General features: G+C 39.8%; 3 protein-coding genes and 1 non-coding gene across 9 annotated transcripts; all 4 read left to right on the top strand.

Moving 5' to 3' along the window:
• Positions 1-9,098: 9,098 nt before the first annotated feature.
• Positions 9,099-10,008, top strand: LOC118356530 (ferritin heavy chain-like). Its single transcript, XM_035725620.1, has one exon. It carries the CDS (start codon positions 9,286-9,288, stop codon positions 9,853-9,855), a length of 570 nt encoding a protein of 189 aa, XP_035581513.1. The 5' UTR covers positions 9,099-9,285; the 3' UTR covers positions 9,856-10,008.
• A 53,156-nt stretch (positions 10,009-63,164) lies between these two features.
• LOC113931680 lies at positions 63,165-63,287 on the top strand. Its single transcript, XR_003522832.1, has one exon. It is a non-coding gene; the product is annotated as a small nucleolar RNA SNORA77 (small nucleolar RNA).
• Positions 63,288-142,258: 78,971 nt separating this feature from the next.
• LANCL3 (LanC like 3) lies at positions 142,259-242,527 on the top strand. Of its 2 annotated transcripts, none has more exons than XM_027607462.2 (5): positions 142,259-143,006; positions 216,597-216,720; positions 219,028-219,225; positions 226,225-226,432; positions 240,009-242,527. In XM_027607462.2, the coding sequence occupies exons 1-5, from the start codon at positions 142,434-142,436 to the stop codon at positions 240,079-240,081; spliced, it is 1,176 nt and encodes a 391-aa protein (XP_027463263.1). In that variant the 5' UTR covers positions 142,259-142,433; the 3' UTR covers positions 240,082-242,527. The 2 variants fall into 2 exon arrangements, with proteins under 2 accessions (XP_027463263.1, XP_027463262.1); XM_027607461.2 differs by lacking the exon at positions 240,009-242,527 and adding an exon at positions 233,340-234,422.
• Positions 242,528-243,748: 1,221 nt separating this feature from the next.
• On the top strand, positions 243,749-288,073 carry XK (X-linked Kx blood group). Of its 5 annotated transcripts, XM_027607455.2 has the most exons (5): positions 243,749-244,199; positions 251,480-251,742; positions 255,543-255,605; positions 255,989-256,039; positions 284,217-288,073. In XM_027607455.2, exons 1-5 carry the CDS (start codon positions 243,955-243,957, stop codon positions 285,041-285,043), a joined length of 1,449 nt encoding a protein of 482 aa, XP_027463256.1. In that variant the 5' UTR covers positions 243,749-243,954; the 3' UTR covers positions 285,044-288,073. The 5 variants fall into 5 exon arrangements, with proteins under 5 accessions (XP_027463256.1, XP_027463258.1, XP_027463259.1 ...); XM_027607457.2 differs by lacking the exon at positions 255,543-255,605; XM_027607460.1 differs by lacking the exons at positions 243,749-244,199; positions 284,217-288,073 and adding an exon at positions 277,771-278,321 and having other exon boundaries at positions 251,732-251,742.
• Positions 288,074-288,358: the final 285 nt, after the last annotated feature.

The following is a 288,358-nucleotide window of genomic DNA, read 5'->3' as shown; positions in this document are numbered from 1 at the left end:
GGAAAGCTGCAAGTCATGGCCTTATCCCACACTAGACAAGGTAACCCAGTACTTTCTCACCAAGAACAACCACACTCAGCCACTAACCAATATACAAACAGCTCATGCAGAAGGAACCCGACCCAACCTCACGTTCTATATGGCTATGGCTATTCTTACTGCTTTGTATGGCTGGGTGATAGGGTTACTTGGTAGACCCCTCAAGCCTAACTACCACAGACAGAATGCTGGAACAATTCCACTCCAGCCCACAACTGCACCACAAGAAAACTAGGCCTCTAGTTTAGAGTGAACTTAGCAGAACATGCAGTGTGGATGAATATTTTCTGGGAACAATGGGCTAAATGTACTGCCCTGATGGAATAGGAGGATGACCCACTGGAATATTATTTTGCAGAATTTGCCAGGTGATTGCTAACTGACCCTACCCTATACCAAGAGGCCTCTCAGACCCATTAGGATATTTCTTGCTGACTGCAAGGCAGCACTGTATCATATTTTCCCATTATGGCAAGCCAAAATGTGCCCGCAGAACCAGACAGCTCTCCAGCCTACAAATACTGCAAGTTGTTAATATCCTCACCATTAATTCTGATGCCTCAGCATCACATGGTGGATTGCAATGTAAACACCTGATAGGTTTTTTTTTATTGTAACCCCAAGTGCCTGACATTGAGCTTTTGATTGCTGAAGAGGCCACAAACACATTGCCAGCTACATGACTAGAGAACCAGGCTGCCCCACCCCTAAAGTTTCCTTTGTTTTAGAGATCTCTGGTTGATTTAGATAACTCACCATTTGACTACTTGTTTTTCTCTTCCCACATTTTAGTTCCCACTCTTATGTTTTAAATTCACCAATAAAGAGTGAATTTATGAAACCCTAGGCACCCACCCTAGACCACAGTAGAGTAGAACCCCAGGCCTGCATGCTTTCTTTCTCTACCTACAACCTCACTGTGTGGTCCCAGGCAGAGCATGTACCCTCCAGGACTTGTGAATAAGAAATATTTTTTTTTCCCAAATTTCCCTGATGGTTGTTGCTGATGTGTATTCACAATCATAAGAACCACAAGGGGCCAGTCCAACCACAATATTGGCTTTGAATGGGGAAATGTCTGTGAGGGCTCATCACAAATATATGGGCCCAGGTGAGTGCCCCAGGCATTTCTAACCAATAGCATCATTATAGATAGGCTGAGACTGACCCAAAACAGTAGGGCAGCCCCCACCACCAAGACTTCTGCTGTTCACTTTCCTCGTATAGTGGTTCTTCCACAGTTCTCCTTGGGTGAAACTGGTCATTTGATAAGCAGTAATTGGTCACTGGGGCCACTGTCAGTCTAGAACTTTCCCCAAGAAAGTCACAGTCTCTGGCCACATGTGACAGAGGAATCATTTGAAGTCCTTCCAAAATAAAAAGTACAACTGGGGTACTGGATACTTGAACCATATGTGCTCAATCATAAAATAACTGTTAGGAGAGTATTGAGGACCAATGATAATCCCTATTGCTCTGTGTTAGTTTCTACACAAAATGGGTATGAGTCTGTTGCTAGCCACTAAATGCAGAACACAGACCCTAAAAATTATCTGACATTCCACCCCTCCCCTCACCTCCAGATTCAAAAATTGAGTGTGAAGAATTATGGTCCCTTTAAGAAGCGTTGGCTTAGTTAAGCCAAATAGGTACATATAACCAGTAAACGATTACTTGGTACTTAGGTGCACCAAACTATTGAGAGATGGAATGGGGAGATGATCTTAAGACCTCACAAAACACAGTCTAGTTCAAAATAAGCATACACAAATATCATAGTTATCTGGAGTATTGACCAAGAGCAATAGCTTGGGAGAGAGGTGCTAAATAACTCCCTAGAAAACATTTTAATCCCATGAGGAATAGCAATTGGAGTACCTCTTCTACTCTTAGGATGAAATATTCATTAGGCTCAATGAAAAAGGATGAGAGACCACAACCTTATAAGGAAATGTCACCTACAAATTAGACCAGTGGAATTAAATCAAGAACAATCCAGATAAAGGGCTGGGAAGATGGCAGAGTAGGAGGATCCTAAGCTTTCCTCATCCCACAGATACAACAAGGTAACACTCACATCAGCGTAAATAACCTAGAAATGACCTGAAGACTGGCAGAAGAAGCTCCACAATTAAAGGTAGAGAAGACACATCAAAGAAGGAAGGAAGAGTTAGGATGTAGTTTGGGAGTGAAATATGGACCATGGCCATCCATGGTGGGGAAGGAGCTGGTGGCACCGAGAAGGGCAATAAAAATACACCAGACTACGATACCAGGGAGCCCTCACGGGGAAGACAAATCCCCATAATGTTTGGCTTTTTGAAAGCAAGAGGGGCTGAATTTTGTGAGTTCCTACAACCAGCAGGACTTAAAGCCTGGAATTTTTAAAATGTGTGGCCTCAGCTCTGGGACAGCTGGGAGGGCCTTAGGAAGTGAAGTCACCACCCTTAAAGAGACAGCAGAAAAAACAGCCCATGGAGATACAATTTAGAACCAGCAGTTTGACAAATGCCAGGGGCAGATGGGAGGGAGAGTGATTTACTCATCTTGGAACATGTCCTAGAGAGGCAGGGATCATGAGGAGACCTCGCCAGGAACAAAAGAGATGGCAAGTGCCATTTCCCTCCCCTGCCCCCTCCCTAGAATAAACACATGGCCACCTATGAGAACCAGAGCTGTACCAATAGTCACTACCTAACTTGCTTACACCAAGCCCTGCCCCCCACACTTCAGTGCATCCACCCTTCCCAGTCATGTTTGCCTCAGTCACAGCACAGCAGGTCCCCAGAAGATGGATGTAAACCCCACCAACACCTTATCTTCCAGCCACACATTTTGCTGGACCTCAGTTCCAGTGGTGGTGGTGGTGGTGGTGGTGGTGGTGGCAATGGCAGGTCTCATTTCGCAAGGAGACCAGTGCATACCTTATTAAAACATGCCTCACCCAGCCAGGGACCAAGCCCTGCCTACAACAGGCAAAGAGAGCCTCTGCCGACAACTGGACTGAAGGAAAAAGAGGCCAGGACACAACAACAGAGCCAATGCAGCACACATTGGAGACACTCCCTGAAGCGCCAGGTCCTGGGAAACAGGTGGCACTGCACTGCAGCACACTACAGGACCTCTTCTTCATAAGGCCATTACTATCAAGAACAGCTGACTTGCCTAACACACAGAAACAGCCACAGAGAATTAGACAAAATGAGGAAACAGAGAAATATGTTAAAAATGAAAGAAAGAGACCAAATCACAGCAAGAGACTTAAGTGAGATGGATATAAGTAACATGCCTGATAGAGAACTTAACATAATGATCATAAGGATACACAATGGACTTGAGAAAAGAGTGGAGGACATCAGTGAGACCCTTAACAAAGAGATTAAAAAAGAAACCAATCAGAGATTAAGAACACAATAAATGAAATTAAAAATAAACCTAATAGAATAGCGGGCCCGAGGAAGGAGAGGAATGAATTAATGACCTGGAAGACAGAGTAATGGAAAGTACTCAAGCAAAAGTTAAAGGAAAAAATTATGCAAATTGCGAATAGTCTTAGGGAACCCAATGACTCCATTGAGCATAATAACATTAGCATTACAGGGATGCCAGAAGAAAAAGAAGAGAGAAAAGAGGGCAGAAAATTTATTTGAAGGAAAATTAGCTCAAATTTATCTAATCTGGGAAGGAAACAGAAATCCAGATCCAGACAGCACTGAGATTCCCCCAACAAAATCAACCAAAGGAGATCCACAGCAAGACACGTAGTAATTAAAATGGCAAAAAACAGTAATGAAGAAATAAATTTTAAAGCAGCAAGAGAAAAGAAGACAGTTACATACAAGGGAAACCCCATATGGTTCGGTGGATTTTTCAGCAAAAACTCTGCAGGCCAGAAGGGAATGACATGATATATTCAAAATGCTGAAAGGGAAAAATCTGCAGCCAAGAATACTCTATCCAAAAAGGGTATCATTCAGAATAGAAGAAGAGATAAAGGGTTTCCTAGATAAACAAAAACTAAAGGAGTTCATGACCACTAAATCAGCCCTACAAGGAATATTAAAGGTGACTCTTTGGGAGGAAAGGAAACACCATAAATGAGAGTAGGAAAAATATGTATATCTGTAAGAATCAGTCAAGGGATGCACAAAATAAAAGGATGTAAAGTATGACACCTTATATCTAAAACATGGGAGAAACAAAAGTAAAGGATGAGTTCAAACTTAAATGACCATCAACTTACTGTAGACTACTATATGCAGAAGATGTTATAGACAAACCTGATGGTAACCACAAATCAAAAACCAGTAATAGATAAGAATAAAGAGAAAAGAATCCAAGTATATCACTAAAGAAAACCAGCAAACCATAAAAGAGAGCAAGAGAAAGATCAGAGAAAAACTACAGAAACAATGAGAAAACAAGTAACAAAATGGCAATAAATACATATCAGTAATTACTTTGAATGTAAATGGGCTAAATGCTCAATCAAAAGGCATAGGGTGATAGAATGGATAAGAAACAAGACCCATCTATATGCTGCCTACTAGAGACTCATTTCAGACCTAAAGACACCTGCAAATTGAAAGTGAGGAGATGGCGAAACATTTATCATGCACATGGAAGTCAAAAGAAAGCTGGGGTAGCAATACTTAACCATCACACAAAATAGACTTTAAAACAAAAACCATAACAAGAGACAAAGAAGGACACTATATAATAATAAAGGGGACAATCCAACAAGATTTAACATAAATTGTAAATATTTACACACCCAACATGGGAGCACCCAAATACACAAAACAGTTAATAACAAACATAAAGGAATTAATCAATAGTAATATAATAATAGTAGGGGACTTTTAATACCCCAATGATATCAATGGAGAAATCATTCAAACAGAAAATCAACAAGGAAACAGTGGCTTGGAATGATACCCTGGACCAGATAGATTTAACAGACGTATTCAGAACATTCCATCCTAAAACAGCAAAATATACATTCTCTCCAAGTGCACATGGACCATTCTCTAGAACAGATCACATAGTAGGCCACAAAATAAGTCTCAACAAATTCAAAAAGATCAAAGTCATACCATGCATCTTTTCTGACAATGCTATGAAACTAGAAATCAACCACAAGAAAAAGTCTGGAAAGAGCACAAATACATGGAAATTAAATAATATGCTACTAGACAATTAATGGGTCAACCAAGAAATCAAAGAAATCAAAAAGTACATGGAAACAAATGAAAATAAAAATACAATGATCTTTGGGATGCAGAGAAGGAAGTTTATAGCAATATAGGCCTACCTCAAGAAGTAAGAAAAGTCTCAAATAAACAATCTAAACTTACACCTAATGGAACTAGCAAAAGAAAAACAAACAAGACCCAAAACCAGTAGAATGAAGGAAATATAATTACAACAGAAAAATGATGTAGAAACCAAAAAAATAATAAAGCAGGTTGCTTAAACCAGGAGCTGGTTCTTTGAAAAGGTCAACAAAATTGATAAAGTTCTAGCCAGACTCCTCCAAAAGAGAGAGAGAGAGAGAGAGAGGACTCAAACAAAATCACAAATGAGAGGAGAAATAACAACCAACATCACAGATATACAATTATAAGAGAATATTATAAAAAATTATATGCCAACAAATTGGACATTTTCAATGTATAAATCTCTAGAAACACATAACCTAACAAGGAAATTGAATAAGTAATCAAAAAACAAAAGTCCAGGACCAGATGGCTTCACAGGTGAATTCTGCCAAACATTTAAAGAAGAATTAATATGTATTCCTCTCAAACTATTCCAAAAAATAGAAGAGAAAGGCAAATTTCCCAATTCATTCTGTGAGGTCAGCATTACCCTGATATCAAAACCAGATAAAGATACCACAAAAAAAAGATAACTACAGGCCAATATCTCTGATGAACATAGATGCAAAAATCCTCAACAAAATATTAGCAAACTGAATCCAACAATATATTAAAAAAAATAATTCACCACAATCAAGTGGGATTTATTCCTGGGATGCACGGGTGGTTCAATATTCACAAATCAATCAACATGATACATCACATCAATAAAAGGAAAAAAGTGATCATTTCAACAGACGCAGAAAAAGCATTTGGCAAAGTACAACATCCACTCATGATAAAAACCTTCAACAAAGTAGGTTTAGAGGGAACATATCTCAACATAAGAAAGTCCTTGTATGAGAAACCCACAGCAAACATCATACTCAAGGGTGGGGGGGAACAGAGCACTTCCCCTAAGGTCAGGCACAAGACAAGAATGTCCACTCCCACCACTTTTATTCAACATAGTAGTGGAAGTCATAGCCTAAGCAATCAGACAACAAAAAGACTTAAAAGGCATCCAAACTGGTAAGGAAGAAGTAAAACTCTCACTATTGCCAGATGACATAATACTGTATATAAAAAACCCTAAAGCCTCCACCAAAAAAACTATTAGAACTAATAAATGAATTCTGTAAAGTCACAGGATACAAAATCAACATACAGAAATCTGTTGCATTTCTATATACTAATAATGAAGCAGCAGAGAGAGAAATTAAGAAAACAATTCCATTTGCAATGCACCAAAAATAATAAAATACCTAGAAATAAACTTAACCAAGGCAGTCAAAGACCTGTACTCTGAAAACTATAAAACGTTGATAAAAGAAATTGAAGAAGACACAAAGAAATGGAAAGACATCCCATGCTCATGGGTTGGAAGAACAAATATTGTTAAAATGTCTATTAACAGATTTAATGCCATCCCTATCAAAATACTAAGAGCATTTTTCACAGAGCTGGAACAAAAAAATCCTACAATTTGTATGGACCACAAAAGGCCCTGAATAGCCAAAACAATCTTGAAAAAGAACAACGAAATTGGAGGCATCACAATTCCAGACTTAAAGTTATAATACAAAGCTCTAGTATCAAAACAGAATGGTGCTGGCACAAAAACAGACACAGAGATCAAATAAACCCAGAAACACCAGAAATAAACCCACAATTATATAATCAATTAATCTTCAACAAAAGACACAAGAGTATGGGAAAAATACTGTCTCTTCAACAAAGGGTGTTGGGAAAACTGGAAAGCAACATGCAAAAGAATGAAACTGGACCACTTTCTTACATTATACACGAAAATAAATTCAAAATGGATGAAAGACCTAAATGTGAAATCTGGAACCTTAAAAATCCTTGAAGACAACACAAGCAATAATCTCTCAGACATCAGCTGTAGGAACATTTTTCTATATAGGTCTCCTGAGGCAAGGGAAACAAAAGCAAAAATAAACTATTCAACTTCACCAAAATAAAAAGCTCCTGCACAGCAAAGGGGACAAATTAACAAAACTAAAAGGCAACTTTACTCAATGGGAGAAGATATTTGCAAATGATGTAGCCAATAAAGGTGAGTATCCAAAATATATAAAGAATTGATATAACAACATCCAAAAAACAAGCCAATTTAAAAATGGGCAGAAAACATGAAAAGACATTTCTCCAAAGAAGACATCAGATGGCCAAGAGACACATGGAAAGATGCTCAACATCAGTGAAATGCAAATCAAAACCACAATGCAGTATCATTTCACATGTATCAGACTGGCTAAAATCAAAAACACAAGAAACAACAAGTATTGTGAGGATGTGGAGAAAGGGGAATGATCCTGCACTGTTGGTGGGAATGCAAACTGGTGCAGCCACTGTGGAAAACAGTATGGAGTTTCCTCAAAAAGTTAAAAATAGAACTACCCTACAATCCAGAAGTTATATTACTGGGTTTTTGCCTACCATCCAGCAATTATATTACTGGGTATTTACCCAAAGGATACAAAAATTCTGATTTGAAGGGATACATGCACCCCAATGTTATAGCAGCCTTATCAACAATAGCCAAATTATGGAAAGAACCCAAACATCCATTGACTGATGAATGGATAAAGATGTGGTATATGTGTACAATGGAATATTATTCAGCCATAAAAAGAATGAAATCTTGCCATTTGCAACAACATGGATGGAGCTAGAGAGTATAATGCTAAGTGAAATAAGTCAGAGAAAGACAGATATCATACAATTTCATTCATATGTGGAATTTAAGAAACAAAACAGATGAACATGGGGGAAAAACAAAAAAAAAGGCAAACCATAAAACAGACTCTTAAATACAGAGAACAGGGTTACTGGCGGTGAGATGGGCAGGTGTATGGATTAAATGGGTGATGGGTATTAAGGCAGGCACTTGTGATGGGCACTGGATGTTATATGTAAGTGATGAATCGCTAATTCTACACCTGAAACTAATATTACACTGCATGTTAACTGGAATTTAAATAAAAACGTGAAAAAAAAGAAAAATGCCAAGCTTGTGCCATTTGCGATGGTCCCTACCCTACCTGCAAGCCCCAAACCATGTATCCCAAAGACAGAAATCTCCTTAATTGACACACTCTGCCCTCCCATTCAGATAAGAAGCCTATTAGTGAAAGACATCACAACTGTCGGTTAGATCTATGTTAATTACCTAAGCTAATCAAACAAACCCTTTATTACTAAATATGAATGTGCAAAGTTTTAAGTATTCCAGGAAAGTGAGAGAGAAAATCATGATAAAACATACAATTATATATATCAGTTAATTATATATATATATATATATATATAAATTACAGGAGAAAAAGAACTTTATCAAAATATCCGAATGTTTTCAGAATTTTAAGGAGGACAATGGGGTTTTAAAATGAGAACAGGGTGCTATAAAAGGGAGTAATTTTAAAGCAAGAGTCCTTGGAAAATAGTAGTTGCAAAATTAAAAATTTAATAGATGTCAGGTGCTCAACGCAGAGTCGCCCTGCCCCACCCAGGCTCTGACCGCGGAACCTGGAACACAGCGCTCTCGCCTGCCCGACCCCGCCCCCCGCCCGTTTCCTGCTTCTCCCCTTCCTTCCCCCCCTTCCTTCCACCCCCGAGAAATGTAACTGATCCTCCCTCCTTTAACCCCTGACCCCGTGTAACGGACCCCATTTCCTACCTCAAAGAGCTGCGGCCGGACCCCACCGTCATTTGAAGGCGCCCTCCACTTCCACTCGGACAGTGCCCCGAGGTCCCCGCCATCGTCACCGGCTCCCTCGTCGCCCACCCTGAAAAGGCGCCGAGGACCCGCCGCCACCGCCTTTGGTCCCGCAGCCCTCGCTTCCGCACCACCTTCGCCTTGATGCCCGGGCTGCTAGCCATGGCCACCTCGCCGCTCTCACAAGTGCGCCAGAACTACCACCCCGACTGCGAGGCCGCCATCAACAGCCAGATCAACCTGGAGCTCTACGCCTCCTACGTGTACCTGTCCATGGCCTTCTACTTCGACCGCGACGACGTGGCCTTGAAGAACTTCGCCCAGTTCTTCCTGCGCCAGTCCCGCGAGGAGACCGAGCATGCCGAGAAGCTGATGCAGCTGCAGAACCAGCGCGGGGGCCGCATCCGCCTCCGCGACATCAAGAAGCCGGACCGCGACGACTGGGAGAGCGGCCTGAAGGCCATGGAGTGCGCCCTGCACCTGGAGAAGAACGTGAACCAGAGCCTGCTCGACCTGCACCAGCTGGCCACCGACAAGAGCGACGCCCACCTGTGCGACTTCCTCGAGAGCCACTACCTGCACGAGCAAGTCAAGTCCATCAAAGAGCTGGGGGCCTATGTCACCAACCTGAGCAAGATGGGGGCCCCGGAAGCCGGCATGGCAGAGTACCTCTTTGACAAGCTCACCCTGGGCGACAGCGACAAAAAGAACTGAGTTGGGACTGTTTCCCCTCTAGCCACAGGGTGCATGGTGACTTTCCCTGGTCACCATGCCGAGCCTGCATATTGCAGTATTGCCTTTGCAAAACGTTCCAGGTTTTTTCTTCCATTTCTGCCATAAAGTTAATTTGGTTTCAATAAAGTTGTTTGGTTCTTAAATAAATAAAGGTCTCTGTTTGATTTGTATGCAAATCTCTCACCTTTTACGTTTTAAAGCAGGTATCTGGGCCATATGCAGCTCAGGATCTCCATGGATGGAGGGAGAAGGTATTCCACAGGACCCTGGAAAATACAAAATTAATCTTCCCTTTATAAACAACGTGGATAGATGGGCATGTGGTAGGGTTCTGGTGAGTGTGTGAGCCTGTGCATGGTAAAAGTATAAAAACATGGTTTGAATATCATAATTGGGATAAATCTGCAGAAGTGAAGGGAAAGGGATTGGGCAGGATTGAAATAAAGTGCATTTTTGCTTTATTTGGAATATTAATGGTTAATTCTGGGTAGCAAGATGGGAGCCTTGGAAGCCAGAACAGCAAAGTACATGTTTGACAAGCTCACCCTAGGCAACAGTAATGTAACTAGCATAGGACTGGCTTTCCCATAGCCAGGGGTGAGGGGTGACTCTGTGGTCACCTGACTGGACATGCACACTGGCCTTACAAAACATCTACATAAGAGTTTTACTTCAACTGTATCATCTTGCATTAAAGCAACATGGTACCCCAAGAATGTTTACCTCAATAGAAGGGCTGAAAAATAGAAAATCATGGATAAAGCTCAAATTTGTGATACTGAATGTGAAGTAGAATAAATCCCCCTAAATGTTAAGCCAGTGGTTCTGGCTGCTTTGAAGAATGTAGGGGGTGGGAGAGAGTTGAAGCTTGGAGGCCAGTCAGATTTTGTAACTGGTCCAATGAGAGACATTGGTGGGTGAACTGGAGTGGAAGTTGAAGAAAAGGTGATGGAGACAAATTCTAGTTGGATTTGCTCATGGACCACAGGTGAAGAAGGAGAAATGGGGAAAATTATCTAGGTTCTGCTGTTTGTACTTGAACACCTGAGTTGATGGTAAAGCTAGTTATTAATTTGAGGATGTTTGCAGGGGGACACAAGGGGTGGGGAAGGCATGTCATGTAAAATCTGAGATGCCTATTAGATATGCAAGTGGAACTGTCATGCAGGCAGTCAGAAAAATGAATCTGGAGCTCAGGTGGGATGTCAGGTTTGGAAATAAACACACGAGAGACATCAGTCACAGATGGTGTTGAGGTCATTGGACCAGATAAGCTCACCAGAAAGAGAGTGTAGAGTGTGGCACAGTCAGCCCCATGCCCAGGCAGCTACTATTAGAGGATGGGTTGAGGTGTTACAACACCCACAGGGCTGCTGGCCCCACCTTGACCATCACCTCATTCCAGACTGTGACCATGTATGCCCATACCCAGTGTCCCCAAATCAGCCTGTTCCTGATATAAGTGTGGTTTCAGGTTGCTCCTTTCAAGATGCAGAGAGGAGTTAGCCTATTACCTTGTCTTCATGGCTATTAGAAAGAAATTCCTTCCCAGTTTTATTTTTTTTTTAAGATTTTGTATATTTATTTGACAGAGGGAGAGGCAGAGGCAGAGAGCACAAGCAGGGGGAGTGGCAGGCAGAGGGGGAAGGAGAAGCAGGATTCCCACCAAGCGGGGACTTGGGGGACTCGATCCCAAGACTCTAGGACCACGACCAGAGCCTAAGGCAGACACCCAACTGACTGAGCCACCCAGGCACCCGTACTTCCCAGTTTAAAAAAAAAGATTCCTTATTATGCAGCCATCAAAAGGAATGAGATCTTGCCATTTGCAACGACATGGATGGAACTGGAGGGTGTTATGCTGAGCGAAATAAGTCAATCAGAGAAAGACATATATCATATGACCTCACTGATATGAGGAATTCTTAATCTCAGGAAACAAACTGAGGGTTGCTGCAGTGGTTGGGGGTGGGAGGGAGGGGGTGGTTGTGTGATAGACATTGGGGAGGGTATGTGCTATGGTAAGCGCTGTGAATTGTGCAAGACTGTTGAATCACAGACCTGTACCTCTGAAACAAATATTGCAATATATGTTAAGAAAAAAAAAGAAGAAGATAGCAGGAAGGGAAGAATGAAGGGGAGTAAGTCAGAGGGGGAGACGAACCATGAGAGACGATGGCTCTGAAAAACAAACTGAGGGTTCTAGAGGGGAGGGGGGTGGGGGGATGGGTTAGCCTGGTGATGGGTATTAAAGAGGGCACGTTCTGCATGGAGCACTGGGTGTTATGCACAAACAATGAATCATGGAACACTACATCAAAAGCTAATGATGTAATGTATGGTGATTAACATAACAATAAAAATTTTAAAAAGATTCCTTAAGGAAATGCTTGATCTGGGTTTTTTTCTTTCTGTTTTCTGGGTAGAAAAATTATTTCTCAGTAAAAATATTTCCCAAGGAAATGACAGCACTGCTTCTCTGTGGATTTTTTTCTGCTCCCCTTTAACAACTCAGCTTCTTTTTCTGTCCATGGTATTTGACCAAATGAAATCTGTACCCATATAAACACTAAGGTTGTCCTTGCCCAGGAAGAATACTCAGAACATGTTTCTTCTGTACTAGGTTGGTTACATAGATAAAGGTTAAAATTTAGATTTTGCATGCCTTATCAAGGACACATGGCTAGCTTGAGTCTCTTTAAAGTGTGCAGATTGCTTTGAACATTTACTAAAATATGAACAAGCTTAGCTACACCATAATTACCTTTCACATTTCACCATGACTGTGCTTTAATACTTTCTTAAAAATGAGGATTATGTCCCTCTGATTAAGTTTCCAGAAAATGCTCTTGCCCCTTTGCTCTTCTTAGTCGAACTCAATCCTTTGACTCTTTCTTTCTCTGCCTCCTTTGAGAACCTCTCCTCTCCTCTCTCAGAGGAGAGGAGAGTAAATCATATGTATGATCTCATACATGTGTATGAGATCTACAAACATCATATGTATGATCTCAGATCATACATACAAGTGTCGGTTGACTGTTCTCTACATATGAGGAAGCATAGGGTGAGCATCAATATATGAGTGTTTAAAAACTGTAAATTGACTGAGGATCCTTCTTACTTCCCTGTTTTGGAGAAGCAGTTGGTGTAGTGGTTTCTTAACCTCACGTTGCCTGGGTTCATATCCCAGCTTAGCCACTTACTGAATTGGGTGAATTGGGGCATGTCACTTAACTTTTCTGTGCCTCCGTTTCCTCCCACCTAAAAGAGGGATAATAAAAGCATCAACCCCATTGGGTTGCTGAGAAGACTAAATGAGTTAATATTTTTAAATGCTTACGACAGTGCCTGGCACACATAGCACGCGTATTATGTGTAAGCCGTCACTTATCATCATCATCACCTTCATCCACTTCAAGTTCTTCGTGGTGTTCCTTTGAGATGTCACATCTGTACTTTGCCACTGGGGGGCTCTCTTGCATTTCAACCAACTGTGTCATTCTGCATAACGGAGAAGGAAAAATCCCTCCTTGCTAGCTGCTTGGCGGTCAAGTGCTGCCAGGATTCAGAAGGGCAGATCGCTGTTTTCACTGCCCCAAACTCAGGCCCAAGCCTGGAGGTGTGTTTTGCTGCCTCAAACAGCCTCCCCTTCAAATTACTCCCTAAAACATCTTTTGCTTATTCTTCCCAAACCCAGGTTGCCTGAGCCTCCTCTTTCCAACTAAACTACATTCCACTCCTCAGAGGTGGGAAAGAAAGGATGAAGTGTTAATCCTGATCCCACCATCACCTGGATGTTTGGACCTGAAAAGGAGAGAAATGAGTCAGGGAGAGAAAGGAAGGGAAGAGAAGACCACATGTGGGCTACTGATAAAATAATTAAAATCAATAAAATCTCCATGCAACTTTGCCATGGAGGTTCTCAAGCTTTGCTGTACATTAGCATCACCTGCAGAGCTGGTTAGAAGAGCAATTGTTTTAAGGCCTACCCCAGATCTACTGAATCAGAATCTACCTTTTAACAAGACCCCAGGTGATCAATATCATACTGAATTTTGAGTGGCACTCTTAACATCCTGGTTGTCAAACATGGCTGAACCTTGAAATCACCTGGAGTGCAAGAAAACAATAGTGATGTCTTGGTTTAAACTCACTCAATTACACTCTAATTGAATTGGTAAATATCCAAAGGGACTTGGAAACCTTTCGTTTGATGTTGTGTGCATGTGCGCACGTGTGCATGCACATACACACGTAATTTTACCCATTTAGTTTTATCACAAACTGGTTTGTCTTAGACCACAGGTGGTCAAACTATGACCTGCAGGACAAATCCAAGCCACTATTTGTTGTTTTGGTGTTTTAAAAAAATTGTTAAACACTTCATTTTTTAGAGTAGTTTAGGTTCATAGCAAAATTGAGAGAAAGGCAGAGATTTGCCATCTATCTGCTGCTCCCACATAGGCACAGCCTACACCACTATCACCATCCAGTACCAGAGGGGTGAATTTATTACAATTGATGACCCTACATTGACACATCATATTCATCCAAGGTCATAGTTTATATTCGGGTTCACCCTTGGTGGTGTATATTCTATGGGTTTGGACAAATGTATAATGACATGTGTTCAGTATTGTATCACACAGAGTATTTTCACTGCCATAAAAATCCTCGGTGCTCCATCTATTCTTGCCTCCTCCCCTCTCCACTCTGGCAACCACTAATTTTTTACTGTTTCCATATTTTTTAAATTGAGATATAATTGACATAACATTATATTAGATTTAGGTGTATAACACAATGATTCAATATTTGTATATATTGTGAAATAATCACCACAATAAGTCTAGTTAACATCCCAACCTACACAGTTAACAAATTTTTTTCTTCCGATGAGAACTTTTAAATTTTACATTTTTAGCAACTTTCAAATACACAATACTGTATTCCTACTTTTTTAAGCCACTGAATTTTGTGGTTTATTAATTACCTATTACAGAATCTAAGTACCTCCTACATATAATAATTTTGCATTTTAAGTAATACCTCCAATTTTTAATGTCTACTTAGATTTTTTTTAAGATTTTATTTATTTATTCATGAGAGACAGAGAGAGAGATAGAGAGAAGCAGAGGGAGAAGCAGGCTCCCTGCTGAGCAGGGAGCCCGATGCGGGACTCGATCCCAGGACCCTGGGATCACGACCAGAGCTGAAGGCAGACGCTCAACCATCTGAGCAACCCAGGCGCCCTCTACTTAGATATTATAGCTTGCTTATGAAAAATTTCAGTATTTCAAGAGACAGTAAAGACTAATAATATGCTCTGGACTGTACAAGGAATGAAAATATATGCCTTAACAATAACATTATTGACAAATAGGAAAAAAACACTCTAAAGGCATTCTTTTTATTTATTTAACATCAAGTAAACCTAAAAATAAGATGACAATAAAATGAGGTGATGAGGATCTGAGGAGTTCTACTTCCAGACAAGATGCCAAGAGCAGGCCCGTGTCTTGGGCCTCTTGCTGTGGCAGTGAGGACGAGGAGAGAAGGGGATGTTCTGTGGTTGAAAAAACAGGGTATAAAGAATGGTATGAAAAAAAAAAAAAGAATGGTATGTCCAGAAATTTGGGCCATGTTTAGATTTGCTGAGTATTTTATGCCCCCTCTTGCCCATGCTTATTTTAGATTTTCATCTTAAAAGCACTTCTCTTCAAAAAATAGGAGCAAAAGAAAGGAATATAGTTGTCTTACTCTGTCATCCATTAAAAATATACTGTCTGCTCAAGCAGTGGGTTAAGCTTTTGAAATTTTTAAAGATTTATTTATTTATTTATTTGAGGGGGTTGTGTAGAGGGATGGAGAGAGTCTTAAGCAGACTCCATCCTGAGCGCAGAGCCCGATGTGGGGCTCGATCTCATGACCTTGAGATCACGACCTGACTGAAACCAAGAGGCTGACATTTAACTAACTGCACCACCACCCAGGTGCCCCAAGCTTTTGAAATTTTTATGCTTCAGATGTTTTTAGCCTTTTCGTGGATATTTAATACTGATACTTAGACTATGGCATATTATCAAATAAGAATGTATTTGTTACCTACAAATATTTACCTATTTAAGAAAAATCAAATATATACACACACATAAATTCTCACACAAAGGTAGACAGTCATTTTGTATTATTTGAATATTTTAAAAATCTCATCTCAAAAAAAAAAATCTCATCTCTCTTTTTGAGCTTTAGTCTTTTTAGTATTATGTTGTACTGATTTGAGCAATGTCCTTGGCTTTTTATTCCATTCATAATTTAAATATGCCACTTTTAAGAACTTGTTTTTAAATGCCTTAGACAGGGGCACCGGGGTGGCTCAGTCATTGGGCATCTGCCTTCGGCTCGGGTCATGGTCCCAGGCTCCTGGGGTCGGCCCCGCATCGGGCTCCCTGCTTCTCCCTCTCCCACTCCCCCTGCTCGTGTTCCCTCTCTCGCTGTCTCTCTCTCTTTCTGTCAAATAAATAAAATCTTAAAAAAAAAAGGAAATGCCTTAGACAATCATTATATACATAATGTGTCAAAAATATTGGTATGTGTTTAATGACTATGTGGGAACACATCAGGCCCCCTATATTGCTGCCATCACATTTCTTATGGCTACAGTTACAGATATTTTTGTGTACTTGCCCTTTTAAAACTCTAGTTATAGCACTCCTTATAATCGAGTTTCTATCTCCTCATCATCAGAATCATTAACAGATACGGTGTCAGCACCGTTCTGTGTTGTTTTGTTGATCTTTCCATTCTCCTTGAAATGTAAACACCTTACAGTATTGTATTATTAACTACAGTCACCAAGCTGTTCATTATATCCACGACTAATTTATTTCATAACTGGAAGTTTGTACCTTTTGAACCCCTTCACCCATTTTGCCCATCCCCCAGTCCCCACCTCTGCTCTGGCAATCACCACTCTGTCCTCTGTATCTATGAGCTTGAGGTATTTTTGCTCATTTTTAGATTCCACATATAAGTGAAATCATATGGTATTTGTTTTCCTCTATCTGACTTATTTCACTAGCCTAACACCCTCAAGATCTATCCATATTTTCACAAATGGCAAAGTTTCCTTATTTTTATGGCTGAATAATATTCTGTTGTGTGTGTGTATAAAATCACATTTTATCTATTCATCCATCAATGTACACTTAGGTTTCTTCCATATCCTTGCTATTGTAAATAATGCTGCAAAGAACATGGGAATGTAACTATCTTTTCCACTTACTGTCTTCCCTTTCTTTGGATAAATACCCAGAAGTGGGATTGCTGGATCATATGGTAGTTCTATTTTTTTTTTTTGAAGAAATTTGCATTAGTTTACATTCTCATGAAAAGTGCACAAAGGTTCCCTTTTCTTCACATCCTCGCCAACACATTTCTTTTTGATAATAGTCATTCTGACAGGCATGAGGTGATATCTCATTGTGGTTTTGATTTGCATTTCCCTGATGATGAGTGATGTTGAGCATCTTTTCATGTGTCTGTTGGCCATCTGCATGTCTTCTTTGGAAAAATGTCTATTCAGATTCTCTGCCCATTTTTTTTAAAGCAGCTGCTTTCATTTTTAAGATTTTATTTTATTTTTAAAATTTTAAGTAGCCTCCACACCCAACATGCGGCTTGAACTCACAACCCCAAGATCAAGAGTCACATGCTCCACTGACTGAGCCAGCCAGGCGCCCCAGATCCTCTGCCCATTTTTTAATAGGATTGTTTGTATTTTTGTTTTTTAGTTATATGAATTCTTTACATAGTTTGGATATTAGCCCCTTAGGAAATATGATTTGTAAATATTTTCTTCCATTTAGTAGGTTGTCTTTTCATTTTGTTGATGGTTTCCTTTGCTGTACAGAAGCTTTGTAGTTTGATGTTGTCCCACTTGCTTTTCTTTTGTTGCCTTTGCTTTTGGTACCAAATCCAAAACATCACCGCCAAGACTAAAGTCAAGGAGCTTCCTCCCTAAGTTTTCTAGGAATTTTATGGCTTCAGGTCCTATGTTCAAGTCTCTAATTTATTTTGAGTTGATTTTTGTGTATGGTGTAAGAAAGTGGTCCAGTTTCATTTTTTTGCATTAGCTGTCCAGTTTTCCCAGCACCATTTGTTGAAGAAACTATTTTTCCCATTGCATATTCTTGTCTCCTTTGTCATAGACTATTTACCATATAATCATGGGTTTATTTCTGGGATCTCTGTTCTGTTCTATTGATCTATGTGTCTACTTTTGTGCCAGTACCATACTGTCTTAATTACTACAGCTTTGTGGGATATCTTGCAATCTGGGGTTGTGACAACTCCAGTTTTGTTCTTCTTTTTCAAGACAGGTTTGGCTATTCAGGGTCTTTTGTGGTTTCACACAAATTTTAGGATTATTTGTTCCAGTTCTGTGAAAAATGCTCTAAGTATTTTGATAGGGACTGCATCAAATCTGTCGATTGCTTTGGGTAGTACAGACATTTTAACAATATTTGTTCTTCCAACCCATGAGCATGGAATGTCCTTTCATTTGTATCATCTTCAATTTGTTACATTAATGTTTTAGTTTTCAGACTGCAGGTCTTTCACTCCTTGGTTAAATTTATGCATAGGTATTTTATTATTTTTTGTGCAATTGTAAGTTCTTTATTCCTTCCTTCCTTCCTCCCTCCCTCCTTCCCTTCCTTTCTTTCTTTCTTTGAAAGAGAAAGAGCAAGCGGGGGCAGGAGGCACAAAGTGAGAAGAGAATCTTAAGCAGACTCCATGTGAGTATGAACCCAACGTGGGGCTTGATCTCAGGACCCTGAGATCACAACTGAGCTGAAACCAAGAGTTGGATGCTTTTTTTTTTTTTAACAGATTTTATTTATTTATTTGAGAGAGAGAGAGAGACAGAGAGAGCATGAGTGGGGGCAGGGGCAGAGGGAGAGGGGGAGGGAGAAGCAGCCTCCCCACTAAGTAGGGAGCCCAACCCAGGGCTTGATCTCAGGACTCCGGGATCATGACCTGAGCCAAAGGCAGATGCATAACCGACTGAGCCACCCAGATACCCCTTTATTTTATTTTATTATTTTATTTAATTTTATTTATTTTATTTTTCAGGTCTTTTTTTTCTTCCAAGATTTTATTTAAGTTCAAGTTAGTTAACTTATAGTGTAGTATTGGTTTCAGGAGAATTTAGTGATTCATCACTTACATATGATACCCAGTGCTTATCACAAGTGCCCTCCTTAATGCCCATCACCCATTTAGCCCATATCACCACCCACCTCCCCTCCAGCAACCCTCAGTTTGTTCTCTATAGTTAAGAGTCTCATATGATTTTCCTCCCTCTCTATTTTTGTCTTATTTTACTTTTTCTTCCCTTCCCCTATGTTCATCTGTTTTGTTTCTTAAATTCCACATATGAGTGAAATCATATGGTATTTGTCTTTCTCTGACTCACTTATTTTGCTTCGCATAATATACTCTAGCTCCATCCACATCATTACTATTTTCCACAGTGGCTGCACCAGCTTGCATTCCCACCAACAGGACAAGAGGGTTCCCCTTTCTCTGCATCCTTGCCAATATTGTTGTTTCCTGAGTTGTTAATTTGAGCCATTCTGACAGATGTGAAGTGGTATCTCATTGTGGTTTCGATTTGTATTTCCCTGATGATGAGTGATGGTAAGCATTTTTTCATGTATCTGGTAGCCATTTGTATGTTTTCTTTGGAGAAATGTCTGCTCATGTCTTCTGCCCATTTCCTAACTGGATTGTTTATTTTTTGGGTGTTGAGTGTGATAAGTTCTTTAAAGATTTTGGATACTAGCCCTTTATTGGATATGTCATTCGCAAATATCTTCTCCCATTGAATAGGCTGTCTTTTAGTTTTGTTGATTATTTCCTTCACTGTGCAGAAGCTTTTTATCTTAATGAGGTACCAATAGTTCATTTTGCATTTGTTTCTCTTGCCTCTGGAGACATGTCTGGTAAGAAGTTGCTACAGCCGAGGTAAAGAGGTTCCTGCCCGTGTTCTCCTCTAGGATTTTGATGGTTTTCTGTCTCACATTTAGGTCTTTCATCCATTTTGAGTTTGTTTTTGTGTATGGTGTAAGAAAGTGACCCAGTTTCATTCTGCATGTTACTGTCCAGAATTCCCAGCACCATTTATTGAAGAGACTGTCTTTTTTTCCATTGGATATTCTTTCCTGCTTTGTCAAAGATTAGTTGACCACATGGTTGTGGGTCCATTTCTGGGTTCTCTATTTTGTTCCATTGATGTATATGTCTGTTTTTGTGCCAGTACCATACTGTCTTGATGACTACAGCTTTGTAATATAGCTTGAAGTCCAGAATCATCATGCCTCCAGCTTTATTTTCTTTTTCAACATTCCTTTGGCTATTGGGGTCTTTTCTGGTTCCATATAAATTTTAGGATTGTTTGTTCTAGCTCTGTAAAAAATGCTGGTGGTGTTTTGATAGGGAATGCCTTAAATGTACAGATAGCTTTGGGTAGTATAGACATTTTAACAGTATTTGTTCTTCCAATCCATGAGTATGGAATGTTTTTCTATTTCTTTGTGTCTTCTTCAATTGATAAGTGTTCTATAGTTTTCTGAGTACAGATCTTTTACCTCTTTTGTTAGGTTTTTTTTCCCTAGGTATCTTACAGGTTTTGGTGCAATTGTAAATGGGATCAATTCCTTGATTTCTCTTTCTGCTGCTTCATTATTGGTGTATAGAGATGCAAAAGATTTCTATACATTGATTTTATATCCTGCGACTTTGCTGAATTCATGTTCTAGCAATTTTTTGGCAGAGTCTTTTGCATTTTCTACATAGAATATCATGTCTTCTGTGAAGAATGAAAGTTTGACTTCTTCTTTGCCGATTTGGATGCCTGTTATTTCTTTTTGTTGTCTGATTGCTGCGGCTAGGACTTCCAGCACTATCCTGAACAGTGGTGAGAAGGGACATTCCTGTCATGTTCCTGACCTTGGGGAAAAGCTCTTAGTTTTTCCCCATTGAGGATGATATTAGCTGTGGGTCTTTCATATACAGCCTTTATGATGTTGAGGTATGTTCCTTTAATCCTTACTTGCTTGAGGGTTTTTATCAAGAAGGGATGCTGTATTTTATCAAATGCTTTTTCTACATCTATTGAGAGGATCATATGGTTCTTATCCTTTCTTTTATTGATGTGGTGTGTCATGTTGATTGATTTGTAGATGTTGAATCACCCTTGCCTCCCAGGAATAAATCCCACTTGGTCATGATGAATAATCCTTTTAATGTACTGTTGGATCCTATTGGATCCAAGAATTTTTGCATCCATGTTCATCAGGGATGTCAGTCTGTAATTCTCCTTTTTAGTGGGGTCTTTGTTTGATTTTGGGACCAAGGTAATGCTGGCCTCATAGAATGAGTTTGGACGTTTTCCTTCCATTTCTACATTTTTTGAACACTTTCAGAAGAATAAGTATTAATTCTTCTTTAAATGTTTGGTAGAATTCCCCTGGGAAGCCATCTAGCCCTGGACTCTTGTTTGTTGGGAGATTTTTGATTACTGATTCAATTTCTTTGCTGGTTATAGGTCTGTTCAAATTTTCTATTTCTTTGCTGTTTCAGTTTTGGTAGTATATATATTTCTAGGAATGCATCCATTTCTTCCAGATTGCTCAATTTGTTGGCATATAATTGCTCATAATGTTCTCTTATAATTGTATTTCTTCGGTGTTGGTTGTGGTCTCTCCTCTTTCATTCACGATTTTATTAATTTGGGTCCTTTCTCTTTTCTTTTTGGTAAGTCTGGCTAGGGGTTTATCAATTTTGTTAATTCTTTCAAAGAACCAGCTCCTAGTTTCATTGATTTGTTCTACTGTTTTTTTTTTTTTTAATTTCTGTGTCATCGTTTTCTGCTCTAATTTTTATTCTTTCCCTTCTCTTGCTGGTTTTAGGCTTTATTTGCTGTCCATTTTCCAGGTCCTTTACATGTAAGGGTAGGTTGTGTATTTGAGACTTTTCTTGCTTCTTGAGGTAGGCCTGTATTGCAATATACTTCCCTCTTAGGACTGCCTTTGCTGTATTCCAAAGGTTTTATATGGTTGTGTTTTCATTTTCATTTGCTTCCATGTATTTTTTTTTAATTTCTTCTTTAATTTTCTGGTTGACCCATTCATTCTTTAGTAGGATGTTCTTTAACCTCCGTATATTTGTGGTCTTTCCAAATATTTTCTTGTGGTTGATTTCAAGTTTCATAGTGTGTGGTCTAAAAATATGCATGGTATGATCTCAATATTTTTGTACTTATTCAGGGCTGGTTTGAGATCCAGTATGTAATCTATTCTGGAGAATGTTCCATGTGCACTCAAAAAGAATGTGTATTCTGTTGCTTTAGGATGAAATGCTCTGAATATATTTGTTAAGTCCATCCAGTCAGTGTGTCATTCAAAGCTATTGTTTCCTTGTTGATTTTCTGCTTAGACGATCTCTCCATTGCTGTAAGTGTGGGGTTAAAGTCCCCTACTATTTTTATATTATCAATGAGTTTCTTTATGTTTATTATTGATTGATTTATATATTTGTGTGCTTCTAAGTTGGGGGCATAAATATTCACAATTGTTAGATCTTCTTGATGGATAGACCCCTTAATTATGATATAGCGTGCTTCTTCATGTCTTGTTGCAGTCTTGTTTTAAAATCTAGTTTGTCTGATATATGTATGGCTTCTCTGGCTTTCTTTTGACATCCATTAGCATAATAGATGGCTCTCCATCCTCTCACTTTCAGTCTGCAGATGTCTTTAGGTCTAAAATGGGTCTCTTGTAGGCTGCATATAGATGGAGCTTTTTTTTTTTTTATCTATTCTGATACCTTATGTCTTTTGATTGGAGCATTTAGTCCATTTACATTCAGAGTTATTATTGAAAGAAATGAATTTAGTGCCATTTTGTTCCCTGTAGAGTTAGTGTTTCTGTTGATATTCTCTGTCCTTTCTAGTCTTTGTTGCCTTTGGACTTTTTTTTCCCTCCCCTCAAAGAATCCCCCTTAAAATTTCTTCCAGGGCGGGGCGCCTGGGTGGCTCAGTCATTAAGCATCTGCCTGCCTTCAGCTCAGGTCATGATCCCAGGGGCCTGGGATCGAGCCCCGCATCAGGCTCCCTGCTCAGCGGGAAGCCTGCTTCTCCCTCTCCCACTCCCCCTGCTTGTGTTCCCTCTCTCGCTGTGTCTCTCTGTGTCAAATAAATAAATAAAATCTTTAAAAAAAATTTCTTTCAGGGCTGGTTTAGTGGTCACAAACTCCTTTAGTTTTTGTTTGTCTGGGAAACTCTTTATCTCTCCTTCTGTTCTGAATGACAGGCTTACTGGATAATGTATTCTTGGCTACATATTTTTCCCATTTAGCACATTGAATATTTCCTGCCATTCCTTTCTGGCTTGCCAAGTTTTGGTGGACAGATCTGCTGCAAACCTGATCTGTCTTCCCTTGTAGGTTAAGGACTTTTTTTCCCTTGCTGCTTTCAGGATTCTTCCCTTATCTGTGTATTTTGTGAATTTGACTATGATATGCCTTGGTGATGGTCATCTTTTGTTGAATTTAATGGGAGTTCTCTGTGCTTCTTGAATTTTGATGACTGTGTCCTTCCCCAAATTAGGGAAGTTTTCAGCTATTATTTGTTCAAATAAACCTTCTGCCCCTTTTTCTCTCTCTTCATCCTCTGAGACTCCTATGATACGAATGTTATTACATTTTAATAAGTCACTGAGTTCCCAAAGTCTACCTTCATGTTCCATTACCTTTCTTTCCCTCTTCTTTTCAGCGTCATTATTTTCCATAATTTTATCTTCTATATCCCTGATTCACTCCTCTGCTCTCTCCATCCTTATTTTCATGGCCTCCACTTGGGATTGCGTCTCAGTTATAGCATTTTTAATTTTGGCCTAACTAGATTTTAGTTCTTTTATCTCTGCAGTAAGGGATTCTCTAGTGTCTTTTATGCTTTCAAACCCAGGTAGTATCCTTATAATTGCTGTTTTAAATTCTAGTTCAGACATCTTATTTGTAACTGTATTGATTGAATCCCTGGCCATGAGTACTACTTCCTATTCTATCTTCTGGGGTGAATTTCTTCATCTCCTCATTTTGTCCAGAAAGAAAAAAAAGAAAAAGAAAAACAAAACAAAAAACCCTAAAAACTCAAAACAAAAAAATTAGACCCTGGGTATGTTTTGTTCTGCTTGCTAAAAGAATCTAGATCCCAAAATAAAAGAAATAAAATTAAATAAAATGAAAGTAAACAAACAAATATATATATATATATATATATATATATGTAGTGTATATATAAATAAAAATTTTAAAAATTGATAATAAAAATTTAAAAGGAATTGAAAAAATAAGAAAATTAATGAAAAAAAATAAAGAGTAAAAGTAAACAAGAAGCTAGATCCTGTTTTCCCCCTAGAGCTGAAGCTTTATAGCACTCTATGATCAGTAAACTTGGTGCGAAGGAGTTGTTGGTACTGGTCTTCTGGGAGAGAGGCCTGCTGCATTGGTTCTCAGGCTGACTTGTTTCAGTGGAAATGTGCCTCCAGGGCTCAGGAGGGTGGGCCTTGGTGTGAGTGGCTTAGGCCTCCACTAGGTTTTGCTCCCTGAAGGCTTTCAGTGCTGATGGGCGGGATGAATATAGTCCCCCACCGCCAGCCCAAGAGTTGAAAGTTTGCACCTCCCCACTCTTCAGTGAGCCCTCACAGAAGAGCAATCAATCACTCTTGTATCCCTGGCTTCCATCAGTACCCTGCATTTGCCCTGCCTGTGTCCGAGCTTCTTTATTTCAGGTGCACAACTGAGTTTCAAAACTCCAAATTTTAGGGACTCCTGAGGTGTGGACCTCACTGTTTTTCTGGGGGAGGGTCTCACCACACTTTTGCTGCCAGGCTTATCGCAGAAAAGCAGTGGCATGCCCGTGCAGCGGTTCACAGTTTATGGCAAAATAGAGCAGAAAGCCGGCACCAAGACCTGCTGTTCTCGGCTGGCTTCCATACTCCTATGCCTGGGAACAGTGCAGCACTTAGGTGCCACCCATTCTTCTTGTGACCCAGGGGATCCACAGACCATTGTGTCACACCTGGGATTCTTCCCCAATTTGCCACCAGAGCACCTGTATGCCAGGCAAAACCCCCATGGTAGGCAAATTTCTAAAAGTTCAGATTTTGTGCTCTGCTGCTTCTAATACTTTGTGGTAGCCTCCATAAGCAGTCTCCCTCCTTGCCACCATATCCACAGCTATATCTCCCCCGAGTCAACTCTCCATACCTCCTACCTTCCAAAAGGTGGTTGCTTTTCTACTTGTAGACCTGCAGTTTTTGTTCTCTCAGACCTCCAATTGATTTCTTGGGTGTTCAGAATGATTTGGTAACTATCTAGCTGTGTTGGAGGGACAAGTTCAGGGTCCCCCTAATCCTCTGCCATGTTAACTCCCCCAAGGCATTACTTTTAACCAGATTCATAGATTTATGTTAATTTCATGCCCCCATGGGACATCTGAGGTTGCAATCCCAGATTTAATCCAACTCCCTCTATATGCCTATTTGGATGACCTAACTCCCTTCCCCAAATCCACTTTTTCCAATTTGGATCCCAAGAGCTTCCTCCTTTGATGCTAGATATTTAAATAACATCAGTACCTGTAGTGCCTATGAATAAATATAATTTGTGAAAGGCACTAATTGGCTAAGTTCAAACACTGAAAATAAAGTCAGTAGCATTGGGATTGGGGGTGATCTTTGCACCGTGGTATGGGATAGATTCATCAGCCAATTTGAGGCAGAGACTTGGTTATTATATGCAAAAACTAATTATAATCACTGCTACCTATTGACTGTTTATATGCTAGGGATTTCATTAGATGTGTTACATAAGTTATCTCCTATCATGCCCAGACAGCTTATAAGATAGGATAATATTATCCAATTTTTTTCTTTTTAGATTTTATTTATTTATTTGAGAGAGAGAGAGGGAGAGATAATATGAAGCAGACTATGCACTGAGCACAGAGCCCAATGCGGAGCTTGATCCCACAACCACGAGACCATGACCTGAGCTGAAACAAGAGTCAGATGCTTAACTGACTGAGCCACTCAGGCGCCCCTAATATTACCCAGTTTTACAAGTGAGGAAACTAAGACTCAAAAGAGTTACTTGTCCAGGTCTCATAGCTGGTAATTGGGTCAGGTGACCTTTTTATGTTTTCAGTATTTCCTCCCATACAAATATTAAATATTTGAACTACTAGGTCTCATGTCTTTCAGGATTATAGTCTATGTTTAGAAATAACCTAACACAATTTCTTCACTAGCCTGAGGTTTCTTCTAGGGACAATGTGTAATTATGACATTCAGTGAACATCTATGTACTAAACTTTGGGGGTGAAGAGGGAGTTGAGGAGTAAGGTCTGGTGGAAGGGGACCTCAAACAGAACAATTAGAAAACAAAGCATTCAGGGTGCCTGAGTGGCTCAGTCAGTTAAGCGTCCAACTCTTGATTTCAGCTCAGGTCATGATCCCAGGGTCCTGGAATCCAGCCCTGCATTGGGTTCCATACTCAGGGAGTCTGCTTAAGGATTCTCTCCCTCTCCTTTTGCCCCTCACTCTGCTCATGCACTCTCTCTAAAATAAATAAATCTTTTTTTTAAAGCATTCATCTATAAAGTGTTTGACTACTGAAAGCCTACAACAGCCTAAAATAGCACATACCACTAATGATGATGGGGATCAGTGATGAGAAACTTCATAGTTAGACATGTAAAATAATTTTTTAAAGATTTTATTTCTTTGAAAGAGAGAGAGAGAGAGAGAGAGAGAGCACGCATGAGCAGGAGGGAGAAGCAGAGTCCCTGCTGAGCAGGGAGCCCAACTCAGGGCTCAATCCCAGGACCCTGAGATCATGTCCTGAGCTGAAGGCAGCTGCTTAACCAACTGAGCCACCCACCAATAATAAAAAATTATTTAAAATAATCTTTAAATAGTAAAATTCTTTTTAAAGAATTTTTGTTCTTATAAAGGGAAAGGAAAACCCTCATTCCTTTCTGCCCCCAATAAAATGTCATAGCTAGAAATGTAAACAGCTCAAAATCTTAAAAAATATTCATGGGTTCTGAGTGACTATATTAGGGAGGACCCAGAATGGTACTAAGATTTATTTGTAATTTCTTGTCATGGAAATTATAGGTGGCAAGGTGTTTGAAACAACAAATCTGGTTTTGGTTTTTGCTCATTATGTTAATTGAAGTCAGACATTTGTTTACAAGATATTTTTCATTTCCTCAAAAATCATACTGATTTCTAATTTATCTTGTCTTGTATCTTCAGAAGGAATTTTGAAGCACCTATACGAATGCTGCTCCAGAGAGAAGGTGATTTGTGGAGGAAGAAGGCAATGTCTTTGTTGTGCCAGGTGCACACTAAATCTAGTTATAGCCCCACATAAATTTCATGACTGTTGCTAATTCATTTATGTATTTTCATCAGGTTTTTTTAAATGGAGGATTTTAACTTCTCTTGGAATGGAGGAAACAGTTTGTGATTGAACTTGCTGCATTCACTGGCTCAGAAAAAAAAAATAAGACAGTTGTTTCATATGAAGGTCCAGGCAGTGAGGAGCAGAGAGGAAACCAGGCTGAGGCCTGGCTGGTTCCCAGGTGTGTACCTCTGGCTTCTTCCTCTACGTGGCACTCTCCTGTCTCTCCACAGGTTTCAGAAGGCTGTGGTTTCACAGCCAGAGGCCCAGGCGTCCAGCCATCATGGGAGAGCCAGGCCCAGGGGCTACTTGGGGAAGCACCCCTAAGCATCTGGTCTACAGAAAGGGAGACAGGCAGCTACTCATTAAGGGCACACTCTGTGCCGGGCACTGTGTTCTGCAGCAGCTAACAGGCACACATTAACTTAATCTTTGTGAAAATCCAAAGATGGACGAACTCTTATTGTCCCCATTTCACACATGAGGAAAGTGCTGCTCAGAGAGAAGAGAGGACTGTCCAAGGTCACATGGCCAGAAAGTGGTGGACTGCGTTGGCCAGCCCGGCTCCTCTGATCCTGTTCTGAGTGTGTCACATCCTGCTGCCTCCATCTCCATCCCCACAGGCCCCTCCCCCAGTCCTGCCCTGGAAGCCAAAGAAGGAGGAATGCTGGGGGGAAACCCTGAACTAGGGGTCAGATGACCTGAATTCTTATCCCATTCTATGACATACTTGCCATGGGTCTTTGGGAAAGACCCATATCTGAATCTCTAATTCCCCAACTCTGAAACAGCAATAATACCATGTGCCCTGCTCTTCTCCAGGGGCTTTAAAACGATCAAATGAGATGGTGTGTATGAAAGTAATTTGTAAGATATGAAGAGCTGCCTATGTGTGAGGTCATACCATTGTTCTTATTGTGCTTAAGGGAGAATTTTCTCCCTCTGTTTCTGTAAAATTTATCAGAGTTTTCACATAGTGAGAAAGAGAGTAGGCTGCTCCATAAATGGCTAACATGCTCCTGATCTGAGTATGTGGGCTTTTAGTTAAACTCCTGTCATTCTCTGGTCTATACCAATATTGTGCCAGCTTAGAGACAACAGCCAGCTAAGCAGGGGGCATGTGGAAATTCTCTGTACCTTCCCCTCAATTTTGCTATGTACCTAAAACTGCTCTAAAAATAAATCTTAATAAAAAACAAACATGTCTCATTATCTTCAGACTGCAAGTAGAGTCTCATTTATGTATAATTCTAATATTTATGCATAGTCGTCTATTTCACAGAAAAGGAAGGAATGAGTATTTTATACTGTCTGTAATTTCAGTGGACTAGCACAGTTCAGAATACGAACAACCCAGCTTTCTACATTGGCACACATCCCTTATCCAATTTCTCAACACAGCAGAAACAAACGTTTACTGAAAGACACAAAGACATAGCCTCCCTAGCATATACAAGTAAGAATCAGAGGTACATAAACTTATCATAAAATTCCTAGAAGAAAACATAAGCAGTAATTTCTTTGTTATCAGCCATAGAAATGTTTTTCTAGATACGTCTCCTCTGGCAAAGGAAACAAAAGCAAAATTAAGCTATTGGAACTACACCAGAATAAAAAGCTTTTGCACAGTGACGGAAACCATCAAAAAAACAAAAAGGCAACCTATTGAATGGGAGAAGGTATTTGCAAATAATATATACAATAAGGGATTAATACCCCCAGTATATAAAGAACTTACACAACTCAACACCAAAAAGCAAATAATCCAATTAAAAAATGGGCAGAGGACCTGAATGAACATTTTTCCAAAGAGGACATACAGATGGCCAACAGACACATGAAACATCACTCAACATCACTAATCATCAAGGAAATGCAAATCAAAACCACAATGAGATATCACCTTATACCCATCAGAATGAAAAAGACAAGGTTGTGGAGAAAAGCGAACCATCATGCACTACTAGTGGGAATGTAAATTGGTACGGCCACCGTGGAAAACAGTATAGAGGTTCCTCAAAAAATTAAAAATGGAAATGCCATATGATCCAATAGTTCCACTACTGGGTATTTACCCAAAGAAAATGAAAACACACATTAGAAAAGATATCAGTACCCTTATGTTTATTGCAGCATTATTACAATAGCCAAGACAAGGAAGCAGCCTAAATGTCCATTGATAGGTGAATGGATAAAGTGTATATATATATATATGAATATTACTCAGCTGTAGAAAAGAATAAAATCTTGCTATTTGCAACCACATTGATCCTACAGTCTACTTAAGGAAAGGGAGCAAACTGTGAAGGAGTCAGATGTGGTGGGTCATATTTTGATTTTTCTGTCTGAAAAATGTCTTGTTTTATGGATTTAACTTAGGAACACAAAATATTTTATATAATTTTAAAACAAAACTAATTTTTTGTAAGAGCAGTCTCTAAAAACAAAACCAAAATTAAATATTATAAATGTAACTGTCTGACAGTTGGTGGCTTAATTACACAGAGAGCAATTTTTTGAATGTCTTTAAAACACAATAAATTGACTATAACCATTTTAAGATATATCTTAAGTTAAAAAAGAGCTACAAAAAATCAAATAAATTTTAAAACATTAAACTGTTTAATGCTAAGACTGTTGTATCTGTATACTGTGAGTGATTTTATTGATATAATTAGAAACTTGGATTTTCAACTTGGGAGAAAGGAGATACAGATCAATGAATTTAAGAAAAAGTCACGTAGTTCTGAATTAAAGAATTTAATTGAAGGAGGTATGTTATCATTACATATAGATATATCCCCTGCAAATTCCTTGGAATAATCACCAATGCAGTAGGAATAAACATCCATAGGGCCCCAGTTGGGGTCTCTAAACACCATTTCCCCCCAGAGGAACTACAGCTCCTTGGAGAAATAACTGATTTCAGATTTGGGGCTAGAATTTCTTGTCGTACAGAATGCAAAGAAAGTATCTGGGTCATATATCAAAGAGCCTTGGGAGCCAATTTGAAGAGGATTCCAGAATCATTACTGCAATGAACTGTAAATACCAATACCAAATATGTCTAAATTTAAGATTTCATATTGATATTTGAAAAATCTCTCGAAGATGATAGAGAATCAACATATTATTTGGAAAACAGGTACTTAACGTTAAAGATAGAAGCATTTATCCTGATCTTCCATAAAAATTTAAATCTCAGGTTAACCAAAGCCTCTAAAACTATTAATTTATATGAAACAAAGAGCAGGGCAGCATATTAAATGACACCATAGTAATTCAATTAGCAAAGCCTTGACTCTGGAAAGTCTCCAGGACAGTTGACCAAGTTCCTTTAACAAATAATTTACAAAGAAAAAAATCAGAGAGGGAAAGGGAACCTAGAGATTAAAAGAGACTTAAGAGACATATTAACAAACTATAAAACGAATATGTATAAAATGCTTTGGGCATATCGTTTGTGCACTTCAAATCTTTTTTTTTACTTTTCTTATTACAGTCATTGCATATATGCTCATATTATCTGACAGGGCCTTTCCTTGGGCCTAGACAGTGTGTATCTCATTTCCTGCCAAGAGCTTCTTTGATGCTAAATCATGGGACAAGTCATAGACCAATAGGCACTCAGTCATGTACAAACTGCAAGTATAGGACAATTAAAGCATGTGGGATTGTCTTGACTAATGAGAGATGGGAGTTATTGGATAACTCTTTCCCTGATATGTCTCTTAAGCAGACAGTTCTAAGATGTATTTCATGAGGCAACTTAGAAGGTTCCCAAGATCACATACCTGTACCCTTAGCAATGGCCAACTTGATTATACATTCTTGTATTGACCTTCTCTTCCTCCATTAACACTCCTCTTATACTTCATTCCTGCTCCCTGGGATCATCTCTTAAATAAACTACCTCACAAAGCTTTTTGTCTGTCTGGGACAAAACCTAAGCTAAGCTAAGACATGAACAATGAGAAACATGTACATGTAAACTGGGCATTTGCTGATATTAAGAAATTATTGCTTATATTTTTAAGTTTGATAATGACATTGTGGTTGTGGTAGATAGTGTCCAAAGATGCCTCCAGTGATATTCAGGCCTTTGTGTAGTTCCTCCCACATTGAATCCAGACTGAACTGTGATTTACTTTAACCATTCAAATGTGGCAGAAGTAATGCTATGCCAGCTCAGTGTCTAAGCTTCAAGAAGCACTGGAAGCCTCCACTTCCACACTTTGGAGAACCCTGAGTTGTCATGAAAGAAGTCTAGCTGCCCCACCAGAGTGACATGCAGTGACCATAGAAAGACCACATAGAGAAGAAGAGGCTCCGAGATTACAATGAAATAGAGAGGCTCAGCCACCACAGCCTCCCATTTGAGCTCCTTTCAGCCAAATCTGCCACTGTGCCAGACATATGAGTGAGACATTTTGGATATTCTAGCCCACTCAAATCCTCATATGAATTCTGCTCCAGCTGACATCAAAGGTAAGCCTCTGTGCCCTGTCTGAACTTTTGACCAATGGAATTATTAAAAATAATAAAATGGCTGTTGTTTTAAGGATCTAAATTTTGTAGAAGAGGAAGGAAAACTGTCAAATTCATTCTATGAGGCCAATATCAGCCAGATACCAAAACCAGATAAAGACACCACAAAAAAAGGAGAACTACAAGCCAATAACTCTCATGACTATAAATGTAAAACTCCTCAATAAAATATTGGCAAAATGAATCCAACAATACATTTTTTAAAAAATCATACATCATGATCAAGTTGGATTTATTCCCAGGATGCAAGGGTGGCTCAATATCCACAAAACAGTCAAAGTGCTACATCACATCAATAAGAGGAAGGATAAAACCCATATGGTCATTTCAATAGATACAGAAAAAGCATTCAACAAAGTACAACATCTATTCACAATAAAAACCCTCTGCAAACTAGGTCTAGAGGGAATATACCTCAACATAATAAAGGCTTTATATAAAAAACCCACAGCAAACATCAGACTCAATGGGGGAAAACTGAGAGCTTTTCCCCTAAGGTCAGGAACAAGACAAGCATGTCTCCTCTCACCAGTTTTATTCAACATAGTACTACAAGTCCTAGCCACAGCAATTAGACAACATAAAGAAACAAAAGGCATCCAAATTGGTAAGGAAGAAGTAAAACTCATCAGTATTTGTAGATGACATGGTACTATATATAGAAAATGCTAAAGACTCTACCAAAAAAAAAAAAAAAACAACTACTAACTGATTAATGAATTCAGTAAAGTTGCAGAATACAAAATCAATGTACGGAAATCTGTTGCATTCCTATACACTACTAATGAAGCAGCAGAAAGTGTAATTAAGAAAACAATCCCATTTAAAATTGCACCAAAACAGGGGGTGCTTGGCTGGCTCAGTTGGTAAAGCATGTGACTCTTGACCTCAGGGTTCTAAGTTTGAGCCCCACAATGGGTGTAGAGATCACTTAAAAATAAAGTCTTCATAAAAAATAAAATAAGGGGCACCTGAGTGGTTCAATCTGTTAAGCATCTGATTCTTGATTTCGCTTCAGGTCATGATCTCAGGGTTGTTAAGATCAAGCCCCACATCAGGCTCCATGCTAGGAGTGGAGCCTGCTTAAGATTCTCTCTCTCCATCTCCTTCTGCCCCTCCTGGTACTCTCTCTAAAAATAAAATAAAATAAAATAGCACAAAACAATAAAATATCTAGGAATAAACTTAACCAAAGATGTAAAAGACCTGTACTCTGAAAACTATAAAACACTGATGAAAGAAATTCAAGATGATGCAAAGAAATGGAAAGATATTCCGAGCTCATGGGTTGGAAGAACAAATATTGTTAAAGTGTCTATACTACCTAAAGCAATCGACAGATTTAATGCAATCCCTATCAAAATACCAATAGCATTTCTCACAGAACTGGAACAAATAATCCTAAATTTTGTATGGAACCAAAAAGACCTCAAATAGCCAAAGCAATCTTGAGAAAGAAAAACAAAACTAGAGATATCAAAATTCCAGACTTCAAGTTGTATTACAAAGTGGTAGTAATTAAAACAGTATGGTACTGGCACAAAAATAGACACATAGAGCAATAGAACAGAATAGAGAGCCCACAAATAAACCCACAATTATATGGTTAATAGTCTGAGGCAAGAGTATGCAATGATGAAAATACAGTTAAATGGTACTGGGAAAACTGGACAGCTACATGCAAAAGAATGAAACTGGACCACTTTCTTACACCATACACAAAAGTAAACTCAAAATGGATTAAGGACCTAAACGTGAGACCTGACACCATAAAAATCCTAGTAGAAAGCAAAGGCAGTAATTTCTCTGACATTGGCTGTAGCAATATTTTTCTAGATATGTCTCCTGAGGCAAGGGAAACAAAAGCAAAAATAAACTATTGGGACTATATCAAAATAAAATGTTTCTGTACAGCGAAAGAAACAATCAACAAAACTAAAGGCAGCCTACTCAATGGGAGAAGATATTTGCAAATGACATATCCAATAAAGGGTCAGTGTCCAAAATACATAAAGAACTGATACAACTCAACACCCAAAAAACAAAAAGCCAATTAAAAATGGACAGAAGATATAAACAGACATTCTCCAAAGAAGACGTACACATGGCCAATGGACACATGGAAGGAGGCTCAATATCACTTATCATCAGTGAAATGCAAATCAAAACCACAATGAGCTATCACCTCATACCTGTCAGAATGGTTAGAATCAAAAACATAAGAAACAAGTATCGGCGAGGGTGTGGAAGAAAAAGGAACCCTCATGCACTGTTGGTAGGAATTCAGACTGGTGCAGCCACTGTGGAAAACAGTATGGAGGTTCCTCAAAATATTAAAAATAGAATTACCATATGATGCAGTAATTCCACTAGTGGGTATTTACCCCCAAAATAAAAAAAAAAAACACATTAATTCAAAGGGATACATATACCCCTATTATGTTTACTGCAGCATTATTTACAATAGCCAAGACATGGAAGCAGCCCCAAGTATACATTAATATATGAATGGATAAAGATGTGATACACACACACACACACACACACACACACACACACACACACACAATGGAATATTACTCAACTGGAGAAAAGAATAAAATCTTGCCATTTGAAACCACATGGATGTATCTAGAGGGTATAATGCTAAGTGAAATAAGTCAGTCAGAAAGACAAATACCATATGATCTCACTCATATGTGGAATTTAAGAAACAAAACAAACAAGCAAAGGGGAAAAAAAAGAGAGAGAAACAAAACCAAGAAACAGACTCGTAACTATAGAGAACAAATTAATGGTTACCAGAGGTGAGGAGGGTGGGGTGGGTGAATGGGTGAAATAGGGAATGAGGATTAAAAAGTACACTTACCATGATGGAAAAGATAAATAAAACAAAAATAAAAGTTCTTAGTTTTAAAAAAAAGGATATAATTTGGGGCTAATTTATTATATATAAATAGATAATCAAAATAGTTGTTAGGGTTTTTTTTGAAGTTATCTTTTAGAAATATATACTGAAATATTTACAGATGGGAAAATCATAAATTCTATGGTTCAGAAACATCTGATCATCTATTCCACTGCTGAATCAACCTGGACTTCAAACAATGCTAAGATCTCCAAGGCTAGGGTTTAAATTTCAGCAAGAAACTTTCCCTTTGCTTCTTCCAAACTGCCTTCTTTGGTCAGCTCATAGTGACAGATATGGAATTCAAACCCAGGACTGTTGACTCTAAGTCTCCTGCTTTTAATAACCCTTAGGCTATTCTGTTACTATTTTGTAAACTCTATATCTGGATAAAAACTGCTAGAGAGAAATCCAGTGATAGTAAGGTGAATTCCTTATCTTTTGATCTTAGTTCAGTAACACAAGATACTTTTGGCAGTGTAGAGAGGCAGGGGGTAAACTTTCTTCCAGCCAGACAGGTTGCTTATTAAGAGAAGATATTTTTATTCTTCAGTGACTCAAGCAAGGAAGTCATCTCTCTTTATCCTGGATTGCATTTAACTTCTGGTCTTTCCATCAACTAACAACCTTGGCATTTTAAAAGGATTTTGGAGATTATAATCTTTCTAACCTCTGCCCTCACTGAAGTTTTTTCCTAAACCTTGGGGATAAATTGGCACTCTTCTAGGCATTTAATTCTTTTCCTTTCAGCAATTTCTTTTGGGGGCATATTTCACATACGAAGATTTTTTCTTTTATTTTCCCATAAATGCCATATAACCTGTCAGCTGTTTATTCCTGAGCCATGGAATTGTTACTTTTGAGACTATCTGGATTTCTTCATTTAACCTCAAAAGGGGTTATGTGACTTTGATTGTTTCAGGCCATGCTTAACAAGGTTCAAGGGTGACAATCTTCTATAACCTCATGTACTAGATATCTTCAGGGAAGGAATGAGGGAGTGAAAGGGAAGAATGTAAGTGATCCCTAGCTTCCTGAGTTTGGCCAATTATCTGAACAGGATGACTTTAAGGGTAGGTAGTAAGCAGGCCTTAGTGGTATGATTTTTAGCTTCTGAGAAGGCTTCTTACCCCACCTCACAACCCAAAGGATCACATAATATATCCCCATCAACTAAAAAATAACATGTTTGACATAGAAGGTAAAGTGCTTGGGTATCTTTTCTTTCTGCCACTCGATGGGAGAATCAGCAGTACCTGTACGATCTTATTTGGAACTGACATTCTCTATTGTAATTTTGTTCCTGTTTATTTTTAAATTTTCTTTTTGTTTCACTGGAAAGGAAAGATGATGCTCAGTTTTAAACATTAAAAGTGTACAAGTTACTTTGTTACAATAAAACTAAATATGTACAGAAAGGGGAAAAAAGCAGCATTTGATTTTTTTAAAAAGGGAGAGAGTACTTTTTCTATAACAGTGGTGAGTGTTTGAGGGGCCAGTGAAAGTTCATAATGAAGAGACAGATGATTTCTAACAAACTTTTTTTGGCATAAGGCAGCATTTCTCAGATTGTATATTTGGTCTGAGATACATTTATCTTTTAAAAGTTTTATGATCAATTAAGTTTGGAAAACACTTATATTTCTTAAAGATTCACAGTGCACAATATCATATTAAATCTCTAAAACTACTTCAATTTAAAAAGCAAGCTAAGCAGTGTTAGAGACTATTATTGCTCCAGAAAAGAGAAAGGACCTCTTGCCTTTGATAATTTCTGGATATTATGTTCAAGTGATAAAAGGTACATACTCTTTAAAACCCAAGCATAAGAAGTCATAACTTCAAGCATAAGAATCATATTTGTGTAAGAAAAATGCAGGTGATGGGGATTATGGAGTGCACTTATGGAGATGAACACCAAGTGATTAAAATAGATGTCCATCAACAGATGAATGGATAAAGAAGAAGTGGTATATATACACAATGGAATATTATGCAGCCATCAAAAGGAATGAGATCTTGCCATTTGCAACGACGTGGATAGAACTGGAGAGTGTTATGCTGAGCGAAATAAGTCAATCAGAGAAAGACATGTATCATATGACCTCACTGATATGAGGAATTCTTAATCTCAGGAAACAAACTGAGGGTTGCTGGAGTGGTTGGGGGTGGGAGGGATGGGTGATAGACATTGGGGAGGGTATGTGCTACAGTGAGCACTGTGAATTGTGCAAGACTGTTGAATCACAGACCTGTACCTCTGAAACAAATAATATAATATATGTTAAAAAAAGAAAAAGAAAAAGAAGAAGATAGCAGGAAGGGAAGAATGAAGGGGGGGAACTGGAGGGGGAGACGAACCATGAGAGATGATGAACTCTGAAAAACAAACTGAGGGTTCTAGAGGGGAGGGGGTGGGGGGATGGGTTAGCCTGGTGATGGGTATTAAAGAGGGCACGTACTGCATGGAGCACTGAGTGTTATACACAAATAATGAATCATGGAACACTACATCAAAAACTAATGATGTAATGTGTGGTGATTAACATAACAATAAAAATTTAAAAAAAATAAATAAAATAAAAAGTAAAAAAAAGAAATTAAATAAATAAATAAATGAATGAATAAATAAAAAATTCCCAGAGTAGTGGTGGAAATTCCAGGGAAATGAAACTGGGATTTAAAGTAATTTGAAAAAGATATCCAGAAGAAAGGTTTTTTTTTTTTTAAGAATTTATTTATTTGAGAGAGAGTGACAGAGAGAGCACAAGCAGGGAGTGTGGCAGGCAGAAGGAGAAGCAGGCTCCCCGGTGAGCAGGGAGCCCAACATGGGACTCGATCCCAGGACCCTTGAATGATGACCTGAGCTGAAGGCAGACACTAAACCGACTGAGCCACCCAGGCGCCCAAAAGGTGTTTTTTTTTTTTTTAAGATTGATTTTATTTATTTATTTATTATCTATCTATTTATTTATAAAGTGTGTGAGCAGGGGGAGGGGCAGAGGGAGAGAGAGAATCTCAAGCAGACTCCCTGCTGAGCACAGAGCCCGACACAGGGCTTGGTCTCACAACCCTGAGATCATGACCTGAGCCAAAATCAAAAGTCTGATGTTTAACTGACTGAGCCACGCAGGCGCCCCCAGAAGAAAGTTTTATAAACAAATTGACATGAGTAAATCTGGTCCAAATAGGAAAATGGCAAAATATAAGTTAGAAAAGGTCATGTATAATCTTCAAATGAGATTTGTTTCATTGCCTTATATTTTTATGAAATAAACAATTTTCTGAGCTTCTATCATGACTATTTAAATGCTGATCTGATGGTCCCTAACAAAATAAGTTTGCACCAGAATGTAAACCAATTCACTGTCTCCTTCACTGAGAGTCTTGCTTCCAAAAATACATTATTTAGGGCCACCTGGCTGGCTCAATTGGAAGAGTGTGTGACTCTTGATCTCAGGATTGTGAGTTTGAGCCCCACGTTGGGTATAAAGATTACTTAAATAAAATTAAACTTAAAACAAGCAAAAAAAAACACCCCAAAACATATCTATCAATAATTACTTTAAGTGTAAGTGGACTAAATGCTCCAATCAAAAGACATAGGGTGACTGAATGGATAAAGAAAACAAGACACATATCTATATGCTGACTATAAGAGATTCACTTCAGATCTGAAGATACACACAGACTGAAAGCAAAGGGATGGAAAAACATACTCAGACAATATATAATATATTGCATATATATACGTATATATATATAGATGTATCAATATATCATATCAATATATATGAACTTCATGGTAACCACAACCCAAAAACATACTATAGATACAAAAAAAATAAAGAGAAAGAAACCCAAATATAACACTAAAGAAAACTATCAAACCACAGGGAAGAGACCAAGAGAAGAAAAGAACAGAGAAGAATACAAAAACAACCAGAAAACAATGAACAAAATGGCAATAAATACATATCTATCAATAATTACTTTAAGTGTAAGTGGACTAAATGCTCCAATCAAAAGACATAGGGTGACTGGATGGATAAAGAAAACAAGGCACATCTATATGCTGACTATAAGAGATTCACTTCAGATCTGAAGATATACACAGACTGAAAGCAAAGGGATGGAAAAACATACTCAGTGCAAATGAAGAGACAGTTGGTTTAGTAATACTCATGTCAGACAAAATAAACTTTAAAACACTTTAACAAAAGACAAAGATGGCATTACATAATGATAAAAGGGTAAATCCTAGAAGAGGATATAACATTCATAAATAATTACACACCAAACACAGGAGCACCTAAATATATAAAGCAAATATTAACAAACATAAAGGGAGATATTGACAGCAATACAATAATAGTATTGTATAGTACAATAGGGGACTTTAACACCCCACTTACATCAATGGATAGATCATCCACACAGAAAACCAATAAGGAAATATTGGCCTTAAATGACACGAGACAAGATGGACTTCATAGATATAAACAGAACACTTCATCCAAAAACTAGAGAATACACATTCTTTTCAAGTGCATATGTAACATTACCTAGAACAGATTGCATAGTAGGCCACAAAAAAGACTCAATAAATTTAAGAAGATTGAAAGTATTTTAACATCTTTTCTGACCACAACAGTATGAAACTAGAAATCAGGTAGAAGAAGATAACTGGAAAAACACAAAAACATGAGCACTAAACAATATGTTACTAAATAATCAATGAGGCAATGAAGAAATTGAAAAATACTTTGAGACAAATGAAAATGGAAACACAACTTTCCAAAATCTATGGGATACAGCAAAAGCAATTCTAAGAGGGAAGTTCATAGTGATACAGGTGTAGCTCAAGAAAGAAAATAAATAATATAGCTCTATACCTAAAGGAACTAGAAAAAGAAGAATAAACAAAGCCCAAAGTTAGTAAGAAAGAAATAATGATCAGAGTGGAAATAAATTAAATGGAAATTAATAAAATAGAAAAGATCAATGAAATTAAAAGCTGGCTCTTTGAAAAGATAAACAATATTGATAAACCTCTGTCCAGACTTGTCAAGAAAAAAGAGAGAGGGCACAAATAAATAAAATCAGAAATAAGACAGAGTTACAACTGACTCTACAGAAAGACAAAACTCATAAGGGATTACCATGAACAATTATATGTGAACAAATGGGAAAATCTAGAAGAAATGGATAAATTCCTAGAAGCACACAATCTTCTAAGACTGAACCATAAAGTAATAAAAAATCTGAATAGATAGATTATAAATAATGAAACTGAATCAGCAATCTATAAACTTGCTAAAAAACAAAAAACAAAAAAAAAAACTCAGGACCAGATGGCTTCATAGGTGAATTCTACCAAACATTTTTTTAAGATTTTATTTACTTATTTGATGGGGGAGGGGGGAGAGAGCACAAGCAAGGGGAGCATAAGCAGGGGGAGCATGAGCAGGGGGGTGAGGCAGAGGGAGAGGGAGAAGCAGACTCCCCACTGAGCAGAGAGCCTGACACAGAGCTCGATCCCAGGACCCTGGGATCAGGACCTGAGCCAAAGGCAGACACTTAACCAACTGAGCCACACAGGCACTCTCTACCAAACACTTAAAGAAGAGTTAGTACCTATCAAATTATTCCAAAAAAATTGAAGAGGAAGGAATTCTTCCATACCCATTTTACAAGGCCAACATTACCCTTATACCAAAATCAGACAAAGATATCACAAAAAAGAAAATTACAGGCCAATATCCCTAAGAAACACAGATGCAAAAATCCTCAACAAAATATTAGCAAACTGAGTTCAAAAATACTTTAAAAAGATAATACGCTATAATCAAGTGGGTATTATTCCAGGGATGCAAGGATGATTTAACATCCAAAGGCATTAAATATGATACACCATGTTACAAAATGATTAAAATCATATAATCAATTCAAGAGATTCAGAAAAAGGATTTGACAAAATTCAGCATTAATTTATAATAAAAATTCTCTACATGCTGGGCAGAAAGGGAACATACCTCAACATAATAAAGGCCATATATGACAAGACCACAGCTAACATCATACTTAATGGTGAAAAGCTGAAAGTTCTTCCTCTGAGATCAGTAACAAGACAAGGATGTCCACTCTCACCATTTTTATTCAACATAGTATTAGAAGGCCTAGCCAGAGCATTTAGGCAAGAAAAACAAAATTAAAGTCAGAGAATCAGGATTCAAAGCTGGGCCAACTGGCTGCAGAGACTGTGTATGATTATAGGAAGAAGGGGGATGTGGAGGCTCTGCTGGGAGAAATAAACAGTTTCACAACCTTGTAGGAAAACCAATGAGAAGCATAGTCATGTTAATAGATTCAAGCACCAAACCCAAAGGAGTCCCCATTAATTTCTAAAAAGCCCAACTCCAAAGATCCATGGCTTCCTGAGCTCAAACCTCAACTACTTATGACAATTGGTTGAAGAACAGGTATGCAGAAATACTAGTGGGAAACAAGTGTGTCTTCATATTTAGACATAAATATGCCAAATAAACCTCAGTCTCATATGTATAATTTATTTCAGCTTAGACTGAAGAGAAACTGAATTATGATTCATAGAAATAGCCAACTAGATAAGGCATCCACTTGCAGTGAAAATAGTATTTATTCCAAATCTCCTTATAATCTTTTGGTGAATCCAAGGGGCAACACTCAAACTATAGAAGAAAGGAGTCTCTACTGTGTGTTTTTACTGGCTACTCCATGCCAGCATGCCCCCTGTGTTAGGGAAGGGCGTTCAGTGATGGCTTTCACTGTAACACTTCTAAAACTTAAGAGTTTCCTATATAATCTTATCTCCATAGGTGTTGTAAATGCAGTTGCCCCCCCTTACTGATGGAAGATACATCCCAAGACCCTCACTGGATGCCTGAAACCACAAATAGTACCAAGCCCCATATATACTGCTTTTTCCTATACATACCTATGATAATGATTAATTTATAAATTAGTCTCAGTAAGGGATTAACAACAATAACTAATAATAAACTAGAACAATTGTAACCATATACTGTAGTAAAAGTTATATGAATATAAAAAAATAAATAAAGGCATCCAAATTAAAAAGGAAGAAGTAAAATGTCACTATTTGCAGACTACACGATATTATATAGAGAAAATCCTAAAGATCCAGCAAATAACTGTTGGATCTAATAAAGGAATTCAGTAAAGTTGTAGCATACCCAATCAATATACAAAAATGTGTTGCATTTCTATACACTAACAACAAACTATCAGAAAGAGAAATTAAAAACAATCTCATTTACAATTGCATCAAAAAGAATAAAACATAGGAATAAATTTAACCATGGAGGTGAATGACTGGTACACTGAAAACTATATGACACTGATGTAAGAAACTGAAGAAGACAAAAATAAATGGTGCCTGGGTGGCTCAGTTGGTTAGGTGACTGCCTTCGGCTCAGGTCATGATCCTGGAGTGCTGGGATCGAGTCCCACATCGGGGGGGGGGGGGGTCCCTGCTCAGCGGGGGGTCTGCTTCTCCCTCTGACCCTCCCCCCTCTCATGCTCTCTCTCTCTCTCATTCTCTCTCAAATAAATAAATAAATAAAATCTTTAAAAAAAATGGAAAGATATTCTGTGCTCATGGGTTGGAAGAATTAATATTTCTAAAATGTCCATAATACTCAAAACAATCTACAAATTCAATGCAGTCGCTATCAAAATTCCAATGACATTTTTCACAGAAATAGATAAACAATCCTAAAATTTGTATGGAACCACAAAAAACCTAAAGTAGCCAAAGCCATCTTGAGAGAGAACAAAGCTGGAGGCATCTCCCTCCTCAATTTGGAACTATATTACAAGGTTATAGTAATTAAAATTGTGCGATACTGGCATAAAAACAGACACATAGATCAATGAGCACAGAAATAAGCCCATGCAGAGATGGTCAATTAATTTACAACAAGGAAGTCAAGAATATACAATGGGTGAGATGCCTGGGTGGCTTAGTCATTAAGCGTCTGCCTTCGGCTCAGGTCATGATCCCGGGGTCCTGGGATCGAGGCCTGTGTCAAGCTCTCTGCTCAGCGGGGAGCCTGCTTCTCCCTCTGTCTCTGCTCCTCCTACTTGGTCTCTCTCTCTCTCTCTCTCTCTCTCTCTGACAAACAAATAAAATTAAAAAGAAAAGAAACAAAGATTGTACAATGGGGAAAAGACAGTCTCTTCAATAAATGGTTCTGGAAAAACTGGATAGTTACATGCAAAAGAATGAAGCTACAATACTATCTTACACCATACGCAAAAATCAACTCAAAATGGATTAAAGACTTGAATGTAAGATCTAAAACCATAATACTCATAGAAGAAAACATAGGTGATAAGCTCCTTGACATCATCTTGGTAATGATTTTTTAGATTTGACACCAAAAGCAAAGACAAAAAATGTGAAAATAAACAAGTGAAACTACATCAAACTACAATGCACAGCAAGGGAAACAATCAACCAAATGAAAAGGCGACCTACCAAATGGAAGAAAATACTTACAAATCACATATAAGGGGTTAATATTCAAAATAAATAAAGAACTAATACAACTAAAAGCAAAACAAAACAAAACAAACAATCTGATTTAAAATGTGCAGAGGATCTGAATAGACATTTTTCCAAAGATGACATATAGATGGCCAACAGGCATATGAAAATATGCTCAATACCACTAATCGTCAAGGAAATGCAAATCAAAACCGTAATGAGATCTTACCTCACATTTGTTACATGGCTGTTATCATAAAGACAAAAAATAACAAGCATTGATGAAGATATAGAGAAAAGGGAATCCTTGTGCCACCAATCCTGTTGGTAGGAATGTAAATTGGTGCAGCCACTAAGAGAAACAGTATGGAGGTTCCTCAAAAAATTAAAAACAGAATTACAGGGGCACCTGGGTGGCACAGTCTGTTAAGCGTCTGCCTTCGGCTCAGGTCATGATCCCAGGGTCCTGGGATCGAGCCCCATGTCGGGCTCTCTGCTTAGCAGGGAGCCTGCTTCTCCCTCTCCCTCTGCCTGCCGCTCCCCCTGCTGTGCTCTCTCTCTGTGTCAAATAAATTTAAAAAAAAATAAAAATAAAAACAGAATTATAAATGATCCATTAATTCCACTTCTGGGTATTTCTCCAAAGAAAATGAAAACAGTAACTTGAAAAAAAATCTGCACCCCATGTTCACTATAGCATTATTTATAATAGCCAAGATATATTATTTATAATAGCCAGGATATGTAAACAACCTAGGTGTCCATCAATGGATAAATGGATACAGAAAATGAGGTACATACACACACATACACACACACTAGATTATTATTTAGCCAAAAAATAAAATCCTGCCATTTGTGACAACATGGATGGAACTTGAGGACATTATGCTAAGTGAAGTAAGTCAGACAGAGAAAGAAGACAAATACCATATGATATCACTTATATGTGGAATCTTAAAAATAAAAACAAGCTCATAGATACAGAGAAGAGACTGGCGGTTGCCAGAGGTGGGTGTTAAGGGGCAGGCAAAATGGGTGAAGGGGGCCAAAAGCTATAAACTTCCAGTTATAAAATAAATAAGTCCTGGGGATGTAATGCACAGCATGGTGGCTATAGTTAACAATACTGGATTGCATATTTGAAAGTTGTTGAGGGTAGATCTTAAAAATTTCCATCACAAGAAAAAATTTGTAATTATATATGGTGATAGATGTTAACTAGACTTATTGTGGTGATCATTTTGCAATATATACAAACATTGAATCCTTATGTTGTATACCTTAAACTAATAAAATTTTATATATGTTAATTATACTTCAATAAAAATATATAAAGTGCAAATAGTATCACATCTTCGGTTTGTTACAGAAATGACATAAGGAAAACACTTAGATTATTGCCTGGTATATAGGAGACACCCAAATAAATATTTGCTCTTGTTATTCATGTATTCTACTTTCTAAAAATTTATACTCTAGTTATAGAGACAAGACTTTAAATAGCAAATCAAAGGTTGAAAAGGAATTTAGATAACAAGAGAAGAGATAGTATAGAATATTATAAATACATATGGATTATAAATTTTCTGGGAGTCAGAGAAAGAATAAACCTCAGGCCTCAGCGTCCATGTAAGGTTTTCCAAATGTGTGATTTTCCATAGCTATGATTATTATTATTCTTTTTTGTGCACTCTAGACTTCTCTTCCTCCAGTTTCTACATGGGGATTTCCAGCAACACAGATCACGCACATTAATTACCACTCTGCAAAACTCTCTCTCGCTTTGATCCACTACCAAATGATGTCAGTTTCAAAGTGCTCACTAATAGAACACACATGGCCATGTCTTCCTTATGGCCCCACTTATATGGGCATCAGTTGACATGGACATGTAGGGGAGTAATAATGCATCTGCAAAACTAGGCTTATAACCCACCTGAAGCTAGAAAACTGCAGTGGGACACATTTTCATAGTTCACCAATATAGTCAGTGATTTTACTAGCTCATGAACTTGGGGTAAATGTACAGAGGCTGTCAAATTGGTGCCAATTTTATATACCACCAATTAATTATGAAATTAGAATAACTAGAAAAATGAAAGTATGATGAGGTACTGGAGGGAAGAGGGAACAGGACTTCCCTTCCTCCCTTGTAAATGGGATTAATATTGGCTGTATAATGTTTTTGTGGCTCATATAACTGAAGTCTCACAGTGGGGAAGAAGGGAAACTGCTTCAATAAACTGATGCCCACAACAAATAGTATGAGAGAAGAGTCCTCAGGGTAGGGTCATAGCGTAATTCCCCCAGGTTGGTAAACAGCTGCCACAGCATGAACAGCAATCATGGCCTCTTTAACTTCAGCTGGCATAGACGTTTAATAAATCAACCTGAGTGAAATTACTTTGATTGATTCATGTTTGCCCTGAGAGTCATTCATTCAATTAACATTTATTGGGCACCTCCTATGTTCTGGGCCTTAACCTCGGACCCAGGCGATCAAAGCTGAACAAGGTACTATGCCTGTCCCTGAAGCACTCACCGTATAGTGAGGGGAACCACCAAGAGAATAACCAAGGACACTGTGGTAACAGCTATGAGAATAGTACATTCAACTATATGAGGATGTCAGGACATTCTAAGAATTGGCAAGTAAAGATGCTGAGCTAGAAACCAAGAGGCAGCAAGTACCTCTTATTGTAAAGAGAGCCACAGAACAACTGGAGAGAGCTTCTGTTACCTCGGGTTCTTTAACCGATTGCCACCTGCACTGGGAGCATAATGGACAAAGATTTGATGGTAAAAGGCAACAATGTCTGATAAATTCTAGAATATCTATATTATAGGGGAGAGCCAGTGAGTGAGGTAATATTAGGGCTCTTGGCTACAAACAACAGGACCCTTTCCAGATCATTTTAGGAAAAGAGATTTATTAAGGGGTATGAGGGAGGTTATAGATTGCTTGGTAGCTAGAGAATCAGGCTTGGAGGCTACACAGCTAGCAACACATCTGCTGAGAGGCAGCACTTAGACCTTAAGGTTCCACTGTCAAGCAAGGCCATTCTGTACTCCTCCTCCTTCCTTATGAAGTGCTCTTCCCAAACAGCCTTGCTTGACTGCATCTGACTGATAGGACCAAATCATGGGACACTGCAGCCACAAGAGAAGCTGGAAAGGTGAGTTCTGGTTTCTGTTCTGAAGAGGTGGGAGATCACCAACATATAGAAATGGTGTTCAAAAAATATCAAGTGTCCACAAAGACAGATAGCCACTCCAGAGTTTTTTCCTGTTTACTTGTAATTTTCAATGGTGAGAAGTGACTAGCATTCTAAAGAATGAGAATTTCAGCTGAAAATAACTCTAATAAATATACACCTATTTGGTTTATCTCACTTGCTTTTACTTACTGAGCAACTGCCACTGGCAATCATTATAAGCCAGTTAGGAAAGAAATTATTCTGAGACAAATTTCATATATTCCCCAAAATTGAAAAGAGAGGGGAATGTAAAACTGGCAGTATACATGTAAATATATTAATGCCAATTTACTACCTTGGATGAAACCAAGCAAAACAAGGAAAAGCGAAAAGAAATTCTTCAGAGGAAGGGTTGATGCTATTTTGTTCTAAGGTCTTTTGGATCTTGCCAGAGTGCAATTCCTGGAAGTATACAGCCATTGAGGAAGTGGCTGAGGGTTGTTCCAGTTCTAATTCCTGCTTTGCTCACATTCTTGGGAATTTAGATGTTTTCACAGAAAACTGGTCATCTGTTAGATGGAAGAGTTTAGTTTGATTTGAAGGAAAGGTAAATTTTACTGTTAGCAAAGTGATCTAAATGTTAACAAATGAAGGGTGGAAAGCTGACCAGAGCCCCTGTTCAATAATCCATGAAAAGTGTGTTTGTGAGTGGGATTTGGGGGCCCCCATCCAAGACATTGTTTGGGCATTTTGTGTATTTCCACTTTTTATTGAAGTAGAACATACATACAGAAAAAGGCACATACTCGTACAGCTCACTGAAATTTATGAACTGAAATATCCCTGAGAACAGAACCCAGATCAAGCTTAAAAACATTACCTATAGGCAGGCTTCATGAATGCTTACCTGTGTAGTTGCATGGGGCCCATATCTACAAGGTCTCTGCACTTGATTTAATGCTCTACTGTAGCTGTCTTAAAATTCTTAGTAATTTTTCACAAGGGATACTACATTTTTCTTTTGCACTGGGCCCTGCAAATTACATAGCTGTCCCTGCTCACCAGCATCCCAGAGTCCCCCCACCCTCATGCCTCTTACTAATCACTATTCCTCCCTGCAATTATTTTCATATCCTGTTTTTCCACTTTATGTAAATGAAACAATACAGTGTGTGCTCTTTTGTGACTGGCTTCATTTATTAAGCATTATGTTTTTCAAATGTTTTCACATTATAATGTATAGTTGTAGGTCACTTATTCTCATTGCCATCTCATGTTGCATTGTGTGAATGCACAATTTACTTATCTATTCTACTACTGATGGGCATTTAGTTTCCAGTCTGGGGATATTTCTTATAGTACTGCTGTTCTTGTATATGTATTTGCTTATTTGTTTATGGTTTTAAACTAGGAAAATTTAACGTTAGATGTAGCACTTAAAAATATCTTTATGTATGGTCCTATGCTACCAGTTTTGGTGAAAGTATCCACAATTAAATGAGAGAAATAAATATTTGCTCAAGAATACTAAGATATCTGGTATACTTTGGACACAGTTTAAAATATAATGCACATTCTAAGAAAATATTGGTGCATTACAACCATGGCAGACACAAAAATTGCCAGTTTTCCCCTCCTAATTTATTTTTGCTATATACACATCTTTTAATGAAAATATGTGTGATATTATGCAGCCATTAAAAAAGGATGAAATTGTGCCATTTGTGACAATATTGATGGACCTAGAGGGTATTATGCTAAGTGAAATAAGTCAGAATGAAAATGACAAATACCATATGACTTCACTTATATGTGAAACCTAAAAAAATGAATAAACAAACAACAAAAAGAAGAATTAGACTTGTAAATGCTGAGAACAAAATGATGGTTGCTCAACAAACGGTGCTGGGAAAACTAGACAGCCACATGCAAAAGAATGAAACTGGACTACTTTCTTTCACCACATACAAAAATAAATTCAAATGGGTTAAAGACCTAAATGTGAAACCTGACACCATAAAAATCCTTGAAGACAGCATAGGCAGTAATCTCTCGGACATCAGCCATAGTAACATTTTTCTAGATATGTCTCCAGAGGCAAGGGAAACAAAAGCAAAAATAAACTATTGGGACTACTTCAAAATAAAATGTTTCTGCACAGCAAAGTTAACAACAAAACTAAAAGGCAACCTACTCAATGGGAGAAGATATTTGCAAATGACATATACAACAAACGGTTAGTATCCAAAATCTATGAAGACCTGATACAACTCAACACCCAAAAAACAAATAAGCCAATTAAAAATGCGCAGAAGACATGAACAGACATTTCTCCAAAGAAGACATACAGATGGCCAATGGACACATGGAAAGATGCTCAACATCACTCATCATCAGGCAAAAGCAAATCAAAACTACAATGAGCTATCACCTCACATCTGTCAGAATGGCTAAAATAAAAAACACAGGAAATAACAAGTGTTGGTGAAGATGTGGAGAAAAAGGAACTTCCTTGCACTGTTGGTGGGAATGCAAACTGGTGCAGTCAGTCTGGAAAACAGTATGGAGGTTCCTCAAAAAGTTAAATATAGAACTACCCTCTAATCTAGCGACTGCACTGATAGGTATTTACCCAAAAAATACAAAAATACTAATTCAAAGGGATACATGTATCCTTACGGTATAGCAGCATTATCTATAATAGCCAAATTTAGGGAAAAGCTCAAATGCCCATCGACGATGAATGGGTAAAGAACATGGGGTATATGTATACAATGGAATATTATTCAGCCATAAAAAAGAATGAAATCTTGTCATTTGCAATGACATAGATGGAGCTAGAGAGTATTACGTTAAGTGAAATAAGTCAGTCAGAGAAAGCAAATACCATATGATTTTACTCATATGTGGAATTTAAGAAACAAAACAAATGAGCAAAGGTAAAAAAGAGAGTGACAAACCAAGAAACAGACTCTTAACTATAGAGAACAAACTGATGGTTACCAGGGGGAGGTGGGTGGGAGGATGGAGGAAATAGGGCGTGAGGATTAAAGAGTACACTTATCATGATGAAAGAAAAAAAAGAAAGAAAAAATAAAAGTGAACAAGTGAAAAAATAAAAACAACAAAATAATGGTTGCCAGAGGGGAGGTAGGTGGGGGATGGGCAAAATGGGTGAAGGGAGTGGGAGATACAGACTTCCACTTATGGGACGAATAAGGCATGGGAATAAAAGGTACAGCACTATAAGGAATATAGTCAGTGACATTGTAATAGTGTTGTATGGTGACAGATGGGAGCTACACTTGTGGTGAGCATAGCATAATGTATGAACTTTTCGAATCACCATGTTGTACCCGACACTAATGTAACATTGTGTGTCAACTACATTCAAATAAAAAAATTTTAAGTTAAAATTTAAAGAAAACAAATAGGTGAGCATTTCTGTTAGACATATACCTAAGAATGGAATTGTTGGGTCATAGGGCGTGTGCATGTTCAACTTTAGTAAATATTGCCAAGCTGCCTTCCAAACTATACAAAAGTACACTCCCAGCAGCTGCCCTTGAAGTTCACCTCCTAGATCGGCCTTGTTTTAAGTCCTATGCTATGATGAATATGAAGAATTCCTCATATCTGCTGGTGGTTAGTGTGACACTGAAGCTGTTAAATGCAGGAAATAACAGAGTTTTTTTCTTTAAAATTTTTATTGTTATGTTAATCACCATACATTACATCATTAGTTTTTGATGTAGTGTTCCATGATTCATTGTTTGTGCATAACACCCAGTGCTCCACGCAGAACGTGCCCTCTTTAATACCCATCACCAGGCTAACCCATCCCCCCAGCCCCCTCCCCTCTAGAACCCTCAGTTTGTTTTTCAGAGTCCATCATCTCTCATGGTTCGTCTCCCCCTCCAACTTACTCCCCTTCATTCTTCCCCTCCTGCTATCTTCTTTTTTTTTTCTTAACATATATTGCATTATTTGTTTCAGAGGTACAGATCTGTGATTCAACAGTCTTGCACAATTCACAGCGCTCACCATAGCACATACCCTCCCCAATGTCTGTCACCCAGCCACCCCATCCCTCCCACCCCCCACCACTCCAGCACCCTCAGTTTGTTTCCTGAGATTAAGAATTCCTCATATCAGTGAGGTCATATGATACATGTCTTTCTCTGATTGACTTATTTCACTCAGCATAACACCCTCCAGTTCTATCCACGTCATTGCAAATAACAGTTCTTTTTAAGATGTGAAGATTTTATCTTTTCCACCCTAGATTCAGTCGAATGCATTTATTTTTATGTTTTACATTTTGAATCTTGAGGGGAAAACTCAAGTGCAGAAAGAGTACATGTTAAACATGCACAGAACTTTCTACAACAGAGCAGGTACAGCATCAAGCCCCATGGCAAGGGTCAGAAGAGGTTAGCATAGGATTATTGTTAGATATTCTGCATTTCAAATTTTGGTCTTACCAAATTTTCCCTGCCAAAAGTTACTCAGGTGCTATTGGTAATTCATTTGGTGTATAACATATTTGGAAAAAGCCTATAATGTACTAGGAATAGAGTAGTTGTTGAGGACTCCGTGTTGACTAATATAAATACAGCCCCTTCTCTCTGGGAGTTTACCATCTAGCTGTTAGAGAATTATACAGGTTCTACTTAAAAGTGTGACCACTATTAAGATAGGTCCATATATTATTGGTTAGAGATGTAGTATCAAGCTGGGCTGCTGGGGTTTGGAGTCCAACCCCATACTTAATGATGTAGAGCACTTTTTTTTTTTTTAAACTACTTTGTACCTCGGTTTCTTCATACCTAAATGGGGATAATAACAGAACAGAACTCAAAATGGTTTTGTAAAGATTAAATGAGTATAAATATACTTAGCATTAGTGACTAGCATGTAAGTTCCATTTGAAGTTGTTGCCATTATCTATCATTGTCTTTAGGGAAATTTAGAGTTAGAGAAGTTACAAGGGGATAAAAAGGAATAAAGATTGCATTTGAATGTCTGGGTCAGGTAGACTTTCATTAAAAAGAGGGAAGGAGACAATTTTCTTGATCAAGTAATGCATATGAAACTTACTAATTGCAAGCATTAGTGAAGGAGTGGAATTTTGCACACCTTCTTAGTTCTATCTCTGTTCCAACTATCCATTGCTGCGTAACAAATCATCCTAAAACTTACTAGCTGAAGACAACAATTTATTATAGTCCCTCATGGTTCTATGTGTTGATTCTGCTTAGCTGGATGTATCTCACTTAGAGCCTCTCATTTGATTGGAATCAGATGCTGGCTAAGGCTAGAGTTTTCAGAAGGCCCTATTGGGAGGGATGTCCAAGATGCTGCACTCACAAACCTGGCAGTTAATGTTTGGCTGTGGACAGGGTACATAACTAAGTCTATTGACTAGAGCATCTACAAGTCCTCCATATGGCTTGAGCTTCTCACAGAATGGCAATGGGGTCCAGGGGAAAGGGTTTTCCCAAAGTGAGCATTCCAGGGGCCCAGGTGGAAGCTACAAGTCTTCTGAGACCTAGCTACAGGTTTTATGTCCCAGAATGCCACTTCCATCACATTCCACTGCTCACATTGCCAGACCAGATTCAGATTCAGTGTGGGATGTGACTGCACAAGGGCAGGAATACTAGGAGGTGAGGATCAATGGGGGCCATTTTGTAGACTGGCTACTATTACCAGGGATTCATACACTGGAGGTGAAGTCAGAGTCACAGACTGTAACTCAGACCCTATCAACTAGCTAATCACTCTAGGACTCAACTTTCTCATTTGTAAGTTGAAGGGACTAGAAAAGATGACCACTAGTATCCCTTGTGACTCTATGATTCTCCATCTATTTCTCCATCACTAAGTATCTTTTTATCTTAATGACCTTTTGTTTTTATTTGTATAATTTAATAACACTCACCATTCATGAGGATGTTGTTTATTAGATGCTATTTGTAAAAACCTACAAAACTTTGTAAAAGCAATGAATAATTGGAATCAAATATGTTCTTTATGGAGAACTTCAAGGCACCTAATTTTGGTATGCCTAAATTTTTATAATCATAATTAGTTTTAAACTCCAGTGTGCATGCCTCTATCATTGATTCTCAGAATTTTGAGTTCCAACATTAGAGTTTTGCTGTTGATACTTTAAGTTTAAACTAACAAAATCAACATTTATCAGAAACATAAACAGGACTAGGAATAGTTTGAAGTACTGTACACAGTATAGAACATAGCATTAAGTAACTATCTGCCAAAAATACCATTTTCACAGAGAGTAATATTTTCACAATTTGACGATGAATTCATTATGTGGAAGTGGGATACTTCTGGAACTTATTTCTCTTTATTCTTCTAGCTCAGGTTCCCACCTTTTTGCCCCAAGGTTCCCAAGGTTTGATTCACTTGTTTGAATGCATGAGGCAGCCTGTGGATTTTCTGTAACCAAAGAAATCACTTTATGCTCAACTTCTCGCAGTTTTATAGGCAGAAAACTACAGGTGCTCCTTTGAGGTCTGGTTATAATGTTCGTCAAAAAAAAAAAAAAAAAATGTTCCCTTTATTGATGTCACAGCCTCAGAGCTGGAAACAATGGAAAGTTGCGTTATTTCCGGAGTGCTTCTCTAGGCCAGACAGACACCATTATCATCACCTTCCTGTTTCCATTCTCGTGCTGGGTACACCACACTATGCTCTACACAGAGACTTTCTTTGCTTCTCAGAACTTCAGTGTCCCACATCACATGTACTGGGACTGTTTTAGATTCTGCTATGAAACTTTTCTAAGGTTGTCCCTATCTCCTTAGAATCTTATTTCGTAAGGAAGTTATTTACAAATTTTGCTCTTACTGCTTTCAAAGAAAACCTGTGTTACAGTAGTTTTTTGTTCAAACCAAATAAACTCTAGTTCAATTTAGTAAATGGGTGAGATTTTTGCGGGACTGTCAACTAGTAAACCAATGTCCCTAGTATGGTACAATTCGGAATGCCTGCAACACTTGTGTACTTTCCTACTCCTATGCTGGCATGTGAAATTAGGAGCTAAAGTATAAATCTTTCAGGGTTTTAGACATTTTATTGAGATAAGTTGCTTGCCTTTGACTTCTGAACCATTTACATAAAGGTACCTCATATAAAGAACAGCACACCCTTATGAGCCTCCCCACCAATGTTCACACTCACACACATGCAGATGTTAACCCCACTAAAATATACTTTCAAGTCCCTGCCACCACTTTCAAAATCATTTATTTTATTTTATTATATTAGTCACCATACTAATATGAATCATTAGTTTTTGATGTAGTAATCCAAGATTCATTGTTTTTGTATAACACCCAGTGCTCCATGCAGTACGTGCCCTCCTTAAGACCCAGCACTGGGCTAACCCATCCCCCCTCCCCTCTAAAACCCTCAGATTGTTTCTCAGAGTCCATAGTCTCTCATGGTTCATCTCCCCCTCCGATTTCCCCCCCTCATTTTTCCCTTCCTTCTCCTAATGTCCTCCATGCTGTTCCTTAGGTTCCACAAATAAGTGAAACCATATGATAATTGACTTTCTCTGCTTGACTTAGTTCACTTAGCATAATCTCCTCCAGTCCCACCCATGTTGATGTAAAATTTGGGTATTCATCCTTTCTGATGGCTAATGTTCCTTTGTATATATGGACCGCATCTTTATCCATTCGTCTGTTGAAGGGCATCTCAGCTCTTTCCACAGTTTGGCTATTGCGGACATTGCTGCTATGAACATTGGGGTGCATATGGCCCTTCTTTTCACTACATCTGTGTCTTTGGGGTAAATACCCAGGAGTGCAATTGCTGGGTCATAGGGGAGCTCTATTTTTAATTTTCTGAGGCACCTCCGCACTGTTTTCCAAAGTGGCTGTACCTTGCATTCCCACCAACAGTGTAAGAGGGTTCCCCTTTCTCCACAACCTCTTCAACATTTGTTGTTTCTTGCTTTGTCAATTTTTGCCGTTCTTACTGGTGTAAGGTGGTATCTCAATGTGGTTTTGATTTGAATTTCCCTGATGGCTAATAACGATGAACATTTTTTCATGTGTCTGTTAGCCAATTGTATGTCTTCTTCAGAGAGGTGTCTGTTCATGTCTTCTGCCCATTTTTTGACTTGATTATTTGTTTTCTGGGTGTTGAGTTTGAGAAGTTCTTTACAGATCTTAGATACCAACCCTTTGTCTGTAGTGTCATTTGCAAATATCTTCTCCCATTCTGTAGGTTGCCTCTTAGTTTTGTTGACTGTTTCCTTTGCTGTGCAGAAGCTTTTTATCTTGCTGAAGTCCCAAAAGTTCATTTTTGCTTTTGTTTCACTAGCCTTTGGAGATGTATCTTGAAAGAAGTTGCTGTGGGCGATGTCAAAGAGGTTACTGCCTATGTTCTCCTCTAGGATTTTGATGGATTCCTGTCTCACATTGAGTTCTTTCATCCATTTTGAGTTTATCTTTGTGAATGGTGTTAGAGAATGGTCGAGTTTCATGCTTCTGCATGTGACTGTCCAATTTTCCCAGCACCGTTTATTGAAGAGACTGTCTCTATTAAACTCTCTTTTAGATACTCATCAGTCCTTGATGATGACTAAGATTTATTTTTTTTAATTGTATTCATTTATTTGAAAGAGAGAGCACGAGACAGAGGGAGAGAATCTTCAAGCAGACTCCCCACTGGGCACAGAGTCTGATGTGGGGCTCAATCTCATGAGATCATGACCTCAGCCAAAAACCAAAAGTTGGATGCTTAACCGACTGAGTTACCCAGGCATCCCCGACTAAGATTTATTATTTAGAAACTAATACATAATGTTCACTTCCCTAAAAAGAACCACAGCAGATGGAACACTTGAGTACCAAAATTTATTAACTCAAGAGACAATGTCAACTTTAGGGAAGAGGTTGGATGACTTATCCAAACCACACCCAAAACTGACAGAAATAACTTCATCTTGATTATTGCCCTCAGGATATTTAGAGTAAGCTGAGCCATTTGTAATGTTTAAAAATCCTCCAAGCATATTCTGCCATCCATTAGTTCCATTTTTATGATCAAAGAAATTTAAACATAATGCTATAAACTTGAGAAGGGCAATTATAAAATGAAATTTACATGTGGCAGTGAAACTCAAGAATTTAATGTCTAATATTTCATTGTGTTTGAATAAAATCATCTAATTTAGTTCAAAGCTCCATTCTTAGTGAAAGGACATTATCAACAATAAATAAAAACAGTAGTTTAAATTTCAAAGTGACTTTTTTACATGTAATTCTTGTGTTTAAGTGGTCTCATTTTCACAGAGACAATAGAAGATGAGAAACAAGCATTGAACTCGAAGGCCTGAATTAGACTTTAAGCACTGCCACACTGGCTGAGTGATTCTGGGCAAGTTCATCTCTCTGAGTCTTTGTTTTGTCACTTGTAAACTGAGAGCATTGGACTAGTATATTAGTTAGGACATAAGTTATCTCTTTCTCTCAAGTAGATGTCTGACCATAAGCATCCCAGGGTGGTGGGGTAACTTCAGGTAACAGGGCCCCAGACTCCTCCCATCTGGCCAGTCCTTTTGTAGGGTGTTGTCATCACCTACACGGTCCAAGATGGCCCACTACCACCACCTCTGCATTCCACCAAGCAGATAAAGGGAATGTAAAGGGGAAGAAACTTATTACTTCAGCTCACATCCCATTGGTCAGAACTTAGTTACCTGGCCCAACTAGCTGCAAGGGATACATGGCATACAACTGTTTGTATCGGGTAGCCATGTGCTCAGCTAAATATGGTAATTTCTATGAAGTAGAGAGAAGAGATAGCAAAAAATATTGGGGACAATTGGCAATGTTTACCACAATAAGATAGCCTTTGAAGTCTCACCTAAGGCTACACTTCTTAGGTTCTGAGATGTGATTTTTGTTTTCACATATAGTCTTTGGATTTGTAAATTTTGCTCTTAGGAGATAGTTTATGAACTAATTAAGAAATAAAGAATGCTATTAACAGATGAAAAGTGGTATTTTTCATGAATATAAGCAGACTTCCCACTGGTATAGATTGAGAAGACGTGCCAGGCTTTCCCTCAAATGGTCACTGATGTGTACATTGAGCTACATGGTTTTGCCAATATTTAAATATTTTGATGGACAAAAGAGCAATTCCATATGGATTCAAACTTAATATATTCATATACTTCATATAGAAGGAGTATGCCAAACACCTAAGGATAATTATAAAATATCATTGCCAATCATCATAATTAAATAAGTTATGACCATTTCAAGAAAAATAAAAAACCGGGTTCTTCACAGTATAGTCGATCCATTAACAACATGGGTTTGAACTGCATGGATCCGCTTATACATGGATTTTTTTTTCAATAAATATATTGGATAAATTTTTGGAGATTTGTGACAATTTGAAAAATCTCTCAGACAAACCATGTAGCACGGACATATCAAAAAATTAATAAAAAGTTAGGTATATCATGAATGTATAATATATATAGCCAATTTTATCATTTACTATCATAATGTATATACAAAGCTATTATAAAAACTTAACATTTATTGAAACTTATGCACACATATGGACCATACATGGCACCATTTGCAGTTGAGAGAAATAGAAACAAACATAAAAATGCAGTATTAACTGGGTATTTACCCCAAAGATACAAATGTAGGGATCCGAAGGGGTACATGTACCCCAATGTTTATAGCAGCAATGTCCACAATAGCCAAACTGTGGAAAGAGCCAAGATGTCCATCGACAGATGAATGGATAAGGAAGATGTGGTATATATACACAATGAAATATTATGCAGCCATCAAAAGGAATGAGATCTTGCCATTTGCAATGACATGGATGGAACTGGAGGGTGTTACGCTTAGTGAAATAAGTCAATCAGAGAAAGACATGTATCATATGACCTCGCTGATATGAGGAATTTTTAACCTCAGGAAACAAACTGAGGGTTGCTGGAGTGGTGGGGGGTGGGAGGGATGGGGTGGTTGGGTGATAGACATTGGGGAGGGTATGTGCTATGGTGAGCGCTGTGAATTGTGCAAGACTGTTGAATCACAGATCTGTAGCTCTGAAACAAATAATGCAATATATGTTAAGAAAAAAAAAAGAAGATAGCAGGAGGGGAAGAATGAAGGGGAGTAAGTCGGAGGGGGAGACGAACCATGAGAGACAATGGACTCTGAAGAACAAACTGAGGGTTCTAGAGGGGAGAGGTGTGGGGGGATGGGTTAGCCTGGTGATGGGTATTAAAGAGGGCACATTCTGCGTGGAGCACTGGGTGTTATGCACAAACAATGAATCATGGAACACTACATCAAAAGCTAATGATGTAATGTATGGTGATTAACATAACAATAAAAAAATTTTTTAAAATGCAGTATTAAATCACAACTGCATAAAATTAACTATAGTACTATCGTAATAGTTTCATAGCCACCTCCTGTTTATTGCCGTGAGCTCAAGTGTTGTGAGTATCCACTTAAAACAACATGCAATGCTAACCATATCCATGTGAGCAGTTCATCTCTCCAGTAAATTGTGTATCACAGCAAAAAGTGATCTTTCGTGGTTCTCATGTATTTTTCATTGTGTTGTGTGTAATACCTCAAACCTTGAATAACACCATGAGACCCATACAAAGTGTCACCAGTGATGCTGGAAGTGGTCCTGAGAAGTAGAGAAAAGCCATGACATTACAAGAAAAAGTTGAATTGCCTGATATGTACTGTTGATTGAGGTCTGCTACTGCAGGTACCCACCATTTCAAGATAAATGAATCCAGCATAAGGATCACTGTAGAAATAGAAAAGGAAATTCATGAAGCCATGACTGCAGCAACACTAGCAGGTATGAAAACCTTGCATTTTTCACAAACTATCTTTTTATCTGGTATTGAAAATGTACTTTTTATGTAGGTACAGGGTTGCTATAAGAAAGCCATGCCTATAGATTCTAATATGATTTGAGAAAAAGCAAATCATTATATGACATTTATTCATACATGACAACTTAAAGCAAAAGGAAGGTGAAGGATTTAAAGCTGGAGAATTTAATGCCAGCAAAGGATGGTTTGATAATTTTAGAAAGAAGTTTGGCTTAAAAAATGTCAAGATAACAGGAGATCCAGCTTCTGCTGACAAAGAGGCAGCAGATGAGTTCCCAGACACTTCTAAGAAAATCATTGAGGAGAAAGGATATCCGCCGAACAGGTTTTTAAAGCAGATGAAACTGCTCTATTCTGAGAAAAAAAAAAAAAATGCCACAAAGGACGTTTATTAGTAAGGAAGAGAAATGAGCACGAGGATTTAAGCAAGGAAGGGATAGGCTAACTACCATTTTGTGCAAATGCAGTTAGGTTTATGAACAGGACTGTCCTTATTTATAAAGCTGCTAACCCCTGAGCCTTGAAGGAAAAGATAAACTCTGGCTGTTAGTCTTCTTCTTTTTTTTTTTTTTAAGATTTTATTTATTTATTTGAGAGAGGGAATGAGATAGAGAGAGCATGAGAAGGGGGAGGGTCAAAGGGAGAAGCAGACTCCCTGCTGAGCAGGGAGCCCAATGCGGGACTCGATCCCGGAACTCCAGGATCATGACCTGAGCCGAAGGCAGTTGCCGAACCAACTGAGCCACCCAGGCGCCCGGCTGTTAGTTTTCTAGTTGTACCACAAGAAGGCCTGGACAATGAGAAGCCTCTTTGTGGATTGGTTCCATTGATGCTTGTCCCTGAAGGCAGGAAGTACCTGGCCAGTAAGAGACTGTCATTTAAAGTTCTTTTGATATTGGACAATGCTCCTGGCCACCCAGAACCCCATGAGTTCAACATCAATGGTGTCAAAGTGATCTACTTGCCCCCAAACAAACACAATGTCTCTAATTCAGCCTCTAGATCAGGGGTCACAAGGACACTTAAGGCTCATTACACACATATTCTATGGGAAGGATTCTCAATGCTATGGAAGAGAACCCCAATAGAGAGAACATCATGAAAGTTTGGAAGGATTACACCATTGAAGATGCCATCATTGCTATAGGAAAAACATGAAAGCCATTAAGCCCAAAATAATATACTCCTGCTGGAGAAAACTCTGTCCAGATATTTTCCACAACTTCCCAGGATTTATACAGAGCCAGTCAGGGAAATCATGAAAGAGATTGTGGCTATGGAAAAAAAAAAAAGTGGGGAGTAATGGGTTTCAAGGTATAGATCTTGGAGAAATTCAAGACCTAACAGACACCACACCAGAGGAGTGAACAGAAGATGACTTGATGGAGATGAGTGCTTCCCAACCAGTGCCACATGATGAGGAAGAAAATGTACAGGTAGTGGTGCCAGAAAACAAATGGATATTAGACAGTCTGGCAGAAGGGTTTTAATTATTCAAGACTGCTTTTGACTTCTTCTACAACATGGACCCTTCTATGTGTCAACACAAAATGAACAACCCTTTTAGAATCTCTAAAAGAAAGACAGTGAGTTTTATTCAAGCCCAAGTTAGGACAGCTGCCCAAGATACACAGTCTTCACAAAGAAGAGAGTGCTTTGGGGAAGGCATGAATGAATGTATATTCATATATACACATATACAAAGGCTATGTATATAAAAAAGCTATCAATATATGTATATAAAAAGGCTATGCATATATATGAAATCAAATATCTGACATGTTAGGCTTTTAATAAAAACAGAAAATACGGGTGCCTGGGTGGCTCAGTTGGTTGGGCATCTGCCTTCGGCTCTGGCTGTGGTCCCAGAGCCCCAAGTTGGGCTCCCACTTCTTCCTCTCTCTGTCTGCCACTCCCCTTGCTTGTGCTCTCTCTCTCTCTCTCTCTCTAAATAAAATCTTTAAAAAATATATTTACAAAGGGGACTTACAAGTTCTTGTTTTTTACTTTTAACATAGCAAATATAAAAGAAACTTGAGCGAGTGCTTCATCACCTCCATATTTACTGGTATGAACTCTGAAATTTTATTTCTCCAATCAGAAGGGGAAAGCATAACCCATGACCTTTTGCTGATTGCAGTGCATTGTTCTTTAGAGCTATTTCTCATGTAACTGCCAATTTACATGAAATAGTCTCTTGGCAATAATCACTCACCCAGAGCAAGATACTTTTTTTGATGCACTCTTTCTAAGAGAGCAAAGTTTTCATCTTTGAAAGGGATCAGTTTGCCTTGCCTAAATACAAAAGTTTAAAAGCACATTTAAGGATGCCATGGTATTATTTAACAGAGTTCTCAGTTTTAGAGATACATATTGAAATATTTATGGGTAAAAAGAAATAATGTCTTATAGTTTCTTCAAAATAATAAGAGAGGAAGGGGAGAAATATTGCCATGAATTAATAATTGTTGAAGGTAGAAGATGGGAACAAGGGATTTTATGGTAATATTCTGTCCATTTCTATACACAATTGAAATTGACCATAATCAAAAGATAATTCATACCCCCCACAGCACATATAGGTAGAACAAAACATATTATTTCATACAAGTATAATGTCATCACAAAGTATTACAAAAACAACTTTAGTTGTTTATATTTATTGTTAAGCTTATATGGTACTGTTTAAAGGTCATAAATCTTATTTATTTATTTACTTATTTTTAAAGATTTTATTTATTTTTCAGAAAGAGACAAGCGAAAGAGGGAACACAAGCAGGGGGAGTGGGAGAGGGAGAAGCAGGCTTCCCGCAGATCAGGGAGCCCGATGCGGGGCTCGATCCTAGGACCCTGGGATCATGACCTGAGCCGAAGGCAGATTCTTAACGACTGAGCCACCCAGATGCTTAACAACTGAGCCGCCCCATAAATCTTATTTATAATAAGCAAAATAACTTGAGAATAAAATCCAGTTAGTTCTCTCTCACATTTATACATCTCATAAGAAGTGAGTTTCTAGTATTTATACCATTTTTATAGTACATTCCAGAACTTTCCCTGATAATTTTTTTCAATATTTATATACCACCATTGTTGGATAATTTAACCTTGAGAAAATATTTTTCCACTCCTGACAAAAATAACAATGCATAAATCTTTCATTGCACGCAAAAACTACCTTAGAGATTTGAAGAAAATGGGAGAGTGTATAGTTTTGTTTTTATGTACAAGAAACATATGGTTATGCTTTTGGGGGAAATTGTTGATTGACAATATGAGGAGTGACTTAAATTTAACTTCCAAAATTAACCTTATTCAAAACAGTTCCCTTTGGCAGTTAAGACTTCAAAAGCAGATGAGAGGCAATGATTTGACATCCCACATAAAAATGTAACTTTACAAGTTATTACCCTAAATAACAAATGTAATGTGTAGATGATGGCCACTTAAACCATTTCCCAGTTTTATAAAGCAACAATTTTATTCAGCACCAGTGGCTAAAAAGGTTAGCATTGAATTTGGAAACATGATCTGAAACTTGTTTTCTCATGCAAGAATCTTGAAAGTATATTTTATTTCTAAACTGTAAACATAATTAAGGGATCCAACTGATAAAATGTAAACCATGACTTCAGACCCTAAGCAGGTTTTCTCCCATGTAAAGATGTAGTCTCTCCTCAGAGACAGTATAGCTTAGGGTCCTTAATCACTATCACCACATTTTCTCCCCAGCTTCGTCTCCCCCAACAGATGTGGTTATGTGACATTTTCCTGCACAACCCAAACCAGAAATTTGAATTCTATGGTGCAATTTGATGGTGATGACTGAAAAGAGTCAGGGCAGTTAATACAAAGGGTTTGGTATATGATTCAATAATGTGACTTATTTCCAGCATGTGTGCCCACAGACTTATAGCTACTTTCACACATGCCCTTAATTATCCCATTCTGTTCATAGCCTTTTATCACATTTGCAAAAAGGTATGTATTATTAATCACTTTCATCGGGACACAGCAGCATAACATATGAAATAGCACACACTATGCAACCAGTATTCCAGATGATATTAATGGTACCAAATTGATGTTTTACTGTATTTGGTACTTTTCTCTCTTTAGTGACTTTAAAAGCGCAATCATGCCTGAAACCTCCCTTATTTGTCTTAGTAATCTTCCACCCATGAGTTCATCTAATACTTTATTAAAGTCATGAATATTCTGAAGCCATACACCCTCCTGGAAAATATGTCCTTCACATTTACTGTCTACTATGTAAAGTATGCATTGCTGCCTTTAATTTGAACTAAACTATCTTTTCCAAGTTGTGACTCTTCACTCCAGAATTTGAAAAACAAACAAGCCTAAGTTAACTGTCTCTATATACATTCAGATTTTATAAGCTTCAAACTTGCACTCACGTTAGGATCTGTCTTTGAAGACTGAAAAGTTCTTACTTAGAAAACCTACTCAGTAGAGTCCTCCAGCCCCTCAATTATACAAACTGCTGTTACTGAAGATGTTTCCAGTACTGCTAATGTCCTATTTGAAGTCTGTGATCAAAACTGAACAAGGAAATGTACGTGGAAAAAAAAATCAGTGTGCACAGATTCTTTCTGCACCCAGCTGCAGGCCCAGATGGGTGCTTTTTCTGTATTCCATAGAAACGTCTCCCAGTGTTGTAACCACCTTAACCTGTCAAGGGCGATGCAACCTTCTGGGGACACAGGGAGAAGAAGAGACATAAAACACTGTGGATTTCTGTTGGGTGCTATGACACATGGAAGTTTACATTTTGAGAGTACTGCCTTGCCCAGACCAACACCAAGTCCAGAGCATGTAATTTCATTCATTAGTCAATTGGTTTGTTGACTTCTTAAATCATTCATTTTTAAAAATCTAATATTTATTGAGCTGCTACTGTGTATCATGACCTGCCCTGGGTGTTATTGAAACAATGGTGACCTTACCTTTATGGCAATTACGGTATAAGTAGTTATATGTCTTTCTCTTTCCGAAAAAAAATTTAATTGGCTAGCACTCATGTATATTAGAGGGTTGTATGTTAGAGGGCTGTTAAAAATGCATAGCCAAATAATGAGGAAGAGGAGGAGAGGGAGCAAGGTTACTTAGCATTAGTAGCACAGGTATCCAGGTATTATTAAACTTCATGTCCAAAAAAGTTTTAGGTGTAAGAACACTCATGAGGACCAAATAGTCACTTTTCTTTGAGTCCATACTCCTAATTTTACTGTGTTTAAGGACTCCTTTTTAAACTAAAGCAAGATTCATATCCATTCCCCAACCACACACAGAGAATAAAGAGTAATGTTTGTCATAACTATATAAGAAGGCCCATAATAAGGAAAATTTCCTAGTAATGAATAAGGCTTTGTCTTAGGGTTCCCTCAAGTATACCTTTGAAGCAAAGATTGGACTGCAAGTAGTTTGTTTTGGAGGTGACACCAAGAAACACAACAGGGGAATGAGGAAGTAAGGTAGGGAAGGGAAAGAATGTAATAGAGTAAGTTCATGGGCAGGTTTCTGCTGTAGACAACTGGGGCTCAATCCCAATAAGGAGTCTCAGAGAGATGATGAACTATGCACCTAATAATTATCCCTTACATGACAAAGAACCTGGAGTATTTATGCACCAACTACTGTTCCTCCTTGTATGAGGGTAGTTCCTATGGGCATTAACTCTCCAGCCCTTCTGACCTGCCACCCATGAACTGAGCTCACTCCTGGGGACAGAGAAAACTCTCAGGCAGAGAGTACAGGAACTATCTTCTGATGACCCCAGGGTAGGCCTGGGTATATGGGCAGTTGCCAGCAACAAATTTTTAAATAAATTTGTATTTTCTTAATTACAAGAGTATTTATATACTTATGAAAACAGTAGTCCATCGTGAGCCATTATTCAGTCTTCAGACAAAGCTCTACCAAGGTCTACAACCCAAAGACTAGGACTATTGTCCTATATAATTTAAGAAACAAATGTGACAAGAAAATGGAAATATTTCTCTTCTTAAAACATCATAAAGAAAAAAATCATATTGCACACTTATTTCTTTAGAGGATAATCCTATTCCTTCAACCATTTTTTGCAACCAAACTCTGCCTTACAGGATGTAAAATAAGATGTGGCACCTTTATGTAGGGCAGCCCTTACCACCAAGATTTTTGCTATTCATCTTTCTCCTGTAGTGATTCTTCCACTCCTCCTTGGGTCAAACTGACCATTTGATAAGTAGTAAGAGGTCAATGGAGTCATTGCTAGTCTAGAACTTTCCACAAGAAAGTCACAGTCTCTGGCCACATGTGACAGAGGAATCATTTGAACTCCTTCTAGAATAAAAAGTACAACTAGGTTATTGGATATTTGAACCACATGTGCTCAATCATAAAATAACTGCCAGGAGAGTATTAAGACCAGTAATGATTCCCCACAGCTCTTTGAGCTCATTTCTGCAAGAATTGAGCTTGAATCTACTAGGGGCTAGAAAATGCTGAAAGCAGCCCATAATAATTTTTTTTTTGCCTTATCACCCCCACTCCTCACTCCTAGACTAAATAATGGCAGTGGGCACTTGTGAGCCACATTTGAAGTCTTGGTTTAGTTAATCCAAGCAGTAGGTATATCCATTAGGCAATTATTTGAGACCTATTATGTGCACTAAACAATTTAGAGAGGGAAGAGGGAAGAAAATATTGTCGAGACCTCACAAAATTACATTCTTGTTGAAAATCAGCATACACAAATAGCAATGGTTATTAGTGGAATTGACCAAGGAACAACAGGTTGGGAAAGGGGGGCTAAATAACTTTCTAGAAAACTAGTTTTAGTTCCACAAGGAAAAGCAATCCAAATCTCTTCTCTACCCTGACAATGAAATATTGATCTTTCCAAATGAAGGATGGAAGACCACCTCCATATACAGAAATGCCACCTATAAAACAGAAGGGCAATATTGAAATCAAGAAAAACAAAAAAGTGTGATGCTTTAAGCAGCACATGAGAGGAGAGCCTGCACAACCTAATCTCCCTTGTCCCATCCATGGCTAGAGGCTTGGCAGCCCACTGAGGAAAAGTATTGTTCATTCTTAATCTACAGTCCTTCATGATTTTTAAAACTTTAATTTTCTAGTAGAAACTGAGCAAGGAGAGACTATTCTGTGTAGCTGAATAGGAGAAAACTGGCCTTGCCAAAGGTTAGGACAGTCCCAAGAAAGCTGGGGCAGGGGGCAGGTGGTGTTACTGTGCTACTATGGAATCACAACAGCTTTTTCCTGCTTGTGTCTGTACTTCTCTGTTCTCACATTACTTAAGCTGGGGAAGGCCTCAAGAAAGTACATGGCCCAGTGTCCTGTTTATACTCCATTTACTAAAGAGATGATTGAGGTCACTAGGGGGTACAGTTGAGAGTCAGATCTGACTTTATCCAGTTTTTATATTATCTTGGACAAATAATCTATAATCTGGATTTCAGCTTCCTCATGCTAGAAAATTATAAAGAAGTAATTCCTACCTCATAGAATTGTGAAGCTTAGCAAGAATCAGGAAGTAAGTTAGTCTGGTAAGGACTCATCACATCTTCCTTTTATTATCTGGTCACAGCACTGGGACTGGCTCCCTGGTCACCTCTATTAACCAGGGCTCACTGGGGCCAGTCTCCCAAGGAGACTCACAGCTAATAGCACTATAACTCATTTCTGAGGAAGTTTATCTAACACATGTATTCTCTGTAAGGCATATCACAGCCTTCTTTAACTTAAGAACATTTGCAGTCCTTCAGCACTATACTTGGAGACCACTTTAAATAGCTAAATCACCAAAAAAGCACAAAAGGGGGCAAAAAAACTTGGTGCAAAATAGACCATGAATAGAACACTTGTTTACATTATGAAAGCTGAATCAAGAAGGCAGAGTGGGGGTTCTGGTTCAAGATGGCGACATAGGAAGACCCTGCACTCACCTTCTCCACAGACACATCAAATTATACATATTAATAGAACAATTCCTCTTGAAGAAGAATTGAGGGCTGACTGAACAAATACTGAACAACAAAAGACAGAGAAAATGGCAAGAGAACAGCAAAAGAAATGAAGAAATGGTCACACCCCCAATACTGTGCATGGCAGTGGGAATAGTACTGAGGGAACAGGAACAGATCCCTATGTCCTTGGGCACAGGAAAAAACCTTCAGTTTAAAGGGGCAACTAGCATATAAAAGAGACAATGCTAAAATTCTGCTAAGTGGTGGAGGGGCTATGGGAAAGCTCTCCAGGTCAGAGGGACTGGAGAAACACACAGTTTACATTCCCACCTCACCTTAAATACCTAGACCAGTACAGAGTCCAGATACCATAAAGGACCATGCCAGTCATCTCAGTGAACTTGCTAACTTCAGTAAGCTGAGGGTCCACAAATCCACACCTGCTCTAGACCCGCTGGGACACAGAAAAAAAGCTGCAGTTAAAAAGGGCTGAAGAAGTGCAGGAATGTTCTCTCCCCTACCCCCTTAAAAGCTCAGACCAGAGCAGGTTTTGGCTCACAGTGAGCCTGTGACCTCAGCGAGCCCAGGCTCCACAAGCCCACACCAACTGCCCTGTGGTGCTAGGGCAAAGAAAACAAGCTGTGATTGTGTGTGTGTGTGTGTGTGTGTGTGTGTGTGTGTGTGTGTGTGTGTGTGTGTTAATTCTTACTTTTTAATTTCATTTTTTTTTACTTTTAAAATTTTGTCTTATTTTGTTTTACTTTTTTTCATTTTTGTTTTGTTTTTCTCTTTTTTCATTCTTTTTTCTTTTCATCTTTTATTATTTTCTTTCCCTTTTTCTTTTATTATCATTCTTTCTTTATTCTCTATGTAAAAAGCCAAGGTTTAAAAGAGTAACTAACATATAAAGCCACAGCTCCAGCTAGCCAGCAAAAGTCACCAATCACACTCCATCTGCAGGGGGAACAACATACACAAGACCATTCCAACTTTAGGAGAAGTAGCCCTTCCACCTAATCCATAGAAACAAACACAGAAAGTCAAGCAAAATGGGGAGATAGAGAAATATGCTCCAAAGAAAGAACTAGAAAAAAACTCAGAAAAAAATTAAATGAAACAGAGATAAGCAATATGCCTGATAAAGAATTTAAAGTAATAATCATAAAGATACTCACCAAGCTGGAGAAAAGAATGGAAGAACTCTGAGACCTTTAATAAAGAGATAGAAAATATTAAAAAGAACCGATCAGAATTGAAGAATACAATAGCTGAAAACAAAAACACACTAGAGAGAATCAATAGTAGATTAGAGGATGCAGAAGAATGGATCAGCACTCTGAAAGAAGAGAGGGTAATGAAAAGCACACAAGCTGAAGAGCAAAAAGAGAAAAGAATTTTTAAAAATGAGGATTAAGAGATCTCTTAGATAATATCAAGCAAACAGACATTCACATTATAGAGGAAGAAAGAAGAAGACGGAAGAGGAGAAGGAAGAAGGAAGAAAGAAGAAGAAGGAAGAAGGAAGAGAATGGTATAGAAAACTTACTTGAAGAAATAACAACTGAAACCTTCCTCACCCTAGGGAAGGAAATAGACGTCCAAGTAAAAGAAGCAGAGAGAGTTCCAAACAAGATGAACAAGAGGAGGTACACATCATGGCACATAAAATGTCAAAGATTAAACATAAAAAGAGAATCTCAAAAGCACCAAGAGAGAAACAAAAAGTTGCCCACAAGGGAAAACCTACAAATTTTTCAGCAGAAACTTGGGGCACCTGGGTGGCTCAGTTGGTTGAGTGTCTGCCTTCGGCTTGGGTCATGATCCCAGGGTCCCGGGATTGAGCCTGCGTTGGGCTCCCTGCTTAGTGGGGAATCTGCTTCTTCCTCTGCCCCTCCCCCCACTTGTGTCCTCTCTCTCTCAAATAAATAAATAAAATCTTATAAAAAAAACCCTGCAGGCCAGAAGGGAGTGGCATGATATATTCAAAGTGCTAAAAGGGAAAATGTGTAGCTAGCAATACTCCATCCAGCAAGGCTATCATTCAGAATAGAAAGAGAGATAAAGAGTTTCCAAGATAAACAAAAACTAAAGGAGTTCATGAGCACTAAACCAGCCCTAAAGAAATATTAAAGGGGACTCTTTGAGTGGAAAGGAAGATCATAAATGAGAGTATGAAAAGTAAAAAACAGGGGCGCCTGGGTGGCTCAGTCATTAAGTGTCTGCCTTCAGCTCCGGTCATGATCCCAGGGTCCTGGGATCGAGCCCCGCATCGGGCTCCCTGCTCCATGGGAAGCCTGCTTCTCCCTCTCCCACTCCCCCTGCTTGTGTCCCCTCTCTCGCTGTGTGTGTGTCTCTCTCTGTTGAATAAATAAATAAAATCTTTAAAAAAAAAAAGTAAAAAAAAAAAGCAGTCAAAATAAATATTTCTGTAAAAATGAGCCAAGGGATTCATAAAATACAAGGATGTAAAATATGACACCATATACCTAAAATGTGGCAGGGAGAGGAATAAAGAATGGATTTAAACTTAAGTGACAATCAACCTAGTATAGACAGCTATATGCAGAAGATGTCATATACAAACCCAATGGCAACCACAAATCAAAAACCAATAATATACATGCAAAGAATAAAGAGAAATGAGTCTAAATATATCACTAAATAAGCACAACAAACCATGAAAGAGAGCAAGAGAAGAAAGGATCAGAGAAAAATCTAAAGAAACAACCATAAGACAAGTTTAAAAATAGCAACAAATACATAGATAACAATAATTACTTTGAATGTAAATGGACTAAATACTTCAATCAAAAAACATAGGGTGACAGAGAAGATAAAAAAACAAGACCCATTTATATGCTGCCTTCAGGAGACTCATTTAAGACCAAAAGACACCTGGAGATTGAAAGTGAGGGTATGGAGGGGCGCCTGGGTGGTTCAGTTGGTTGAACAACTGACTCTTGGTTTCAGCTCAGGTTATGATCTCGGGGTCGTGGGATTGGGTCCTGCATCAGGCTCCACGCTCAGCAGGGAATCTGCTGAAGATTCTCTCCCTCTCCTCCTGCCCCTCCCTCCACTCATGTGCTTTCTCTCTCTCTCTCTCTCTCTCTCTGAGATAAATAATAGAGAAATAATCATGCAAATGGATGTCAAAAGAAAGCCAGGGTAGCAAAACTTATATCAGAAAAAATAAACTTTAAAAACAAAGACTGTAACAAAAGACAAAGAAAAACATTACATAATAATAAAGGGGACACTCTGACAAGAATATATAATGATTGTAAATATTTATGCACCCAACATGGGAGTACCCAAATACATAAAACAGTTAATAACAAAAATAAAAGAAATATTTGGTAGTAACACAATAATAGTAGGAGACTCTAACACTCCACTTACATCAATGGACAGTTCATTCAAACAGAAAATCAATGAGGAAACAGTGGCTTTAAATGATACACTGGACCACATGGATTTAACAGACATATTCAGAACATTCCATCCTAAAACAGCAGAATACACATTTTTTCAAGTATACATGGAACATTCTCCAGAACAGACCACATATTAAGTCACAAAATAAGTCTCAACAAATTCAAAAAGATTGAAGTCATACCATGCATCTTTTCTGGCCACAAGGTTATGAAACTAGAAATCAACCACAAGAAAAAATCTGGAAAGAACACAAATACATGGAGATTAAATAACATGCTACTAAACAATGACTGGATCAACCAAGAAATCAAAGAAATCAAAAAGTACATGGAAACGAATGAAAATGAAAATACAATGGTCCAAAATCTTTGGGATGCAAGAAAAGTGGTTCTAAGAGGGAAGTTCATAGCAATATAGGCCTACCTCAAGAAGCAAGAAAAATCTCAAATAAACAACCTAACCTTATACCTAAGGAGCTAGAAATCTTATATCTAAAGGAGCTAGAAGAACAAACAAAACCCAAAACCAGCAGAAGGAAGGACATAATAAGTATTAGAGCAAAAATAAATGATATAGAAACCAAAAAAATAATGGAAGAGATCAATGAAACCAGTAGCTGGTTCTTTGAAAAAATTAATAAAATTGATAATCCTCTAGCTACATGTGGTATATGTATATATACAATGGAATATGATTCAACTATAAAAAAGAATGAAATTTTGCCATTTGCAACAACATTGATGGAGCTAGAGGGTATAATGCTAAGTGAAATAAGTCAGTCAGAGAAAGGCAAATACCATATGATCTCACTCATATGTGGAATTCAAGAAACAAAACAAATGAGCAAAGGGAAAAAAAAGAGAGAAAGAGAGACATAGAGAGAGACAAACCAAGAAACAGAGTCTTAATTATAGAGTACAAACTGATGGTTACCAAAGGGGAGGCAAGTGAGGGGATGGGTTAAATAGGTGATGGGGATTAAGGAGTGCCCTTCAGTGATGAGAACTGGGTGTATGGAATTGTTGGGTTACTGTATTGTACACCTGAAATTAATATAACACTGTATACTAAATAATTAGAATTAAAATAAAGACTTTAAAAAATAAAGATGAGGGGTGCCTGGGTGGCTCAGTCAGTTAAGGGTCCAACTCTTGATTTTGGCTCAGGCGTTATCTCAGGGTTGTGAGATCAAACCAGCATTTATGTGCTCAGCATGGAGCCTGCTTAAGGTTCTCTCTTTCCCTCTCCCTCCACCACCCCCCCTAAAAAAGATGAGTTATTACCTATCCTCGTCAAGCTATTTCAAAAAAGAGAATGAAGAAAGCTTCCAAGTATATTCTACAAGGCCAGCATTATCCTCATACCAAAACCAGACAAAGCCACAACCACAAAAAAAAAAAAAAAAAAACACACAAAAAAAACTACAGGCCACTATCCCTGATGAACACAGATGCAAAATTTCTCAAGAAAATATTAACTAACTGAATACATTACATTATGAAGATCATTCTCCATGATCAGGTCAGATTTATTCTTGGGATGCAAGGGTGGTTCAATATTTGCAAATCAATGTCATACACCATTTCAACAAAACAAAGGACAAAAATCATATGATTTCAATAGATGCAGAAAAAGCATGTGAAGCTCCTGACAAGATTCATCAACTATTCATGATAAAAAATGTGGTTAGAGAGAACATACCTCTATATAATAAAGGCCATCTATGAGAAACCCATAGCTAATATCATCCCCAATGGTGAAAAACTGAGAACTTTCCCTCTAAGGTCAGGAACAAGACAAAGATGTCCACTTTTTGTATTTTTATTCAACATAATACTAGAAGTTCTAGCCACAGCAATCATAAAATAAATATAAAAAAGAGGCATCCATATTGGTAAAAAACTATCACTATTCACAGATGACATGATACTATACATAGAAAATCCTAAAGATTCCACCAAAACACTACTAGAAGTAATAAATGAATTCAGTAAAGTGGCAGGATACAAAATTAATACCCAGAAATTGGTAGTGATTCTATACACTAAAAATGAAGTCTCAGAAAAAGAAATTTAAGGAAAAAAAACATCATTTACAGTAGCACCAAGAAGAAAAAAAATGCCTAGGAAAAACCTCAACCAAAGGGGTGAAAGATCTGTACTCTGAAAACTATGAAACACCGATGAAAGAAATTGAAGATGACCCAAACAAATGGAAATATATTCCACGCTCATGGATTGTAAGAATTAATATTGTCAAAATGTCTGTGTTATCCAAAGCAATCTAAAGATTCAATGCAATTCCTATCAAAATACACCAGCATTTTTTTTTTTTTGCAAAACTAGAACAAATAATACTATAATTTGTATGGAACCATAAAAGACCCCAAATGGCCAAAGCAATCCTGAGAAAGAACAAAGCTGGAGGTATCACAATCCGAGATTTAAAGATGTACTACAAAGCAATGGTAATAAACAATATGGTACTGGCATAAAAAGAAACACATAGATCAATGGAACAGGATAGAGACCCCAGAAATAAACCCACACATATGTGGTCAATTAATCTATGACAAAGGAGGCAAGAATATACAATGGGGAAAAGACAGTGTTTTCAATAAATGGTGCTGGGAAAATTGAAGAACTACATGTAAAAGAATGAAACTGGACTACTTTTGAAGACCAGGAACAAAAATAAATTTCAAAATGGGTGAATGACCTAAATGTGATACCTAAAACCATAAAAATCCTAGAAGAGAACACAGGTAGTAATTTCTCTGACATCAGCCATGGCAACATTTTTCTATATGTGTCTCCTAAGTCAAGGGAAACAAAAGCAAAATTAAACTATTGGGACTACACCAAAAGAAAAGCTTTTCCACAGCAAAGGAAATAATCTACAAAACAAAAAGACAATCTACTGAATGGGAGAAGGTATTTGCAAGTGATATTTCCAATAAGGGGTTAATACTCAAAATATTAAAGAACTTGTACAACTGAACAACAAAAAACAATCTGATTTAAAAATGAGCAGAGGACCTATGCAATGACGTGGATGGAACTGGAGGGTGTTATGCTGAGTGAAATAAGTCAATCAGAGAAAGACATGTATCATATGACCTCACTGATATGAGGAATTCTTAATCTCAGGAACAAACTGAGTGTTACTGGAGTGGTTGGGGGTGGGAGGGATGGGGTGGCTGGGTGACAGACATTGGGGAGGGTATGTGCTACGGTGAGCGCTGTGAATTGTGCAAGACTGTTGAATCACAGATCTGTACTTCTGAAACAAATAACGCAACATATTTTAAGAAAAAAGAAAAAGAAGAAGATAGCAGGAGAGGAAGAGTGAAGGGGAGTAAGTCGGAGGGGGAGACGAACCAGGAGAGACGATGGACTCTGAAAAACAAACTGAGGGTTCTAGAGGGGAGGAGGGTAAGGGGATGGGTTAGCCTGGTGATGGGTATTAAAGAGGGCACATTCTGCATGGAGTACTGGGTGTTATGAACAAACAATGAATCATGGAACACTACACCAAAACAAATGATGTAATATATGGTGATTAACATAACAATAAAAAATTTAAAAAAAATGAGCAGAGGACCTAAACATTTTTCCAAAGAAGACATACAAATGTTAACAAACACATGAAAAGATGCTCAACATCACTCATCATCAGGGAAATACAAATCAAAGCCATAATGAGATACCACCTCACATCTGTCAGAATGGCTAAAATTAACAATACAGGAAACAACAGACATTGGTGAGGATGTAGAGAAGGGGTACCCTCTTACACACTGTTGGTGGGAATGCAAACTGGGGCAGCCACTCTGGAAAACAGTATGGAGGTTCCTCAAAAAGATCAAAATAGAACCACCCTATGACCCAGCAATTGCACTTCCAGGCATTTCACCCAAAGGATACAAAAATACTGATTTGAAGGAGCACATGCACCCCAATGTTTATAGCAGCATTATCAACAATAGCCAGGTTATGGAAAGAGCCCACATGTCCATTGACTGAGGAATAGATAAAGGAGGAGTGGTATGTGTATGTGTGTGTGTGTGTGTGTGTATATATATATATATATATATATATATATATATACACACTATATATATAGTATATATATGTATGTGTGTGCATATATATATATACACATATATGATGGAATATCACTCAGCCATCAAAAACAATGAAATCTTGCCATTTGCAACGATGTGGATGGAGCTAGGCGTATTATGCTAAGCAAAATAACTTAGTCAGAGAGAGGCAAATACCATATGATTTCATTCATATGTGGAATTTAAGAAACAAGACAGTTGAACGTAGGGGAAGGGAAAAAAAGAGAGAGAGGGAAGCAAACCATAAGAGACTCTTAACAATAGAGAACAAACTAAGGGTTGATAGAGGGAGGTGGGTGAGGGATGGGCTAAATAGGTGATGGGTATTAAGGAGGGCACTTGTTGTGATGAGCATTGGGTGTCGTATGTAAGTGATGAATCACTTAATTCTACACCTGAAACCAATTTTACCATATGTGTTAACTAGAATTTAAATAAAAACTTGAAATTAAAAAAATAAACTACAAAGAGATATCACCTCATGCCTGTTAGAATTGTTAAAAATCAAGAAAACAAGAAACAAGTGGCGAGGATGCGGAGAAAAAGGGACCTTCATGCACTGTTGATGGGAATGTAAACTGGTCCAGCCACTTGGAAAATAGTATGGAGGTTCTTCAGAAAATTAAAAATAGAAACACTATATGATTGAATAATTCCACTATTCAGTATTTACCCAGGGAAAACAAAAGTACTGACTCAAATACCATATAATTCCATGCATAAATGGAATCTTAAAGTGAATAATAAAACAAGATGAAATCAGAGCGACAAGCCAAAAGAGAACCATAGGGAACAAACTGAGGGCTGCTGGAGGGGAGGGGGATGGGAGGATGGGGTAACTGGGTGATGGACATTAAGGAGGGCACTTGATGGAATGGGCACTGGGTGTTATATACAACAGATGAATCACTGAACTCTACCTCTGAAACTAAGAATACATGATATGTTAATTAATTGAATGTAAATTAAAAATAAAATCTTCAGTGGTATGGGAAAAAAAGCAGAATCAGAACTATAAATACAGAGAAAAAACTGATGGTTGCCAGGAGGGAGAGGGACGTGGTTTGGGCAAAATGGGTGAAGGGGAGTGGGAGATACAGGACTCCAGGTATGGAATGAGTAAGTCAGGGGAACAAAAAACAGAGCATAAAGAATACAGTCAATGATATTGTAATAGCAATGTAACAGGACAGATGATAGCTATACTTGTGGTGAGCCTAGCATAATGCATAAACTTGTCAAATCACTAAATAGTACACCTGAAACTAATGTAACACTGTGTGTGAGCTATATTCAAATAAATAAATAAATGTAATTCTGTAGTGGATATCTAGGAATGCAACTGACATATGTAACCCCTGCTTTTATTACTTTGTATTAGTCAGAAGAGACTTTTTATTCCCACTGACTGATTTTATAATAAATTCATTTTATAAACTCAAAAAAAAAAGAAGGCAGAGTGAGCATGTGAATTTGAGAACCTCGAATTTTTTGCCACTCTCCATCTGTGAATGCCTATAAAAGTGCCACAAGTATTGATTTTAAGGTTACAAATAAATTTTAGTGAATGGGCAAATTCACAAATGACAGAATCTTTAAAAAATTAGGATCCACTGCTAATTGCAGAAATGGGCTTCAAATCCAGAGACAGATGCCATAAAAGACCAATGATAAATGTTTCTAATGTGCTTTTTACCTTTAGAAAGTATTTAAAAGAAAAAAGTTCACATAAAAAATCCTCAGTACAGGAAAGATTTAGTTCATCTACCCATTTTCTATAATATAGAGATTTAAAGATGAATACCTTTTAAGAAACTCTTAGTACCTTAAAAACTATCCCTTTGAGAGGAAGTTTGCTGTATTAGTTATTTAGTGAAGCAGTAACAAATTAACACAAACTTAGTGGCTTAAAACAACACAAATTTCTTACCATATGATCCAGTAATTCCACAAAGAAAAAAAAAAACACTAATTCAAAAAGAAATATGCACTTCTATGTTTATTGCAGCATTATTTACAATAGCTAAGATATGGAAGCAACCACAGTGTCCACTGATAGATGAATGGATAAAGAGGAAGTGGTGTAAAAAAAAATGTGATGTAGATACACAATAAAATATTACTCAGCCATAAAAAAGAATACCTTGCCATTTGTGACAACATGGATGGACAACAAGAGGGTATTATGCTAAGTGAGAAAGACAAATACTATGTGATTTCACTTATATGTGGAATCTAAAAAACAAAACAAATAGACTCTGAAATACAGAGAATAAACTAGTGGTTGCCAGAGGGGAGTTGGGTGAGGGGATGGGTGAAATAGATAAAGGGGATTAATAGGTATAAACTTCCAGTTATAAAATAAGTAAGTCACGGATATGAAAAGTACACTATAGGGAAAATAGTCATTAATATTGTAATAATGTTGTATTACAATATTGGTAATCGTACTTATCATGGTGAGCAGAGTATAGAATTGTTGAATCAACATGCTATACCCCTGAAAATAATATAACATTGTATGTTATACAAATTTCTGTATCGGTCAGTTCTGTAGGTCAGAAGTCTGACACAGGTCTCCCTGGGTTAAAATCAAGGTGTAGGCAGGGCTTAATTCCTTCTTGAGTCTCCAGGGTAGAATCTATTTCTTTGCCTTTTCTAGATTCTAGAGGCTGCCTACATTCCTTGGCTTGCAGGCTTCTTCCTCAATCTTCAAAGTCAGCAATGCTCCATGTCTATGACTATTCTTCTTCCACAGTACATCTTTCTCTGACCATAACTGGGAAAATTTCTCCCTTTTTAAGGACTCATGTGATTATATTTGTCCCACCTATATAATTCATATAATCTCCCTATTCTAAAGCTCTTAATTTAATCATATATGCAAAATCCCTTTTGTCATATAAGTAACATATTCACAAATTCCAGGGATTGGGGTGTAAATATCTTTGGGAGGTCATTATTCTGTCTACTACATGCTACTTTATAAAGGAAACTAACTTAACACACCTTGTATTGAACTAAAGCCAAATAACTTGCACTTAAAGAGGTATTTTTTCTTTGCACATATAATAAAGGATTATGGTGCTCCTTGAAGCTTACGAGTTTTCATAGCAATTGGGTCTTGGAAACTACATAAAGTTAAACTTTTGTTCTTTGAAACTGTTTTATTAAAGCATTTACTGAAGTGAATTAGAACCTGAAAACTGACTTTACCAGGCACCAATTTGCAATGACTAATAGCCATTATCTATTTACAGCTGAGGGTAATCAACATCTGGCTGCTATCATTCTATGTAGGGGGACCACATTAGTAAAAGAACTAGGTATGAAACTCTTATAGTTTGGGGAGTTATCTTAGGCAATTTTGCTACAGGAAAGCTATCTAACAAGCAACTTCAAAATCTTATTCACAGGTCTACAGAATGACTTTTGCAGGACTCAGCTGGTACTTTCTAGGCTTGGCTGTGGATTGAATTTAGTTGTGTTGGGTTCATGTCCACTCTACATGTCTCCTCATTCTGCAACATGCCCTGAAAATGGTCTTCAAATGGTGGATCCAAAAAACATAAGAGGCCAAGCCCAAACATGCAAACACATTTACATATTTTGGTCAAATTTGGCAAACCTTATGTCTTCTCACATAGCATTAACCAAAACAAAGTCAAGGGTCAGGAAAGTATTCATGGACAGGGAGGGAAGAAATAACTGTGAGTAAATAATACAATCTACCATAAGGGAAAAGACAGCACAACAGAGTTCCTGGAGTGACATGGAAAAGGTGAATAGTAAGATTCTAGTCTCACTCCATCTTGGGTCTCCAAATCTGTACCATGCCTAGACTGACTTATGGCTTGGATGATCACAATGACTGACAGCAACAGCAATTAATTACACTGGGAAATTATGCAATAAATACAGATGAAAATTTAGATTTTAAAAGCAAGTGACAGCCTTTGTTCATGCCACAAATATAGCTTGAACAAAAGAAAGAACAAAAGTGTTCTTAGGCTTCCATCTAGTGGCCACCAAGAGCCATTGTTCAAGACAGATGATGAGTAAAGCATGTTAAAGGCAAATAAATGAATAAATAAATAAGTAAATATCTAGAACAGGGAAGATTTTGAAGATGGCAGCAGAGTAGGAGGACCCCAGGCTCATGTTGTCCCATGAACACAACTAGATAACTACCAAATCATCCTAAATACCCCAGAAATCAACCTGAAGAATGACAGAACAAACTCCACAACTAAAGAGAGAGAAGAAGCCACATTTGAAAAGGTAGGAAGTGTGGAGATGGGGTTTAGGGGAGAAACAGATCACAGATGTTGTGGAGGGGAGGGAGCTGTGGATGCACAGAAGGGAGAGGGAGAGAGAGGAAGAGGAGCACATAGGGAAATGCACAAAGAGAACATTTCCTTAAAGCCATTGGCTTGGAAAATGAGAGGGGCTGAATTTTGTGAGTTCTTGCAACCAGCAGGGCTTATAGCCAGGAGTTTTAAAGGTCAGTGGGCTTGGCTGGGCTAGAACCTACAGGACACTATGCTGCTCCTGGAGAGAAGGCAGGCAAACAACTGGGGGGCAGAAAGCAGTGTGGAAAAAGTGATCTGAAGATCACCTGGGGCCCACAGTGGGGGAGATTATTCAAGCTTCTCAGAGTGCATCCCTGACAGGCAGCATTCATGGAAATGACTCTCTGGGAACAAAGGAGCTCGCTAGTGCCATTTCCCTCCCCACCCCTCAGCATAAACACAGAACTACCTGGGGGAAGCAGCACAGTACCCAAGGGCCGCCTAACTTGCTTACACCAAGTCCCATCCCACTGTGCTCTGGCAGGACGTCCCTTCTCAGTCAAGCTTGCATCAGTCTCAGCACAGTGGGCCCCTCACCCAGAAGACCAGCACAAGCCCCTGCCCATACCATGTCTCTAAAGCCTGGAGTTTTAAAGCCAACAGGCTTGGATGAGATAAAACCAGGAGGGCACGGCATTGCTCCTGGAGACAAGGCAGGCAAACAACCCAGAGCCAGACAGTGTGGAAACAGTGATCTGAAAAATGCCTGGGACACACAGAAGGGAGACTATTCACTCTTCTTAGAGCACAACCCTGGGAAACAGCATTCATGGAGATACCTCTCCTGGAACAAAGGAGTTGGCTGGCACCGTTTCTTTCCCCCACCCTTCAGCATAAACAGAGAGCCACCTGTGGGAAGTAGTGCAACACTGACGCTGGATGCCTAACTTGCTTACATCCAGCTCCACCCCTCTGTGCTCTTGTGGGACTGCCCTTCTCAGTCAAGCTTGCCTCAGGCCCAGTGGAGTGTGCCATTCCCCTGGAAGAGAGAGTTCTGCAGAGCCTCAGTTCTGGTGGAGTTGGTGTTAGGTCCCATTTCACAACCACACCAAAGCACACCTAGTTAAAACTCACCACATTCAGGCCAGGGACTAAACACTGCCCACAGCAGGCAAGAAGAACCTCTGCAGACGACTGGCCTGAAGGATAGAGCAGCCGGAACACAACAGCAGAGCACAGGCAGCACACACTGGAGACACTCCCTGAAGTGCCAGGCCCTGTGCACTACAGAGCCTCTTCATAAGGCCATTATTTTCAGGAGCAGGAGACATAACTAGCTAAATAAATAGAAGACATCAATGAGACCCTTACCACAGAGATAAAAGAGTTAAAAAAGAATCAATCGGAGATGAAGAATGCAATAAATGAGACTGGAAACAGGTTTGATGCAATAAAAAGCAAGCTGGAGAAGGCAGGGGAAAGTATTAGTGACCCAGAAGACAAAATAATGATGCTGAACAAAAGAGAGAAAGAAGAATTATGCAACACAAGAAAGACTTGGGAATTCAATGACTCCATCAAATGCAATAACATTCATATTGTAGGAGTCCCAGCAGAAAAAGAGAAAGAGGGAGCAGAAAATTTATTTCAAGAAATAATAGTTGAAAACTTCCCTAATCTGGGGACAAAAACAGACATCCAGATTTAGGAGGCACAGAGAACTCTCATCAAAATTGATAAAAGCAGGCCAACACCAAGACTTATTGTAATTAAATTTGCAAAATATAAGTGATAAAGAAAAAATCCTAAAAGCAGGAAGACAAAAGAAGACAGTAACATACAAGGGAAAACCCATAAGGCAGCTGGAGATCATCAACAGAAATTTGGCAAGTCATGGGCGCCTGGGTGGCTCAGTTGGTTAAGCAACTGCCTTCGGCTCAGGTCATGATCCTGGAGTCCCTGGATCGAGTCCCGCATCGGGCTCCCTGCTCGGCAGGGAGTCTGCTTCTCCCTCTGACCCTCCCCCCTCTCATGTGCTCTCTCTCTCTCTCATTCTCTCTGTCTCAAATAAATAAATAAAATCTTTTAAAAAAAAAAGAAATTTGGCAAGTCAGAAGAGAGTGGCATGATATATTCCAGGTGCTGCATGGGAAAAATCTGAAGCCAAAAATACTCTATCCAGCAAGGCTATCATTCAGAATAGAAGGAGAGATAAAGCATTTCCCAAACAAAAATGAAAGAAGTTTGTGACCACTAAACCAGCCCTGCAAGAAATACTAAAGGGCACTCTTTGAGTACAAAGGAGATACCAAAAGTGACAGAGATGAGAAAGAATCAGAGAACCTCTCCAGACACAATAACAAGTAATAAAATGGCACTAAATACATATCTATCAATAATTACTTCAAATGTAAATGGGCTAAACACTCCAATCAAAAGATGTAGGGTGTCAGAATGGATAAACAAACAAACAAACAAAAGACAAGACCCATCTATATGCTGCCTACAAGAGACTCATTTTAGACCTAACAACATATGCAGACTGAAAGTGAGGGGGTGGAGAAATATTTATCACACAAATGGAAGTCAAAAGAAAGCCAAAGTAGCAATATTCATAATGGAAAAACTAGACTTTAAAACAAAGACTGTAAAAAGAGCAAAGAAGGGCGTTATAAATCATAAAGGGGACAACCCAACAAGAAGATATAACAATTGTAAGTAGTTATGGAGCCAACATGGGAGCACCCAAATATATAAGACAATTAATAACAAACATAAAGGAACTAATTGATAATAACACAATAATAGTAGCGGACTTTAACACCCCACTTACATCAATGGATAGATCATCTAAACAGGAAATCAACAAGGAAACAAGGTTTTGAATGACACACTGGACCAGATGGACTTAACAGATATATTCAGAACATTCCATCCTAAAACAGCAGACTACACATTCTTTTTAAGGGCACATGGGACATTTTCCAGAATAGATCACATATTAGGTCACAAAACAGGCCTCAATAAATACAAAAAGATTGAAATCATATCATGCACCTTTTTTTTTAATTTTTTTATTGTTATGTTAATCACCATATAATACATCATTTGTTTTTGATGTAGTGTTCCATGATTCATTGTTTGTTCATAACACCCAGTGCTCCATGCAGAATGTGCCCTCTTTAATACCCATCACCAGGCTAACCCATCCCCCTACCCTCCTCCCCTCTGGAACCCTCAGTTTGTTTTTCAGAGTCCATCATCTCTCCTGGTTCGTCTCCCCCTCTGACTTACTCCCCTCCATTCTTCTTCTCCTGCTATCTTCTTCTTTTTCTTTTTTCTTAAAATATGTTGCGTTATTTGTTTCAGAAGTACAGATCTGTGATTCAACAGTCTTGCACAATTCACAGCGCTCACCGTAGCACATACCCTCCCCAATGTCTATCACCCAGCCACCCCATCCCTCCCACCCCCAACCACTCCAGTAACACTCAGTTTGTTCGTGAGATTAAGAATTCCTCATATCAGTGAGGTAATATGATACATGTCTTTCTCTGATTGACTTATTTCACTAAGCATAACACCCTCCAGTTCCATCCGCGTCGTTGCAAATGGCAAGATCTCATTCCTTTTGATGGCTGCATAATATTCCATTGTGTATATATACCACATCTTCTTTATCCATTCATCCGTCGATGGACATCTTGGCTCTTTCCACAGTTTGGCTATTGTGGACATTGCTGCTATAAACATTGGGGTGCACGTACCCCTTCAGGTCCCTACATTTGTATCTTTGGGGTAAATACCCAGTAGTCATGCACCTTTTTTGACCACTACACTATGAAACTAGAAGTCACCACAAGAAAAAAATTTTGAAAGACCACACATACATGGAGGTTAAACAACATGCTACCAATGAATGGGTCAAACAGGAAATTAAAGAATAAATTTTAAAAAGACATGGAAACAAATGAAAATGAAAACACAACAGTCCAGACCCTTTAGGATGTAGCAAAAGTGGTCCTAAGAAGGAAGTATATAGCAATACAGGCCTACTTCAAGAAGCAAGAAAAATCTCAAATATACAACCTAACCTCACACCTAAAGGAGCTAGAAAAAGAACAACAAATGAAGCCTAAAGCCAGCAGAATAAGGGAAATAATAAAGATTAGAGCAGAAATAAATGATATAGAAACTGAAAAAACAATAGAACAGATCAAGGAAATCAGGAGCTGGTTAGTTAAAAAGATCAACCAAGTTGATAAACCTCTAGCTAGACTTATCCAAAAGAAAAGAGAAAGGATCCAAATAAATAAAATCCCAAATGAGAGAGGAGAAATAACAACCAACACCACAGAAATATAGAGAATATTATTAAAAATTATATGCCAACAAATTGGACAGCCTGGAAGAAATGGACTAATTCTTAGAAACATATAAACTACCAAAACTGAAACAGGAAGAAATAGAAAACATGGACAGACCAATGACCACCACAGAAATTGAATCAGTAATCAAAAAACTGCCAAGAAACAAAAGTCCAGTGCCAGATGGATTCACAGGTGAATTCTACCAAACATTTAAAGAAGAGTTAATACCTACTTTTCTCAAGCTAGTCCAAAAAATAGAAAAGGAAGGAAAGCCAAATTCATTCTATAAGACCAGCATTACCCTGATACCTAAACCAGATAAAGACGCCACAAAAAAAGAGAACTACAGGCCAATATCCCTGATGAACATGGACACAAAAATTCTCAATAAAATACTAGCAAACTGAATCAAACAGTACATTAAAAGAATCATTCACCATGATCAAGTGGGATTTATTCCTGGACTGCAGGGGTGGTTCAGTATCTGCAAATCAATCAACAAGATAGACCATGTTAATAAAAGAAAGGATGAGAACCATATAATCCTTTCAATAGATGCAGAAAAAGCATTTGACAAAGTATAACATCCATTCATGATAAAATCCCTCAACAAAGTGGGTTTAGAGGGAACATACCTCAACATAATAAAGGCCATATATGAAAAATCCACAGCTAATATCATCCTCAATGGGGAAAAACAGAGCTTTTCCCTTAGAGCAAGACAAGGATGTCCACTCTTACCACTGTTATTTTTTTTTAAGATTTTAAATTTATTATTTATTTGACAGTGAGAGAGGGAACACAAGCAGGGGAAGTGGGAGAGGGAGAAGCAGGCTTCCCGCTGAGCAGGAAGCCTGATGCAGGGCTCGATCCCAGGACCCTGGGATCATGACCTGAGCCGAAGGCAGATGCTTAATGACTGAGCCACCCAGGTGCCCCATTACTGCTGTTATTTACCATAGTACTCGAAGTCCTAGCATCAGTAATCAGACAAAAAAAAAGAAAGAAAGAAAATGCATCCAAATCAGCAAGGAAGAAGTCAAACTCTTCCTATTTGCAGATGACATGATTCTCTATATAGAAACCCAAAAGACTCCACCAAGAAACTGCTAGAACTGATAACGTGAATTCAGTAAAGTTGCAGGATACAAAATCAAGGTACAGAAATCTGTTGCATTTCTATATGCCAATAAAGAAGTAGCAGAAAGAGAAATTGAGGAATCAATCCCATTTACAATTGCACCTGAAACAATAAGATACCTAGGAAGAAACCTAACTGAAGTGGTAAAAGGCCTGTACTCTGAAAACTATAAAACACTGATGAAAGAAATTGAAGATGACACAAAGAAATGGAAAAGCTTGGATGAAAAATTATTGTTAAAATGTTAAAATGTCTATACTACCCAAAGCAATCTACATATTCCATGCAATCCCTATCAAAATACCAATAGCATGTTTCACAGAGCTGGAACAAACAACCCTAAAATTTGCATGGAATCAAAAAGACCCTGAAGAGCCAAAGTAACGTTGGAAAAAAAAAGCAAAGCTGGAGGCATCACAATTTCAGACTTAAAGTTATTGTACAAAGTGGTAGTGATCAAAACACAAAAATAAACACATAGATCAGTGGAAAAGAATAGAAAACCCAGAAATGAACCCACAACTATATGGTCAATTAATCTTTGACAAAGCAAGAAAGAATATCCAATGGGAAAAAGACTCTCTTCAACAAATGGTGTCGGGAAAACTGGACAGTTACATGCAAAAGAATGAAATTAGACCACTTTCTTACACCATACACAGAAATAAATTCAAAATGGATGAAAGACCTAAATGTGAACCAGGAAACCATCAAAATCCTAGAGGAGACACAGGCAGTAACCTCTTTGACATCGGCTATAGCCACTTCTTTCTAGATACATTTCCTGAGGCAAGGGAAATGAAAGCAAGAATAAATTATTGTGACTTCATCAAAATAAAAATAAAAAGCTCCTGCACAGCAAAGGGAACAATCAACAAAACTAAAAGGCAATCTGTGGAATGTGAGAAGATATTTGCAAATGACATATCTAATAAAGGGTTAGTATCCAAAATCTATAAAGAACTTATCAAACTCAACACCCAAAAATGAATAATCCAATTTAAAAAATGGACAGAAGACATGAATAGACATTTTCCCCAAAAGACATACAGATATCCAATAGACACATGAAAAGATACTAAATATCCCTGATCATCAGGGAAATGCAAATCAAGTCCAATTCAATGAGATATCACGACACACCTGTCAGAATATCTAAAATTAAAAACACAAGAAACAACAGGTGTTGGTGAGGATGTGGAGAAAGGGGAACTCGTGCACTGTTGGTGGGAATGCAAACTGGTGCAGCCACTCTAGAATAAAGTATGGAGGTTCCTCAAAAAGTTCAAAATAGAACTACCTTCTGGTCTAGCAACCGCACTACTAGGTGTTTACTCAAAGAATACAAAAATACTAATTTAAAGGGATACAGGTACCCCAATGTTTATAGCAGCATTATCTACAATAGCCAAATTATGAAAACAGCCTAAGTGTTCATCAGCTGATGAGTGGATAAAGAAGAGGTGGTATATACATACAATGGGATATTACCCAGCCATAAAAAAGAATGAAATCTTGCCATTTGCAACAACATGGATGGAACTAGAGAGTATTATCTCAGCTAAGTGAGATAAGTCAGTCAGAGAAAGACAAATACTAAGTGATTTCACTCATTGTGGAATTTAAGAAACAAAATACAAGAACAAAGGAAAAAAGAGACATACCAAAAAACAGGCTCTTAATTATGGAGAACAAACTGATGGTTACCAGCGGGGACAAGGGTGGGGGGATGGGTGAAAAAGGTGATGGGGATTAAGGAGTGCACTTGTCATGATGAACACTGGGTGATGTATGAAGTTCTGAATCACTGTATTGTACACCTGAAACTAATATTACCCTATATGTTAACTATACTGGAATTTAAATAAAAACTTAAAAAAAATAAATATCTAGAACAGCTGTGGCCTGAAAGTCCAATTCAATCTATTTTAAGGCCAGTGTATTTATAGGCCAGAAATTTGTTTCTTAAGAGTTTCTTTCCTCTATAGTATACCTAGAACAGAGCGTCACATACAGAAATCAAAGAGTATTTGTTGGTGGATTTCATTTAAACAAGTTCCTCTTCCCCTAAGGAGCAAAAACCACCTCATGTGAATGCTTTATCTTTTTATAGTCTTTGGTGGTAGATTTGCTTCCTTCAATATTGTCCAATTTGCTTCCTTCATGAAAGTAATAACTTTTCATGACCAATGACCTGTACAGTCATTACTCTGAATTTCATCTCCATCATACAGCCTATTTTTTGGCTGACATACAGTTCCTCTTTTTTTAAATAACAGCCTTATTATAATTATATATCACATAATTTTTTAAATGTGTACAATTCAATGTTTTTAGTTTATTCACAGAGTAGTGCAACCATGATGACTACATAATTTCAAAACATTTTAATATCTTCAAAAGAAGCCATGTACCTATTCATACCCATTAGAAGTCACTCCCCATTCCCCTTCCCTCCAGCCCCTGGCAAATACTAATCTACTTTATTTCTCTATGGATTTGTCTATTCTGGGCATTTCATATAAGTGGAATCACACTATATGCAGCCTCTTGTAACGGGCTTCTTTCATTTCAGTATCGTTTCAGAATAATGTTTTCAAGGTTCATCCTTACTGATGCATGTATCAGGACTTTGTTCAAATTTTTGTTGTTGTTGAGTAACACTCCATAGTATGAATATACGTTTATCTATTCATCAGTTCATGGGTATTTGGGCTTTTAATTTTGGGTTTTCATGAATAATACTGGCAGAACATTTGTGTGACATCAGTCACAGATGGTGTTGAGGTCATGGGACTGGATAAGCTCACCAGAAAGAGAGTGTAGAGTGTGGCACAGTCAGCCCCATGCCCTGGGCAGCTACCATTAGAGAATGGGTTGAGGTGTTACAACACCCAGAGGGCTGCTGGGCCCACCTTGACCATCACCTCATTCCAGACTGTGACCATGTGTGCCCATGCCCAGTGTCCCCATTATCAGCCTGTTCCTAACCTCAGAATGCCTCTGGTTTCTCCTTTCAAGAGGTGGAGAGGAGTTAGCCTATTATCTTGTCTTCATGGCTGTGGGTAGAAAGAAATTATTCCTCAGTAAAAAGATTTCCCAAGGAAATGATAGAGCTGCTTCTCTACAGAATTTTTTCTGCTCCCCTTAAAGAACTCCTCCCCTCTCAGTCCACTCTCTGTTTGACCAGATGAAATCTGTACCCATGTAAACCTTAAGGCTGTCCATGTCTAGAAAAAAAAAATACTCAAAACACTTCTTTCTCTGTACTACATGTAGTTTACAAAGATCAAAATTAAAAATTTATAGACGCTGTAGCCTATATTCAAAGACATATGGGTAGCTTCAGTCTCTTTAAAGCTAAAAAATTGCTATACCATAATTACCTTTCACATTTTCCTGTGACTGTGCTTTAATACTTTCTTTAAAATGAGGATTATGGCCCTTTGAATTTTCTTTCCAGAAAATGTTATTACCCCTTTGATTTTTCTAGTCAAACTTGATGTTTTCACTCTTTCTCTGCCTGGTTTGAAGTTGTCTTCTCTACCTGATATTGCTCAAGTGTGTGTGTGTGTGTGTGTGTGTGTGTGTGTGTGTGTGTGTGTGTACATATATATGTATATACATATATGTGCATATATAACTGTTCTCCTCTACATATGAGGAAGCATAGGGTGAGCATCAATATATGAGTGTTTAAAAACTGTAAATTGACTGAGGATCCTTCTTACTTCCCTGTTTTGGAGAAGCAGTTGGTGTAGTGGTTTCTTAACCTCACGTTGCCTGGGTTCATATCTCAGCTTAGCCACTTACTAAATTGGGTGAATTGGGGCATGTCACTTAACTTTTCTGTGCCTCCGTTTCCTCCCACCTAAAAGAGGGATAATAAAAGCATCAACCCCATTGGGTTGCTGAGAAGACTAAATGAGTTAATATTTTTAAATGCTTACGACAGTGCCTGGCACACATAGCACGCGTATTATGTGTAAGCCGTCACTTATCATCATCACCTTCATCCACTTCAAGTTCTTCGTGGTGTTCCTTTGAGATTTCACATCTGTACTTTGCCACTGGGGGGCTCTCTTGTATTTCAACCAACTGTCATTCTGCATACGAAGAAGGAAAAATCCCTTCTTGCTAGCTGCTTGGCGGTCAAGTGCTGCCAGGATTCAGGAGGGCAGATTGCTGTTTTCACTGCCCCAAACTCAGGCCCAAGCCTGGAAGTGTGTTTTGCTGCTTTAAACAGCCTCCCCCTCAAATTACTCCCTAGAACATCTTTTGCTTATTCTTCCCAAACCCAGGTTGCCTGAGCCTCCTCTTTCCAACTAAACTACATTCCACTCACTCCTCAGAGGTGGGAAAGAAAGGATGAAGTGCTAAACCTGATCCCACCATCATCATCTTGATGTCTGGACCTGAACTGGAAAGGAATGGGTGGGTTAGGAGGGCAGAATGGGCAAAAGGGCTACTGATAACACAATAACTAAAATTGATAAATCACTTTAGCACAGAGGTTCTCAAACTTTGCTGCACATTAGAACCACCTGTGGAGTGTTTAGAAATCTCAATATCCAGTCCACATCCTAGACCAAATACATCAGTCTCCGGGGCAGGACCTAGACATTGCAGGCATGTTCAAGCACCTTGCTACTCAAAGTGTGGTCCTCTGACCAGCAGGTCAGTGTCATCAGAGAGCTTGTTAGAACAGAGCTGCACCCATTCAATTACCTATTTTCTGTGGCTGCATTTGCACTACAAGGGCACTATCAGTAGTTGTAATAAAGACCATATAGCCTGCAAAGCCTAAAACATTTACAGAAAATCTTCCAGCCCATTTTTTATAGTAACTTGTCACAGGCCTTGAAATTCATCTAAATCTACCAAATATTTTAAACTTTTCACCTGCTTTTATGCATCTATTTGTCTTTTTCTGTTTTATTTTCTCTCACTTTCAATAAATACTCTAGAATGCTTTGGATATATACAATATTTTGTAATATTATAAATATTGCAATTGTCACCTACCAGACTGACATCTTTGTGTATTTCAGCAAGTCAACCTGTGGACTTTCTTTGTGTCTTCAGTTTCGCCAGTCCCTCAATGTGCCTTTGTTAATTGAGGGCCATCAGTCATCCTGCTTCTGGGAGCATTGGAGTGGAACAATGCCTGAGTAGCCTTTTTGACTGATTCTCCATAATCACATATTCATCACAGAGGCTGTTTAAAGTATACTCATTTTTAAGTTATTGCAATCTATTCCAATCATTTTTCTTACTGTGAGGCATTTAAATTTCATTAATATGCAAAACTACTGCCTTGCCTGAGGAGGAATAGACTCTTTCCCTTATATCTGTATTTCAGTGTTTATTTTTTATAATGTTGCTTTTGGTTTATAATTTATTATATATTATATTAACTATGCCACACGCAACAAGGAGATTCTTTTTCCTGTGGGATAATTCTCTATGCATTATTTTTTTTTCTCCTAAAGTTGAATTCTTCTATAAAGTTTATGGAGAAATAAAAGTTCCAATTTAAAATATATTTTAGATCTATAAGTTATAAGATAAACCTAAATTAAAACATTCTAGGAAAGAAGCATTCATGCCATTTGTGAATTTTTTGGCTGAACAGCCATTCTTTCAACAAATTATATTGAATTCTGTGATGTGTTCTGCACTATGCTTGGCATTAGGAATATAAGGTGACTAGGGCACAGTTCCTACAGACAGTATGGTGGAAAAGACAGATATGTAAGTAGATACCTCTAATCTATATTTGGGTAAGCTCTAAAAGAGGAGGAAACGCAAAGTGCTATATGAGTCCAGGAGAGAAAAGTAGTCTAAATTTTACCTGGGACTTAGGAAACATCCACTTTGAAGGTGACACTGAGTCTTGAAAGATGAATTGGAATTCTTCAAGTAGAGAAGACAGTAAAGGGTATTTTAGCTCTGTTTATTTGCTACAAAGGAGCCAATAGAGAGGAAAAGGCTACAAATTTAGGGGTGTAAGGGGATACAGTAAATGAAAGAAGACCTGGAGGAGGGGAGAGGTGGTAGATTTACTTTATACAGGAGGAAGGATGGGGTTTTCTTTTAAGAAACTCTATAAAAACTCTTCTCTCAAAAGTAATCACTGACTTAGTAATTAACATCACCATTGGTCTTTATTCAGCACTTGTCCTGCTTAATCACTCTGTAGCAATTAAAAGTGTTGACTAGTCCTTCCTTCCTTGCCTTTCCTGTCTTTTCAAAATTTACCTAAGACATATCTATAAAGAAATATATAGACCTGACCACTATTGGGGAGGAAAATTTTTCTTTCTACCCTTCTAGGTTTTGTGGCTTGTCAAACAATTAAAATGACATAAGACAGATTAACAGGAGAAAAACAAATTTAATTTCATACATATGGGATTCCCAAAGATACAAGACTCAGAATATAGTCAGATAATTGAGGTTTATATAAAATATAAGAAAGAAAGGGGGTTAGGAGTCTAGAGATACAAAGAGGAGGAAAGCCATTCACAGCAAGGCAAAGGGGCTGTTTGGAAAACAAAGGTTACCCTGTTATGCAGATAAATTTCTTAGTAAAAGGTATGTCTACTAATAGCTCTTTTCCTAGTATAAGCAGGCAGTTGAGCAGGGAGGCAAAGACCTTTTGCTGAACCTGCTGGGTTTTGACTGCCTTTAGTTCAAGATAATCCCTATGCCAAGTTGGAGCCATATTTTGGGATGGCAGATTCTGTTCCTCTTCCCCACCCTTTTAGGTTCTGCTGTTGACCTTTTCAACTCTTATTTTATATATATACTCCCCCTTGAGTTCAGCCACATCCATGGCCAATGTTGGTATCTCTATCTCTGTCTCTCTCTTTCTCAGTCTCTCTCTCCTCCCAGATGCTTTTCTTGACTATGAGACTTGCACAGTTATCTGTGAAACATCTCCCTATGGATGTTCTCAGAAAACTCAGACTTAACAAGTCCCCAGATGAACTCATTGTCCCTTCCCCATATGCTCCCTAGATTTGCCACACCATCCCATAGTCTTACAAAATAAATTTCAGAGTTACCCTAGACTTCTGGCTCTTACTCAGTCTGGACACACTTGATCTCCCTCCTTTCCATGTGCTCCTCCCAACAGCCCCCATCTTTTTCTTACCTAACAATTTTTCCCCACCTAACAATTTCTATAATCTCTGAACCTGTCAGGGTTCTTGGTAACACATCACAAAACCTGACCCTGGCTAATAAAAACAGAAAAGAAATTTTTTTAGAAGAATGTCTGGAACATATTGGGAAGGCTGTAGAACTTTGACCAGAAAATTGGAAGCATAGTGTTAAACAAAAACCATAAAATTCAACCAAATAAACTTGAAGATCTAATTGGCTTTATTAAATGATTCATGAATTGGGCAGGATCCCATCTTCAAGTCGAGGGAAGCTCCAAAGGGTTACAGAAAGGAAAAGGTTTTTAAAGACAAGACAAGGAAGTCATAAACAGAAAAAGGAATATTTTGGGTGAGGTTACCTTCCTTTGGGGACAAAAGAAAAGGGTCTTTGTAGTTGATTACCTCATCTTTCTTCGGGAGATGGAGAGGGTCCATGTAAAAGATTACCATATTGGTACTGACCAGGAAGTTTATGACTGACTGGTTAAGACTACATTTCTGAGGGAGGTTGAAAGTGCAGTTAGGTTAGGTATTAAGCCCTAGTGTGGTGACTTGGCCTAACCAATGCCATTTGGGGCCTATAGTTTCTTTTTAATAAAAAGTGGAGCTTTGTCTCCCATCTGTTGTGACACTTTTCCTCAAACAGGAAGGATGCTCAGATGTTGGACTGCCCAAAATGATAAACATATAATCTAGTTCTTCTAACCCTCTTTTAGTAGATGTTGTTAGTGATCTGCCCAGATCAACTTGACCAGCCAGGACACCCAAACCTCCAGCTGTTTGTGAGTACACTGCAGCTGACAGCATATATCTGTGACCTTCTCAGAAAGATTGACCTTGACTAACTGGGGCAGCCAAGGACAGAGGCATAAACTCTTGGATCCTTTGCCCTGTCTCTGCAGTGAGATTTATGCTCCAGAATCTGTCTTGTATCAAGCTAAGGTTAGATTCTGTGTGAGATTATATCCTTGCTTGGTTCTTCCTCTGCCCTGTTCTGCTTCCTTTACTCCTGTACAGATTTCTCCTGAGTGTACTCCTTCAAACAATCCCTGTCTTAGGCTTTGTTTCCAGGGAACCCAACCTAAGATTCACCCTTAAACAGAGTTGACCACCATCTCTTTTGTGTTACCAAAATTCCTACTTGATTTCTTTTTAATGGCACTTACTACTTGTCTGACAATTTTTTTCACATGTGTATATCCCTTAATAGTGTAGGAGCCAAGGGCAGGTGCCCCAAGATGCACTTTGGCATGAAGATTATTTTGAGTTACAAGCAATTAAAACCCAGAAGATTCAGGAAAAGCTCTGTATCTCCCCCTCAATTGCCTTAATGTACATTGGAAAGGAGAGCCTGTACTAGATATTCCTTTTTACCTATGAAACTTACCTACATAATAGGGCAACTTTTGTTTCCCAAATATCTCCTCTCACCTTCCTGCTAATGGTCTTCCTCCCCTCTGTATCCTCAGATGCCTACCCCTCTCAACTTAGGATGTCATTTAAGCCTCATGTTGCCTAACTATCTTTGGAATTTCATGTCTATGTGGATTCCCCATATATACAAAACTAAATTTGATTTTTTCCTGTTAATCTGTCCTATGTCAATTTGATCCTTAGCCCTGCTAGAAGGACAGAGGAAATTTCTTCCTCCCCAACAGTAGGTAGGAAATCTTTGAGTGCAGAAAATGGATGAATTTTTTTTTTTCTCTCCTTAAGCCCTAGCATATATGTAATGGAGACTTTTAAAAATGGTGAGGTGAACTTAGTTGAAAATTAAGGCCAGATCACAGTGGATTAAAGAATGAATAGAAGTGAGATAGTGGAGGCAATAAACACAATGGTAGGCTATTCTTTGCAATATCTAAATGTGCTTTGGAATATCATTATTGGCTTACCTATTTTATCCTCCTACTAGATTGTGGATGAAAGAGCAAAAACAAGTTTTTAATAATTAGTCTCAGGCCAAAAGGATTTCTTACAAGACATAAAGTTCATGCAATCTAGTTAATTTCCCAAATGGGTTAAATAAATTCTTAGTTTCTTTGCTAGTTTCATTATTATCTACTCAGAAAGAGTTCAATTTTAAAATTTTTTCACTTAGCAATTTATTCCTTTCAAATGTCTGAAAATAAGACTGCATGGCCAGGACTAAGGATTCCACACACTGTTTCAGCATTTTTGAAGCCTATATTCCTTATCACTCACCTACTTTGCACAATTATTTCATATTTTGCAAATGATTCCAGTTTTATTACCATGTTGCCTCATCTATAGGAGTCTGTGTGCAGTGGATATAGGGTAGTCATAAAGTTTACTGAACATTTATTATGTATAGAATACTTTGCTATCAATTGTTGGGGGCTAGAAGGTTGATAAGAAAGAACAGAAAGTGTCTCTATGTTGAAGGAGCTCAACCTTGCTAGAATCATGGCATACATAGCGGCATACATAGCTTAGGATCACTTAAAGAGGACCTCATCAACCAGTTTCAAGTTAGTTAATAATTAATATTGAACTTGTAGGGTTTAAGAGAGTATGATGAGATGATAAGCAGGCACCACGTCAATCAGGAAAGGAAGTTTTTTGGAGAGAAATTATTCTCAAGTGTGCTAATGAACCTAATCATTTAAAAAGATACTTTCTCAATATTCTTAGGTAGCCAATGCCCTGCTTCTCATTTCTACTCTATAATTCTCAAGACATGATTCTAATCATGCTATACCCAAGCACTGGAACAAATTGAGTGTGTAGTGAACAGTCTGTATTTCAGGCTAGGAGCCTCACTGAGCTGCTGCCACTTGGTGAGATACCATTGGTCCACGTTTTAGCTTTCATATTTATAAATTCATAGATCTCTTTTTCTCAATAAACCCAAAGGTGACCAGGTTCTACATGAAGGATCAGCAACCTTTATCTGTAAGGTGTAAATATTTTACAATTTATAGTCTTTGTCACAACTATTCAACTCTGCTATTTTAGTATGAAAGCAGCCACAGACGATATGTAAATGATGGATGTGGTTATGTTCCTATAAAACTTTATTTATGGGGGCGCCTGGGTGGCTCAGTTGGTTAAGCAACTGCCTTCGGCTCAGGTCATGATCCTGGAGTCCCGGGATCGAGTCCCACATCGGGCTCCCTGCTCGGCGGGGAGTCTGCTTCTCCCTCTGACCCTCTTCCCTCTCGTGCTCTCTGTCTCTCATTCTCTCTCTCTCTGTCTCTCAAATAAATAAATAAATAAATAAATAAATAAATAAAATCTTTAAAAAAAAACAAACAAAACTTTATTTATGAAAACAGGTGGCTGGCCAGAATCGGCACACAGGTTGTCTGCCAATCCCTGCTATAGAAGATTGACTCATACCACCAATAGTAATTCTAAAAGTCATTAATCATCTGCAGATAGGACTCACATATAACTAGGACAGATTACCTACATAAAACATCTTATCAGAAATTAGCCACTAATGTAACTAAACTACAAATTAGGTTGCTTTATTAAGCAATGGGTCAGGCAAATGTCATTGCTTTCTTGGTTTGTATTCTCCCAGAAGTGACCTGAGAAAATGGTTTAACTGAAAATATTTATTTGGCAGATAATCCCTAGAAATATCAGAAGGAAGTACAGAAGCAAAACAGGGAAGAGAGGGAAGCCAGCAAAATTTGCATTGACAAGCAAGACAACTAAGGGCAACTCTAGCATGCCTCAGCTTTATCCCACTCATGAGGCAAGGGAGCTGGGATATTTATCCATTAACTGTGTCAGTCATTAGTTGAGAGTTGCTTCTGGGAATGGGGAGGGCAGAGAGGGCTCCAGTGTCTAGAGAGAGACTTCAGGCAAAGCTAGAAGTTGGACAGCATATATGGACACAGTAAATGTCAGGTGTATATGAGTGGGGCACCAACAGTATCTGCTTCAACTGTTTTCTCCCAAATGATATTCATAATAAGGTAATAGGAATTAATGAGTTAATTTTCTATTATAGGAATTTTTCTGAATAAATGGAATTGGTACTATAGAAACCAACCAACCTTCTCCTCCATATATTGGATAGGTACTAACATATATTTTAAATAGCTAATCTCTTTTCTGAAATATTCTTCATCAGACAACCATAATTTATATAATCTTAACATGGAACATATTAGAATTGTCATGATTATGGCTTACTTTTATTGGTTTATATTTTCTTTAATAGTTTTTTTGAGAAATAGAAAAACATGGGGCTTTGCTGATCAGAAGTGGACCAACACTTGCCCCACTCTCATTTGGCCTTGGTCTATGGTGGTTCAGTGCCCTATGTCTACTGTGCTGCTATCTTTATCATTAGAGGACATCAAAGGCTGGCCTATGGAAAAGGAGAAAGTGGATTGGCAGTGGAAGAAGAAAAGTGGGCAATAATGCAAGGAAACAAGTACCTAGGAGTATCAGAAGCCAAAGGGTTGGACAGAAATAGGGTGAGCAATAATCACTATAGCCTATGGGAAAAGGAAGAGATAAAAACAGGACTTTTCTGACTCCTTTAATATACATATTATATAAATATATAAAATATAAATATATTTCTAATTACAATTAGTAATAACAATAGTGATGGTCATGGGAAGATTTGGGGGTTTTCACTTTATGGGGGTTTGGGTTTTTGGTTTTTCTCTATTGTTCTTTACCAGACCGTTTTTTTCTTTCTTTTGGTTTGACTACTTGGGCTTATAGTTCTACCTAGAAGGACTGGTTGCTTCTGGTCACCTATAAGTTATTCCAGGAGGACCTAGATAAATTCCATGGTCATAGCTGAATGCAAAGATAAGGAGGATCACAACTATCTTCTTTGTCAGGTTATGTAGACCCTTAGGGGTTAACCAGGCAGAATTACTCTGGGAACATCTATGGAAAACTAGAGTGGATATGTACTCTCTGGGTTCATCCCAGTTTTGAAATACAACCTATAAAAGAACTCCAAAATGCTGGCATACTCAGAGCAAAATAATTCTGCCTTGAAGCCAACCAACAGCAATATAAGCCAAGCAGTTGAGAGCATAGGTTTTGGCATCATGCAGACCTGAGGTAGACTACTCAGTTACTGAGCTCCACTGCATGGTATATTCATCCAGACATATATATCAATGCCTCATTGAGCATACCATGAAGAATCCACTCTCACAAAAGCATCTGAGGGCAATGTAGACTTTCTTTAAGATTCCATGGTGGAGATCAAAAAGGAATTTACATCATGCTACCCAAAGCAATCAAATTTAAAATCTCTATTTAATATTTATATTCTTTCAAGTCCCTTCTTAGTCTTCCTACTACAATGATTTTCTTTCTGTCCTTCCTCCATACAGCACCCATTGCCATTGGCTTCATGCTCCTCATTCTCACCCCTACTTATTTTTTCTTCCATCTAGCTATGCAATTGAGCCACCTTCCAGATCTCCAGCTCAGTAATCCAGAGTATTTTCCAGTTAACAGGATCTATCCTCCTTAGAAGGCAAGCAGGATTATGTGTTACTGGTTGCAAGGTGTGGGGGGGGCATTATTTCGTATGCCTCATTTTTCCACAAAGGACTTTTCCTTAATTGGTATTTTTTTCCTCTGTTTCCATTTCATTAACTGAGAAACATGGGAGCCACGCTTCCAGCTTTTCTCTGCTTCCTTGTCTACTCCTTTCCAAGGGTGAAGGAATAACTTTTCTGATTAGGGACTCTAGGAAAAGGGACACAATAGGTGTGTGTAGCAGCCATGGAGGTGTGCCACTCAGATCACCCTTCAGGAAAGAACTTGCCATTCAGTGGCAACAAATGAAATTAGCTGACAGCCTCCAGATTTTGAAGGCTATGTTCTCCTTGGGTAGCTCCAACCAATGATCACACATAGTAGGAACGCTAAGGCCTGGACATTTCTGCCCAATGTACAACTCCTTTAACAGGTAGAGTTTGCTCTAGAGCTCCCTAAAGGGTTGACTCACATTTTGTCAAATCTGCATTGAGATCCCAGGCTCTCAAATTCTGCTTCTTCCCTGTTTTATCATTCACAGGATTTACTACTCAGTCCTAAAAGCTTTTGCATTTCTGTGTCTCAGAGTTGGCCTCCCAGAAGACCCAACTAACATGATGTGGCTCTATAGCTCCTCACTCTCTTCCCCCTGCCCCACTCAATTTGTGCAAAGGACTCACACACTCTTAAAAACTACATGTGATGAGTTCCCCAGGGAATGATTTCCTCCTGCAACTGGGAAGCTGCGTTCTTGAATGTGCTGTTAGGGAAGAGGTTTTGGTGGACGCATTATTACCATACATTCAGTTTCATTCTACAGTTCAATCTTAAAGTAACAAAGCTGGTATTTTTAACTTTATTTGTTTGATTCTTGTGACTTATGTCTCAATTAGTTTTTGACATAAGAAGGAAACAAAAAAAAAAAAGCTGATTTATTTATCTCCTCAACTCTAGCATGAATAGAAAAGAATTCTTACATGTAACTTGGAATACTTGAATGATTTTCTGGAGGCCATATAAGGTGTTAATTCTGCCTCTTTGTAATGAATTCATTTTTTAAAAAAATTCATCAAAGGCATGATCTTAAAAAGTGATGAATATTTAGCAGAGTGACAGACAAAATTTGATTAAGAAACTATTGCAGTAATCACTTCTGTAGATAGACCTATTACTTCCTTGAAGATTTGGGGATATAAAAATAGAATGTCTGGACCATGATCATGAGACTTGCCTAGAATGTTTGTGTCTGTGTGATATGTGCACAATGGAGGAATTGGTTGGTCCTATATAGGTTGTTCAGAAAGGGGCTTTAGCAGACAGGCTTTAGGGTACCAGTCATAATCCCTGTCTTTGGGAACTACCCTGCATACAGCCTCTGCTGATGTGTTGGTCTAGGCAGCCAGTGTTATGCCATGGCACCTCTGTCTTCCCCCTAAGATGCTTAGCCCATTTTGACTCAGTACCTACCTGTAGAATCACTCACTGTTGATTTATCACCTATTGCCCCTCAGTTCACCCAGAAGATTGCAGCTTCAGTGAACAGTTACTTGTTCTCTTACTCACCAGATGCTTCTTAAATTGAGTATCTGTATTTTCCTGGCTAAGGGCATTCTCTGGCTACAGGAATATGGTAGGTCCACTCATGAGGCAGGCCAGATGTACCAGGAAATTTATTGCCCTAGGAGTGACTCCTGATTAATAAAGGCCAGAAGTTGGTGGGTACCTCCCCGATTTCCTCACTCTCTTGGAGGGACATTCTTTTTTTTAAGATTTTATCTATTTATTTGTCAGAGAGAGAGAGAGAGAGCACAAGCGGGTGGGGGGGGGGGGATGTGTGGCAGGCAGAGCAGGCAGAGGGAGAAGCAGGCTCCCCGCTGAGCAAGGAGCCCAAAGCAGGACTCGATCCCAGGACCCTGGGATCATAACCTGAGCCGAAGGCAGATGCCTACACAACTGAGCCATCCAGGCCATCCCTGGAGGGACAGTTCTGTAGTATAATCTACAGAGTCTCTCTAAGGGTCCCCAACAGAATTACGCTCCATAGCAATAACCCACTTATTAGCAAATCTTGTTCTTTTTTTTATATTTTTTATTTAAATTCAATTAGCCAACATACAGTACATCATTAGTTTCAGATGTAGTGTTCAATAATTTATTAGCTGCATATAACACACAGTGCTCATCACATTACATGCCCTCCTTAATGCCTATCACCCAATTACCCTAACTCCCCCAGCCACCACCCCTCCAGCAACCCTCAGTTTGTTTCCTTTTTTTTTTTTTAAGATTTTATTTATTTATTTGACGGAGGGAGAGACAGCGAGAGAGGAAACACAAGCAGGGGGGGTGGTAGAGGGAGAAGCAGGCTCTCCACCGAGCAGAGAGCCCGACGCGGGGCTCGATCCCAGGACCCCGGGATCATGACCTGAGCCAAAGGCAGACGCTTAACGACTGAGCCACCCAGGCGCCCCTCAGTTTGTTTCCTATAGTTTAAAGTCTCTCATGGTTTTTCTCCCTTTCTGATGACTTCCCATTCAGTTTTCCCTCCCTTACGATATAATCCTCTGTGCTGTTTCTTATATTACACATATGAGTAAAACCATATTATAACTGTCTTTCTCTGTTTGACTTATTTCACTCAGCATAATGCCCTCCAGTTCTACCCACATTGATGTAAATGGTAAGTATTCATCCTTTCAGATGGCTGAGTAATATACCATTGTGTGTGTGTGTGTGTGTGACATATTCTTTACCCATTCATCTGTCAATGGACATCTTGGCTCTTTCCACAGTTTGACTATTGTGGAGATTGCTGCTATGAACACTGGGGCGCAGGTGCCCCTTCGGATCACTATATTTGTATCTTTGGGGTAAATACCTAGTAGTGCAATTGCTGGGTTATAGAGTAGCTCTATTTTTAACTTCTTAAGAAACCTCCATACCATCTTCCAGAGTGCCTGTAGCAGCTTGCATTCCCACAAACAGTGTAAGAGGTGGGGCGACTGGGTGGCTTGGTCGTTAAGCGTCTGCCTTCGGCTCAGGTCATGATCCCAGGGTTCTGGGATCGAGCCCCACATCGGGCTCCCTGCTCTGCGGGAGGCCTGCTTCTCCCTCTCCCACTCCCCCTGCTTGTGTTCCTTCTCTCGCTATCTCTGTCAAATAAATAAATAAAATCTTAAAAAAAAAAAAAACAGTGTAAGAGGGTTCTCCTTCCTCCGCATCCTTGCCAACATTTGTTGTTTTGTCTTGTTAATTTTAGCCATCCTGACTGGTATAAAGTGGTATCTCATTGTGGTTTTGATTTGTATTTCCCTGATGCCAGGTAATGTGGAGCATTTTTTCATGTGTCTGTTGGCCATTTGTACGTCTTCATTGGAGAAATGTCTATTCATGTCTTCTGCCCATTTCATGACTGGATTCTTTGTTTTTGGGGGGGATGTTGAGTTTGGTAAGTTATTTATAGATCTTGGATACTAGCCCTTTATCTGATATGTCATTTGCAAATATCTTCTCCCATTCTATAGGTTGCCTTTTAGTTTTGTTGACTGTTTCCTTTGTTGTGCAGAAGCTTTTTATCTTGATGAAGTCCCAATAGTTCATTTTTGCTTTTGTTTCCCTTGCCTTTAGAGACATGTCTTGCCAGGAGTTGCAGCGGCCGAGGTCGAAGAGGTTGCTGCCTGTGTTCTCCTCTAGGATTTTGATGGATTCCTATCTCACATTTAGGTCTTTCATCCATTTTGAGTTTATCTTTGTGTATGGTGTAAGAGAATGGTCCAGTTTCATTCTTCTACATGTGGCTGTCCAATTTTCCCAGCACCATTTATTGAAGAGACTGTCTTTTTTCCATTGGACATTCTTTCCTGTATTGTTGAAGATTAGTTGATCATAGAGTTGAGGGTCCATTTCTGGGTTCTTTATTCTGTTCCATTAATCTGTGTGTCTGTTTTTTGTGCCAGCACCATACTGTCTTGATGATTACAGCTTTGTAATAGAGCTTGAAGTCTGGCATTGTAATGCCACCAGCTTTGGTTTTCTTTTTCAACATTCCTTTGGCTATTGGGGTCTTTTCTGGTTCTATACAAATTCTAGGATTATTTGTTCCAGCTCTGTGAAAAATCTTGATGATATTTTGATAGGGATTGCATTGAATGTGTAGATTGCTCTGGGTAGCATAGACATTTTAACAATAATTTTTCTTCCAATCCATGAGCATGGAATATTTTTCCATTTCTTTGTGTCTTCCTCAGTTTCTTTCATAAATGTTCTGTAGTTTCTAGATTACAGATCATTTACCTCTTTGGTTAGGTTTATTCCTAGGTATCTTATGGGTTTTGGTGCAATTGTAAATGGGATAAATTCCTTAATTTCCTTTCTTCTGTTTCATTGTTAGTGTATAGAAATGCAACAGATTTCTGTGCATTGACTTTATATCCTCCCACATTGCTGAATTTCTGTATGAGTTCTAGCAATTTGGGGGTGGAGTCTTTTGGGTTTTCCACTTAAAGTATCATGTCATCTGTGAAGAGTAAGAGTTTGACTTCTTTGCCAATTTGAACGCTTTTTATTTCTGTTTTCTGATTGCTGAGGCTAGGACTTCTAGTACTATGTCGAACAACAGTGGTAAGAGTGTCATGTTCCTGACCTTACAGGAAAAGCTCTGTTTCTCCCCATTGAGAATATTTGCTGTGGGCTTTTCATAGATGGCTTTTGTGATAATGAGATATGTTCCCTCTATCCCTACACTGTGGAGAGTTTTAATCAAGAAAGGATGCTATATATTGTCAAATGCTTTTTTGCATCAATTGAGAGGATCATATGGCTCTTGTCCTTTCTTTTATTAATGTGATGTATCACACTGATTGATTTGCAAATGTTGAACTATCCTTGCAGCCCAGGAATAAATCCCACTTGGTGGTGGTGAATATCATTTTAATGTACTGTTGGATCCTATTGGTTAAAATCTTGGTGAGAATTTTTGCATCCATGTTCATCAAGGATATTGGTCTCTAATTCTCCTTTTTGATGGTATCTTTGTCTGGTTTTGGGATCAAGGTAATGTTGGCCTCATAGAACGAGTTTGGCAGTTTTCCTTCCATTTCTATTTTTGGGACAGCTTCAGTAGAATAGGTATTATTTCTTCTTTAAATGTTTGATAGAATTCCCCTGGGAAGCCATCTGGCCCTGGACTCTTGTTTTTTGGGGGGAGGTTTTTGATTACTGCTTCAATTTCCTTGCTGGTTATTGGTCTGTTCAGATTTTCTATTTCTTCATGTTTCAGTTTTGGTAGTTTATCAGTTTCCAGGAATGCATCCATTTCTTCCAGATTGCCTAAATTGTTGGCATATAGTTGCTCATAATATGTTCTTAAAATTGTTAGTATTTCCTTGGCGTTGGTCATGATCTCTCCCCTTTCCTTCATGATTTTATTAATTTGGGTCCTTTCTCTTTTCTTTTTGATAAGTCTGGCCAGAGGTTTATTGGTCTTATTAATTCTTTCAAAGAACTAGCTTCTAGTTTCATTGATCTGTTCTACCATTTTTCTGGTTTCTATTTCATTGACTTCTGCTCTAATCTTTATTATTTCTCTTCTCTTGTTTGGTTTAGGCTTTATTTGCTGTTCTTTCAGCTCCTTTTTAGCTTGTGTATTTGACACTTTTCTAATTTTTTGAGAAAGCCTTGTGTTGTAATGTACTTCCATCTTAGGACCTCCTTTGCTGTATCCCAAAGGTTTTGAACAGTTGTGTTTTCATTTTCATTAGTTTCCATAAATTTTAAAAATTTTTCTTTAATTTCCTGGTTGACCCATTCTTTAGTAGGATGCTCTTTAACCTCCGTGTGTCTGAGTTCCTTCCAAATTTCCTCTTGTGACTGAGTTCAAGTTTCAAAGCATTGTGGCCTGAAAATACGCAGGGAATAATCCCAATCTTTTGGTATTAGTTGAGACCTGATTTGTGACCCAGTATGTGATCTATTCTGGAGAATGTTCCATGTGCATTTGAGAAGAATGTGTATTCTGTTGCTTTTGGATGGAATACTCTGTATATATCTGTGAAGTACATCTGGTCAAGTGTGTCATTCAAATCCCTTGTTTCCTTGCTGATCTTTTGCTTAGAAGATTTGTTGATTGCCGTGAATGGAGTGTTGAAGTCCCCTACTATTATTGTAATAATATCAATATGTTTCTTTAATTAGGTTATTAATTGGTTGATATAATTGGCTGCTCCCAAATTAGGAGCATCTTCTTGTTGTAGAGCCTTAAGTATGAGTATAGTGTCCCTTTCATCCCTTACTACAATCTTTGGTTTAAAATCTAATTTGGGGCGCCTGGGTGGCTCAGTTGGTTAAGCGACTGCCTTCGGCTCAGGTCATGATCCTGGAGTCCCAGGATCGAGTCCCACATCGGGATCCCTGCTCAGCAGGGAGTCTGCTTCTTCCTCTGACCCTCTTCCCACTCGTGCTCTTTATCTCTCATTCTCTCTTTCTCAAATAAATGAAATCTTTTTAAAAAAATAAAATAAAATAAAATAAAATCTAATTTGTCTGATATGAGGATTGCTACCCCAGCGTACTTTTGAAGTCCATTAGCATAGTAAATGATTCTCTACCCCCTCACTTTCAGTCTGGAGGTGTCTTTGAGTCTAAAATGAGGCTCTTGTAGACAGCATATGGATGGGTCTTGCTTTTTTATCCAATCTGATACCCTATGTCTTTTTGATTGGAGCATTCAACCCATTTACATTCAGAGTAGCTATTGAAAGATAGGATTTTAGTGCCATTGTATTGCCTGTAAAGTCCCTGTTTCTGTAGATTGTCTCTCTTTCTTTCTGGTCTATGTTATTCTTGGGCTCTCTCTTTGCTTACAGGATCCCCCTTAATATTTCTTGCAGGGCTGGCTTGGTGGTCACATATTCTTTCAGTTTCTGTTTGTCCTAGAATCTCTTTATCTCCCCTTTCATTCTGAATGACAGCTTTGCTGGATAAAGTATTCTTTTTTTTTTTTTAAGTTTTTATTTATTTATCTGAAAGAGAGAGAGAGTGGGAGGGGGGAAGGATAGAAGGAGAAGCAGACTCCCCGCTGAGCAGGGAGCCCAACATGGGACTCGATCGCAGGACCCTGAGATCATTACCTGAGCCGAAGTCAGATGCTTAATGATTGGACCACCCAGGTGCCCTGGATAAAGTATTCTTGGCTGTATGTTCTTCTCATTTAGTACCCTGAATATATCATGTCAGCCCTTTCTGGCCTGCTGGGTCTCTGTGGATAGGTCTGATGCCAATCTAATATTCCTACTCCTGTAGGTTAGGAAACTCTTGTCTTGAGCTGCTTTCAGGATTTTCTCTTTTTTTCTGAAATCTGCAAGCTTCACTATTCTATGTTGGGGTGTTGATCTATTTTTATTGATTTTGGGAGGGATCCTCTCTACCTCTTGGACTTGAATGCCTGTTTCCTTCCTCAGATTAGGGAAGTTCTCAGCTGTGATTTGCTCAAATATACCTTCTGGCCCTCTCTTTCTTCTCCCTCAGGGACCCCAAAAATTCTAATATTGTTTTGTTTTATGACATCACTTATTTCTCAAAACCTCCCCTCAGGATCCGTTAGTTGTTTTTCTCTCTTTTCCTCAGCTTCCTTCCTTTCCAACAACTTGTCTTGTCTTCTATGTCACTTATTCTCTCTTCTGCCTCATTTACCCTGTTAGAGCATCCAATTTAGACAGCATCTCAGTTAAAGCGTTTTTAATTTCAGCCTGATTAGAGAAATCCGAAGAGGTCAGAAACCAGGAAAAAATAAAAAAGATAAAGAAAAAAAAAGGGAAAGAAAAAAAGAGGGGGAGAGAATATAATCTCACAGGGTGGACAAAACAGGGTGATCCACTTGGTCCTGAGTGTATTGTGATCTGTGTCTTAGAAGACCCTAAATCCAAAAACTGTAAAGAAAGCAAAACTTATATATATGTATGTATGTATGTATGTATGTATATATATATATATACACTATATATATATATATATACACTATATATATATATATACACACTATATATATATATATACACTATATATATATATATATATATACACTATATATATATATATATATATACACAAAAATAAAATTGAATAGAGGGAAAGGAAGCCCAAATGAAGACTATATCTATAAAATGTAAATGTAAAAAATGAAAGTTTAAAAAAAAGACTTAAAAACAAAGAGTTGATAGAATAAGAAAATAGTTGAAAAGGGAAAAAAGAGAAAAAAGAAATGGAAAATTTTAAACTGAAAGATAAACGAATCATGAGGAAAAAAACCTCGAATTCTATATACTATTTTCCCCTAGTGCTGGAGTTTTACAGTCTTGTGTGGTCCATAAACTTGCTGTTCACCTGTTCTTCCAGTTGGTCTTCTGGGGGAGGGGCCTGCTGCACTGATTCTCAGGTATTTTTGCCTCGGCAGAGTTGGACCATCCCTTGCCAGGGGGCCGGGCTCAGTGTAAGCTGTTTTTTATTGCTCTGTGTGGCTTTTGTTCCCTGAAAGCTTTCCCGCCTCTTTAGAGGATCAAAATAAAAATGGCCGTGCTTTGATCTCCAGCCCCAGAGCCAAAAGATCGCAGTCCCCTCTCTTTAGTAAATCCTCAGGGATAAGTGGTCTTCACTTTTGCATGTGCCAAACTGCTTACTTTTGTGGTGTACATCCACACCAATCCTCCTGGGGAAAGGTGGAGAGTTGTTGCTTTCCTGTCTTTTGCAGGGCTCCCGCACTGACAGCTGTCCCCCAGTCATACATGCACCTGCTCCACCCCTCTCAGGGGAAGGTGGGGGATCCCCACATTCCTGTCCTTTGCAGGATCCCCATACGGAGAGCTGTCACCTGCGATCAGGCCGCAGCTCACGGTTTATGGAGAACAGAGTTGAGAGCCCTCTCCCGAGCTCACTGACCATAATCAGTTTCCCCACTACAGTGCTTGGGAACTCTACTGGCTCAGGCACCCCTTTTCTTTCTGTGACTCTGGGGATCCTGAGACTACACTGTCCTACCTAGGATTCTGCCCTGCTTCACCAAGTGAGCACCTTTCAGGCAGGGATGTCTCTCACTGAAGCAGATTTCTAAGGGTTCTGATTTTGTGCTCTGGAACTATATCATTTTCCAGTAGCTGGCTTATGGTGGCTCCCTCCCCGCCGCCATTTATCTTCTGATATATCCCCTCAGATTCATTTCTCTGCACCTCCTACCTTTCAAAAAGTGGCCGCTTTTCTACTTGGAGAGTTACAGCAATTCTTTTCTTACATCTTAGGTTGAATTCATGGGTGGTCAGAATGATCTGATAGTTACCTACCTAAATTAAAGGGACCAGATGAAATGAGGTCCCCTACTCTTCCACCAACTTGCCTCTCCTCCCTCAACAAATCTTTTACTGATTTCCCCTGTCTTCTTTTCCCTCTCTATGCTTCTCAGTATCACTCTGAAAATTAATTCTACACAAACCCTTTTCTCAGGATCTACTTATAGGGGAACTCAAACAAAGACACCACCCCTGCTCCTATCAGACTTTCTTTAGTAAATTTAAAAAAACGAGTTGGTGAAAAACAGAAAGAAGCAGACATATGGAGTACAGCGAAGTCAACGAAATTGTGGAGCTTTTTGGTAAAGAAGCAGGAGCTCTTATGTCTGTCTCAGGAAAGGCCTTGAATACAGAGCCCTCTCTAGTTACAACTCCTGCCAGAGCCAGTCCCATATCCATGAGCTTGCCTGCTGCTAGTTTAACTATGTTTCTGTTCCTTGCAAGCTAAATAGCCTTCACTTGACCAGAAGGCCAAATGAATTCAAGTTTGTTCCAAATATGTCTCTTCACAACGGATTATTTTCATTTGTAATGGAGAAACTGGGGCAACTCGTAGGTTCATCATTAATGACACTCCCTCTTAACCATAACATTCTAAAATGTGGGAGAAGCTCTCGTCCCAGCAGCAACTCATTATTAAATCATTTTGAAGTTTAAAACGTAGGTCTGGAAACATCTGTATAGAGAACTACTTGTTCATTTTATTTGATTCTTGTTATTTCCAAACAGGGCCTAAAGAGGGTAGAATATCCTATTTCAAGTCCCATGGTCCCATATGACTTTACTTTTTTTAGACAGCCTGGTGATCACTAATTAAGAATATTTCTGTCAAGTCAATTTTTAAAAATTATTACATTATCCCAGCTTAGTAAGAGAAAGAATAGGGCATAGGAGTGGGTAGCAGGTAGGACCTCCACCAGAGTGAGAGTGCCCCTCTGAGGAAGACAACCACAATCATGCTTTTAAAAATCCCTTCTATTCTAATTACCTCAGCAGAGGAGAGAGAAGAAGAACTGAGTGGTGAAAGGAGGTCCCTGAAACTACAGTCAGATCCTTGGGAAATACATTCCTTTGGTCATTATCATTGCCTATTCTGTAAGTAAGCTGAAATAAAGTTAAGCCTGTTAGCAAATATCTCCACAACCAATCAATAAAGAGCTCAGGTTATACAGACCATGGTTTCATCCAGCTTTAGTGTTTTTGGATTTTGAGATAATGATTTGTGAGTTCCTATCCTCTAAAGGGGTATCTACACAGTGTTGGCTTCCTAGGAAAAAAAACTCAGCAGGCCCCAACAAGGACTGCCATGCAAATACTGCAGACTGCATGGTTTGGCAGGAGAAGGAGGCCTGCAAAAACTATACAATCTGAGACCCTTGGTGTGGACCCCTAGATGCAGGGTTGAATCACACTGGCTGGCACTGCAAAGAACCATATTTAACCCTACCTCATGCCAAGTTTTTATCTAGTGCAGGTCACAGAGGGATTTTAGGTATCTCCTTTCATGCAGACTTTCTTGCTCCTCATGTTGTGCTGAACTGTCCTGCTAAGAAACCTGGAAGACCCCTCATAGCCAAATGTCAAAGATGTTATTAGCAATAATGGATAAACCAATACTATGGGCGCCTGGGTGGCTCAGTTGGTTAAATGGCTGCCTTCAGCTCAGGTCATGATCTCAAGGCCTTGGGATCTAGTCCCGTATCAGGTTCCCTGCTCAGTGGAGTCTGCTGCTTCTCCTTCTGCCCCTCTGCCCCTACTCATTCTCTCTCTCTCTCTCAAATAAATAAAATCTTTATTAAAAAAAGAAAAAAAAACCCAATACCATATGCCTCATGATGTGATGCTCTAAGAAAGACACAAAGTCATTTATGTAGCATTTCTGCCAGAAGAGTACAGAAATCAATCTAATCATGAGGCAACATCAGATAAACCCAAACTAAGAGACTCCTACAAAACAGCTAGCCTGTATTCCTTAAGAATATCCATGTTATGAAAGACAAAGAAAAGCTAAGAACTAGTCCATATTAAAGGAGGCTAAATACTCTGGTTTCTCTTCAGATCATATAAATCTTTCATCTTTTAAAGGAGGCTAGCGAGACATGACAACTACATGCAATGCATAAACCTGGATTGGATCTAGGAGAAAAAAAAAAAGAACTGCCCAACAGTCATTATTATGATGATTGGTGAAAATTGATATGGACTGTATATTATAGGATAAATAACACTGTATTGTTAAAAAACAAAATTCAACCAAGTAAATTTGAAGATCTAATTGGCTTTATTAAATGATTAATAAATTGCGCAGCATCCCATCTAGCAAGTAGAGGAGAGCTCTGAGGAGTTGTACAAAAAGGAAGGTTTTTACAGGAGGGAGGGTGGGGCAATAAAATTATTAGCAAAAGAAGAGATTTGTTCCAGGCAAGGTAGCTTTCTCCTTGGAGGAAGAACAAGGAATCCTATCATGTGGACTACCTCATCTTCTTGGGGGGGGTGGATAGAGAGGGTCCATGTTTAGACCGAAGATCTTACTCATTTCATCCACAGAGTAAAGAGAACATAAGTGAGACATATAGAATATCAGCACATCTGACAGATTACCTCACTAGTGCAGAAAATTCCTGACTGACCAGTTAAAACTACATTTCTGAAGGAAATTGAAATTGAAATTAGAGTAGGTATTAAGCCCTAGTCTGGTGATTTAGACTAAGTGACACCATTTTGGGTATGTGGTTTTCTTTTTAGCAGTATTAATGTCAATATTCCTGAATTTGATACTTATACTATAGTTTTGTAAGAGAATTTCCTTGCTCTTAGGATATACTGGTGAAGTGAAGTAAGCTGCATCCATCCGCCCCTTCAACCTGAAATAATTCAGCGTGTGTGTGTGTGTGTGTGTGTGTGTGTGTGTGTGTGTGTCCATGTGTGTATACAAGGTAGGGGTGAAAAAAATTTTCTGCCCTTCTAGTTTCTTTGGTTGGTCTAATAGTTAAATTGACTTAAGATAGATTAACAGAAGAAAAATAAAGAAAAGCTTAATAACATGTATACTTCCTATATAAATGGAAGAGGGTCAAGAAAATGGAGTTACTCTCTAAAATGGCTAAAGCCATCACCGTACTCCTGCTGAAGACAAAAGATGTTGGGGAAAGGAAAAGCTAGTCATGGAAGGTTACCAAGCAAAGCAGCATAATCAAGGGTAAGGTTGTTATGCAAATTTAGGTCATTTCCTTTTCCACTGAAAAGAGTTTCTAGAGATTGAGTCATCTGTCTCTTAGCGGTACAGAGAGGGAAACACACTTACAAATGGAGATTTCCCTTATACATATAAATGTCTCTTTCAAAAGGGTAACATCTACTAGGTTTTCCAAGCTTTGCCTGTGTTTGCAGTTTCTTAAAAATAATTAGCCTAAAATAATCCTTATGCCTAAGAGACATATTCTTAGGGGGTGGCAAATCCTGCTCCTATACAGTACAAACACATATAATGCATATGTGGAAAAATGGTAAAAATTGATATAACTAGATAAAGGTAAAGGTAGGGAGTTATTTGTACTTTATATGCAATTTTTCTGTAAGTTTTAAATTATGTCTCAATAAAAAATTTAAAATACCAATTTATTTTTTTATTAAAAACAGGTTTTTTAATTTAATTTTTATTTTATTTTAAATCCAGTATAGTTAATATACAGTGTTATATTAGTTTCTGGTGTACAATACAGTCACTCAACGATTCTACACATTACTCAGTGCCATCACTATAAGTGTACTCTTAATCTCCTTCACCTATTTCACCCATCCCTCCACTCACCTCCCCTCTGGCAACTACCAGCTTGTTCTCTATAGTTAAGAGTCTGTTTTTTGGTTTGTCTCCTTTTTTTTTCTTCATTTTCTTTCTTAAATTCCACATATGAGTGAAATCATATGGTATTTGTCTTTTTCTGATTGACTTATTTCTCTTAGCATAATGCCCCCTCTAGTTCCGTCCATGTTTTTGCAAATGGCAAGAGTTCATTCTTTTTTATGGCTGAGTAGTATTCCATTTAAATACCCTAAGGCCACTGTAAAGTGGAAAGAGAATAGGTCTGAGGAAGCTTGAGAACTCCTAGGTCCACCAAAATATAACTGAGCATTGTGAGATAAAGTCACTAAATCACTCTGAGACTCAGTTTTCTATAAAATTATTGAGCTTGTCTAGGTAATCTCCAGGATGAGTTCTTGTTCTCACACTTTGCAGGACTTTTCTTTCTACATCTTTACTCTAAAAACACAAAGTCATAAACTATTTTTCAACTGTATCTATTCCTTATTGATTCATTTAAATATAGCAGCCTTCTTCCTGAGAGCAAAACCACGAACCGACAACAATGACCAGTTTCAATATAAATGTCTGGAAATGCAATTTAATGCATTTTAGAATAGAACTGCTCTAATAGGAAGTATAATTAATTCAGAGGCATTCTTACAGAGTAACACTGGGTTTTTGGTATAGGTTCATCTCACCCTTAGAGTTAAGAGAACACAATTGAGGTATATGGAACATCAGCACATTTGACACATTTTAATAGGGGAGATGCAGTTTGTATCCCATGTAAATTAAAAAGTGGCAGGAAAAATAATGAATAGTTTCATCAACAGATTATGATATTATCTGTTGGCAATATTATCTGACTTCTAGTGATGCAATATAAGCCCAACAGCTAGCTATAAGAATAATGAATCTGAGCAAAAATTGATTGTGAAATGTTCTTGGCTTAAACCTGGAATAACCATCCTGCTGACCTAAGAGAAATCTAGGCAGTAAATCACTTCAGGAGGCCTAAGGATCCAGAAAACTCTGCTTCTAAAAGGTAAAGCATCATTTTCATTTGGAGACCTACTTTCAGGTACTAAATTAAATTTTAGATGGCCTCAGCTTTTTTCCTGTCTCTGAAAGACCCAACTCACAAATTTGTCATGCCTCCAGTTTCTGAAAGCTGGCAACGGTAGTCTTTTCTCAGATGAATTCCAAGGCTCGTTCAGCTTGGTTAGTTAATTACAGTCATTATCATGAAAAATACTAGGTCACATTAGTTCCATTTTTTGCTGAAGAGAGTAATGTGTGAATGTTTAGCCTGGTCATTTTGTATTCAGCACTGGCTTTTATTGCTTGGCTGTGACATTGGTCGAGGTCAACTGCAATGCAATGAGCAGGCAGGATAGAGTAACTTATGTCAGGAATGTGGCAATTGCATAATGTTACAGCATGTTTTTTTCTTCATCACAAATGCACTGAGCCACTGCCCCATTCCCAGCTCTGTCATCTTGGAAAAATGACTTGGCTTCTCTGTCTCTAAAATATTTTATCTATGAAATGGGGATATGATTTCTTGAAGAACAATGACTGAACTATCTTCTTATGACAACAAAGAGTTCCTACTTCAGAAGGAATTGTGAATCTGGGAATGTAGGACCTTCCTTTTGTTCTTTCCCAAAGCTTCACTGAAACAACAGGAAAGGGAATTTTTTAAAGAAAGAAACCTGAAAGGATAAATACAACAGGAGATAAGACAACAGCAACAAAATTTGGAAACTGGAAAGCAGTAAATGACCCAGAAAACCTGAGAAATTTGAATCCTAAACTGGCAGCAGGGAAAGCTAAGAACCAAACTGATTTATCTAGCAGCACCTTGAAAAGCTTAGGAACTGGTGGTAACAGCTAATCCTGGAAGTTGGGGTGTAGGTGGGACTGACTGCAGGAGGACTGGGTGAAATTCTTTTTATAAAGCATTTTGAGTCCAGATCCCTTTCACCATGTACTACACTTGATTGTCCTGTCTGCATTATGGCAGCAACTGGGGGTTGGTCATTGAAGAGGCTAGGATAGACCACTTCTGGATGGGGAAAACCAATTATAGTTGAGGTCAGGAGTATTGTATGAAATAAGGGAGTATGTAAAAATTTATATACTGAATTTGATATGCCACTTATCCCAGACCTTATTCCACTCAGACCCTATAGCAAGCAATGGCAGCCAGACTTGTGCCTTCTAGGCAGGTTATTGGATAATCCTTCTTTGTGGATATCGATATCAGATGTCACCCAAGGGAATATGCCAGTCATGTTACCACATTACCATGTCACCCATTCTCAACAAATAGTACCTACTCCCATAGAATTTCTAGTCAGCTTTGTAATACTTCATTCTTAAGTATGAACAGACAAACCAGAGAGTGATCTTCTGAGGAAAGCCTCTAACCTGAAAGACAGAGGCCAAATAAGACAAAACAAACATACAAACAGAAAAAGGAGTGTGGGGGAAGAAACTGCATTTGCAAGAAGAAAACTTTAAAGAAGAGAATTTCATTAGTATTTTTAGAGAGTAAAAGGAACATTCAGAGAACAAGAAAAGTATTTCAGAAATTAAAAGTTTGTAATATAATGTTCAAGAAATCTTCCAGAAAGTAGAGCAAGAACACAAAGAGAGAGTATGGAAAAGATAAGAAAATTAAAGAACAAATCCAGATGGTCCAACATCCAATTAATGAAAATCACAGAAAAACGGCACAAAGGAAATGGAGAGGAAGAGATTATTAAAGAACTGGTAATAAAATGTCTTGTATTTAAAGGACATGGGCTTTAAGTTTAATGGGCTTATCAAGTGCCTAGCAAAATTTATAAAAGATAGACCTACATCAAGGCATATCATAACTAATTTTCAGAACCCTAAGGACAGAGATGATCTTACTTGCTTCCAGAGAGAATAAACTGTTCATATTCAAAAGGCCAGAGATTAGAATGACTTCAGACCTCTCAAAAACAGCCCAGTAGCTAGAAGGCAACGGGGAAATGCCTTCAAGATTCTAAAGGAAAATTATTCCTAAGCTAGAATTCTATTTAATTATCAATGAAGTATCAGAATAGAATGAAAATATTTTTGTATAAGCAAAGTTCCCCCAAATTTACCTCTTCTATGTCCTTTCCTGCATCAACATAGGGAATAAATCAAGAAAAGGGAGATAAGGAAACTAGGAAACAGTGGATGCAACTAAAGAAGCCAAGAAGTTCACAGGCAAAAGGGTGAGAGATCATAGAATAACAATTGTGCACCAAGGGTAGAGACCCAGCTGTACAAATTGGAGGTGATTGGAAGATTTTAGAGAGGGTTATTCAAGATGTCGAAATGGAGAGAACACTGGATTATCAAAAGTGTTAAGAGATTTTGACAACTAATGGAGAGTTCAGGTTTGAGTTGGCCATAAGAATGTAGAAAATTAAGCAAGCAAACAAAGAGTGGCAATCATTAACTCCAGGTAAAATTAAAAGTTGTGCAAATATGGAAAAATAACCATAGTATTGTATGGGGCTCAGTTGTGAACAGTATTTATATAGTCAAGGAAAACACTTAATATTGAACTCACCATAATTATGTTATAACTGTATGAAGATGATAGATGATGGGTGCATGTGTGTGGTGGATACTGGAAGGGTGAAAATGAGCTAAATCCTCATTTTGAGTAATGGAAAGTTAATAGAAAATGCCAAAAACTGAAAACAAAGAAGCAAAAAACAAGTTACTTAAAGATATCAAATTAATTAGCTAAAATAATTAAAAATTGTTGCTACTGGAAGAGGAAATGGGGAAATGATTTGACTTTTTATACTCTGTGCAAATATAACTTTGATATAAATAAAAACTCAATTATAAGAAAGGGGACATCAATAAGAATAACAACAATAATTAAAGCACATCAAATTTGTTTAAATTTATGCCAAAAACCAACTAATTATTTTAAAAGCTGGAAAATAAAGGGAAAGAACCAAGCATTTATCTTGCTTTTCTTATATGCACTGTATGTCAAAGTAAACAAATAGTTGATGAAGGAAAATTTGTTTTTAGAAGTATTCCAGCAATAAATGAAGAAGGAACAACAGAGTTAGAATATGACCATTTTGTGACCCTAAGGATATAATGATTCTGGAAAGTGACCATCAGTGTCTGCTAACTGCATGAAAAGCAAGAAAATCAGACATTATGAGCCTCATGATGGAAGTACACCACCCACCTATAAATTATTCTTATCAAAAATTCACATCAAGCAAACAAAATTCTAGAGAAACTTGAACACTGACTGATGATATAAAGGAATTGTTATTTAAGCATGTCAATGATATTGAGGTGTTTTTTAAAGTATTCTTATGTTTTAGTAGAGGAGTTCTTAAACATGAATGTACATCAGCATAAATGGGAGGCTAATTTAAAAACAGATTGCTTAGCCCCTACTCCCAGAGTTTCTGATCTGGTAGATCTTTGGTAGAGCCTGAGTATTTGCATTTCTGACTAGTTCCCAGGTGATGCCAAAGCTGCTGATATGGGGACTACCGTTTTAGACCTATATTCTGAGGTATTTACAGATGTAACTATATGATGTTTGAAATTTGTTTCAAAATTATCTGGGAAGGAGAGAAAGGGGTAGTAGAGGGTAATATATTAAAAAGATTAACCATGAGTTGGTAATTGTGAAAATTGGAAGATCAAAATATGGAGGTTTATTATAATTTTCTACTTTTGTATATGTTAGAAATTTTCTATTATAAAAGTTTTTTTAATGGAAGGAAGGAAGGTAAAAAGACAACAAAATGAAATAAACTAAAGAAAACAAAATGTTTACAAGGATTTTCTCTGATACTTTCAGTTTTTTTTTACAGTGACCATGTATTACTTTTGTATTCAGAAAAAGTATTAAAATTTATTCATGCTAAAAATAGTTAAAAAAGTAAATAAAATAAAATTTATTCATGCTTTTAAATGTTATTAGTCTATTATTACAATAAATAAAGGAGAGTTCATCAATGTTTCTGGACATATGGGCAACATATAAAAATCAGCTGCATTCTTACATACCAGCAATAAAGAGTCAGAAAGGGTAATTTCCAAAAAGGACTGTCAATATTACCAATGAAAAGCTCCTTGGAAGGGATAAATCTAACAGAAGTTGTGCAAAACTTCTATGCCCAAAATTTTAAAATTATTGAAAGACAATAAAGATCTAAGTAAGTGGAGAGAAAAATTATATCAACAGATAGGAACACTCAATATTTTAAAGTTATCTACTCCCCATATTAATCGATAAATTCTATGCAATTCCAATCAAGATTTCAACTGTATTTTCATGGGACTTGAGAATCTGATTTTAAAATTAATATGGAAGAACAAAGGACCAAGAATAGCCAGGATTATTTTGAAGAAAAGAACTAGAAAGAACTTGCTTTACCAGATATCAAAACTTATTAGAAAGCTATAGTGTGTAGTAAACAGTATTGGTTCAGAGACAGATAAACAGACAAATGGAACTGAGTAGAAAGTTCAGAAATTGATCTGTGTGTTTACAGAAACTTTATATATGATAGAAGTGGTATTGCAGTTTAGTGGGAAAAGGATTAATGGTTTAATAAATGACATGGGGTAGTTGGTTAACAATAGAGAAAAAATTGAACCCATTCCTCACGTCATACACCAAAAATGATTTCAGTAGATTGTGATATTTAAAAATGAAAAAGCAAAAGTTTGAAACTTTTAGGAGGAAATTAACAGATAATCTTTTTAAGAAATTTCCTTTACGATGGGAGGTAGAAAAGGGTTTTTAAACAAGACATTAGAAGAATAAACCATGGGGAAGGGAAGGAAAACCGAATGGGAAATCATCAAAGAGGGAGAAAAACCATGAGAAATTCTTAACTATAGGGAACAAACTGAGAGTTGCTGGAGGGGAGGTGGTGGGGGGATGGGGTAATTGGGTGATTGGCATTAAGGAGTACACATGATTTGATGAGCACTGGGTGTTATACGCAACTGATAAATTGTTGAACACTACATCTGAGACTAATGATGTACTATATGATGGCTAACTGAATTTAAATTTTAAAAAAGTATCAACCATAATGGAAAATATTGATAAATTTAAAGTTTAACTATATTAAAATTAAAAAGGTTTATGCATCAAAAGATATCATAAAACATTGACAAGACAGACTGTGAGAAGATTTTTATAACACACATCACTAACAGGATTAGTTCTTATAATATATTAAAAGTTGCTACAAATAAATAAAAGAAAGTCAAACAGCCCAATCAAAAATGGGCAAAAGATATGAACAAGCAACTCATACACTATGAAAACTCATTGACCAATGAATAAAGTAACAATGCAATAACCCAGGAGACATCAGATTGACAAAAAATAAAAGTTTGATAATACCATGGGTTGATAATGATATAAACCAATGCAACCTCTCAGTTAGTGCTGGTAGGGATTATAAATTGCCTCAACTATTTTGGTTTAAAATTTGGCAATATCTAGTAAAATGTATGATCTCATAACCCAGCAATTCTGATCTTAGGTATGCTCTTTAAAGAAACTCTCATACATAGAAATGAGTAGATGTTTATGCATGATTTTAGTAGGAAAAGGAGTAAAACAGCTCTAATATTCATCAGTGCAAACTGGATAAGTATATTGTGGTATAGCATGGTCATATAATATAATACTATACAGCAATTAAAATGGATGAATTGGAGCTACATGTATCACTAGAGATAGATCTCAAGACCTATGATGATCCAAAAAGTAAGTTACAGAGGGTATGTACAGTATGATACCATTTGTAGTTTATCAACATGCAAATATATATACACACATATAAATTATATATATAAAGATACAAATAGAAATAATAAATGCCAAATTTAGGGTTGTAGTAACCTTTAGAGTAGGAAAAGACAATGTCCAATAAGGATATAGTCTTAAAATCAACCAACTAAAAATAATAGTAAGGGAATGATTATAACACCATTTTCAAAGTCTCATCACTGATTATTTTATATACATGAAGTATTCAGGGAGTTTTAATGAAATGATAAAGCCACCAACTGCTAGCCTGAGCAAATTGTAAAAAGCCATCATTAGCACCCTATCAAACTAAATAATGAGAGGTACTGTTCAATTATTGCTAGCAATAAGAAAGATGATAATTCCTCCTTCAGACAGCTTAGAGCAAAGCTGACTGCACCTTTTCTACCAAAGGCTATGTCCATCGCTTGGCTTGTGATACTTTAAGCATGTCAGGTCTTGAGCAATTTCTATATATCTCTTTGCAGCAGTCCCAACATTCAAATTAGCAACTAGACGTATGATTAACCAAGCAAGATAAGAAATCATCATGTGTTTTTAAGCTAAGCCCCATTTGTCCAAAGGGAAAGTAAAACCCAACCTACTAACAATAACAGAAATATTCCTGTATCATAGTTTAGTTGTGCTGTCATTTATAGAGTTACATAATTTTCATATTGAAATTTCACAATAGGTCTTTGCTTTTAGAAATGAGAAAGTATGGCAGTGTAGTAAAAATTATTTAATTGAACTATTTAAGTTCTGTTGTGACTTATATTATGATGAACCACTCTGCCAAAGAAGGGGAAAGAATATTACGTCCCATCTTGGCTTATAAAAAAAATAACAAAATACTAGATAAACAACAGTAGAAGAATGCAGCCATTAAAAATTATACTTTTAAAGTACTTTTAATAAAAAATACAGCAATTCCATAGTTCTGTAAAAATCAAGAAACCCTATGCAAAGGCTTAAAAATTATGAAAGGAAATATATGAAAATATTATATTTCTCTAGATGTTGGGCTATAGTTTTCAAATTTTCTACCATCAGCACATATTGCCTTTCTAAATGGAAAAATATTTTTATTAAGAGTTCAGTATTATAATGTATGTAAATGTTTAAAGGATATACTTTCAATTCTAATTGCTAAGTTATTAATATGAATGATTGACTACTGCAATATGAAACTTCATTTGCATGCCTTGGTAATCTTTGTTAAATATGTTAAGTATTCTATTCCAATCAGAGTGATAGTTCTTCCATTTTCCAGAATTATCTCTTCAACAGATTTTTTTCTTCTCTGAACTGTGTTTTGTCCATATGTCAGATATACTCCTTAGTCATTTACCTGCGCATTTATAACTGATTATAGTAATTCTCAATCTTTGCTGCTTATTGGAATCACCTTGGGAATTTTTTAAAATTCCAATGCTTATGCCACACCCTTGACACATTAAATCAGAATTTATGTGGGTAGAATCCAGGTGTCAGCACTTTGTAAAGCTTTATGGTGATTCCAATGTGCAGCCAGTGAGCTACAGTCTTATTACTCAAAATGTGGTCCATAAACCAGAAACAACAGCATTACCTGAGAACTTATAAGAAGTACAGAATCTTAGATTCCACCCCAAACCTACTAATAAGAATCTGGATTTTAACAAGATCCTTAGATTATTCACGTACATGTTAAAGATTGAGAAGTGCTGTTCTAGAGTCCTCAGGTGAATGATTGAGGTTAATAAGACCAAGGTCATGAGTGTGAACCATAGTTGCAACCAGTAGTTTGACTATGTTGGAGGTAGGTAGTCGGTCACCAGCATTTGCATTTAATATTTTCTGATTTTAAGATCACGTGTGTGGATAGTCTTTTGTGTCCACAAGTAGATGCATGCTTGTAAAGACCTCCCAAAGTTAAGGATGTTTCTGTTCCTTGTCAGGAGTTCCTTATTACCCCAGGAAATCAGTCAGTTAATGATACTAATTACTTTCACATTTATGAACCTCATCACACAAGACTTTTTACAGATTCTACCTACTTCAGTCACTTTCCTGTTGGACCCCAACTTTTACACATCCATGATGATTCATATTGCACAGAGGAAGCCTTCAATAAATATTAGCTAGATATTATTATTATTCCTGCCTTCAAATGAGCCATCTCCCTGACTAGTATGTCAATTCTCTCCTTCCTCACCTGGCAAATGCCAACTTAGCTTTCAAATACCAACTCACTATGGAGACTCACCCTAAGTATCCTTGGCTGAGGAGTCCCTCCTGCATGTGGCCTTCTGTGATAATTATCTGCTGTGAGGCTGTAGTTCCTCCTACTTTGAATGCTCTTTCAGGAGAGGGACCACATGTCCTTGGACTCATAGGCCCTCCATAAATACATACATAATGAATCAGTAATTGAAAGAGAGAACCAGCTCCCCTCATGGAGATTTGCCAAGTGCGTGGCAGAGGTTTTATTCAGGCAGAATAGAAAACCACTAGAAAGCATCTGGGTTTTAAAATGATAAGGGTTATGAGATGTATTTTTTATGAAGCATTTACTGTTTAAAGGAAAATTTTTAAATAATGCATTCTTTAAAGCCCTAAACTATAGACTCTTATTTCATCTATATGGCTCCCAAGGAAAATTTCATATTATGAGAATTGGACTTTTATCTGTTCCTTGTGCATCAATTAATCTACTCATTCATTCAACAGTAAATCATTTTAAATATACTCTAAGGCATTATGTTTTAAGTGCCTACATGAGGGCATAACAACATGAATGTATCACTCCTTAGTAGGACTAAGTAGAAATAGTATCATCATATTATAATGCCTTACAATAGGAGATAATGTATATTTTGCAATTAGGCAAAACAGCCTACACTTGCTGTAGAGGGCACAATGATCCCTTTTAATGGGTTTTTCTATGTCCCTGCCTCAACTTTGGTGTGCTCTCAACAGCTAGGCTAACACCTGCAGCTCTCCTTCAGGAGGAGGACTCCCCTCAGGCTACTGGAAAAGCTTTGCAATGATTGTGGATGTAGAAGTATGAAAACACAGCTAATAAGCTTCAGGTTGGGATGACTCTAAAAAGTAATTTACACTCCAGAGCTCCCTCATGAAAATAGGTTGAAGCTACTCTTTATGTAATTCGACCTAAAATGGCACCCTCACTTGGCATTTTCTCTTTTTCCTTTCTACTTCTTCCACTCTCATTTTTTCTTTAAATTTTTTATTGTTATGTTAATCACCATACATTACATCATTAGTTTTTGATGTAGTGTTCCATGATTCATTGTTTGTGCATAACACCCAGTGCTCCACGCAGAACATGCCCTCTTTAATACCCATCACCAGGCTAACCCATCCCCCTACCCCCTTCCCCTCTAGAACCCTCAGTTTGTTTTTCAGAGTCCATCGTCTCTCATGGTTCGTCTCCCCCTCCGATTCCCCCCGCCTTCATTCTTCCACTCTCATTATTGATGTCTTTCCCCAGCTCCTCTCATCCATACCACACCCCATCAAAGGAGCATATCCTGAATAAATCACTTGCATGCAAATCCTCTTCTCAGGGTCTGCTTCTGAGGATCATGACCTAAGGCAGTTTTTTATGCCGTATTTCTATAGAAATACACACACACGCACAGAGTTTTACACACTCAGCACTCTTTAGCCTATATTTTATTTTGCCCTTATCAACTAGTTATTAATATGATTTATACATCTGTATTTCCCACTGGGTTAAAGGGTCCTTAAGAAAGGGAAATGTTTTAGTCCCTTTGTGTCCCCTGTTCTCTTTCCTCCACACCACCACATCTCATAGACTACCCATACAGAATATAAGCTCGTTAATGTTGTTTGTGTTTTTTCAAACCACATAGGATACATATACATTTTGTAGGCACGTACATTAAGAATAGTCAAAGGACTTAAACCATATGTTATTAAAGGATTATTTTTCCAGGCAGGGAGAACATATATTTAAATGTCTTATAACTTAAAAATAACCAAGTGAATTTTTCTTTAAAGTGAATTCATCATCAAAAGGGTTTTAAAGTAAGAAACGGTGAAAATAATTACACCACTACAGAATCTGTCTCTTGGACCATTTTGTGATTAATGCTACTAAAATTACTCAAATATAATCTGACACAGATTTTTCAAAAAGCCATAATTAGAAATAAAAAAGGAGATAAAAGGTTTCATCAAGTCTCTTTCTTTTGCCATCCAATCCAGTCCTACCCAATTCCTTTTCTCTTTCCCTAACAGCCTTCAGCAAAGCCCCATTTGGGACACTTACATGCAAAATTCTCACAGCAGGCAAATGAGCTTGGCAATCTGGTTGGCCTGCAAAATGCCCCTTCTTATCATTTTCCAGTAATGACAGTCCCCAGAACAAGGGAAGTGGCCCTTTCCAAATCTGTTTGCTTTAACTCAGTTACCTGCAATGCCTTAGAATGTTCTTCCCATCAGGTACTTGTACATTGAATTTCAGAAGTCCTCTTATTAGAGATAAAATTGATCTTCACCATCAACCAATTTCCATGAAAATTAGGCTTGGTTAAACACATAGCTTGAAAAACAAACAAACAAACAAACAGTTGCAGAAATTCCAAAGACTTGAAGTATTTTTCATCACTTGTCACATGTGGTAAAGAAAAGTTATTTTTCCATAAGCTTCCCCACGCCTGAGTTATTGCCTCATGCTGACTCTTTACAAAAGTCCATAATTGTTTCAATGTGGCTGTTCCTATTTTGCTTCTTTAGTGATCTACTTCATTTACTGTTACGGTTGGCCCTTATTGCCAAAGATCCAGACAGTGTTGTTGGAGGAGAACATATCTTCTAGCATTAGAGCATCTGAATAGAGGTGTGACATTCTAAGCAAATGCCAAAAATGATGGTGCCTCTGTGCCAGAGAAAAGTGTTTCTTGGTTTCTTTCAAGAATCACCTAAATCAGAACTGGTTGGGAGAGCTTGTTAAAACTGCAAATTCCTAGGACCCACTGAATGAACCCACATTTCTGGATATAGAGCCTTCCTCTTTATCAAGCTCTTACATGACCATCACTGATTGACCCAGGAGTGAGCCCATGACTAAACAGAGCCCATCAAGGCTCTTCCTTAGAATTTTAAATTTGGTGCCCTGCACCAGAAGGTCCATAAGGAGCAGGAACTTTATTTTGTTCTCTGATGTATCTTTTAACACCTCAAATCGTGTTAGTCACATAGTATGAGCTATGTATTAATTTAATAAATTAAATTAATAGAGTGAACACTGTGAATGGTGAGGCTACCATATTCCCCTATGTTTGAAAGAAGGGGATAGAGACAGAATGAGACTGTCCTAGAAATACTCAAGTCCATAATTCTAGTTGCCCCTGAGTGCTAGCTATCTACCTGTCCTTCCCTTGGTTTTGTGAGCCAATAAGTTGCCTGAATTTATTGCCCAAATTTGCTTGGTTTGGGTTTTTATCACCTGCAACCAAAAATATTCTAATAAACACAGCCAGGATTTTAGAATCTCTTATTTGTAAATTATTTTATTATACTGTATCATACTTTGGCCTAAACCAACTTCTGAAATAGTTTTAAAAACCTGAGACACAAAGAGGTTAAGGAGACTTGCTTAAGTTACATGCTATTGTGTGGCAAAACCAGGACTAAAATTTATAATGATTCTTCCTTTTTGGTGAAAAAGAATACATAGATAAAACTTGGAAGAGATTGAGAGCTTTGAATTGTTTTTACCTCTCCTGTTTTCCAATTAGCTTAACATTATAGCATAACTGGCTCAGTAATGAGGGAGAGCTTCAGCCCCCAGGTACTTTCAGAAATCTCATTCTACTAAAGATAGAATATCTGATAATTCTTGTCTACTCGTAAAGGTTTCAACTGTCAATGGAGAGTGAGAGTAAAAGGGAACAGCTCCTTTTCATTTAATTCTAACCACAAAGATTTGGATGGTGATGACGGTGATGTAAAAGTGTTAGGGATCTGAAGAATATTACCTTGTTGTCTTAGAAATTGCCTGATTTAGACTCTGCATATGTCTGCATACATATTTGGGAAGCAAAGTTTTCAAAATTTTCACAGAAAAAAAAAACAGAAATGAACTCTTCTACAGTTGTGCAGTAACTGTGGGGGTGAAAGACTAAAAAGAGTTTGGGATGTTTTGTTTGGCCAGCATCCTTTACCCTTTGCTTTGGCATCAACATCTTAATTTCCACTGGGAATCACTTCTCTTCCACTCCCAGAATATGTAGTTTGGTCCCACATATGAGCATATGACCAAAGTGTGGCCAGATTTGTTCCGGAATGGGCATGTGACCCAAATCAAGCCAAAGAGAGTCAAAATCTGAAGAGAAGCACTCTTCCCTATAGTTAACAAACTGAGGGTTGTTTGAGGGGAAGGGGGTGGGGGGATGAGGTACCTGGGTGATGGACATTATGGAGGGCACTTGATGTAATGAGCACTGCGCGTTATATGCAACTGATGAATCACTAAATTCTACCCCTGAAACTAATAATATACTATATATTAATTGATTTTAAATAAAAAATAATAAATTTTATTTTAAACAACTTTAAAAAATAAAGAGAAGCACTCTTTTTTATTAGGGTTGTTACCCTGTAGAACTGAAGTGTCTCCACTGTCTACTTTGTCAGCACAAGGAAAGAGCCTGCCTAAGAATGAATCCAATCGAGGAGGTAGGGTGGAGGGAGGGATGTGAGGACACAGAGAGAGAAACAGAGAAATTAACATCATTATTTTAGCACCTGGTCCTAGCCATGCCAGGATAATTAGGTTATGAGCCTATAAGTTCCCTTTTGTTGAAACCAGGTAGAGAGGTTGAGTTGGTCCTGCCTAATTACAGAAGCATCTAAAGAAACCAATGCAGTCTACATTTGAAAATAATGATGTACTATATGTTGGTTAATTGAATTTAAATTAAAAAAAAAAAAGAAACCAATGCAGTTACACAGGGAATTTGCTGGGTAACAAAAATTTTTAAAAGACAAAAACAAGACGGAGGAAATAACCAAATATGTATAAGAAGGAGTATCATGAAGCCCTAAGAATGGCATTAGGAAGAGACTGTTTAGGCTCATTATGTAAATGTAAAAAAGAAGACATGATCCTTTTTTAAAAATTATTTTCTCAACAAGAAGATACAGGAAATTATAGGAGTATCTGTTGGATCATAACAGATGATAGAAGGAAAGCCCAAACTATTCCACTTCTATGTTTCTATTATTTTTCCACTGAGGAAAATTATTTTCAAATTGAAAAGTTTAGAACAACAAAGATAAGGAGAAAAGAAACTCTGGACACTTACAGAGATTGAAGGTTATCCCAGGCTAAAAACAACTCTGGCTGATTTGAATATAAAAGTGATTTATTAACAGGAAATTGGGCAGCTCATAGAAACTCTGGGAAGGGTGGAAAGCTGCACACAGAGACTAAGGGCCAGAGACATTGACCTAAATGACCCCACAGAATAGCCTATTGAGGATTCAGCTGCCACCATTACTGTACAGTGGATACTAAAGTTTGTACCACAACTACCATGGTATTGGACATTATATGCTGCTACTAGAACCCTGTCTCTGCTGCCCTGGGAACTCTCTCTTGATGCAACTGTAATTCCCACCTGAGATGAATCTCATAGCCCCAGATTTTTGTACATTGTTGGCTTCAAATCAAACACTGAATTCACTGAGAAAAGTATCTGATTAGCAGAATGTACTTATATACTCACATTCTTGGTGCAAGGAATGCTGGGGAAAATCTGAATATGGTATTTTTGCTTAATTCTACAGGAGGAGGTAGATTTTGCCTCTCACTAAAACAAAGTGTGAATTCCTCAGAGGGAGCAATTCAACCAGAGTGCAGTCAAGACTACTGGCAACACCCTCCACAGACCACATTTAGTTTGTTTGCTTTGAGGAGTTGGTTTTTAAGAGGATTATTGACAACTAGAATTCCTAGGAGAACCAGAAGCATTTGGAAACCAATTTTTAAGAATAATAATTGAGGGAATTGGCAAACTTTAGTCTGAAGAATCATCCATTTCCCTTAGCACTGTGTATCCTGAGATGAAAGCATCACTTTTTCCAGGAATACTATCTAGTCCAAACCCCACATGCACCACCCACCCAGCTCTTCCTTATTGATCTGTTGCTAGATTTTTTGTAGGAGATAAAGTTGGGATAATTGGAACGTGTTCATTACAGACAAGGATATTTTAACAGATGCAAATGTCCTCTCATGGCCTAATTCTAGATTCACAATAAGGCTGCATTTCCAGGGAAATCTTGTAAAAAAGCCAGAGGATCATAGCTCCTGGCAGAGACTAATATATTTCGAAGTATGGGTATATGTGGAGCCTACAATAGCATCCTTTCTCCCTTTACTCCTTAGTAATAAAATCCTAGTTTTATGTAGAGTAGCAATACATCCAACTAAAAGACTGTTCCAGTCATCCTTAGATAGGGCAATATGACTGACAACTAGAAGGAAGCAGAAATATTCTGTGGGATTTCAAAGAGGGCACCTTCAAAGGGCTAACTCAATGTAGAAGAACAACCTTTTGTCCTCCCTCAATTCATTTCCTTGCTGCAAGCCTGGAATTTAGACTTTGTGGCTGGAACTGCAGTAGCCATCTTCAGCTGTGAAGTGTGTCAGAGAATGGAAGCCATGTACTTAAATATAGAAGAGCAGAAAGACAAAAGCAGCCCAGGTCCTTGGTGTCACTGTGATGTTATCTTATCAGTCCTGCCTCCATGCCCTGGGCTTTTTCTATTATGGTAAAAAAAAAAACATGCAACATGAGACCTACTCTTTTAAGTGTATGGTACAATACTGTTAACTATAAGCACAATGTTGTATAACAGATCTCTAGAATACTTTCATCTTTCAAGACTGAAACTATACCAATTGAACATCTCCCATCCCCCCCCACATTGAGCCCCTAGCAGTCACCATCTACTTTCTGCTTCAATGAGTTGTACTACCTCAGATACCTCACATAAGCGGAATCACATAGTATTTGTGCTTCTGTGACTGGCTTATTTCACTTAGCATGATTTCTTCAAGGTTTGTTCATACTGTAGCATATGACAGGATTTACTTATTTTTTATGGCTGAATAATATTCCACTGTATTTATGTATGACATTTGCTTTATCCATTCATCCATGGAAGCACATTTAGGTTGTTTCCACGTCCTGGCTATTGTGAATAATGCTGCAATGAATGTGAAAGTACAAATATCTCATTGAGATCCTAATTTCAATTCTTTTGGATAAATACCCAGAAGTGGGATTCCTGGATCATATGGCAGTCTATTTTTAATTTTTTGAGAAATGCCACATTGTTCTTCACAGCAGTGGCACCATTTTGCATTCCCATTAGGAGTGTGCAAGGGCTCCAATTTCTCCATGCTTGTTATTTTTTGTGTTTTGAATCATGGCCATCCTAAGAGGTGTGTGGTGATATCTCATTGTAAATGAGATTTTAATTTACATTTCCCTGATTATTTGTGATGTTGAGCATCTTTTTATATACCTGTTGGCCATTTGTATGTCTTCTTCTGAGAAATGTCTATTCAAGTCCTTTGCCCATTTTTAAATCAGGTGTTTTGTTTGTTTTTGCGATTGAGTTGAAAGTGTTCTTTATGAATTTTGAATATTAACCCATTATTTCACACAGGGTTTGCAAGTATTTTCTCCCAATCCATAGGTCATCTTTTCATTCTGTTTTTTGTTTGTTTGTTTCCTTTGCTGCACAGAAACTTTTTAGTTTGATGTAGTCCCAAAGCTTTTGTTGCTAGTGCTAGTGTGTCATATTCAAGAAATCATTGCCAAATCCAACATCAGAAGGTTTTTCTCCTAGGTTTGCTTATACTTTCAGGACTTACACTTAAATCTTTAATCCATTTTTTTAAATTTTTTATTGTTATGTTAATCACCATATATTACATCATTAGTTTTTGATGCAGTGTTCCATGATTCATTGTTTGTTCATAACACCCAGTGCTCCGTGCAGAACGTGCCCTCCTCAATACCCATCACCAGGCTAACCCATCCCCCTACCCCCCTCCCCTCTAGAACCCTCAGTTTGTTTTTCAGAGTCCATCATCTCTCATGGTTCGTCTCCCCCTCTGACTTACTCCCCTTCATTCTTCCTCTCCTGTTATCTTCTTCTTTTTCTTTTTTCTTAAACTATGTTGCGTTATTTGTTTCAGAAGTACAGATCTGTGATTCAACAGTCTTGCACAATTCACAGCGCTCACCGTAGCACATACCCTCCCCAATGTCTATCACCCAGCCACCCCATCCCTCCCACCCCCACCACTCCAGTAACACTCAGTTTGTTTCCTGAGATTAAGAATTCCTCATATCAGTGAGGTCATGTGATACATGTCTTTCTCTGATTGACTTATTTCACTCAGCATAACACCCTCCAGTTCCATCCACGTCGTTGCAAATGGCAAGATCTCATTCCTTTTGATGGCTGCATAATATTCCATTGTGTATATATACCACATCTTCTTTATCCATTCATCTGTCGATGGGTCTTTAATCCATTTTGAGTTGATTTTTGTGTGTTTTGCAAGACAAGGGTCAAATTTCATTCTTTTACATGTGGATATTCAGTTTTCCTAAGACCATTTATTGAAGAGATGATCATTTCCCCATTGTATATTCTTGGCACCCTTGTCAAAGATCATTTTACTATATATGCATGCGTTTATTTCTGAGCTCTCTATTGGCCCATATGTCTGCCTTTATGCCAGACCATATTATTTTTATTACTCTAGTCTTGTGATATGTTTTGAAATCAGTAAGTGTGAGACCTCTAACTTTGTTCTTCTTTCTCAAGATTGTTTTGGCTATTCAGGGCCTTTTGTCGTTCCATATGAATTTCAGGATTACTTTTTCTATTTCTGTAAAAAAATGCAATTGGCATTTGATGGGATTTCATTAAATCTGTAGGTCACTTTGGGTACTATGGGCATTTTAACAATAATTGTCTTCTGATCCATGAACATGGGATGTCTTTCCATCTATTTGTGTCTTCTTTAATTTCTTTCAGCAGTGTTTTGTAGTTTTCAGTGTACAAATCTTTTGCCTTCTTGGATGAGTTTCTTCCTAAGTATTTTATTCTTTTGCTGCTATTGTAAATATGGATGTTTTCTTAATTTCCCTTTTGGATTGTTCACTGTTAGTGTATAGAAATGCAACTAATTTTTGTACATTGGTTTTTATTCTACAACTTTACTGAAGTCATTTATTAGTTCTAAGGGTTTTTTTGTGTGGAAACTTCAGGGATTTTACATGTAAAATCATGTTATTTGTGAACAGAGATAATTTTACCTTTTTTTCTCTGATTTGGATACCTTTTATTTCTTTTTATTGTCTAATTGTTTTGGCTAGGACTTCCAGTACAATGTTGAATAGAAGTGGCAAGAATGGGCATTCTTGCTTTATTCTTGATATTAAAGGAAAAGATTTCAATTGTTCACTATTGAGTATAATATTTGCTGCAGTCTTTTTATATATGGCCTTTAATATGTTGAGGTAAATTTCTTCTACACCTAGTTTGTTGAGAGTTCCTTCTATCATGAAAAGGTGCTGCATCCTGTAAAATGCTTTTTCTTCAAATATTCAGATAATCATGCAATTTTTATCCTTTATTCTGTTAACAAGGTGTATCATATTTATTGATTTGGGTATGTTGGAACCATCCTTGCATCTCAGGGACAAATCCCACTTGATCAAGGTGTATAATCCTTTTAATGTGATGTTGAATTCAGTTGCTAGTATTTTTTTTTTTTTTTTTTTTTAGAAATTTTGCATCTAGGCTCATTGGTTCATCTATTTTTCTTCTCTGGTAGCGACTTTTTCTGGCTTTGTTTTCAGGGTAATGCTGGCCTCATAAAATGAGTTTGGAAATATTTTCACCTCTTCAAGTTTTTTAAGGAGTTTGAGAAAGACTGGCATCATTTGTTCTTTAAATGTTTGGCAGAATTCACCCATGAAGCCATCTGGTCCTGGGATTTTCTTTGTTTGGAGGTTTTTGATTACTGATTCAATCTCCTGACTAGCTGTAGATCTATTCAGATTTTCTATTTCTTTATAATTCCATTTTGATAGGCTGTATGTTTCTAGAAATTTATCTATTTCTTCCAGGTTATCCAATTTCTTGGCATATACTTGTTCTTAGAAGTCTCATAATCCATTTTATTTCTGTGGCATCAGTTGTAATGTCTTCTCTTTCATTCCTGATTTGAGTCCTCTTTCTTAATCTAAAGGTTTGCTAATTTAGTTTTTCTTTTAAAAAAAAACTTTTGTTGTTTTTTTCTATTCTTTTTCTATTCACTATTTCATTTATACCTGCTTTAATCGTTATCATTTCCTTCCTTCTGATATCCTTGGGCTTTGTTTTTCTTTCTCTAGTTCCTTGAGGTTTAAGTTAGGGCTTTTATTTGAGATTGATCCTTTTTAATGTGGGCATTTTTTGCTTTAAGCTTCCCTATTTGTACTGCTTTTGTTGTATTCCATAGTTTTAATGTTTTGTGCTTTTATTTTCATTTGTCTCATAATACTAATTTATATTTTTCTTCTTTGACCTATTGTTTGTTCAAGAGTGTGTTGTTTAATTTCCATGTATTTGTGAATTTTCCAGTTTTCCTTAAGCTACTGATTTCTAATTTCATTCCACTGTACTTAGAAAAGATACTTGGAATTATTTCAATTTTCTTAAATTTGTTAAGACTTGTTTTGTGACCAACACATGATCTATCTTGGAGATTGTTCCATCTGTGTTTGAGAAGAATGTTTATTCTGTTGCTGTTGGGTGGAATGTTCTATACATGTCTGTTAGGTCCATTTTGTCTATAACATTGTCAAGTCCTGTGTTTCTTATTGATATTCTCCCTGGATGTTCTATCCATTATTGAAAATGAGATATTGAAATCTCCTATTATTATTGTGTTGCTGTCAGTTTCTCCCTTCATTTCTGTCAATGTTTGCTTATATATTTATGTCCTTTCTTCTTGGATGCATATAATTGCTAATATCTTCCTGGTGAATTGGCCATTTTATCATTATATTTTGTTCTTTGTTTCTTGTGACAATATTTTATTTGAAGTCTGTGTTGTCTGGTATAAGTATGGCCATCCCTGCTCTCTTTTGATTACCATTTGCATGCAATATCTTTCTCCATCTTTTCACTTTCAGCCTGTGTCCTTAAATCTAAAATGAGTCTTGTAGACAGCATGTAATTGAATCTTTAAAAAATCCATTCAGTCACTCTATGCTTTTTTGATTGAAGACTTTAATCCATTTTTTTTAAGATTTTATTTATTTGACAGAGAGAGACACAGCGAGAGAGGGAACACAAGCAGAGGGAGTGGAAGAGGGAGAAGCAGGCTTCCCGTGGAGCAGGGAGCCCGATGCAGGGCTCAATACCAGGACCCTAGGATCATGACCTGAGCCGAAGGCAGATGCTTAATGACTGAGCCACCCAGGCGCCCCGTAATTATTGATAGGCAATAACGTTGCCATTTAGGAAACTATATTCTGACTTGTTTTGTCTCTCTCTTGTTCTCTTCATTTGTCTTTCATTGACTTCTTTCTGTAGTAGCATGCTTTGACTTATTTCTCATATTCTTTTGTTTTATCTCCTAGAGGTATTTTCTTTGTGGTTACCATGGGGCTTACAAAGAACTCCTTATAACAACCTACTATAAGATGATAGCAACTCAATTTCAAACAAAATACAACTTTATACTTTTATTTCACCTCCCCAACACTTTGTTATTGATGTAACAAATTACACTTTATTTTGCATATCCATTAATATATTTTATAGTTATTTTTTATACTTCAGTTAACTTTTATACCGGAATTAAAAAGTGATTCACACATAGCCACTTCAGTATTACACTATTCCATACTTGTTTATATATTTACCTTTAACAGTGAGCTTATTTTCCTATGCTTTTGTGTTACTGTTTAGCATCTTTTCAACAGGAAGGTCTCCCTTTAATATTTCTTGTAAGGCAATTCTACTGGTGATGAGCTCTCTCAGCTTTTATCTGGAAAATTTGTTTAATTTTAAATGATTGTGTGGCAAAAAGGAGTATTTTGCTGGATACAGTATTCTTGTTTGGCAGTTTTTTCTTCTAAGACTTTGAACATATCATTGCACTCCCTTTTGGCCTGCAAGGTTTCTGCTGAGAAATCCACTAATATTCTTATAGGGTTCCCTTGTATGTGATGAGTCACTTTTCTCTTGCTGCTTTCAAAACTTTGCCTTTGACTTTTGATAACTTCATTATAATGTGTCTCAGTTTGAAATTCTTTAGTTCCATCTTATTTGGCATCTGTTGGACTTCTTGAATCTGGAAGTTAATTTTCTTCCCCAGATTTGTGAATTTTTCAGTCACTGTATCTTGAAATAAGCTTTCTGCCCTTTTCTCTCTCTTCTCCTCCTGGGACCCTAATAAAGCACAGATTGGTCTTTTGATATCCCATAATTTCTTTAGGTTTTCTTTACTCTTTTTCTATCCCTTTTCTTTTTGCTCATTTGGATAATTTCAAATGACCTTTGCTTCAAGTTTGCAAGTTCTTTCATATGTTTGTTCATGTCTGGTGTTGAATCTCTCTAAAGAACATCTCAATTCACTTACTGTATTCTTCAGATCTAAAATTTCTGTTGACTTCTTTTTCATATTTTCTATCTCTGTTGAAATTCTCACTTTGATCATTCATAATTTTCCCAAGATCCTTGAGCCTCTTTATGAATGCTTTGCCATGTAATTCATACACCTTTGTTTCTTTAGGGTCAGTTCCTGGAGATTCACTTTATTCCTTTGATTGGGTCATTTTTCCTTATGTTTCTTGTAATTTTGTATTGGTATTTGCACATTTGAAAAAACAGTCAACTCTCTCAGTCCTTACAGACTGACCTCATACAAGAAAATATCTTCACCAATCAGCTTAGCTAGAGATCTGGGGGCCTTTCAAGTCTTTTTTGTAAATGTGTGTTCTTTGGCCTTGTACATGTAGATTCCTAGTTAGAGGGATTTGTTGGACTTTTTTTTTCCAGGAGTTTGTAATCTCTTGCTCCCTCTGGTGTGTGTCTGCTATACTGTATGTCCTCTGAAGCAGCAGCATGTTGCCCAGCTCTTTGTTCTCTGTAGCCCCCAGGCATCTAGAGTACGCCAGTTCCTGTGTCTTTTCTGAGACAAGTTGGACAGACACTAGTCCCTCAAGTAGCCCTCCCCAAAAGCCAGAATGTCAGATGCATACTCCACTCCTCTCCCACAGAGGGAGAGGCCACCAAACTATATCAGCCTTTGTCTGCTGTGCCATGGGCCTTCTGGAACAGCAGCATGTCACACAGTTCTTTTTTGTTCATGGTGGCCCTGCAGCATCTGGAGTATGCTGGGCCCATCCACACTCTGAGATAGGCAAGATAAAAGGCAGTCCCCCAGGAAGCCCGCTGAAAATCCAGAATGGTGGAGACATGTTCCAGTCTTCTCTTCCCCCACTAAAAGAGAGGCTGCTGAGTTATATCACCTCTGTCTATTGTACGTGGTTCCCCTAGAGCTCTAGCATGCTGTACAGCTCTTTTTTGTTCTCAGCAACTTCCAGGCACCTAGACTATGCCGGGTCCCATCAGTGCTCCAAGACAGGTGAAGCAGAAGCCAGTCACTTGGGCAGCCTCCTAAAATCAGAACATTGGGTATTTGGCTTAGTCTTCACTTTCCCTTCCTAGGTTAAAGCCAGGAGCTAGGAGTTTATTCCAGATTACATGGCACTGTGCCAGGGAGAGGGGCTATGGCAAGAAAGTACCACAAATGTTCCCATGGACTTCAGTGTGACTGGTTTCATGCTTGGCCTGGGGTGCAGAAACCTCTTCACTGGCCTTCAGATTTCTCACAGAGGGAATTGGTTCATATATTATTGTGGAATCGATTTCCCTGGGAAGAAGGAAGGTCTGGGGCTTCTATTCTGGCATGGCATCTTGCTGACATCACTCTCTGTACCTTTGACTTTTTTTAATAGGTGAGAGAAATTGTTGTGCTTAATTTTTAATATATTTTTCTTTTTAAGCAGCTAAATCTAATCCTAATGGATGCAGATAGATGCCTGCTTTAGGTGGTAGGTAATATTATATGAAGTCTTAAAACTTTATAAATATAGGATGATATAAATCTAAGATTCAAAGCATTTTTCTTCTCCCAAACATTTTATGAAAAGGAAGAAGTTTAGAAGAATAATGGAAATACGTAAAAGTGTAGTTCTCAGGAAAGCAAATTCTCTTTTTGTTTTTACCAATAGGAAAACAATGGCTCTCATGCTGTTTTGGTTAATTAGGAAGAATAGGATAGATATCCAGATGTTAATCCCTTAACCAATCTCATACTCCAGATCTTTTTTTTTGGTCTAGATACTTAGTCTGCAACACAAACCACAGTGAGCTTGTACTAAATAAATAGCTTCATTTTATTTATATTTAATCATTTGGTAAATGAAATAAAGCCATTATAAGAGATAATAGACCTCAGATTTAAAAATAAATACTGAGACTAGATAAATATCTCTGCTTTTTCATGACATTTATCTGGCACCAGGAACCTATTAAGACTGTCATGATGTTCTATTCCATTGACTTATCTCCAGGCTCCCTTTTATAGAAGGCCAGTCTTTTGGATGCTTTTACACTCATCATTTATATGTACTTACCTACTTATCTCTTCTGAATCTACTAGTCCTCTATATCTGAATTCCAGTTTTGTATGTACCATGCAAAACTGAAAATCCAAACGTATAATGCCCTTGACAAAAAAGAGGCTAAATGTCACTACCTGAATAAAAATCAATTTTGCTGAGTAGTGGTGGCCTGGAGATTCAGTTAAGTGAAGGTTCTAATTGCCTGCATGTTAAATAGACAGATAATACTGACAACTTTCTGGAACATCTTAATTGAAAGAGAAAATATAATTAGAGACTGAATATACTTTTTTGCTTTTTAAACTAAGTTTGTGCTATACAACTTCTAGCCAATAATAAACCGAATTTCTCTGTCAATCCTTTCAGAAGCAGTTCAAATAACCACAGCAACCAAAGACATCCTGCAGGGTTGGGTTTTTTTTTTTTTTTTCCCAAAGTTGTGAGAGTTTGGTAAAGTAAGGAGAAATTGTGGAAAGCTTCCATTGTACTTAAAAGATTGAAAACCACTGAGTCAAACATTGCCCTCATTTAGTGCCTGCTTATCCTCCTTTGCAGATCTGCTCACCTACATGGCTTTATGTCACATGTTTTTACTTTCCTGCCTACTCTTAGCACTGCAGAACCAGACAGCCTTGAAAAAGATTAATTTTATTCTGTCTTATGCATCAGCAACAAAATTTGTCAACTTGAATCTTTATTACCAGCAATCATATCAAAGCTGAAAAAACACAGCATGATTCATTTTTCCACCTTAGAAGTTGAATTTGTCACGGTAAAAAAAAAAAAAAAAAGAAAGATATCTTTAGGCCTGTAAATGTAATGTGTTTGATTTAGGAATCATTGAGAAAGAATAAGCAAAACAAACAACCGCCTCCCCCCCAACTCTTTTCTAAGGAGAATCAACTTAGGAAAAGAGGAAGATACAAGAGGTTAGGTGGTAATCAGGCAACAGGAATACACTTCTTGAAGCAACTACATGTAGAATAATAATGATTTTGGACAAATGCTAACGTTTATTCAGAGCCAGACATCAAGATAAACCCTTTATAGGCATTATCCTAACCATCCTATGAGATAGATTCTCTTATTGTTACCAATTTATAGATGAAAAAACTGAGGGTAAGGAAAGTTAAATAACTTTCTCAAAGACACACAGTTAGATTTGGTGGAGCAGGAATTTGACATCAGGTCTCATTTCAACACCTCCACTCATTCATTGCTCAAGAGCTCTTCTCAATCAGCTCTTGTTCTCACTCATCCCCTCAAACCTGACTTCTACAACCTTTCCAAACCTTTTTCTTGCTTCCCTCCCTGCCTGCCCAGCTTCTCTAAACAAATCACAAAAATTATTTTTTTAAAGATTTATTTTAGAGGGAGAGGGGGAGGGAGGAAGGGAGAGAGAAAGTGCACACAAGCAGTGGGGAGGAGCAAAGGGAGAGGGGGAGAGAGTCGTAAGCCGACTCTGCACTCAGTGTGGAGCCCCATGGGGCTCGATTTCACAACCCTGAGATCACGACCCGAGCCAAAACCAAGGGTCAGATGTTTAACTGACTGCACCACCCAGGCACCCCCACAAACTGCTTTAAATGATCAAAAACCCAAATTAGTCCAGACCTCTTTCTTTTGTAAGTGACAGACACCCACTTGAGCAAAAAAAAAAAGAATGTCCTGGGTCCCATAACTGAACAGTTCTTCAGGTAAAGCCAGGCGTGGGTGTACCAACAATGTCATCAGGTCACGTTTTTTATCTGTGACTCAGTTCTGCTTTCCTCTGTGTGCTTTCCACCTGCTTTCTCCTTGCATTCACAGGATGGCCACCAGCAGCTGTAAATTTAAACCTACTTTAGCAATCCCAGCTTTCCCAATGGTTCTAGTCTCTCAGAATTGCTTCTCCATGGGCAGGCCTGGGATATATGCTCACCCTTGGGGACACAGGAATGGTTTAGCTCCCTTCAAATTACATGTTATGGGAATGACGGGTGGTTGCTTCTCCAAGGAAATTCAAGATGTTATTGATAGGAGAAGGGAATAGAAGCTGGGTTGACAAGCACAACAGACTTTGCTCTGAAGTCTAGGTGCATGCCGTTTCCCATGTTCTCACTATATTAACTGATTTCCAAAGCTTGCCTCCATCAGCCTCCTTTAATCAGACTTACTGAATTTTGACTGCATCTTTGGGACTTAAATACTGAAATTATATATATATACACCCCCCCACACACACACCATATATATATTTCCCCATAATAAAACTGAAAGTCATACTCAAAAGTTTTCAAACTGATTTAGCCATTGTCCTTCTTCTCATACCTATTCTACTACTTATATCCATTGGCCCAATTGCCCAGAGCAGAAACCAGCCATAATCTTTGGTTTTTCTTCCTTACTCCCACATCCAGTCAGTCATCAAACCCTGTAAATCCTACCTGCTTAATATCTCTTGACTCCTTCTAAGTCTCTCCACCCTTCCTGCCACTGACCTAACTCAGATTTCCTCATTTCTTGATTATTCTACTTACCATCCTGATAAATCGTCTGCCTCTCAAATATATCCTCCAATTTTCTAGAGAAATGATCTTTCTAAAGCACAGATATGATCCCATCACTCTTCCTTCCCACCATTCAGTGACTCCCTATTGTATGACGGCAATGGGCCTAAATTTCCCCATTGTTAAAGGAAAGGATTAAATTGATGATTTCTTGGATCTTTCCAGCTTCATGATTCTGTTAATCCTTGCCAGCCTAAAGCAGTTAGCTTTCTTTGGTTATCTGGTAATGGATTTTTCTACCTTTTGGACTACGGGCTGGGACGTCAGTTCTTTCTGGATATCACTCCTTATTATATCTCATGGGAATGCTGAGCCAAGATATATTGAGAAATCATTTCATATTGAGGACAGTTGGAAAAGTGTGAGCATGAGCATTCCAAAGTCATAATCAGGATCAACTATTTGAGACATATCTGATCTTCTAACTACTACCTCTTTTGCATTCATGCAAATGTCTACAAATTGTATCAGAGAAAAACTCTACCTTATATTTCTCATATTGAAACTTCTTCCAACAATGAGAACTACAGATGTAGAAATATTGCTTTATCATAAGACAAAAAGCAAGAATATTAATTAATGAATTATTCATTACTAGGTCATTATTTGACATCTGTTGAACTATACCACCACAGGGATTCTCCATCACTCCTCCCCTCCCAATCCTGAATATTGGAGAAAACATTAAAAATGACTACATGTAGGAAACTGTTAACATTTTTAATTTGAAGAACTTACTCTAACCAAAGGAACATCCCCATCTTCACTTGCCATTTTAAGGTAACTTTACACAGATTCATTAGTGTAAAATAGAGGCATATCTATTTTAGTATTTTGTCCCACACAGCAGTAATTTATTATAGTGCACTTGAGTCATACATCCATACACACACATTATAGTACCCAAAGGTATAATTGACATATATTATTCTCATATCCAGTAAGGTAGGGTGTACATTATTACCTGTTCTTGGCCAATGTGACTGATCACACCAGGCTGTCCCTCCTTCAGAAAGAGTGATGGGTGACAGTTTACTTACTTCTTTTGCCTAGTTTCTAATCTGCCATTACATTATGTGCTGGCAATCATGTTTGACATGTAATGGCTAAAAATTGCTTAAAATGGATAATGTTGGATATAGAGAAAAAGAGAAGAAAGAAAATCAAATCTTATGTCAAAAATGCACATATTTAGGGCTGCTTATACAGAGAAGCACTCTCAAGAAATTGATCATGAAAGTAGACTACAAAGCTCAGCCATGAGTTAGGGATTGATGGAAGTTTTTGACAGTAAGAAGGGCATCACTGACATTGATAAATATCTATTGAGAATAGACTGTGTCAGGCATTAATCTAGGTGCTTGGGATAAAGCAGGGAACTGTGGAGACAAAAATGCCTGTCCTCGTGGGGATTACATCCTAGGAAAAGGTGACAGACAAGAAACAACATAAATCAGTAAAAATATATAGTGAGTAGATACTAATGGTTGGCAGGGGAAGGTTATAATTTAAATGATAAGTTATGGAAGACTTCATTGAGAGGTGAAGGGGCAAGTATATCTTTTGAAGAGTATTCCAGGAAGAGAAAACTGCAAAGAGAGAGGGAATATGAGAGAGAGAGAGAGAGAGAGAGAGAGAGAGAGAGAGAGAGAGAGAGAGAGCATAAGAGGGGGGAGGGTCAGAGGGAGAAGCAGACTCCCTGCTAAGCAGGGAGCCCAGATGCAGGACTCGATCCTGGGACTGAGCTGAAGGCAGTTGCTTAACCAATGACCACTCAGGCACCCCCAAAGATTATTTTCCAAGTTAAGGCTCTGACTAGTATGTCTGAGGAATATCAAGGGAGCCAGTGTGGCTGGAATTGAAAGAACAAGGGGAAAAAAAATAAGAGGGAGGTCAGAGAAGTAAGAAGGGTGAGATGGCAGTGGGCTTTTTGGGCTGTCCTATGGGCTCTGGATTTTACCTTGAGGGACAGGTGCAAAACTGACATAAATCGGAAGATAGGATCTGACTTCTTCAGGCTGCTATTTTGAGAAGGGGCTTCAGGGGACAAAAGAGCAGAAGCAGGAGAGGTCTCCTAGGTTTAGGTAACTAAGCTAAAAAATCAGAGCAGCATTTCCAAAGAGAATGTACTATAAGGACTAGACATAACTCTGATTGAGTCAACTAAACCATTTCTAGGATAAGCCCTTGGAGCAAAACTTCAGAAAACTTTCTGAAAGTATTTTTAAGATCGTTTATCCCATAAAATGTACTAACCCTTAAGTGTTGAGGTTTGACAGTTATAAAATTACTGAGTTTTTTTTTTTTTTTTCATATTCACCCTGAGACAGCAATGATTTGCATCAGAGAAACCCTTTGATTTTAATATTTTCTCCCTGGATAGTTTTGCATAATTTTTATGTGGCTTCCTTGATGAACCCACTAAAACTATTTTCCACACATAGTTTTGCATAATCTGCATAATAAGGAAATCCTGAGGAAGAACTAGGAACTGGGCAATTCAGCAAGATCACAGAAACCATGTGTTGGGAGCTGCTTGTCAGCAAATGCTGCTAGAGATTCTGTAAAGATCAGGACAAATCTTGCCGATAAGGGCAAAATAACTGTCTTTGGCAAGATTTTGTATAGGCTGCATATTTCTTTGTGGGGTCATTGCTACTTCTAAAGAATCCATCTAGAATTATTATTTTGGAACACAACTTTCTATGTGCCTCCATACTTCCTGTCTCCCTGTGCAGAGTTCCCCAAAATATTCCTCTTCCTATTTTTTGCCCTATTGAGGGGGCAGTACAGATTATAGGGGACTTTATGGCATTGGATGATGGGAAGCTAGCAAGATATTCTACTTACCTTTGCTGCACAACAAATTACCCTAAAACTTAGTAGCTTAAAACAACCACTTTCTTTTTTGCTCATAATTTTGTGGGTCAGGAATTCTGGAAGAGATTGAGATGGTGGTTCTCATAGAACTTCTGTCATCTGAGGGCTCAGTTAGACTGTATATCCGAGGTGGCTCACTCAAATGGCTGTCAGCTGATGCTGTCAGCTGGGCTATCAACGCAAGCACCTGTAAGTGGCCTCTTCATGTTGTCTGCACTTCCTCACAATATGGCCGCCTCAGCGCCGTCAGATTCTTACAAGGTGGTTCAAGGCTCCAACTAGGAGTGGTCCAGCATGTAACATGGAAGCTGCACCATTTTTTCTTTTAATCTTTGGATGCCATGCAGTATAATTTCGATCACATTCTACTGGTTATAAGTTAGTTATAAGTGCACTCGGATTCAAGAAGAGGGGACACATACCCTACTGTCTGATGAGAGGAATGCCAGTGTCCGATTGTAGAGGAACACGTGGCATAGGAGATGTCATTAGGTCCGTCTTTGGAAAAAGAAATCTCCTACACCTGGTTAGTTAGTAAAAACAGATTGTGTGACGTCACTGTAAAGTGTACAGGTCTCACCAGCCTGTGGAGACAAAGAAAGGAAGCAGAAACTGCAGAATGTTTACATTCTCGCATTCACAAGAGCAAAAGGATCCAAGAAAACAGTGGGGGTTTCATCAAGTCAGGGTAAACTTTCAACAACGTCTTTATTCTGCATTCTACACTCCGGGTTCCCTTGCTGTGATGCTCTCATGGTAATTCATTCATTTCACAAACCTTTATTGAATGCCCAATACATGTGCCAGGGACTATTCTAGGCTCTTGGTGCCTACCAGTAAATAAATGTAACAAAAAGCCCTACCCTCATGGAGAATGTATTCTAGTGGAGTCATGATATTAAAATAAGCAACACTGCTTGTGAATTAAGTAAATGGCAATGGGAGGCAAGGCCTCATGTGGTCTAAAGAGCCAGCTCCACCGTGAAGGATGCTCTGGACTGAAGTTTTGCCAGGTGATTGTGCAACAGACCAAATGGTAGGGTCTTCAGGAAAGACATTTATAGGGAAAAGGGTTAATTTGTCCTATGAGTTTAAGAGGGCTTCTGGATACCGCTAACTTCTTGCTTCTCCCAAATCATGCTGTTTCACATCCATCTGGTGACCTCTGGTCTACTTGTTGGCATCACTGTCCAAAACCCCTAGGAGCCCCAATAATTCACCCCACCCTGTATACACACCCCTTTGTCATATATTTTGCAGTTCCATAAAGACACCCTGCATTTTTCATGTGACTTACCAATACATTAAGGCAGGTAAAAATGTGTCAGCTTTAAGACCAGACCTAAAGAAGTCTTGCACGTTTTCACCTGGGCTCTTACCCCTCTGCCACTGTCATGCGGGCATGCTAGGGTTGGCTGGAGTGATGAGAGACATGTGAACTAGAGCCCAGTTGCACCAATCTCCCCAAGCAACAGCCAGCCCACCCCCAGATACATGAATGAGCCCAGCCAAGATCCCAGATGCATGAGCAATAAACTTATTGTTACAGGCTACAAAATTTTGTGGTTGCTTGCTATGCAGCATTTTGGGGCAACAGAGGGGGTGACATAACTGGGAAAGGGCAGAGCACCTTCTCTTGGAGACCTGCTTACTGGTCTTTTTTGTTGTTGTTGTTGAAGTCTGTGAGCACAAGGCCCTGTCATTACTGCTGGTGCTACCCTCGTGCTGGGATTTGTGAAAGGATAATCGAAGTCAAAATTAACAGAGTTGCCTCTAGATTCATGACAAGGGGGAGGCGTGGAGCAATGAAGTGGAATAAGGCTTCATTCCTGCCTGTGAAAGTTTGCATTTTAGGTCTCCTTGTTGGAAGGGACAAAAGTCACTCCTAATGTTTACCACGATTGAGGCATGAGGAAAAAGGCCCAAGAAGAAGGGAACCATTCCAGTTGCTTCTTTGATACCCTTAACCCATCAAGCTCCCTGCCTAAAAGTGGACTTAACTCTTTTATTATTATAATTCAAAATAAACCTGTTTTGGCAGCATTATAGGAGGATGGAGGCCACAGCATCCACTATGTGGATGTGTCAGTCCTGGCAGTAATCCTGGCAAACAGAGCTCGTTTTCCAGAATGCATCGAGCGAGGACAGAGGGGCAGGCTATTTAATCTCTGCTTCCAAATCATTGTGACAATTACCACTTTTGAGGAAAAAACCGCCTCCAAACAAAACTGGCCCTTCAAGTAAGTGGAGCATTTGTTCTCCCCACCAAGTATCAGAAACTTTTCCAAGAGCCACTTATTTTTTTGTGTCTCGCACAGTCCCTATCAAAATGCAAATACCCCTGGGAGAGGTGAGCTCTTTGGCCTTCACTTGTCAACACTTTGGGAATGGAAGAATTATTTTACTAAAACAGCTGAACAAAAGAAAGGCAACTTGTTTGTGTAATTGTTCATTTTGTCTTCCCCAGTGGACTGCACGCTCCAAGAGGTCTAGGACCGTGTCTACTTTGTTTATCCATCTATTTCCAGAGTCCAGGACATATAGGATTGCCTGCAAAAGGAAAGCGGAAGGGAACAGGAGCCTGGGTAAGGGAGGAAAGAGGTTAACTAAGGACCCGCAGAAAAGGGTAAAAACGCCGAAAATTCTCAACGCAGCATTTGCCCTTATATTAACTAGTTAATGACGTCAACATATTTACTAGGCTCTTACTATGCATGCATGGGAGGGAGGGGTCTCTAGAGTAGGAGAAAGACAGAACCCCCCACCCTCTTACCTTAACCCGGTGTGGTTCTTTGAATTTTTACTGCTGTGTACTCCAAGAAAGGCAACACGACAACCAAGGCCAAGAAAATTTCCCTACGGGGCCTTCCACCGATTCCATGCTTGACACGTGATGTACTCAAAGCCCTCAGCCTTTGGGATTGAAACATTCAGAATGAGAATTCCAAAGTGACCAAGATGACAAAACAAGTTTCAGGAGGGCGCTCCGTTTTTTCCTAGTTTCCCACCTCCCACCCCCAGCTCAATGGCTTCTCAACCTTTAATGCGCACGTGAATCACCTGGGGATCTTGTTAAATATGCTGATTTTGATTCGATAGGTTTGGGGCGAAGTCTGAGCTGCTGCGTTTTTAACACGCTCCCAGGTGATGCTGATCGGCTGACTCGAGGACCACACTTTGAGTGTACTAGGGACTCGAGGTCTTCACCTCCAGCGCCAGGTGTGTGTGTGCCCATGCTCAGCTTTCCGGATCGGTGTCCCGCACGTCCCCGGCCTTCCGCCGGGAAGGGAGGAGCCGGGGGCGGAGCGGGAGGAGTGGCGCGGGCCCCGAGTGGGTCCTGCCGGAGATCACCTCGGCCCCTTGGAGAGGCGGCCGAGCTGCGGCGGCGCAGGAGGGGGCGGGTTCGGCGAGGGCGCGGCCTCTCGGAGGGGGGAGTACGACGCACATCCCCCGCGCCCGCCCGGGCCACTCGGGAGCTTCGCGGCAGCCCGGTGCCCCACTTGGCAATCCGCTCCGTGCTTCTTCCTCGCGCCCGCCTCCTCTAGTCACCTCCCGTCTCAGCCTCCCTGCTCCATCCCCGCCGCATCAACGGCCAGCCGAGCGCCTCCGTGAGCGAGAGGTGGTGCGCGGGGCTGCAGGGCGCGCCCTCCAGCGGACCCCGGCCCGGCATTGGGGGGCACGGGCAGCAGCATGGACACCAAGCGCTGCTTCGCCAACCGCTTCGATGACTACCAGGGCAGTCTGCTGGCGGGCCAGTGCGAGGAGGCGGTGGCGCCCTTGGTCACCGCCACCATCGAGCGCATCCTTCAGGAGCTGCCCCCGCTCGGGGGCGGTGCTGAGGCCCGGGGGGCGGCGGCCGCGGCCAGCAGCTGCCAAGGCGGGCTGTACGGCGGCGTGGCCGGGGTGGCCTACATGCTCTACCACGTCTCGCAGAGCCCGCTCTTTGCCGGGGCCCGGGAGCGCTACCTGCGCTCGGCCAAGCGCCTCATTGACGCGTGCGCCCGCGCCGAGGAGTGGGGCGAGCCGGACGCCGACACCCGCGCTGCCTTCTTGCTCGGGGGAGCGGGCGTGTACGCCGTGGCCACGCTCGTGTACCACGCCCTGGGCCGGTCCGACTACGTGCAGCCGCTCGGCAAGTTCCGGGCTCTGTGCGCCGTCTGCGCGCCGGTCTCCTTCCTGGAGTGCGGCTCGGACGAGCTGTTCGTGGGCCGCGCGGGCTACCTGTGCGCCGCGCTGGTGCTCAAGCAGAAACTCGCCCAGGAGGTAAGAGGCAGCCCCGGCCGCGGGGGGGCGCTCGCCGCCTGCCCGGCCCTTCCCCGGACTCCCGGCTGCGGGAGCAGCGCCCCCGGCTCTTCTCTTTCTCTTTGTTACTCTGTCTGGCGCTGTCGTTTCCTCAGTCTCCAGAGGTTCACCTCCTGTTTTTGTCCGTCTTCCCTCCTCTCTTTTTCAGTCTCTCATTTGTTGGGATTCCCCGTCTTTGCGCTTTGTTTTACACCGAACGTGGCATCTCCCCAGATGCGCCTCTGCCCCAACAGCTTCCTGGAGGCCCTTTCAAGTGAGGGAGAAAAAAACAAAAACCTTGAAAATGAAAGGGATCTCCCTTCCTTTGACCCTCTTGTCAAAAAGCTGAAGCACCCTCGAATGTTAAGAGTATTGGAAGTTTGGGGGGGCTGGTTAGGCTATCATTGTTCGAATCGCTAACGTGGAGGTAAATGGCTTTGGCGACCGCCCCACCCCCACCCCGCGCGCGCGCGCGCGCCTCGGTCTGTAACCCAGAATTACTGCCCAGCTGCGGGTCTGATGTGCTGACTGTGGTTGCTTACTCTTAAGTTCATTTCAGGGCTCTTTTAAAATGCCTATCTGATGGGGGTGTCCTCTTTTAAATGCATAAATGTAGACAGAAGTTTACCCCATTGGAATCGAATGTGCAGTTTTCATTCTAAAACGCGTAGATAGGATTGTCTAGACGACAGCGTGCTTAATAGGGCAGGTTTTCTTAATGAATAGCTTTCCAGTGGCTCCTTGAAGTGAATTGGATTTCACAACTACATATGGGTTTGGTTGTTTCTTTTTTTTTTTCCTGGATTCACTTTGAATACAGCATGTGGCTATTAGAATGTGCCAGTTCCTGTGGAGTAGGGGGGAAAAAAATCCTCCAAAGGATCATAGTAACTAGAACTGAAAGCGAGGCATTTTCATTCATAACCCAGTGGAGCCAAATATTGTTCTAGGGAGGAAGTGACACATTGAACATGACTTTATTTGGGTGAAAGAGGCGTTTGAAGAAAAATTAAAGGTACACAGTATTTTTAAAGTGTAATTAACTTAGATAACTTCTAAGATAACAGAGGCAGACTTGATTTTTTTATTTATAGCAGGTGAGGTTGATCCAAGTGAGAAAAACATCACTAAAGACTGTGCACTGTGTTAGAACGGCAGCAAAGATCTGTGTGACAAAGTTGTCTTGAAATAGTTCACTCTGCTTCTGAGTCACTTATCTGCTAGCAGTTCCCCAAGAGCCCTTCCAGTTGTGTAAAACCCTTCAGAAGGCCACAGGGCTATTTACATATCATTTGCATTACATTTGCATCTGCTCCTCAGACCTTGCTGTCTGGTGGTAGGCAATTTTCAAATTCGGGGGTTTTTTCCCCCCCTGCTTTCCCTTTTTGTGCCTTGGGGCCTTCTCTCCAGAATAGAGTGGCAAAGAGTGGGAGACCCATCAGGTCATACAAGTGGAAACAGACCTCAAGGACTCGTTGCCCCAAAACTGGTGGCCCAGGGCCAGCGGGCAACGCTGATCCAAAAAGACATTTATTAAGATGTCTCTGCTGCCCTCCTGCCAAACCAAATCTGTCTCTTAATACTAATCAATTTGAGGTGCTTTGGCCCCTACTCCCAGGAGACAGAACAAGTTCTGAGGGTTAAACCACTGCCCCCCCCCCAAAAAAAACAGCTCTTAACCTGAGCAAATAAGCTAGTCTCAGTGCCAGCCTCAGCTGCAGTAATCTGAGAAATTCAGGCTTGAAAAGTGCAGGGCAGGGGCTAAGCACGCCTGGCTGGAAGCCCTTATGCGGGGAAAATAAGTCTTCTGCGCCATCCCCACTCCCGCATCCTAGCCAGCATAGGGCTTTGCCTTCAGTAGATCCATAAATGTTGATTAAATTGAGTTGCCAACTTCTGTCATTTCTCTATAAATAATCTGTTATTGTGTCCTGGGTTTCTTTCCTTCCAATGTCATTTATATTTACTTTCCTCTGGCAATTCCCTCAGTTATCACCCTAGTCTAGATCCTCTCCGCACTACTTGGCTCAGCTTTCGCACCTAATAAATCAATGAATGAATGAATCCCCATTTACTGGGATTAGTGCAATATACTCAGCTGGATTCTCTCAAGCCATTACACTTATCTCTTAGAAACCAATCTTAAAAGCACTTCATTATGCCATTTCCCCACTCAGCATCCTGCAGTGGCTCCCTATTACCTTTCCTCCAGTGACTTCTCATCTTTCTCAGAGCTTTAAAATGGCCGAGAAGGCCCCACATGATTTGGCCCCCCTGCATACCTATTACACTTTTGCTCACTCTGCTTCAACCACACTGGCCTTCTTGCTGTTTTAAGCATTTATTTTCTCGGGGTATTTGTACTAGCTGTTCCCTTTGCTTGGAGTACTCTTCCCCTAGCTATTTTTATATATATCTTTGACCTTGTATAGGTCGCTACCTCATCAGTGAAGCCTTCCCTGTTCACCCTCTATGAAACTGCAACCTTGTCCCCCGACTTGATGCCCTTTACTTGTTCCATTTTGCTTGTTTATGTCTTTTCCAATTAGAAGGTAAGCTCTATACATGTAGAGTTTTTATTTTATTGCTATATTCCCATCGTTAAGATGGTACCTGGGACATATTCAGGTTCTCACCTTTTCTTTTGGGATTATTGCAAATATTGTTTATGGCTTGCTTTGCCACTCATTTTGAATGGTGACCCATTTATCAATATTTCCTTTATGGTTGTGCTTTTGGTGTCATACTGGTAGGAATATGTCCTATTGGTAGGAACTCTTTCCTGCCACCAAAGTCTCAGTAAATATGTGTTGCCTGAATAAATGAATACCACTTTCTTGGAAATTTTGCCTCAGATCAAGCTTAACCTTTAGACTGGTGCTTGTTAAACTTGAACTTTCACGGGAATCACCTGCAGATCTTGTCAATAGAATATGGACTGATTCAGCAGGCCTGGCATTGGGCCTAAGATTCTGCATTTCTCACAAGTTCCCAGGTGATGCTGCTGGTCCAGGGATCACACTTTGAAGAGCAAGGCAATGCCGTGCTGCATAGGTTTTGGCATACCAGTCATGTCTATTAAGCTATGTATGCTATAAGACACCATTCTCTGAAGCTTGATATATTTTTTTATAAGGTTGTAGTTGAGAATACTGATTATCCTATCATGCTTTCATTATAAGGACCCACAAGGGGAATGTCTCTCAGTACTTAGAGTACAGAAATAGTTGTGCTCTTCCTGGAAATTGATTTTTTTTTTTAAATCTTCAGAATATGTCACATAACTGACATGTTTCTCGCTTGAGGCTGGCTACTAGGAAGCCTATGGCCAGAATTGCCCACATAAGCTGGTGTAAAGTGCCTTATATACTTCATACTAGCGTTTAATTTGGGGTTTAAATTTTTTTCTTCCTTAGTCTACCCTTTTTTGACTTGTCTTCCTTCCACCTGATTTTATTGTTTGCATTGATAAGAATCGGAGATGAGAAAACACATGTGTCAATGTACGTAGAGAGACAGCAACAGGAAGAGTCACTCTAACCAGGTAATATAGTTTTGTTCAATTTGGCTCTCCTGAAAATACTCAAGGGAAGTAGTTTTGATGGTTTGTTAAGCAGATATCCTTGAGCAATGGGGCACTGAAGTCCTATGAAATCATACCATAGAAACTTATATTGGGTCCATTCTGCTTTCCAGATGGGTGAAAATGTAGCAGGGAAAGGAATTTAGAAAGAAATGGTGGAGGGATAAAGGGGAGGCCTAGGGACCACGGTTAAAATAATAACTTTGCTGCTGGATGACCTTGGACAAATAATTTAACATGTCGGAGCCTCAATTTCCTCACTTGTGAAATGGATGAATGATAGCTTCCTTTTCACTTAATTCTGTCGTTAATTCCTTCATTTCATGAATGTCAGGTTTTTACACGTGCCAGGCCCCTTGCTAGATGCCAGGACTTAGTAGTGAACAAAAGTCAATATAATTATGTTGTGGCAAGTGCTCTGAAGGAAGTAAACAGGACATACCTGGGGACGGGGCAGGATAGGAGAGGTGAGGGGTGCTGCTTGGCAGACAGTAGCGAGGAAGACGTCTCTGTGGAGGTGATGTCCTGGTTCATCACTGAAGCCTGAGCAGAAAGCTGCTGCTTTAAGAGCCGGCATTCCAGGCAGAGGAGACAGCAAGTTTGAAGCCCCCTGAGGTGGGAATCTGCTTGGAGATTTCAAAGAAATGGAAGGCTGCCTGCATAATGGGTGCAGAGTGAGCTAGGACTAGAGGGATGGGAGAGCCCCCAGCCAGGTAGGAGCCTTGAGCCAGCTCAAACCAGATCCTGCAGAGCCAGGTCAGTCAGGAGTTGGGGCTTGTTTCAGGTTTAAATGGTTATGTCTTCATCTTACCTTTAAAAAAGATCACCGGGTTTTCTGCATGGACAGCAGATTGAACAGTCACAAGGGGCACTAGTTTCAGGGGGCCTAAACCCCTTTTGTGCCAAGGACTCCTTTGTAAATCTGGTGACGCCATCGATACCTCTTAGAATATCATTTTTAGGGGCATAAAATCACTTAGGATTACAAAGGAAGCCAGTTACCAAAACGTTTAAAAAATTGTGATGAGTAGAATTTGTGTTTATTAACACGTTAAATAAGATTTTGCAGCAAGCCTAAGGATTATGGTACCTTTGAAAGAGTGATGAGGGTCAATGATATTTCGAGCTGTCTTCAACAACTGCAGTGTGATAGGAATATAGCTGTGATTTTTATAGGTGGCAAAGTCACAAGTACTTGGGTGGTTTGTGGTCTGCATTTGTAATGAAAGGAAATGCTAACTTGTTTAAATGAGATTTGAGGAAATACAGATGTGATTTTATTTCCCCAGCCAAAGGGGGCTGGTCTGGAAGTTGCTGTGGTGACTCACTTTAGATAAAGTGCCTAGTATTAGTGCTTGGCACACAGTAGCTGCTTAATGGAATCAATGCTGTTCCGTTTTGCGTCTACTAACAGAAAATCAAAGTGATTCTGAACATCCTATAGAAAATCGTACCGAATACAAGGAATCTATCTTCCTGCTGTAATTATATATATCTATTGCTAGATTGTTAATTGGGTCTTGGGCTCATTCCTAAGGCAGGTGGTTGGCAGCTGTGTAAGTGGGGATGCTTTTAGCTGCAAATAATAGAATGTCCAATAAAAAGTGATCTGAATAATGGGAACATTTATGACCTCACTTTCTAAGGGGTGTAGAGCTAGGCCATTACAGATTGGTCCAGCAACTCGAGAAAGTCATCAGAACCCAAGCCCTTTCCAACCTTTTTCTCTGCAGTTCTGTGTAGGAGCCTCCTGCTCTCTAGGGTTGCAGGATGGCTACTGTCATTCCAAGCATTATGTTCCCATACAACTAAAGTAGAAAGGAAGGGTCTGAGGCGTTTTTCTTGCATCTTTAAAAAAAAATCATATAAAACATTTTATACTTGAAGAATTTCCCTTCTGCCTTATTGTCCAGCACTTAGTCACTGGCCACTTCTGGTTTCAGGGGAGGCTGGGAAGACTAGTGTCCTTCATTTTTAACCTGGATCATTGAATGCACGTTCTGACAAGAAAGAGGAAGAAGGAGAAGCTGTTGAGTGGATACCAAAATGTCTGCCTCCTGACGCCCCTTGGCAAGGTCTGTCTTATGACCTCCCACTTCCTTGGCTGTTATGAATAATGTTGTCACGAACATGGGGATGCATACATCTCTTTGAGATCCTGTTTTCATTTCCCTTTGGATAAATACCTAGAAGTGGAATTGCTGGATTGTAGTAGGGTAGTTCTATTTTTACTTTTTTGAGGAACCTCCAGACTATCAATTTACATTTCCAGCAACAATGCACAAGGGTTTCCTTTTGTCCACATCCTCACCAACACTTGTTAGTTCTTGTCTTTCTGATGATAGCCTTCTAACAGGGGTGATGTAAGATCCTATAGTGGTTTTGATTTGCATTTCCCTGGTGGTTAATGATGTTGAGCACCTTTTCATGTACCCGTTGGCCATGGGTGTGTCTTCTTTGGAAAAATGTCTATACAGGTCCTCTACCCATTTTTAAATCAAGCTGTTTGTTTTGCTATTGCATTGTATGGAGTTGTTTATATATTTTGGATATTAGCTTTTTCAAAATATATTTTGCAGATGTTTTCTTCTATTCCATAGGTTGCCTTTTCATTTTGTTCATAGTTTCCATTGCTGTGCAGAAGTTTTTTAGTTTGATGTAGTCCCATTTACTGATTTCTACTTTTGTTGCTTGTGCTTTTGGTGTCCTATCCAGAAAATCATTGCTAAGACCAATGTAAAGGAGCGTTTTCTTTGTTTTCTTCATGTTTCACAGTTTCACGTCTTATGTTTAAGTCTTTACTCCATTTTGAGTTAATTTTTGTGAGTGGTGTAAGATAGGAGTTCAATTTCACTTTTCTGCAAGTGGTTACTCAGTTTTTCTAGCACCACTTACTGAAGAAACTATCTTGTCTCCATTGAGTAGTCTTGGCTCCCATGTCAGATACTAGTTGACCACATATGTGTGGATTTATTTCTGGGCTCTTGATTTTTCTTTCATTGGTCTTGTTTTTATGCCAGTACCATACTGTTTTGATTACTCTAGCCTTGTAATATAGTTCAAAATCAGGAAGTGTGATGCCTCGAACTGTGTTGTTCTTCCTTAGGACTGCTTTGACTATTCAGGGTCTTCTGTGGTTTCATGTCTTTTAGTATTTTTTCTAGTACTATGTTGACTAGGCATGGTAAGTGTGAGCACCCCTGTGTCTTGTTCCTGATCTTAGAGGAAAAGCATTCAACCTTTTATCATTGAGTATGATGTTAGCTGTCATCTTCTCTTATATGGCCTTGATCATGTTGAGGTATGTTCTTTCTATACCCAATTTGTTGAGAGTTTTTATCGTAATTGGGTGTTGAATTTTGTCAAATGCTTTTTCTGCATGTCTCAAGATAATCCTATGATTTTTTTTTGTCTTTCCTTCTATTAATGTGCTATATCACATTTATTAGCATATGTTGAACCATTTTTGCATCACAGGGATGAATCCCATTTGGTCATGTTGTATGATCCTTTAATGTGTTGTTGAATTTGGTTTGCTAGTATTTTGTTGCACATGTTTGCATCTTTAGTCATTAGGGGTATTGGCCTGTAGTGCCTTTATCTGGCTTTGGTGTCAGGGTAATGCTGTCCTCATAAAATGAGTTGGAAGTGTCCCCTCCTTTTCAATTTTTTGGAAGAATTTGAGAGGAGTGACATTCTTTTTTAATTGCTTGGTAGAATTCTTCAGAACCAGTTGGTCCTGGTCTGTCTTTGATGGGAGATTTTTGATTACTGATTCCATCTCCTTACCCCTTATTGGTCTGTCTAGATTTTCTATTTCATTTTAAAGATTTTATTTATTTGACAGAGCACAAGTAGGGGGAGTGGCAGGCAGAGGGAGAGGGAGAAGCAGACTCCCTGCTGAGCAGGCACATCTCCTTGTAGGTTTAAGAACTCTGTTAACAATCTGTGAATGAATGCATGGATTCCTTTTTTTCTTCTTGATAAATATAATTTTGCACTATATATACAAGGGTTTTTTTTTGTTTTTTGTTTTTTGTTTTTTTTAGAATTTCTTTAAAGGCCCAAATAGACCAAGTTCCAGCAGTTTTAAATTAGTTCATAATAATAGAAGAGACACTTTATTACATTGCCAGATCAGATAAAAAACATGATCTTGTTGTTTAAGGAACCACTCCCATTTTAGAATCATTTAATTAAATTTACCTGTGTGATATAAAGTAGTGCTGCCCCCATTTTAAATTAATTTAAATGGAAAATGCTTAGACCTTTTCCTTTTTCTTTTTTATGATACAATGATTTAACCTCAGTAATGCAGATTTCCTTAGAATTTATTTATACCTTTTCATCTATTAAATACATTCCACTAAAATCTAAGCTTATTGTTTGCATTGTAATTATTTGGCGAGAACATGGCTTGTAATTTTCTTATTACAGAATAAATTGGGGGGAAACGTGCATAGTAAAAATTCTTTTAAATGGATAGAATTTTTTTGCCAATAACTTAACCTCCCAGTGTTCTATAAGAGGTTGTTTTAATGGAATTTCACTGTATTTATTGACCTCTGAATGTGAAAATGACAGGTTGTATTAATTTTTTATTAACTTGGCTGTTTTCATTTTTGTCGGTTAATTTAATGAGTGATGTTTGTCATGTGACTGGCCCCTACAAAACGCACAGATTTCCTCCATGTGGCAGGGAGGTCCTTTAATATCCCCACATGGGGATGGTCTCTTGGTAAACTGGCCAACAATCTGTGGTGTGGTCAAGCAAGTGTTTTTCTTCATGATTGACTTTCACTGATTGATCTCTGACCTATATTCATTAAGTATAGTGCCTTGGATGTTTGGTTTGTCCCAAAGAAAAACATGTTTCCATGAATTATTTATATATAAGTACCACTTATCTTTGCCTAATTATTTTCTTTATGGATTGAGTTACTAGGGAAACCCACCAAGTTAACAGACTCATTACTTTTGGGGTGCTAGCCACTTGGACAAGTTAAATTTTCAGGAAGTCATTTTGATCCATCTTTTCACAAGCTGAACAAGAAAGTATTTTGTTTAAGATCAGGTTTCCTTTTCTGAATAGCTTTACCCATCCAACAACCCAGACAAACAAATGACTTTGACACGTTGAAGTGTGAGTGTTGCTACCTGGGCCATAAAGAAGCTGTTTCTCAGATGAGAGGCAGTCTTACAGACTTGATGGGTGAGAACATCATCTAAATTAGAGGTGGCAAAACAAATATTGGTCATAGCACTATGTGCAGTTAGCTGTCACTGTGCCCATCTGCTGGCTCCATTGCTTTGCATGGAATGGATTTCCTGTGCTCAGTGGTGTGTTGAAATCTGGTGTCCATGGCAACCAAAACATCACCAATCTCAAAGCACTCACTATGGGGACCAGCTGAATCTCCACTTATACAATGACTTTAGGAGGGAGCCACATTCCTAACAGACTTTACAGCTATCTAAGGCTGAAGAGATCCAGCACTCAACCAGAAAGGAAGTATTATCCTCATGCACATTTCAATAACATAACCTTACTGTTTGAAATGTTCTTTCCTTGTGAGGCAAAGAGAATTGCACGTGCATCACAGATTGCAACTGTTGAAATAGGTTGGACTCTCAATGAAGGCAGTTTAATGAGCAGAGCTTCCAGAGTCCGATAGCTTTGGGATTGGATCCTGGCTCCACCACAATCGTTGGTTGACCTTAGCCAAGTTTCATAGCATCTTTGAGGCTGAATTTCCTCATGTGCGAAATGTAGTACAAGCAGCACTCACCTTATAGGTGTGTTATGAAGATCCAATGAGAATGGGCACGTAATGTGCTTAGCAGAGGGTCTGTTAGGCACAGAGTAAAGACACTAAGTCAGCCATTATTAGTGTTTTCAGTATGCTTACTGTTAATGTGAAGCAAGACTCTGTGCTGGCTAAATAATATAGGTATGGTTTTTGGACATTCAGCCAGTCTGTCTAACGTTCCCTGTGGTGGCATTCAGAGCTGCTCTGCCCCCGATCACAACAGCAGAGCTTTGAGATCTTCACACAGAGGCCGTAGGGCTGGAGGGAAACCTCTTTTGCTATGCCACCCAGGAGATGAAGGTGAGCAGCTCAGAGAGATTGTGTGTCAGAGTAAATCGAGCGGCTGGTCATCAGCCCTGAAAGACGAACCTATGCGTGCTGCCCTTTGCACTTTGCTTTCTCTGGGAAAAGGGCTGTTCTTTTCTCTTTTGAAAATTTCAGGCCCTTTGCAGACTTATTCTAGGAATTGGCTTTCCTGTGTCTCTGACTTGTGCTCCTCGGAGTAAATCGCCTAATTGGCTTTCAGCTACTGGAAATTGCTATGCAAGTGATGGTGGAATGTTTCTTGGTCTGTTCCCCCAGAATCTGAGTGGCAGATTGAGCAAACTCTCTTAAGTTGTCATCTTTGCTTCTAAGGATCATTTGCTTGCATGGCACTCATTCAGAATTTGAGCCAAATTTCAATAGTTGTATCTCTGGTGAAGTGACAACATCAAATGAGTTTTCCTCAGCAAATGTTCCGGATCATGTATATTTGGTAGCTTGTTTCAGAAAAGGATTAATACAATTAAGGATTCTTTCAAGTGTTTCTTAAGCTTCTGGGCCCAGAACTTACGTTTTTTTCTTGCATTAATGCACTTTTCTATTTGCATTTCAAGACTATGTAGTATAGGCTCACTGTCAATTCTACAAACTTATATCAACATTTTACTCTTTAGCTCCTAACTCCTGTTTATATTCATTTATATCATGATCTTAATATTTATATTGCTCTAATGATAAAAGGATAATTGTGACTTCCTCCTATCACTAATCATTGAGTGGTTATGTATATTCATTAGTTCTGCCTACAGTCTTCAATACCACACTAACTGGCTCTAGGTCTTGGCCTTCATCTTTATGGGGGTCTGTTCTATTTGTCTCTGATCTGTGGCCTTCGGTCGGTATTTCTCACATGTGAGCACACATTAGAATCCCTTAAAGGGCTTGTTATAACACAGATGGCTGGGCTCCATCCCTAGAGTTCCTGATTCTGTAGGTCTGGAGGGGGGGCCTGAGACTTTGCACTATTAACAACTTCCGGATGCTGCTGCTCATTTGGAGACTACATTTTTAGAACCACTGCCTTAGATTATTCCCTTAACCTTGAGCAAACATCTCAGAAATGGTGAGAACTAGGTGAAGGCATAGTGTGATAGTACCACAAACTTGTTATCACCACCAGAAAATAACTCAAAAGGACAGGACTTCCTGTATGACAGGCACTGGGATAAGCATATTGTAGGACCTATTATGTGACTCAGAGGTTCAGTAACTTCCCTGTCATCACACAGCTGGTAAAGTTGTTTAACCCATGTTTGACTATAGAACTGCTTCACTTCTAGGGCTTTAAGTCAGGTCAGACTTCTGCATGTTTTTCTACTAACATTTACACTGCTAAGAGAAAAGTGAGTTATACCTAAGACATTGGGAAGAATAGACACTATGAAGCTGAAGGTGTCACTGAAGTATAACTTAAAATTGAATAGAAATGGCAGTACAGGAGAGTGTTCTACAATTGTCACAAACTTCCAGAAGCCACGGCTTCCTGGAATGCTAGAAACGTTCAGGAATGGGAGGTTCTCAAAACTCATGGTAGTGTGGGGACTTGAGTCAGGTCTGAAAATGGAAGAACTAGTTGCAAGTTTGATAGAATGATTAGACATCTAGATCCTTTCCCAAACCCATGCAACTAGATGATGATATCAGGCTAGTTCTCCAAAAGCTGACTCTGGGCTGTAGACTGATGTGGAAGTGCTTCATTAAGAAAGTGCTTCTAAGGGGCGCCTGGATGGCTCAGTCGTTAAGCATCTGCCTTTGGCTCAGGTCATGATCCCAGGGTCCTGGATGGAGCCCTGCATCAGGCTCCCTGCTCAGCGGGGAGTCTGCTTCTCTCTCTCTCTCTCTCTCTCTCTCTCTCTCTCCCCCCCCTCCCGCCCCCCCTCCCCCCCCCCCCTCTCCCTCCCCCTCTCTCCCTCCCCCCCTCTCCCCCCTCTCCCCCTCCCTCCCCCTCTCTCCCCCTCTCTCCCCCTCTCTCCCCCTCTCTCCCCCTCTCTCCCCCTCTCTCCCCCTCTCTCCCCCTCTCTCCCCCTCTCTCCCCCTCTCTCCCCCTCTCTCCCCCTCTCTCCCCCTCTGTCCCCCTCTCTCCCCCTCTCTCCCCCTCTCTCCCCCTCTCTCCCCCTCTCTCTCCCCCTCTCCCCCTCTCCCCCTCTCTCTCCCCCTCTCTCTCTCCCCTCCTCTCCCCCCTCTCCCCCTCCCCCCTGCTCATTCTCTCTCTCTCTAAGAAATAAATTATTTTTTTTTTTTTTAAAGTGCTTCTAGGAGAAACCAGTATGGGAGGAGTGGGGGCAAGAGCAAAGTGCAGGAAGCCAAGCAAAGGTGAGATTTAGGCTGAGTCCCAGCTCTGTCTCATCCTGTTAGGGGAGCTCTGCAGTGTAAATTATATCACAGGGTTTGTCCTGACTAGAGCACACTCTCGCACCAGTGATTCACTAGAGCTGGGGGTGTGGGCTGTCATCTTCACAGGTATGTCCACTCTGTTGGCATGTGTCCACTGTGGCTCTTGGAGCCTAAAAGTTGGACCCTGGAAGAAGGCTGCAGGCCTTCTAACAGGGTTGTTAGAGGGTTGTTAGAAGTAAAACATATGGACATGGTTGGGGGGAAGTGGATTCACAGACTCAGTGGAGAGGATCGAGGGGATTGGGTAGGAACACCCAGTTTGTGTATGGGGGCCCTCCAGACCTTAGTAGAAGCCTTGATAATCACTTTCTTGACAGACTGAATTAGAGAAGTTCTGAGCTTTGAGGGCCAGGTCACAGTCAAGGGCAGAGATGAGGTACTTTGCTGAAAATAGCAACATTACATGCTGAATGGTGAGACACACACCCCCACCATATTACACGCCTAGCCTCTCAACCCAGCCCCCAGCACACTAGCAGACACACTCACCCACCAAGAGTGGGCAGGCTGAAGGACGGTCTATGGTTGTCAGATAGATTCAACAAAAATAACCACAAATACTGACATTTGTAGGTGTATCCCCTCCCAATGACAAAGCAGTTACACTGCCTTGTCACCCTATAGTCAATGCCACCAATTGGCTAGCACTCTTCCCCCACCCCAGGTTCCCAATGAGCTTTTTAGGTTGAGACTCTTAAATAGGACCTGTCAGAAGACATTTGAAGAAAGCATCTGATGTGAAACACAGTGATCACAACATATAGGAAAGCCAAACTTGGGGTAAACAGTTAATATTGGGAGCAGAAGAAAACTTCCTGAGTGCCCAAATCTATAATTAATATTGCCAGAGAGGAAAGAGATCACATGTATGAAATAAAGGCAGGATGTTATTGAAAGCAATATTCTGAGGACAGAAAGAACTCTTCAGAATTAAAAATATGGCAGAAGTAAAAATAATTCAGTAGAAGGATTAGAATATTAAATCGAGGGAATGTCCCTGAAAGTTCAGCCAACAGACAATGAGACTGATAAAAAGAGAATAGACTAATTAGAGAAAGTCCAACCTCCATCTAGTAGTCCCAATAAACAAGAACAAAGTAAATGGAAAGATGACAAAAAGGACTCAAAAGTATTTTTCACAGGTGCAAGATTTGAGTTGTCAGATTTCAGGGGCCCACCAACACGTTGGATGGAAAAAGAAGAAATTGTAAAGGCTTCCAAGGATAAAAGCAAAACTGGTTCCATAGAAGGATTAGCATTGGGCTTTGAATAGCAATTTAGGAAGCTACAAGACAATGGAGTGAGGCCTCCAAAATTCACAGAGAAAATTACTTATCAGCCAGAATTCTATAGCAACCAAAATGATCAAGTGTAAGAGTAAGAAAAAAATAACCTTGCAAAATCTGAAAAGAAAAATCAAAACATTTTTTCTTTCAAAACATTCTTTTTTCTTTCAAAAGCATTAGACAGAAATAATCTAGCTTCACAAGACATGTGTTAAAAGAACTTAGAGGCCAGAGGTTGTAAATAAACCAGCCACCATCTGGAACACTGCAACAACTTTATAACTGGTAAAAATATATATATATACATAGATAGATACCTATCTATATATATATAAAATATTGGTCCATTGTAAAGGGGGACTGAACCAAGAAATAGGAAAATGCGGGAATCTCAAAATCTGGAGCCACAGTGCAGGTGAAATGATAGGAAACTTCCAGAGTGATGGTAAAGACAGCCCCAAATGACAGCTGGGTATCCAGCCTTGAAGGCAGCCAGTGAGTACTGAAGCAGAGCTACAGCTGGGATGTTGCCAAGAGGAAAAAAAAAAATAGAAAGCTTACCTGATGTGTTTGGATATACCTAGGGGAGTTTTGTAGGTCAGTTGGAAAGTTTGGGTGTGCATTTATTACAGACAGAAAACCGAACAACATAAAAACAAAAAGCAGTTATTAACTGTGAGGTGGGATAAACTAGGACAAAGGAAATGGTAATCATTGTACCCCGTTTTGCTGAGTATCGATTTAACCAAATACTGTTTTGGTAAAAGATGTAATATAACTAGGGTGTTTGAGAAAGGGAATGTATGTATGGAGAGGTAATAAGAGCTAAATCTTCATCTTCCATGTTAGGAGATTAATAGCACCTAAAATGGAAAAGCCAGGTTATAGCTGTATAAGAAGAAATATGAAGATAAGTAGCAAAAATACAAGTGTTTTAAGTTTTTGTCTCAGAGGAACAGAATGTGGATGGAGAGGGGTGGGGGGCAGGAGTCTGATATTATTTTAAGGAACTCTTCCTTTTTTAAGCTACGCACATGTATTTTTTTGAGAAATATGAATACCAAGAAAATAACTTTTTTAAATTAAACTTGTGCTTTTTAGCTGGACTTCTCCATATTCTGTTCTGTTCTTCACATTTATGCTGTTCCTGCTCAGTGATTCAAAAATGTTCTGAGAGAATATTTATGGAATGTTACCTAGTAATGAAATAATGTGATCATTTATAGGTAAAGTTTGTGAACAAATTCTTCCTCATCAAAAATATGGCTTGAGGGCGCCTGGGTGGCTCAGTTGGTTAGGCGACTGCCTTCAGCTCAGGTCATGATCCTGGAGTCCTGGGATCGAGTCCCGCATCGGACTCCCTGCTCAGCGGGGAGTCTGCTTCTCCCTCTGACCCTCCCCCCTCTCAGGCTCTCTCTGTCTCATTTTCTCTCTCAAATAAATAAAATCTTAAAAAAAAAAACAAAAATATGGCTTGATATATCCTTTATATCCTTAGAAGTCATACTAAATTAGGATGTAATGATACTTGATTAGTTTAAATGGTCGAATAGCTTTGTGTCAATTAAAATCTTCATCTGGTTCAATTTCATGTGCCTTCCTTGATAAAGTATTGAGGAAAATGAGGATCAGAGCTACATTTAAGCTTCTACCCCAGAAGGAGAGGAGAGAACCTAGTTAAAATAATTAAAAGTGAAAAGATGATTAGAATACAGTAAAGACTGGCTGAACCACTTACATAAAACAGAGCAGGAATAACATTTTTTTTCATGGCAGTGTCTCTGAGATGCTCCAAGATCCTAAAATGCTTCCAAGTTATTGCAACCAATGGTAACTAATAATTATATAGAACATTAAGTCTGCTCAGTACTTTTCACATAAACTGTCCCACTTAATCCTCACAGTATCTCTTCGAGTTAGATATTATTCCATTTTTGGAATAGAAAATAGAAAACGTTGCAGAGAGGTTAAGTAACTTTCCCAAGGATATTAGGGTTGATAAGTAAGATAAAGATAACATTTCCAAGCACAATACTTTTGATAGGAACTAACCAGTTGGAAAGAGACAAGAGATATAATTAGAGTTTACCTATGGGACTTACAGCTCCCAGTTGATAAGGGACTGAATCTAGTCTAGAACTCATGTTCTTCTCCAAGGTCGTGGTCTTTCTGCTGCCCTGGGCTGGTGGTACCATTAGTGTTAAACAAAACTCCCCATTCACTAAATATACCGATAAATGTTAACCAAATGGCAGATAAGTGTTGCAGTTTATGGAGAGAACCCTTGAGGGAGTTGGCAGAGCCTCAAAATCTGTCCTGGAGATTCAGGACTGAATTAGTTGCTCACTCTCACCCGCCCTACACCTCCGATTCCTCACAGCAGCTTGAAAACTCAGAGGAGGTGTCTGGAAGTCTTTCATGTACAGGTGAGAAGTGCCCAAATTGAGCATTGTCAACTGTAGTGTGATGCTCAAGACCAGCACGGATGTTAATGAGTGAGGATCTAACGTAGATGGCAACTTGTGAGATAAATAATCCTTAGCAGAAAGTTTCTAATACCACATTTGTTATTTTTGTGAGTTGCCTTTGTTATTTTTCTCACAAGCCTTTTTTCTTAATCGATCCCTTTCCCCCCGGCATCTCTGCTTGCCCTTCTGGGTGTACCGTTCACTGCACATTTCATGTTTGTTTTCATCCTACACGTTTCGAGGGAACCTTTCCTGCAGCATACCTGGGGCAACTGTGAGCCGCTAATCTCCACTCCCTTACTACTACTGAGCTGAATAATAAGCACATGCCTGGCAAACAGAAGATTCTTAATACTTACTGAAGGAAGGAGAGAAGAAATGCTTTTAATTTTATGAAAGTAAATAACCCCCTTTATTTGAGGCTCCAGAAGGAGCAACCCACGTTGTAAAAGCAGCTCTTACCTTAATGCATTGTAGCTTTTATGGGTCTGACAGCAGAGCCACTTAGGATTAAGTATTTGATGGACAGGATCCTTGGTTAGTCATGAATATTGGCATATTTTCAGTCACAATCAGCTTTGTGACAGCCAAAGGATGGTAAAATTCTACCACTTTCACATTACAAAATGAGAAATTGACCCAGCTTGTGACAGGTCAAAATGATCCATTTAGGCATTTCTGGGCTGACACACACAACTCTCTGATTGTTAACATTAAAGATAGCTTTTAGGAAACTGTACAATTTTGGACTTGTGTAATACCTGACATCTAAAAAGCTTTCTGTTTTGCTTTTTAAAAATAATCTGTTACTTTTATATTCATGTGGGTGATAAAACCTCCTGCATGTTTTCCAACCTTTATCTCCCTTTGTTTAAAATTTGCATTCGTGCTTTATAAACGTTGACAGATGTAGACACTTAATCAGCCATTAGAATGCCTTTTTTTGTTGTTTTGAAGGACTTAAGCTTTTCCTGTAAAGAAGAAAATAACTTAGTGAAGAAAACTGTCAGTTTAATCGCATATTAAAATACCGTCCCTTAAACAGTTGTTAAATATTTATGAACCGTGTATGTATAGGAGGCAGTTTTCAGTAAGGCAGTTTTACTACAGCTAAGGAATGAATACCTCATCAAACCCTTCCCATAGCAAATAAGCAGATATCTGAGGAGATAATTAAATCTAAGAAATGAGAAGGAAATATGAATCTGAATTTTTACACAGCATACTAGGACTTAATATTTCTCCTCATCTTAGCGTGAGCTTTTGATGAGCAAGGTGGCAGCCGGTATGGCACAACCATTTCTGATTTCTGCCCTTGCACATTGACCGACACGTAAATAACTCCCCATCAGCATTTGCAGGAGGGAACAGTCCCCAGTTCTTCCTCTTGGTGCCGGGGACTTCTTAGAGATTCTAAGTAAAACGACTCTGTCAAATGGCTTTTAACATTTAGCCTTGAAGCTTAAAGCATTCTGTGTTTTCCATCAGGCAAGCTGTGTTCCTGTCCAAATGTGAATCAAAAAACAATACCGCTTTGATTTCTGTTACTGCCTGGCGTTTTTTTCCCCTAGATTTCAGGCCAAACGTGGTACCTTCTGAGTAGTCCCTTGTTCTGAAGTTCCGTTCCCTGGCAGTTAATGCTATGATGCTTTCAATGTGTTCACAGTCCCCTCTGGATTTTGATTGCCAGGGATTTCTTTGTTTTTGGCTTTCTGCAGTTTCACCACCGTGTGTTTAGGAGTAGATTTCACTGTAATCCCCCTACTTGTTTCTGTTGTGCTGCTTGTATTTGTGGCTTCTTGTCTTTAATCCGTTCTGGAAAATTCTCAGCTGTTGTCCCTTCAAATATTACCTGTTCTCTATTTTTTAACAACTTTACTGAGATAGAATTCACATACCATACTATTCACACATGTGAAATACACAATTCAGTGGTTTTAATATGTTCACAGGGTTGTGCAACTGTCACCATGATCGATTTTAGAAGATTTTTATCACCCCAAAAGGAAACCCCGAAGCCAATTAGCACTCCTCCATTATCCCCAATTCCTCCTCCTACCCCCACTGCCCTAGGCAACCCCTAGTCAACTTTTTTGTCTTTATGGATTTGCCTATTCTGAACATTTCATACAAATGGAATAATAGAATATGTGGCCTTTTGTGACTGGCTTCTTTCACTTAGAAAAATGTTTTCAAGGTCCATCCAGGTTCTGGCATATATTACTCCTTCATTCCTTTTTACTGCCAAATAATTTTCCATTGTATGGCTACATCACATTGTATTTACCCTGTCTTCAGCTGATGGACAGTCGAGTTATTTCCAGTTACTGACTATTGTGAATAATGCTTTTGTGAACATTCTTGTACAGTTTTTTTTGTGGACATATGTTTTCATTTGGGTATATACCTAGGAATAAAATTGCTCGGCCAAATGGTAACTTTATATTTAACATTTTAAAAAACTGACAGCCTGTTTTTCCAAAGCAGCTGCACGATTTTCCATGACATCAGCAATATAAGAGGGTTCTAGGTTTTCTACCATCTTGTTAACACTTGATATTATCAGACTTTTTGAATATAGCCATGTTAAGTGGGTGTGAAATGGTATAGAATTGTGGCTTTGATATGTATTTTCCTGATGACTATGATTTTGAACATCTTTTCATGTGCTTATTGGCCATTTGCACATCTTTGGAGAAATGTCTTTTCCACCCTTTGCCCATTTTTAATTAATTGTTTTTTATTACTGAATTGCAAAAGTTGTTTGCATATTTTGAACACAAGGCCCTTATCAGAAATAGGAATTGCAAATATGTTCTCCCATTGTGTGGGTTGTCTTTTAACTATATCAATGAAGCACACAAGTTTTAATTTTTATAAAGCCCAATTTATCTACTTTTTCACTTGTCACTTGTGCTTTTGGTCTTATATCTAAGAAGACTAACTTGAGTTCATGATGTTCCCCACTTTTTGTATCACGGCTTCTCTACCTTGGCTGCACATTAGAATCACCTGGGGAACTTTAAAAACTGCCTGAAGCTCAGGTGGTGCTCTCGAACAATTAAATCAATCTCCTGGAGTAGGACCTAGGCATCAATAGTTTTATAGTTCCACAGGTGATAACAGTGTGCAGCCAAGGTAGAGAACCAGGGCTCTGTATCCCTCTGGGATCCGAATGGACACACATTACCTTTTGTATCACTTCCTTTAGCTTATCCTCTCTTTCACATTTGCCATTCCCTTGTTTCTCTGTGCTGCATTCTAGGTAACCTCTTCAAATCTATCTTCCAGTTCACCCGGTCTCTCTTGAGCATTGTTTTACCTGCTGTTTAACCAGCCCATCCATTGAGTTTTATGTCTGTCAATTGTATTTTTCTTTTCTGTAAGCTCCAGGTGAACCTTTCCCGAGCTTTCATATGGCTTGTTAAGTTTCGTGATTTTTACCATTTTTTTGGAACATTTAATGCATTTGTTAGGGATACAGTATCTGTTCATTTAAATATTGGAAATCCTTGGTGGTCTAACTTTCTTGTTTGTTGTTTCGGCATATTGTCACTCATGGTGGCTTGTTTCCTTGGGTCTTTGGTCTTTCACCATGCACACACATTTGGTTGATTTTAATATGTGGTGTCTAAGTAGAGGGCGCTTCCTTACAGAGATTTGTGTTTGCTCCGTCTGGGATTCAGGAATACTGTCAGCCTGGAACCCCTTTGGCCTTTTTCCTGGGTCCCCAGCTTAATCCAGGAGATACCAACATTAGCCCTCAGGATAGCCTTCCCTTGCTTATCACATATACTTCAGCTCAACTTTTTTGTTTTGCTTTACTTTTTTTAGGGGAACTTGGGGCTTCCCTTACTGTATTTGAGTCTATGTATTGGCAAGTAAGCCTTGTGAAGGATATGCAGAATTTAATCAATTATAAGATTTTTGTCCTTTATAAGATGCATTTTGCTTATGTACCAATGAGAAAGAGAAAAACCAGTCCATTAAACAGACACAATACTTTTTATCAGGATTTTATACTTCTTGAAAGAACTCTCTTTAGAGCTATTTTAAACATTGGCTTTTATCATAGATCACTCTTGTGTATACCTAAAAGGAAAATACAAGCAAAATAAATTTGTTATGATATTCATAAAACTTTCTCACATTCACAGTTCAACAGGTCTGAATTACTTTCTCCTTTGAGTCACTGATGGTCTGTGATTTTCCACAACATGTAGTCCCCTGTGCCATCAAAAGCACTATGATGCAGCATTTCTTAAGAGAGTGTTCTACTTTGTCTCTGGCATTTTTTTTCCAAGTAGTTGACATCCATTTTAGACGTTTTGATGCACATGCACAGACCATTAGAGCGGAGTCCTACTGCCTCCAGACGGATAGTGATTCTGAGACACATTCTAATTTCAGAGATGTTAAAATGTAGAAAATAGGTGCATCTTAGAATCGATAAAATTACAGTTCCTTTGTTAAAGGGAAAGGACTTTGTCTAGACCAGTGCTACTCAAAAGTGTAGCTTGCAGGCCAGTACCATTCTGCATGTTTGTTACTGGTCTAAAAGTATGTAAGTACAGAAACAGAGAGTAAGCACTTTGGAACTTTTTTAGGAATTACACCAAACAATTTTTGTCAGTTGGATCTAATAATAAAAAAATGGGACTTGTATTTAATATGTGTTGTCATTTAATTTTTCTTACAGTGTATCAGTACATTATTTTAGAAATAAACAGAATTGGTCCTTTACCAGTGATAGTTTGATTAGCATTGATCTTAGTGGTTCTCAAAGTTTAGCTTCCAGCAGAATCACCTGCAGAGCTTGTTAAAAGACAGGTCCCTGTGAGGGGTGCCTGAGTGGCTCAGTCGTTATGCGTCTGCCTTCGGCTCAGGTCGTGATCCCAGGGTCCTGGGATCGAGCCCCACGTCGGGCTCTCTGCTCGGCGGGAAGCCTGCTTCTCCCTCTCCCCCTGCTTGTGTTCCCTCTCTCACTGTCTGTCTCTCTCTCTGTCAAATAAATAAATAAAATCTTTAAAAAAAAAAAAAAGAGGTCACTGTGGGTAGGTGTGGGGTGGGATGTGAGAATTGGCATTCCTAAGAAGTTCCCAGGTGATGCTGATGCTGCTGTTCTAGGAACCACACTTCCAGAACCACTGGCTTAGCCCACCACATTGCTAGAAGCAGGAATCTTATTTCCAAGAACTTCCAGATTGGTTTGTAGGACAAGGAATCCCGATGCTCTCTTGGGAAGTTCCTGCTTCCGGTGATCGCTCTTCATGAATTTAAAGTAAGTTCTCTAAACTCCAGTTTCATCTCCTTTCCTTGGTGCACTGTTGAGAACACCACTGACTTTTAGGCCTGGCACAATCAATGTAGGCTTCAGGGTACATGTGATCTTATCAGATTAGATGTTCACACTCTTAGAAGAGCAAAATGTGCATTTTACTTTTTAAGCAAAGTGGTTCCATGATTTGGGTGTAAATAAGCTCCCACTTCTTTTTGATAATGCCGTGGATGATCTGTTGAAGCATTCTAGGGTCTGACCAAGTAGCACAAATGCCCAAGATAACCCCTTGCAGTGGCAAGGTGGCATAAACCAGACAGCATACCAGACTTCTGAGACATTTGTGGTGTTTTGTTGAAGTGACAGGAGGAAGCGTCTTTATGAAAAGTGCACCTTGCACATCCACAGCGTAGTTCCCGGCAACAAGTGTTGTTATCATCGTCATCTTTTTTTTTTTTTTTTAAGATTTTATTTATTTGACAGAGAGAGCACAAGTAGGCAGAGCGGCAGGGAGAGGGAGAAGCTCCCATCCCAGGGAGCCCGATGCAGGGCTCAATCCCAGGACCCCGGGATCATGACCTGAGCCAAAGGCAGACGCTTAACGACTGAGCCACCCAGGCGCCCCGTTATCATTGTCATCTTGAAGAATGTATATTAACCTTTAGAGACCTTGACAAATGACCTTTTAGGGGGGAAATTAATATCTTTGGACCAGTTGAATATATTAATCATCGGTGCCACGGGCAGAGTAAATTTTCTTCCTGCTGCCATGGCAAATGCTGTAAATCCTTGCAGTGTCCACAGGCAACGTTTATGGCCCTCTGAATATTAGACTATGCCTGCCATTTACTGGGTGGGAATAATTTACATTTCCCGATTTCTGGTGGTGTAGCATGCTAGCCATTTCATAGAGTTTTAAACCAGTGCTTCTCCAAATTTGATGCATCTGAATCACCTGGATAACCTATTAAAGACCTAGGATGGGGCCTGAGATTCTGCATTTCTGAGAAGTTCCTGGGTGATGCCACTGTTCCTGGTATGAGGACCACACATGGAGTGGCAAGATGTTAAACACTTTTGAACCACCTGCTTTCAGAAGGGTACCCCTTCTTTCAAACTACCACGTAGGGTGCTGGCATAGCTCTTCACCTGGAAGCTTGGCCTGCTGACCCAAAGTAGTCATTGCCTGCATCCCTTGGCTCACTTGAGAACATTCTTCTTACCCTGGGGACAGTATTTTCATCAGAAACCACTCCTTTTATGTCTGTGTCCTTTAAGATCTTTTTACTTTGCTCATTAAAAATGTCAATTTTATTCTCGTCGGAAAATGCTGTTGAGGAAGAGTTGTGATGAATGTCATGTTGAAGGTAATCACATAGCATCGTATCAGAGGAAAAAAAAACCCAAATCCCAAGGAGAGACCTATGATGCAGGCTCTGTGCTGTGCCACTTAATAATGTCCTCAGAAGGCCATAGCTTTCACTTTGCAAACCCAACTTGTGGTCAGTGGTGCATGAGGGTGAGTGCTGCCTTAATAAAATAGTTTCATTGCTTGTTTTCATCCTGGGCGAAATAGGAGTGATGAGAGAGATTATTAGAGCCTGTGTGCAGCCATTGCTCACTGTGAGGCCCTCATGTGCTTCTGGTCCCAAGGAGCAACGTACGGTATTCTTTTTTTTTTTTTTTTTAATTTTTTTATTGTTATGTTAATCACCATATATTACATCATTAGTTTTTGGTGCAGTGTTCCATGATTCATTGTTTGTTCATAACACCCAGTGCTCCATGCAGAACGTGCCCTCCTCAATACCCATCACCAGGCTAACCCATCCCCCTACCCCCCTCCCCTCTAGAACCCTCAGTTTGTTTTTCAGAGTCCGGTATTCTAACAGGGGTTTTTCAAACAACGAAATCTACTCAGATGTGAGTGTGAAAGCTGGATTCCTTTCCTACCTGAATGTATCAGTTAGCAATGCTTTTAGCTGTAAGTGGTAGAAAACCTGACCTACAGTTAAGCCTACAGTGGCTTAAACCGATAGGGTTATTATTTTAACATGCAAAGAAGTCTGCACTTAGGTGTCTGCCTTTCCCGCGTGAAGGCTGCAGAATCTGTGTGGAAGCTTCAGATACAATGTCTGTGTTCAAGGCAGAAAGAAGAGGGAAGGCCAGACTATGTCTGGACTTACCAGGGAAGCAGTATCTGTCCACGAAATCTCCAGCAAATTTCTCCTTCTGTCTTTTGACCCAAACTGTTGCGTTGTACAGAGAGGAGCCTGGGAAAGTTTGCATTTACCTGGACTACCTTGAAAACCGTTGGGGTTCTGTCAGGGAGAAAGAGATATTGGGTAGACAACTAATTGTATGCCAACCTAAAGTAACTACAAGTAAAATTTTTCTGCTTTCCGTGACTTAAACTTTGTTCTTTTCTTAGCAGAATCCAATATTCCTTACTAGGAAATAGAATATATGCTAGGGGGAGGCTTGGTAGAGGGAAGAAGCAGAAGTCAGATGGCCTTTCAGCATCCAAACTTTATTCCTTCCGGTGAGATACATATATACATTGGGTTTTGAAGGCACAAATTACAGCTAAAATTGAAAGGAATGGTAAATGGACACTGTGCACACAAAGTAGCTTGGAGATTCAACAACAAAATTTCCAAAGTCATAAATATGACGGCACCCCTTATCCTACAGTTTGATTAGAAAGTTCAAGTATTAAACAGCTTGTGTTGTCAGCTTAATGCATCCCTAATGATTCCGAAAGAAAACCTTGTACTATTAATTATAATTAGAATGCCTCTTGGGACACTTCAAGATTCACTTCTTGATAAGGAGCAATCAATAAAGTCTTTTGATAAAGAATGAAACAACATGGAATGTGAAAATCAAGGGGGTATTTCCCTTTTAAAAATGTTCTTTGGACATTTATTCTTAAATAAGATGTTTCCAACGATGTTATACTCTATGTTTGCTGTTGATTTTTAGCCAACATTTTGCATCAAGTAGAGTTAATTAGACCTGTGTAAGATTATGATTTTCCACACTGTTGAGCTGGGTAACTATCTGCTTTTACCCCCTCTTCTTTTTCATTTAACCTTATTAAAATAATTTATTTGCTAGGAGTTAACTCTTCTTTTAAAGATGAAGAAAAATGCAATTTTGAGGAGAGAGGGTGACGTATTTCTCTGAATTAAAAACACAGGGCGTATGGTCAAGGTCAGGCTTTTCAGCTTGGTTTTGTAACATTTTGAAGGTGATTGCCTTGTTTAATCCCCTTTCTCTGTGCTTTCTGGCTCTGAATTCACTCACATTTTTATCTGTAGCCTGGTCACTGGATGAAAGGGAATGATGATTTCTGTGTTGTGCAGATTTTAGAATTTGGAGGAGAACAGTGAGATAAAAGACAACTTTTAATTTCATTTCATTCATCTAGAGGAAATAGAAGTGTTTCACCGGTTCCCATAGAAAGTCTGGCAGGAGATGGTGATTGGGAAAAGATACGGGTGGGCCTCTTTTGAGCTCTCTTGAATCAAGAGATTAGTTCTTACAGAGAATTCCCTTTCCTGCTTCCAAAAGAGTGTAGAATAGCTCATGTCCAGGTCTAAAGGATGGGCAGGGTCCTGGTAGGATTGTGTGGCAGAGATATGACAACATAGAATTTCAGAGCTTTTCGTGTATTCCTCTGAGTGAATGAACGGGACTCGTGGTCCCTGGGAGATGTGAACATTGGAGTGCTGGACTCTAATTTCACATGGGTTCCTCTGCCCTTTGGACATACATGTAAGTGTTACAGACTTTTTGTGTTTGCACAGAACTTGGAAACTGCTTCCACCACTGCACTTGGCACTTTGGGTTCTGAGCTCTGCCAGGGCTGAGCGCTCCTTGTGGGCGGACCCAAGAACTCAACCTCCAGAGGGCAGGGAGTATGTCCTGTCTTGTTTTACATCATCCTTGGTACCAAATAAATGGATGCATGCATGCAGAACCCCACTGCGATTCTTAGTTTGTATGCCATTTTATGATCCACATTTTCACTGGAACATTGTACCTGCTTTCACTGTACTTATTCAGCTCGTTTTGAGAGACTTCTTGGTATAACTTTGAGGGGTACTTGAAATATCTTGACCTTTTCTTTTCAAAGTACATTGATTAGAGAGGATACCTTGTACAGCAGTAAAGCAAAAAAAAAAAAAAAAAGGAGTTGAAGAGAATGTAAAGAGCATTGAGGTTGACAGGCACAGACTTATTCAGATTTTGAATTAGCCTTACATGTTGCTGCCTAAGAAACAATAAAATGGGCAGCTCTGTTGTTCGTAGGAGATGAAAATATTCTCTCAGCTCCATGCAGTGAGGCTGTGATCTTGAAACGCTGTCAGCCTCCCCACTGGGCAGCCTGCCTACACTTCACCCAGGCACTGAGTTCTTTCTCAGCTGCTCTGGCGTCTGTGCCCTTCCTGCTGTTCCCCACTTTGCCGAAGGCCAGCCTCCCTCAGCAATGTAAGAATCTGCCCTTTGTTGTACTTGAGCAGAAATTGTTTCCAACATTTCAATTGCTCTCCTTCTCGTGAGCCAGAGAGAGAGAGAGAGAGAGAGAGAGAGAGAGAGAGAGAGAAGCAGTGTGACAGCTGTTGGACTCTCAAGCCAAAATGTAAGGACTGTTACGAAGTTAAGCATCCCGTCCTGGAAGTGTGTGGCCTCCCTCCAAGTTCTTCTGGCTCTAAAGTGGTAGTTAGTTCTGCCTTTGTCCAAAGAGCTACTGTGAGAGTTTCTGCAGTACTTTGAGCTCTGGAGCTCCTGTGTGGAGTCACCTGGAGAATTTTTTCAGAGACACTCAATCTTGGGCACGTGTGTCCACTATTGCTGCAAAACAACACTACCTCACAACTTAGTGGTTTATGTTTCGTTTGTTTTTGCTCACCAGTCCATCTGATGGTTCTGCAGATCTGGGCCAGGCTTGGCTGATCTTGGCAGGGCTCACTTCTATTTCTGCAGTTAGCTGAAAGGTCAGCCAGGGCTGGCTGGCGGAGGATGGCCTCACCTATATGCTTTTCAGCTGGCCAGCTGTTGGCTGGAGTGATAGGGGTCACTGAATTCCAAGGAATAGAAGCGTGCAAGGCCTCTTGAGGCTTAGGTTCAGAAGTGGTGCTTCATCACTTCTGCATGCTGACTAAAGCAAGTCACGTGACCAGTCCAGTTTAGAAGGATAGACCATTGGACTCCACCTCTTGCTGAGAGGAACTACAAGGTAAAATTTCAAGGGCATGAATGCAGACGGGGAAAGCCTTGGTGGCAGGCTTTGCAGTCTGTCACAGTGTGTGATATCAGAGACATCATGATGTAGTGTGTTAGGCATGCATGTGTGGATATATCTTCCCAGGGTTCTAGATTTCTGGGAAGCGTGGGGAGATGTGTGTGTGCCAGAGAAGGTACGGACAGGTGCTGAGTTTTCCACACCCCCACATCCCCTTTTCCCTCAACATGTCTCATTAAGGTGCCATAAATAATCCGAAATACCTTTCTTCACTTCACAGGTATCATACCATCTCTCCCTCTGCCCCTCCATATGGCCAGTGCTAGGTATTAAGTGTGTATAACTGCAAGGTTTGGCCAGAATGATTCGGTGGTGTTCACTGATGTGCTTTTGCTGTTTGTTCACATGAAAAGCAAAAAATGGATGGTGATTATTAATCCCAATTATTAAGCTATTATGTGGTTGCTTTGGACATAATTCTTGACTTTAAATTGAAATACAATAAATCAACGCCTGAGATTTTCCTTCTCAGAGCAATACAGATTTTCATCTTACTTACCAACTGTGAAGTTCCATGGTGCGTCTATTTTTATGTATTTACCTTACCTTTAACTTCATCTTAGTTATCTTAGTCTAATTTTTGTTTCTGGTTACCCTCATGGTGGCCTACAAGGCCCTCTATGAGGGGCATCCTCCCTTCCTGGCCTTGCCTCTCTGACCTCCTCTCCTGTCTCCCCTTGGCTCTCACTGCTCCAGGCACACCAGCCTCCTGACTGTACCTCAAACACACAGGCACACTGCCATGTCAGGGTCTTTGCATGAGCCGTGCCCTCGTCTAGAAAGCTCTTCCTTCATATATCACTTTGGCTAATATCCTTGACTCCTCCAGGTCTCTGTTCAAACGGCACCTTTTCATTGAGACCTGCAATGCCCCTCCTGTTCGATACAGTATGCTCTGTCCCTTCACCACAACATCCCAACACACAGGAGGAGGAAGTTCAGACTACATGCAATTAATACTATAAATGCTCTCCATTTTCTTCTTAGCAGCGATCCCCTTCTAGTGTACTAGATAATTTAGTCATTTATAGTATTAATTGCATGTAGTCTGAACTTCCTCCTCCGGTGTGTTGGGGGTCCCCAAGACCACCCGAGGATTGATGATTCAGTAGGAAAACTCAAAGACCTCAGGATATAGTCATAGCCACGGCTGTGGTTTATTGCAGCCAGAGGACACAAAGCAAAATCATCAAAGAGAAAAGGGGCCTGGAGTGAAGTCTGGGGTCCAAAGATCCTCTCCCAGTGGAGTCCAAAAGTACGTGCTTAATTCCCCTAGCAGCGCGTTGTGACAACACGTGTGGAATGTTGCCCATCAGGGAAGCCCATTAGAGACTCCGTGCCCCAGGTTTTGATCATAGAGGGGGCTGGTCATGTAGGCACCCTCTGCCTGGCATGTACCCAAATTCTCACCTCCCAGAAGGAAAGCAAGTGTTCACAAATAAACACAGTTTAGGCATAGCAAGCCACGCTTACTAGTCCTGGGAGTGATTGTCCGGGGATCTAAGTTCTCAAACGCCAGCTGAGGGCCGACCTCGGAAGCAGACCTTTCTAAGGATGGCAGTCTCAGGACTGCTGTGATAATCTTTTTTTCACACCATGCAAGAATATAAGCTCCTTGAGGACAGAGATCTTCGTTTTGTTCTGTGATATACCTATCCCCTGGAACAGTGTTTGACACATAGTAAGTGCTTGATAAGTATTTATTGAATGAAGAACTGGAACCCACACCCTTGAATGGACTTTCTCTGTGGCAGAAATACCATGTCAAGGAGACAGAATCTCCTGATTTACACCTGTGAGGCTTTGCCCGAACCAGCAGACTCATCATACTCCCTGTCCAGGGGGCTTGAAACAAGCTGAGCTTCCACACCCTGATCTGATTCTCTGTTTCACATGTAAGTCCATCTCATCCACAAAGGGCCATTCTTATGATGGATTCATGCAGCGTGGGAGCTGGAAAGGACCTTCTCCCTCATGAGTCCACTTGCCCAGGGGCACCGTGTGCAGAGGGACCTGGTCTCTTGATCCATCTGGTTTTTTGCCATCCCACAGTGCCCAGCACAGTGCTAAGGAAATGTTATATTTTCTTTAAACATTATTAGCTGATTTGGACTGAAAAGTGGCCTGGGTGGACTAATTGACTCGTGTCCGGTGGTGACATTTATGCAAGCAATGTCAGTTTTTTCTATCAGTCTTTATCTTTAAAGGCAAATGAGCCACGTTAAAGGACTTTTCCCCCCACACCATATATGTGCCCTTGTTTTTCTCTGTTTCCAGATCTGAAACCATTTTTCACTGTGACCGCGTAAGCTCTTTAGTTGACCTCTTATCACTGACTCTTCAGGTAAAAACCTTATTTTTCATTGCCCGCTCCCCCAGTAATAGAAGGATTAAGCTAATTTCAAAACTACTTGTATCAGGATTTCATCCCACCTGGAAAGTCTATCCATTTCATCAGAGCCTTGCTTGTCACATTCTGAAGTTTGACAAATGGATGGAATGAATCATGTGTTGCAATTCGACAAGAAGTGCCCAGCCCACATTCTATGTCTCTACTTAGGTTTAGTCTCAGCTCCAAAATACTGAATTGAACTTATCAGGAGGAAAAATGAAAGGTTTTCAAAAGGAGTATCGTAGGACCATCTCAGAATATAAATCTTACGTAGCATTTGCTATCAAAATTTAGTCCTAATATTTTTGCAAGAATGTGCTGAAATATCATTCCTATCAAGAGAATATCCTCAGTTGGCATCTTAATAACAGTCCTAACGAATGCTGAGTCACTTCTGTACACGGAAAATATTCTTCTGAACAGAAGGGGAATTATGAATCTATTTTTAGCACAAATAAAAAATAATTGCACATCAAGATTCCTGGACTGATCAGATGAATTAATATTTCTGGCTAAGAAATGATAAATTCTGAGGGAGATGAACTGTCAAGGAGCATTCACCAGCAACTTTAACAAATGACTTGGTCTTGACAGAAACATTTTAAATACAGCTTCTAGCTGTTTAAAGTATTTAGTCATTTTGACAAGATTGGGTTAGCCTTTCCTGAAACTTAAAAAAAATCTGACATGAAAAAAATGGAATCATATGCCATGATATTACAGTACTTGGCTAGTGCTCTTGAAGGCAGTGACTTTGTTACTTTCTAGAAGTGGTGAGGACCTAAGAGGAGTTCTGTCTCAAGGTCTTCTTTCTATAGATGAGAAAATTGAGGTCCAGAGAGGTGCGCTGATTTGATGAAGGCCACACAGTAAACTAATAGCAGAGCACAGAACAGAACTCAGGTCCTTTCAATTTCAGCTCACTGGACCATTCTGATCCAGTTTTGTTTTGTGTTTGATTTTTTTTTAAGATTTTATTTATTTATTAGAGAGAGTTCGCGAGAGCAGGAACACAAGCGGAGGAGTGGGAGAGGGAGAAGCAGGCTTCCCACCGAGCAGGCAGCCCGATGCGGGGCTCAATCCCCGGACACTGGGATCATGACCTGAGCCAAAGGCAGACGCTTAACCGACTGAGCCACGCAGGCGCCCCTGTTTTATTTTTTTAAGATTTTACTTATCCATTTGAGATAGAGTAAGAGCGAGAGAGCACGAGTGGGGGGCGGGCAGAGGGAGAAGGAGAAGCAGGCTCCCTGCTGAGCAGGGAGCCCTACCTGGGACTCGATTCTCCATCCCAGGACCTCAGATCACGATCTAAACTGAAGGTAGACGCTTAACCCGCTTAACCCGCTTAACCAACTGAGCCACCCAGCCGCCCTATTCTGATCCAGTTTTATGTTCTAAGGCAGGGGTTCTCAGTCCAGCAGGCGTCAGAATCACCTGGAGGGCTTGTTCCATATACACATTGCTGGCCCCTACTGCGGGGTTTGTTTCTGTAGGTCTGGGATAGGGACAGGGAATTGGCATTTTTATTAAGTTCCCAGGTGATGCTTGATGGTCCTGATCCAGTGACCATACTTGCAGAACCATTGGGTTAAGGGGTAGAGAGAATGTCAGGAAACCAAGAATAAATGTGGAATTTTCTTGAGGGAAAGAGGAAAGACTGATTTTAGCTAGTCCTGAGTATCTTTGTACTCAGGGAATAGGTCTATTAGTTATTTTACTTTTCCTATTGCACTTGAAATTATTGTTAAGTGAGATTTCTACTGTTTGCACAAATACTGGGTAAATTTCTTACCTGACTCAGAATTATGACCCATTGGGTGCCTGGATAATGGGTTAAAGGGACCATAGCAAACCAAGGCCGAGGAAGAGAAAATCCTTGAGAGCTACCTTAAAATATGGAATGATGGCTAATTGTAAACACCTCTTCAGAATCTAAACCCCACCAGGAAATCATCAAATTGCCTTTATTCATCTTGAATATTCACATTAACATAGGAAAAAGGAAAACCAGAAGTAATGATTGAAAACAAAAATCAGGTAATTGAGTTGACAAAAGGAATTAAACTTAAAGCAGGAATTGGATTAAATTGCCAGAAATGTGCTTTCGGTTTTCCTTGGTGCTACAGAATGAGAAGACTCCCTAATATTAAGATTAAATCTAAAAACTAAATTATTTCAATAGATTCTAAGCACATCTTTTCATTAACATAGTTTCTTATTTCCTGTTTTTATCCTTTTGTCTGTATTCATTAGCTAGATTAAAATGGATGCTTTATAATACATTGAAACAAAATCAAAATTTGTGGTAGCATCCTTCCCTCCCACCTCCTTCCAGAAAACTGCCTGCTAAAAAGAAATCCATATTTGTCTGCTCAGAGTCCCTCTTTGTTGTCCTTTTCACCTTCCTAGAGTGGGTAAAAATTATTCCTTGCTGACCTAGAGGCAAAATCAAGGTTTTGGGAGAAGGGGAGAGAAAAGAGAAGAGGAAAAAAAGAACCCAAGTAGATTCTGGGGCCAGATAAATCATTTGTGTGTAAAAGGTTCTGAAACAGCTGTGAGGGACAAAGGGATTGGAGAATGGGGAAGGGGTTTGAGGAAGTGTTACTGCGGGTTATGAATAGATTTATTGTACTTTGAAAGACAAGAAAAGAAAGGAGCTGCTTTCTGATGATCTGAAATTGCCAAAAGAGACATTGCTCCAGGATTGGACCACATGGGTCCTTGGATTTATTAAGTTTACCCAAAATACCTAAGACTCAATCTCTGCTCTAATAAAATTTGTTTGCAAGATGCAATCAAGGGAATCCATGGAAAATTAGGTTTCCAAGGAAACAAGCCTGGATGGGATAAGAGGAACACTATACCTATCTATCAGTTAAATATTTACAGTCACCTGAAAGCTCTTGCTGTTGGCAAAATGGGAAACTTTTCCTGCTGCTCTAGCAGAACTAGTGGAAGAGGTGAGGCTATGGAGGTCCAGAAGAGCACTTGAGACTACAAGCTTCAGAAAGGGGAAAATCTACTTTGGCTTCCAAAAGAAGGTTTTGGTAAAAATTCTGAGTCAGCATTCCATTCTTGGGAAACTGAGTGTATCAGTTACCTACTGCTGCCTAACACACTGCCTCAAGAAACTCAGTAGTTCCGAATAACGATCATTTATTTTGGTCAAAAATCTGAAATTTGGGTAGAGTTCATCTCAGGAGAGATGGCTTCTTTCTTGTCCTTCTGTTATCAGCCGGGAGGGCTCAACTTGGGGCTAGGGGAACGATTTTCAGGATGGCTCACTCACAGGGGTAGCAAGTTGGTGCTGGTTGTCTACTGGAAGCTCATCTGGGGTTGGGAGCATTGGTTCCTCTCCACATTGGCCTTCCCATAGACTGCTTGGGCTTTCTTACAGTGTGGTGGCTGGATTAAATGAGCATCCGGAGAATATGGCAGAATGCATGGCTCCTCATGTCCTAGCCTTGGATGTCATATAGTGTCGATTCTAAAGTGCTCTGTTGGCCAGAGCAGTCACAATGGACATTGAGGCTCAAGGGGCAGGGGAAGGCAAAGGAAAGGTACATGGATGGGCTACTGTGGACATTTTTTGGATAATGTAACCTGCCACATAGGTTAACATAAGTTAACCTAAGGCATGTCCTAAGCTTTGAATTAGTGTCTCTGTATTCCTCGCCTTGTTCCTTTTATCCCTGTAGACAGAATGCTTGGCCCTTACTAATAGTCTAATCTCGGAAGCAGCCCCATTTTTTGCTTGCATGTTTAAGAGGTCACTTTTGACCCTTTTCAAACATTTTGGGCCACAGACCTGGAAAGGAGAGAATAAAAAAGAATTCAACAAGAAAAGCAGAAGCTTCTAGTGTTCATCAGTGGCTTTTCCAGCCAGCAGCGGCCATCATCACACACTAAGGGATTCACCAATTTTAGAACTTCACCTGTAGTAGCCACTATGTTTATTGTAAGCACTCCCTGTCTTAGCTCGGTTTCCCCTAAAGTACACTCTGAGGGTGTACTTTGGGAGCGACTAGTTTACATGGGAGGTGACCCGGGGAAGCCTAGTGAGGGAGTAGAAAGTGAGGTAAAGAAGGGAAGAAAGCCAACGGAGGAGGAGGATGATGATGAACAAGTTACTTCTGGGTGGCTGGGGCACAATCCCATGGGGACCTTTCGTTGCTGGTGTCGAAACACAACCCAGAGTTGTCCCCCAGGAGGAGTGAAGACTGTGGTGTCTTTATCTGCCGGTTCCTGTCCCTTATTGGTTGAGGGCATTAACTGTAACACCTCTAGCCTGCCCCGTGTCCAGACCAAACACACTCCTAAAGCCAGGGAGAGGCATCAGGCAGAGCGCGCCAGTATTTACGTGATCTCCCAGATGATCGTGCTGCTTCAGTCCAAGACAGAGAAGCAGAGTGCTGAATGCCAGTTAGCTTTTTACCTCTTACACACAGCACCCCCATGCCTTGTCCATCTGTTCCATGGCTGTGGCCGTTTCTTTTCTGTCTCCCATCCCAAACCATGGTTTGAGGTGCCTTTGCTTACCAGTCTTACCATGGTTTGTATTCTGTTCCATCCTTCTCATGGATATAGACCTAGTCATCATTTTAACCATAAGGATAGGGCCTGCGGTCCCCTTCTGATGTGGGGAATGCGCAGGGTCAAGGTAACTAGTTATAGAGGGTGCAAGAATTGAAGGGGAAGACTGCTATAGGCCAGTGTTCCTACAGTGGTACCTGCAGACCACCAGCATCATTGGCCTGCTTGATGTAAATCCATACCAGATGGCAATACACTGAGGAACCTCAGTGCATAGGCTTTGGATCCAGAGTGCCTGAGTTTGGATCTCAGAACTACTCACTTGCGTGTTCCCAGGCAAGTTACCTGAGACTTCTGTGTCTTGTTTTCCTCATCTGTAAAGTGTGTCATGTGATTATGCTGTGGATTAGCTGAGATAGGACATGAAATGCATTTAGAACGATGCATTTAGAATTACTAAGCATTCAGTAGTGGTGTTGTTTTTTTATTCTTGCCCATGTCTCAGACCTAGTGAATCATAATCTCTGAGGATGGAGCCTGGAAACCTGCATTTCTAACTAGCTCCTGAAGTTTGAACACCACTACTCCAGGCTGAGAGGCAGAGACAGAGAGATCAGGTGATGTCAGGACAAGATTGATTAGCACAGTGACACCTCATTTCCCTAACAACTTTGGGAAATGAGTTTCCTGTGAGTTCTCCAGATCCAGATGGCTGACACTTTTGTTTTAGCATTCAATCTTTTTTTTTTTTTTTTTTTTTTTTAGAGAGGGGGATGGGGCTGGAGGGAAGGGGCAGAAGGAGAGAGAGAATCTTAAGCAGGCTCTGTGCCCAGTGTGGAACACAGGGCAGGGCTCAGTCTCACGACCCTGAGATCATGACCTGAACCGAAATCAAGAGTCAGACGCTTAAATGACTGAGCCACCCGGGTGCCCCTAAACAGTCAATCTTAAAAGTTAAAACTTGAGGGGCGCCTGGGTGGCTCAGTCGTTAAGCGTCTGCCTTCGGCTCAGGTCATGGTCCCAGGGTCCTGGGATCGAGCCCCGCGTCGGGCTCCGCGCTCTGCGGGAAGCCTGCTTCTCCCTCTCCCACTCCCTCTGCTTGTGTTCCCTCTCTCGCTGTGTCTCTCTCTGTCAAATAAATAACTAAAATCTTTAAAAAAAAAAAAAAAAGTTAAAACTTGATGTATTATTCATTCTGAAGTCTAAATTCTATTACATGCTTACACAGAGAATTCTGGAAATAGTGTTGTAGCAATATTTTCAGGTGACTCAACATCAGAAGGCCAAGCAAATAGTAAATATGTATTGATTCCCCTGCTATGTCCCCTCATGGTAGTAGGTGCTGGGGATACAATGACAAACAGGACCAAATCCCCACCTTCAAGATACTGTCTAGTGGAGGAGAGGGCAGGAAGTGGGGATGACACAGTAAGAGAAGTGATAGAACAGAAGGCTGTTTTGCACCTTATGGGGATGTCCTAATGAGGCTAATGAGGTGGGAAGGTATGTGGCCCTCATGCTGGATCATTGGAGTGCTCAGGCCTGCTAGTTTATAGCTCCTGCATCCTTCCCGTGTTTTCAGTGGACAATCTTTGTCAGTTTGTCTGCCTTCAGACGACATTCCCATCCTCATGTAATGCACTGCCTCTAATCTGCTACAGGGTGGAAACCAGGTGCCTTGAACTTGCTGGAACATTCAAGGCCTTCTCTGAGAAAGGCCTTCTCTGACTTTCCCATCTAAAACAGCATGGCCCGTCCCCCTGCCCCCCCTCACATACATTATAGCCCCTTACCCTGCTTGATTTTTCTTCGTGGCATGTATCACAATCACAACCTCATGATGACCTGTTACATGTATTTCTTTATGTTCCACGTTGTGTATCTTCATTAGAATCTAAGTGCCAAGAGGGCAAGGGCTCTGTTGGTTTTGTACACCTCTCTATTCGCCTAACACGTGGTCAGGCTCAGAGTAGACCTTCAATAAATACTTACTGAGTGAACAATAATAGCAAATAAGTTTCTTTTTCTTTTTTATTGAGATACCTTGCATATGGTCAGGTGCACCTATCTGAAGTATTCACCTCAGTGACTAGTGTATATATGTGCACACATTATAAAGCCACCCGGACCAGGATATAGAGCATTTCCAGCACCCACCCAGCAGGCCCCCTCAGGCTCCTCCCAGTCAGTCCCTCCTCCAAAAGAGAACTGCTCTACTGACTTCTCTCACCACAGATTGGTTTTGCTCATTCTTGAATTTCAGACAAACGTAATCATGTCATTTGTGTCCACCTTCTCAACATGATATGTCTGTAAGATTCATCCGTGCTGCTGAGTGTACCTGCAGTCCATGCTTTATTTCATCACTTGCAATAGTACCAGTATATTTATTGCAATGTGTTTAACCCGTTCTACTCACATGTGGGTTGTTTCCAGGTTTGGCTGATGGGGAAAATGAGTCTGGGGGATGGTCCTTGCAAAAAGCTTTGCGTAAAGGCCGTAGGCTTTATGGCAATTATTTTGGACGGTTTCCTCCTTACCCCATTTTCTCAGTCCTACATTTCTGGATCTGTCCCCTTTTGTCCTGCTACTTCAGGGTTCTGATTTATGCTGGACTTGTGCTGAATGTCTGGAACTAAATCACATTTATAAAACCCCTAGTTGGCCTGGTGGAGAAAAAAGCCACATTTCTGGTGGTTTATCCCAAGACATAGAAGCAGAATCCTGATTAGCTATCCCTTCTGATATGCTTCCCTTCTTTTCCTCTTTTGTCCTTGATTCTTGTTCACTTTCTGCTAATTCCCTCCACTAACTGGGGGCACCTTTGGGCCTAATGTGTTTTATAGCAGTGTTTCTCAACCATCGCTGCACATTATAATAACTTGGGGAACTTTAAAAATAATACCCATGCCTGAGCTTTATTCCAAAGCAATTAAAGCTGTATCTCGGCCAGTGGGGCCTGGGTATTGGTAATTTGGAAAAGCACTCCAGACGATTTTAATAGGCAGCCAAGTTTAAGAGCCGCTGCAGGACACACCTTATCCTAGGAAATAGTGTAGATGTGTAGAATCAGCAATAACAACTAAGCCCTTTCCCCCCAGTCGAGCAGAATCAACTTGTTTCCACATAATTTACTAGATAGAGCTCTTTTGAATGCTGTCCACTTTATAAATCTCAGTGAGCAATATATGAGAACTGCTTGAAAATGAGGGAGCCAAGGAATGTGGCTTTTCCCCCACACCATACTAGTCACTTCATGGCGTCTAGAGCAGTATTAACTCAAGTTTGGCTAATGAATTATAGTTTAGATCCATCATTTAAAATCCAGGCTGTGGCATGGATGCCTTGACTACCACTGAGTGGGTGCTTCAGAAAGACTGTTATTGTGATGGCTTTTTTTAATGGGCACCATGTGTAAGCAGGATCAGTACCAATAAGTCCTAAGTGTCATGAGGTCAGGGTCTCTTTTTTTTTACTATTTATTTTATAACTATGCTCCATGCCCAGCATGGAGCCCAGTGTGGGACTTGAACTCACAACCCTGAGATCAAGAGCTGAGATCGAGAGTCAGACGCCTAACCAGCTGAGTCACCCAGGTGCCCTAGTTAGAGTCTATTTTTAAATCCTCTTTCCTGACAACACCCAACAGCACTTTGTCCACTGCAGCAAATATTTACCGAGTACTTTCTATTTATTTACTGCACTCAGCATTTACAACTCAGTTAATCCTCACCATAACAGTACTCTTACTGAATACTTACGTGCTATGCCCTTTTATAAGCTCTTCACATGTGTTCATTCATTTACTCTTCTCAACAGTGAGTTGAGTTTTTATTATTATCCCTATTTTATGGGTTAAGAAATGGAGGCACAAATTGGTTAAGTACTGCTTTAAGGAATCAGATGGTAACTGGTAGAGCTAGGATTCAGGCAGTTTGGGTTCAAGAGACTGTTTTCTTTCTTTTTTTGGTTGTTCGTTTAATAGATACTTATAAGTTTTGTCTGTAAACATGGATTAAAGAAAAAAATTACATTAAGAAGGACTCTTGGAAAGTCAGCTTGGGATTTAGAGAGTTTTGTTTTTTTGTTTTGTTTTGTTTTTTATTTATTTTCTGACAAAGAGAGACACAGTGAGAGAGGGAACACAAGCAGGGGGAGTAGGAGAGGGAGAAGCAGGCTTCCCGCTGAGCAGGGAGCTGATCCCAGGACCCTGGGATCATGACCTGAGCCGAAGGCAGACACTTACCGACTGAGCCACCCAGGCGCCCCGGGATTTAGAGAGGTTTAAACTTATTTTAATTCCAGTATAGTTAACATACAGTGTAATATTAGTTTCAGGTATACAATATAGTGATTCAACACTTCCATACATCACCCAGTACTCATCACACCAAATGCACTCCTTAATCCCCATCAACTGTTTTACCCATCCCCCTGCCCACCTCCCCTCTAGTTACCATCAGTTTGTTCTCTATAGTTAAGAGTCTGTTTCTTGGTTTGCCTGTTGTGTTCTCTCTCTCTCTCTCTCTCTCTCTCACTCTCTCTCTCTCTCTCTCTCTCTCTCTCTCTCTCTCTCTCTCTCTCTCTCCCCCCCCCCGCCTTTGCTCATTTGTTTTTTTAAGTTCCGCATATGAGTGAAATCATATGGTACTTGTCTTTCTCTGACTGACTTAGCATTATACTGTGACTTCATCCATGTCATTGCAAATGGCAAGATTGCATTCATTTTTATGGCTGAATAATATTCCATTGTATAAAATATACCACTTCTTTATCTATTCATCAGTTGATGGACGCTTGGGCTGCTTCCATAATTTGGCTATTGCAAATAATGCTGCTATAAATATGGGGGTGAATATATCCCTTTGAAATCAGTATTTTTGTATCCTTTGGGTAAATACCTAGTAGTGCAATTGCTGAGTCATAGGGTCATTCTATTTTTAACTTTTTGAGCAACGTCCATGCTGCTTTCCAGAGTGGCTGCACCAGTTTGCATTCCCACCAGCAGTATATATGGGTTCCTTTTTCTCCATGTCCTCACCAACATTTGTTGTTTCTTGTATTGTTGATTTTAGCCATTCTGACAAGTGTGAGGTGATAGCTCCTTGTAGTTTTGATTTGCATTTCCCTGATGATGAGTCATGTTGAGCAAACAATCCTAAAATTTATACATAGCCACAAAAGACCCCAAATAGCCAAAGCAGTTTTGAAAAAGAAAAGCAAAGCTGGAGGTATCTCAATTGCAGACTTCAAGTTATATTACAAAGCTGTAGTGATCAAAAACAGTATGGCATTGGCACAAAAATAGACACAGAGGTCAGAACAGGATAGAAAACCCAGGGACAAAGTCACAATTGCATGGTTAATTAATCTTCAATAAAACAGGAAACAATATCCAATGGGAAAAAGACAATCTCTTCAAATGGTATTGGGAAAACTTGTCAGCTACATGCAAAAGAATGAAACTGTACCACCTTCTTACACCATACACAAAAATAGGCTCAAAATGGATGAAAGATCTAAATGTGAGACCTGAAACCATAAAAATCCTAGAAGAGAGCACAGGCAGAAATGTCTCGGACATCAGCTGTAGTAACATTTTTCTAGATAGGTCTCCTGAGGCGAGGGAAACAAAAGCAAAAATAAACTATTGGGATTACATCAAAATAGCTTCTGGATGGCGAAGGAAAGGGTCAACAAAACTAAAAGACAACCTATGGAATGGGAGAAGATATTTGCAAAGGACAGATCCAGTAAAGAGTTAGTATGCAAAATATATAAAGAACTGATACAAATCAACACCCAAAAAAAACAACAATCCAATTAAAAATTGGGCAGAAGACATGAACAGACATTTCTCCAGAGACTGGGTTCTTATGTATCCGGTGCTTCTCAAATTTTAACGTGCATAGAAATCACCTAGGGATCTTGTTAAAAGGCAGATTCTGGCTCACTCTGTCTGGGGCAATACCTAATATTCTGCAGGTCTTATAAGCTCCCAGGTGTGTTGATGCTCCAGGTTCATGGTCCACACCGTGAGGAGCGAGGACATACCCTATGAGATAACTTCTATTACTGTCTCCATTTTCAGGTGATTACTCTGGGGCTCGGAGGGAGTAGTGGTTTCACCAGCTTCTCACAGCACATACACAGTGAAGCTATAGTTAGAATTCACACAGTGGGGTCTCAAAGGTGATTGTTGAACCACTATGCTTGGGTACTCGGTAAGTGGTTTTGAATGAATAAGTAATCGGATATTGGGTGCTGGGTCCAGCAGATCCCCACTGTAGAGTCAGAGATTGGAATGTATTAAATAGAGCCCAGGCAATTTATCTTTCATTGGTACTTTTTAAACCTTGGAAATGAATCTATCAGCTTTTATCTTTTTACCATGTTTTCTTCTTATGACCTAAACAGGTCATTTCACCCTTGCTATTAACAGAGAACAAAGAGGAAACAGCTCAGCAAATATCCATTGGGGATGTCTCTCTGTGGGTCTTTTTTTACCATGGCTCCGCTTTTGAAAAAGTGGCACAGACCTGGCATCCTGCTGATAGGAGCATTTCCTGTTAAACTGTCTAAACAACAATATCCATTCAAAAATAATGCTGCTATTTAAGGTTTGGTCATCAGCATAGAAATTAATTTCCACTCTTTGGGTGAAAGGAAATATTTCCTTTCATAACCGTAGCCCCCACACTCAGTACAGTTGTGTGGTGGATGAGATTCAGGCTCCCATCCCCAACTCTGTCCTAATACCATAGATTTTCTTCTTCATAAGTGGCCTCCCTGAGAACAAGGCCCATCAGAAAACAAAATAAGAATCAAATTTAATGTTCCTTGCAACAATTCAACCATTACAGGTTCCAGGAAGAACTCTCTATGCACTCCCACCACTCTGGATAATGTTTTCTAACCAGATAATGCATATATGTGACAAAGAGGTTTTGCCTGGAGGAAAATTTATTTACTTATTAGATTATTTTAAGTGGCACTTCTTGGCTCAGAGAACCAGAGGGAACAAAATGTATAATAAAAAAAAATTGTAACTAATAAATATATGTGACCTCATGCAACAGGAATCAGAAGTGAAATCCTAGTGTCTCTACATTGTAATGGGGTCCAGCGTTAAGAAAAGGGCTCTTGCAGGCATTAGATTTGCAAAGACATAAAAAAATGCTAATATTCTCACTATTTTTTATTTAGTAAAATATAGTCATATAAAACATTATGTTACATTACAGAGTTTTTTATAGCTTTTCTTAATTTAATTAATAAGTATCTTGAAATCAATGTTTAATATTGATAAATATAAATTATAAAAATCAGAGTTCTTTGTTGTCTTCAATAATAAATCCCTTTACATGCTTATACATTTAAGATTACAAAGCAGTCTTAAGATCAGAAAGTTAGAGAATTACTGCCATGGACTTTTAAACACTTTGCCCTGTCTTCTAGAATTGTGAGTACTCAATTGCTATCCATTTGTAATGCCACTGCCAGAGAGCCCTCCTAAAGACTCTGATCACATCACTTTTGAAAGTCACCAAAGGTCAGTGATTCTCTGCCTCACTGCTTAGCCACATCATCTTCCTGCCTTTGTATTTTTACCTAGGCCAGTAATGTCCTTTCCCTACAATTCTGCTTTCAAATATTTTTCATGCTGCAAGAGCCAATGCTAACCCTTTTTCAAAACTTCTTGGATTATCTGCTCCCTTCCACAGGAAGTCATCTTTCTCTGCCCTTGCACTCATTAGAAAGTTCTTTAAATTGTTCTCATACTTGCGGTATTATACATTTTAGCATGACTATTGTTGTCTTTCTACCCCTGTTATTTTTAAGATCCTTGAAAGCAGAGCCATGCCTTTCATAGGGACTTATAGGTGTTTTTAATCCATTTATTCTTTTTTTTTTAGCAAACATTAGTGATGACTTACCATGTGCTGGAAAGTAAACAATTGGTTAAATACAGAACTTTGCCTCATGGCTGTTAGTATTAGCTATAGAAAAGATTTGGTCTTGTTTTATGTAAAATCCTTCCCATATAACAGCATTAAATCTCTACTCTGTCTATAGCTGTTTAGCTAATTAATTCCCAATGTTTTGTGGGTTACATTTACATAGAATGACTCATTTCATGTATAGTGCATGTGTAGTATAAAGTATAACAAATTTGTTTTTATAAGAATTTATAGAATAATAAAGGTTTATAGAGTAATAAATCAGTTAAGATATAGTCTAAATGCATTTTCACACAAAGTGTGAGTATATCCTTGTGCCACAGCCATAGTTCTAAAGATGTTACTCTAGGCAGTTTTACTGAAATGTGTTTAAAACTCTCTGAGTTAATATGATCAGTATAATTATTTTAGAAGGTTCTGTCCTTTCTCTTTTATAACATCTTCTATAGTTATAATTTCACTTTTGTTGTATGGTTGATTAATATTTGATCATTCCCCTGGACTCCGAGCTTATAAGGGCAAGAACACCAATATTGCTCATTGTTGCATCCTCAAAACCTAGCACTGTGCCTGAAATATAGTTGACTTGCATATTTGTTAAATAAATAAGTGCAAAGAAATAAATGCTCCACAATACCAATAAAAAAAAAAAAAGAAAAGGGCTCTTGGCTGCATCTTATTGACTAGAATTCTGAAACCCTGCAGAAATATCAGTTGAGGTAGTGGCTTGTGTCATATTTATCACTGTTAGGGAGAAGAAGAAACCAGACCTGAAGGTTAGGTGCTGTATTCACTTCACTCATTCATTCCATTCGGTTACTCAGTAAAGATCGTTGAGTGCTGCTGGGCTAGGTACTCTGGAGGTACCAAGGGGTGTGAAACATGATACCTGCCCTCAAGGAGTTCACAAAATCACTGGGGATACAATACAAAAAGGAAAGAGGTTAACAGAGGATTATAGAAATGGTGAGCCGTGTCTTACATTAGTGTTTCCTCAGAGTGACCCTGGACAGTGCACCTGCATCATTTGAGAACTTGTTTGAGATCCATATTCTTCAGCCCCACCCCAGAACCACTGAATCAGACACTCAGTGGTTGGGGCCAGGGATCTCCACTTCTAACAAGTTCATAAGGTGATTTGTATGCACATTAATATTTTAGAAGCATTGTTTTTAACACTCAACATCTCTAATCATCAGGGAAATGCAAATCAAAACCACACTGAGCTATCACCTCACACCTGTCAGAATGGCTAGAATCAAAAAGGCAAGAAACAACAAGTGTTGAGGAGGATGAGGAAAATAAAGGAACCTTCCTGCAGTGTTGATGGGAATGCAAGTTGGTGCAGCCACTGTGGAAAACAGTATGGAGGTTCCTTAAAAAAAATTAAAAATAGAACTACCATATGATCCAGTAATTCCACTACTGGGTATTTACCCAAAGAAAACCAAAACACTATTTGAAAAGCTACATGCACCCCTGTGTTTATTGCAGTATTATTTACAATAGCTAAACAATGGAAGCAACGAAAGTGTCCATCACTAGACAAATGGATAAAGAAGATGTGGGGTGTGTTGTATGTATGTATAGTGGAACATTACTCAGCCATAAATAAGGATGAGATTTTGCCATTTGCAACAGCATGGATGGGTGTAGAGGGTATAATGCTGAGTGAAATAAATCAGACTGAGAAAGACAAATATGTATGACTTTGCTCATATGTGGAATCTAAACAAAACAGATGAATAAACAAAAAGCAGAAACAGAGCCGTAAGTACAGAGAACAAACTGGTGGTTGCTAGATGGGAGGGGGTGGGGGCTGAGCAAAATGGGTGAAGGGGAGGGGGAGGCACAGGCTCCCAGTTACGGAAAGAATAAGTCATGGGGAAGAAAGGCACAGCATAAGAAGTATAGCAAATGATACTGTAAAATAGCATTGTTTGGTGACAGATGGTAGCTACCCTTGTAGTGAGCATAGCATAATACATAGACTTGTCAAATCACTATGTTGTACACCTGAAACTAATGTAACATTGTCAAGTATACATCAATTAAAAATTTTTAAAAGCACTGTTTTAAAAGATCACTTCTATCAGAGGAAGAACACATTAAGGTCTTGTCCTCATGGGCCTGTAATTTAAAAGAAAAATGAAATTTGAATATGAATTATCAAATGTGATAAGGAGCATTAACAGCTGTGACTGTAGGCACAAAGAAGATGGAAGTAAAGAGAAAAATTTTGTCTGTTTGGCAGGTGGGGAGATCTCTGAATGTTCCCTGGAGGGGGCCTTGGAGGGTGGGAAATGTATCAGTGAGGAGTGCGTTTGACTGTAACAGAAAACCTAATTGGCAGTGAATTGAAGAGGGGTTCTTTCTTACACAAGGTGTAGTCCGGGGGGTAGGTGGCCTCCAGTGCTGATTCAAGTATGCAAGGATGTCAGGGTTCTGGGTCAGTATCTCTGCAGCCCTCTCTCTCTCATTTTTTTAAATTAAGGTATCATTGCCATACAACATTGTATTAGTTTTAGACGTACAACATGAAGATCTAAATTTGTATATATTGCAAAATGATCACAGTTCCTCGCCATCATCATACATAGTTACAAAATTTTTTTTTCTTGTGATGACTAAGATTATTAGCAAAACTTTCAGTATGCAGTACAGGATTATTAACTATAGTCTCCATGCTGTATATTACATCTGCATGACTGACTTTATAACTGGAAGTTTGTACATTTGACCCCCTTCACCCATTTTGCCCACCTCCCACCCCCCACCTCTAATGACCACTATTCTGTCTGTCTACCTATGAGCTTGATTTTTTGTTGTTGTTTGGGGACGGGCGTTAAAGATTCTATATATAAGTGAGATCATACAGTATTTTCCTGTCTTATTTCACTTAATATATTACCTTCAAGGTCCATGTTGTTGCAAATGTGGAGTATGCCTCTTTTTTCCCCCTTATGATCATAAGATGGCTGTTGTAGTTCTGAGAATCACATCCTCAGTCAACGGTATTCATAGGCAAGAAGCAAAGGTTGGGCGGTGGGAGATGGGACAAAGAATTCTTCTGCTTTCTAATCAAGTAGGCAACTCTTTCCTAGGTGCCTCCCCGCAAACCTCCCCTTTGTCTCATTGACTAGAATTTGGGCATATGACCATCCACACCAGGGGTTGGTCTACCTTCTATGGCTTCTAGGAATTCTAGCCCAAGATTCAAGTAGAATTGGACTTCTTTTTGCAGGGAACAAGTATTTTTAAGTGGCAAAGACTATGGCACAGTTGCTGAAATTAAGAATAAGGGCATTCCCAGGAGAGGGAAAGACATTAAGGCAGGGAGGGTGAAGTGTGTATGAAGAATGGTTACTAGATGAGTTTGACTGAAGCCCAGGGGTCTTACAAAGGAATTTCAAGGCATTTATCTTTAATCTGGGGAACGCTTCATTTAATTGGAATCATATGTGGAAGCCTTATTCAGGAAGGAGAGAAAAGCATAGCTGCTTTGGTCAGAAGTAAGATGGGAGGCCTGGAGCTGGCCTGCTCAGCCTCTGCCCTACTCCAGCTGAGAGTGCCTCTTTTTTTTTTTTTTTTCCCCACTAAGATGTAATTGACGATACAGTACTATATAAGTTTAAGGTATACAGATAATGACTTGACTTACATATATTGTGAAATGATTACCAGAGAAAGTTTAGTTAGCATCCATCATCTCATGTAGATACCAAAAAAGAGAAAAAAAAAAAGGAAAAATGTTTTTGTCCTTGCAATGAGAACTTTTAGGATCTATTCTCTTAGCAACTTTCAGATATACCATACAGCAGTGTTAACTGCAGTGATCATGTTGTACTGAAAGGGCCTTCTTGAAGGTCAAACTGAAGAACAATGCACTGCTACTTTGAACCCTGCCACCCCCAAGGTTCTCGGGGGGCCCTCTGTCTCCTTGGAGGAGGAGGCCATGGGGCATTGCGCAAGGTCACCCATTGGGCCTCAAGCTGGAACTTCATAGGTGTCTTTGGACAACACAGCAACCCAGGCTGGGTATGTGTATTTGGTTTTAGGATATTGCTCTTTGCAAATACCACGTGTGGCCCTGCAGCTCTTAATCCTATTCCTGACCCTGAGTTGCTAAAACTGGAGTTGAGGAGAATATCATGGGGAAACAACCAGAGGAAGGGGGGCCCTGTTCCTTGTAAGAAGTGGTGCTGCTCCTCGCCTCTTGCCCTTACCACCCTGTGTTAGTTCCCTAAGGCTGTTGTTAACAAAGTACCATGAACTTGGTTTTACAAACAATAGAAATTTATTGCCTCATAGTTCTGGAGGGCAGAGTCCAAGAGCAGGGTGTTGGCAGGGTTGCTTCCTTCTAAGGGCCGTGAGGTGGGATCTGTTCCATGTCTCTGCCCGAGCTTCTGGTGGTTTGCTGGCAGGCTTTGGCATCGCTTGGCTTGTAGATCTGTACCTTCATCTTCACATGGTGTGCGCTCTGTGCCTTCACATTGTCCCCCCTGTGTGCATGCCTGCGTCCAAACTTCCACTTTTTGTGAGGACACAATCCTGTTGGATTAAGGCCCACCCCAGTGACCTCAACTTAATCATCAATTTCCAAATAAGGTCACATTCACAGGTACTGGAGGTTAAGACTTCAACATTGTCTTTTTGGAGGGATATACTTTGACCCATAACACATCCCGTATTGCAGACCCCCACTTCTCTTTGTCTGGGGCCTCCCCTCCCGTTCTTGATCCCAGTGGTGACGCCACAGTCCAGTCCTATAATTCTTCTACCGGTGCAATTACTAGGGAAGATGGGTTATTGCAAGGGATGTTCCATCCTCACTCTTTTTGAAGAGAAAATTGTGTAGACTAGTGTATGAAAAGAAATGCTGGGCTAAATTATACCTATATTCAATCTTTTGCATGGAATCCTAAGTTAGAATAAAAAAAAGTGGAACCAAAGACTGAATAATTATAATCATCACCACTATTATCATTTATACAGCACTTTCACACAGATTCTTATTTGGAAGTATGTTCCTTTCTTCCAGTGATCAAAACCCCTTTTTCCCATCCACTTTTACTCCATAATAAATTCTCCTTGAGGGTGTGTTCTGACAGGATTGTCTGCAGAAAACCCTTTGCTTAGAGATGTAACTGGATCTTCCTAAATTTAGTAGAGTTCATGCAACACTGAAGCCCAAGTGAGGGGAGATGGAGAGAGATAGTAAATGAGACACTGAAGAAATATAAAGTGGAATTAAAAAAAATTTTTGTTTTGTAAGGGCATTGACAAAGGGGGTTAAAATCTGGTTGAGCTATTTTTAAATTATATGGTTCTATTTGGTGACATATTATTATTAAACTTTGAAACTTGCTAATTAAATACTAATTGCTAGTGACAAAATCTGCCCTTGATCAAGAAAGCAAAAAGGAGAAGTTACTCTGCAGACTGTGGTCTCAGCACTTTCTTGCATTCAACCGTGTTGTCAGATGTTCCAACCATTTCCTCTTACTCAGTGGAAATTTCCTGTCATTCCATGTTCCCTGGAAATGGAAGACAGCTGAACAGAACCTCCATTCACCCCTCCCTGTACTCAGACTCTCACTATGTCATCAAGTCTTCTCTCCCTTTTATCCCAGTCTATCAACAAGCTCCCTTCATTTCTCTTCTTCAGAGTGCTTGAAGCATCACATTTGGCCATTGCTCACTGTCACTCCTACCTAGAATGCTTTTCCCTCTTTGTTTTCTGCTAAAATATATCCCTTCTAACTTCAAGACTTAGCTAAGCTGAGAGCTCTGGGGCACATACAAAAAGGCATAAAATGGGGATGCCCCCAGAAAGGCTGGTAAGCTGATCCTCAGGTGACACAGCTTGGTTTCCTTCTGTGTTTCTCTGTAGCCCTCTTACTCTGCCATGCCCAAAGTGCTCATCATTATTGACCATTTGGAGTTTTCTGGAACTCTGCTCTCCTAAGAACCCCCCCTAACTGCTCCAGTGAAATACAGAGTGTGGGAGTCTCCAGAGAAAGATGGCCTAAAGGCAAAAGAGCAGATGACTCTTGGGGTCTCAGACAACAGGAACAACAGGGCACACGTGTAGATCTGGGTACTACTCGGGCCGCTGGAGGACGAAACCCTTCCTAAAAAGAGAGAAGGAGGCAGATACTTGGGGCTGTGATAGAGTCAGTGAAGTTCATCTCCCCACTTCCCATCAGGTCTAAGGAAACTGACACTAGCTCCAAAGCCTATGTGGTTTCAGAGAAGCTAGGACACATTGATCTGGCCTGGCCCATGCAGATCTTAATTGCTGGTGGCCCCACTTCTGGAACCAGAAATCCCAGCAATCCTATGGCTGTCTTTCCAGTGTCACAGGGAATTTGCAAATGGGGCAAAGACTGTATGACTAACCATGAGACCATGGCCAGGATGGACAGATTTAGCTATATTCCCGATACCTTTAGACCAGTGATAACAGCTGTTGGAAACTGATAAATGAGGTGTTGTATCCAGAGTAATCATTTGGATCCTCAGTTATTCTTTAACATTGAACCCCACATGCCTGACTTAAAGGAGTATCCTTACCAAAGCTGAGAGGCCCTTGCCATCGTGTGAACTCTCCTAGTACATTCTTGGAATGACCCAAAGGGCTGGAGAAGTGGCGGCAGACTCTTAGCTCACAACTTCTTAACACTGATCCCCACAGATCACAGCCTTGTTTCTGTCACATCAATAGCTCCCCCATCTCATTTAAATCCAGATTAAAGAAAGCTTTTAATACAAGATTTCAACCTTTCTAAATTAGACCAAGCTGGCTTTGGATATCTCAGTAACATGCACCTTTGTATTTTTCCCTCCATTATTTTGCTTCTCAGACAGTCTCTGCAGCTCTGATGGGTGTTTGTGTAGCCCTCAGCCTCTTGTCCAGTTATACATACTTGGAGGTCATGCACAGTGTGTCTTTTATTAGTTCTGTAGACTCTATACAGAGCTTGACACAGTATTTGCAGACCATACACATACTGTTGCTTGACAAGTAAATTTAAGATATTTGATTGGTTCTGAAGATCAGTTATGTAGTCTTTCTCTAGCTATAGGCATTGAGTTCCACAAAACTCCTTTGCTGAAGGGAATTCTGGTTGAAGGTCATTTTTATGGTAGAATAAGTGTGGGTGGATCAGTAGCAGCCCATAACAAATATTTTCACATTCACTGAAATAAAACCTTACAAGCAGCTTTCTAAATAAGGAGAATACTGATAACATTTTATCACCTTAAATTAGTATTTGGTGATTTTTTTTCTATTTTCCTCAGCTCACTTGAGAATTATGTCTTTCTTCCCTCCAGGTTCAATAAAATGATTTGTTTTGATTTGTTGCGGAAGATACTCATTTGTTAAGACTTTGGACTGTGTCTAGTCCTATGTCCAGAATTTCAGTCTTTCCGATTTTATGACTTGAAATTGTTGACTTTGAACTCCAAGTGGTCCACCTCAGTGAACCACCATACCCAGGGACTGGGAGGCACTCAGAAACTTGAGATGGGAAAAGTGATGTTGGTGTGGATCCAGCTCAACCCCTGTTCCCAAACCCCCACCACCACCACCAAACTGGTATCCCCTTGGCCCTGCACCCATAGCTCGGGCCAAAGTCATATTATCCGCTCCTCTCACACATGCCTGTCAGGTGCCCCCTGAGGATCATTTACAGTGCGGACGCATAGGCTGACTTCTCCTCTTCTTTTGTCTTTCCCAAGACATCATTGCCACAGCTTCTGCTCCTCTTTACCATCTGTTTTCTCTCCTGCTTCTCAGCTCCCTTTTCATTTGAGGAGCCCCCCACAGCATTTCCCTTCCACTTGGTATTTCCTAGTATTGTACTTCTTTGGGTAGTGGAGAGGTGTCAGAATTCTATGTGTGGGAGAGGAACTCCAGTTGGAGGGCAACTTGTGTAGTCCTAAAGGAGAGTTCCCAGGTTTTCTTTCATGTCAACGATTTAGCTTATTTTACACCTCACAGCTTGTAGACCTTGTGCAAGTCCTCATACCACTTCCTTAGGCTGGAAGTAGGAGAGGTTCCCTGTTGCCTCTCTGGCATTTCCCAAACGGAGTTGTGATATTGGAGATTATGCAAAAGGAGGGACCTTTGGTCATATATTTTCTTTGCAAACTCTGACCCACTCTTGGAGATTCATACTGCACTGAGAAATCATATGTTGGGGGGAAAAGCCTTTTTTAACCTAATATTTAAATTATCTCAAATATTTAACCCTAAGGGCCAGGACCCTTCTTTTCCCCCTTCTCCCAATCATCCGTTATCATGTGGTAAGACAGAATTTTGTAAGTACATGGGTAACACATGAATTGCACACCTTTTTTTTTTTTTATTTGCAAGAGAGAATGAGAGAGAAGGGTCAGAGGGAGAAGCAGACTCTGCTGAGCAGGGAGCCTGACGCGGGACTTGATCCTAGGATTCCAGGATCATGACCTGAGCTGAAGGCAGTCGATTAACCAACAGAGCCACCCAGGTGCCCTGAATTGCACAGTTCTGCATGGCTTCCAAGCCTGCTACAAAGTGGACTGAGCTTCTCTGTTTAACCCGAACATTCTCTGTCTTTCACAACATGATGTGCTATTCCACTGGTGTCCATTTTCTCAATCTGCTGGTAGTCCACCTCTGGGTCTTTGCTTCTGCTATTTTACCTCCCTGGGTACTCTTACCTTTAGGCACAGCTTCTGTTCCAAATCCTGTGTAAAGCCTCCTCAGGCTTCTCCTTTCTTCAAATGCCAGTAACTTTGTCTTCAGTACTTCATCGATTAAAACAGAAATCTGTCCCCACGACAAAACTACATTCCCCTAAGGCATGACCATATCACATCAAACTGCAATATTTCCCCTTAGCTGCTCTTGAGGATATAAGGCTCTTGAGGATATAAGAGATGTGCTGAAACACCTCTTCATTGACAGATGACAAAAATATTCATTCGACCATAGAAGTGGTACCTTTTGATAGGCAGCTTTTTGTGGTTTTTCTTTTGTTTTGTTTTGTTTGCATTGAGGGCACTTTCATTACTGAAGTACAGTGCAGCTACTCGGCATTTACCCCCATAAAACCCCAACACACTTATTTCTATTGTATTTTAAGGAGATAATAATTGTGGAATTTTTTTCCAATTTGACAGAAGTGATTGCTTTCAAATTTCACAATGGCTCAGTGCCTCAGAAACACTTTAATCCTCTTGGACCAATCCCAGCATAGGTGTAACTCAAGGGTCTTGTCCCTGCGGCCTCTCTGCAGTAGAAGATGGGCCATGAAGATAATGCAGACATTATCTTCTGTGTGTCCTCAGAGTTATGTAAATAACTGTACCTCCCTTCCTGACTGAGAAACTGTCATTAGTTTGCTTTTTGGGTCATTCTCTGTCTACTGAATGAAATTCAATAGTCCTTGAAGAGTCAGCCTTCCACAGTCTAATCACTAGATCATTGTTTAAAAAAAAAAGTTATCCTTTTAAATGCATTGATATTTTAAAGTAATAAGAAGGCTATTAGGCTTTCTTTTTGTTTTTCTGTACACCTTTAGGGACTGTTCAATTATTCTATTCGTATTAACTAGATTTTCATTTTTAAAAAAGACTGCATGCATTTGGTACACACACACACACACACACACACACACACACACACACACACACACACACACACACACACACACACACACACACACACACACACACACACACACACACACACACACACACCCCAAGTGTACGAGGTGGTATATCAAATGAGACATCAGTTTTCCTCTCATCTCAGACTGACAGTCTCCAGTTTTCATCCTCAAATGCAAACAGTTTTACCTCTTTCTTACGAATTTTCCCAGGAATATTCTAGACATGTCCACACACATGCATGTGCGAGCAGAGCATGCTACGAGCACGGTCGTGGACCCTACTTTTTGAATCCGACCATGTCTGTTGAAGAATTTCTTATGTTAACATATACAGATCTACTTTGTACCTTTCATGGCTGGATAGTATTTCATTGTCCAGGTGGTACCACACTTCATTTAACTATACCCTCTTAACGGGCATTCTGGTTGTTTCTAGTCTTTTGCCATTGCTTATAATGCTATCATGTATTAGACGTACATCTTTGTACACCTATAGCTAAGAATTATTTCCCCAATATTTTTTCCAGTTTTATTGAGATATAATTGACACACATCACTGATAAGGATATACAGCATAATGGCTTGACTTACATGTGTTGTGAAATGATTATCACAGTTTAGTTAGCATCCATCATCTCATATTGATAAAGTAAAAGCAGAAAAAGGAAAAAAATTTTTTCTTTGTTATAAGAACTCTTAGGATTTATTCTGTTAACAACTGTCCAAAAATCCTACAGCGGTGTTAGCTATGGTCATCATGCTGCACATTACATCCCTAGTACCTACTTGTAACTGGAAGTTTGTACCTTTGGACTCCCTCCCTCCAGTCCCCCCTCCTTCCACCTCCCACCTCTGGGAACCGAAAATCTGATCACTCTATGGAGTTTTGTTTTGTTTTGTTTTTAGATTCCACATATAAGTGCGATCAAACAGTATTTGTCTTTAACTTATTCCCTTAGCATAATGCTCTCAAGGTCCACCCGTGTTGTCACAAATGGCAGGATTCCACTCTTTTTTATGGCTGAATAATATTCCATTGTCTATACCAGATACCACAACTTCTTTTTCCATTCGTCAGTGGGCTTTCAGATGGTTTCCACGTGCGCAGTTTTTGATCAGTGTTGCCAAATTGACTTCCAAAGAGGCAGCACCTGGTTACTCCGCGCCCCCCCCCCCCCCCCCCCCCCCCCCCCCCGCCAGTAGTGTGTTAGAGTGCTGCCCCACGAGTAGTGCTATGAATTTTACTTACCTATTTCTGCCACTTGGCTAGATTAAAAATGGTATCTCATTTTAATTTGCATTTTTCTAGTTTGAAGATAATTTTTGCCAAAGTTTGAAGTCTTTTGTATATCATTATGTGCAGATTCCTTTTTATGTCCTTTTCTATTTTTCCTTTGAATTGTTGCTCTTTCTTGGTTTGTAAAATTTAAAAAACTAATATTGTTTGTCATATATTTGACAACATATATAAAATCATTCTTGTGTGTTTTCTTCTACAACTTGTATGATTGCTTTTTAAATGTTTAAATATTTTATCCATCTGGAAATTATTTTATTATAGAAAATGCAAAAACAATACTACTTACATTATTACAAGTTCCAGGAGAACAGAGGCAGAATTTTTTATTAGCTGTTGTATACCTAATATCTGACACATTTATTTAGTACCAGCTGTGGCCACAGTATAATGGTTAGCACAGTTCTGGCAATTTTTTTTTTTTTTTTTGTCCTTATTGCCTTGCTCTCAAAAGATTCTATGACCTGAAGTTTGGGAGAGTAAGTGGTCATAACACACTTTATTGAGATTAGGCAACAGTAGCGGAGGTAATGGTGATTAAGGAGTCATTCTCAACCTTGTCTCCATTGCTTCCTCCTCACTGCTCTCAGGGCTTTCGGTACCTGTAACAAGTGTATCAGTCCACATATAGCACCTTCCTGGCACTCCCATGTGAGAATTCGTCCCCTTTGAACTGCCTCTGAATGGAGGAGCACCCACACTATCGTATACCAGTCAAACTGAGGGCACTGGGGAGAGGGGGATGTCCTAGAAGATTCTCTGGAATCCTCTTAGTAGCTACCAGGCAGTACCATGTGCAGATACACTTGGGTAGTTACAAATTGAACCTCACCTTTACCATTAGTTTAGAGTCTATACTTGATAGCCAGCTAGGGCTGGGTAAATTTCAAAACACTGTTGCTGTTATTTTAAAATACATAACAAATACCTTTAAATCTCATGGGCTTGCAACAACAAACATTTAGTTGTCCTCACTCATGGGGTAGCTCTGTGTGGGTTCAGGTTGGCCCCATGTGTGTCCTCATTCCCCTAGGGTTCTCAGTTACCTGGAGGGTGATCTCATGGCAAGTGCGGAAGTGCACAAGGACAAGCCAAATCATGCCACTGTATTGAGCTCGCCAAGATCAAGTTGAAGGGACTTCCGAGTAGCTTCTACCTACTTATGATAGAACACAACATGGGGTAATGAAGATAATGGACCTTGGAGCCCGACAACAATGGGATGGCAGATACTGTTAAATGGCCATTCAAAAACCCTTTATCTCTTTTTTCTAGGATGGGGGACCCTGTTCTCCACAGTAGAGAATCATAATGCCAGATACTTTTCCAGCCTCGCTTGTAGTGTAGGTAGCCATGTTACATGTTTCTGGCCAATGAGACATCGGAAGGACTGTACTAGGTGCCCCTGGGAAATTACTTTCCTCTTTGAGTAAGCCATTTAAATGCCCCGGTATTCTCATCTGCAAGTTGGGGCTAGGTATAATTCACAGAGTTGTATTAGTCAAATTTACTTTGTAACAAACAATCCCAAATCTCTGTGGCTTACGATAACAGATATTGATTTTTCTGGCTGATGGTCTGCAGGTCCTCTGGAGGTGGAGTGGCTCTGCTCCATGCTGCAGGTAGGGTTCAGCCCAAGTCCATGTATTTCAGGACAAGACAAACTATGCAGGCATGTTTAAAGCTTCTACTATGGGGGCACCTGGCTGGCTCAGAAGAGCATGTGACTCTTGATCTCAGGGTCGTGAGTTCAAGCCCTGGGTCGGGTGTAGCAATTACTTTAAAAATCTTAAAAAAGAAAAATAGAGCTTCTATGTCACTAACATTCCTTTGACCAAAGCAGTTTGCATGGCAGAGCCCATCCATAGGGCAGGGAAGTATGCTCTACCACAATGAGAAATCTTTCAGTTACATAACAAAGTTATGGATGTATAATCCTACTCCAGTTGAAGGAAGATTTAGAACAAGAATCCAACCTTCCCACTTCCTAGGGGTGTGAGCATAAACAAATGACTAGTTGCCTCCTCTCAAGAGGGCATGGGGCTCTTTTCTCTGGGATGATGTGAAGATTAAAAATGAATCATGTGCCATAGGAAGCCCTTAACCAAAGTTAGCCCTGCACCTCCACCACCAAACTCAGTTTACTAAGTGGGTTCCTCCCAGAAGCCAGGTGTGTGACTTAATGCTGACGTTCCATGATGTGTGCATGAGAAGGCACCAAAACAGAAGGCTCCCTGAGGGAGGAGGCAGAGCGTTTATTCACTAAGCAAGCATTCATGGAACTCCTGAAATCATTATTGCAAGGCCATTGTCATGCTTTTGTGCTTCAATAAACTGTAAATGAGGGTTTTGTTTTGTTTTGTTTTTGCGAGGTGGGGGGCAAAGGACCCTTCACGCTGGCAAGAACAAATGAACACTGGTATTTCGGGGTTGATTTTGGCATGGGCTCCCTCTGCTGGAGGAAAACAGCATCTTTTTTTTTTTCTGAAGATGAAGTTCCTTTCCCTTTAATTGAAAGCAAATGTGATAAACAATTTGCTGCATTGCTAGACTGGCTTTTCATATAGTGTTTCTGCTGCCATGTCCTAAATTTACCTGCCACAGAGCTGTAATACCAACTGGCACTTCTTGCCTTTCCAAAGCAGAGCCTTACAAAAAACACTGATTTTAAAGAGTTTGCCAGAAATGTGAATTGTTAAAGAAGCAGGTTCGTGTTTCCTGTGAGTAATGCCCTTGTTCCTTCAATTCTAACCTCCTCTGTTTTAGAACATCTGGGAGTATTATGGGAAGACTGTGCCAGGCCTATTTAGAGGTGCTTGCTAAAAGGAAATTAGCCTGAGTCACCAGGTTTGTTATGTAGGTAGACTATAATTTTCTACAGAAAAAGCGAGGATTGATGCAAAGCCAACACTTCCCCAGCCAGGGGTATAGCCCCCCCTTTCTTGGGACGTGCATGTTTTCAGGGCTATCAAAATGAAATTTTATGTGAACTTATTTTTTTAGAAAGCCATTATTGATTGCTTAATGTGTGCAGAGTTTCACTTTATTTCTGGCTAGGCAGGGTGCCAAATATGTCTCCTTTGCCTTTGTCACCTCTTTATCTTTTTGGAGTCGCTTTTTTGGATTTAAATAACTCAGTAGGGTATTCAGTGAGTTCTGAACTGGCTGAGTCAATGAAGCTTCTAGGTGATGGTATCGAGGGGAATCTTCCCACAAATGCGGACTCCAATGTACGTGGGTGGCGTCAGCACATCCATTGCTGCCATAGCCAAAAACAGTGTTTTACGGCTTTGAAACCCAAAGCGTGCTCAGGCGTGACATGGGGACAGGTTGGTTAAAAATGCAAAATATCAGGCCTCATCCCAGACCTACAGAATCTGGCTCTGCACCTGCACCAGATCTCCAGGGAATTCTTGTGCATATTAAGATTTGAGAAGCGCTGGTCCAGAGTGAGGGGAAATTGCAGAGTGATGCCAACCTTGAGGTATGCGAGATAGTACTGGCACCTCAGAATCTGCCATAGCCAGAAACACCTTACTCCGGCCCTCCACTGAGGTCTGTGACTACCACCCATGGGCCCAGGGCCAGCTCCACCCATCAGCTCTATAATGCCAGGCAGTGAGCCCACAACCCCTGCCCCACAGTCAGTGCTTACTATCCTTGTTGACTGGCGCTTGCAGACTTCGACCTCATGGACTCTGACTTCCTGGACCTACCCATCTACCCTCCCCTGACTTAGCTGATTTTCATGGTCTATTTATTACTGGTTGTCTTTGGCCCAAACTCCTGCTGCCCAGCTGGGATGGAGCCAGGCCCAAGTGATGACACATGTTACCATTAAAACTGCATTAAAAGAACCTGTGGGTCTTCAGCAACTAAAGCCTTAAATTAGTCATAACTTTTTTAAAATCGCAGATGGTAGGAATTCAACTTGAATTAGCTTAGTTTTAAAAGTGGGGGCACCAATAGGGGTCAAATATCATGACATGATTTCAGGGATATTCCTGCTCTAAGTGCATAACTCAAACTGGATCATGAGGAACATTGTACACATCCAAATTGAGGGATAGCCAAGAAAATAAATTGCCTGTACTCTTGAAAAATGTCAAAGTCAAGAAAGACAAAGGCTGAGGATCTGTTTCAGATTAATGAAGTCCAAAGGACATGACAGCTCAATGGAAGGTGTGATTCTGGATTGGATCCTGTAACAGGAGAAAAAAAAATCTTTAGGGGGATTTATTTGGATTATTGGAAAAATTTAAATACGGACTGTAGATTACATAATAGCATTATATCAGTGTTCAATTTCCTGATTTTGGTAATTATACTGTAGTTAGAAAGGAGAATGCCCTCGTTTAGAGGAAATATATGCTCAAGTATTTGGGGGTAAAGGCAACTGAACTCTAAAATGCCCCCTCCAAAACCAGAGAATGATAGAGCAAATGTGACAAAATGCTAACAAAACATGACTATGGGTAAATGGTACATGGAAAAGTTTGTACTATTCTTATATATAAACTTTTGGAATACTGTACTAAAATTTTACAAAAATAAAAATAAAGGGGGGAGTTTTACCAGCAGAATACTGGGGAACTTCACAGAATTAAAGGAAGAAAGGTAAGACTCAGGGCAACACTGGAGAACTGGGAGTGAAGGCTTGATGCCACCAGAACAAACTGATCTGGATAAACTTTTTTTTTTAAGATTTTATTTTATTTATTTATTTGAGAGAGAGAGAGAGAGAGATCACAAGAAGGGATAGGGTCAGAGGGAGAAACAGACTCCCTGCCAAGCAGGGAGCCCGATGCAGGACTCGATCATGGACTCTGGGATCATGACCTGAGCCGAAGGCAGTCGCTTAACCAACTGAGCCACCCAGGCGCCCTGGATAAACTTCTTTTAACAGAGTAATAGAAACCTGGAAATTTAGAGTAAGAAAAGGGCTTTTTTTTTTTTTTAAAGATTGTATTTATTTATTCGACAGAGAGAGAGAGACAGAGAGGGAACACAAGCAGGGGGAGTGGGAGAGGGAGAAGCAGGCTTCCCGCTGAGCAGGGAGCCCGATGTGGGGCTCGATCCCAGGATGCTGGGATCATGACCTGAGCCGAAGGCAGACGCTTAACGACTGAGCCACCCAGGTGCCCCAAGAAAAGGGTTTTTAAGGTCCTTTAATGTCTCCCATTTCACGGATGAGAAAACTGAGATCCAGACAGCAAAAGTGACTTGCCCAAAGACAGATAATACAGTTTCCAACTGCAGATATTTAGAACTCCTTTTCTCATTGGCTTATAAATGGATCCCTAAAGTTTGTGGCTTTTCCTTATACTTTTAAGTTAGAAGCAAGAATAAGATTAACAAAGGGGCACTTGGGTGGCTCAGTCCTTAAGTGTCTGCCTTCAGCTCAGGTCATGATCCCAGGGTCCTGGGATCCAGCCCCGCATCGGGCTCCCTGCTCAGTGCGGAGTCTGCTTCTCCCTCTCCCTCTGCTGCTCCCCCTGCTTGTGCTCTCTTGCTCTCTCAAATAAATAAATAAATAAATAAAAAGAATAAGATTAACATGAATACCCAACTTTTACATCAACATGGATGGGACTGGAGGAGATTATGCTAAATGAAACAAGTCAAGCAGAGAAAGTCAATTATCATATGGTTTCAGTTATTTGTGCAACATAAGGAATAGCATGGAAGACATTAGGAGAAGGAAGGGAAAAATGAAGGGGGGAAATGGGAGGAAGAGATGAACCATGAGAGACTATGCACTCTGAGAAACAAACTGAGGGTTCTAGAGGGGAGGAGGGAATGAGTTAGCCTGGTGATGAGTATTAAGGAGGGCACGTACTGCATGGAGCACTGGGTGTTATACAAAAACAATGAATCGTGGATCACTACATCAAAAACTAATGATGTATGGTGACTAACAATTAAATGTATTTATGATAAGTACTTAAACATAAAAAGCAGTGGTAATAGTCTAAACACAATTTTATTCATATGTGAAAAATCATCCAGAAGATTCGAGTTTCTGTATTTATCATGTGGGTGAATACATTCTGTCCTTTTCCATGGCATTATTCTCACCTCATAGAATACATCATTTTCTGGTTGCAAAGTAGCACTAATCTAGACTCGATTCTTGGAAATGTCCCTGTGATTTGGAGAGACCATGACTGCAGTCCATTTAGAAAGGGTAATCTCAGGCATAGAGGGACACCTAAAAGCCATCCAGTCCCACCCATTCCTTCTAAAGGTTGCCTGCAGTTGGTCACTCAGACTCTCTCCCTTCACCTCCTGCACCTGTTTTGCACTAGGGACTGGATGTAAAATGGAATAATATCTATTTACATATATTGAAATAATTATCTTTGACATCACTTCTGAAATAGCAGTATATTTAGAGAAAATGAGCTCCTTTAATCATCTGTCCTATAATCCTGTATTATCTGTATAGAAGAGGCATTTGTGTAGTGGTTGGATAATGAGTCTGGGAGCCGATAAACCTGCCTTGACCAATTACCTCCATGACAGCTTTTGAAATAGAATGCAAATCCTAGCCAAAGAATCCTGCATGGTGGAGTGCAAAACTGAATATATATATACAGTGGCTTAGTGTGTGGTGAGAAGCAATGAATTAAAAAAAAATTGTTTTCCATCACCTGTGTTCAGACACGATCACGAATGGCTAACATAAATTTTTCCAGAGAATATGGATTCCTGAAGTTCACTATGGTGACAGACACTGTCTGTTGCCTACCAGATATCCATTTTCCACATCATCCTTACTCACGGAAGCCCAATCTTGTTTGACATAGCAGTGTTCTCAGATAATTACTTGATTTTCCAAACTCTCTGTCAAGGTGGCCGTGCCACACACTACTAGCTAATGACATGTCAGTGTAAGTCGACTTGGGAGTTCTGGGAAAACTTTTGCTTTCCTGATTTAAAAAAAAAAAAAGAATGGATATGACTGGTACTACCCTTCCCCATTTCTTCCTGCCTGGGATATAAACATGGTGTCTGGAGTTACAGCAGCCTTTTTGTGCCTATGGGCCAACGTGGGGGAAGGAAGAGAGAATTGTGACATTCTGGCTGATGTCAAAAACCACTACACAAGTATCAGCAGTACACTACTTCCAGACCTTGTTATATGAGAAAAAATAACTTCTTACTTGATTAAGCCACTGGAAGTCAGATTTTCTAAAAATTTCACTTAAATGCATCCCTGATACAAGTATAGTAGACCCTCTGGGCAAGTCTGGCTAGCTCCAGATATCCCCAGTTCTCTGTGAAACAGTCCTGCTCCCTCTCTGGCTGGACTTTTGCACCCATGTTGATGCAATTGGGGTAAATCCACCTGACTGAGGCCGAGCCAATCAGATTCCCTCTCAGGAAGTTGAAATTGGGTTTCAGTGGTTCTGAATGATACTGCAGTGTGGCTAAATTTGAAGGACATTATAAAACTTGGAAGCCAGTATGTTATAGTGTAAGGGGAAGTCACCTTCAGCCATAGAGAGGTAGGAAAAATGGGTCTGTGGAAAGTGAAAGAAAGAGGCAGAGTCCACTGTCATCAAGAGAGAGAACACTACCTGGGGTCTGGTACATTTCTGGGTCCAAGTATTAGTCCCTTCATAGGTTTGGCTGCTCTTAGATTCCAGGAGCTCTCCAGCTTCCTTCCAGCGAGCCAGGCAGCCCTGTGAGATTAGCAGGGTGGTGCCCTGAATAAGAGCACCTGACTAAAATGGAAAAGGAAGTGAGATCCAGCCTCTGTATTTTGGTCACTAAGCCTTGGCCTGGGGCTGCATCATCCCAGAGGTAATGTGCTTCTCTATGCAATTCATTTGCCCAGAAGGGGCAGATTTCACACAAGATTTAGGAAGGCCCTTCTTCAGGATAGCTAGTAAGGTTAGTGTCTTATAACCAAAGGATCTTGACATTCAGACAAAATGTATTAACGAACAGTGAAACCATCTGTTCTAGTATTTGACAGATATGTTGTTCAATACCCTGATTTATTTTGCTTTTAAAAATTAAAATGTAGTTTACGTATAGCAGTATGTACAAATCCTAAGCGCATAGTTCAACGATTTCACTGTATGACTCAAATACTCACTACCCAGATTAAGAAAAGGAACATTTCCATCATCTCAGAAAGTTCCTTTATCCCCCTCAGTACCACTTGCCCCCACCCCCCCAACAAAGGACACAAGGAAGTAACCACCCTTCTGTATCACTGTAATTTGTTTTGCCTTCTTCTTGAACTTCATATAAATGGAGTCATACAGCAAGTAGTCTTCTGTTCAGCACGTTCATGAGATCCAGCCGTGTGGTTGCATGTATCAGTGATTCATTCTCTTTTTATTGTTGAGTAGCATTCCATAGTGTAAATATACCACAGTTTATTCATTCATTCTCCCCTTGATGGACATTTAGGATGTTTCCAGGTCTTATGAATAAGCTTATGAATAAACTCTTATGAATAAAGCTGCTGTGGACATTCTTATACAAGTGGACCTAGGTACTTATTTCCCTTGGACGCTGATGTACTGTAGCAGAAGTCCAAATTATACACCTTTCATAGTAAACATCTATATATTTATATAGATATATAGATCTCATATGCATGCACCTGGATAAATTTTGTGTCGAGTTGTTCCTTTATGGTGTAATTGAGAGACCTTATTTTGTAAGTACCTCTTCATAATTAATTATATATTTAATGTACCCACCCACTTTACATGTGAGACATGGGGCTACTCTCTCAGTATTGTGGGGATGCATGCTTTTGTTTATTCAAAACTTGCTAAACGGTCAGTAGTATTTTGTGTTGCAACTAATGAAGCAAACTTATAGTGAGGGTACCTGGCATTAAGCTTGTAATTGAAAGTCTAGTCTGTGACCAGGTATAAATACGGGAACCACATAAGATTAAGCTGAGTTCTTTGTTCCAACCACCTGTGCAATTTGCAATATTAAATAGTGCCAGATTTGCAATGCAAAGCTCTATTAAGCAGTGCCTGTATCCCAGCATCATGAGTGGGGCTTTTTACAAAATAGGAGTGTCCAGTCTACCCCACCTCCCATAAAATCTTGGTCTACAGTGGGGCCTCAGTTTTTAAACCCTTTCGTGTAATTATAAGCTATAGCAGCTGGCCAGCTGAAAATTTCTTTCCTGTGTCCATCGTCACGATTCTGGTGATTACCCTCAGCTGAACATTGGTGCCTGTGAATGGATTTCATCTCCTGTTAAACTTTCCCCAGGCAACATGAGATGACGCATACAATTTACTTTTTATGAAGACAGCCACATTAAAATAATAACAAATGATGGAAAGTGGCTGAATAAGACATATTTGGGGTAATAAAATATGGACACAATATGAATTTATTCAGACTAGGCTGTAATCTCCACTGATGGCAGCGATTTGTCTCTCTTGTTCACTGATGGTCTTCTGGTGAGCCATAGGAGGGCTCAATAAATATTTACAGAATAAACCCTGTATAATACAAGGACCTTATTTACTAACTTAAAAGGTTATAAATCCTGCTTTGCTTAGTACTGGCTATATATCCCAGTTGCTCACGGCAGCCTCGCTAAGGACCAGGAAAAAGCCTCCCTAGCTCCATTCATTTGACAGCAACCCACTTGGAATTTGTGGAAGCTCAAATATAATGAAGAAGATTTGGGGACCTTCTTGTCCTTAACAGAGTAAAGGTGTCAATTTACTTCATTCTTCTGTCTTCAGCCACAGAGCCAGCTCCTCCTCCTCCTTCCTTTAGGGGTAAAATGAAAATCAAAACTAGCCACAATGACACTTTTGTTCATCATGGCTGCCTGATCCCTACCTAGGGGTGGTGGTGGTGGCTGCTCCCATCACATATTCATGCCCAGGTCCCCCCCAGATCTCCTTTTTCAGTGTGTCGGTTATGTAGAAAGCGATTCTATCTGAATTTTATAATCCAGCTCTCCTAAGATCCCTTGCCAGAACTTTCTGAATAGAAGCTAGAAAACAATAAACCACAATCATTTTCCCTTTCAAACACCTGAAGACACAATGTCGACCTAACAAAACTACTTTGGACATGATTACACAGAGGGTTCTCTACAATGGCTATGTGAATATGAAGGGAGGAAGGAAAGTTATGCACATACTTATAAAGCATATAAATCATGAACTAGAAAGGTCATGGGAAGTTTCTTGGTCAGCAGTGTCGTTTCATAGATGAAAACCATGAAGCCAAAGCGGTTAAATCACTTGCCCAGTGCCATATAATGACAAAGCCAGAAATTCTGAATTTCTCAGCCATGGTCACCCACTCCACCCCACCCCCACCCCAGCAGCTTTAGGTTTCATTTTGCACACAGGGAAGGTACCACTCATGGCCAAACCCACACTCGATCACACTGGTTCCTTTAACCCCAAAGAACGGATTTACTATTATATAATGTATTTTAAGATATGGGGTGGGGGAAGATCTAAGCAGTTTTAAAGAAACTCTGCCTTCCCTCCCCTGTTTCTGATCTTCAGGGCAGCCATCAGTCCTATAGGCCCACGTCCAAAAGCTTGGCAAAAGAAACCCTTTCAGCTTGTTCTGTCAAAAGTATCTCATTGAAAGAGTTATTGAGCCTTAAAATGTCACAGATTGTTCAGATACTCTTCTTCCATGGCCATTTTCATGACTAGCTCTCTAAAGTGACAATGTAGGTAGCACATAACATAATCACTTAAGTTGAGGTGACACTGGTTCCTGGAAAAGCAGGTAATTGCTTCACAACACTTGTTGCTGAGGCTCCCATGGGCTGCTTCTCTGTCTTCCCAAATTGACTTTGAGGATTTAAGGATCTACTGTCATGGTGGCATATTGGAGAGTGTCCATTGTCCCTGACCTACAGCAGGATAAGTGGAAGGAGAAGGGAGATCATCCAGGGCAATGGCAGCAAAGGTGACAGTTTGCTTCCCAGGCTTTGTCTCTGGGCTCTAGGTTTGCACTTAAAAAAAAATCATCACAACTTTGTGAGTGCTGCCAGGGCTGGAAACTGCATTTGAATTTGTCTACTTAAGACAGCCTCACTTTAAAGAGCTGTGGAGCTAGAGGTTTCCGTGGAAGCAGAGGTACGTGTGGGCAAAAATTGCTTTACAGGGAAATGAATTCTAGCCATCCTGTTAGGTTGGCAATTTATGGCTACCCAGTTGATGTGAGTTTGGCCGTAAGCAACCCAATGAACAGTGACTCTTAAAAAGGGAATAATTTTTCTCTTTTAACTAGAGTCTGGAGTTAGGTAGTCCTGGTTGGGGGACACATGCTCAATGATATCCACAAACCCCAGGATCTTTTTTTCTTCTCCATCATTCTTTGAATGTTGGCCTTTGATCCATGTGCTCTTTGCCTCAGGAGGCAAAATGGTTGCTATAGCTCCAGGCCTCACATAAACATCCAAGGCACCAAAAAGAGGAAAGGCAGGTAACAGCCCAGTCTATCCACTTTATTTCCATTTATCATGAAATAATAAGCTTTCTAAGAAGCCCCTGCGCCAGAAGATTTCCCCATTGATCAAAATGAGGCTACATAGCCAAGCCTGGCTTTAAGGAAGGCTGAGAATGGAGTATCTGGCAAGAGACAAAAGGTTGGATGTGATTGGCTGAGGCTATTCACTATTTATAACCTGGAGCTAAACATGATTGTCACCCTAATAAAATTGAGATCTCGTTATCAAGGAATAAGGGGAGAGTGGATGTTGAGTAGCTAACTAATGGTGGAAGCCACAAATATGTAATCAGAATTGGCCTTTCCAAATAGGAAAGGCCTTTACTATATACCTGATTGTACTCAACACTCATCTCTGTATTTTTGTATTATCTAGCACAGTGTTGTGCACCCAGCAAGCACTTGAAGAAAATGTCTGTCGAACCACGGTTTGAGAACACTGCCATGACTCATTCATTCAGCCCTGGCTTAGAGGAGGGTCTGATGTGAAATGTCAGTTATGCATCCGACCCTAATAATGGAGCCATTCACTTTAGAGGCATTGGGAGGCCAGAGACTACAGATATTCAAGTAGCCAGTGTTGAGAGGCTGAAACAATTTCTAGTTCTTTAAGCTTTCTACTTAGGAAGAAAGTACATAAGAGAATATGCGTCTTGATAACGGCCGGGACAGAGGACAGGTTAAAAACATGCATTATGATCTCATTGCAAAGGACCTTTGGCCTAGCCTGTAAGAAATGAAACCGCTGAAACAGACCATCACATCCACATCCCAGAATTAGAGCCCAAATGAGTATAGACAGATTTATAAATAGTTGTCATAAAGTGTTGAATCACAAAATAACAAAATACCATTGCTGAAAGGCACATTAAAGACCAGCTTAACTCCTTGTTTTTTCAAAAGAGGAAACCAAGGTCCAGAGGGTTTACGCAATTGGTCTAAAGTTACATAGTTAGTGACAGAGACTTGTCTAGAAACCAGATAAACCTGAGAACTGTTTTACAGAAGCAACGAAACGTGGCTTGGGGTAAGTGGGACAGTGAAAGGCTCAAAGTGTGGTGATGAGAAAAGTAAATACACAGACATGAAGGGCTACCCATTACCAGTTTATAAATTAGAAGTTACAACAACCTCAGTTGTTGTACAACTGAGGTTGTTGTAACTTCTTGCCAACTGAGTTGGCAACAACTGAGGTTGCCAACTGCCACAAGCTGGTCCTTGGGTGGAACATGGGGGTGAGAGGTGAGCACATGGATCAAAGGCCAACATTCAAAGAATGATGGAGAAGAAAAAAAGATCCTGGGGTTTGTGGATATCATTGAGCATGTGTCCCCCAACCAGGACTACCTATCTCCCGACTCTAGTTAAAAGAGAAAAATTATTCCCTTTTTAAGCATAAGGGTTACCTTATGAGAGAGATCCTAAGTGATCCTGATCCCAAGGTCAATGGTGCTGAATGGTGGGAGTTGAGTCACTAATTGAACTTCAGATAGTTTACATGTATTGTAAGCTGTATGTCAGGAATTGTGCTAAGTGTCTTATACGGAATCCTCACAGCAATGCAGTGAGATGGGTAGGTCTTATTGTTGCTGCTTTTTACAAATGATTAAACTGAGGCTTAGAAAGTATAGCAGCCCCCCCCCATATCCACAGGGCATATGTTTTAAGGCCCCCAGTGGATGCCTGAAACCATGGACAGTACTGAACCCCATGTATACTCTGTGTTTCCCTATACATACATACCTGTAATAAAGTTTAATTTATAAATTAGGCACACTAAGAGATTAATAACAAAACTAACAATAAAAGAGAACAATTACATCAAAATAGTGCAATACAAGTTATGTGAATGTGGTCTCTCAAAATTTCATATTGTCCTGTACTCACCCTTCTTGTGCTGATGGGAGATAAGATGCCTACATGATGAGCTGAAGTGAGGTGAATGACGCAGGCCTTGTGACTTAGCGATAAGCCACTATTGACTTCTGATGATTCATCAGAAGGAGGATCACTTCTTTGGGACTATGGTTGGCTGAGGGTAACTGAAACCACAGGAAGCAAAACCTCAGATATGGGGAGAGTGCTGTATAAGTAACTTTGCCTAAACCCACAATGCTAGAAAGTGATGAACCTAAGTCTGGAACCTGGGTCTGTCTGACCTCAAAGCCCCTATTTTTTATCATCATGCTATGCTCCTTCTTTCATTCAAGAGCCAGACTCCTCCTATCTCTTAGAGAACCAGAGTATGGAGCCCCGAGGAAACTTACGGGTCACCTAGTACAGTGCTATTCAATGCGTTGTTCTCAGACCAGCAGTGGGCCTGCTGCTGAGAGCTTGCTACAAACAGATGATCTCAGGCCCCATTCCACAGCTACTGAGTCAGAATCTCTGAGGGGAAGGCCCAGGAGGCTGTGTTTTAGCTAGCTCACTAGGTGATTTTTAAGGTACACTAAATTTTAAAGAAGCCCTGACTTGGTAGATTTTAGTCCAGTCTCTTTATGTTGAAGGTGAGGAGGCACACCTGGGTGGCTCAGTCGATTAAGCCTCTGACTCTTGATTTCTGCTCAGGTCATGATTTCAGGGTCATGAGATCGAGTCCTGCTTTGGGCTCCATGCTGGGCATGGTGCCTGCTTAAGATTCTCTTCTCCCTGAAAGGGGAACCCTCTTATGCTGTTGGTGGGAATGCAAAGTGGTACAGCCACTCTGGAAAACAGTATGGAGGTTCCTCAAAAAGTTAAGAATAGAACTACCCTATGACCCAGCAAATGCACTACTAGGTATTTATCCAAAGGATACAAATATAGTGATTTGAAGGTGCACCCGCACCCCAATGTTTATAGCAGCAATGTCCACAATAGCCAAAATATTGAAAGAGCCCAGATGTCCATCGACAGATGAATGGATAAAGAAGAGGTGGTATATATACACAATGGAATATTACTCAGCCACCAAAAAAATGAAATCTTGCCATTTGTGAGGACATGGTTGGAACTAGAGGGTATTAATCTAAGTGAAATAAGTCAGCCAGAAAAAGACAAAATGCCATATGATTTCACTCATAGATGGAATTGAAGAAACAAAACAAATGAATATAGGGGAAGGGAAGGAAAAAATAAGATGAAAACAGAGGGAGACAAACCATAAGAGACTCTTAATCATAGGACACAAAACTGAGGGTTGCTGGAGGGGGTATGGGGTAACTGGGTGATGGGCATTAAGGAGAGCACTTGATGTAATGAGCACTGGGTGTTGTATGCAACTGATGAATCAGTAAATTCTGCCTCTGAAACTAATAATACAGTATATGTTAATTTAAAAAAAAGATTATTTCTCCCTTTCCCTCTGCCCCTCCCCCCCAAAAAAGATGAGGCAACAGTTCTGATGACTGAACCATGGTCACTGTGGCAGTTGGATCTCAAGCCCAGACCTCCTGAATCCTAGTCCAATGTACTGTCTGCTGTGTTCTATGGTTTCTCCATGACTGTCCTACAATATGTGCACCGGTTCCTGTGTTGGGAACACTGGATGAGGTTCAGTGGCCCTCTAACCTGACCCGGGCATCCATTCATGTGGCATATCCGGTTTCTCCCTCCACTCCCCCCCGATTCACACCAAGGGTGTTTTTTTCCACCTTAGAGTATCTTTTGTTTGGGAGGTCTTTTGTTCTTCCTTCCTTTAGCTCTTCTTCATCATGATCACGATCATCAGCATCATATTATTATTATTATTTGCTTTTAAAAATTCTGTTTGCATTTATTCAATATCTCATAGCAGTGATCCTCAAACTTTACCATACTTCAGAATCAGCTGGGGAGCTTTTTCAAATCCTGATGCCTGGGTCCCACACCCAGATAGTCTCATGTAATTGGTTTGGGGTGTGGCCGGGGCATCATGATTTTTAAAAGCTCCCCAGGTGATTGCAGTGTGCCGGCAACCATTGGCAAGTGCTTTTTTAGGAGTCTCCCCAGGACCTGAGGAGGTAGGTGGGGCAAGTCCTTCAGATCCCCTTTCCATAAATAAGGAAGCTCAGGCTCTGAGACATTTAGTGTCTTACAGAAAACAATGACATCATCTAGTGGCCCTTGGTGCAGACTGGGTTACCAGGTACTTGTAATAAATCTTTAAAGCCAGCAGTCAGTCTGCAAGAATGGGGTAAAACCTGTTTTTCTTTTCTGGTTTCCAGTGTTTTCTGGGCTTGTATTTCCTGACATGAGAAGGGAAAAGAAACAACTTTGAAATGGTATCTGGGACCAAATGTTTATAACTGAAATTCCCCGCTGAATGCCTTTAATAACTGGAAGATAATCATTAACTAGAGCGTCCCCCTCGCTCCCATTCCTCATCACCCAGCATAATAATGGTCAGGAAACATCAGGAAAACCAGATGGAAGGGACTTGCTCATTCTGCACCAGCACATGTGCCCCCCGTTTGGAGACTAATTAAGAAAATAACAAACCTGGCCACATTGGCTAAGAGAACTCTCCACTGGGGTTTGTAAATTTGGACACGTTTTTCCTACACACAGCATATTGGAAGAGAATTTACCGTTGTTGCTTGCTTCTCTTCTCTGGGTATTCTGATCATTTAAATTATGGTGTGCAGTGTTCTTGCCAGGTGCTCCCTCTTACTTCCTTGAATGTCTTTGGGAACTTACTACGGTTCCTTCAGTATATTTCTCACCCTTCCCAGGAGAAATCCTTGGCTGCAACCAGCCTCTGTGTTCCCATAATCCCTTGCTACCTCAGGCGCATTCCCTGGACCAGCAGCGACAACATCACCTGGGAGCTTGTTAGAAATGTAGAATCCTGGTCCCTTCCCAGACCGACTGACTCAGAATCTGCATTTTAGCAAGAACACCAGGTAATTTGCACATTGGGTCTGAGAGGCATTGCCCTAATACGCAGAGTTTTCTCCATCATCCCACAGCTTAAAATGCCCACCCTTCCAGCTACTTTTATTTATCACTTCCTACTTGTCCTTCAAAGCTTAACTCTGACCCCTCTCCATCTATGAGGCCCCCAATATTTACTCCCTCCACCTTACCCCTACAGGTCATGACTTTTTGAATTTAAACAAATGTTGAATGTTTCATTGTTTAAATGGTTTGGGTATTATTAGTCTAATTATTAAGATTACACCTTCCCCCAGAGGGCCTTGCACAGCCTTTGCACAAGACAGGAATTGTTTGATTCATCAAGATCTGTTTCCTGCTTGAAAGCTGTCCCTTAGCCCTGTCGTGTCTCTTTAAGATTCTTCTGCCCCAAAGGAGTTCCCCTCAGTTTTTGTCTTCTCAACACCTGAGGTAAATCTCCACCCACTCCAGAGATTTTCTAAAGGCGTGGCTCTTCTCTGTAACCTAGTAGGTTCCCACCAAACCACAACCTGCAAAAGGCATAAAAAGTAAAACAAAACAAAGACAAAAAAAAACCTAACCACTTGTGAATATTGACTTGGTACAAAAAAGTTTCCCTAACTTTTTAGTTTGAGATTATTTGGACAGAGAATTTTTAAAAATAAGTTTACTTTTGGGGATGGGATATTTTTTTTTCCTGCTTCACCATGGTGCGCACAGGAAACTTAGGACTGTCTCTGGCTCTCTCCAGGAATGTGCCATGCAGTGTTATCTCTTTTACTGGTCCTAGACCCTGAGGCAAGAGACACATCTTTGAGGCTTCCATCTCCCCAATTCCAGGAGGGAGCAGAGGGCACACATCCTAGCTTACCTATAAATCCCCAAACCTAGCCAGTGGATTATCGGATCTCTCCTAAGGCTTAGCACAAGGGGGTGTAGGAAGGAGAGGAGGACTCCACACTGACTTTCAACTTCCTGGTTTCCTTTCTGTGTCAACTTTTCATACCTTGAACAGCTTCTAGTTCCATCCTGACTCTCTATGTCCTTCAAGTGTATTCTTTATGGCATCAATTTGAAGTTCAAAAATACCCAGGTTCTGACAACTCAAAAGCCTTTTCCTCAAAGCTATTGTCCATGGGCATCAAGTCATTTTGATGTTCATTGGTAGTCAAATGGCTTCTTTTCTCTGAGCAGAAGCCTGTGCGGCCACATATGGTGGTAGACAAAGAACAGGGGCCAAATAAATTGCTGGAGGAAACGCCTCCATTAATATCAGATTCTTACTATGTGTTTGGTGTGACATAGGCGTGGCTTTCTGCATTCCACGTAGATGAGCAGTCACACACGTAGGACATTTTGGACTATTGCTTGATCACGTTGGCAGTGGTTGATCTATAGCTAGCAAAGGCTGCCACTTCAGAGGGCCTGTGGGCGGGACACTTGCCTGGGAAAGAGGTCTGTGGCGAAGGAAGGTTTGTGTGGCTTGGGTCACATCATCCGTTTCCTTAATGAAACTCTCTCCTCGGCATGGAGATGGTTCAGTTACCACACAACCCTCGGGTAGGGCCAAGAAGCATAGCATGGGCTTTATCTTTCTCTCAGCTCTTCAAACTCAGAGCCCACCACAGACACCTCTGTTTGAGGATCGGTGAAGGGAATCAGTTAAACTAACGAAACTTTAAATCAAGCCACCACGGCCTCGCTTTGCATTCTTGCGGTATCGTAATTTATTTTAAGTCAGTGTAGAAAACAGTTTACTTAAAGAACCAGATCCATCCAAGATACCAACACACACATAGGCCTTAGGTGCTACAAATACAGGAGAGGGAATTTGCGTTTGTTTTGGTAGAGGCCTGATGGGCAGGAGGCCTCTCTATGCCATCCTGTCACTTTTTCCCCCTACTGGAAATGCCACTTCCTCATTCCCTGGGCCTTGGTGTTTCAGAAGCACACAGAGACCACCTTCTCAGACATAGTGTGTGTGCTCCTGAGCTCATTCCTGTGTGCTGGCTCGGGGATGGCGCGATGCCTGAGAAAGCAGACACAGGAGGGAAGGACGAGCCCCTCCCACCGCATCTCTTCTTTCTGTGCTATTTGCTCGGGGGGGGGGGGGGGGGGGGGGGGGGGGGGGGGGGGACAGCACTCTCTTCCTCAGTGTTCCTCCTCCACACACTTTTGATAAGCACTGTTTTCACTTTGTATCTGCTGATCGATAAACCCAAGGGTCGGTCTTGTCTGTTCCCAGAGATAAAGAACTGCATGCATAACTGGGCTTTATCCAGCCAAACTAGCACGCTTTTTCTTTGTTTTTCACAGTGTTTCTGAGAGATAAGAGGAAACCACGCAGACATGATGCATGACTGGGGAGGTTTTGAAATACTTTATAAACTCGTGCTCTATTCTGAGCTGTGGATTAGGGATGGAAAGAAAGGAAGAGGGCACCACATGTAATCTAAGTTGATTTTTTTCCCTGCATTTAAAACAAGCAGGTGAACACACACACACTCACAGAACATGAGTAAATGCTCAACCGAGGAAAAAATAAGCTGATTTTCAGTTAGTAGCATAGAAGTAAAATAGGGAGAATTTTAGTAATTCCAATGAATACATACCCCGAAAATTCAGTGATCTTTTCCTATCACAAAAACTATTTCTTGTCATATGGATTCAGAACCAAATAATTGGCAGACAGGACCTAAGTTCATCTGAAGAGCCAGATATATTGCCAGGAAAATGTGGGCTGGGACCAGGTCAGAGTCCTATGAAATCCATGCCATTCGAGTCTCTTAGCATGTTTCTGAGGGCAAGCCAGGCTGGAGGGGTTGATATGGGACTGGGGATGGAAGCTATTCAGTAGAGTGAGACTCAATGTAAGATCAGTTGGCAACTGATAAAGGCACAAAGGAAAAGGTGTTTTTAATAGCAAATGAAAATTTGGGGTAGCACTTTGAGTAGATGCAGGGTAGGAAATCATTTAGGAGAAATTTGCTGTTCAGCTCTGCAAAGACCCAAGGCTGAGCCTTGAAATGATGGCAGGAATGTCTGGGAAGATAAGAGTCTTCAGGAATTTTAGACAGAAAGGAGGAGTACAGCCAAAAGACAGAGGTAGGTTGCTAATAGAAGGAAAATTTAAGTTGAAAGCCACGACATCATTGTTTCTGAGCAACCAGATAGAAAATGAGATAGTAAAGTCTTAGTGAAGCTGAACAGTGCTTCCTTGTCTGTGTTACATACTCTGCACTACTTTCTTTCCACCCTTAGGCTCATGAACTTAAAATTGCTCTACGGTAGACTTCTGGCTATATCTCATCTCCAGTGCTGGATAATAAGTTCCCTGTAAGGAAAAAAATATGTCCCGGGTTTTCTAGAATTTCCCCCATAATACCGAGTTTAGGGCCTCACTGGAATAGTAACTCAGTAAGTGTTAATTGGCAGAATTAATTAATGAACAGCCTCCTCTTTATGTAATTAATTTCCCAAATTAAATGTTAGATTTGAGGAGGGCAAAATCTGGATTATATTTTGACTTTCTCGTGTTGGGTATATCAGAGGAGCAAAACCCTGTAAGGAAGGAAGGAAGGGAGAGAGAGAGAGAGAAAGAAATGGGGAGAGAAAAAGAAAAAAATCATTAGTACCTTATTTCAGAAGGAATTGGTGAGTATAATGGTAGATATCAGGCAGAAAGACTTGATGTGTGAGGAGAGAGGCCAAAATCCAATGGACTTTTCTTTGATCTTAGATTCATTCAATCTAAGGCTGAACTTCAGGTGATTTTTGGAGGGGCGGGTGGGGGGTGGGCAGTGGCCACGGTTATTCTGACTGGTACTTTTCTGGAGCAGGTCTGCATTTTTGGAAGTTTGGCTTCATAAGAGCAGAGGTCTTATCTATCTTTTCGTTGTCATAACTCCAACATCTAGAACAGCCTTCCTGTCATATAGTAGGGGCGTAAGAAATAATTGTGGAAGGAAGGGAAAGAGGGAGAGCTCTGCTTTTCATGCCAGTAAAAACCTGGCACTTATTTACTCCCAAAGGCCCCCTCAGGTTCTGTGTTAGGTACTGAGGATATCAAAAAGGTGAGATGCCATAGTCTTGTGGCATCTTGATTGTCTAGTAGAGAGAGACAGAGGCATAACACCCCAGGTAGTAAGTGCTCCCCCAAAGAGTCATGGTGAGGTAGAAGGAGTGAGCCAGAGGGAGCTAGGAGCATCTCATCTGCCCTGAGAACCTCTCACACCTAAGCAGAATCCTAATAAACTCAACACTGCTTTGTAAGCTTGAGGACATTTTCATCTCTAGGGTCCTAAGAACGGACTGTGGGTAGATTGAGTAAAATATGGAAGACTGCAAGTCATTGCATTTTAGCCATTCTCTATTCAGAGTCATTTTGATATTGAAAGTGATTTTGTCTTGGTACTTACTGGACTTTGGTTTCATTCTGGGAGTGCAGCGGCTACCATGAGTCTGTCATGCAGCAGCCTGTCAGAGCGCTGTGGCTTTATAAGCACAGTCTACTGTGCTTATAAAGACTGAAGGCCCATTACCTGGGCCAGACCTGCGCCGCACACTGGGAGTGACAGCTTTATTAAGCATGATCCGTTAGGCCCAGTCTTTGTTCCTCTCTGTGCAATTTCTTGTTCCCGTGACAAAGATTAATGATATAACTGCGGTGAAGTGGTCTTTGCATTTTATCGAAGCCAAGGGCAATAAAAATGTGTATTTCCCATCAACACAGCAAATTTTCTGAAGAGGGTGGATAAACTTGACAACAAAAAGTGAATCAGTTGTTTAAAAACAAAAAGTTACTTCTGGCTAAGCTTATTTACATAAGAGGAAAAGGATTTGGGGAATATGCTGATGGACCTTAATGAGAAAATCCAGTGTCTGTGGAAAAAAAAGATCCTGATTTGACTTCTGCTTCTTGATTTCCTTACTCAGGTACTGACCCCAGCACAGATCAAATCAATTTGCCAGGCGATTCTGGACTCTGGGAAGCAGTATGCCATGAAAAAAAGGAAACCATTCCCCCTGATGTATTCTTATTATGGAACTGAATACCTGGGTGAGTGAAAGTGTTGGCAAAGTCCTCTAATACCCACACTGACTAAAAACTAGAAGATTCTGATTTGGGGTCATCACTATTCATTTAACTAGAAATACTTTAAAATGCCATTTAAAAACAATTATTGATGGATACTACAAATCACAATTTAATGTTTGTTCTCATAGTCTGACAGAAAGGTAGCTATTTTGATGATTGCTTTCCCTGAAGACTAAAATCCTTATTCTAGATTGTGAGTTCATTGGCTGAATTTCACCAAAAGTTATTGAATCGTTTATATACTCATTGCCAACAGTGCCTCTGTACAGGGAAACAGGATGAAGCCACTGACATTTTCAAGTGTTTAATATTAGTGGCTCAATAACAGACTACTGGGGCGCCTGGGTGGCTCAATCAGTTAAGCGTCTGCCTTTGGCTCAGGTCATGATCCCAGGGTCCTGGGATCGAGCCCCACATCGGGCTCCCTGCTCCGCGGGAAGCCTGCTTCTCCCTCTCCCACTACCCCTGTTTGTGTTCCCTCTCACTGTTTTTCTCTCTGTCAAATAAATAAATAAAATCTTAAATAATAATAACAACAGACTACTGAGTCATAATGGCTACTTTTGAGACATGAGGCCTGTAGAGTGAAAATTGGTTACTCCCCTTTTGAATCTTTCAGTGGCTCCCCATCACTCCTGAGCATGACTTACAGGGCCCTCTGTAGATCACCTGCTCCTTTCTCCTAACTCAAGCTCTGTCTCTCTCCCTTTCCTGGTTCTGTCCCGTATAATCCCCTACAAGCAAAGTGCTCGTGCTCTCAGATCTTCAAAATCTGTGTCCCTGTTCCTTTTGCCCAGAATGCCCGGCCTCCCCCAACCCTTTCAACTATCTGTAATACACCTAGACTTCAAGGCCGATCAAACATCATCAGAGCTATTGAGAAACTTTGCACTTTTGGAAAAAGGTTTTATTAAATCTTCTCTGGAGAAACATTCACGTTTCAGGTTTTACCCTGAAGCAAAATTGGTTAGTGTCAGGTCACCCTGCCACGCTTTTACTGGAGCCTTTATCACTTTATGCTGTAATTAGTGGTTTGCCTGTCCAGCTGCCTCAGAGGGCTTTGTGCACCTTCAGGATGAGGACTTTTGCTCACTTATCTTTGTGATCCCTGGACATTTACCAACGGCCTGTACATAATGAGGGTACCCAACTTCAGCAATGAGCTTATAGACTAGTAGTTCTCTGAGAGATTTCTCAAAGAACCTTTTTAAGTTCCTACTGACTTTCTCTAGAATCAGACCTTGAGACAAGGATTTGGGTATAAATAGCTTATTTGGGAGGTGATCCTAGAAAGTGTTGATAAAGGACTGAGGAAATGAGACAGGGTAGAGAAAGAGGTTAATAGAGGATGTAATAGTGAACAGCTGTGGATAACTGAGGCTTTGTTCCACTGGGGACCCCGAAGACTGTCTAGAACATGCCTCAGAATTGCCCCACCCCCATGGTGAGGAAGCTGGGGTGTTCATCCACCAGCTCCTTGCTTCCTGTGTCGAGGGTTGTTCCCAGACCTGTTAATTCCCTAGGACCTCAGTCCTGTCCCTGTGGGCTGGGCATACCTCTGTGGCCAGAGAAAGCCTCAGGCAGAAGGATAAATGCTTGAGGTAGAAGCTGGGGAGGAGAGGTGCCCCAGAATGGTGAGTGTGGGCAAGGTGATGGGCAGGGCACTGACAGTGTCTGCTAGAGTTCCTTAATAGAACTATTCCTTTCATTTTCCATTTTTTTAGAGAAATTAACATTCTGGTCATTCACATGTATAGCACAAACCAGATTGCTATCTAATGCATAAATATTTTCCTGGAAAGCTTTTTTACCTGACAAATTAAATCCAGTGAAAGAAAGGTACCTTCAAGTATTATGACTAAATTTTAGGAAGAAGTTTTTTTAAGATTTTATTTATTAGAGGGGGGTGGGGAGGAACAGAGGGAGAGAGAGAATCTCAGTCAGACTTCCTGCTGAGTGTAGAGCCCAATGCAGGACTCGATCTCACGACCCAGAGATCACGACCTGAGCTGAAACCAAGAGTTGGACGCCTAACTGACTGGGCCCCAGAAGAATCGTTTTTGACCGGCTAAAACTAAGACCATTTTTGGGCAGTTCCAAGGGCCTGAGTGCAAAGAGAAAGCTTTACCGTTATGGAGTTGAATTTACTGTGTCTGCTTTCAAGTAATACGGCCATTCATTTTTTTATACCATGATTGTCTTTTCACTAAATTAAATGGGCTGTCCTCCCAATTGTGTGAATTAAGTATGCTGTGTTTCTTGATACAGGAGCAGCTCATGGCCTGTCGTCCATTCTCCAAATGCTTCTGTCTTACCACGAGCACCTCAAGCCCTCAGATCAGGAGCTGGTATGGCAGAGTGTGGACTTCCTCATGGAGCAGGAACAGAACTGCAACTGGCCACCCGAGCTCGGCGAGGCCATCGAGAGAGAGAACGAGCTGGTGCACTGGTGCCATGGCGCCCCAGGTCTCACCCACACTGTTATCTGAAAACATTGCCTTTCACTGGGCTTAGCCAAAGAGAGGTGTCTTTTCTGAGGACTGAGGGTATTTCTCATCTTATGTCATTACTACATGAGCTAAAAAGGTCAACATGAAACTTGTCAAACCAAAAAAAGTCTTCATCTGGAAAGGATCTCTAGAAATGATCCTGTAATTTTAACAATATATGATCCATATCTATTTGTGTATAAATTAAACTAGGACTGGCCAATAAAATATAATATGAACCACATATGAAATTAAATTTTTAGTAGCCCCATTAAAAATGTAAACAGAAACAGGTGAAATGAATCTTAATAATAGATATTTTATACCCCAAGTGTTTTTTCAACGTGCAACCAATTTAAAACTTGAGCTGTTTCAGTTTTTCTTCATATTAAAGTGTTTTAAAGCCAGTGTATATTTTATACTAACAAACACCCCATCTCAATTCACACTAGCCACATGGCAAGGGCTCAATATCTGCTTCGAACAGTATAAATCTGGAGGCTGGTAATTCAAAATGTGGTCCCTGGACCAGTGGCAGGAGCAACATCGGAGCTGGTTAAAAATGCAGAACCTCAGGCTCCACCCCAGATGCACTGAATCAGAATCTGCATGTTAACAAGATCCCTCCGTATTTATATGCACATTAAATTTTGAGATGCACTATTCTATAATTCTTCAAATGAGGATTTCCATCATCACCTAATAAAAAGTCTAGAGAACTGAGAAGCCATCTGCGGTGAACTCTCTGGAATTGAGCCTAGAAATTTATCAGACTCCATCTTTTCTTTCTTTCTTTTTTTTTTTTTTTTAAATCCCATTACCCTGTTAATTAGGCTTTCTGAGAAGGAGCAATTTGAAAGAAGTTAAATTCAAATAAATCCATTAATTTCAGTTGATTGGCCAGGGGAGAGATTTAAAATACCAAAATAACACAAAAATTTTGGATTAGGTGTGGATTTAATTTTTTTTTAAAGGTATTTATTTATTTATTTATTTATTTATTTATTTATTTATTTATTTGAGAGAGAGAGCCAGCGAGAGGAGGGGGAGAGGGAGAAGCAGGCTCCCCATGGAGCAGGGACCCTGATGCGGGGCTCGATCCCAGGATCTTGGGATCATGACCTGAGCCGAAGGCAGATGCTTAACTGACTGAGAGCCACCCAGGCGCCCCAGGAGTGGATTTAATTTTCAAGGCTATGCTTCAGTGCCATGAGCACAGCTTTAAAATATATTCAATTTCTCTTTAGTCTGTTACCTGATTTTTATTACTTCCTTTCTGCTCCTTACCTAATTAATCTTCTGTAATCCAACTGCAGTTTCATTTTCTCTTTGGTACAGTTTGAGTTGAAGAATAACAAGTTTTAGCTCATTGGCCATGTTTTCTGCGCCTGTCACATTTACCTAAGGAAGGGACTTCAAAGGCTCCTGTGTGTGTTTGTCCCGGCGCCAGCATATTGTGCATTATGTCCAAGCTCATTCCCACTGGTGATGATTTGAGCCCATTTCTTCTGGCTTTGAACTTTTTGGAGAACAACAAGTTATTTACTATTCTGGAAATGATATCCCTTCATGTTACGCTCAGCACTTTCCTATCCCATTTCCCTTTAATCATTCTCAGTGATGGTCTCTGGCTATCCTCCAAGCACCCCCAGAATCCTTGAATTTTGAAGGTGTCCCAAGTTAAATACAGAATATTTTAAAGGGACTCAATGTGCTAGTGACAGCCTTGCAAAGATGGGAAGATAATCCATTAAAAGGAGTGACTGGGTCGGTTAATTGATGGGGGTGTCTTTGTAAATCATGCACCGTAACAGTATAGCGTACGATTTATCACCTTGGGGACTTCATTTGTCCTCATATATCATTCACGTTCTGTATCTTGGTAAGATTAAACATAGGTTGCAGAGCAAACTCATTAAAACCCCGTATTCACTGAACTACCAAAAACAAACCAGTTCACAAATGAATAAAGAACCAACTGGGGCCCATTATGTATGCCAACCCGCACTCCCACCTCAAGGATATTGGTCCTCCTTTCATGCAATGTGCTAAAAACAACCTAAGAGTGATTATAAATCTGATAAGTACAGGTTAAAGACCATCAAGTCGGCAACACTAAACTCCCCCAAAATTCTAAAAAAGATGACTTAGAAAAATCATTTTCACTTGTTTGAGGAAAACATTTTTTGAGAGATTTATGAACAGTGCAGATGGTTTGGGGCAGCCTACTGATTCTGTGAATAAAAACCTGCAAGAGATAATCCAAATGTGGAACTTCATCAACGATACCTTATCTCCCCCTACAATTGTTTCCTATCGACTGTCCTTCAGCCCACCTCTACAGATGACAGACAGCCATAGTTATCATTGAGACAGTGTGGAAAGAGTTCTTGCTTCGAAGCGAGTAACTTTGGGTTCTAATCGTAGCCCCAGTGCTAACCACTAAATGACCTTGAGAAAACCACTGTGTGCTGCTTTAGGTCTCTCTTGACACCACTGTGGGACATTTTGTCTATAATACTAACCGCATCATTAAAAGTAAAACCCAACCAATTCACAACAAAATGAGTCCCAAAAGATCTGTAGACACCCACATTTAGAAATAGCCAGTGTGGCATCTAGTTTTTCTCACTAAATACAACGCCGTACAGCAGGCAGATGCATATGACCTCTTCATAGCCTTAATGATTCTGAAATACAGGATGAGAGTCATTTACAAAATCATTAAAACAAATGCTGTGTCTAAAATAAATTCTAGATTGCATTATGTTACATCATTACTGTGCTAACACGGACAGTGCATTTCCTTTCCTCACACAGAGGAGGAAACACAGGTGTGGCTAGTTTTTAAAATCATTTCACAAGGGGTCCTGGGTACGTGACTTTGAATAGAGAACAAGGGCTTGACCAGTGCGGGTGTCATTGGTCCCCAAGCTTTGTCACACACTGTACAATGTGTGCCTCAGTAAAATGACAGACCGCAGAGCGGACCTGTGTGGTGATGCTCCAGTCTGTTCAAACTGTGCGTGCCGAGTCTAGCTGTCACGAGGCTCTGCTAGATTGCATGCTTTCACAGCTTTAGCTTCTCAAACCATATTTCTTAAATAATGATTTCTTTTCCCAGTGTTTGGTAAACACGTATATCGTTGGTGACTTAGGTTTCTGATCAGTGCCCAATAATCAGTGTTCCGGTGACAAAATGACACGGTTCCTATCAAAAGCAAAGAAACCCAACCTTCCTTCCTTTTAGTTAAAGCAACCTTATTGCGGGTTTCAGTAGGTCAGGTTAGAAGACAAGTGGTTTAGAAGTCTTCCAAGGTCCCTTCCATGGGCCATTCTGTGATTCAGGCTGCAGGAAGAGGTCCTTTGTCTCTGGCCAGAAGCAGAGGATCGCTAGCTATTAAGCTGCCTTGGGCTAATGGCCTGGCACAGCAATTGGACCATATCAGCCCTTCTTGCTTCCACGTCTCGTCTCTGCCTCGGTGTCGGCCTGTGCTGGGGTGAGAAATGAGACTTTATAAGGTCAGCAGATGTTTTTGGAGCCCTTGCCAGGTCAAACAGCATGCCATAGACTAGGGGAGCAAAAGTGAACAAGACAGAGTTCCCGCCCGTTAGTAGTTTGTAAGGTCCTAGGGGAGGCAGACATATAAACATAATTTTAATATGATATTGTCTAAGTGCTAAGGTTTGTATAGGGAATGATGGGAACTCAGAAGAGGGATTCCAGGTGCCCCTCCAGGTTTGGGGAGGGCTTCCTGGAGGCAGTGATGAGGTGAGTTGGCCAGGCCAAGAAAGTTGGGAAGATTATTCCAAGAAAAGTCAGTCAGAGGCTTGGAACCACATAGTGAAGGAAGGGGAACTGTGAGGGGTTTGGTTTTACTGAAGCGAAAATCTTCAACTAGGTAATGGAGGAGACTTTGGCAGAACAGAATAAGAGCTGAATCACAGAGCGCTTTTTGTGTCTCAAGTGGAGACTAGCTTCACCTGGCTTCTGAGTGGGTGCTAAGAGTCATAGATTACACCACAGTGTCGGTCCATCCTGAGGCAGGGGAGTTGACCTTTGGTTTCCCTGTGTCGGAACCAATCGTTGGCTGAAATCTCCTGGGGAGGTGGGCATATAGCATAGCCTTTCATTTGGCTGAGTGCAAATCTCTCAAGAAGAGGGCAGCTGTGAGCTTTCTTAGCAGCCAATTCATAGCATCTGGGAAATGGGGCACCTGCAGGTAAGGTAAAGGCAATCCAGCAGAGCACCAAGGGCTCCCAGTTCACCCGGCTAATTCTTCCTCATCTTTCGTAGTCAGGCTAAATGGTGTCACTGCCCCTAGTGGGCCTTTCCTACCTCTAGGTGTGGGTTAGGAGCCTTCCTGTGTGTTCCATAAGAGCTCTCCTTCCCCTCAGATAACCTAATTAATGCCTCCAGTTAGATTGTAAACACTGGGAAGGGAGGGGCTTTTTAAAACCTTAGCACCTACTACTGTACCTGATATATAGTAGGTGCTCAGTTACTATCTAAACAACCACCAAATCCTTTGAGCCTTTTATTAGCCTCTTTGCTATCTTTCTGCCAACATGATCAGCTCATAGCTACCCCACTGTGCTTTTTTTTTTAGATTTTATTTATTTATTTGAGAGAGAATGAGATAGAGCACGAGAGGGGGGAGGGTCAGAGGGAGAAGCAGACTCCCTGCTGAGCAGGGGGCCTGATGCGGGACTCGATCCAGGGACGCCAGGATCATGACCTGAGCCGAAGGCAGTCGCTTAACCAACTGAGCCACCCAGGCGCAACCCCCTGCCCCCCGCATTGTGCTTCTTTAGGTCTCTCTCTTGACACCACTGTGGGACATTTTGTCTATAATACTAACTGCATCATTAAAAGTAAAACCCAACCAATCCACAACAAAATCCCTCCCATTGGTTCCCTATTGCCCACAGAATATAGTCCATGCTGCCTAACTGGACTTGTAAAACCATCCATAAGGTGAACCCAATCTACCCTTTCCTCTCCCTATCCTATTGGTTAGAACACTGCACCACTGGTCTTCATGTGGATTGTTTGTCCTGGCTCCAAACCTTTGCCCTTATTGATCCTGATGTCTAGAATGCTCTCTGTAACTCATGTTAGGCTTGGAGTTTCCTATGCATCCTGCAAAGTCCTGAAGAAAGCCCTACTTCTATCCTAGGCCTCATCCAACTGTCTCCCTCAGGGAACTTCCACTTTTTTGATCCCTCTAGGGTTATTGACAGCGTCATTCATTTTATGCTCCAACAGCATCAGGAGCTCCATGTCCTATGATATATCAGTTACATGTACAAATTTTTCTCTCCCTTTCTAGACAGTACCTTCCTGAAGGTCCGGAATCTTGTTTAGCATTTATTTCATATAACCCAAGGCCAGGACTGGCTACATAATTTGGCGGGCTCAGCACATAGTGAAAAGGCAGCCTTCTGTAAAAAATTGATTATTAATTTCAAGATGGTAACAGCAGAGTATTAAACCCAGCATGAGGTCCTTCTGGAGACCCTTGGAGACTGTACAGGTCACATGCCCATGAAGCAAGCCCTGCCTAGGGCCATGTATACAGTAACCAATGATCACTTACAACAGAATGGATACAGTGAATGAATAAATGTGTAATTAAATAAGTTCAATTCTTTTAAAAATCTTCTTTTAGCTTGTGGAAGACACTTTGTTCCTAGAAGTGAAGAAGGACAATAGGCTATAGGTGACCATTGTCAGTGGTTGACTGGAAAGCCTTGGCTGAGGAGAGCCTGTTGTTATGTGTTAATCATAGGAAGTGTTAGAGGATAAATTCTAAAAGAGACTAAAATCATGACTTATACAAATATAAAATAAACGTGGGTCAACAATTTTATTTAGCTCATTAATTAATGAGGGAACCGGAATGGTGTTACAGCTGGTTTCAAAGGAAAATTCCAGGAGCAGGCATATTTATGGGCCAGTAGGAGGGCTGACATGAATTTGCTTAATAGATGCAAAACTGGCTGCTTCCACAAAGGCCAAGGGAAGTCAAAACAACCTATCCCAGACAGAAATGTGATTTTCTAGGAATAGGAATTATTTACATTACTATCAGTTGTCTACAAGGTAATTTCTGTCTCCACAGAGTTGTAAAATAGCCTGGTCAAAAGACGGTGAAAGGCAGAGATAACCCTGATGGATGAGCTAGTCGAGATACCTGCTAAATTCCAGTCTTTCCCACTTCATGTAGGAGAGAGTTAGAGGCCATGCAGGAGAGAAAGGGATCTTGTGTTACTAATCTCCTCTCCGAATATGAGCACCTGGAACTTGGGGGAAATCATTTCCATTAATAGCTGTCGCTTTTCTTGTTTCTGTTCCTGCCTGTGTAATTGAGATTGCCTCTGTTGAGTTTGGAAGGCAATTGTCTTCCTTTAGAACAATCGAGTAGGGAAGGACTCGCTTCACAGCTGGAGTAGAAGTCTTGGCCAGGTCATTTGGGATCATTGTTGTTTCTGGAAGGACTCCCAGTTTTGCCTTAAGAAAAGGTGTATAGTTATAAGCACTTTAACATTACAAATTCTGAACCTCTGTGGGGGAATGGGCAGACTGTATAAACACTTAGCCATTTCAAATAGCCAGATATGCGTAATGCTTCCCAGAGTATGCATCATTAAATATTAACCCATTTGTAAATTGTGGATTGTATCACTCTTTGTACTTGTTGCTCTTTCTCCAGGGGCCAGTATCACAATACAATTCAAACAACTAAATCTCACAGGTAAAATAAGACTAGAAGATTCTATAGCACTGCTCCTCAGAACGTGGTTCCCAGAAGGTCACTTGGTAGAAATGCCGAATCTCAGGCCTTACCTCAGACCTACCAGATTAGAATGGGTGTTCTACACCAGTGATGTGTGAGCCTTTTACAGTTGGAGAAGTTCTGCTCAATAGCATAAAGCCCCAAAGTCACCTCTGATGTCTTTGATGTTTTCACAGGAATTGCCTATCTGTTTGCCAAAGCTTATCTGGTTTCCAAAAAACCACAGTACCTGGACACGTGTATCCGGTGTGGGGAACTTACGTGGCAGAAGGGCCTGCTAAAGAAGGGGCCGGGGATTTGCCATGGTGTTGCCGGCAGTGCTTATGTCTTCCTGCTGCTCTACCGCCTCACTGGAAACTCGAAATACATCTACCGAGCCCAAAGGTCAGCTGATCTTTGCGTGTATTTTTTTTTTCTAAACATTAATCAAATTCATGTTCTGAATAGGTAATAGAGTCACGTAGTTTGAAAAGTGAAAAAAGAGATGCATCACATCAACTGTGCACTCTAGCAATTTGCTTCTCTTTCCAGGTAACAGTGTTACCAAGTTTCTTAGTTATCTTCTCAGAGATATACTGTGTATATAAAGTTTCATCCCTCTTTGTTTTATACAAGTGGTAGCACCTTGCTTTCTTAGCAATCACCCTAAATCAGTACATAAGCAACTCTTCATTTTTACTGTTGCATGGTATTACATTGCATGAATGAACCAGAGTTTAGTTACTAGGTCCCATGTAGAGGGATATGGGCATTATTTCCAATATTTTGCATTACAAATAATGCTATCATGAATAACCTTATATATATGTATTTTTTGCACATGTGTGGGTATATCTGAAAGATAAAGCCCTAGAAGTGGAATTGCTGGGCCAAAGGGTATGTATATTTGAGATTATTTTTTAATTGTGGTAAGAACATTTCAGATGACATCTGTCCTCTTAACATATTTTCTTTAAAGAGAGAGAGAGAGACAGCACGAGCAGGAGGGGCAGAGGGAGAGGGAGAGAGAATCTCAAGCACACTCTGCACTGAGTGTGGAGCCCCATGAGGGGCTCAATCCTACAACCCCGAGATCATGACCTGAGCTGAAACCAAGAGTCCAACACTTAACTGACTGTGCCACCCAGGCACCCCCCCTCTGAACATATTTTTAAATGTTAGCTGTAGGGAGTGTGGTACAGCAGATCTCTAGAACTCATTCACCTTGCAGAGCTGAAACTTTATACCCACTGAGCAACAACTTTCCATTTTCCCCTCTGTCCCCGGTGCCTGGCTACCACCATTCTATTCTTGGCATCTACGAGTTTGGCTGTTGTAGATACCTCATATGAGTGTTACCATACAGTATTTGTTTTTTGTAACTGGCTTATTTCACTTAGCATAGCGTCCTCATTTATCATTTAGAACAGTGTCTGACACATAATAACTGCAATGTAAGTGTTCACTGTTATTATTACTAAAAATTAGAGTTCTATCACTCCAGACATTTCTCTATACATAAATGCATATTTATATATCTATGTATATATGACTGTGTAATATATATTAATAAGATCCTACTATTATGTATATATAATAGTACTATACATGCCATTTACAGCTTGTAATTTTTTTTTTAAGATTTTATTTATTTGACAGAGAGAGACAGCGAGAGAGGGAACACAAGCAGGGGGAGTGGGAGAGGGAGAAGCAGGCCTCCCGCGGAGCGGGGAGCCCGATGCGGGCCTCGATCCCAGGACCCCGGGATCATGACCTGAGCCGAAGGCAGACACTTCACGACTGAGCCACCTAGGCGCTCCATACAGCTTATAATTTTAAATGGACAATTTTTAAGGGACATCCTTCATTTCAGTTTGTATAGATCTATCTCATTGTTTAAATGACGGTAGAGTTATTCATTATAGATGTACCATGATTAACTTCATCAGTCTTTAAGTAATGGACACTTGGTACCTGTGTGATCTTTACAAATAACAAGCAAAATTGTCCCAGATATCCAGTACATACATTTCTGTGCACCTGTGCAAGCATTTCTTGTCACAGAAATTTTAAGAATTGAAGTCATTAGACCCCTGGGTATTTCTAGCCTGTCTTTATCGTTTGCCCATTTTTATCCTCTTGTGATGCTTCTCTTGAGGATTGTAACTCTTTGTTATGATATATGCTGTAAATATTCTCCTACTTTGCCACTTCTCTTTCAACTTAGCTTGTGGTCTTTTGCCAGACCAAAATTTGAAGTATTTTTCTTGTTAAACTTTCAAGATTTCTGGATTTTGTGTTATACTTAAAAAGACCTTTCCTGCTCAAAGATTACAAAAATATCAGTTTACATTCACTTTTAGTACCTTTGTGATTTTAACTTTTAAAAAATAAATTTTTTACCTCCTTCACCCATTTCTCCCACCCATTTAAAAGTTCATCTTAACTTTCAAATCTTTAACTAATCGAGAACTTACTTTTTTTAATGGTGTTATCTGGGTATCTTTCTGTTTTTTATTGAAAAAAACTGAAACATTCCAGTAATATCTATTGACCAATTACCCCAAAGATTTGAAATGTCAAATTTATCATAAACAATTTATATAAATGTTTGTTTCTGGACTTGCCATATTTTATTATTCATTTTCTCATTTATTCTTCCAACTGTATTTTAGAATCAATTTTCAGATTAAAAAAATATTCTGTGGCAATTTGATTGGAATTCCAATAAATTTATAGGTTACTTTAGTGAGAATTAAAATCTTTAGAATATTGTTTTTCTGTCCAGGAACGTGGTATGTTTTCCTTTTATTTAAGTTTTTAGAAATGTCATTTGGTAGGGTTTTGATCTTATGAAAAAGGTCTTGCATGTTTCTAGTTAATTTTATTCCTTGGTATTTTATGTTTCCAGGTTTGTGAGTAGAATCTTTCCCTGCACTGTATTTTCAGGTCATTTATTACTGGTATTTACGAAAGCTTTTTAAAACGTGCATATGGGCGCCTGGGTGGCCAGTCGTTAAGCGTCTGCCTTCGGCTCAGGTCATGATCCCAGGGTCTGGGATCCAGCCCCGCATCAGGCTCCCTGCTCGGTGGGAGGCCTGCTTCTCCCTCTCCCACTCCCCCTGCTTGTGTTCCCTCTTTTGCGGTCTCTCTCTCTGTCAAATAAATAAATAAAAATATTTAAAAAAAATAAAAAGTGCATATTATTGCAGCTTAGCAATCCAAGATGCACTTCTTTCATATAAATCTGCATTGTATCTTATAAACATCTTAGTTTTGATAGGTGTAATGATATATCTGGCCACCTTTCTGAACTCCATTGCTGTTTCTATTAGATTTTCATTAGAGTCCATTGGGTTTTAGACAGACATATTTGCAAATAATTATAATTTTGTTACTTCCTTCCTCATTTGTATTCTCCCCCTCCTCCCCCGTTGCATGGGTCAGAATCTCCATAAAAATGTTCATTAACACGAGCAATAGTAATGATGATTTTATTAGGAATGCTTCTATGTTTCACCCTGACCTTTGAAATTTGCTTCTTATGATGTATATCATGTCCGGTCATGACACTCCTCTGTTCAGGAAAATCCAGTGGCTTCCCATATGACTCAGGAAAAGCCAAAGTCTGTCCTTTGCACAAAAGGTGCTACAGGATCTTGCCTCCCATTACCTCTGTGAGATCATCATCTGCTCTTTTCCACCTAGTTCTTTCTACCACAGTGGCTTCCTTTTGGTTCTTTGAAGGTGCCAGGTGCAACCTACCTCACTGTTTTGTTTCCCCCCACCCCACCTGTAATACTCACTTTCTACATATATCTCCTAGGCCCCTGACTTCATTCAGACCTTCACTCTAAAGTCATTTTCGCAGAAAGGTCTTCCCAAGCCAACTTAGCTAATATTCAGTGTAAAAAAACAACAACAACATATAAAATACCTTTTATGACATTTGCTGGTAGACACTGAAGGAAAAATATTAACATATGTCAGTCCTCCATTTGGAGCTTCATTGTTCAGGAATTGTTAACATATTTTGATTCATGGCTCCCTAATCTGTTTGGTTGCAGCCTGACCTTTTATTTCCCAAACATAGAAAAAGGAAGTCCTTTTGGATTCTGTCTAGACTAATGTGATATCACCTTTGGGACTGGTTTCATCAGAGATTGTCAGGCCCTAGAAAGCCTAGTCAAAAGGGCCAGAACAACCCCTCTATTTTTCTGGCCGACCAGTCCTAGATTACAGAGTCTCTTAGTATGAGGTTCTGGGGTCCAGGGCCCTTCAGACAGGTTCCATTTCTCACTTCCAGGTAGAGCCTGAAAATGTGCAGGTCATATCTGAATATATGGGGGGGGGGCATTGCATTTAATTGCTTTAGTGTACTGAAATTTCCACTTCATTATAATTCAAGGTTAAATATTCTATGGCCCAAACTGGGGAAACTTCCCTAATTTTGGCAGTTCCTAAAACAGTAATGTCAGACAATATGTACCTTCTTGTAATAAACATTACTTAGTCACTGGTTGAAATTTATAGTTGCAGAAAAATAGTTGATAATGGTTTCAGTTTCTTCTATCATTATTTAATTATTCAGGGTTTCTACCTCTTCTTGAAATAATTTTGGTAGTGAATATGTTTCTATAAAAACATTTAGTTCATATGGATTTTCAAATGTTTGATATAAAGCTTTAACAGTATAGTTCCATGATATTTTAAATTTCCCATGTCTGCGATTATATGCCTTTTTGCATTCCTAATGCTTTTCCTTTTTGGTCAGAAACCAACATTTTGTCTATGTCATTCATCCTTTCAAGGAACTGGCTTTTAGTTTTGTTTATTGATTCTTTTTGTGTTTCTTTTGCTTCTTAATTCATAGAAACTTTCTGCCTTTCTTTTGATTTTCTAGTATTCCTCTCCTTTGTTATTTTCTACAGTTAAAAAAATATTTCATTAGAATACCTTACATCTTTCTGACAATAACAGTAATAAAATTCTCAGATGGATGAATTTTCCAGTTCAATTCTTGTCATAATCCGTATGTTTTGATATGTAATGTTCTCGGTGTCTGTAATTCATTTTAGTTCTAGAATTACCATTCTGACTTCTATTTTGACAGAATTTTTTAGAAAAATAAATTTGTTCGCTTGAAATTTGCATCACTGGGTAGATTTGGGGAGCAGTTATTTCCACTTTATTTATTTATTGATTTTTTAATTCAAATTCAATTGGTCATTTTCACTTGAATGTGATAACTATACCGGTCAGAGCACAATGAAACTGCTACTCTCATACATTGCTGGTACTCTTATAAAATGCTATATATCATTTAGAAATTATTTTGAGAAGCACAAAAAATGTTTATCATATTACTTTTAAATAAAATGTAGGATATTAATATTATACAGACTATAATTTAAATAATGTGCTAAATAAATCAAAGCTTGTGGGGGAAAAAGGTCAGGAGGAGAAAGAACAAAATTAACTATGGGTTTCTTTTCAAGTATGATAGAATGGTAGTCTCTGTTTTATATACATTCCACTATGTTTATGTGAAAAACGATATTTACCATTTATCAAATGCTTGCCATATGCTCAGAGCCTAACATATGGTATCTTTAATCTTTACAGGTAATATTACACAACTCTGCAACTTCACCGTTTTAATGTCAGATTAAGAAATTTGCCAAAGTTCATATAACATGAAATTATCAGAATTCGGGATCTCAACTCCAAAGCCCTTCCTCTTTCTGCTCTACCAGAGCTTCTTAATCTAGGGCTTGTGAATTTACTTGAGAAAAGTATTATATCTCAAACTGAAATGGAGCATTACCTTCAATTCTGACTGTAGATAATAAGCCACAGGAGAATTAGCAGTAGCTGTGACTCTCACCAGTAGAAGTCATAGATATTCTCATGTCGTATTGCTCTTGTTGCAGATATTATGAAATATATTTGACTCTCATAACTACTTAGAAATGTCAGCAGTTATTAGACCCACTACTAGATCTTGTTCTTTAATGTGTTAATAAGGAATCCATATATTATTATTTCACAAATTGGGTTTTACAACTTTTGCTAACTGTGCCTTCATATAATTAATTTCCTTGGGAATCCTGTGTATTTTATTTTCTGTATTTGAAGACTTTTTTCTCTGGGAGGAGTCCAAACTGTGAAATGATCCGTGGCACTGTAAAGCTTATGACTCCTTGGAGCTATACTTTGAAGTTTCATTGCATAATGACAAATTTTGAATTAACTCTTTAAGAGGCATCATCATTATACTGTTTAAAATTTTTAACTCCATTTAAAAATTGTTGCATATTCAGGAAAACAGTGGATAGAAAAATTGTACCAAACAGAATTGCAGTATGTTTCCTGCTGACTTATTTTAAGCTGCTGTTGATAATTCCAAGAGCCCTAAAAAGATCAAATAAGTAATTACTCTTTGTAGGACTCCCCCCCCCACACACACACAGTAGCAATAATCTAAATTTATGACAGTATCAGCTCTCAGGCCTTACCAACCTGTGAGTTCCTCTGAATTGGTGATTGTGTCAGCAGGTCCGAAAAGAGATAACACAGATCACAGCACTTTCAAAGCTGTAAACTACTACAGTGTTACTCATTATCAACAATTTGAATAGGATTTGTGGCAAATACAGGTAGAAGAAAAAAGATCTTTCATCGAGAATCTAGAGGCTAGTGATTTATTTTTAAGGCAGATGTCCTAAAAATAATCTATCTTGGAGCTGAGTTTGCTCTTTGATGTCATGATTATAAAATGTTGCTTGCCTTTTCCCATTCATCTTATTCCTTTGTTTGCCCAAAGCACAGGTTGTATAAAATCTTGCCCATTTATTTTCACAGTCTCTGCTCTCTGTCACATATAAATGAAACCTAGCTCAGAAATGATATGCCTGCAGAATCACAGCATATTTACTCTTTTAAAGGAACAGTCATACCTCAGCTTGCTTCTATTCCAGATAAATAAAAATATGGTTATTTATCTGTCTCTTTTAATTATTGGATGACAGAAGGAATGAAATCCACAGAAAATACCAAACTGCTTTGCTTTGCAAACTCTGACAATAGTTGAATTTGCTTGTCAACACAATTTGTTGTGAAACATACACAATTATATAACAGATCCTCTTTTCTTTTTTTTTAAACAGAGAAAAAGGTTTTCGTAGAATATTATATAGTTCTGCAAAGAAAATGGTGCTAGAACTTTAACTTAGCAGAGAGGAGGAAGAAGCAACGGAAGGCCAATAATATGGGAACACTCCCGTGTTCACATGTTCTTTTCTTCTCTTAGGTTTGCTGAGTTTTTATTTACGGAGGAATTCAAGGCCGGCTCTCGGGTCCTTGAAAGTATATACAGCTTGTATGAAGGCTTCTCTGGGACGGTGTGCTTTCTGATCGATCTGCTGCAACCCAATCAGGCCGAGTTCCCTCTCTTCAGCGTCTTTGTCTAGAAGGCTCCATCTCCCACTGTGGCCCTGTAGAAGGTCCCTGAGATTTCCCGAGCCTACCCGAGGCAGTTTCCACATAAGCCACATTCAATGGTTATCACAACCATGAGCCTTAACATTGCCGCCAGAAGGAAGGATGGGAGAAGGCAGGTGAAGGCAACATGATACCAGACTTGACGGAGAACAGCTTGAGAACCTGCAGAATTAAGACCCCACAACTCTTCTAAAAACCACAGAGACTTAAAATTTCAGGGAATAGATGTGAAAGCAGAGATCAGAGGAAAAAGGAAAGAGAAATGAGCCATTTTTCAGTTATGGCATAGAAAACAAAACTGAAATGTGGACTATGTAGATAAAATGCCAGTACCTTTGCAACTGGAAAGAGAATTTGGCCATTTGTGAGTGCCCTCCACCCCTAAATTCAGAAATAAACACAATCAAAAACTAAAGTAATTGCCCAGCTGAAAATTGCTAGGAGGAATGAAATGTCAGGTTGCTGAAGGACAAAAAAAGGAAACTCTTGGTTGTCTTAGGCCTTTACTTATTGAAATTTATCGTTTTTACTGAGTGGATAAATTTGCATATGAATCTCTATTGTTAATCATTAATCTGGGCACTTTAAAGGAAACATATCATAACCTTTTTTTTTTTAAAGATTTCATTTTTAAGTAATCTCTATGCCCAACGTGGGGCTCAAACTCACAACCCCAGGCGCCCCTAAACATATCTTAACTTAGTTTAAGTCCTGTTCAAAGTTTCTTTAGGCCTTATATCTCTTTTCCTGGTTCCTTTTTCTTTCTTAAAGCTCAATTGGAATAGTAAAATTCATAGGCTAGCAAATACTGTAGCAAGTGTTGCTGTCAAGTGTTTTTCTCAATTTGAAGCGTGAGCTGTGTCTATTGTTAATTAATATAAAATGCTTATGTAATCCCTATGAAGCTATTAGCTGAACTGTAAAATACACTCGTGGTAAAAATCACTCATCTCAAAGATCAGGGTAGCCACTACAAAGGTATGTCATTTCTGCCTTTGATGGAATACTGTGTTTCCTGGGACAGGCAGACCCCAGCTGAGAATGGGACCTAGCTAGCGATCGTGAAAAGAACATTGCTAAAGTTTATGCTGTTAGATTAAGAGATGAGTGAACTCCTTGGCTGATCACCTTAGTCTCCAAGACACAGGCTCCACTAGAAACTGTCTACAATACCCACGGAGCCAAGTTGTTATATTAAATTCTACCCTGCTATATACACATAGAAGTTGTAAAAACTACTTCAGGTAAATGGGGTTTTGCAGAACATGGTAGGAACATCTGTCAGGTCAGAATGCGAGCTTACCCGTTTCCTAGAATTTGGTCACTAGTGATTTCATATATCGGAGTAAGGAGGGACTTGCGTGCCGTACAAGATTAAAGAATTATTCAAATAGTCATTAAATATTTGCATATATGTGATAGATGTAAAAATATATATGTATATTCTACATCTATCTCCATGTAAACCCAAACACTTATTAAGTTCAGTAATTCCTAACTTCTTGATTTATAGATAAACTGGGAGGAGTTGGGAATACTCTGTTGTCTCAAAATATGTGTGTGTGTGTGTCTGTCTGTCTGTCTGTTGGCATGTATGTGTGTGTGCCATGTGCTGTGTGTGTGTGTGCACACGTGTGCACACTTATTTTCCTGGGAAGAGGTTCTCTAGCATTCATAAGATTCTTAAAGGATCTGTGGCCGAAGAAAGGTAAAAACTACCTTTGTATATTTTATGACTTTATGTTTGCACTCATCAGAACAAGTTAGGACCAAATGGTTTTGAAAAACTTGCACCTTTTTCATTTATTGTTTCATTTTCATATCCTCAGATATAAATATATGAAATTGGCTTCAATTGTTCATTTTGAAAATACTCAGGTTAGAGCAACACCACATAAATAACAGCTTCGGTTGACTCTCAAAGTTGGGTTCTGGAAGTTCTTTCATGAATAGTCTAGGCCCTCTCTGAAAGCCTTAAAGTGAAATGCCTTCTATGGAGCAGTCTCCTTTTGAAATGATAGTGGTACCTGCTTTTCAGCATCTGGTTTCAATTTCATTTTCTTTGGCCTCTATAGGCTGAAAGTAATAAGCATCCAGTATACAGGGCTTTATGGAATACATGCTTTTGTCATCATCCATCAACCTTTCAAGATGATTTAGGTAATTGATCCAAAGTCTCACAGCAAGGAAGGGGCAGAATGAAGATTCAAATCCAGGGTTTCGCTTCACAAGTATATTTATTCAGTACTCCAGACTAGAATCTGGGGATACAGCAGTGAACCAAAGTACCCCTGGAAGGTACCTTCTGTTTCTGTTTGCCAATCCTTTCACCATTAATTCTTGAAACCTGAAACCTAACGCCCTAAGAAGCGATAATCTAGTTCAACATATCAGTTTCACTTCTAGGAACTTCAGAACAACTGGACTCATTTATGCTCGCCCACCCTTTTAAGGTCTAGCAGGGTAACCATGACATTGTGCTGACTCTTCTGAAAAGGCAACACTTTTGTGTGTCAAATCCAAGCAAAGGCCATGTCTGAGTGTGTCTTTATGAATTGACACGTTGGTAAATTAGAAACAAGGGTAAGCTTGTTTAGCACTTAAACATGTTGAAAGTTTCCATTTTCCTGAAAGAGTAGAATTGTAGCTTTTGGAAGATCCTCTTCTATCTTGTTTTCCCAAGAAGGAGGAAAAGACCCTTAAGTGTTGCGGTAGAAAGCATGGCCTGTCACTTCTTATTTAATTAACCAACTTGTTCCATTCTAAGCAGTAACATCCTTTTCTGAATAAGTGCTTAGGCAGGTTGCCTCGTGAAGGTGACAGGGGCATTTTCACCACCACTAGTGTAATTTTAATATTAGTTACTCTATGTGGCATGAATAGCTATAAACCCTGAAGGTAACAGTGGAAATATTTGAGGATAGATTGAAAGAATCTCTCCACAATGGGGAGACTGCCGTATACTTTAAGAATGGGAAGTTTTGGAGAATATTACAACTCTGTGAATTTGCTTCATTAACACAATTACGGACCTTCTCTTCCACACATACCCCCAAATATCATATATTGTGCCCAATCACATTTCAGTCATCAGTTTCTACTTTTTTGCTCCATTCCTAACGTAATAACTGAGGTTTGACGAAAAGGTTTTTCAGCATATACACCCCTGTGATTCTTTAGGCAACTGACGACACTATTAAGACAATAGTATTTACTTTCTGATAATTTGAGAAACAGTCATTTTGTTGGTCTGTGTTAATTTGGAACTCTTCCATGGCACTATATAACTTTAACTTTCTTTGACACACTAAGATTTTAATCAAGGTAGTACTCAAATTGTTTCAATTCCTGTACAGAACAAATTTCAATAATTTCAATGCAACTAATGTAAGCTTGTGATTTATAACCATGCTAAGGAAACACATGAATAAAAGGACAAACATTAGTAATGCAAAGAGCCCTCTGCCCCTCACAGGATTGTCATGAGGTTGCCACTGATAAAAATGAATATAAGCCTGCTTCCTCTGCTTCTCTCTCTCTCTCTCTCTCTCTCTCTCTCTCTCCCTCTCTCTCCTTCTCTGTCTCTCATGAATAAATAAATAAAATCTTTAAAAAAATGAATATAAGAGAGTTTTGTAATATACAGGTCCTTTATATATTTTAAAGGGAACAAGTACCTACTATGTGCATAGAAAATTGTGCTCAAGTTTTGACCTCAAATACGCATGTCAGCCAAATGGAATCTCCATATGTGGATGCAGTGCTTGGGGTCCGGATCACTTGGTGGGTAAAAATGAAGTGTATGTTTTTTATATTCTAGAACCAATCCTGACCATAGTATTCGTGCCTCAGAAGGTTCTGATTCACTGGGGCTTAGTAAATAAGAATAGGCTGGTTTAGCTCGGAGCTCCTTTTAATGCAAATATTTATTTTGCTTGCTGGAAACAAAGGATTACAGTGCCAGTAATGTAAGAAAAGGAGCTGGTAGGCGAGCTCTGCAGAGCAAAAATGACCTGGGAAATAAAAGTATTTTTGGTTGAGTTTGGTCCGCAGTATAATTCAGGCCTCAGGACTGTGTGACATATAGCAATAGAAACATACTCTCAATTACATATGAGGCCTTCTTTTGGGGATCTGGGTTATTTATTCAACACTGTCCCAAATTAATAGACCAGCCTCAGATTCGCCAAGGCCACGTTATCTTGGCATAAACTTGGCCAGGAAAGCAAATGAAAAGGCAACCAAAGGGGTGGGTGGGGAAAGCTTGCTGGAGCTCAGCATCTCAGCGTGAGTTGCTGAGGCACTTTTTAATGCTAAGAACCAGTCATCTTACTTGTGGGTTTTATTGCTTCCTGGGACCTCTAATCCCCGCCACCCCCACCCATCTCCCCACGATTCAGCAACTTCTTGTCCTCCCTTTGGTCTTTAAATAGTACATTCTGATGTTTATTTTTTCCTGTGTGTGCTTAATCATGTGACCTCCTTTTGCCTGGGAGGGCAGGATTTCTCCTTATCTCTTCCATCCTTGTCAGTTCGTAGCTAAAAGCTCCAGGCTCAATAAGGCTGGACTCCCCTCTGGCCAGAAGGGCTGACCTCTAGGTCAGCCGCCGCAGGAGTTGGGCCCATTGTGCAGTCAGGCCACAGGTCCGGGACAGCTCACCCCGAGTGCAGCTGTGCCGGAGAACAGAATGACGGCTGCATCCGTCCTGCCTCTCCTCCATAAAGAAACCTCGTCATTTTATTTGCACTGCTGTGAAAAATCCCAAAGTTGATGCTACATTAAGTATCTGGGTCTTCTGCATTACCATAACTGTCATACCGGGGGTGCCCTCTCTCGCTGTTTCTTTAATTGAAAGTGCTAATGAATTGAGGCCTGATGGATGAGTGCCTTTAGGGTTAAGAAACATTTTTTAAAAATTCCCTTCAAATATTGAACCTTGTCATTTCCACCTAGACTCTTCCACAAATGGCAAAGTCCCTTGTCTGCAGAAATTCCTGCATCTTCTTTTGCCTTCGTGAACCTGTTACTTTCACCTCTGAACTGAATTTGAAAAATCATTTAAAACGAAAACCAAATCATATTTTTGTTCTTTGGAGAGGTTTGTTAGTGAGTCAGATGGTGAAAAGAGCAGGCTGGCCTTCCTTTTCTTGCCTTTCTCGTCCGCATACAGTATCAAGGAAGAAGAAGCGAGACAGGGAGAAAAGATGCAAGAGGCGAGGCTTGACTGTGGAGGACTGTGAAAACACGGTTTGCAAGCCCTTCCTATTTGTCTCCTCTTTGGTTTTTTCCTAGTCAGCCCCCCCCCCCCGCCTCCCCCGTAGGAAATTCTGTGTGTGTGTGTGTGTGTGTGTGTGTGTGTGTGAGAGAGAGAGAGAGCAAGCGAGAGAGAGCAAGACTAACTTAGGGAGAGTCAGTCAGTATCACATATGATATAAAACCCAACAGCTCTTAGATATATATCTGAGTGGTGAATAGGTATATGCAAGCATACACTGATGAATGAATGGGTCTTCACTGTGTGTTAACTGCCCTCTAATAAATGAGTACATAATTAATGAGGGCCCTAGTTACACTTCTAGTTGTCTATCTTAAGCATTCATTTTCATTAAAACTTCTGCCAGGTTAGAGCCATTAGTAGCCAGCTACAGAAGATAACAGATGTGTTTCACAAATAAGGCCGCAAATGCGAGTCACATGCAATTTTAAATTTTTCTAGTAGCCACGTTAAACAAAAAGAGGAAATTAATTTGAATAATGTATCTGATTTAACTCAATGTATCCCAAATATTCCCATCTCAACATGTAATCAGTATACAATTATTAATGAGATATTTTACCTTTTTTTTTTTTTGTCCCGGGTCTTCAAAATCTGGTGTGTATTTTACACTTACTGCACGTCGCACATGGGACTAGCCACATTTCAAGTGCTCACGAGCCACATGTGGGCTGGCTACTGTATTGAACAGCGGAGGGCTGGCATATACTGCTGTTTCACGGTACTGATGTGGTCTCCCCACAGCTGATGTATGTGTTTGTTGTTATGAGAGGAAATGGAGACAAAACACTGCATGTTCTTTGAGTCCTGTGGTGTTTCCCCAGATTCCGAACACTAATACCAAGAGCTGCCCTGGGGAAAAATAGATTCTGTGATTAAATAAGTTAGGCAAGTGCTGTTCTTTTACCCCCTTTTGGAGCTTTTTATGGTGTATTAACATACCACAGACTCGGAGAAGACCCTCTTGGATAAAGAAAGTTGTTTGTGTCTGTAACGTTCAACCTCCTGATTGTCGCTGTTGCCCAGCTGCCAACTATAAAAACATGGTTAGTCTGGCATGCTATGTTTATGGTATACTTATAAAATTGTTTTTTCTATGGAGGAGTTTTAATACTCTTCCCCACACCCCGGCCCATTAAAGATATCAGAACAATGGTTCTGTCCCAGACTATTAATCCCTATTAATTATCTTGTCCTCACAGAGACCTGAGGTCATTCTTTACTACACTTCTGGGGACAAGAATTCTGAAAATTGCCACAAGTGTCTCTACATAAGAAAAATTTTGTGTCTTCCCCCCCTTCTCCACTCTTCTTGGAGCCTACCTATCTCTACTTATTCTTTGTATTCAGAATCACCCGAGAGCCAAGATACATTGTCTTGTTCTAGAGCCACCTACTAAATTGAAACCAGCAGATTGTTTTAATGTCTTGCGCATGGACGTAGGTCTTCAGAAAGTACCCAAATACACACCTTCCTCTCATGCTTTCAGAAATTATGAGCACTCTAGAAAGACGAGGGGAGAAACATCTGAATGTGCATATGTGTAAACACAGAATACAGTCTCTTAAGTAGAGTAATGCCACCCTGCTGTTGCTTTTTTATATTTTGTGTGTGGTGTTGATTTACATGCTTTAATGTGTACTGTTTTTGTAAAGTGAGTAAAGTAGCCGTGTTAGCAATCAGTTTAAAGAAGATACAAACTATACTTAGCAGCTGTCAATCTTCAGCAAATGACCTTTTTGCCTTTGTTTTAGTGGGACCTCTGAAGCTGCCCCCATAAGTTTTGTTTTGCTATCTGTGTGCTTAAGTGGCAATTACTGATTATCAACTTCTTTGCTGAATTTGGTCCAAGTTGACTGCAGTAACTCTTATAATGTGTATGTATTCAAATAAGAAGATTGATCTTAATGATCAGTTTTGTCTCTGTTTTTTAGGACTTTAGTATTTCAATATTAGAAATGTCTTCTGAAGACGAGCAGCAGAATCCCTTTGCTCTTGAAAATGCAAAGTGTACCATTGGTTTTATATAGACTCTCCAGGAGTAGGAGTGGAACATTTGAAATGCAAGAGTTTGGTTTTAGAATCTGTCTGATAATGACGGGCAGCCCCTTCTCTAAAAAGGTAACAGCTCCCCCAACTATGAACATCTGGGGGAGCTCTACTTGGAAAGGCAGTCTGAATTTTAATCTCATGGATTTAAAGGCACTAAATTAACAAACATTTTTAAAAATGGATTTTGTAGAATCCAATTATTAAGGAAACACTTTGCAAAGCCATATATTGGGGACTAGTCAAGCACCACATGCTAGTTTTGGAGTGAGCATTTACCAAGTGAATAGAATTTACTTCACCAAAAAGATTTTTTGCACAATTGACAATACTTACAGTAATATGATTGTATCATTGGAGGAAAAAAAGCTCACCCTCCTAATGATACATTTCACATTCTCTAGTAAACTAGTGCAATTACTTATTATTTTAGGGGATACAAAAGAATAATCTGTCAATAGAATATAACTGCTTATTCCTAATTGTATCTAGGATTGAATACATACTATTATTTAAAGCAGTATTAAATTTTGAAGAACTGATCAATAAATTAATATTAATAAAACTGTACTCTTTGCAATACACTTGCCTCAGCACAAATGCAGAGTTAACATAAAACTATTAAAAAATACACCAAATAGAGATTAGTTGTTATTACCTTAAACTCCTGATTTCCATTAACATTAAATCCAACACCAGTTATCTGTTGCCTATAACTAAAATTTTGAAAGTCTTGCACACAAAATGAGAGGCTTCTTCAAAAATGCCTTTTTGCCAAAAACAGGTTCTACGACCTCTTGCTAATTATATTTCTTTAGGGGTACTTTGAGGCACGTTCAAAGACGAATCGTTAGCAGTTAGGTCTAAATTTAGAGCAGAACATTCTGCCAGATATTTTACTATATCACAAAATGTTGTAGTACTGTATTTTATAATGAAACCAAATTCTCAAGTATTCTGGTATGTTACATATTATTATTATACCAAAAAACCACTTTCTATAAGTCTGTTATTATGTACATATTTTAAAAAATGGGTATTTCAGTCCTAGGGAGAAAGTATAATGCAATACGTGACATTAAATTGGTCTTTAGTCAAAATCCATTTAGGTATTACAGGGAAAGAGCAATCATAGGCTTGAATGTATACATTATTTTCAAGGACAAAATGGTAGATGATAATACATAAAGACACGGTCACTGGGGCAAGTTAGCTGGTGTGCATACTGAGAAGGATCAACTTGCAAATGCTCATCAGATTTTAGCTTTTGCTCTTGGTTGTTCCTGGAGGGGAAGTGCTACAGTCAGTTGATCTTGCCTCCCCTTCATGTGGGGGGGAGCTTTTCTCACAGTCACTGCATGGTATAATGACATCTCTTTAGAAGCAAGATTGAGTCAGAAGCTTAGAGATGCACCTTACTGTTTTAAAAACTGCTGTTATGATGTTCTAAACACTGTGATCTTTCCAAATGTGTTTTCTGTATTAGTTTTGTACTGTAGAAAATAATTCACCATAAACTGGACTCTGTAGTGTTAAAAGCAATGTTATTTCTGGCTTATCTTTCCCCATATTTATGTACAGTCTACTTAATAATATGAAACCTGTGATAATTCTTTGCCTTAAAATAAAATCCAAGGCTAAATATTGAGTGTGCTCTAATTAATAATTCTAAGCTACAAATTAATTTTTCCTTTAAACCTTAATACAGTGTCAAATACAATATTACCCAAATATTCTGTGGAGTGTTGCTGCCTATTCTGTGTTTGTGACAGTGTGTGTATCTTGATCCAGGACATGGTGGCCTGCTGGGTTCTATAAATAGATATTAGTAATCCTTTCAGAGAATGGGCCTGCTACCTCTCAGCTGTTGGCTGAATCCTCCCCTTAACCCTTGTAAATAGATTTTCCCATGCCACACAAGAATGAAGAAAAACAGCCCTTCATGTTCTCTCCCTCTACAATTTTTGTCTTGCTTTCTTCTGAATCTTCATATTCTATTTGTGTTGACATCATTTTCCTAAGTAGAAAAATGACAGCTAGGCCTTACGATTGATGGAATCACCTAATTTCAGCAGGGAAAGGGACCTTGTAATTATTAAGGTCTAATCCCTTATGGAACAGGTTAGGACCAGAGTTTTAGGGAGATTTAGTGACTTGCTCAAACTCTGAGGGACAAGGGGGTGGGCTGAGCCCCTCCTGAGGTTCACAAGGTTGTCACAAGCTCAATGAGTGAAGAGGAATTATGTTAGTTCTGGGGCTGGCACACACTAGCAAGCAGAGGTATGCCTTGGGCTAGAAAACCGTTTCCTTATTAGGTCCTGGTCTTTACTCTGTGCGGGTTAGTTACAGAGGAATACATTATGTAGGCAGTTTTTCTGGGAGAGAAGGCTTTGGCTCCTAAGGATTGTCTCTGATGCTCTTTAACCACTGCAAGCAACGTTTTAGACCACTGTATCTGGAAGGCTGAAGGGCGTGCTTACTTGGCCCACTGAAACAGTAAATCCTGGATACAGGACTTTACGCTTGTACTTTGAAAAACATCTGTGTGGTCTGGTTATTTTTAAATGACTGGAAACGCTGGTGCTTTGAGGAATTAGGCGTTCCCTAGGCCCACAAAATAGAGACCTGGGATGGAAAGGCGTCCAGCCCCGGATTCTGGGCCCCATTGGTTGCAGTTTTTCGAAGGGATGTGTACGGGAGCGCGGGCCAAGGGCTCTAGGACCCAGAGGCTGAGCGCGGGGCCAGCAGGGCCCGCCGCAGCCGTTGGGGCTGCGGCGCGAGCAGTCGCAGGACGCAGGTTCGCGGCCCGCCTGAGGTCCGTCGCCGCGGAGACGCCGCGGGCAGAGGGTGGCGCGCGGGCGGCGCCCGGTGCGCGTGGGCGTGTCGGCGGGGCCGCGCTCCCCGCCCCAGCCCGGCCCGGCAGGTCGCCCCCAGGCCGCGCTCCAGCACCCCGGCCTCTGGGCCGGCCCCGTGCCCTCGGCGGGTAGCGCAGGGCGCGAGAGCAGTCGGGGCCGGGCATGCCGGGAGCCCCCCTCACCCCCCGGGCAGCCGCCGCCGCCACCCTGTCTGCCGCCGGTGCGCGCCGCTGACGCGCGGAGATGAAATTCCCGGGCTCCGTGCTGGCGTCCGTGTTCCTGTTCGTGGCCGAGACGACGGCGGCGCTGTACCTGAGCAGCACCTACCGCTCGGGCGGGGACGGCATGTGGCAGGCGCTGACGCTGCTTTTCTCGCTGCTGCCCTGCGCTCTCGTGCAGCTCACGCTCCTCTTCGTGCACCGCGACTTCAGCCGCGACCGCCCGCTCGTGCTGCTGCTGCACCTGCTGCAACTCGGGCCGCTCTTCAGGTGCGTGCGGGCCCCCGGGTCCCCTCCCCCTCTGCCCTGGCCGAGAGGGGCGGCTTTCCGGGAGGGGCCGGCGGCTGGCCTGGGTGCCGGGCCCAGGCCGGCCGGCCCTGCGCGTCGGCCCCACCGTTCCAGTCACGCGAATGCGACAGAATCCGGGGAGAGTGGGGATAAAGCCGGGGCGGACCGCCTTCCCTCTTAGGTTCTCGCATATGAAATTGCCAACACTCAGCTGAACCTGACCAACAGAAATGGCAGGTGCACATAGTTCGACCTCATGAAATACAAGCCTTCTCTGGGGTCAGGTGGGCTCTGGCAGGATTGGCTTGTGTCGTGACAAACCCTTGAGAAGTGTGTGGGCTGAATCGCCTTTAGAGCAAAAGCGTGTGCAGGTTCTTTAATTTATCAAACGCGGAGTTTCCTGTGTGCCGGCACTGTTCTGAGCGCTTCACAAATAACTAATTTATTTAATTCTCATGCAGAGCTCTAGAAATTACGCATCATTCTGTTGGTGTGGAAACAGGGTTGTAGAAATGCCTTCCTGCCCTGCCTGACTTACAAACATAGTGACTGAAGCTGGAACACAGTGTGCCATGAAGACAGAAACTTTCGTGCGTTAAGAAAAAAACCATCAGTGACATTTCTGGAAATTAATTTATATTAACACAAAGCAAGTCGAATGCACGGTAATGAAGTAGACTGGCTTATCTAAGGACCATGGAGAGAGTTTAAAATGTGTTGTTTCCACAGCTTTCAACCCTGTAGGAAAAGCAAAACAAAGGATTCTTACCTGTATTAGAAAGCAATTTATAATACTGAATTTAGACACAGGTGATAGATGAATTGGAAGAGATAGAAAGGCTAGAGCTCAGCTGCCAGAAGATTCAGCTAGCCAGGAATCTTCACCTACCAGGCAGTATCTCCCCCGCCCCAACACACACAGAGACCCAAAAAAGTCCAGTAGCAAGATAGATTTTAGAGAGCCCTATTCTAAAACTTTGCACTTCACATTAAATACAGCTATCCCACCTGACGCTCAGATTACGGACCTGCAGTTCACACACAGGACAAACTGGGTGAACAAGTCTCCCAGCATCCAGAAGCCACAGAATCCTAGAGAGGAACAGAAACAGGTACACTAGCGGTACTAAGGCCTTGCTACTGACATCTGAGAGTTGCAAGGGAAGAATTAGGGAGGAAAAAAGGAGAGAGAGAAAGAAAGAGAGGAATTTCAAAGTCGTGCAAACTGGTGCTATTTAGTGAGGAGGTAGTCCTCTCTGACCAAGTAGGCCACAGCATCCTGATTGTAATCCCGCTCGGTAAAATCAGTGTGATCTGACTTTGGGCAAGGCACTCATCATTTATTAACCTTATCTGTGAAAAGAAAACTCATTGCTCACGATGTTTAAATGAAGTGACAGATCAAGGGGAACTGGTGTTTCTCAGTGCTGCTTGTGCTAGATGGTTTGGTTGGTGCTAAGATACCTCAGTACGCTGAATCCTCACCATGGAGTAGATGTCACTTTTCCCATTTTATAGATAAGGAAAGGGACACCCCAGACCATGTTCACAAAGCTTCTTAGAAATTGAGTTTGGTTAAAAAAAAAAAAGAAAAAAGAAATTGAGTTTGGTTTATGTTCCCTACACTCTGAAAGAAAGCTGAAGAGTGTGGAGTATGTTTTACCAGCAGCGCCATCTTAAATTAAGGAAGTTTGGTCATCTTGGCAAAATCTAAACAAACGACCTAAATAGCTATCCAGGTGAGTGATCTCTATCATTACTGCCATTTAAAATCTTTCTAAATATTAAGAGTGACCCAAGACAAAGCTAGTGACGTGATATGTATAAAAATAAGGTGGCACATGTAAACCTGAGCTCAAGGAAATATACCAAGTTGTAGAGAGTGGTAATTTCTGGATGACGGAGTTATGGGCGGTTTTAATTGCCTCCTGGAAAATACAAAAAAGTGCATCATTTTTTCCCCTCATTATATGCTACTCTACATTTTTCAGTTTTTATAGTAAAAATATTTTAACTATTTTTAAAAAGTTTGATGCTTTGAAGAGATAACCTCTCAGCTATATAAAAAGTTTCAATTCCATAAAAAGACCTAGTTCCAGAAAATTCTGAATGGGTCATTGCCTTCTTGGGGGAAAAACAGAATAAGACCTAAAAAACAAAGCAACAAACCACCCCCTTCTGTCAGCAAGGACTCTCCCATTCTAATGCAACTGATGTATTTCAAGGAGATATTGGACCCATGATCTTAGAGCTGAGGTACACAAAACGTGGGTCCAAACCTCTTAGCTTCCAGATTAAGAGAAAAGCAATTTGCTGACGTGTATTCGCAGGACTTAGTATCTTATTGGAAGTTTTTACTGCTGGCAGTTTGATTCTATTTTAACTCCCAAGACATCAGCTTTACTTAAGATCAAAATTATTTCCCCCAAACAAAAGAGAGTCATGGTCTGTTTCTTTCCCCTCCTTACTAATTTGACTTACTAATATTTTGAAATTGTTTTTGGAAAATTTAGCTCAATTTATTTTTGGTTGGGTACTAACTAGCCAAACTCATGTTCTTTTTGGGTGAGATGCTGTTTTTGAGTTCACTCAGTTAAACTGCACTGCATTACACTATAATAATTATGGGCTAAATACTAAAAACTAGGCCCCGTTCCTTCTTTCCTTTAGGGAAGCACTGGGAGAGCACCGTATTTCATTTATCAGTCTTATATTTAAAACTGTAGTTGCAGTTTGTGTGGTTGTTTCCTTATTAAGCCTAGGTCTGAATGATATGATCATTGAATAGTATCTTGAATTTATTTTTTATTTTAAGGATGATCTTATTGTGAATGATAATAGATATTCTAGAAAACCAGAGGGGGAAAAACACCTAACAACAACAAAATCTGTTTATCATCCTTTTACAATAATGTTAATTTTTTAAATTGGGAGAAGGAATAAATATAAATGGGTTTCAAGTTCAAGGAATTTTCCTCCATTTTTATTTACTGGTATAATGAGGAAAATCTGGGTTTATAAAAATGAAAGCTAAGAAGTTCTAGTAATTTTTTTACAGAACATTGCAACATGATTCATGAGAGTATTTCTTTGTATAATAAGCTTTCAAAAGACTTTAAAATAGGGCGCCTGGGTCCAGGCTCAGTTGGTTAAGCGACTGCCTTCGGCTCAGGTCATGATCCTGGAGCCCCGGGATCGAGTCCCGCATCGGGCTCCCTGCTTGGCAGGGAGTCTGCTTCTCCCTCTGACCCTCTTCCCTCTCGTGCTCTCTCTCTCTCAAATAAATAAAATCTTTAAAAAAAAAGACTTTAAAATAATAGTAGCCTATATTTAAGAGCTTTTTTTTGTTTGTTTGCAAAGTGCTTATACGTACAGTATTTAATTCCATCCACTGTAAAACCCTGAGACCTGTCATTTTCTTTTTTGTTACAGTTGAGAAATTGAGGCAAGTAGCTTTTCAAAGGTCACATCCTGCTTTCTATGTAACCAGTTTGGTTCTTGGGTAGCCTCATTGAGCATGTGTGTCATCTGAAGATAACATGGCATGTAGGAAATCATAGTGTTTCTTTTGAAAACATGTTTTTGTTAACTGCTTTAAAGGGTCTCTGATACCACAGGTTATTTGTGCAGACACCAACAAGCATCGTTTCAGCTATGGGATAAACTCCTTCAACTGTGATGCTTGAAAATGGGGTGAAGTAAAAAAAAAAAAATGGATCGGCCTGCTGATTATCTACATTGTGGGTTGGCAGACTATGCCTCACCGGCCAAATCCCCCCACTACCTGTTTTTGTCAATAAAGTTTTATTTGGAAAACAGCCATGCCCATTCATTTAATGTATTATGTATGGCTGCTTTTGCACTGCAGTGATGGACTGAATAGTTGGGATACAGACTGTGACCTGCAAAGCCTAAAATATTTACTCTTTGTAAATCCTTTACAGAAAGTGGTTGCCAACCCTTGGTCTACATGATACTGAAAAATAGCCTTGAACGATTTTGATGAAAATATTTAACTTACAGCTATATTCAGACAATCTCTCCAGCAAAAAGAAAGAAAGAAAGAAAGAAAGAAAAAAACCCCACATTTGGAATAATTGGATGAGTTTTGCAGAATTTCAAGAAGAATGGTAGTTTGTTTCTTACCAGTTTTCTTAACCAGTAGTGGCAAGTAGGGGAAGTCTTAGGACCATACACACATTTATTAAACACCTACTATGTGTAAAACTCTGTGCTGAGATAAATGTATTAATTGGGAAAAACAGTGGATTGCGAGGATGTGCACTTGGGCTTCAGGGCCACCTCTGTCAGCCATTCTGGAACCTTCTATAATCCCGATTGGTAGACCTTGAAGTGTCAACAATTTGTCAACAATTCAGTACATGGTTCCTGTTTAATACAGCACCCTCCTCAGCATCAAGAGACTGGCTTTCTAAAAAAAAAAAGAGAGAGAGACTGGCTTTCTCCTCTGAACCTTTATTTTCATTCATTCACCTCTTAGCATGTGCTGGTGTTTGGTTGTTTAGTCTTTAAAAAGTCTAAGCTTGATTTTATAATTCAGGTAAAACATGTTTGTTGTTGAAAGGACAGAAGAGCAGAAAACAGATACACACAATTAAGAAATTTAAAAAACACTAATTTGACTGCCTAAAAAGAACAATATTTATCATTTTGTTGTATATCCTTACTCAAATTTTTATAGCAGTAAGCTGGTAAACTATCTCTTGGGGGGAAAAGCCCTGAATTGCAGAGTTTGCTGGTTTCTGTGATGTAAATATTCCCATCATGGCCTATTTCAAGCTACCAGTTTTTTAACAACTGGCTCACATGATTCCTACCAATTTAACAGCCTCTTGAGTCGGTATGAGCCAAATCCAGCACTCCAGTGTTTATGTGTATGTGTGATTTATATGTTTTTATATATGTGACTTTTTTTTTTTACAAAAAATGGAATTTTCTATGTATATTCTATTATAATTTACTCCTTTCACTTACCAAATATAGTAGACATTTTTACATATTAGTAGATGTATGTCTATACCATCAGTTTTAAGGACTGGGTAATACTTCATTGAATGTATATATTGTGATTTATTTAATTCTTGTTTTATTTTAGGACCCTTAGAGTATTCCCAGAATTTTCCTGTTGCAAATAATGCTATGATTCAAATTCTTGCAGTAGGCTTATATGAGAAATATTTTGAGAAATATTTTGTAAACCGAAAGTGCTATGTAAATATTAGTTGTGTTCATTATTATTCTCATGTATACGTACTCTTTTCCATTTAGATTGTGAGCACCTCTGAATGAGGCAGGTGTACCCCAGCTGTCTTTGCATTTCCCACAGCACTGGCAAAGTCCATCTGCATTCATCACATATTTGAGAATTAAGATGATGGTCAGTTTATTTTGTCTTGTAGTCCTTGTGTGAAGTTGCTAGGCCTCAAATAGTTCTTATAGATTGGCGTTTTTCTTTCTTTCTTTCTTTCTTTTTTTTTTTTAGATTTTATTTATTTGACAGAGAGAGACACAGCGAGAGAGGGAACACAAGCAGGGGGAGCGGGAGAGGGAGAAGCAGGCTTCCCGCTGAGCAGGGGGCCCGATGTGAGGCTCGATCCCAGGACTCTGGGATCATGACCCAAGCTGAAGGCAGACGCCCAACGACTGAGCCACTCAGGCGCCCCTAGATTGGAGTTTTTCTCAGAGAAAATTCAGTTGGTTTAGCTGGACTTGAACTCACAGCCTGTACTTCATTATTTTCAGTTGAACAAATTGACCCAGGCTTTTTAACCTGTTTTTATGTACTATATCAAAAGTGTCTTTGACCCCATTGGACAAAATGTACCAGACAAACCTGTCTCTCCCACCTTATCTCTCTTTCTCTTACGTACACACAAACACTGCTGTGTACCTTCTTCCTCCCAGGAAGGAATGAACAAAGACAGTAGTGACAAAATATGTCCACTTTGTACTCATCAGAGAGGCTCTTGCATTTCCTTTCTTACATCAAGTTTCATTTTATTATTTAATTATAAATGTATTCTTGTTGCCATAGTTGCCTCAGGTGAGAGTACAAAGTTAACTTTCAATAAAATAGATGAAGCCATAAAACCTTCTGGCAGCATCATAAGGTTGTTATGAAAATGCATGTTGGGAGAAAAAAAGTCCTTTAACAACTTTTAAACCTAAGGCCATGAACATTTTTCTTATTTCTAAGAAAAACACATTTTCCCCCAGCATTATATTATGAAGATTTTCAAACATGCAGAAGACAACTTAAAAGAATTATACAGTGAACACCCAAGTACTCACCACCTAGGTTCTACAGTTAACATTTTATTTCATGCGTCTTTCCATCCCTCGATTGACCCATCAATCCGTGTGTGTGTGTGTGTGTGTGTGTGTGTGCGTGCACTTCGGAGTAAATCACGCAGGTCAGTACTCTTCCTCCCTTTGGTATCCATATCATTACCTAGAGAGGAAAATCTAATTTTAAAAGCTAGGTACTCTGTCAGTCTAGAAAGGCGACTGGTTAAGGCTTCCTCCCTAGGGCAGGCTTATTCCATAAGTAAGACATAGCTGACAGACCTCCAGACAGGATTGACTTTAGTCATGTCCCATTAAGGGTTTATGAGAGCCGAGAGCTAGGTGGTATATTGTAGTCTTTTAGGCGAGTGCTAGATGGCAAGCTGCTCTGTGCTAGGGGCTCTCCCACCCATAGCTGCTGCTTTAACTGAGGTGATATGGGGCATCTACTGGATGTGGAAAAAGAATATACATATATATGAATATATATATCAGTACACACACAAACATACACACCCATATACTGTATTATTGCCACAACAGTGTGGCAAAGTACGTGTTCTCTCTGCTTTATAATTGAGGGAAAGCGTTCAAAGGTTAAATGACTTGACTAGGACTGCACAGCTAGTAAGTGTCATGAAGGGAAATTGAACATTCTTCTCTGGCTCTGGAGCCTGAACCACTTCCCCTTCCCTACTTGGTTTCCTTGCCTCGGTGGCCTTTGGCGTCCTCTCTCAATTAAGTTCACACTCATTTTCAGTCAGCCTGCTGGAGGGCCGCAAGAGGACCAACTTCATGCTCAGAACTCCTTGGAGTGGGTGATTTGAGAGAAGGGGCTGTAGTCCAGAGTAGCCAAGTCAAAGCTTTGAGAATCAGGCCAAGTGTAAGCAGGGTAACTGAGAGAAAACAGAATCCTGTCTGTCTCTGATTAACATGACTTGCTGATCTGTTTCCAGGTGTTTTGAAGTCTTCTGCATCTATTGTCAATCAGGCCACATCGAAGAGCCATATGTCAGCATCACTAAGAAGCGACAGATGCCAAAAAATGGCTTCTCAGAAGAAGTTGAGAAGGAGGTGGGCCAGGCCGAGGGCAAGCTCTTCACTCATCGGTCTGCGTTCAGTCGCGCATCGGTGATCCAGGCCTTCCTGGGCTCAGCCCCCCAGCTGACTCTGCAGCTGTATATAAGCACCCTGCAGCAGGACGTCACTATTGGAAGATGTATGTATATTTTTCATTTCTGCCTGCATTCAGGGGTCAAAGTGGGAGTAAAACAAAGTTTATTTTGTTTCATGTGAAATTCATTCGTATGTGCCTTCAGTTCTGAATCTGTGTTCCAGTTACTAAGCTGAAAACTTAGTTAAAATAGTAGCCGTGTTTATTTTGCTTATGAATCTGCAATTTGTGGAGGGCAGCCCCAGAAGGGCTCACCTGCACTTCACTGTACATCAGCTGGGGTGGCTCAATGATAGGGGGCTAGAATCCATTGAAGGCTCCTTCCCTCACATTGCTTATGGCCGATGCTAGCTGTTGCTGAGGGCCTCCGATCTTCTCCATTTCATCTCTCTATGTGGGCTAGTTGGGGCTTCCAGCGTGGTGGACGCTTTCAAGGGCAGTGTCCTGGGGACGAAAAAGGATCACCTTTTGTGATCCAGCCTCGGAAGTCACATGACATTATTTCTGCTGTGTTTTCTTTGTTGAAGCAGTCAAAAATCCCATCGAGGTTCAAAGGAAGGGGAGGGGAGGAAACTCTGACTCATGATGGGGAATGGTAGAGTTCTAGAAATTCATTGCCGTGACCATTTTGGAAAAAACAGCTTGCTGTGGGCTGAAAATGCACCTGTCAGAAGCTGGGCCTCTTTGGATTTTGCCCCCGTCATTCAGTGATAGTTCTAAACCAGCTGAGACCCTTGGTTGTAATGGGTTCTTTGTGATGAATGATCGAATCAAGAACACTCTCCTATCTTCTTGAAGTTCTAATAGGTAGCTCAGCTTTTAAATGAACACAGTTGTCTAACCTTTGGACTGTTCTTTGGCAGGTTTTGGTTAAACCAGATTTAAACAAAACAAAACAAAAACCTCTACATGCCTAAGACACAAGTGAAAAAACTTCATATGAGGAGAGGAAACAACTCCTCCCAAATATTTTAGGTAAATGAAAACCAGATATTCTGGTAGGTTTTACTATGTAGACAAGCAAAAATGAGGTAAAAGCCTTAAGTTGAAAAAAATACATATTTAAGATAACACAGAAATTGGAATTAAAAAAAAATAAAATTAATTTTACTTCCCTCAGTATTCTCTTCTTTCTGCCGAGGCTAGATTTTACCATCTAGGCTCACTGGTAAAATGGCTTAATTTATGGCAGGGTCACAGGGTATTTGCATGGCACAGCTCATTCAGGTTACCTCAGAGTGACTACGATTCTTAAGATATGTCAGGACCTAAAGTTGAGGTCTTGAACCTCGGTCCATTAACATTTATGTGAAATGCCTCCCACAGCTCCAGGCAGACAGTAGGTACTCAATAAATGTAGCGGCATCCTTGTTCTCTAAGGACTTATAACTGGAATGGGCATTGACCAAGGTGAGTCCTCTGCATGGCACTCTACCCTTTTCCCAGTTCTTGGTTTTTTCCATGTGACAGGGACACAGCAAGAGACCAGAGGTGGTGATAGCCTACTTGATTTTGGCCAGTTGATCCAGTTTTTTTTTCCTCAAGTTTTTGAAAATGAAGATTGTCTTTGTTGACCTAAATGAAGAGGCAAGGTCAAAATTCTAAAAGGAGATGAGTTTATTTGGGAATAGCAGAGGAATTGTAATTTGGGACCCACACACTACAGCAAGCCTCAGGCAAGTCCGCTGAAGGTTGGGGGTAGGCCGTATTTCTGGGCAGGGAACGCGAAGAGGGGAGAGTTCAGATGGAGACTGTTACAATCCAAACAAGTAGAGACCAGCCTTAAAAATGCCCCAAGCAGACAAAACCAGTTCAGTCTTACAAAGCTCAACTCAGCTCATTTTGCGAGACCAGCTGACCCGGGTCATTTCTTGTTCATGCCTCTGGGAAATCATAAGCAGAGCTTTCCAGGGTTGATATGAAGCAACCCCTGACTACTTCCCTATCATTAAGAAAATTCCAATATTATCAGTTTTGTTGTGAATTAGACACTTAGAGGAAAGCAGTCTCTCAGTCCTTAAATTTTGTTTTCCTTAGGGCACAGGTGTGAGATTTTCCATTTTATATCCTCTGGGTTTATATTAGATTGAAGTTCTTTCACATTTCCCCCTGTTGATCAGGATCTTTCACAGAAAACATTGCTGATCAGTTATGTCCTTCAGGTGTATTTATTTTTGTCAAAAGTAAAGTTCTTTATAGGTGGATTGTATTGTATGTCCCATGGAGCTTAGGAGGGTTGTCCTCAGGTATCTTTTCCCATGGAGCAGAGGACCAACCTCAGTCACCTTTCCTCACAGAGCTGAGGAGGACCCCATCCTCAGGTGTCTTGTCCCACAGAGGAGGGAAATGATACGGAATTTCAATGGCCTCATTTGAACAATAAGAGGATTGAAAAATGAATAATCTCAGGTATGTCCCTTTAAGGTGGATGGCTTAGTTTCCATGAGTATTTGAGTTTCAGGAAAAGCTTTTCAAAGGAAAAGGATTTTATTTTATACATACATTTGGGAAGAAGACATCTGCTTATTAATACAAAACAGAAGAAATTTAATTAAAAAGATTAAACTGAGGATGAAAAGCCCAATGATAACTAGTGATTGAAATGCACTTACCAGTTTCCCTAACTGCCCATGTTTAATAGATAAAAAATGTCCTGAGTTCTGGGAGGTTGGCCAGCTTCAGCTAGCAGCTTGATATTGTCCTTCATTATTTTCAGTTCTTGTGTTATTTTCCCCGACTTACTGACATAAAGACAACTTTCTTCTCTGAGTGGGACACAGGTTCCCTCTGCTGAGCAGAGAGGAGGTTTAGGGCCCTGCAGTTTTCTAGAACTACTTCTGCAAGGCTATCGATCTGGGTCTGCTGATATGCAAAGGCTTAGACGGAAGCATTTAAAATGGTGGACATAACTATAGAAAGATTGCGAATGGTGTTTTTTGTTTGTTTTTTGTTTTTAATTTTCACTACTTCAACCCAAGGAAGAAAGGCTCTGGTGAAAGCAGGCCCCAAATTTTTCTGTCCACTGTAGGGTTATATATAGGTATCCAGCCATAATTGTAACCTTCCCAGTTCCGAGGTATCCATTTAAGTTGATAGGAGAAAGACCCTATGTTAGGTATATAAGCAGAAGTGGGAAGGGTTTTTCTAATTTCAGTATCAGGGGTAAGGCAACAACCCCTCCACATCCCTTTTAGTTGAGGGATAGTGTAGAACATGTTTCTTCCACATAAAAAGAAGTCCCCACTGTCTTCTAAGGATAAGGCATAACTGGGTCCTTTTGCCCAGATTCTTTCCCCTGGAATGAAAGAAAAGATCTCATAATCAGAAATGTAATCATTATTATACAGAGCACATGATAATCTGTTTTACTAGCATTATGGGAATGATTATGTGAGCACTAAATTTCTATAGATCTGAGGTAACAAATGAGCTGATCTAGTATAAGTTAAGATTTTGGTTGAGGTCTGGGAGATCTCTAGGAAAAAAGTGAGTTGAATTAAGTTTCCATCTTTTGCCAGATATTTGGTCAGTCCCCAGTGAAGTACCATTGAATGGGAGTACATTAGCTTCCAATTTTCCCATCTTATTGCATTTCTATTGCCCCACCATAGGGAAGACGATATATATATCGAGTCTTCTGGATTCCAAAAGGGAGTGAATTCATGTTCATCTAGGTTCTATAAAATAGTATAGTTACAGATATTTACTGGGCGATACCCTAGAGTTTTGCCATTTCCATTATTTTTTTTAAAAGAAAGATTTTTGGGTAAGAGTCCAGACCCGAGTGAGAGTATTGCTTTATGGGTGGGGGGTACCCAGTGGAAAACCATAATATTTTGTGCCAGTTTTCCAGGTGGGAAGATGTGTGGTTTCAGAGGTACCAAAGGAAGATCCTACACCTTTGTCAGGTAGGTTTTGCCATCCTTCTAAAGATAGTGGCCAGGCCACCAATCTAGGTTCATCATCATGAGTATTATTTACTCTGGCACAAATCCAGAAATCAGTAAGTTTAGCAGAATCAGAGAGTTTTTGTAAGGTGGAGCTAAAAGGATGCGTTAAAGCTAGAGTAAAGGATAGTAGGAAAACTAGGGAAGAAACGACTGAAGACCTGAATGACAAGGTTAAACACAGGGTGAGAAGGGAAAACAAACTCAGTACAGGCCTGGTCTGTACATCTTGGGTAGACTGTCTACTTCTGATGTCACCTGCTTCAGTTACTAGAAATTTTCATTGTTCAGTCACCAGATGGTGTGCCAGTCCATTCAGATTTGGGGGCTTTTTTTTTTTCCAGATGAGACACATGAATCCAGGAATCTATTCCTTGAAGTTTGGCTGCTCAGAGGTTAGTTAACAACACCTGGTGGGGGCCTTTCCAGTGAGGTTGAAGGGAGTCTCTTTGGAGATGTCTTTTCCAATAGATGAAACATCCAGACTGTAAGGTGTGATTTTTGATGTCTTGGTTTCCCAGGAGCTCACTGTGGAAAGGTTGTTCTACCAGAGTGTGATTATTTTCTATGGACTTGATCAGTCCTTTGCAAAAGTGAAGTATATCTCCCTACCCCCCCCTTACTAGTTGTGGGTCAAAAGAAGTGGGGGCTGAGCGTATTGGCCATTCTGTAATTATTTCAAAAGGCAAAAGTTTATGTATCCTGAAGAGAGTAGATCTAAGGCTTAGAAGAACCAGCAGTAATGCTTTTGACCAGGGTATTTGGAAGATTTCAGCTGATTTAGCTAATTGAGTTTAGTAATTCCATTTGTACATTTGACCAGTCCTGAAGACTGAGGACGGTAACGCAGCGACACAGCTGCTGATCTGGCCAGGCAGCATGGACTTACCGAAGTATTTGACCCCTATAATGGGTTCTCCAATCACTATGAAGTTCAAAGGAGATTCCCCAAGTGGACATAATCTTTTCTAATAGGAATTTAGGCGCAGAAGAAGCAATTGCCTAGCTACATGGGAAAGCTTCAGTCCAATCTGAAAACATGCAAACCATTACCAGAATGTACTTCTGTCCAGTAGATGGGAGCAATTGTACGAAATCCGTTTGCCAAATATGAGTGGTCCCCGGGGCAAATTAAAATGTCCGGGACAGTACAGGTAGGTTTCCCTGGGTTAAATTTAGGGCATATGGAGCAAGGAAGATAAGTGCGTTTTGTGGTCTTGTCAGCATTTCCCCACCGGTATTGATTCATGATTGTTATTTTATTAATCAGTGATTGAATTCACATATGGTAGTTAACATGGAAGTTTTAAATTTTCTGGCAGGACTGGTTTGTTATTGGGTCCAAACCAAGTTTCTATTCTTCATGACACCAATAGCCTTAAGATTTCCAATTTTGTTTTTCCTTTTCAGGGGCCAATTGTTGTATTCCCCTAGCTAATTCTCTTGGGTTGTCACTAGGGGAAGCAGTTTTCTGGACCACGACAGAGGTTTGGTCTTTGGATCCCATAAAAGCGGTGTTTTTGCAGATATCAGCAAGGTGGTTTCCTTTGGCTTCCAGAGAGTCTGACTTAAAATGACCAGGGACTTTCATAATAGCCAGAGGTCCTGGCAGGAGTATAGCATCAAATAAATTTTGGACGTAAGGACCATTTTTAATTTTGTCTCTGCTGGAAGGAAACCCTGTTGTTTCCCTAACATTCAAAATCATAGGCTACTCCAAAGGGAGTAGCTGGTTGTAGGGGAGAGAATGTCTGACAGACATCTCCCTCTCAGAAGGACAGAAATAGAGAACAGTCAGAAGAACAGCCCTGGATTTAAATCCTTTAATGGCTTTTGCTGACAGAAGAGCAGGCCTCCCTCATCTATGCGCAGCATTGGGGACTAGATGAGGCTGTGGGCTCTGGTACCCGGGCCTCACCACTCCCTGGGTTGGGGCATGGCTTCCACCTGAGAGTAGGTGTTATCCTCAAAGAGGTGGCTCAGGTGCTGGTTGTTGCCCAGGGCCCTCTGCACTTGTTCTGGGGTGATGCACATTTTGCGGTTGTTCGGGGCCTCCTGGCCTGCCAGCTCCAGGATGTTGGCCGTCAGGTACTCGAGAATGCCAGTGAGGAAAACAGGAATCATGAGCTCAGGCGCTGAATTTAGTGACCTGTTTTTTCAGTAGGAGGTCCATGTGGCTAATGGGGAGCTGCAGCTTGTTGCCTGATAGCATCAGGGAAAGGAACAGCAGGACTCCGGCATTAGAAACATAGAATAGGGGCACCTGGGTGGCTCAGTTGTTAAGTGTCTGCCTTAGGCTCAGGTCACGATCCCAGGGTCCTGGGATTGAGTCCTGCATTGGGCTCCCTGCTCAGTGGGGAGCCTGCTTCTCCCTCTCCCCCTGCTTGTGCTGTCTAGCTCTCTGTCAAATAAATAAACAAAATCTTTTTAAAAAAGAAACATACAATAGACAATAAGGGTGCTGACAAAATCTAGGAACTCTGCATATAGCATAGAACTGAAATATTGATATTCTTAATATTTTACCTATTCAACTTTAATCTGTGGAAGGCTGAATACCTCTTTTGATTTGACTTTTTCTTATGCAACTAATCAATACTAACATAACAAATTGAGCTATTTTTTTCTAATTTTTTATAAGGTAAAAAAACAATCTTCTTGACTTTTTAGGGACCTCAGGAAATCTCAAAGACAGTTTTGAGTACAAAAGGTGTTGTTAAGTTTTATTTCATTTTTCGTTTTGGATTCAGTGTTGGAAAGTAAAATTGAAGTTTCCCAGGAGATTTGAGACCTACGATGGGATCATGGGTGCCTGCCTGATTACATGAATGTTTGTAGCTTGGCTATTTATTAAATAAAGTAACAATACAATATTTAAACATACCAAAATCACTAACACATTTGTAAATGCAGGTTTATTTTAAAGGGAATAATCAAGGGCATGATAAAGTCATAAGAAGGTGTTACTGTGGTGAGATATGGAATCTCTGCTATTTGGACAGATTACACAGAAGGTGAGGTGGGAGCTTGAATAAGGACCCTGAAGATATTCAGGTTCTAATCCCTAAAACCTGTGAATGACATTGGTGGGCCCTTAATGTCATCACAAATGTCCTTATAAAGGAGAGGCAGGAGGACCTTTTTTAACAGAGAAAGAAGATAATGTGAGGGTTGCTGGCTTTGAAGCTGGAAGAAAGGGCCACCAGCCAAGGGATGCAAGGAATCCAGCTCTAGAAGCTAGAAAAGGCCATGAAAGGGATTCTCTACTCTAGGGCCTCTGGAGGGAGCAGGGCCCTACTGACACCTTGATTGCAGCCCAGTGAACCTGACTTCAGACTTCTGACCACCAGAACTGTAAGAGAACAAATGTGTATTGTTTTAAGCCCCCAGATTTGTGGTAATTTGTTACAGCAGCCATAGGAAATTCTGGAACAAGTGATTTTACTTCAGACAGAAACATTCTCTTTTTGGCACTTAAATAAAAAAAAAAATAACCATGTCTCATTATCTTGAGACTCCTAGTAGAGTCTCAGTCACATATAGTCTCATTCATATTTATTACTTATAACGTTTAAGCACTCGCATTTCACAGAGGAAACTAGGGGGTGGATAATTGTGAATTTCTGTCATTTTAGCAGAGCTCATGAATACACTCAACCTAGCTTTTATTCAGCTACACGATTCCCTTATACATTTCACAACGTGGCAGAAATGAACACATTCATCTACAAACCCAAAGATATAGCCTCTTTGTAGCATATACAAATAAGCAAAAGTATATAAACTAAAATTACGCTTAGTAATGAATGTTTTAGTATTCTTACTTAGAAATGATCTAAGTGTCCATTCTGTGTCTACTGTTTCATAATATCGGTTAGAGGTCTTCAGTTATCGAAAGATTTTGGAAACACTTTCAAGGTGACATACTACAAAACCTCATTACTGTGGAAATACATGTTCGTCAGAACAATGATTCAATTTGCTTAAACATAAATTGATATTTTTGTAATCTTAAACATTCAGTAGGTAATTCTAGCCCATTTGATTATAAACCTGTGTAAGTTTAGCAAAAACATACCCGAGGCATAAAAATGTATGCTTGTATTATATTTCACAGAAATATATATACGAGAAAACATAGTAGTTTTCATTAAACCCCAAATGTTGTACTAGTTGAAATTGTCAAAGATTTACATAAATTCCATATAAATTTGAGTTCTTAAAATATATATTTTAAATTTAGCACATTTAAAATATTTAATTTCTGTATTTTAGGAAATTTTTGTTATATTCCATTTATATAAGCAATTACTTATCTACATATGCCACTCAGAACAGAGCTCCTTTAAATTAAGAAAGAGACTTTATAATCTAATATATTAATACCATTGCAAGGTAAGAAAATGTTACACACAATCAGAGGTGAAGGCATTTCTGAATTACAGATGTGGCGACATACAGCTCCAGAGAAACAGCTTCAATTTTACAATTTTAGCCATGGGTCAACGGTAAACACAGAAACAAAATCTTCCCAGTCCAGATTTCAAAAAGCTATTTCCCTTCCAAAGGGCATGAAATTCTGAATTGATTTAAGCTTAAAAATAGACTAATAAACAAAAAGACTGACAAGCCAGATTCTCTTGTTTCCTCTCACCCAGCAGGGGCTAGATCTCTATAAACCATGAGTCCATGTAAAGAGATCTCCAGATGGTCAGATCCACAATCCAAATTCCCATCCATTTCTGCCAACCATGGAGAATAACTTAATGGCCATAAATGAACGAAAACAAAACAGAAATACATTAGTATGAGGCAATTTTTTAAAAGACAGAAAAAGGCAGAGTGAACACAGTTCTGTTGGCACTTTGGCTTCAGATAGGAGAACCAAGAAAGGACACTCCTGAGCTTTAACTGTACATGAGGTACATTCTCCATGAACCATTTACCTGGTTCTGACAGGTGAACCTACCGGGCATCTCATTGTGAGTTTCAAAGCAGTGAAAAGATATTTTTCAAAAGGTGAAATCATGTCACTCATATAGATATGGATACATGTTGAAAGATTTTATTACTTACGAAGGAATGGACAGGTGTTAAAAACCACTTCAAAAGAGAACAAAGGAATGTTGATTAGGAACATTGAAATAAAGATGTCCTTGGGAATAAAACTGGTTTTATTACACTATGGGAGGAGAGACCATTGAGCCTCCACTGGACCATGCACTTTGTGTGTGTATCAGTGAGCTGACGGCCTGTATCCTGGAGCTGGCAAGCAACAAGGCCCATGACCATCGCCTCACAGTATGTGGAGAAGGCAGTGCCAGACCTTGAGCTCTACCACTTCCTTAGGGATGGGACAATCTGTCTAATTGATGACATGTCCCAATTCAGGAAGAATTGCTGATGTCGGTGTTCTAGAGCCTGGCGAGGACCCTCATAGCCTCATTCACTGGCAAGCCCACTCACAGTTGAGGGGGCCCCATGCTGCTGTCGTCAGCAGTGCTATTAAAGAGTTTGACTCCATGGGTATGCTTCTGACTCCTCTCAGTTTCTCTCATTTTGAGTTGGAAGTGTCTGTGGGGCATCATCATAGAGTTTGAAGATTTAGTTTGTAAGTAAGAATGGATATATAGCCTGGAAAGCTAAATTTGGGGCCCATAGCAGGTTCTTGGATACTCTGAGCCACTTTTCCTTGGCCCTCTCGATTTCAGTGCAGCTGTGGGGAAGAGTTCCGCATGCATTGCCAGCATCCCACATCAACTACGAGTCCCAGCACACTGGTATTTCTCTTTTTTCCTGCTTCCGGGTTTTCTCCTATGCCAGAGAATGCAGTTCAAGTATAGATGGTAAGTGTGAGGGACCACTCACGAGGCCACCTGCAAACTAAAGGAGATGGTAGTCTATGGATATAGCCTTAGCCTCTGTCCTTAAGATGGATAATTTGGGGTCCAAGTGTTACAGTCCTCTGTGGATCCCCAGAGACAATGAGCCCTGCTTGCCACAGTGGTAACCAGCTTCATGTAGTCTTTATTAGCCCTGCTGCCTTCACTCCTTCACTTTGCTTCCTAGGCTTATATCCCAGATGATCCCCCTGCATCCCAATGCTTGCCTCAGGCTCTGTTGCTTGAGAGTAGTCATCTGAATGGAGGTGGTAATTTAAACCACAGCAGGCCAGACACGTGCAGCTGTGGAAAAGGCAGCTAGATTCCTCCCGGGTACAAGTTCTGTCACAGGCTGCAGAAGAACGGAGGGGCAGGTGTGTTTGAGGTTTGTGCAAGAGAATGAATGAAGTTGTGCACCAAAGATTCTTAACTGGATGGGGGGAAATAGAGGGTTCATTTGATGTGAGTGCTTGATAAGAATATAAAAAAACAGTTGTAGTAGTTCTTAGACAAGTGAGATGAATGGGTAGAAGGTGGTGGTTAGCATAGAATGTTTCAGTTAGTGATTTCAGAGGTGTTTATAACTCATCCCTGCTGTTTCATTTCTGCCATATTTGGGGAAAGGCTGAAGAGGCTAGGGTTCATCGGTCTAATTGTATAATACAGTTCTTTGAACTTTGGTAACCTGATATAATTGCCTTCATTTTAATCAGGTCACTTCCCAGAGATGTACCTTGGCCAGACACACTGTCTAGCTTCAGAAAAAAACTTCCTTAATGTATCACCTATTTCTAGGACCAGCTGTGTTTTATGAACTAATCTAAAGATAATAGTTATAATTTGTACATCCTTAGAGGCACATGGAAGGGATGTTGAAGGATAGCTGTGTGTAGTGCTTTGTGTGTGTGTGTTTGTATGTAGTGCTTTTTATAAGTTTCTGCCACAGCATCTCAGTTTTTTGCATGTGTGCACACACACACTCACATGCACATGCATACACAAAATAGAAAACATCAAAAGGAGTCTCAAAGGAAATACACTGAAATGTTAGTTGTCTTGAGATAGTGAGGTTATGGGTTATTTTTTCTTCTTTCCACTTATCTGTGTTTTTCATGCTTCCTCAATGAATGTTTATTAGTTTTTGTTGGGGGTGGGGAGAGTGGTCAGGCCTGATACTGGTCTAGCCATGGGTCTTGGTCTTACTCATTTGTGCATACCCAGTTTGGCACGTATGGGTTCTCAATATATAGTCAGTGAATGATGAAAACTAAAGAGCATGGCAATCGTATTAATTTCATTTTTATAGATGGAAAGGCAAAGGGTATCATTTAAGACATTGCAATTGCAAGTGATAGAAGTCCCAACTAAAAGTGGCTTCAAAATAAATAAAAATATAAAAATTAAAAAAATATATATATCACCTCATATAATAACATCAGAGGCAGAATGATCCCATGGTTGGCTGATTTATCGGCACAACAGTGTCCATCAAGGACCTAGACATTTTCCATCTTTGTGTTTGTTTCCCCTCGTGATTGCAAGAGGACTGTATATTCATAATATATTGCTGCGTAGTAAACCGCCACAAAACTTAGTGACTTAAAATAACAACAGTCGTTTCTTTTGCCCATGAATTTATAATTTGGGCAGATCTCCACAGGGTCAGCTTATCTCTGCCTCATGTGGCGTCAGCTGGAGCAGTTTGACTGAAGCCTAGAAAATCCACTTCCAAGGGCTTACTCACATGGCTGGCAGTTTGGTACTCTGTTTCCTGTTGGTTGCTTAGCTGGGACTGAGGGCGGAGGCCTTAGTTCTTTTCCATGGGCCTCTCCTTGGCTCCTTCACAGCATGGCAGCTAGGTCGTTTTTTATTATGTTAATCACCATACATTACATTATTAGTTTTTGATGTAGTGTTCAATGATTCATTGTTTGCATATAACACCCAGTGCTCTACGCAGAACGTGCCCTCTTTAATACCCATCACCAGGCTAACCCATCCCCCCACCCCCCTCCCCTCTAGAACCCTCAGTTTGTTTCTCAGAGTCCCATCATCTCTCATGGTTCGTCTCCCCCTCCGATTCCCCCCCTTCAGTTTTCCCTTCCTGCTGCCTTCTTCTTCTTCTTCTTCTTCTTCTTCTTTTTTTTTTTAACATATAATGTATTATTTGTTTCAGAGGTACAGGTCTGTGATTCAACAGTCTTGCACAGTTCACGGCGCTCACCATAGCACATACGCTCCCCAGTGTCTGGCAGCTAGGTCTTAAGAATGACTGTTTTAAGAGACATACAGTGGAAGTTTTCTGTTTCTTAATATGTTCCCCCAGAAACTGGCAGAGTCATTTTTGCCATATTAGTCACTAGATCTCAGATTCAAGAAGAAGAAGACACAGACTCTACTTCTCAGTGGGAAGAATATCAATGAATTTGGGCGCCGTGTTTTAAAACATCTACAGGTTGTTATAGGTCTAGACATCACATGTAGGCATGACCAAGTCAGGGAGAAGAGAGAGGTTTCTTCCTGTGTGCTTTTTTTTTTTTTATTGGGGAGGAACACCTTTTCATTCAGCAGAATTCTCCTCGGGTTTCATTGGCCAGACAGAGGTCAGGCTACACCTGTCCCTAGCCACAGTAATAGAGAGTTACAGATGCCCTTGTCCCTAAAGAGCAGCTGGGTAGGGCCTGGAATAGATAGATAACTTCATCTACTTAACCCAGTGAATATACCATGCAAATGTAATTTTTTCCATTTGCAACAAAAAATTGTAGGAGACTGGTCTACAGAAATCTGGCTTTATCCCAGGGGCCAAACCTGTGAGCATCTTCCTTTAACATGTGGAAGGGTGAGCATGTAATCAGAATTAGAGTTCTGCCTTCAAGGAAGAATGGAGGAAGGATACCAGTTAAGTGGGAGGCCCATCGTATCTGTAACACCAAGGTTCAGGAAGTTTAAGGGCCCAAATCCAAGACTGAAACCCAGGATTTTGGATGCTTGGCCCTTTGCTAGTCTTTTAGCCAACACTGCTTCTCATGGAGATGGAGAATGTTAAGAGGTAGAAAGGATTTAAGAGGTCATCATGTCTGACTTTGTACTCTATGTAGAAATCCCTTCTTTGGTGTCCCTTAAAGGTGGTCCACCAGCCTCTGCTTGGTTATATTTAGCAGTAGAGCTCTCAGTACTCAAAAGGCACCGTTCCATTGATAAAACTTTCTTGTTAGTATGTTCTTGTATAATAAGTTAAGTGGGATCTTTCCTTTTCCCCCAGAAGACATCAGGCCCAGGAGCTAGCTGTATGTGCCACATTCAGAAAAAAAAAAAAAAAAAGAAAAGCCACTAAGAATTGGTGAGATTCCTTTCTTCAAGATTTTCCAAGTGTGACAAACCAGCCCTGTCACAATCAACCCCAATCCCCACCCTCAGACTCTATAAGGACATACCTGAGGGAAAGGGTAAGAGAATAGGGGCTTCCATAATATATGTGGTAAGAGGCTACTCCCTCACTTAAGCCACCTAAAGTGGGATTTCAAGATGAAGAGTGCTCACAACATGGGTATCCGAGCACTTTATTTCCTATCTTCTAAGCTGGGAACCCACAGGCCCACCCCACTGCTGTTCTCCTGAAATAGTTCAGTGTGTGTACCCTAGAGTTTGGGAGTATTCACAAGCGTAAAGACAGGCCTGATTATCATTTATAGATTTCTGAAGGTGAGAGACCTGAGGGAATAGCCTGGGGTGAGTAGAGGCCAAGGTACCATATGTCAGGAAAGGGGACAAGAGGTCTCCTTGATATCAGCTAGCTATTGTAAGTTACAGATCACCCAAGACATTTATTATTGCTCATAAGTCTACAGGTCAACCAGGCAGTTCTGGTCTGGGCCAGCCAGGCTGATCTTGGGTCATTGGGGAATGACTGATCTAGGATGACTGCACTTGGAATGGCTCACTTACAGGAGCTCTACTCCCGCAGCAGGCTAGCCTGCTGGTTGCAGGGCTCTGGGAAGAGTCAAAGCATGCAGGCTGCAGAGCCTCTTGTGATGTAGGCTCAGAACTGGGACACTGTCACTTCTTCCACATTCTGTTTCCGCAGAGCACAGTTGAGAGGAGACTATGGGGTGGAGGAGGGGGGGGGGCGGGAATAAATCCCTTTCATGCTAATACCGCACCAAGCTGACACTAAGTAGAGATTTTTCACTTGTATTATATGGAAATCAGCCTCCTTTAATCTTCAGCCTCATGGTTAGACCTGATTTTTTTCCCACTAAAGCAGCACTAACACATCCACTCTCCCTTCATGGCAGACCTCCAAATATTCACAACTATCTTGTCTCCTTTTTCTTTTCTGTTCTCCAGATCTTCCAGTCATTTCTCTAATGGAATGCTTTGTAGCTATCAAGGTTACTGTACTTGACATAAAATCTGGCTTGTCACTTTTTTTCTTAAAACATGGCATTCGTAATTGCATGGGATGTTGCAGACTTATTCCACAAAAGCTGATAACAGTGGGCCTATGTTTTATTTTATTTTATTTTTTGGCTTTACTCTGAACTCTGTGATTTTATGTGCCCAAATGTAGCTTCGGGAGGAGCTGAATGGTACAATTGGTTTCTATGGATGGATATAAATTCTCCCAGGTTTTTTTTTTTTTTTTTTTTTTTTTTTTTGGTCATACTGAGACCGGCTAAGCCAACATTTACCATTCTGTACCTGTACAGTGTATTTTTAAATATATAAAGGTAGGGCTTGATATTTTTTCTTGTTCTATTCTCTTTTCTTGGATTCACGCCCAGGGTATCAGCCTGTCGAGATCATTTTGAATCATGATGCTCTTGTGTTCCCAGTTTTGTCCTAGGTATACTCGGACGTCTTCAGTAGTTGACAAGAATGTGAGACTAGGACAGCCCCAAAGCCACAGCCTCAAGCTCCTTGATAAATGCCCTTTCGCCTGAATGGAAGTAGTGAAGAGTATGAGTACAAATTGCTTATCCAGTTGCAAATCCATCCAACTGCACTCGTATTAGCATATGAGCTTTCTGTGACTTGCCCACAAGGAGGGCTTTTTTGAAGTTTCTCTGCGGTCTGCTAAAAACCACACACAGTGTCTGCACTATCCGCCCACTTATTAAGTGCAGATATTTTTTTCTTTGTACATTAACTCAAAATGTTGGTATTGTAAAATATTAAAGCATATAGACAGAATTAGGAGTAGAGAATAATATAACAAACACCCACATACCTCCTTGTGTACTTTATCAGATATTCACATGACATGTTTGCTTCAGAATTATCTTTTTTTCCTCTTTCAGAAATAACATATTAGTATAATTGGGGCACCCTGTGACCCTTGTCATGATTTCAGAATTTATCATTCTCATGCAGGATTTATAACTTAATTGCATTTGTACTGTATCCATAAAAACCATACATTGATTTTGTAGATCTTTAATCTTTATCATACTGCAAACATCATCTTGAAATTTGCATTTTTGCTCCACATAATTAATATTTCGAGAACCATGCATGCTGATGAATGTAGTGCTAGTTTATCTTGTATGTGTGACTTAGAAGTGTTCTGTTGCAGGCAACAATTTTCTGTAAAGGGACAGATGGTAAATACCTTAGATTTTGCAGGCCATCATGGTCTATGTCACTTATTTGTTTTTGTTTGTTTTCCCGACCCTTTAAAAATGTGCAAAACATTCTTAGCTCTTGGGCTGTACAAAAATAGGACCCAGTTTGCCAACCCTTGTTCTACCGTATGAGTCTAACACTATTTTTCCATTCTCCTTTTGATATTATATGGCCTCCTAGATCTCAGTTTCTTTTATGAAGAAGTGACAATGACTGTTTTGCCTACCTTCTTAGGGTAGGAGGACAAGGCAGATACTGGATTTGAAAATGCTTTGAAATGTTACAGAGGCTCTTTTATTCCTTTCCTCTCTTCTCACTTCCCTTTTCTTTCTTTTCCTTCCCTCCTCCTTCCGTTTTGTTGGCCCTGAATTAAATTTCCATGAAGAGATCCGGGAGCTCATTGAGAAACCTAGATGGTCAAGACACATGAAGATCCTATGGGGCAGCTCGGGATTGGGGAGCTCTGAGCCCAAACAGTGTTATATTCTTGCTGGAGGTTTCCCCACAGCTCTGGGGCATCAGTGCTAGGAAATTCAGGGGGCATTCTCATTCTGGGCAACCTCAAAGCTGAAACACAGCTGGCACTTTGTTTAAATCCTCTGGGACTAAGGTCAGGAGCTTGGGCTCATTGCCTGTTCTATTATTGAATAGTGTAACTGAGCTGACCTCAGAGACCTTTTGTCTCTTAATTTATAAACTGCATCTATCAACACAGGCTTCACGGGATTGTTGTGAAAATTAAATAAGACAAGCAGAAAACATTGGCATGTGGTATAGGCCCTTGGTTAAGATGCTCACTATAGGTTAATTTACTATATTATTGTTTATTTATGGAGGGTCCCCTTTTAGGGAAGCTACACTAGATGACAAGTCTGCAAGGGTTATATGCCTACTTTTTTTTTTTTTTTGGTATAGCATTGGTAACTTTAATGGATTTTAATTTAATGAAATTTTTAACCTTATAAAAGGTGATTCAAGTGAGTTTGGATTCTGTGTTTTGGCTCCTTCTCTGGTCTTGATGCAAAACAGTGATGAATTGATTTTTCTTCATGGGAAGGTATTGCTAATGAATTTAATTTCCTTAATAGACAACTATTCAGATTTTTAATCTCATCTTGTGTCACTTTTGCTAAGTTGTATTTTTCCAGCAATTTGTCCATTTCACCTAAGTTACTGAATTTATTGGCAAACATTAATAATACTTCCTTAATACGTTTAATGTCTGTAGTGATAGCACCTCATTTCTGATATTGGTAATTCATATTCTGTTTTTTTTTTCCTTGATCAGCTAGGAGTTTATCAATTTTGTGATTTTTTTCAAAGAACCAGCTTTTGTATGTCTACTTTTAAAACTATCCTAAAATAAGAACTTTAGGGCGCCTGGGTGGCTCAGTCGTTAAGCGTCTGCCTTCGGCTCAGGTCATGATCCCGGGGTCCTGGGATCGAGTCCCACATCGGGCTCCCTGCTCAGCTGGAAGCCTGCTTCTCCCTCTCCCACTCCCCCTGTTTGTGTTCCTGCTCTCGCTGTGTCTGTCAAATAAATAAATAAAATCTTAAAAAATAAATAATAAAATAAAATAAGAACTGTAATTTGAGAAAAATATGCATAAATAATAGCATTCCTCATACATTACTACAAACACCTCCTTAATTAAGCACATGTTGAATAGGACTTGGCCTGGTGACAGGCATGTGAACATACTAAAGACTTTTAAAAAGGTGAATTGAATCCACATTTTTATTTCTCAAGTGTGACATACTCGATCCTTCCTCGTCCTCTGCTGTCAAAGATCACCCTGAGTGGGAGAAGCAGGTTGGCTAAGGGCTGGAGATTTGCAGATGGGCAAGGGGAACATGTAGAAAGGGTCAAACTGGCTCCCACAGCTGTATTATAATGTGGGTAATAATCATTGGTATCGCTGGCCTTTTTTTTTTTTTTTTTATTAAGGCTGACTCTGCAGTTTTTCAGCATGTAGGAGACTGAAAAAGATTTAGAGAGCCAAGCTTTATATTTCCAGAGATAAGTAGTTTTTAATGCTTGCTTCAGATTGGAAGCTAGATCTGGTATTTCTAATTGTGCTTCAAGGGACCTAAAAGTAATTTGGAATCAGTGGATAGAATGAAATAGAATTTTCTCTAGGGAAAATAATATTAAGCATAAATTTAAAGTCTCTTATAACTATAGTGGCATATGTTCATTGTGTTTAGGAAAAAGTAAGACAATAAATTCATGACTTCAAAACTTCGGAAAATTGGCTACTTCGAGTTGACCTTAAGGACATGCAGTTGTTACTCTCTGCTTCTGTGAACAACCACAGTTGTTCTGGTGGATGTGGACTAGGATCCAAATGTCAGGGTTAATTAAAGGAAGTGCATATGTGTGTGTGAGTAGGGCACTGGATTATCTAGGAAGAATCTAGAAAACTTGCTAATTCTTTGATTTCAAAGTTTTCTTCATTTTTAAATCTTTTAGAAGTGCATTTGAATTATTTTAGTTAATGCTTAGTAAAAAGGATAGTAATATGCTGAGCAAAGAGTTGGTTAACTGATCTCTTTTAAAATAACAGTGACTGGCAGAACAAATGTGCCATGAAACTCAGTTAAACAGTCCAAAGGAAATGGAGATTTCTGGGTGTTTGGTTTTCTGGTAAACAGAGGCCTTCCAGAAACCTATTTTGCTCATGTACTTTTCAGCCTTATATTTGTTATCCTTCTGCCTTTCTTTGGAGAAGATCCCATATGTATTAGAAACATTCTTAAAGGATTGAGGATGGTACACTGTTGGGAACATGTTTGTAACATATGGTTTGGTAAACGAAGAAGATATGTTATACTGGCTTGAATACACGATTTTTTATTTAATAGTAAATCTTTGTTATCACCTGACTTCTTCAACAAATATCTATTGAACACCCACTGTGTGCCAGGCACTGTACTTGTTGCCAGGCATCAGTGAACAAAACAGGATCTGTGTTTTGGCTGAGCTTATATTCTATTAAGGGTATGAATTAGACATATTTCTCTCTTACCTAAAAGTGAGCACTGGGTAGTTGGAAAATTGGTTAAACATAGGCTCAATGAAGTTAGTGGTTATTTTAAATTTTAGCTACTAAAAATTTTACTTGCATATGTCCAAACTCATCAAATTGTACACATTAAATATGTACCGTTCTTTGTATATCAATTATACCACAATAAAACTGTAAAAGATTACTACAGCTTGTTTTCTTCTTACCCTAAGGTTGATTTAGGTGTATTGTATCGACTTTGCTCCAATATGGAAGTTGCTTAAACCTCTGCTCTATGTTAGTTGTCTGTGTTTGAACTGCACAATGCTCTCATCAGCAGCCTATAACCAGATGAATTTATTTAGCCATTGCAAATCCAACAAAGAAGTGATAATGTATATATAATACTTTTCTGCATCAAAGAGCCTTCTCAGCTATATTCAGTATAGTATACATAGCTGTTATAGCAGTCTAAACAGTGGTCTCTGTGATTATATAATGGTGTATGTCAATGTATATGACAATACGAAGTCTGGAAGACTTGAGGGTGGGTTCATATCCATTGCTCCTAAATTGAACTCACCTCTGAATGCACGGGGGGAGAAAATGCTCTTGTGTACCACCAAAACTTTTCATCCAGGCTTGGCTTCTCTCTGGGTGTAGGCTTCGATTTTCTTTTCTGGATTCTGTGGCCACAAGCCAGTGGAAGTTACTTAATGTTACTCAGTGTGAAGGACCTCCCCCTACTCCCTGTAAGAGTATGTTGTCAAGGCTGTGCTTGGATTCACTGGAGGATGGCAGTGCTGCTTATATAGCTTCGCAGGTTTCTTTCTAGAGCCTCTGTTTGAAGAATGCAGCACAGGACCTTCTGACTCCACATCCACATCGATGCAAAGTAGGTCTTGGTAGTACAACTTGGAATTGGGGGCCCTGAGCAGGTATAGTCACACACAGAAGAACTGAGGTCTTCTTTGCAAAGTCCAAGCCATTTACTTACCCATTTTTTGTTATTTATATTCTACATATTTCTAAAGGTTTTCATGTCATTTACAACCATAAGCACATACAAAATAAGGGCATTAAATAAGAACAGAAAAGCATTTGATGGCCAACAGACACATGAAAAAGTGCTCAACATCGCTCTGCATCAGGGAAATCCAAATCAAAACCTCCATGAGATACCACCTCACACCAGTCAGAATGGCTAAAATTAACAAGTCAGGAAACGACAGATGTTGGTGGGGATGCGGAGAAAGAGGAACCCTCCTACACTGTTGGTGGGAATGCAAGCTGGTGCGGCCACTCTGGAAAACAGTATGGAGGTTCCTCAAAAAGTTGAAAATAGAGCTACCCTACGACCCAGCAATTGCACTACTGGGTATTTACCCCAAAGATACAAATGTAGGGGTCCGAAGGGGTACGTGCACCCCAATGTTTATAGCAGCAATGTCCACAATAGCCAAACTATGGAAAGAGCCAAGATGTCCATCGACAGACGAATGGATAAAGAAGAGGTGGTATATATGTGTGTGTGTGTGTGTGTATACACACGCAATGGAATATTATGCAGCCATCAAAAAACCCCGAAATCTTGCCATTTGCAGTGACGTGGATGGAACTGGAGGGTGTTATGCTGAGTGAAATAAGTCAATCAAAGACACGTATCATATGACCTCACTGATATGAGGAATTCTTAATCTCAGGAAATAAACTGAGGGTTGCTGGAGTGGTGGGGGGTGGGAGGGATGGGGTGGCTGGGTGATAGACATTGGGGAGGGTATGTGCTATGGTGAGCGCTGTGAATTGTTCAAGACTGTTGAATCACAGATCTGTACCTCTGAAACAAATAATGCAATATATGTTAAGAAAAAAAAAGCAGGAGGGGAAGAATGAAGGGGGGGAAATCGTAGGGGGAGACGAACCATGAGGGATGATGGACTCTGAAAAACAAACTGAGAGTTCTAGAGGGGAGGGGGCTGGGGGGAAGGGTTAGCCTGGTGATGTGTATTAAAGAGGGCACGTTCTGTGTGGAGCACTGGGTGTTATGCACAAACAGTGAATCATGGAACACTACATCAAAAACTAATGATGTGTGTTGATTAACATAACAAAAAAATTTAAAGAAAAAAGATGAAATATAAAAAAAGCATTTGAAAAGAGGGAAGGGAAGATAGATTTGGGGGAAAATTATACTGAGAATCATTGTGGGAGTTGAAAAGACTGGTGGAGGTAAGGATGTGTGTGCACATAGTTGTGTGAGTGTCTGTGGCTCAAGTGTTGGCAAAGGCAGAAAATGGAAGAGATTATTTCAGCTGTGGAGGGTCAAGTGGCTGTGCCTGAATTATTTATGAAGTTCACTGTACATACATAACTGTGTTTTAAGAAGGTTTGAGGTGTCTTGCTGTAGTTAAGAAGGTGTAGCAAAATGTAGAACTTCTGTCTTGGGGTTCTGAGTGTTCCTGCTACCATTTTGCTGTTAGATAACCTGATATAGGGGCCTGCACATGGGTCAGGTACTAAATTCCTTTGTCTGGCTATGGAGGGCAAGGCTTTTCTTTTCTGTAGCTCAACTCACTGACGCCTCTCCTCTCTGCCTGAGGCAGGATGATAAGGAAGTTGGAAGGGCAGATAGAGGAGCCTGCCTCACTTTTTTTCCTCTCATTTGTTGTGCCTTGGGAGGCGATTCCCAGAAACCAGCTTAGTGCAGTTGAGGTCTACCCACTCCCAGGTGCCTAAGACAGCACGGTTTCAGGAAGTCTTTATGTAGAGAATACTCATGTTAATAGAAAATAGGTATGGAATTTGGGCTCACTGGAAGCAAGGAAGGATTGGACAACTCCTCAAATACTCGGAGGGGGGGCTTTCGCCACACTCTTTGAGGCCCTGGGCAGTTTCAGGGGTACCAGATTGCTGCTTCTTGCCTCCCATTGATAAAAGAGGTGAAAAGTGAAGCTAAGACCACTGCTAGGGAAATGGACCTCATTATATTTATTTAGGCAGAATTGCCTACTAGTTAAGACCAAGACTCTAGAGCAAGAGTGCTTAGGTTTGGATTTTAACTCTGCTAGTTGAGTGATTTCTGGGAAGTTATTTAGCATCTTTGTGTATCTGTTTTCTCATCTGTATAATGAAGATAATAAGAGTATTTACTTTATAGACTTGTTAGGATGAAGTGATTAGTACCTATAAAGTGTTTATACTAGTCCCTGGCATGAAGTAAAAGTACAATAATTTTTTTGAACATAGATGAGCTGAAGGAGATTTTATCATCCAGTTTCCTTAGGCAAGAAATCAAAATATTTTGGGAAGAAAAACAGCAAAATCATTCAGGATCTCTGGGGATTGTAGACAGTAATAATCACATCATGCATGCTATGAATGATGGACCATAATATTTGTTCTGACAATTCTGAGTACTAAACAGGATATAAATACATATTGAAAGTCCTCAATTTCTGATCAAACATCTGGTAAACTGGCAGATATTCAAGTGAGATTTTGGTAACAGTAAGGTCTTAATCACTAGAACTTTAAAACGTATTTTACAGCATTAGAGTGTCATTCTGGTTACGTCTGTAGAACCGGTTTTGCTAAAGTGAGCTAAGTAGGGGTTTGAACTGTGTTTTCTATTTGGCATTTTGCCAGCGTACGGAAGGAAACTATTTCTGAAACAACTTCATTGCGGTAATGAATGAGTAGTTTTTTTTGCCTTTTAAAAATGTAATCTAGGGCCGCCAGGGTGGCTCAGTCGGTTGACCGTCGGTCTTCGGCTTGCGTCATAATCCCAGGGTCCTGGGTTCAAGCCCCACGTCGGGCTCCCTGCTCAGCGGGGAGTCTGCTTCTCCTTCTCCCTCTGCCTGATGCTCCCCCTGCTTGTGCTTGCTCACTCTCTGTCAAATAAATAAATACAATCTTTAAAAAAAATTAAAAATACTGTCTAATAGACATTTATTAAGTGCCTAGTAAGTATAGTAGTAGTGCATCTAGATGTATTTAAGTAAATATTTTTATTGAAGTATAAAAGGTATACAGAAAACTATACTCGTCATATGTGGGAAGTAAATGCGCCCATGTAGCCCTCTGTCCAGGTCAAGAAACAGAAGAGTACCTGGCACTCCCAGAAGCCTCCCTATACCCCTTCTCAATCACTTTCCCAAGCCTCCTGACCAAAGGATAAAAAGCAGAAAACAGACTTCCAACATCACAGATTAATTTTTCATGTTTTTAAAAAATCCATATAAACAGAATCAGGCCTAGCTTCTTTCATTCAACACTGTCTTTGTGAGAGTTATTTATGTTGTGGCTTGTGGTACAAGTTTGTTCTTTAGTGTAGTTTTGTAGCATTCCATTGTATGAATATACCACAGCGAATTGATACATTCTTCTCTTGATTAATATTTAGATTATTTCCAGATTGGGATTATTAAGAATAATGCTGCTGAAAAGATCCTAGTACTTGCCTTTTAGTATATGTATATATGCAGCTCTGTTAACGCCTATCCTCAGGAGTAGAATTGCTGGGCCATAGGGAATGCCTATGTTTAGCTTTGATAGAAACTGCAAAAGTGGTTGTACCATTTTACATTCCCACCAGCAGTATGTAAGAGTTCCAATGGCCAACACTTGGTTTTAATTTTAGTAATACAGTGGGTATGTAATAGTGTCTCATTTTAGATTGAATGTGTGTTTCCTGATGACTAATGAGCTTGAGTTCCTTTTCACATCTTTAAGTGGACATTTTGGGGTGTGTGTGTGTGTGTGTGTGTGTGTGTGTGTGAGAGATTTGATTGTTCAAGTCTCTTTGCCCATTATAAAAACTGAGTTGTATTTATCCTTCTGGTCCCTGTTCAGACCTTCCTGTATCTCCATGCTTCCATGTGGGATAAATTTCATTGGGCCCAAAATATCACCTTTATTATTTTCTTTAGAGCAGGTCTGCTGGTGACAAATTCCCTCATTTTTGTTTTGTCATAAGATGTCTTTCTTTTACCTTCATCTTTAGACGTTATTTTCTTTCCACTTTGAGATGCTCATTCCTTTGTCTTCTGCCTTCCATTATTTCTGTTGAGATGCCGATGTCCTTGTTGCTTCTTTGAAGTTAATCTGTTTGTTTGCTTGATTGCTTTTTAAGGTTTTCACTTTGACTTTAGTGTTCAGCAATTTTAATATGATATGCTTAGTGTAGTTTTCGTATTTATCCTACTTGGGGCTTAGTTTTTATAATTCAGCAGCTCGGGAAAATTCTTAGCCTTCAGTTCTTTAAATATTGCTTCTGACCCATTCTTTTTGTCCCTTTCCTGTAAGTCCTTTTTGTTTCTCCATTTTCTTCTGACCTGCCTTCTGCCTGGTACTAATTATCTTTATAGCTATTTGTAATCTGTTAAACCCACTTGTTGATTTTTAAATTGTACTTAGTGAATTTTTCAGTTCTATATTTTTGAGTTCAGTTTTTAAAATAGTTTCCAATCTCTGATAAATTCTTCATCTTCTCGTATAATTTTGTGAACATATTAATTACAGATATTTTTAAGTCTAAGTCAGATAATTCCAGTATCTAGATCTCCTATTGGTCTGTTTTTATCATCTGTTCTCATTCTTGGATTTTGATCATTTCTTGGTTGTTGGCATGCCGACTTATTTTTAATTAAATGTCAGTTATTTGTATTTAAAAATAGAGATAATTTGAGAGTCTGGATGAATTATCTTTCTTCAGGAAGATTTAACTTTTTTTTTTTTTTTTTGAGAGCGCACACGAGTGGGGTTGGGGGGTTGGCCGGGGAGGGGCAGAGGGAGAGGGAGAGAGAATCTTAAGCAGGCTTGATGCCCAATGCAGAACCCATCTCGGGGCTCAATCCCACCACCCGAGACCATGACCTGAGCCCAAATCAAGAGTCGGACTGAGCCACCCAGGCACCCCCAGGAAGATTTAACTTTTGTTTATAGCAGGTAATTGGATTAGATACAGATGAATGTGATTATTCAGTTACAACTTGAGTTGGTTAAATTCTGTACTTTAGTCTTCGTGAGGGCTGATCTACTTCTGGTCACCGATACTCCTAGCATTTAGTCTTTTGGGTTCCCACCAGAAAGCTTTGGGTGTATACCAGGACCATTATAGGGCCAGAATGTCAATATTTGCTCCCACACCCACCAGCTTTGAGATACTGCTGAAAGCTGTATTCAGAGTCTTAGTCTCTTAGTACCTGCTATCAAATGGACAAATATCTTAAGAGGAAAAGCAGCTTCAGAATTTTTTCTTGGGACTTTTCTTTGAGATCTTGGCCCAAGAAGTACTCACTGCTTTGGTAGATCTCTAATGCCTTTGAATGGATATTTTTCCAGTTGTTCTTGGCAGAAATACTAGACCAAAACAAACTAATCTACCATTGCCAGCATGAAAATCCTCTTTTTGCTTTTTGGTGCCTTTTTGTTTTTTTTTTTTTGTTTTTTTTTGTTGTTGTTTGTTTTTGTTTTTTTAGGGCATTAAAACATGAGAAGATAGAATTGTACTTTTTTAAAAAATGCTCATTGATGGCTCTGGGTAAGGCTAATATATTGATTCTTAAATTAATCTGTGCAGATCTGGCCTTTGAATTTTGTCAAGCTTTTTGGGATACATATGGGACAGTGTGAAATCTCTTATGAGTTTGTTCTACAGTTAGTAATGAAAAGCAACTAGGGAAGATAGACAGATGACCAATAAGCACATGAAAAGATGCTTGGCATCATTAGTCATCAGGAAAATGTAAATCAAAATCACAATGAGGTACTACTTCACACCCACTAGGATGGCTAGAATCAAAAAGTTAATAAAAATTCAAGTCAATAATAATAATAAACATTGGCAAGGATGTAGAGAAATTGGAACCCTCATACACCTGCATACATATAAAATGGTGCAGTTGCTTTGGAAAACAGTGTGGCAGTTCCTCAAATGATTTGATATAAAGTTATCCTATGACCCAGCATATATGATAGACTGAAGAGAACATACTTGTACGTGAATGTTCATAACAGCACTACTCATAGTAACCAGAAATGATGCAAATTTACGTCAATTGATGAATGAATTTAAAAAATGTAGTATATCCAGGGCGCCTGGGTGGCTCAGTTGGTTAAGCGACTGCCTTCGGCTCAGGTCATGATCCTGGAGTCCCGGGATTGAGTCCCGCATCGGGCTCCCTGCTCAGCAGGGAGTCTGCTTCTCCCTCTGACCGTCTTCCCTCTCGTGCTCTCTATCTCTCATTCTCTCTCTCTCTCAAATAAATAGATAAAAATCTTTAATAAAAAAAATGTATATCCATACAATGGAATATCATTTAACCATAAAAACGAAGGACTGATACATGCTACCGTATAGATGAACTTTGAAAACATTATGCTCAGTGAAAGAAACCAGTCACAAAAGACACATATGATTTCATTCACATGGAAGTCCAAAATTGGGAAATCTAAAGAGACAGAAAGTAGATTAGGGGTTGCTTAGGGCCGAGTAGCGGAGGGGGTTGGAGAAATGGTAGCTAATGGGCATTGGGTTTCTTTTTGAAGTGATAAAAATGTACTAAAATTGACTCTGGTGGCCTTTCTCTCTCCCGGCCATTTTGGCAGCTGCTTTTGGTTGGGGCCGTCCCGCATTTAAGGCAGGAAGATGGTGGCTGCAAAGAAGACGAAAAAGTCGCTGGAGTCGATCAACTCCAGGCTCCAGCTTGTTATGAAAAGTGGAAAATACGTGCTGGGGTACAAGCAGACTCTGAAAATGATCAGACATGGCAAAGCGAAACTGGTCCTCCTTGCCAACAACTGCCCAGCCTTGAGGAAATCTGAAATAGAATACTACACCATGTTGGCCAAAACTGGTGTCCATCACTACAGTGGCAGTAATATTGAATTGGGCACAGCATGTGGGAAATACTACAGAGTACGCACACTGGCTGTCATTGATCCAGGTGATTCTGATATCATTCGAAACATGCCAGAACAGACTGGTGAAAAGTAAATCACGCAAAATTTTTCTTTAATAAATCTGGCCACAGCTTGTTTAAAAAAAAAATTTTGACTCTGGTGATGGTTGCACATATTTGTGAATCGACTTTAGAAAAAACCCACCGAATTGTACACTTTAGATTGTGAGTTGTATGGTGTGTGAATTATATCTCAATAAAGCCATTAAAATAAAGAACCAAAGCAGTATTTGTAGTAGCAGCTAGGGAGGGCGGGTGGCAGATGCGGATGCTCATGGTGATGATGAGCTTTCTCATTCTCAACCTCTTTATTGACAGTTTGTTAACCAGTTATCAGGGCCTGGGGTGGAATTAGGGCAGCACACTAGAAAAATAATAAAGTAGAACACTGGGTTCTAGAATAAGTGGTCAGCGATCGCTCCCGGGAGTAAGCTGTGGAATCCTGCAAGAACATGATCTAGATAAGTGGCCAGGAAAACCCAACACTGCCAAGATCATCCAGAATGGTCTTGCTTCTGGTTGGGCCCCCACATGCTGAAGCAGTGCTTAGCTTCCTTAGTTATGCCTGTGGTCAGAGAATATTGTACTGTTCCTACATCTCCCTGTTTTGCAGGCCTCTCATGTACCTCAAAGGGAGTTTTTTTTTAGAATGTAGACTTGAATCTCAAAGACATTTTCTAATTTGGATCCAACCTCAGGAAATATTGGGAACAGGTGCAACTTCTTGATTGAGAAAGGCACATGGAAGCAGATGTATTTGCATAGGAAGCTCATAAGCACAGAAATCACCCTCTGGTAAGGGGCTTTGAGAGTTCTCATTGCTCACTTCAATTTTAAGTCCGTGAGAGATCTGGAGCTTAAATTCCTTATCCAGTGCTGAAAAAAGGCTGTTCACAAGTGCAATTTTTTAATTCATTTATTCATTCATTTATTCAGCATACATGTATCAATTACCTGCTTTGTGCCAGTCACTGTGCTAGGTGCTGGTGATAAAAATCTGTATGAAACAGTGGCTACAGCTAGGAGATCGCGCCAAATCCAAGATATCAAGTGATGAAATAAAGGTCTGCATAGGTGGCTGGCTATGAGATCTCAATAAAGGGACGGTTAATTGGGCTCGGAAGAGTCTTGGAAGCATTTAGCACAACTGAATGAATGTAGTCGAATAAAGGCTAAGGAAAAGCATCATTGATGAGTTAACCCTTTAACTGAACCTTGAAGAATAAGTAGGGTTTATCCAGGCAAAGAGAAAAGGAAGAGTGGTGGCAGAGAAAGAAATGAATTAGGACACTGTGGCAAGAACCACATGAGAGTTAGCTAGTGACAGAAGCAGAAAGGCAAGAGGAAAAGAACTTAGGGCCGTACTTCTCAAACTGTAATGGTCATACAGATCACCTTGAAAATCCTGTTAAGTTACAGATTCTGGGGGCACCCGGGTGGCTCAGTCGTTGAGCGTCTGCCTTCGGCTCAGGTCATGATCCCGGGGTCCTGGGATCGAGCCCCGCATCGGGCTCCCTGCTCTGCCGGAAGCCTGCTTCTCCCTCTCCCACTCCCCCTGCTTGTGTTCCCTCTCTTGCTGTGTCTCTTTCTGTCAAATAGATAAATAAAATAAAATACAGATTCTGATGGACTGGGTCTGAGGCAGAGCACGTCTAACCAATTCCCAGTCAGTGTCGGTGCTGCTGGTCCATGAGCCATGCAGAACAAGTTTAGAGATCTACTTGGCTGTGATGGGAGAGGAAGGGGAAAAGTCCTACTAAACACATATTTTTCTGGATAGGGTGATCCGGGGTGATGGTGTCAGGGGCTGTTAGAGGAAACATCAGAGGAGTTTTCAGGAAAATAAGTTTTGTTCTGTTTGTGGTGCTGTTTTGTTGTTGTTTGTTTTGTTTTGAGGCACCTACAAGATATCTAGGAAGCGAAATCTAGTAGGAGACCGTGTAACCATGGTTCCGGAGTGGAAGAAAAAGATGTGCCTATGAATGAAGTTGAGGAGAGGCTGCAAGGAAAGCCAGGGGATGATTAGGAGCAAACAGTGTGATCTCTTCTACAGGAAAAGTTTCAGGAAGGTGCGAGTAAGCAACATCCCATGTTACAGAGAGATCAGGAAGGAGCCAGACCAGAATCCAGACTGCAAGCAGTTGAGGATTAAAGAGTGAGTGTTTTGATTAGAGATAACTCAAGAGGATTGACTGAAAAGTGTCAAGGAGGTTGGAGTAGTAGACAGAAGTTCAGGGTGAAGGAGGGGTCCTTCCTCTCTCTTCTTTCCCGTACCCTACTCTCCCTTCCCTTTACTTCCCTTCCTTTCCCTCCCCTCCCCTCCCCTCCCCTCCCCTCCCTTCCCTTCCCTTCTCCCTTCCTTCCTTTTAGCATTATTATTATAGCAATTTTGCAACAGGCAAAAAGATTGAGACGATATTACAATGACTCTCCCGTATCCATCACACATCTTCCACAATTATGTCGGTTTTTGCAAGTGAAGGATGGTTTTTTAGATGCAGCTGACTTAGGCATATTCGTACACTGAACGAACAGAGCTGAGAGAGGGAGCAGCTGCAACTTGAGAAGAGAAAGATGGTAATTGATGGAGCAAGGCTTTTGAGAAGGAAGCAAGTGGTGGAGTGCAGTACAGCAGATCCTGGCTCCAGATAGTAAGGAAAGCACTTTGCAGCTAATGAGTTGAAAGAAGAAGAGGTAAAAAGTACTGCCCTTCAGAAATCTGGTTAAAAGGGCGCTTGGGTGGCTCAGTCATTGGGCATCTGCCTCCGGCTCAGGTCATGATCCCGGGGTCCTAGGATCGAGCCCTGCATCTGGCTCCCTGCTCAGCAGGCAGCCTGCTTCTCCCTCTCCCTGCTGCTCTCCCTGCTTGTGCTCTTGCTCTCTTTCTGGCAAATAAATAACTAAAATCTTAAAAAAAAAATCTGGTTAAAATTCCGATTTTCAGAAGCTTCCTGTGCTAACCCCTTCAGTTGCCCTCTGCCACCGTACTCCACATTCCTTCCGTGTGTGCTGGTTCCTTCCTTGAAGTCATTCATTAAATTTTTGGGAAATATCTATTCCACCTAAACATTTTGTAAGTTTAGTCGTTTTATTTGAAGATCCAGTGTCCATGGAGGGTAGACACATCACAGAGAACAGCCATTTACCGTCTTCCACCTGGGGAGCAGCCTCTGTTACCTCTCCAAAGCAACAGAGAAACCGTTCCCCTTCTCCTACATATAGAATTCCCCTCCTAAGAGGAATCTCGAGGAATAAAATATTCATCATCACTTAACATAAGGATTCAGTTTTGATGTCAAGTCAGGAAATTAGTAAATTCATGCCCAATAAGAATTTGTTTCTCTGTGAAATAGGAAAAGAGTTCATTTGGAAGGTGATTTGGCGGGAATTGAGTGGGAAGAAGCTTTATAAGTGTGGTAAGAGTTTGGAAAAGTGCCAAAGCCTTCTATTCAGCTTTACCTAAGGGGATGTCTTGCCTTCTAATAAAAGATGAGAGCAGCACAATGCCCCGCCCCGCCCCATAGAAAATGAGAATAGGATTATTAGGGGAAGTGAGACTTCTCTGAAGTGCCACTTAAATGGGCAGGACTGCCAACGGATCCCCTTCTGTGTTGGTTGTTGGAGGATAAGGTTGGCAAGTGGCATCAGGGAACTTTTCTCCATTTAAGTCTGAATAAGTAGGTATTTGCATGAGTGTATGAGCTTCTTGTCTTCCAAGTGCATCTCTCTTCTTGGACCCCTTTCTATCTGTGACATTTGGCAGTGAGCACCCAACAGTGGGAGTGACGGTCGAAGTCAGTGATTTTACGACAATTTCTTTGCATTCTCAGAGGGCTTCAGTGGGTAGTTGCCACTGAGCACCAATTGGGTAATCATTGGCTCATTCTCTTCATAGAGAAATAAATGCAATTTGGAAATAATTGACCTAACAAGAGAGAAACGGGTAAATGCTTAAAAAATTGTTTGGGTCATTGCACTGTTAAAAGTAATAAATAATTTGAAGTACCAAAAATATAACAATATAAATACTGTGTGTGTACGAAGGCACAATTGACATTTTAATTACTTAGGCTTAGCTCATCTTCTGCTTAGGAAGCATTTTTCTTATAGTGGGAAGAACCAAAGGACTAAAAGAAAAGGATTCAATGTTAGATCCTTAGAGTGTAGAAATTTGTAAAAATATAAAATATATAAAACATATAAACATACATCACCGATATGTACTGCTTTACAAGGCTCCGCTGAGTTAGCCCCTCAGGAAAAATAATTCAGTCCAATTGCTGCCCAGTCTACTCCTGTGATAGTGTTTCTATCTTTTAAATTTGATTAGTAGATGACAGTCTTTCCAGTGAATGAATTTGATGCTTTAAATCAATGCCAAAAGACTATGAAAAAAGTCAATGCTTTGAGTAAAATTGAGCTTCTCCCAGGCAGATAAGTACCAAGGCCTCAGAGCTTTTATGTCCACCCAATATAGGTGTTTTTTCCATTGATTTAGAACTTAAATAAGGATAAAACCCTTTATTGCCATGTGTTTAAAATTATACATTTAGGGTAGAGACAATTATGTTATATGGACATTGCACCTTATAAAGCAGACATGGAAGGTATTATCATCATAATTTTATGGGTGAGAAAACAGAACCCAAAGAGATCATCATTTCCCTAGTGTGGCCTGGCGGGATAAGACTAAAACCAGAGCCAGACGCTTGGTTCCTAACCCCAAGCCCTGCCTCCGGTCTCTCCTTGCTCCAGTATTTGGAGGTGGTGCTGGCCTGTTGTAAGGGATTATATTTCAGTTTCGACCACACAGTTTGTGTTCATAGCTTGGTGGCACATTTCTGAGATAGTAGCTTACAGCCACAGTGTCGTGCTCTCGAACACGGTACCATGTCCCATTTATTATTATTTTTTTTAAGATTTTATTTATCTGAGAGAGAGAGAGAGAAAGCATGAGCAGGGGGAGGGGCATTGGGAGAGGGAGAAGCAGGCTCCCTGCTGAGCAGGGAGCCTGACTCAGGGGTGATCCCAGGACCCTGAGATCATGACCTGAGCCGAAGGCAGACACTTCACCGACTGAGCCACCCAGGCACCGCACCATGCCCCATTTAAATGAGCTATATTTTGCCCCCTGCCATGCCAAACTTCTGCTTGGTATAAATTGGATAAACCCATTAGCCATAGGTCGTTTTAAGAAATAAGCAGCTCGAGTTGAGACTTCTTGAAACACTACACTAAGGCCTTTCAGCCCAAGACAAGATTCTCAGTAATGGTGAGCTTCCCGTTTCTTCAGCAATGTGCAGTTATAGTAACTGAAGAGTAAAGAAAAGTGAGCATTCTATAGTCGGGATATAAATTGCAAAGGTCGCGCAGATATAGAGGAACTCACTGAGCAATTGATTATTGAGACCTTTCTGTTTGTGTACCTACTGCTGGTGTATGTTGAGAGGCACCGGGACAGAACGTCAGACTTGGTCATTCTTGACTCCTCGGGAGCTTATCCGCCAAGTGAGGAAACAGAGCACACCACATAAAGGACCTTACATATTCCGACAGAGCGAGATGGCATTAGAAAGGCATTTCAGTTTGAGTTGACCCTGAGACAAGGCTTTGAGTGCATGTGTTTTTGGAGGAGGGTGCAAGGAGCACAGGAGCAGGGACTAAGACAAGGCAGGCAAGGCAGCCAACAAAGGGAGCGTGATTAGACAGCTGTCACCACGGGTGACCGGAAAGTAGCCCTGTGAGGAGACACTGGTAAATAGGAGAGGACACAGGCCTCAGAGTTACGCTACCCAAGGCGTGGGGGAGCCGGGTTAGTTCTGTTCCAGCTCTTAGCAGGGCTGGACCTGAGTATGGAGGGCTCTCCCAGGGGCACGGATTCCCTGGCCCGTAAGCCTCCCTGGCCCCTGGGCAGAGCAGCCTTGTGCAGCCCTGGAAGAAACCCTGAGGCACAGTGAGCAGGTACGGACCACCGGAAGTCGGCCTGTGAACATAAGAGAGAGGGGTCCAAGGAGTAGGGGCAAGGAAGTGTCTGCAAGGGTAGGATTCTTGGCGAGGTGAGACTCGACAGTGCTCTTTCTCTCCTCTCCCCAGGTCTCTTCATGGTCCTATCCCTGTTGTCCATTGTGTACGGAGCCTTGCGCTGCAATATCCTAGCCATCAAGATCAAGTATGATGAATACGATGTCAAAGTGAAGCCTCTGGCCTATGTGTGTATCTTCCTCTGGAGGAGCTTCGAGATTGCCACTCGAGTCATTGTCCTGGTCCTCTTTACCTCCGTCCTGAAGGCCTGGGTGGTAATAGTTGTACTCATCAACTTCTTCAGCTTCTTCCTCTATCCCTGGATCCTCTTCTGGTGCAGTGGCTCCCCATTCCCGGAGAACATCGAGAAGGCCCTCAGTCGGGTGGGCACCACCATTGTGCTGTGCTTCCTCACCTTACTCTATGCCGGGATCAATATGTTCTGCTGGTCAGCTGTGCAGCTGAAAATCAACAACCCTGACCTCATCAGCAAGTCCCAGAACTGGTACCGGCTCCTGGTGTACTACATGCTGAGATTCATTGAGAACGCCTTCCTCCTCCTCATGTGGTATCTTTACAAGACCGACATCTATATGTATGTGTGTGCTCCTCTGTTGATTCTGCAGTTGCTCATTGGGTACTGCACAGCCATCCTGTTCATGCTGGTGTTCTATCAGTTCTTCCACCCTTGCAAAAAGCTCTTTTCTTCCAGTGTTTCCGAAGGCTTTCAAGAGTGGCTAAAGTGTGTTTGCTGTGACTGTAGGCAGCAGAAATCCCGTGAGTCTGTAGGCAAGACGGATCTAAGGTCAACCGGAGACAGGGATGAGACACCTTCTAGCAGTAAAATAAGTTCTATGCCCAGCCAGATTTTGAATACTGATGAGCTCTGCTCTGCTTAATAGGGCCTGAGTCTCTCGGGGTTCAGACATAACTGTTTTCTGGGTTGATCCTTGTTCTTTCTACAAGTGATCGGCCCTGCGCAGTTAACAAGAGAGGGAAGTTAGCTCTCAACTCCTTGTGAGTTGCTCCCCTATAGAGAGCTCTTGGGCATGTGGGAACTATGGAGAGAAGCCAAGGAAACCCCTGAGCGTTGGAGGGGCAGCCTAAGGTACCGCCATTTGTAGTTGACCTTGTTCTCCCAGGCATTACTGGCCTTCTCACTGACAAGGTCCCCATGCTATCTGAGTTGGGCTGGTTAGATCCATCAGGTAGAGTGAGGACAGGAGCTTTCTTGTTTTCTAGGTTTTTTTGAACTGCTGGTGTAGGTAGCCCCTTGTCTTATTTTCCCTGAGCATAGCTTTCATCCAAGAGCTGTCCTCATGACCACAGAAGGTTACTGGGGTTTTGTCATCAGCAATATCATTCCTGTCAGAGTTGTCAGAGAGGGCTGTTCAAGTTTGCTTTTTGAATATACAGATGTTCCATTTTCTCTCATTAGGGCTCTTTGTACATAACCAGCCATAGCCACCTTGGCCTGCTATCTCTGACTGATTGATTCAAAAGTCTAGACTTGGAGACGTTATTCCCAGGGATCCATGGATGCAAAATTGAATTCTGAATCTGGCTATAGAAGCGCTAGAATGTTAAGAAAGTTGTATTCCTTCAGTGTGTTCAAGAAATTCTAGATTAAGAAGGTTGTTAAAACATCAGAATGATGTAGGCTTTTATAAGCAGAAATCTTACCTTCTCGGGATGGTTGAAGATAAATGAATCTGCTGGAAGGTAGGTTTAAAGCTCTTCAAGGTTCAGTCCCATCCTACAATTCTGGGAAATTTCTAGTTGAATTTGCTAGGATTTGCCTTCTTAACGAAGAAGAAAATAAAACCCATAGCCTTCTCTTCCCCCTCTTCTTCCTTGCCTGTCAGAAAAGTTTTAGACAAGAGTTACACTGGTTAACTTAAGTTTTTCTAGAAAACTCCTTAGAAATCTCTCACCAGGCGTGACTGTGTAGGGCATTTTACTTTTTTTTTTATTTGAAGGAAAAGGCTCTCCTCTCCCAAGTTAGATATTGACGTCAGAAACTTTTAAATTATACAAAGAGATGAAATGACCAGAGGATTTTAGTCTTTAACTGAATGTATTTTGACTTGGCATGATTGTGAGTTTATGGAATGATATCTCCAGTTTTATGCTCCTATGCTCTCCTGTCTCCAGTGTAATTTCTCCTTTAATCTGGAACCGTATTTGTTTCATAAAAGGATTGTGTAGCATACTCTCAGTTGTCTCGGGAAAATGCCTGGATCTAGTGCCATTGTGTCTGCCATAAAAACCTTGATAATGAAATACCTGGAAACAGGCGACCTGTCACTGACTAGGCTGGACATTGCAGGGCAGTCAGGGTTGATGGTCTAAGGACCCCTAATGGCTGGACTTTCTGACCCACCCAGCTTCTAATAGGCAGTCTGTCAGGAGACAGGTTACACATGGTGAGTTTGAGCAGGAATCGTGGTCTGAATTAAACAGGGATGGAGGGACGGATACATCCAACCTTGGCTTGGAAGCCTGTCTCAAGAACCGTTACAAAATCGGAGCCTTCAAATGCATTTTAAAATCATTTCAATGTAGAAGATAGCTAAGCATCTTAAATGACCCCAGACCAGACTAACAGTGATGGTCTGTCAGGCTCCCATAACCCAATTATAAGGCACATTTATAAGGACAAAGAGGTTTGCTAACTAAATTGGACATTTTGTCATCTTTAACCCTTGCTAGACAGATAGCCCTGCTCTGGGGCTATGTGTGTCCATTCACTTTGAGGGAGAGAAACCACTGGTGTTTTTCTGTATGGTAAAAATTTAAGTCATAGTGAACTGAGAATTTTTGTTTTAAAATTATTTATATTATACCTCTGAAATGATAAAGTGATAGTTCAGACTGCAGAGCTAGGTTGCCCTAAAGACAAACAAGCAAGTTCCCTCATGTGTTGAGAGTTAAAATGTTTCTCATTATAATTCCAATTTTTAAAACTCTCAGAGCTTTGTCTAATTAATTGCATGCCATAACTTGTCATGACAACTGCTCGAACTGAATCGTGGTCATTTAGCTGAACGGAGGTGAAGTATTTCATCAAAATATATTGAAATAAGATCATCAAACACATTTAGGCTTTGTCTCTTCATTCCTAGAGACAGCACAGTGTAGAGATTGGCACCTCCCCGTGTAGCCCCACAAGTTAGTTAATTGTTGTATGCCTCAGTTTCTTCACCCACCAAATTTGGATGATATACTTGCCCAGCCTACCTCACAAGGTTGTTGGTTGAAAGATCAAGGTAAATAATAGATGTGCAAATGCTGTGAAAATATTTTAAAGTGCCATGCATATTTAAGGAGTTGTTAGTATAGTTATTCAAGTCCAGAAACAGGTTGTTACTATGTTTTTACTGTTAGAAAAGAAACAAGCAGTGTCATCCACATGAGTGTGTTCAGTGAATACGTTGGGCATGTGTAAATGGTCTTTATTCTTGGAGAGAACTCAGCACTTGCCCTTTCTCTTGCCGTTAGTTGCTTACAGATATTAGCACCCAAACACATGGTACTTGGAGGAAGAAAACCCACTGGCATCTGAGAAATTGCTTTTGGTGATCATGAGTTGATCATTTTTGTATCTTGCATCTTTCATTCAGGACACAGTAGCTAGTGTCTTTTGACAGTTGTGCTTTACAAGTTGAATGCCTGATCCTGGTACACTTTAACTGAATGTGGGTTTAATCTTTTCAGCCTTGTAAATGGGAAAATAAATACTAAAAGTGTCAAATACAGCATTTCCTTGGAAACCACCTTAGAACATTAGTGCTGTGGTTATGAGTGTGATGTGTCAGTACTTCTCAGTCAATAAACTGTGGATGTGAGCTTTTGCAGGCTGCTTCTATGCAGCCATTGACTCTAATAAATACTGTTTATGTTTCTTCATATAATAAATTAATTTTTCAATTTCCCCTTGTGTTTCATTCCTTATACAGTCCTTTCCTGGCTTCTTGATGTCAGGGACTATTTAAAAAAAAAAACAGAAATTTGAAAATGGTTTCATTGTGATTAATTATGGTTTTGTAACCTCACCTGGAAATTCCTTCTGTAGGATGAGAAATTTGAGACTGCTAGGATTGTGACTTGCAAGACACCGACAGACAGTTCATGGAATTTTCTGTTTTATAAGCATTTATTCCACTTGTTGAAGCCGCACTGCTGGATACTAGGATTCTGCTCAGCTGTCTGTT

The sequence above is a fragment of the Zalophus californianus genome, chromosome X, assembly GCF_009762305.2.
Source record: "Zalophus californianus isolate mZalCal1 chromosome X, mZalCal1.pri.v2, whole genome shotgun sequence".
NCBI lineage: Eukaryota > Metazoa > Chordata > Mammalia > Carnivora > Otariidae > Zalophus > Zalophus californianus.
The sequence above is the reverse complement of the archived record's forward strand: the minus strand, read 5'-3'. Positions and strand labels throughout refer to the sequence as shown.

Excerpts from the sequence above, each read along its gene's own strand:
- LOC118356530 (XM_035725620.1), top strand. The coding sequence starts at position 9,286 with ATGCCCGGGCTGCTAGCCATGGCCACCTCGCCGCTCTCACAAGTGCGC.
- LANCL3 (XM_027607461.2), top strand. The coding sequence starts at position 142,434 with ATGGACACCAAGCGCTGCTTCGCCAACCGCTTCGATGACTACCAGGGC. Across the intron at positions 216,721-219,027 it reads TTATGGAACTGAATACCTGG|GAGCAGCTCATGGCCTGTCG; the intron begins GTGAGTGAAAGT and ends TTCTTGATACAG. Across the intron at positions 226,433-233,339 it reads TACATCTACCGAGCCCAAAG|GTTTGCTGAGTTTTTATTTA; the intron begins GTCAGCTGATCT and ends TTCTTCTCTTAG.
- XK (XM_027607455.2), top strand. The coding sequence starts at position 243,955 with ATGAAATTCCCGGGCTCCGTGCTGGCGTCCGTGTTCCTGTTCGTGGCC. Across the intron at positions 244,200-251,479 it reads CAACTCGGGCCGCTCTTCAG|GTGTTTTGAAGTCTTCTGCA; the intron begins GTGCGTGCGGGC and ends ATCTGTTTCCAG. Across the intron at positions 255,606-255,988 it reads AGATCCTACACCTTTGTCAG|ATGAGACACATGAATCCAGG; the intron begins GTAGGTTTTGCC and ends TTTTTTTTCCAG.